This window comes from Panthera tigris, chromosome A2 (assembly GCF_018350195.1).
Source record: "Panthera tigris isolate Pti1 chromosome A2, P.tigris_Pti1_mat1.1, whole genome shotgun sequence".
In the NCBI taxonomy this organism is placed as follows: Eukaryota; Metazoa; Chordata; class Mammalia; order Carnivora; family Felidae; genus Panthera; species Panthera tigris.
In genome coordinates, this window is record NC_056661.1 from 115,750,495 (window position 1) to 116,024,132 (window position 273,638).

Consider the following 273,638-nt stretch of genomic DNA (forward strand, 5'->3'; position numbering starts at 1 on the left):
CCAGTCACTCATAAGGGCCGTTAAATTGGTGTAAGCAGTCAGCACTTTCCTTTTTCATGTTAGGGCCCGCAGAAAATCTTATTTCCATAGTGTGCTGGGGTAAACACAGGGCTCCCTCATCCTGAGGGCTGGGGGACCTACATTTGTAGTACATCCTGAAAATGTGCGGCAACTTTTTGGGTTCCCAGTTTATGTCTCAGGGTATTCTTATTTCAAATCTCTATCATTTTAGGTAACCTGGTGTGTTTCTTCCTCCAAAGAACCTAGTTTAGAGTCTTACTCTGTCCCTTTCAGCAGCCACTAATACCCATTAATCTGGAAAAACAAAGACAAAGTTGGCCTTTTTCCATGTTGTTTATTCCCAGTCAACTAGCTACATGAGGGGGGATAAACAAATTAGTAGGAGCTTTGTGGAGATAATGAGGTATAGGTGGAAGGGTGGGATTTAAACAGAAAATAATCTTATACACAGCTAGATAGAAGATTTACAGACATCCTTTTTTTTTTTTTTTTTTTTTTTTAAGTATCCTCTGAGGGTAACAGAGGAAGATAAAACCATCATGAGCAAAATAAATTAGCAACTTTTTATCATTGCATAACCCAAACAGAAGTCTCAGGAAGTGGTTTGCATTTTCTGTCATGATTTACAGATAATTATGTGATACATATTTCCAACACAGGGAAATAAAGACTAACACCGAATAACAGATTCATATATGCAGAGGGAAGTTGAGCACATGAAAATAGCTATCATCTGGTAGCAAAAATAGATTTATGCTGATGTTAATATCAAAATTAAAGATTCAAATAAATTATGCCAATACATTGGAATTATTCTTCCTAACATCACAAGAACAACTTTATTGCTCCTACTCATAACTTTAAAAAAAAGGTCTGAGAAAATTATATGATAGTTTGAGGGCATGATAGAACTTCTGGAATATGTTAGTAAGCCTACAACAAAATTCAACAGCGAAATAAAAACTTTATGGTTTTTCTTTTAGGGTTGACACTGTTAATGGTCGAACAAGACCACTCATCATAAATCTGGAAAATACGGATGAGGGACAATACTTGAAGTTCAAGTAAATGATTTACTGATGGTAATTATAAGCAGAATGTGAGAAAGGCAGCAGCTCAAATGAAATAAACAATCAAGTATTTTTGAGGTTTGTTTTTCTCTTCCAGAGAGCCCCACAGGAAGCAAACAAAGATTGTGGGCTATTGGGGTACTTTCCTTGATAGATAACTGGACTGTTGTCCTAAAGTGAACTCTGGTTAAATTAGTACCAGAACTGGCCTGACTTTTGGGAGGCAAATGGCATGGAGAGCCACCCTGTGATTCTGATTATTACATTTGACTCGGGAAATACCAGACTGTGCTTTGGGGTCAGCAGAGGGAAGCCATGTGCTGTCTGGATACACTGGAGAGTGCTGGTTTCTTCCTGAATGAATCACCTGCAACTTGGGGTAATCGATAGTGGCCATAGGAACTTCTGAAGTACAATGTGGTTGACGGTGCAAAGTCCCATTCCCAAGAGTATCTGTGTAATTCCCCATGGATTTGGGATAGAATCATCAGGAATAAAATGGAGGTTGGTTACAGCATATCTTAGATGGTGCAGTGACTGCAATTGTTTAATTGGGATTTTCAAAGTTCAGAAAGTCAGATTCTACTTCAATTCTTCCCAAAGAATGCCACGTTTGTTTTCTTTATCTTAAAAATATGAAATACCCTTGAGCTACAGATGACATGGGAAGGTGCTTTTGAGAATAGGGACTAAAGGAAAAAAGAAGCATTTCCCCCTCAAGGTACTTTTAAGATTATAACAGTATGACTCACTAAACTGTTTAAATTTTAGAAAAGCCCTTTACAGATGCTGGTACTAATAGCTTTTTAAATTTGCATATAGTTCTGTACTATATTCTAATTCACCTCTGTTTCCATCTCAAATAAGAGGACTACAAAGGTGATATTTGGTCCATTTATCTTTGTGACTCCAATATAAAGCATAAAATCAATTGAAATAACAGCACGGGGACAATGAAAAAATTTCCAAATACTATATAACAATGCTACACCCATTCAGGCTGCCCATCTTGGTTTTGTTGTTGTTGTTTCTTTTTTGAGCCAGCCTCTGGAGGAGGCCTATTTCATAGTTGATATGGCTAAAAGTCCACATTTTCCTTCACATTGTGAAAACTAGGTTTGTTTTCCCCTAGAGTATCCTTACATCTACAGCCTGCTTCTTCCTCTCTGCGAGCAGACTTTGGATATATGCTTGAAAAGAAAAGAACAAAGCACGTACCAAAGAATCTGATTGTGTCCTTTAACTGCTTAGAAATGGAAATGACATTCACATTGTGTTCATCTTGACTTCTTGATAAAATGGAATGAATGAATGTAATATTTAAGGAATCATTTGTTGTTTTAAAATGCTAATCATCTGCAAATTCCAAAAGGCCACGACTCACTTTCTGTAACTCTACATTTTGAAAGTGCAATACTGTCCAACTAGTTGATTATTTGGTGTAAACTGAAAAAAATCATGTGTTCTTTTTTTCCCGATACTTATTCTCCTTTTCATTTCTGGAATTCTACGTGCTCTGAAATTATTTAAATATCTGTAAGTGTTTTCTGGCGAAACTGTTTAACACACCATTATACTTGATATTCCATAGGACTGTTATGGACAATAGAGTCAAAGACTTAAAAATTACGCTTTGGTTTTAATGTAATCTGGGCAGAAGTTGGAACTACTTTGATAACACACTTCAACTACTGCACAGATTCTATTATCGTACTTTAAAATAACATATTTAAAAAGACAAAGTTTCCCCTTTCAGGAGTTATAATCTGTATTATTCAAGACTGCTGCAAGACTCACAAAAGAGGGAAATGAGTAAGAAGAAAGTGTAGGAAAGAGATAAGACAAAGCTTCATCAGAACACAACACAAAGGAAGAACATCAATTCTCTACATTTGTCTATAAGGCAGATGGTCAAACTTCTTATACAAGATCTAAAATATGGTGTTATTAAGAGGTAGAAAATACCAAAACAGTATTTAAGAAAAAACTGTTGAGTTCTTGAAAACAATCAGTTATTTTGCTAAACTTTTAGAAAGTCAAACTGCTGTGTGGAATGCACCATATGTTTTATGCTAAACTGGAACATTCCATACTCAACAGAAAAGTAGGGAGTGGGGAATCTAGGGGTGGGGCTGGAGGGAAGCAGAAAACAGTTTCTTGTCAAGAATTTGGTTCTCACTAAGGAGAGATTTCCTACTATGTCTCTGGGATGCCATTATAGTGTTTAACTAATGGGCATTTCTCAGATTGACAATTTCTCTGAGTAACAGGGTACAGTTTTGCACATAAGGCAATAAGAACTCTAGGGAGGGATGAGCTCAAATGCTTTTCCTCTTCAGGAAGGTGCCGTATCTATGTCATGTAAAAACGTACATCCTACTAATCTCCTACCAGCCTCCCAACCACCAAAATGGAAGTATTCTTCGGACTCCAGCACCAGCAGAATTGTTCTGGATGAGCAATTCAAGAGCTGTCGGAGGCAAAAAGATATCTGAGCTACCAAATTAAACTTGGGTAGCTTACGCATGAGTGAGTAACCCTGGGTATTCTTAGTTCTTAATGCACCTGGGAGAGATAAATTTTTTTTCTCCAACATAATTTTATAAGGCATGAATTTAATTTGAATTTTCCTAACCTTTGGAAAATTAGTGTTAAAGCTTCTTTTTTAACCCACACATTAACATTCAGTCTTTCATTTTTATTAAATAGCTTATATATAAAATGAAATATCAAGGTGTTCTACATTCATATAAACAATTGTGATAACATTTGAAATTATAAAGGAAACTATTGAAGAAAATACATACTTAAATACAATGCTAAGCTAAGCACAGGTAATCATTCTAGATAATTTCTTTTAAATATATAGACACAGGTTTGTGGCTTCAGAAAGCAAACACAAGAGAAGTACAGGTGTATCATTCTTCTTTCCTTTTTCACCACAAGACAGGATGGTCCAATTTGGAAAAACCAAGATCTTTTCTAAGTTCCAAATAGGTGCCGTTGCTCACCCAACAGTCATCATTGGATTTCCTGTGAAGGATAAAAGAATTTCTTGAAGGCTACTGAAAACACTGTCATATTCTCTCCTTCCCTTTCCCTCCTTTCTTCCTCCCAACCCTGGGCCAGGCTATCATTCTTACAGACATACAATGTCCCTGATAATCTCATATGGGAACTATGAGGGAACAGGAAGCCTGGAGGCCATTTTGTCACTTCTGACTTTGACTTCTCAAACTTAGAGGCTGTGAAAAAATGGTGCTTGAGAGAAGCATGGATAAGGGAACAGTTTGTCATATATAAAACATGGCTGGGATGACAGCCACACCTTGGGTGTGACTATGGAAAAGCTACAAATCAACTAGATTGTTCAATGAAGTGATAAGTTAACATTAAAAACAAAAGGAATTGGAAGACATAAGAGTCAGGAGAGAATAGCCTTGGTTCACTATCCTTTGAATAGATAATATATTAAATAGATGAAAATTCAAAAGGTACAAAAGGGTAGATAGCTAAAAGTTTTCTTCTTATTCCTATCTCCCAGATTTCCAGTCCTTTTCTTCAGAGGCAATGATGATCTTATAAGCTTCATTCTTTCAGAGAAATTTCATGCATGTGTGAGCACGCATGCATACACATACATACTCCACTCCTCTCCCATTTCTTCCACAATGACAGCACTCTATGGTGTCCTACCTTTTGAGTTTTTGACATAACAATACATATTGGAGATCATTTTCTGTTGTCACAGTAAGATCAGCAAACTACAGCCCATGGGCCAAATCCAGGCTTCTGCCTATCTTTGTAATGCTGTTTTTTTTTTTTTTTTTAAGTTGAAGTATAATTAACATAAATTGTTATATTTGTTTTAGGTGTACAATATATTGATTCAACAATTCTGTACACAGCACTACATCAGTGGTCACCATAATAAGCGTAGTCACTATCTGTTACCATACATTATTACAATATTATCAACTATATTCCCTATGCTGTGTTTCTCATCTCTGTGACGTATTTATTTTATAAGTAGATACCCTTTAATCTTAATCCCTTTTTATTGGAACACCACCATGCCCATTTGTTTAACGGTTGTCTATTGGTGCTTTTATGCCGCTCAGTGGGATGGAATAATTACAACTAAGACCTTATGGCCTGCAAAGCTAACAATATTTACCATTTGTATTTTATAGTCCCCAAAAGTTTGGGGACTCTGTGGCAATAGGGAATCCTGATTTTTTTTTTAAGTTTATTTGTTTATTTGTTTATTCTTGAGGAAGGGGAGGGGCAGAGAGCAAAGAAGAGAGAGAATCCCAAGCAGGCTCAGCACTGTCAGCACAGAGCCCGACCTGGGGCTTGAACTCACAAACTGTGAGATCATGCTCTGAGCCAAAATCAGGAGTCAGATGCTTAACTGACTGAGCCACCCAGGTGACCCTGATTTCTTTTTAAACAGTCGCATGATATTCCATTGTAGAAATGGACCACAATTTAACAGGTATCTTACTGGTGAGCCTTTAGGAGGTTGTTTTTAATCTCTAGCTATCACAGACATATGTTAATAATAATATGATAAACATATAACAATATGTAATTTTATATATATGTGAGTATAGTCACATTAAAAATTCCAGTAAGTAGAACTATGTCAAAGAGGGTGTACATTTATAATTTTGACTGATATTTCATATGCTTCAAAAGCATAAGTGGAGAGTGCCTGTTTCTCAACCTCCCAGGAACAGGGATTCTTACCACACTTGTTTCCCTATTCTAATAAAGGGATGTGTCTAAAATAAGCCAGTCTGCATACCCAGTACTTGACTATGAAACAGAGGAGCCCAGTTCTGTAGGAACTGTAGTTGCCACTTGGAATTTCTGTGGACACTTCCCTTGTTCCTACATTCCTCTGTCACCTCTTTGCCAGGACCACTACTGCTGAAGAATTCTTGCCTTTTCTCCAGCTCTTTATTTGCCACATCTAATAGCGTGATAATTTAACAGACAATCAAGAGGAAAAAGAGCCACCTGGCTGCATCCATGTTCTGTCCTTTTCCATTCCAGACATAATTCTAGATGGTTTCAACAACAGCCTAGATAATGGTTTATATTTTGCATTTAAATGTTAATTTATTTCCCATAGAGCTCCACAGACTTTGTGGACTTTCACATTAGGTAAAATTGATGAATCTCCCTACCTAGTTCTTGAGACAGTTTAGTTACCTACAGTTTTTAATGATCCTGAATATACTGCAATGAACATCTTTATAAATGTAATTTCCTTTGTTTAAAAATGACATGAGGTGCGCCTGGTTTGCTCAGTGAAGTGTCTGACTCTTGATCTCAGCTCAGGTCTTGATCTCAGGGTTGTGAATTCAAGCCCCATGTTGGGCTCCATGCTGGCCATGAAGCCTACTTAAAAAAAAAGAAAACAAAAAAAAAAAACAGACACAAGACCCTAGATGATTTATGAAAGAAAAAGAAAAAATTAGCCTACTTAAAGGTATATGTGTATATCTATCAATTGATCAGTAAATCAACTGATCAGTCTGTTAATCTATCCATTTATCTATCTCTTGCCTTTAAAAAATAGTTAAAGATGTCTTGTTTTTAAAATATTTAAACAAAGTTATGAATATTCTGGGATGAAACTCTGGTTGATCTTCATTTGCTTATCTCCTGAGTCTGGGGAAATGATCAGAAGGGATCTGGCAAAACCCACATTGACTCTAGGGGGAAAAAGCATTATATTTTGGGGATGAATAGTACTTTTTGCTATTTTGGAATACAGACTTTATTTCTGCTGCTGACAGATCAGTAGCTAATTCCTCCTAGAAGTGTTCATGTTATCCATTAAAACACAATGGCAACCAAAACAAAACAGAAACAGAAAACAAAAAAACGAAAAACCAACCAACCAACCAACAAACCCCAAACAAAAAAACCCTGGCTTCCCTGAAAGCAAGACTGGGGTGGAAGGGGTAGGGCAGAAGCCTGTGGCTTTTCTGTGTGTGCCTGTTTTAATGTTGATTTTTTTTTTTTTTATTAAACCAATAAAAAAGCCCCTAAAACCATACAAAGCCCTGGCCAGTAGCCAGGAGAGCCAGGTGCCAGTCCAGGACATTTCACTGGGGCCTCCTATGTTCCTTGGGCCTTTGCTTCTGCCCAGTTAATATAAAAGAGGGGGTAAAGGGCTGATGATCTCTGATGCCCCTTCTAGATCTTTAAGTCTATTTTTAACAGGACTTTAATGGCAAGTTATTTTAAAACTAACAGTAAATGTTCCAAATCCAAACTGAAGTGTTTTGTAACTTCTGCAATTCAAGAATTAGACCACTTGCAGGGCACCTGGGTGGCTCAGTCCGTTGAGTACCTGATTCTTGATTTCAGCTCAGGTCATGATCCCACGGTCATGAGATCGAGCCCCATATCGGTCTCTGTGCTAAGTGTGGAGCCTGCTTAAGATTCTCTCCTCTCTCTGCCCCTCTGCCCAACTTGTGCTCTCTCTCTCTCTCTCTCAAAAAAAAAAAAAAAAAAAAAAAAAAAATTAAAAAAAATTAAAAAAAAAGAAAGAATTAGACCACTCAGAATTTCCATTTTCCAGGGGAGAAGTTTCTGCACTCTGAAGCAAGAAAAACACCAAGAAGGCTCTCCTTTGGGAAGGGGACAGCCCATTTACTCTCTTCATACTGGAAGCATCAGGTGTCACCAGTACCTATCCACCAATGACCCACACAATATGTGCACACACCTGAAAAACCGCGGCTGGTGTTCCACATTATTTTCTTCTAAGACCCGTCGCCTTTCTCTCTGTAGCTGTTCAATCCTCTGCTTTTGTATTTCAGCTTCTTCCAAGTTCCCTTCTTCTAGGAACCTGAGGCATTAGGGAAAAAAAGCAACACAAATTCCGAGAAAATACTGTAATCATTACTTCTAGAATTCTGTATCTAAGACTGGATATTCAAAATGCTTCCCTATAGGTAAGAACCCCCCCTTCAACCTTTAAAACAGTATTTTGGGGTAGTTAGGGAAGACATCATCATCATCATCATATTATTATTATTATTATTTTAAATGTTTATTTATTTTTGAGAGAGGGACAGAGAGTGAGCAGGGGAGGGGCAGAGAGAAAGAAGGACAGTGGATCCAAAGTGGGTTCCGCACTGACAGCACAGAGCCCGATGTGTGGCTCAAACTCATGAACTGCGAGATCATGACCTGAGCCAAAGTCGGACGCTCAACTGACTGAGCTACCCAGGTGCCCCAAGATATTATTTTTTGAACTGGTGACATATACATGGCTCAAAAAATCAGATCTATAAAAAGGAATTTGTCCCTTTCATCCCCATCTCTTATCCCACCTGTTTCCTCACCATACCTTTTGCCTGTAGCCTCAGAGTACATCAAACTTTTGAATCTTGCTACCTGATACATTAAGAATTAGTATGTCTATATATTTTTTAAAAATATGCATTTCTTGGGGCACGTAGGTGGCTCAGTCGGTTAAGCATCCAACTCTTGATTTCAGTTCAGGTCATGATCTCACAGTTCGTGAGTTTGAGCCCCGCATCGGGCTCCATGCTGACAGTGCAGAGCTTGCTTGGGTTTTTTTTTTTTCTTTTTTTTTTTCTTCTCTATCTCTCTGCCCCTCCCCTGCTTGCTCTCTATTTCTCCCCCCCCCCAAAATAAACTTTTTAAAAAATTTTTGAAAATATGCATTTCTCTCAGTGGGACTAAGCATCTTTTCATATGTTTAAGGGATATCTGCATTTCCTACTTTGTGAACAGTTCATTTTCCTATGTCTTTTTTTTTTTTTTTAGTGAGTTAATCTTGATTTTTGAAACCAATTCATGAAATGAGTTGAAATATAGATTTCCCAGTTTGTCGTTTGTCTTTTTGACTCTGGGTATAAAAATTTACTTTGCCATGAAGAAGTTTGGTTTTTTTTAAATAAAGTCAAATATATAATTCTCCTTTTTCCTTTCTGGGTTTTGAGTCTTAATTAGGCCCCAGGGCAGAGATAATTATTTCTATTATACAGAATAGGAAACTGAGACTAAGAAAGATGACACAGCTTGTGGCCAGCAAACCTAGAATGAGAAGTTAGGTTTTTATGCACCAAAATAATTTAAATCTGAAGTGTAAAGGAATTGGGTGTTTTTCACTCTTTCAAATACACAGTTATAAGTTCTATATTATTATAGGCAGTAAAACTCTTAAAAATAAACACTTTGGGGGGATATTTCAATAGAATTAAGCCTTTACTGATGAATAAAGGCCAGGCCACACATAGAATTAAGCTGGGCTCCATACCTCCCATGACATGATTGTTTTCAGTCCTCCTAGACCTCTACTCCTAACGACATTGTCTCTCTCGGGCTCCTCTGATGGCCTGGGAGTTGTTAGTAAGACTCTTTATAAAGAGTTTTACATCTCTGGAGATAAAAATGTTTAAAAAGTCCTTACCTTTGGTCTGGTCTAAATCGAGTGTCAGTAGGTGGTAATAAAGACTTTGACAATGGATCCATTTCATTTAATTCTAGGGCAAACTGTGTGAAGCCATAATATTGCTCATAGCCTTTTGGCATGGGATCTAAAAGAAAAAGAAATCATTCATTTCCAACTTCCTTTCATTTACATTACATTTTAATTCCTTCACCTTTTTCATCTCAAACCAGCTATTATTTTTTCTCTCTCAGCTCTAAATTCTTCCATTTCTATTAAAATATTCTGGCTAACAAATAGGTGTTGAATGTTCCTCCATAAACCTTTTTCTCTGTAAGTTTTCTTCTACCTATAAGGATAAGACCTCTTTTGTGTGGTCAGATAGGGAATTTATGTAATGCTGTGAAGTTTTTATACTGTGCAAGTTATAAAAATAATTTGTTACAAAAATAAACATGTGAAAAAGAACTCTGGGTCCATGTTTTCCTGACTAACAACACTCTCACTCTGGAGAATCCATTTTTCATTTAAGAAATGTCAAATCCTCCTGGAACTCTGTCTAGTACCTAAAATAGTGTTGAACCCATAGCAAGTGGTCAATGTTATTCTTTTTTCCATTCCTGCCCTTCCTTTTACCAAGTCTTGTCCCTCCATATCTTACACATTTATATTTAAAACTAACTCAGTGGAAGCCGGGAATAGATGTGGGATTATACCGGCAGAAATACTGCCAGCTGGATGTCAAGGGGACCGAATGAAGTAAGGCTGTTGGACCACTGGCATTTTACAGGATGCTTCCATCAAGTTACCCAGCTGCAAACATGTGTTAACCCTCAAGCAAAGGGAAGAATGAGTGGGAAGGTGATTCAGAGATCATCAGGGTTACCACTGCCACCACAGGCCCAGACGACAAGGCCCAGTGGGGGAAGGATGCCTCCACCCTTCAAAGGATGGGGCCACTGCCACAGTTTCAAGCTGCCAGGCTGCCACCACCCAGAGCCTTGGGCCCCTGCAATGTATCACTGCTACATTGGGAGTGACAGAATGTGTCCTCAATGGTCTGTGCTCTTGACACAGGTAAGTTGCCTGTATAACAAACACGGGCCCATCCTACCCCTTCCTTGTTAAGTAATAGCACACATCCTAATGATTTAAGTCACTATTAGAATGATTTTGTTTTATTTTGTTTTGTTTTGATCAGCCCAAAGCATTCTCGTGGTGGTATCTCAAAATGATGGTTTTATAATATGACCAAGACTTAAAAGATGAACAAACGTCTTAAAAGGTTTTGGGGACATATTATGAAGGTTTGGCTTCCCTAGCCCTTTCTCCCCACAGCTGCTCAAGGGCTATTTTTCTAGAATTACAAGAGACATCAGAGTGGCTAATGGTATTGGGTGAATCCAGGAGACCCCTGACTTTTGTAGAAGCCCCAGGTCACTCTTCTTGTCTACTGACAGTTTCCTCTTTATTCATTCTTACTCTAGAATGACTTCCTGTGCTTCACTAACACTCCTTAGTGCCCAAGATAGGCACAGGAGTGATGTGTGTGGCCTGGAAGATTTCCTCAGAGAGAGTGACCACGGATTAAGTGACCAATGGCTTTGTTCCAGGATTAAGAACCCAGGACCTAGCAGGCCAACTGAGGTGTTGTTGAGAAGCATAAGGATGAGGCTGAGATAATGATTACTGAATGAAAGAAGGGCTGGCCGCTCGAATGGAGTTCAAAGCAGGTAGAGGCTAGAGGTACGAGACAGACACTGCTGCCAGCCCGCCTGCGGTTCCTCTGGCCATGTCCCCCACCCCTGGCCCAGAACTGATTAACCCAAATACTAACTTGCTCTCCAGACACAGGTGGACGAGGAGGAGCCCCCACAGTAGATGCTTTCGTGCCATTTCCCGAAGAGCCGATGCACGGCTTTTCCATTCTTGTCAAATACCGTACCTTCAATCTCACGGGCATTAGTGCTCCAGTATTTTGCCTAGGATTCAAATATAAGTTATCTGTTTTTAGTACTTTGGGGTCAACTTATTACAGATATTAAGAGGAAAAGCAAAGGAAAGAGAAAAAAACCACAAGAATGATTCTGCATTAAAAAAAAATAATAATAAAATAAAAAAAAAAGAATGATTCTGCATTGTATATAGTGTGCTGGTTCTGGGTTCTGGCTTTTTAAACAAATCATACTTTTAATTACTTCATAGAAATTAATAGCTAACTCTTTATTTACAGTGTGCAACTGAACAAGCAACATTTGTGAAAGATACGGGTTTTCTCCCTACTTCTGCTACATGCAACGTCAGAAGGAAAGTCTCAGGTCTCACACTTCGGCCAAATAATGTGGTTGGCCTCTAAGCCCCTCCTCTGGAATAGCCATTCCCTGGATGTCCCTGTGGCTCTGACTACTGCAATTTAAGAGAGAAATAACTTGTATTTTTTTATTTTTCTAGATGGTAACTAGATAGCTTTTTGTAAACCAAGAAGGAGGCTCGTTAACATTGGTCATAATAAAGCAACCAATTTTCAGTTTCTCCGATTATTTCTCCCCCAAACTAGATTTGTTCATCGAATCCATTGGAACGTTAGGCAACCCTTATTTACACTGTGGAATGGTCCTGGGCTGAGAGAGCAGCTCAGCTCAGCTCAGCCTTGTGGGTTTTATACAGTACCACAAGGTGGCCAGCAGAGGGTGGTCTAACTCCCTAGAGTTGTGTGGGTTTTTGTTTTTTTTTTTAATCTCCCCATTACCTGGCTGCCCCCTAAAAAAGAACGGAAGGCATTACTTCATAAATCAAAACTCCCAGTGCTATTTTCAGCCAAAACAGAATCCATATTTGGAAACCAATAAAGTTGAGTGGCATTTTGGGGCCATATTCTGGTGGTTTGGTTTCCCCCTTCTGTGTCTACGAGGAAGATGGAAGGAAGGACAGAGTACAGCAGCATCACACAGCTGAATCAGAAATGTAAACCTGAGGTCTCTACTCAGGTAATAATGGAGGAAAGTGGCAACAGATACCGTCCAGGCTCTTAAGTGTATTCTGAAGCAGAAGTCTGGTTTTCTATTATAGACATTTGCTGACAAATCCAATGCTGGCAATACAAGGGGATGCCACAGAGGAAGGGCTGTGCTCCATTGCGAAGGGCCACATCTGCTTTCAGATTCTCTTTCAACACCAGAGGTACGCCCAGTGTGCCAATTCCCTCATTTCTTGTAGCCACAGAAATCTATTCTCTGGCCCTAAGTGTGTGAGTACTAAGTAGATGGTAGAAATGGGATTCAAGCACATTTCCTTGGGGAGAGTGCTGAGAACCAGGTGGCCTTCACCTGGCTCAGGGTGCTGAGCTACATGAAGTTTTCAAGGCAGAGTCATTTTTATATTATCTCAAACATTACTAGTCTGATTTATAGGATATAATAAAGACCTCCATCTATCTCTCCATAATATCCCCTACAGGCTACAGGTGGTGTAGAGAGGTCCTGCATGAAATGCTACAATTAGAGCCTAATCTCTTGGCTTCTGATTTTGACCGTAATTAAATGCAAATGTTCCTTTAAGACCATGTTAAGTACATGATAATTTTAAGGGGAAGAGGAATCTAAGGGAATTGAGGCATTTGGAAAGGTAAGCAGACTATTCCACACTTTTGCCTTTGGCCAATCTGTTCATTTACCCTATGAATGTTCATGAGCCTTTCCAGACATCAGCCTACAGCAGTGAGCAAGATTAGACCAGGCTTTTGCTTCTCCAGAGTCACGGATGGTGAGGCGGGTATGGGGAACGGAAGATGAAAACACACAAGTAAACCAACAGTGAGCAAGCTAACTACAGATGGGAATAAAAACTTTGAAGAAAATGGGATATGACAGAGACTGACTAAGAAGACAGGGCTGATGATGAAGGATCTGTGGAGAAGGGCTCCAAGCAGGAGGAAATGGAGAGAGAGAAAGGCCAGTGGGGTCAGAAGGGGAGGAAGGGTTGGTGGAAGCTGAAATCGGAGAGGAATGAGTGTGTTTGTGTGTGTGTGTGTGTGTGTGTGTGTGTGCGCGCGCGCGCGCGCACATATCCATATAGAGGCAGGTATGTGTGCATGTGCGTGTTCATATATGTGCGGCCAGCTGTGTGTGTGCAGGTGTGTGTGCATGCACTTGTGTTCGCATGTGTGTGTATGTGCCAGTGTGCGTGTTTGTGTGCATGTGTGAACATGGTGGGGGTGGGCAGTGCATAGTGCACAGGGCCTTGTGGGCCATTGTCAGGAGGCAGGCTTTTAGTCTAGGAAAATACAGCATGACTTTTATTTTTTTCATTCTAGTAAAACATAAATAACAAAATGTACCATTGTGATCATTTGTAAGTGTACAATTCAGTGACGCTAAGCACATTCACTATGTTGTGTAACCATCATCATTTTATATTTCTAGAGCTTTTTCATCTTCCCAAACTGAAACCGTGTATCCATGAAACACTAACTGCCATTCCCCAACCCACCAGCCCCGGGCATCACCATTCTACTTTTTGTCTCTATGAATCTGACTGCTCTAGGTACCTCAAAAGTGGAGTCACACAATACCTGTCCTGTGTCTGGCTTATTACACTTAGCATAATGTCTTCAAGCTTCCTCCATAAGGTAGCATGATGAATTACATTGTATAAGAGTCCCTCTGGCTGCTGCAGTTGAGGACAGACCACAGGGGAGTAAGAGTGGAAGGAGGGAGGCTCGAAGGGGCCACAACCCTGGTCCAGGTGAGAGGGGTTGGGAGGGGGGAACACCAGGGATCCCCCGGCATTGCTTGCCTGACGGCACAAGGGTGAAGGTGAAAAGTTCCCTGGGATGTCCTGTGCCCGGAGGCCCTGCTCTGCCAAGGCCTTTCTGGCGGTTACCTTTATGAAATTCACTTTGCAGTGGCAGGAGTCATCATTCAGGTTCTTGATGACAATCTCCCCATAGTGCTCAATCCATCTCTGCCCACTTAAGATGTTATGGATGCAAGAGGTCACTTTGTTCCACTCAAAATGATCTCCAAAGCTAAAAAGGAGGAAATGGTGGCATTAACAATTCCCAGAAGAGCCAGCAGCAAATGCAAACAGATATTGCTATTTAAAAAAAAAAAAAAAAAAAAAAAAAAGTCACATAATGAATTACTCCTTCCTTCATTTCCAGAACCAACTGGGTGCCTAAGCCATGCTGGGCATTCTGACTTCCATTCCCCAAGGAGTCATCCGTGTCACAGAGGGGAGCAGCAGTCAGAGACGGCCACTCTGGAAGCTGACAGGGCCTTCACTGGAAGCTGGTGATGTCCTCGAACAACCCACTCTCTCCTTTGACAGAGGAGAAAACTGAGAGCCAGAGGTGACTTGCCGAAAGTCACCAAACTAGAAAACGGAAGAGGCAATGGAGAAGGTGGGGGCATCTTCTACAATCTGCTCTCTACACACATACGCACATGCATACACACATATGTGTATATATGTGCACACGCATACATATGTATATATGTATATGCAAAGACACATATCTATGTTATAGATAAATCTTTCTTTAAAAATTTTTAATGTTTATTTATTTTTGAGAGAGAGACAGAGCGCAAGCAGGGGAGGGGCAGAGAGAGAGGGAGACAGAATCTGAAGCAGGCTCCAGGCTCTGAGCTGTCAGCCCAGAGCCTGGTTGCAGGGTTTGAACTCACAAACCACAAGACCATGACATGAGCGAAAGTCAGATGCTTAACCAACTAAGCCACCCAGGCGCCCCTATTTTATATATACATCTTACACGTATCTTAAATCTTTTTACAATGAGAAAGTATTCAGACTTACAGAGTCATATAATAATTACGAGGATAATGATAATAAGACCAAACACTTACATGGCATATACTATTTGCCAAGTACTCTTTAAAGTGCTTTATGTACATTATTCCTTTAATCTTCATAAACCCTGCAAAGTAGGTGGTTTATTTCTCGTGTTTTATAGATGAGGGAACTAGTGATCAGAATGATTAAGTAACCTGCCCAAGGCTTTGCAATTAGTAAGTGGCAGGGTGAGTACATGAGTCCTATTAGCCCAGTCCCAGAGGCCACACTCACAGCCATTTGGCTTTATAAATGAGTACCAATAATCTCTGTAGGATCAAGTCCATATCTTTCTTTAAAGGAATTCTGACAGTTAGGTAGGACAACAATGTTAAGGCAAACCACCATTCTTAATTTTGTTAGAAAGTGGAAACGAGTTTTAAAAGAGCTTTTGTTCAATGAACTTTGGTTTCCAGGTGGCATTTCTGTTTGAAGAAAATGTGAGCTTGTCAAAATGAGGTACATTTGAACTTAACTGTCAAACCAATGAAAAGGGAAAAAACATATACTCAACACCATGGGGGACAATGGGAGTCCCATTCCTAAAGCTGTATCTTGGCCCTAAATTCTATAAAGTTCCTAAGCACAGAAGAACTTACGCTGGCAGAGTCACGTGGGTGGTGCCAATGGGGACAATTTCCATGGATTTGCCCCAGAATTTGTTTTTCCATCTCACATCTGAAATGAAATACCAATTAGTACATATTTAAAAGGAGAGCCATACAGATCAGAGAATTCTTAGGCTGCATGAATGATCAACCACTATATAGAACCTCTTCATAATAAAATTCATTATTATACAGGATAAGTTTTCATTCAATATATGTACCAATTGAGTATCTGGAAGAGAATCGGGGAACTGAAATTATAAGGTAAGTTCCTTCCCTTAGGAGAACTCACAGTATGAAAGGGAGACAAAAGTGAAAACAAGTAATGCCCACAAAGAGAGGCACAGGCTGTAACTGAGTATATTTAAGAAATGGAACCATAGAAGTAGGAATGACCAACATGCTTGGGGGAAAGCATCAGAAGAGGCCTGTCTGAAGGGGGCACTTAGACTGGGCTCCGAAGAATAAGCAGGAGTTCACTAGGCAGGAAAAAAAGCAAAAGAAGGCAGAAGACAGCTTGTTCAAAGGGAGAGAGGTATAAGAGAACATGGTGTGGTTCTGTCCCACAGGTCTTGGATTGTTCAGCAAGACGAGCTGAAAGACAGACTGAGTACAAAAACAATGGGCTCTAGAAGCCAGGCTAAGACATCTGGTGTGTATATGCTGGGGGAAAATAAGATGTTTGGTTAGACAGAAAACTCATGCGATTAGATACAGACTTTGCAGAGGCAATTGGGACCAATACAGAAAATGGACCAGGAGCACAAAAGATGAGAAGCAAGGTGACAGGTTACAAGGTTGCTGTAATTGCTCCAAGGATAAGTGAGGGTGAAGTGACCTAAGGCCATAGCAGACAGAGTAGAAGGGAATGATCCCAAAACCAGGAAAGAAGTAGGAATAGAACTAGCTGACAAATTAGATGCCGATTGTGACAGACAGGGAGAATTTGTAGATGGTCTCATAGTTTTCTCATTTGCATAAATGGTGGCACCAACTGGAAGACACAAATGGAAAAAGAACAGAGTAAAAACAGAATTTTTAAAAAAAGGAATAGAAAAACAATGGCAGAGAGGGTGATCCCTCTGACTGCTGCATGACAATACACAGGCCATAGGGGAGCAAGGTGAAAGGAGGGAGGCTGGTAGGGGGCCATGGTCATGATGCAGGGGAGTGATAGGGCTGGGAGCAGGCAGCCCTTGGCCACATGATTTCACGTCTATAAAATATTCCTAATAGGAAAATCCATAGAGATAGAAAGTAGGTAAGGGATTGCCTAAGGATGGAAGAGGTTGATGGAAATTAGAAGCTGGGGTGGGGTAGGTACTGGTAGGTAGGTGGGGGTGGTTTCTTTTGGAGTGATGAAACTGTTCTGTCAGTAGGAATGCAAACTGGTGCAGCTGCTCTGGAAAACAGTGTGGAGGTTCCTCAAAAAATTAAAAATAGAACTACCCTACGACCCAGCAATAGCACTACTAGGAATTTACCCAAGGTATACAGGAGTGCTGATGCATAGGGGCACATGAGCCCCAATGTTTATAGCAGCACTTTCAACAATAGCTCAATTATAGAAAGAGCCTAAATGTCCATCAACTATGGATGGATACATACAATGGAATACTACTTGGCAATGAGAAAGAATGAAATCCTGCCATTTGCAGCAACACGAATGGAACTGGAGGGATTATGCTAAGTGAAATAAGTCAGTCAGAGAAAGACAGATACCATATGCTTTCACTCATATGTGGATCCCGAGAAACTTAACAGAAGACCATGGGGGAAGGGAAAGGTGGATAAAGTTACAAATAGAGAGGGAGGGAGGCAAACCATACGAGACTCTTAAATACAGAGAACAAACTGAGGGTTGATGAGGGTGGGGGAGAGGGGAAAGCGGGTGATAGGTATTAAGGAGGGCACTTGTTAGGATGAGTACTGGGTGTTGTATGGAAGCCAATTGGACAATAAATATTAAAAAATGTTCTAAAATTGATTGTGATGGTAACTGGACAACTTTGTGAATATACTAAAACTCAGTGAATTATACTTTTTAATAGGGGAATTGTACGACATACAAATTTTATCTCAATAAAGTTGTTACCATAAAAAGATAATTGGCTGTTTAAAGCAAAAACAGTAATGTTGTATTGTGGGGTTTATAATGTACGTAAATAAAATGTTATGTTCACAGTAGCACAGAGGTCACAGGTTAGGAGAAGGGAAATGGAGGTATACTTTTGTAAGTTTATTACACTATATGTGAAGTAGCATATTACTTGAAGATAGACTATATTAAAGATACATAATATAAACCCTAAAGTAACAACTAAAACAATGAAACAGAGGTTTTAGCTAATAAGCCAACAAAGGAGGTATGATGGAATCATAGAAAGTACTAAGTCCCAAAGAAGGCAGAGAAAGAAAACAAGGTGAACGAAGAACAGATGCAACAAACAGAAAACAGATAATAAGAGGCCACATTTAAACCCAACTTCATCAATAATCATAATAAGTGTAACTGGTTTAAACAACCTGATTAAAAGGCAGAGAAATGTCAGATTGGGTTAAAAAGCAAGAGGGGCACGTGGGTGGCTCAGTTGGTTCAGCGTCTGACACTTGATCTGGGGTCAGGTCATGATCTCACAGGTTTGTGAGGTCAAGCCCCACATTGGGCTCTGTGTTGATAGCATGGAGGCTACTTAGGGGATTCTCTCTCTCTCTCTCTCTCTCTCTCTCTCTCTGCCCTTCCCCTGCTCTCTCTCTCTCTCTCTCTCAAAATAAATAAATAAACTAAAAAAAAAAAAAAAGCAAGATTTGGGAGTCATGAGCCTATGGGAATAGGTGGGATTGCCCAGGAAAAGGCTGATGAGAAAGGAGAATGGAGGCTGAAGAGAATACTGTTGTGTAAGGTAAGGGGCACATAGAAACTATTTGGGAGAAAATCCTTCCCATCACATAATACATCACATCATCATCATCATCATAATATGCTTCCGTGGTCAGTGACTCTTAGCAATTAGGAAGTTAGAGATCTTATAAGAATTCTTCCCAGAGGGTTTCAGTGAAAGTTAGAGAAGTTTCTAATCAAGCTTCAATTCTAAACTTTACTGGCAAAGATTCCGAAAGGGAACTACGGTACTTGCAACCTAAAGCGATATTGTCTCCAGAGAGAGGAACTGAGTGGCTGGGGGTTGGGGTGGAGGGAGGGGATTATTATTATTATTATTTTTTGCAAAATATTCTTTTATATCTTTTAACTTTTACAGAGTTTTTTTGAAAAGGCAATGTGGTAACTCAGGTGTTATCACTGTGAGCAGAGAAAAATGCTTTAAAAACTGATGTGTGCTCATTGTTTGAAAATCATTGTTTGAAAACCCAGGATGTTCAAATTCTCCTCCTAAAGTACACTCTGCCTTTTGAATACATATATAACTTAACAAAATTAATTAATCCATTTAGGAAATATTTTCAGTCTTATTTATTCTTCAGAACAACCCACCCTCCTCCCAAATCCAAAATATAAACTGAATATAGGGACAACAACTCCCCAACTAAAAAAAAGTCAGCAATATAAAATGTGATGAAGTTTAGGGGTGCCTGGGTGGCTCAGTCGGTTAAGCGTCCGACTTTAGCTCAGGTCATGATCTCACAGTCTGTGAGTTTGAGCCCCGTGTTAGGCTCTGTGGTGACAGTTCAGAGCCTGGAGCCTGCTTCTGATTCTGTGTCTCCCTCTCTCCCTGTCTCTCCCCTGCTCATGCTCTGTCTCTCTCTGTCTCAAAAATAAATAAAAACATTAAAAAAAAATTTTAATAATAAAATGTGATGTTTAGAAAAAAAATTAAATTTTTCAAAAGCAAAAAGAACCCTGTTGTCTAGACTCATAAATGCCTGTAAGTATTTAGTGTCTCTTGAAATACACAAGGCATTTCAAGTGGCTGTGGAATTAGAGAAAAAAGTTACAGGAATAAAATGGTGGTGGCCTAGACATAGATGGAAAAAAATTTTTTTAAGGGAACAACTTAAATTATCCTCCTGAATCCTTAATTATGAAGTAGACAAATATCAGTAACTGTTCAGAGATGAAGGCATGAACACCAAGTGGTGTAAATACATCTGACAAAGCCCAAGTCCAGGGCATACTTTTGATCTTAACAAGAACTTGCCATAGTTCCTGATTAAAACAAATCTATAACATTACAAAAAATGATGGAGGCCAAATATATTAGCACATTACCTTGCCAGAAAACAAAATTTCCAGACTCAGCGTGACATGCAGAGATAGGTGGATGGTGGCTGACCTAATGGAAGTAAAATCCAGAAAACAAAAAATTAATTGACTTTCGCGTCTCATAAAATCCATTCCTTCACCCTTGGTCTTGAGATGTAACAGTGTGCAGTGTCAAAGCGAATGAGAAGTTTAGTTTTCCTTCAATAAGTCTGTCCTCAAGAGGGCGCTCCTGATACACTCAGCCCTGATTTGCTCAAATTCCCCAGGCCTAAGAAGAAATCAGGTGATGGAAGCGTCTGGAAGCTCTGGGAAAAACAGCCAAAGAGGCAAATGTTGAGGATAAAGAGATGTTTTGGAAAGTGTGAAGCAAAAGCAAGGGCATGCAAGGGCGCCTGTTCATAAACCATATAATCTGACACTGGCTACCAATGTCAAAATCTCTATTAGCTGTTGTGAAAGTACCTGCAAATGTCTTAATTAAGATGTCAGATAATAGATATTTTAGAATGCTACTTCTGAGCCACACTAAAATGTCTGGCTCAGATTTTGCTCCTTTGAAAGCTCTGTATCACAAAGCCCAGCCTCTTTCCAAATCACCTAAAAGACTGATTGATCCAAGATAATTTTTTAAAAGAATAATGTTTCTATTAAAAAAAAAGAGCCAGGGCACCTGGGTGGCTCAGTCGGTTAGGCATCTGACTTTGGCCCAGGTCATGAACTCGCAGTTCGTGAGTTCGAGGCCTGCATCAGGCTCTGTGCTGACAACTCAGAGTCTGGGGCCTGCTTCAGATTCTGTGTCTCCTTCTCTCTCTGCCCCTCCCCTGCTCTGACTCTGTCTCTCAAAAAATAAAACAAAATGTTAAAAAAATTTTTTTTTTAAAGAGCCAAACAATCATTGAAGAAATGTTAGCCAACTGCTAAGATACACATTTTATTCATTTTCTGTCAAGATAAAAATATCTTCAGTAAATAATGTAATTTTGTTCTAGGAAAGAGAATCCCCTGGAATGGAGACTATGGCACATCCCCCTGTGTTCTGTCACTGGGGTCATTATTTCTGTTTTATTCACTAATGAAGAAGCTAAAGGAAACATGGCTCCTGAGTTAGATTTCCTTGTTATCTTAGTAACTCCAGGCATGTGAGTGGCGAATGTACCGTTACTAGGATTCAGTACCAGTGAAACCAGAGTTATGCCGACAACAATGTTTCAAAATTTCTGTGACTTAGCTGGTTCTCAGTGAAGTATCTTATACTTAGAGCATCTAGCCTAATACCTTCACGTCACCCATGAGGAGACCAAACCCAGAGAAACTAAGTAACATTTCCCAAACACATTGAGAGGGAAGAGAGAGAGGTGAAAGGCAGCAGTTTTGGTGCGTATCAGTGGTTTCCAGGGAGGAGGTGACTCCTCTTACTTTGCTCTGGACCCTCAGCTGTAACAAGGAACATGATACGAAAACCACTCATAGGTGCCATTCTGCTGGGTGAGGAACTCAGGGAGAGAGCCGTGCCACATACACATTTAACTGATGGCATTTCAACTGTGCCAGCTTGACCCGATTTCAACAGGGCAGGTATCTTTCAGGTCTCAGTGACCATAAATCCTAGTTCTGATACAAGGTGGGAGATGCAAATTTGCTGTCCCTTGGATGGTTTTAGTTACCACAGACCTCTTAAGAATGTAGCCCCTCTCCAAACAGACACAAGAAAAGACGCTCAACAACACTCATCATCAGGGAAATACAAATCAAAACCACAATGAGATACCATCTCATACTGGTCAGAGTAGCTAAAATCAATAACTCAGGAAACAACAGATGTTGGCGAGGATGTGGAGAAAGGGAAACCTTCTTGTACTGCTAGTGGGAATGCAAACTGGTACAGCTGCTCCGGAAAAGAGAGTGGAGGTTCCTCAAAAAATTAAAAACAGAGCTACCCTATGACCCAGCAATTGCACTACTAGGAATTTATCCAAAGGATACAAAAATGCTGGTTTGAAGGGGCACACGCACCCCAATGTTTATAGCAGTGCTCTCAATAATAGTCAAAGTATGGAAAGAGCCCAAATGTCCCTCAGTGGATGAATGGATAAAGATGTGGTTATATATATATATATATATATATATATATATATATATATATATAAAATGGAGTACAACTCGGTATGAAAATGAATGAAATCTTGCCATTTGCAACAATGATAGAACTGGAGGGTATTATGCTAAATGAAATAAGTCAGAGAAAGCTATCCCATGATTTTACTCATTTGTGGAATTTGAGAGACTTAACAGATGATCATAGGGGAAGGGAAGGAAAAATAAGATGAAAATGGAGATGGAGGCAAACCATAAGAGACTCTTAAATACAGAGAACAAACAAAGTTGATGGGGATGAGGATGTGGGGGGTGGGTTAAATGGGTAATGGGTACTAAGGAGGGCACTTGTTGGGATGACCACTGGGTTTTATATGTAAGTAATGAATAAAAAAAATGTAGCCCCACTCTGTGCCTATGGGATTTTTCAGGTCAATTTTTACTTCCAGCATGCTTTAGAAGCCTAACTCCTAAAATGCAACTCTCTGCTGGCCTTCATTGTCTTCCTTTTTATTTTTTAATATAATTATTTTTTTAATGTTTATTTATTTTTGAGAGAGAGAGAGAGAGAGAGAGAGAGAGAGAGCATGAGCAGGGGAGGGGCAGAGAGAGAGGGAGACACAGAATCCGAAGCAGGCTCCAGACTCTGAGCTATAAGTGTAGAGCCCGACTCTGGGCTTGAACCCACAAGCCTTGAGATTACGACCTGAGCCAAAGTTAGATGCTTAACTAACTGAGCCACCCAGGTGCCCCATTGTCTTCTTTTTTAATTGAACTCCTTTGGAGATACTTTTTCTCACAAAATGTTGCAAACCCATCCCTCTTTTCTCCCCACTGCCTCCGCACCCCTGCCGACCCCACACCCACTCCGGACTATCAATGAAAGCAGTGGAGTTAATTTTTAAACCTTGGGATCATATAAAACTAAATGAGGCAAGACAACACCCACACCCTACTTCTCCCCTCCCTTCCCCCTGTAGCAGGTGAGGAGCTATGGAATGTTCCCCCTCCCCCATAACGTAGGCATATGTTAAAGTAAATTATTAAAAGGCGATCGTATTTATTCCTGCAGAAACAATGTAGTAAAAAATGTAGGATTCACAGTTTTGATCAAGAATTTGGCATTTTGTAGGTGGGGCCAAATGTAAACATTAAAGCAAAATACAGTATATACAAACTATAAACCTCTTCTGTAATAATTTTAAATCCCAGAAAACAGGGATAAATATACTGTCCACATGAATTACAAAAGAAGCCCTATCAGTCCATAAAGCATATATATGTCCCATAAAATTATAGGCAACCTCGACCTTTTAAAACTATTATGTCAGATACATGAATCAGTGCTTCGCAGAATGACTTTACATGGGTTCAAAGGATGTTTCCTGAATGAGTAAATCTCAACATTCACAGTATCAATGATTTTGCTTATTTGTTTTTTTCTGGCTTAAAAAGGCCTTTGGGAGTGATTTATTTGGTGCACATTTCTTTTAAGAAGTTTACAAAGCTTCTCAGGAAAATGAAATTGGTGTCTTCGTCTTCTTCGATATATTTCCTCACAACAGGTATTTATTCATGAAACATTTCCGGAACATCTGCCATGTGCTACACTAAGTGTCAGGGAACAAGGGAGCACTTTTGGGGTTCCATAGATATAGGTCCTAACCAGGCAACATCATCTACTGGCCGAATGGCCTTGAGCAAGTTTTTAAACATCTTGGGCCTGACTTACCTCATCTGTAAAATAGGACTAATGCCAGTGACTTTGCAAACAAAAAGAAGACACAATTAACATGTCAGGATCATCCGCCGGTATGAAGTGGGCGGAGACTAAATTTTAGCCCTTTTTCATGAGTAGTATTTCCACTTAGTTATCATGGTAACCTTGTGTCTTCATTCGCCTTATTTTATAAATTAGGAAACAAAGGACCTGTCCAATGCTACACAGTTACTAAGTGACAAGGGGTGGTGCTTTACACCAAGGTCTTCTGATTCCAAATCCAATGCTCTTTGCTTTAGGTCCTAGCTGCTTCTCTATGGCTGTTCTCAAGGCTGAGCTCTGGTCACTTCCCAAAGCCTCCGCACACCATTAAGTTCCCATCTCGAGAATATTTAGACAAAGAATCTTTGGAGTCTGACCTTCTACTCTGAGTCTCATTTATTTCTTTGTAAAATGAGGTCTGAGGATCCCTCTGACTTCAAAATGCTCTAAATCTAACATCTATTCCCAATGTCTTCTTCAAATCCCAGCATCAGTGGATGTCAGCCAAATGGAAAAAGATTACACCAAGGCATAGACTAACTCAAAGGGCCCATTGAAAGGGGGTAACTCAAGGTTCGTAATTTAATCTTTGTTGATGGCAATCTTTCTAAAATCTACTGGAGTAGAGAATGATGGGCACAATCTAACCTTAGTATGGGATTTGATTGAGTTTCTATTCCTGTTATATCTTAACCCAGATGTAACCCAGAAAGGCATTGGATTTTGAGTTTGAGTCTGAACTGACCCAGTCCTGAAGCAGACACTGTCCTGTCTGTCAGGCTACTGGATAAATCCAATTTAAAGGGGTTCTTATCATCCCTCTCCACCATCCCAATCAAATAAGAGCACTTTCTAATTGGTAAAAATTCTCAAACATTCAGGAAATTAGTATATATGGTTTTTATTGTGCAGGTATTTATATGCATCTTTCTTTCCACAAGCCCAAAAACAGTGAGTTCCCCTAGTGGTTGAAAATTCTTATAATTTATCTGTATATCTCAAGACTTACCTAATCATTAATAATTTCTGATTAGAACCTAATCATTTTTGATTTATGCTTTGAATGTACTTTATAGAAGAGGCAAGTGGTATGGGGAGAGGCAGATGGGGAAAGAGTATATTTCAATATTTGTGTATTTTTGTAAGTATATCTTTTTTAAATTTAGAAAAATATCCCTTAGCTACATCACTTCTGCAGCTGTCCAGAGACCTAATTTTTCAGTCTTCCTAGCTCCTGACTCGCCTCCTATCTTGAAGGTCAGCTTATGGAAAAGAGGACAAGTGCTAGGTAAGAAATCATGCAGAGAGGGACCAAGTGGCCATTCCTCCCACAGCATTCATCATTTACTAATCAGTAAAAAGAAAGAAAAAAAAAAAAAAGAAAAAGCATATGATATGTCAGGCACTGTCCTAGTCACTGGGGATACAATGAGAAATAAAAGAAACAAAAACCTTCATGATTGCAAGATAGATAATAAAGAAATGGGTACATAATTTTTCAGTTGTGCCATGCGTTAAGAAGAAAGCAAGGCGTGAGGATGGGGGGATGGTAAGCGGGAGTGCTATTCCAGACATGGTGGTAGGGGCAGGACTCTACAGTGGAAGGGTCTGGGGCTAAGAGAAATAAGGAAGTTAAGCACGTGGGAAACTGGGATAAGTGCATCCCAGACAGCATGGGCACTACTCAGGGCTGGCAAACACTCCGTATGTTGGAAGAGGGGCAAAAAGTGCCTGGAGCTGAATGAGCAGAGGTGGGACAGGCATGCTCTCTGGAGCTAGCATCTTGGTGGGGCTTTGTGGGGCATGGCCAGGAGTTTGGATTTTATTCCAAGTGACAAGGGAAATCACTGGAGGTTTTAGAGCAGGTGTTACTTGCATTTTGAAGCAATCGCTCTGGCTGTTGGGTGAGGAATTGGCTATGGAAACAAGAGACCAGTGAACGAGTCTATCACAACAATCCCAGTCACTGATTGCCTTTGCTTGGGCTTGGAGGCTAGCCCCAGTGGGGGAGGCAGTGAAAATGGCTGGCTTTGGAAGGAAGGCTTCTGAAGGAAGACCCCAGGATTTGCTGATAAATAGGATATGGATTCTAAGAAAAAGCTATTAAGGATGACGCCAAGGCTGCTGGCCTGATCTTTGGGAGAACGCAACTGCCAATTATTTTCTATTCCCCCATGTTCAGAGTTAATCACCTGGTTTGACAAGCACGTGGCTTCTTGCCAAAACAGAAACAAAAACACGTGAAGCGAGGACTTGACCCAGACGTGAAAAGCACTGGTTTACTTGCCTTATATTCCATTTATTGCTAGTTTTATTTGAACAGCCTGAATTTCCTTTCTGATAACGTCTTTAAATAAGATGCCACTTTAATCAGTAGTAACTAACTCTGCCTACTAGTAGATCAAAGAACCACTGAGGGGTGACGGGCAGGGAGAGAAGTGATAGGAGTGGTATTTATAAGTCTGTCCAAGAATGTATGTTCAGGGTTCTCTTGATGAGTAACCGAAAAGCAAGAAGGGCTGAGGCTGGAGATCAAAGGAAAAAAGACTTCATTTGAATCTCTTACATTTTAGTAACCTTCAGTAACTCCATTCAGCTTTTCTGTCACGAACTCTCAACAGTACATGGCTGGAGGAGGAGGGTCCGGGGGGTGGGATAAATGGTAAAAATGACTCGAACAGTGATCAGACAGCTGAAGTTCCAGATAATCAGGGATAGCCACTTTTAGGTAATAGCTTAACTGCATATGCTTTAGATACCAAACCTCTCCCAAAGGTATAAAAAGAGAAGCAAAGTTAACTGAAACAAGTTTTCTGACCTGTCCAGTCCCTGATGAAGCCCTGAGCCAGCTTGCTAGCCCTTTGCCAGGCAGCAGAGGAACTGAGTAAGGAAGAACCTGCCAGCAGGATGCTTAGTCCCTGAGGAGAAAAAGGGGGAATTCAGAAAGGACTTCAGAAAAAGGAAGTCATTTTTGAATTCCCCTTTTTCTGAGCTTATTTAAACAACCGAGGCTGAATCACATTTCTTGGCACAAAGCAAACTCCTCCCCAGAGCAGGTAGAACTGCCAGGGGTTAGAACACAGGACAGGAATGTTTATGACTTACTCCTGAATGTTGCTCATTCACAAAGGCCACTCCCCAGACCACAGTGGGAGCTGGGAACAAAGTCCTATGTGGGTTTGGAGGATGAAAGGTGTAAGTGACAATGGCAGGCAAAGTCCCAGAGTCTGATCGGCACACATAATGCTCTATTCCCATTGGTAGCCAATGGCCTTGGCAGCTCTGAGTAATTACACTTACAAGAGACTCCAAGAAAGGTGAGGCAGGGAGGCCACCGGAATGGAAACATTCCAACATTTCTGGTGCAGGGCACTGGGAGATGCTAATGTTCCAGGCCTCCGTCTTCTTGCCTAGAATTGATCCTCACCTCATCTGCCACACAGAGGGTACTTTGAAGATCACATAAGATCCTGCACAAGTCCGAAAAGCATAAAGCACTCCGCAAACCTAACAGTTCATTTTTCTGAGGAAAATGTGAACAGCAAATGCTTTCTCTGGTTTCTGACCCCATGAGTCATTTTCATATTGCATTTGGGGGTTGCTTAGGTGAGAAACAATACAGAGGAGCAAGCTGTGATGCAGCCAAACTCTGCGAAGTAGCAATTACTTCAAATTTTTTGGCCACTGACTGGGTCGAACATCCACACCCCCAACCAAACCACAAAGCAACAACATTCAAAGGCTTCCGGAAAAGGAAGACACTGCTTTTCAAATCTAGAAAACTCAGTGGAAGAGCTGAATTACCCTAGTTTCCTTCCAGGTCCTTTCACTTGGATACATGGTTTCTATCAAGGTCCTTGTTAGAATAAACTTCCACCCTAAAATACCCATTTGGAGGTCCTACCCAGTTTATTAATCATTCGGTAAACTCTACTCACTGTGGAGAGGTGTAATAAAGCAAAGAAGGCCCCAAACTCTGAAAGCTGATGTATTATCACATGTATATAATGCACGACGGTAGAGTCACGCTGTCTCCATAAAGGGAGACTGTCTCCTAGGCCGGAAGCAGAAAGGGCCATCCTGGCAGGTGCCGGCATGAGACACAACAAACACCCTGGCACGCTCTTTAGATGTGTTAAATTAGGTCTTCTTGCACAACGGGTCAGCTGGTCATCATAAATAAGGGTGAGAGGGGGAGTGCAGGAGGCTGAACTGAAGAGTCTCCTGGTGGCCCGGAAAAGGAGCCCTGGACAAAACCCTTTCCACTCCTGGGGCAACGGGCAGCGGAGCACATCAAATTCCACAGCCACCTCCCCTTCTTATTGTACACATACCTGGTGATTAAATTCCGGGTTCCCAAGTGATCTGTTTATGGCGAAAGTATGCTGGGTCATGCGACCAAGGCCCTCTGATCCCCGTAAGAGGTCTATTTTTCTATAGTAAATGCACAGAACAGCACTCTTGTTTATATATCAGTTTCCTAAAGGATTAGCTAGAGTGAGTCTGTGCCTGAAAGACTCATCCATTCTTGGGTATCTGAGGCCATAGGCTAAATTCCAGACGGGTGAAGTGGCTCCATCGTGAGCAGGACTGCTGGTGCTACCATAGGGACGTCAGCTGTGAGGACTCCCGGCCGCCTCGTGGCTGACTTTCTGTCAGAGACTCGCCAGTGACAGGATGCCCTCTTCAAACCACTTGAATTAGTGGAATAGATACAGTATATCTTATTTACTATTCTTGACACTGCATATTAGAAAGCACTTTAAAAGTTGCCTCTAAATATGAGAGCAATAACCATGTGCTGAACGTTACTGTCTTCAGTGCAAGTATTTTATATCTCAGTGTATTATTTCACTAGAGCCTTACTGCGACCTATGAGTCGCAGCTAAGCACAATCATTCCTATTTTATAAAGACACTACTGAGGCTCAGTAAGTTTAAGTAGCTCGTACAAGGCCACACACAGAGCATGTGGTGGGGTTAGGGTTGGAAAGCAGGTCTACGTTACATCGAGCACACCTTCTGCTACTAACAATGACTAGATCTCTTTCTTGCTTATTTCTTTGGGATCCATTTCACGGAACCAAAGACGAAGTTATGTAATGCTCTTTCTGTCTTTGTGCCCATGTGCCCAGGAGCTCTGCTTTCTCTCTCCATGGCACCACTGGAGGTACACAAGCAGATCCAGAATTTGGCCCTGCCTTGTCAGGGGCTCATGGGATTGAAGCTCAGCTTTACACCAGCTCACGTTACTAACTCTTTCCTTATACCACTCATCCTGTCCTGATTGTCTGCTGTAGTCCGGGCTATTTTTGGCCTTTATTTTTTCGCATGAACGCATATAATGCCATGGTAACCAAATTATATTTTCATTTATTCTCATTCCATTTTAGCATTAGTATTTAAATAACCCAGTTGAATCTGAATCTAATTATCTTATCCTTTTAACTACTGATTTAACCCCCCACATCCCCAATATCAGTGTTTAATTTCCTGTTTTAGCTTCTAATTGGCAATCTACTAAAAATGTGCTTTGGGATTATTGTATATTCATTCTCCTTTGGGTTTCAGAGAACACTGCTTGTAATTTCTAGTTGAGACAAGCACCATACTCTTAAGTCTGTCAGCTATACCAGCTTTCCTTTCCTATCCCCCAAATGCAAATCCACTGATAAAGGGGGCAGCAAGACAACAGGAAGGAAAGCAATATTCTAGCAACCCACCCACTTTTCCTCAGTTTTCTAAGAATTGGGAGGAGAGAAACGTAGCGAAGCAACTGTGTTTCATGTTCCTGGGCTAACATTTAGGGACATACAGAGGGCGGACGTGTCCAGTCGCTGTCATAAGCAGGGGTGAGAGGATTATTTTTTATTTTCTGTATCAATGCATCCTATCTTAGCGAAATAATTCCATATTGACAGATCCTTGAGAGGTTCCCAATATTCCGCTATTACCAACTACACTGTCATAATAATGACAGCAGACACTCATCTAAGGCTTTATACTCCATGTATCAGACACCGTTCCGAGTGCATTGTAGAGAGCATCTCATTTAACTGTCACAAAGCAGTGTGAGGTCTGTACCACTGTTACTATTTCCACTTTAAGGAGGAAACTGAAGCTAAGTAATTTGCGCTGGGTTACAAACAAACCTGTTGAGAGCTAGAGCTGAGATTTGAACCTAGGCCAGCACCAGAGACCCTGGTCTTTGTTCCTAAATATTATTACCTGCTAATGCTTAGGTGGGCAAGTCTCATGGAACCTCAAGGAACTCAGGCTACATAAGTATAAAGTATGTTCATCTATTAGAGGAAGACCGACACTGACCCCAGCCCCCAGCCCACGGCAGTCTCCCCACACCTGGAACAAGGCTGGATATGTGTGACATGCTCGGGAAAGATTCAGTGATTATATAAATACATGAATGAATGGTTCCTCTTAAATGGAATCAAGAATAATGCCGTTATTTGATGCTATCCATTCTGATGGGGGCATTCATCCTCTAGAAGGACAATGTCAATGAGTAAGGGGGCATCTTACTTTAAACCTTAAATCACAGTTTGAAAAGTTGCCTCACTATGACTTTACACAAAGGGTGCTGTTGATGCATATGGTCAAAGGCTCGCTCAGCTCTGCTAGTACCGTCATGTGCCTGGGGGCAACTAGGTTTCAGGTGAAGGGAAATCGTTCCTTCTCTTTATGTGTAAAAGCACTGTAATTATCTAAGTTGCTTAAAGCCAGTGAAAAGTGGACAATAAATATTTCAAAAGCAGATGTAATAGAAGGCGTAAGCGACTCCTCTAGCACCAGTGGACGAAAAGGGTGTACATAACAAACAGAAAGGGTACATATCCACCTGCTCTGAGAAAAACCGGAAGCCTTTGTCCTCGCGGATACACTCATAGGTTTCTCCAAGAACAGGATTGAAGGGCTTGCTCCCAGCTCGGAAATAGCTAGATGCATAAGCTGATACAGCAAAGGCTGCCACGTACACCTGAGGAGAAGGAAGAAAGAACTTTATTATGTCTTGGTCTCCAAGAAATCGTTTTACAAACACACGAACAAAATAAAACCTTTATTTCTCTCTTTATGGTTTGTTTTGGAAAGCCAACAATTTGTCTCTGGTTTAGAGACCACCAAACTAACTTTGGCTTAAAGTTGCAGGTTTAAATAATGTCCATCTTAGCCTAGAGACCAGTGAACCAAACATTTTCAAACTGTCCATCTGTTCTGATGCCTAAAAAGAGGCTTTCAAGAGCATGATATTTATCAAGGGATCTACCCTGTTTTTGAGCTGTTAAGTTCAGTACCTCTAAACCTGATGAAATCTGAGAATCCTGATTTTCAGGAAGGAGAAAGAAGAAGAGCATAAAAAAAGCCAAACTTCCCCAAATCCAGGAACAAGCAACCCTTCCTAATTTGATACTGTAGAAACCTACAAACTCATTTTGACAAAAGAAAATCTGTGATAGTAATTCCCTGTCTGGGTAACAAGTCCCAGGACAGGGCACAGTGCCTTTAAAAGTGTCTTGCTTTCTGGGAGGAAAAATGAAAAATCAAAAGATAAAGGAAGGAAAAAACTATAGGTAAACATGAAATAAGCACTCACTGTGAGGCTGTCACCATCAAGTTCTCCTTTTGGGGCACCAAGGAGACGCGTTATTCTTTTTGCCTTTTTTGGCAAAGGGTGGGGTGCAGAACATTGAACCTAGTTAACAATCCCAATGTCTCCCCTTCCCAGCACATTTCATGAGGTTTCTTATATTGTGTGTGTGTGGGGGGGGGGGGGGTTGGGGGGGGAGGGAAGCTGAGTGTCTTTCACTAGTCATATAACTTTTCTTAAGCCTTCTGCAATAGGACCCACCTTAACCACTCACAGTATAGAATACTGCAGAGCATCTGGTTAGCTTATAAAAACTCAGTTCAGGAAGCTCAATTCTGTCTTTGTTCTCAAAGTCCAGATATCTGCTCTTCTCTTTGCTTTCCCATATGTGTTCTACTGGCTGAAGAAAGTTCACACTGTCTCTCTGGAATGTTGGATCGACCCTGAATCACCTTCACAATTTAAAATGTAACAACAGTGGGGCGCCTGGGTGGCTCAGTCGGTTGAGCGTCCGACTTCAGCTCAGGTCACAATCTCACGGTTCGTGAGTTCGAGCCCCGCGTCAGGCTCTGGGCTGATGGCTCAGAGCCTGGAGCCTGCTTCTGATTCTGTGTCTCCTTCTCTCTCTGCCCCTCCCCCATTCATGCTCTGTCTCTCTCTGTCTCAAAAATAAATAAACATTAAAAAAAATTAAAAAATAAAATAAAATAAAATGTAACAACATTTATGACAGAACCTGGTGTCATCCATAATGCTGGGTGGGGGGGAGAAGTTAGGAAGGGAACAGGCACAATGAAGCATCCTCCTTTGAGGCAACATGAGAGAGAATCTATTCAGGGGCATGAGCTGACCTGCAGGGCAGTAAACCACCCAGGGATGGGGTTGCTGCACAATGCCTTCCTGCACTTTCCCTTCCAGATGCATTGTACTTGAATGCAAAGCCTTCCCTCAAACTCCTTCTCAAGGTCAATTCCACCAATCAATCAGCTGACATCCTAAGGGGCTCTCAATCGCCACAAGAATGAAACACGTTGAAGAATATTTTCATCTTCAAAGCCAATCTTTTCTTTAAAGAAAAGAGCTGTCCACGAATGTTGACTTTTCACACTTGCTTTAGAAGCTACTTGCCTCCCTTTGTTCAATAGAAATTCTCTGGGAAAGGGTAACAAAGAAGATAAAACACACACACACACACACACACACACACACACACACACACACACAGCTTGTTTTTTTCTCTCCTCTTATTATCATTAGGATCAAGAAAGTCTCTTTGATGGAGAAGTCCCTGGAGACTGTGGACCTACAGCAGGATGTCTCTTTCATCCATAGTTAGATTTCCCCTTCATCTTCAAATCACTAAAATAATGAAGTTTTAATGAGGGTCAAAACTAGGGACTGCTTAGAATTTAGAAAAGAATGGTGTCCTCCATCAGTGCGAGGATGACTTAGGGTTAGGTCCATGAAGCCCAGGGGGTGTGCCGACTCCAATATGGCCCATCAGTAAACACCCAGGACAGAGACTCTGCATTTGGGGGAAGACACTGAAGTCCCAGCCTCCCATCCAAACATTGACCTTACTGTGGAACAGGTAACATACAAGGGAGCAAAAAGAGGAAAGAATACTCATTTTCAAAGAACAAATTCAGCTCGTCACAGAAAGGGCTGATTTGGCCATCATCTGATAACCATGGTCCCCTTATCTCCACCCCATAAGACAGGAGAAGGATGAGAAACACCACTGTTTCTAGGCTCTAAGTAGAGCTTTTGAAAAAAAAACAAAAACTTACTCTACAGAATACGAGTGGGGGTGGAACAATAATGTTTCTTACGTAAAAACCCCGAATGTTATTTTTCAAAAATCTAGTTGCTAGTGGGACAACTCCCAAAATAAAAACATTCTCAAGGGAAATTTATCCTGGAAAAGAAAAACAGCACAAGAAATTAAATTCTGTCCACCCGGGATAGTAAAAATAAACACGCAGACAGCCCTCAAGACAATGTTTTACAGCCAGGCATAACAGAACCATCACTTGGAAGGTTCTGGAGAAAAAGGAAGCATAAAACCACAGAGCAGAACTACCCACAGGCACCAACTGTCACAGAGAAGCTCCCCCACATGGCAAATCCTATTGAGGTGACTGAAAATAACCAGGCACAGGGGAACTAGATGTTGGTGAGAAATGAACCCATTTCAAGGATAATCCAAAAGAAAACCAGAGGAGCCAGGGAGCTCTGACCCTGCCCGTCTTAGCTTTGCCGGGCCCCCCGCGAGGGGCCGGGTGACTCCGGAGCAGGGGCCAGACAGCACAGCCGGAAGAGTGACTCCTCACCATCCTTTCCAAGGCGCTGGGGACTTGTGCGGCCTTGTCCAGAAGCTCGCTGTACTCCAGCTCCTCGCAGAGCCGCTGCAGGGTGTTCAGCGGCTCGTTCAGCTCCACCGGCATGGCCACCTTGGACAGGTCCTTCCCTATGTTGTTCCTCAGGATGTTCCACAGGCTGATGTTACTGGCGTTGGGACACGGAGCTGGCAAGCAACTTCTTCTTTTGGACTTTGCGTCCCCACCGCTTTCAAGCACAGGCCCTGAAAGGGACATCAGCCTCACTGTCTCTAGAAGACTTTTCATTTTATTATTTAGGTAAAATCAAACAAACTAACAAACAACAAAACAAAACCGTGAATAAAACCTGACCCGACAAGTACTCAAGTTTACTATTAATCTCAGTTATCTGGAATATGACCAAACGTCAGAAAATAAAAAGAATTCTGCACGGCTAAATGAAGTACCCAAAATTACACGCACTAAAACTCACGGAGTTTATTCGCAAGGGAAGTCTTCAAGTTCCTGCTCAGACGCTAGTGACTCACCGCTTATATACACTTATGATAAAACTGGAAACTAGATTTCTATGCTCACAGCAGTTTACTATTTATACCTTTAAACTCTTTAAATTTTTAAAAAGCACTTGAAACCCTGCTTAACAACGCTTTTAAGCTCTTTTTTAAAAAATCACGTCCAATTCTGATAAAAAACAATTGTGCTTACTACAGAAAAATGATAAGGGAACTAACAGTCGTCCATTATCCCACTACCTGCAAATAATGGCTGTTTATGTTTTGGAGTGTTTTCATGTAGCATTTTCTCCATCCATATAGCTCATATAGCACGTCTAGTTTTATGTTCTGCTTATTAACGTAACTATTTCTCCATGCTATTCAAAATTCTTCCAAAATACCATTTGTAATGACTGTAAAAAAAAAAATTCCATGCTATAGATATGCCATAATCGACTGAATCATTCATCTACTGTTGGACTTTTAGATTTGTTTCAGTGTTTTGCTATGATGCAAAAAAAAAAAAAAAAAAAAGTATTCAATATTTATATTCTTGATATTTGATTATATCTCTGAGTATTTGCTTAGGATATATAGACATGGAATTACTATGTCAAAGACTATAAACATTTTTAGACATCTGATTCAGATGATCAGATGGCTCCTCAAAAAAGGTACATTGATTTCCCATTTATCAACAGCATATGTGTATCTATCTCCTGAGGCCTTTCAGGCTTGTCATCATTCATGTTGAATTTTTGGCAAATTGTTGGGTGGACGGTGTTATTTCCTTGCTTTAACTTGTATTTAAAAATTCCTAGTAATTCTTTCATGAATATTTCTTCTTTTCTGCATCATCTGTTTTCCTATTTACATATTAAGGCATAAATTTTTTGTTTTTATATTTGTTTTACAATCAAATCCCCATTTGACACTGATCTTTAAACTTGGTCCATGTGGTTAGCTGACACATAAAACACTTACACTTTAGGTATTTACATCTATCAATCTTTTCCTCTGTAACAACTTCCATTGACTCAGGCTCTGAAATTCTTTTCCCATCCCAGCTGAGCCTATTTTCAAATAAAATCTTTTGCATTACACCAACACATGAGAAACAGGCATTTTATTTCTACATATTTATTTATTTAAAATGTTTAACATTTACTCATTATAAAGCCAATCACTCTGAATAAAGAGGCTGCTTTGAGGAACAGGAAAGTATGAAACTGGGGTCACACTTTATAGTCTCATGTTAATCTAAGCATCCAATTAATTGTTGAATTGGTGTAAGCAAAAGTCTGATTTACCCAAGTAAACAGCTGCAAATGATGGTAGTTTTTAAAAACAGTTTTCCATGTAATCTCAAAATAGTTTCTTTGATTCTGCTAATCCAGATTTTGAAACAACACTAGATGAGTGACTACTACCAATGAATGAATAATACCTATTTAGCAAGTCTTCAAGCATTTTACATATATTATCTATTTTTACATATACTTTACATACATTATCTCTTAAGTACACATAACCAGTGAGTGCAGAGCTGAGGTTAACCAAGGAAGTCCGGTCATGAATCTATATTCCTAACCCCTGAACCTCCCACAGCACCCATCATGGTGATAGATCCCAATATTTGCCTCCTGATTTGGGGAGGAAGAAATTAACAGGAATCACTCTAAATATCTAGCATTTACTATAGGTTCAGAGAAACTCTAACATCATAAATTATCAAGAACTTGATCCAATCCCTATTTCCTTTTGTAGGCAAAGCTGTGTCGTATGATGCTAAGGTTAGGTCTACATCCAATCTTTTCAGTAGAGTACTGACGTTTAGAAATCTAATCTTCCACAGAGACAGTTAAACTGAAGGACACCTATTTTGCCTCCAAATTCTGCTGACGAAGAAAGCTGGGTTTGGCCCAGTGTTTGTTGAAGCCAAGGCAATGCACTGATCACCATTCCAGCCAAATGGCTGTGGAATAAGATAGAATGAGCTTTGACTTCTATGCTTTTCCTGGCTGATGTCACCTCAGCACAGCTGGAGTCTTAGGGCAAGTCTTCTGTTTCTAACCTTGACCTCTGAACCCTCTATTCCTGTGCTCCCCTTGGCCCCTCCCTCAGGCCTCAAAGAGAAAAAGACTTCAGCATTTGTCCATCTTCCTCATCCATAGTGGGAGTGCCATTTTAGTGTGTGTGCTGTTTGTCAAAGGGGTGTGATGTTTCTTGATTTCTCTTTCAATTCACCTACTTGTTTTTCTAGAAAAACAAGGAGCTCCTACATTATTGGTCTTCTCCTTTGAACCATTGGACTTTTCCACCAAAGTTCATCTCTCTGGAAACATTTCAAGCAAGATAGAGCAAAATGAGCATCAGACTTCTAACAGATATGATGCTAAAAGGATGTACTTCCAGAAAATGGTAAAATGACCTGCCTTTTTTGTGGTCCCCAAAGTGTAGGCTCTTTGGCATTCATATAAAAATTCATCATCATATTTCACACATACTTTCTGAACTGGGAAGCACTAAAATACAAAAAGCCCCGACATGGTCCCTATCCTCTGGGTAGATATGAAAATAGGTGGTGCTCTGGGTACCCAGTATGTGGCACAGGCCAACCTGGAGACCCCGAGGCACACTGAGTACCAAGACTGGGAATGTCTGATGCTACAGGACCCATGCAGAAAACCGTCCAATGGGCCAATTCTTCTTAAGCACATTTTCTGAAACAGACTTCAGTATGCTTACTGAACTCCTAAATCAGAGCTGTTTGGGGATAGGCAGACACTCTAGGTACCCCACAATGCAAACTAACATTTCCTCGGCATCGTTTTGCTCTTGGGATCAAACAGTAATAAAGGGATGTCTTAGATACCCTGACGGCCCATCCCCCCCTTCTAGGAGGTAGCCATTTGTTACTTTTAAATGTGTTATCTTAAAGAATCTGAGGTTGAATTACCACTTAGATCAGGTGTTCTTATTACATAACCCTTACAGAATTCCTAAAGCATGAAAACCACTAGATATCTAAAGGCAAAAAGCTATATTGTAATGTGTTTGCTGAGAGAATGTTTGACCATATTAGGGGTATCTATTGCACTAATTTTTGGTATTTATATGATAACTGGTATACCCTTACTTTATAAAATCAAATTTTTCATGGGCAGACAAATTTATTTGAATGAATATATATTTCACATGTCAGTGCTGATTCCCCACCTAGATTATATAAACCTCAAGGATGGGGACCATGTCTTAATTTTCTTATATAAAACATGTTACAGTTCTATACCTGCAGAAGATACTCTATTAATGCTTATTAGTATTCACTGAAGATGCAATCTTTCAGAGATCAAATAATTTAAATCTTACCCAAGGTCTGTCTCTCATTATCTAAATCATTACTGAGATTGTCTAAGGAAAGATTATCACTTATGTCACTGACATAGGAGTCATCCTCAGAAATCTATGGGAAAAGAAAAATACATTTGAGTAAGAATAAACAAACCAGATTTTCATTAAACCTTTACTCCAAATCATCAAACATTTTGAATCCCATGTTAAAAACCTACAGAAATAATTTTGGATTACTTTCATAGAGGTCCAAACGCCAGTCTGCCTGAAAGCCGTTCATGGCAAACACCTGTTATTAAAATTTTTATACTTTCTTGAGCAGTTATCACAAAGAAAACACTCAAGATCTTAGTTATTACAAAAAATTCTTATTATTTCAGACTGCACTTTCAGAATTTGCTAGTGTTTGCACAGAATAATTATAATTTGTCTTTCAACTATTTGTGGGGGAAAAAAAGGATCTTCCATGGAAATTAAATAAGATTAGTACTTCTATATGAAAGGTGTAAAATTATCAATTCACATTTTCACAAAGCAATGCCAACTATGATACTTGCATATTTAGGAAAGTATGATTTTTATGCATCAATATAAAACCGTATTATTATATATTATAAATTAATTATTATAATAGCCATATTAAAATAATTATAGTAAAATAATTGCATGTTATAAATTAATATTGGTCAAATTCAGTGATTAAAAAAATAAGATACTAATTTCCAAACCTGTAGTAGAAATACTACATTATGAAATAGCTAATAGTCAAAATCATTAACCACTAATTGAAAAGAGGTATAACAAATCAAGAAACAGAAGTGAGGAAGTACCCAACACCTTCTACTTTTGCAACCTTTTCCCTGAGGTCTTGTTATCTTTTCATGTTCTCTGGGGGGGTGGGAGTTACAAGAAGATCCTCAGAATGCAACGGCAGAAAGAGCCCACTGAGTTTAGTGTTTCTAAACAAATGAGTAAAGCAACAAAAGAGATTTTGAGGCACCTAACTGAAAACAGTGCTCAAACCTCATTTTCTGAAGAGCTTGGAGATAACAGAACTTCCTGTGCATCAAAAAACTCTGAAAGGGAGTCAGTGATGGAGAGTCTACTTTCATTGGAAAGCTGATGGACCAGAGCTCGGTTGTCATCTCTGGAGTTTTCCTATTTGAAACACAAACACAAAAATGCATATAATTAGAAACAGTCTCAAGAGAAGCAAAAATAAACAAGTGATTTCGCTGCATGATACACAAGGTCACAGGTACATGCAAACAAGCAGCTCAAAGCAGAGGTCAGCCCCAAAGTCAAGGAGAAGCAAGCCTCACACAAAACAAAATGAAAAACAAAAGTGTCCCCCACACGGACACCTCACTTTATAGGCACTATCACTGCTTAGGCACCTGCAACAAATCTCAAAGCAAAAAGAAACTGTCCAAGGTCAGTCTCGGTTCCAGTTAAGAGGGGGAAAATTCTAACACTCTCTGAATCATATCCTCTTATTCTCTACCACTGCAGGATGTTTCTTTTCATCCTAAAATTTCCTCTGAATTGTACTCAATGTATGTCCTTGCGTGGCTGATTTGCAGCCACAATGCCTTTTTCTGCCTCCACGCTTTCCCAGAAGCCAATATGCTGTTCTCGAGGCGTCCCTTGACAAATACACAGCGTGTTTTGGTCCAGAAGTGCCCCTGGTGGCAGATCATTCATTATTCATGGATGAATGAGATAAATTCTCTTTGTCTCTCTCCAACCACAAATGACTCTGAGAGGGATGGAAACTCCCAATCCCCTTTATAAACCTCTCTACAAACAACATAATGGGGTATCATGATTTTTCCATCTTGCATGGCCCTCCCTTCCCTACTTCACTGGGTCTAAACTTCCCCGCGGGGAAGGTCCTAAATACTTTGTTTGGAAATGTGCATTCTATTCAATTTGCAAGTGAAAATTTAATACAACTCAACAAATTGAGCAACCGCTTTATGCTGGCTTTGGAGAGATATAAGGATGCACTGGCCTGAAAGAGTGGCGCAAAGAATGCACTCAACACATGAGACCAAGACTGTAGAAGAGAGGGAACTACAGAAGGGAAGAGGAAGGTGAGGCTGATTCTATTTCGGGCTTTGGTTTGGAGGGAGAGGTGACACCTTGAGGAATGTTCCCCAGTCTAAATTCCTTCAATTCAGAGAAGATTGTTGCCCTGAACTTCCCTACAGTTCACAATTCTCATGGGGCTGATAAAGGAACAGCTTCTGCATCATACGTATGTCATAAAGGAGTCTCAGAATATTTGGAGAGCAAAAGTTACAGCAGATTATGTCTTTTCCAGAAGTTTTATGAGTTCAGGATACGCTCTTCAGTCTCATAAACAAATTATATCCAAGATGGGGGTGCGATAACAGAGGGACCATAGCAGATTTTTATAATTAGTAAAGGACAAGTGGTCCCTTTATGAAATGTTTACTTCAGGAACACATTTAAATGGGTATCCCTTCCTCTTGGATTCTTCCTATGTAAGACACCTGGTCATTCAAAGGTCTTACCCATTTTAATACCCATAAAGCCTTGCGAAAAGCAGGCTTCTTTTCTGCCCTGACAAAGAGACCGCATTAGGCTCTATAAACAAGTGCCATAGCTGTCACCTTCAAGGGAAAGGAATGTCTCCTCAAAACAGGAGACACCATAGTGAATGACTGAGCTCCTTTAATGCTCACTGAAACAGCAGAATCTTCCTGTGTCTTTTGGTGTGTCGCTGCCACATAAGACTCTAATGATTTATTTACTTGTTCTGTTCATTAATTCATTACTAGTCGCTCCTGCTCTCTATCTTCCTTCTCCTAGTTGGATGGATCAGAAGGATTTCTTGGCTCATCAACAATGAAAACAATATACCTAACGCTAGCCCCTTCTGACGTTCTACCTCCAGAAACGTCCTATCAATACCCACTGAAAAAAAAAAACTCAGTGGGACTGCAGCAGCCCCAAGCCTCAGCATACTACCTTACACAAACAGGACCGCACTTGTTACATATCAACCTGCTCGGTTCACTTAAACAATTTCCCCACGAGGTTGGAAGGCCTCCATGGTTGTCTATCATTTTTTTTAAATCAAGAAAAGATAAACAGAAAAAAAGGGAAGGAAGGGAACACTCATAATCCTATCACACTAAAACTACTATAAGCATTTTTTAAGGAAATATAAACTTGTTATTTTTTAAATTTTTTAAATTTTAATTTTTAAATTTACATCCAAATTAGTTAGCATATAGTGCAACAATGATTTCAGGAGTAGATTCCTTAACGCCCCTTGCCCATTTAGCCCATCCCCCCTCCTACACCCCCTCCAGCGACCCTCAGTTTGTTCTCCATATTTATGAGTCTCTTAGGTTTTGCCTCCCTCCCTGTTTTTATATTATTTTTGCTTCCCTTCCCTATGTTCATCTGTTCTGTGTTTTAAAGTCCTCATATGAGTGAAGTCATATGATTATTTGTCTTTCTCTGACTGACCAGTTTCACTTAGCATAATACCCTCCAGTTCCATCCACATAGTTGCAAATGGCAAGATTTCATTCTTTTTGATTGCCGAGTAATACTCCATTGTATATATATACCACCTCTTCTTTATCCATTCATCCATCGATGGACATTTGGGCTCTTTCCATCCTTTGGCTATTATTGATAGTGCTGCTAGAAACATTGGGGTGCATGTGTCCCTTCGAAACAGCACACCTGTATCCCTTGGATAAATACCTAGTAGTGCAACTGCTGGGTCGTAGGGTAGTTCTATTTTTAGTGTTTTGAGGAACCTCCATACTGTTTTCCAGAGTGGCTACACCAGTTTGCGTCCCCACCAACAATGCAAAAGAGATCCTCTTTCTCTGCATCCTCGCCAACATCTGTTGTTGCCTGAGTTGTTAATGTTAGCCATTCTGACAGGTGTAAGATGGTATCTCATTGTGGCTAAAACCACTATAAGCATTTTGATACATTTCTCTCCCATCCTTTTTATACATATAGCTTTGCTTTAAAATAATTGTGTGTGTGTGTGTATAAACTTATATAAATATATAAAACTGGGGCAAATGGAACTGAGTAGTGAACATGTTCCCCAGTCCATTGATTTATATATAATATATATTTATAAACTTTCCCTAAACAACACTGTACCATAGTCATTTTTTCAAAATTAACATTTATCTTGAGGATAAGAGTAACATGTTTAAAATGGAAAATAAAGAAAAATGTAAATAAAATACCTATCACTTAAAGCCTCATTGCCCAGATGTGGCCCCTATTAACCTGTTGGTGTATTTTTTATTAAAACGTGTGTGTGTGTGTGTGTGTGTGTGTGTGTGTGTATGTGTGTGTGTGTGTGTGTGGTACATATATGTGTATGCGTGTATATATATTATATAAAGATACAGATTTAAGTTTGAAAAACTAGATCACACTGTAGTCTTTATATAGTCTGCTATATTCATTTAACATTATATTACGAACTTTTTCCCAGGATGTTAGCTTCTTGAGACATTAACTTTAGTTCATAGATAATACTTTGTTATATATGTGTCACAAAGTGACACTTTTATGTATTAGAAATTAAGGGCATTTCCAAATTTGTAAAGATCATGAGCATGTTTGCAAATGTCTCTTGTAAACAATGAGATAATACTTGTATCTCACTATTTCTTAGAATCAGTCCTCAGAAGCAGAATTATTAAAAATGTTAGAGGTAATACATATATGATTTAATCACATTAACACAAGAACCTCTGTTTTCTCTATATCTTTAAGGGCATAGAATACTATAATTTAGAAAAGCTGTATGTTAAACAAATTGTTGTAATTTGCATTTCTTTGTTAAGAATTAGGTCTAACATTTTTTTCTTAAAAAAATAAAAAACCTATAGAGATGTTGACATTAGGGGAGGGTACATCAGGGTGGATAGGACCTCCCTCTGCATTTCTTTGCACTTTGTTGTGAATTTATAAGTATCACAAAGTCAAAAGTTTCAAAAGAACTGTATGTATTTGGGGTTTTTGGTGAATTGGGTCCCTTTCTTCATTTGTTTATTGAGGTCTTAAGTTGCTTATTACTTATTAATTATTTACATATTAAAGACATTATCACCTAGTTAGCATTATCTAAGTCTGTCATTTTCACTGAAAATATTTTTCCTAGTTTATTATTTGTTTCTCATTTTTCCATATACACCATTTCTTTCCTAAAACAAAGGTCAGATCTAGTTAATGTGTCTTTTGCAATTTTTCTATTGCTCCCAAATTTAGAAAGTCCTCCCTACTCTAGCCATTTGATAAATATTTACGTCAATGGATTTCAGTTTGAGTTTTTATATTTAACTCCAATTCACTTACAATTCATTTTAGTGTGCAATGTGAAGATTTAAAGTGCTCAGTCAAAAGATCGCCTTTGAGCTGTGCCAAACGAATTTGTTGAATAATCCATCTCCTGCCCATTGCTTTTTTCGTTGCTTTTATCATGTGTTTGTTTCTTTTATGTGAAATGGTGTTTACGTCTGAGATAGTTTTTCAGTCCATTCTCACACCATCCCCAGCATATTTCCACTACTGGCCTGGCACATTTCCTCACTATATAGCAGGTGTGATGTTATTGAGAAAACACTGTGCTTTGGGCTCACCAGATGTGGACTGACATCCCAGCCAGGTCTCTTATTAGCAGTGTGCCCTGGGGGAAGTTATTTAACCTCTCTGGTTTCCTTGTCTCTAAAATGAAAACTACCATCACCTACCTCATAGAATTGTGGTTAGGTTTTCGTGAGTTAACGCATTCAAATGCACACGGAATAGAGCAAACAGATAGGCAATTGAAAGAATTAAATTCCCTGCTTCTCTTTCAGATGTATCTTCAAAGTTCTTGCCTACTTAAGTCTCTGAAATGGACTGTAGATTAAATAGAGTATTACCACCCAAAGTCACCTAGCCTTTCATTTGGAACCTAAAATAATATAAGAACTAATAAGCTGAAAGTATTAAATATTCACATTCAAAAAGATAAAGTATGAGAACTTACTAGAATGTGGGAGTCATTTCGATGGGAGATGGGTAATCTGAGCAACTCGAATGGAAGGGAAGGGAAGGGAAGTACAGAAAACAGAGGGTCCTAGGTTGACCTCACTGTGGGGACTGCCATTCCTTAACAGATTGCTTGGGGTGTCTGTGAGCTACCTAAGAAAAATAAACAGGAATAGAATTTTTAAGCTCTTGGGGCGGCCACTTCCAGTCACTCTCTGGTTTCCTGAAGACAAGAATGGCTTTTCCATTTCTGGGAAAGTGAGCCTGAGTCACTCAGTGAAAAGCAGGATAAAACATGGAGAATATAAAATTACCGAAAGAGGAAACAGCAAGGACGACATGCCATCAATTCAAGACTTCAGTCTAGTGTGGAAAGTGTGAATTTGGGGGACACTACTGCTCCTCCTCCAGGACAGTTTACAGCATTTAAGCCTTCAGGTACATTCCTTGTGAGATCAGTTTAAAAACATGCATTTAAAAAACATTTTTTTAACATTTATTTATTTTTGAGACCGAGAGAGACAGAGCATGAACGGGGGAGGGTCAGAGAGAGGGAGACACAGAATCTGAAACAGGCTCCAGGCTCTGAGCTGTCAGCACAGAGCCCGACGCGGGGCTTGAACTCACGGACCGCGAGATCATGACCTGAGCCGAAATCGGCTGCTTAACCGACTGAGCCACCCAGGCGCCCCAAAACATGCATTTTTAAAAGACTGATTCTGGTTTCCTTTCCAAAACACAAATAGCCCCAAGTACATAGCATAAGTACTGAGATCTAAGTACTATGTACTGAGCATAAGTACATAGAACCATAAATGAAGTGTCAACTTGCTTAAATAAATGTAGTTGGTGGAAATGCTATTTAAAAGGTAAGCACTGGGGCACCTGGGTGGCTCAGTCGGTTAAGCGTCCAACTTCAGCTCAGTCATGATCTCATGGTTCGTGGTTTCCAGCCCCACGTCGGGCTCTGTGTTGACAGCCCAGAGCCCGGAGCCTGCTTCAGATTCTATGTCTCCCTCTGTCTCTGCCCCTCCCCTGCTCAAGCTCCATCTCTCAAAAATAAGTAAATGTGTAAAAAACTTTTTTTAAATAAAAATAAAAGGTAGGCATTGCCTCCCAATAGACATAGAAACCCCACAGAATGCCAGTGTTTGGTGGCAAAGAACACCCATGATGGCCAGTCGTGGAGACTGAGCCCTGCTTCAGCTACTGTGCAGATTCAAAAGAAAGCCCAACTGGGGAGCACATTTCTTTGCCCAGGCCTAAAATGAATGTCACCACAGGTCATGTTCGGGCGTTCAACTTTAAAGACCATTCAGTTCAGGTATGGGTTTAAATGGCTGAGAAGATCTCTTGGTGGGGAGGGAGTATGTAGAGGAATGTCGTGGTCCACCACTGACACACATCTCAGAAGTAGCAGCAGGCCTGGGAGCCTCTGCAGAGAGAGGGTAGGTCCCTTGTCAGAGAAGAGGGTCCCCTTGGCATGCAGCCACATGACTGCGGATGCCCCGGCCTCGCCCTCGGTGCTGACCAATTTCAACCCCTAGTCTTCTCATTGCCTGCACACATGGCTTCCCACAGAGTAAAGAACTATGTGGGGGTTTTGTTTTCTTTGAGGACAGGAAAAGGAGGAAGAGGGATTAAGCTTCAACGTTGGAAACTCCTTTTATTAATTTACAGACAACACTCACGTACACACACACACACACACACGGACATACACCCCTTGTATATTACCTTCCTCCCCTTTTATTTCAAATGTGCTCAGTCCAATAGATTTGTTAATAAAAAATTTAGCAATTCTGAGACAGGCATATAAATATGATAGCTAAAAGCAGTTTTAAGCCTTATTATCCCTTTTTTACTTATTTTCTGAATAATCCATTTATATTTTTCTGCAGTTTCTCATTTTAAACCTTCAAAGAACATTTTAGATAAACATCCTGTCTTGAGAAAAGACATTTTTAACATACTATTAGTGGACCAAGACACTTCAACTGTAATACAGTATTTTCTCCCTCAGAAAATACAGCTGTGCTTTTTGAAAGACAAAAAAAAAATCACAGGAGAGGGAGAAGGGAAAGCCACAACGAAAGGGGAGGGGGTTCTCACAGAGGGAGCAAGGGATACTGGCAGGGAATTAAGATACCATAGGGCAGAGAAAATTAGGTCTCTTCAGAAGTAGCAGGAGAAAATGTTTGTCTTTCCCCATTCCAGCAAAAATCTAGTAAAAGGTGATACTTAGGAGGAAAATGGGGTAAAGAAATACAAAAGGAAGAAGACTTCTTGGGGTAGGGAGGGGAGGAAGCAGTTTAACAATGCAGGAGGCACATATTCCAGAAAGCCTTCAGGGGCTCCCAGACCCTGCAGCAGCTGCCGGAGGTGGGCAGAGATGTGAGCACCGCTCCCGAGAGGGAAACAGGGGCGACGTGACAGAGGATGTCAGGTGAGGGGGTGGCGGTCGTGGAAACATTCCCAGACGAGAAGCCTCACCCACCTCTGCCAGACTGTCACCCGACTTGGCAGCAGCAGGGGAATCGAGGAGCAGAGACTCAGCATGGATTCTGCATAAGCGTTCTTTAAGGTCTGTGTTTTGTGCTAGGGCCTGGAACACGTTAAAAATAGTGGGGCTCTGTTAATAAACGGATGTATCAGAAAAGCACAGCAGTGGGCCCAGTGGGATGGAGCCTTGAGTGGGGCACTTCCTGGATTTTCTCCTTGAATGCTATCCCACAGGATACTGGTTCGGAGATGCGAGGGGGATCAAAGATACTAAACTTTGGAAGTGGTGTCCCTTCTCTAGTCTCACTTCTGGGGATGGAAGAAAGGGTTGACGAAGCTTTCCTTTTGGTGGAGAAGGAAATCACCAACACCTTCAGCTCTTACTGAGGCCAGGGGTTTCGTGGGCCCTCATCCTCCCCAGATCTCTCCCTATGATCCCACGCTTCTGACGCTGCTCCCACCCCTTTTGATTGGATGTCTTTAAATGCTATCTAATTTTCACACCAGTTTTACTGGATCTTGGGAAGTGTGCTTAAAAGCAGTATTCTGAGGAAGATTAATTTTATTATTTTCCAATACAGGTGATGATGGTTTTCTTCATTCTTCACGACTAAGACATTTTATTGAAAACAACAACAATGTACTTTCACTTACCTGGATAAAGGCTAGGAACCAGGGTCCTGGGAATGGGGGGAGGGATGTGAGCACACACAAATCCACCCCTGGGCAGGTCTGATTCCCTGTCCTAACCTCCCAGTGGGAAGCAACTGGCTTGAAGGTAGAGGGAGATGTTTCCAAATGATCTGTCTTTGGAAAGGAACAAATGTGCCTGATTGTGACCCCCAGACACTCCCACAATCAGCTCCTTGGGTGCTTGCACAAAAATCGGTCCTGTCTGTCTGCCTTCCAAGGCTCTATTCCAAGAATCTCAGATCCTTTCCCATCCATTAGTGCCCACAGGGTCTACCTGCTGAGACCACAGAAGGATATGGCACTGTCTGGCCTACTGCCTGGATCTCAAACAGGAGGTTGGTTTTATTTTTTAATACCCAGGAATAGAATGGGCTATTTGGAAATACTGAGTAAATGTTCTTAATTCACCCAAGTACATGTAACAATCTCTATGGGTAGTCCCTTTTTTCTGACCAACATGTTGCTGGTATCTAAGTGTAAGTGGCTAGAATCTATACCAGTGGCTAGAATCTTAGTATGGCCTGAAAAAAAATGTGTTACTTTAGCAGCTTCTCTTTCCTTCATAAGCCACGGGCAGAAGGAGAATACTAAGACTGCATATACAGCCCAAACATATCCATTCTGATAGCCTTGAGATGGCACTAAAAATTTTATTTTTAAAAAACAAGTCTTGGGGCACCTGGGTGGCTTAGTTGGTTAAGCATCTCTTGGTCACCAAGCAACTCTTGGTGTTGGCACAGGTCATGATCTCATGGTTTGTAAGTTTGAGCCCTGTGTCAGGCTCCCTGATGACAATGCAGAGCCTGCTTGGAATTCTCTCTCTCTCAAAATAAATCAATAAACTTAAAAAAAAAAAAAAAGTCTGGAATCTAATCCAGGATCCAAGCCGAAAAGAGGAAAGAAAGGATCATTCTGTTATATCTTAAGTTTCCAAAATGCTGGACATGGGGGAGAATTCCTTATCAAAGGTAACAACTTTGGCCTAGGATAGCCTGCCCACTACCAGACAAGCAGACTAACAAGACGAGGCTAGACCTCCAAGGGAGGAGGGCAGGAGAGAGGAAGACCACAGTGAAAGGAATTCTGGGGAGCCCATTAGAGGAACCTTTTAAATGCACGAAAAGTCAACCTACCGGGAACAGCAAAAAAAGCTTTTTAGCACTAAAAAATAAACTCAAAAGAGAACTCACTTTACTTTTCCCAAACCAGAGTAGCACCCAGTATGGCTGTCCACTACAATCCAAAAGGGGGTGTTTCTATTTCTGACCTTAGAAAACCCAGAGTTCCTCAGGGTGGATGACATTGAGACTCTCTACATAGACTAAGCCCACATTATTTTTTTTTATTTCTTTCAAGGGTAATATACTTGGAACTTCCACCGGCTAAATATTCCTCAAGTATGTTTCAAGAATATGTACTACTGCTAATGTATTTCCTATTAACGTCACACCAAAATCATTACTTTACTTTTCTCAGTAACAAGATGAATGGATATTTTCTAGTTCTCTCAAAGCCTGAATTAGCCTCTGAAAACAGGATCCTAAAGTCCATCTGCCCAACCTGACCCTAAATAAAAAGTTCAGTATTGCTTCATCTAGTAATTTTCACTTCAAAAGTGCACATGCTTTCTCTTTACAATAGGAATTCTAAAGGACAGCAAAGATCAGGAGCAAATAAGTATGTAATTTTTAAATTTCTCCAGCTTTTCAATAGATACAGAGTGAGCAACCAGACAACATCCACTATTCAAAGTAAAATCCTAGGATACCGTGCTTGAATGGAACCCAACTGGAATCAAGGGGAAAAGTAGAGAGAGTGAATAACAGAAGGGCTTAGTGAAAAACATCTGAAGCTTGGCAGTGATTTTCGTTGTTATGAAAACACAATGGTTATCTGACATTCCATATGACTCATCTCTTTGTGCCTGTACAGGAAAAAGAAGCTAAATGTTTTATATTACCCAAATCAAATAAAATAACTTCCAAATAACTTTGAAAGGGTGGTAAACAGGATGAGTGCTGTGCAGCAGAAAACATAAAAGTGAATTCGAAATTGTCCTTCTGCTATCTGTCATTTGCAAAGCCAATCTAAGCATAAGAAATCTTAGGTACATTGGGCACCTGGGTGGCTCAGTCAGTTAAGCCTCTGACTTCAGCTCAGATCATGATCTCACTGTCTGTGGGTTCGAGCCCCGCTTTGGGCTCTGTGCTGACAGCTCAGAGCCTGGAGCCTGCTTCCGATTCTGTGTCTCCCTCTCTCTCTGTCCCTCCCCTGCTCACTCTCTCTCTCTCTCTCTCAAAAATAAATAAAGACTTAAAACAATTAAAAAAATAAAAAAGAAATCTTAGGTACAAAAATCTCCAAACTGTCGGATTTTATATCAACAGACAACTGTCTGTAAGAGTCTCGCAAACACACAACAAAAGCTTTACAGAAACAGAAAAAAAATTAAGATAAATAGAAGGAAACCAAACTTAAAGTATCTAATGCTCAATGAAATACTAGCTATTAAGATTTGAGTAGACTCAGTTTTGGTATTCAGAATTAGCAAATCTGATGAAAGGTTAAAATATCATTTGGATAATTTGTTCGGTTTTCTCATGAATTTTCAACACAACCGTGGAGTTGGAAAATACAAATAAATAAATAAAATCATAAGCCTGGCCACATGACATGCAACTTACAGATGACAGGGCGTGCTTCAGACCAATGACCTGGGCCGAGGGGGAGGAGGAGACGTCCTGTTCCATCAGCTGCTTGAGTTTTTCTCTCTCCGTTGATATGGTATTAAAAGCTGACCTTAAAGTGAAGTAAACTATAAAGATATAATCATTATAAAAAGGAATAAAGGAAGAGGCTTAATTAAAAACAAGATAAAGAGAGATGTATTTCTTTTTTTTTTAATTTTTTTTTTTACATTTATTTATTTTTGAGAGACAGAGAGAGACAGAGCACAAGTCGTGGAGGGGCAGAGATAGAAGGAGACACAGAATCCGAAGCAAGCTCCAGGCTCCAAGCTCTGAGCTGTCAGCACAGAGCCCGATGCGGGGCTCGAACTCACAAACAGTGAGATCATGACCTGAGCCAAAGTTGGACGCTTAACCGACTGAGTCACCCAGGCGCCCCAAGAGATGTATTTCTTACAAAAGAACTTAGAAAAGTAACAGCCCTGAATAATGAACTGAATTATGCAGCAAATGCACACTAATTGACTTTTAAGAAACACATCTGGAAGGCACAACACCAAGTGGGAACTCTAACTTAAACTATGGACTCTGGTGCTAATGATGTTTCACTGTAGGTTCACCTGTTGTAGCAAATGGACCATGCTGGTGGAATGTTGACAGTGGAGGAGGTTGTGTGTGGGGGGGTGGGGGTGGGGGGTATATGGGAACTTTGTACTTTCTGCTCAATTTTGCTATGAATCTAAAACTGCTCTCAAAAATAAAGTCTATTAAAAAATTTAAAATCATACACATCTGTCAATTCCAGCCCCCCTAATCCACTATAAAATCCCAAGAATTTATGACTTATCAAGCTATTTTGAGACTTGAAAGGACACTTCTGGATTCTCAATTATCAACATTTAGTTTTGTTTGTATCCCTCAAGACTGCAAATATTTGAAAATAAAGCTCATTGCTTGTTGGGGGAAATGGTGACAATCCAGCCAAGAAAGTAGACAGCACCTTAACCAGGTGACCAAAATTAATCCCCCGTGAGGCTCAGCTGGACTCCAGGTGTAATATCTTGAAAAAGATATACCTTCGTTTTTGTTGTACAGCAACCAGGGACAGACAACTCCAAAATGAGGAACACCTTATTTTTAAAAATTGACCTGATTCTCCAAAAGTATCAATTTCACCAAAAAAAAAAAAAGAAAAAGAAAAAAAGGTTGAGGAACTGTTCCCAGTTGCAAGACACTGAAGAGACATGACAATTAATGCAGTACATGATCATGGACCAGATCCTGTACTGAAGGGGAAAAGTACCATTAAAGGACATTATCGGGACCACGGACAGCATCTGGACATGGAAAATAGAATAGACGAAAGTATTGTTTCAACATAAAATTTCACAACTAAACTGTGGTTAAGTAACAGACTATCCCTATTCTTAGGAAATATACACTACGGTATAAAGGCATACAGAAAGATATCATGTAGGATTCCTACTCTCACACGGTTCAGAAAAATAAACACATGCACGCATGTGCACATATGGGTGTGTGTGTGTGTGTGTGTGTGTGTGTGTGTGTGTGTGTAAAGAGAGAGATAAAATATATGTGGCAAAATATTAACAAATGATAAATTTTGGTAAAGGATTCATGGGACTTCTTTGTATTCTTCTTGCAACTTGTCTGTAAATTTGAAATTATTTTAGGGTGTTACCTACCCTCTTTCTTATCAGTCTTCCAACTGCTTGACCCAGAATCCTCCAGCTCTAAGGCTGGCATCCAGCCACTCTGTTCACTTTAGTGAGAGCTTAGCACCTCTAGGAGCTCAGAGGCCTGAACTAAAGTTTTTAAAAACCACTAACAGGGGCGCCTGGGTGGCGCAGTCAGTTAAGCGTCCGACTTCAGCCAGGTCACGATCTCACGGTCCGTGAGTTCGAGCCCCGAGTCAGGCTCTGGGCTGATGGCTCGGAGCCTGGAGCCTGTTTCCGATTCTGTGTCTCCCTCTCTCTCTGCCCCTCCCCCGTTCATGCTCTGTCTCTCTCCGTCTCAAAAATAAATAAAAAAAAAAACAAAAAAAAACGTTGAAAAAAAAAATAAAAACCACTAACACATATGACAAAAAATTCGTCAAATTTTGACCACATTGAGTTATCTCCTAGGGATGGGGAACCACCATCTAAATTATTGATCATGGATACCCTATTTGGATATTATCTTTCCAGTCTCCTTTACTATATTTTGTTTTAGAAAGGTAGCAAGGAAGAGACAGAGACATACTTCTTCTCAGATGGCCTGGCATATTATTGAATTCCACAGGGTTGCATTTTCAGAGGCACTGTCATTCAAGAGTGGCCTATTTAGTATCACAGAAACTAAATACGTATTATTGACTTACTTCCCTCATTTCACAGCCACAAGGACAACTGCACCTCCCTATAGGTTGTTGCTGAACTTGTCTGAGGCTGTGGTGTTCAGGGATGGATTTAGACCATCTTCATAAAGTCACGGTACAAATAAGCAATTTGTTTAAACACACACACAGTTTCCTAGGTTATTAGTACAATTCATGCCTTCTCTTTTGTCAACAGAAGACAGGGTAAATAGGTACTAAAGGCCAATAGGCATCAAGTTTTCTAACAATGTCTACGAAACACACTCAACTCTGATTTAACCAATTTCGCTGAGCAAAATAATGGGCAGTACAAGCAAGTAAGCAACAGTGTGGGCTCTGAACCAGCCCTGGATTCTTCCCAGCTCTATCACTTATTCACTGCATGACTCTGGACAAATATATGCCATTCCTGAACCCCAGTTTCCTCATTTGTGAATAAGGGTCATAATAGTGTTTACTTTGTAAGATGATTACGGGGATTAAATAAGGTAATGCAGCAAAAGCAAATGACCCAATGGATAGCACAGAATAAATAATCAATGTTGCTGCAATAATAATAGTGATGGCGATAAAAGCAACATGGAGGCGAGCAGTGGTGACTGCATTCTCTTGAAATATGGCAGCAGTTTTAAGGGAGTCCTTGGGTCTCTTGCCGGGGCAACTCTGGTAAATAACTGCACACAGGGTGCAGGGTCTATGAATGAGGGAATGACCAGCGTCTGTTCAGCAGAAGAACATTCTCAGCTGGCGGGCAACAAACCCCACAAGTAACTCAGCATTTTATGTCCTAGTAGATAGACAAGCCCCCCAACACACACGCTCCAGAAGACACCCACGCCCGTCTGAGAGGGCCCCGGGGGAATACCTCTTCACTGTCATGGTTTCATTGTTGTGTTTTGGTCTTTTTTTAAGATTGATTGATTGATTGATTGATTGATAGAAAGCAGGGGCAGAGAAGGAGAGAAAGAGAATCTGAAGCAGGCTCCACGCAGCACAGTGCAGAGCCTGACACAGGGCTCGAAATCATGAACCACGAGATCATGACCTGAGCTGAAACCAAGAGTTGGATACTTAACCAAGGGAACCACCCAGGTGCCCCTGTTTTTTTGTCTTTGGCCTAAGTTTCCTTAATTTATTATGACAATTAAGTTGTTCTCTTTAAATTGGGGTATAACTAACATCAACATTATATTAGTTTTGGTGTATACCATGATTCGGTGTCTGTATCCACTGCAAAATGATCACCACAATAAGTCCAGTTAACATCTGTCACTTCACATAGTTACAGAGGAAACATTTTTTCCCCTACGTCACGTGTAGTGCTTTAAATGAAGTAAATGTGGCACTCAGCTGGCTGGCACTTTAGCAGATCAATTCCTCTGGCTTTCAGATGGCCTGCCGTAAAGCAAGGCTTTCAACCTGATGAGAACATTCCATTTAAAGTTGGCAGAATATACACCACTTGGCTCAAAATGGATAGCTGATAAGAGTGCAGTGGGCATAAAATAAGCAGAAAGAAACTCAGATAGTCACTATATTAGGTTTTAAGGTGTGAAGGGCTTTCTAAACCACCTGACAAAGGAGCTTGGAAGACCAGACCGCCATGCACTGAATTTCTTAAATGACTGTTTAGGCCCACTCAGAGGTCATTCACAGCATAAGGATCCAGCATAAACAGAGGGACTGCTAGGGGCTGATCACGGGAGACGATATGTATATTAATCATTAAAGACACATGATCCCAGAAGTGAGGAATATTCTCTGTGACAGAATGTTTTCTTACTAATTTCTAACATGATGCTAGAGAAAAATAAAAAAATTTACAAAGAGAGAAAATCCAAATACATATATCACATTTATGGATATCTGACAACGAGCAAAACCACACAGAAAGTCTTCAATGCTCAGAGCCACAGAGAACCCCAAAGATCACTAAGGCCACGTGCCATATAGGATGACCAACTCCTCTCCGTCTCCAAACTTTCTTGTCAGTGGTTTTGGGCCATGTTTGCCAGAGCATTTGCTGTCTCCTACAGCAGTCTGTTCTGCTCCCAGACTCTGATGTGGGGAACGAAGCCCTCCTGTTCCCAAGTCGAAATTTTCTCAGGGCCTCCTCATTGGCAAACCGAACTACCTCTTCATTCAAGTGGTGTTCAAATATCGAAAGGCAATTCTGACATCTCTATTTACACGTCTTTCCCAGACTGTCTTTAGCCATTCCTCAGACCTCCTCACTGTACTAAAAGAGTGGGACGCAGGTTGAGTTTTGACAGAATGGAACGCCATAAGCCTCAGACTATTGACACTTGGTGACCACTACCTTTCCCGTTTCTACAGGCTTCCATGGTATTCTTTTATTGAGTTACACGGTGAGAGTACGGTTAGCACGTTTGGATGGTGAAAGGTGGTACTTAAGGACAGCTGTCGTCTTAATTTACCTGAACTCTATTGTTTAATGTGTTCCTTCTCCAGGAGTTTCTCAGCATCACAAAAAAATAGGTCTTGGGGAAGACAGTTAGGAATACCATGGACACCACTTCTATGGAGGCAGTGTGGTCCAAAGGAAAGACATTTTGTAATAAGGCAAATGTGAACTGAAATCCTACCCCTACCTATTTGTTGCCATTTAGATTTTGGACAAATCCTTGGTTTTCACATCTGTACATGTTTCTAATGCCCACATCTCAAGAGTGCTTTAAGGAATCAGTGAGAAAATATGCTATCATATAGCACCCAACCCAATTTTTCATTCCCTTTTTAATGAAAAGCACACGTATGAATTTTCTTTAAAATGATAACACATCTAAAAGATCAGACTTGATCTTCTGAAATCTGCTTCCTCTAATTTTCAAACCTCATAGGATATCCATGGTTCAAACCACACAGGCTATCTAACTGATATTCTATCCAAATGGTCCTTTCATTTAGATACAGCAGGTAATTTGACTGAATGGTCCTACTTACTTTCTGATAATTTACATAAATACAATTGCTCAGCAGATTTTTATGCTGAATCCTAAATTATGTTTGATAAATGATCTGGCTTTTCTTTAAGTTCTGTATATCTTCTGACTTTTAATCTGTGACATGCTTGGTTTTTTATCCAATGCTTCCATAAACTCAAAACAGTTCAGAAGATGATCCTTCAACAGTTAAAAACTCAGCACAGCAAAAGAATCAGGAACAAAAGAATACTAAATAATAAAATACAGTTTAATTTTATTCTACTTTTAACCTTTTCATTTGTAAATGAGGATTTCCCTCACTGAAAATGCCCTCAGGAAGTATCATTAAACCTAACTGCAGGGGCGCCTGGGTGGCTCAGTCGGTTAAGCGTCCGACTTCGGCTCAGGTCATGATCTCATGGTCCGTGAGTTCGAGCCCTGCGTCAGGCTCTGTGCTGACAGCTCAGAGCCTGGAGCCTGCTTCAGATTCTGTGTCTCCCTCTCTCTCTGACCCTCCCCCGTTCATGCTCTGTCTCTCTCTGTCTCAAAAATAAATAAACATTAAAAAAAAAAAAATTTAAAAAAACCTAACTGCAGAAGTATCATTAAACCTAACCTTTTTCATCCACAGTAGAACAGAAATGGCCACTTCCAGGGGCGCCTGGGTGGCTTGGTCGGTTACGGTCCGTGGGTTCGAGCCCCGCATCGGGCTCTGTGCTGACAGCTCAGAGCCTGGAGCCTGTTTCAGATTCTGTGTTTCCGTCTCTCTCTGACCCTCCCCTGTTCATGCTCTGTCTCTCTCTGTCTCAAAGATAAATAAACGTTAAAAAAAAAAAAAATTAAAAAAAAGAAAAAAGAAAGAAATGGCCACTTCCATACCCTGGACCCTGTTCTTATCCTATCCCTTGCTTTCCCACCCTAAAACTGTTCACCATATTCAGTCATTCCTGTTTTGGCTACTAATAGAACCCTGTCTCATAAAACCTTCTTGTATCAATAAGCGACAACATGAATTCTTTCTATTCAGGACAAAATAACCAATCAGAGAAAAGAGTTACAGAATCTGAGACCCAAAAGTCAGTAGAACTGCTGTAGGACATTTAATGGATGAGGCAACCAAGGCCCAGAGATATTAACTGGTGAGATCAAAATTCCACAGCTGATCATAACAGACTGGCCTAGAATGAATGCCTGTCTTCTGACTCAGACAATACAGAGGATTAGCTCCAAAAAGGTTTATTATTTACCATGTTTCCTGCATTATGTTTCTCAAGAACTTTAGTTCCTGAGTGCCAACAGCTACTAGGAAGTGGGGGGAAAATCACTGACTTGAACAAAACTAACAGACCTCTTTGCTGCAGGACTTCTCAGCGCCTTTAATATTTACTATTCTTGTGTAAATTCACAGGGAACCATAGTCAGCAGTGTTTTCCCAACATTTTTAATCATGGAATTCTTTTGTTTTTAAAAGCATTTTATGGGCAAAGTGTTCCACGAAATATATTTGGAGAGATGTAAAAGTTAATATATGCAATGTAAATTCCTTAAGGACTTTTAAGTTTTAGTACTTTTTGTTCTCTATTTGCTTACATGTGTGTCAATTCTGCATGCAAAGCCAGACACATGAACCAATGAAAACTATTTCAACGATACGCCGTTAAAAGTCAAATTTAGTTTATAATATGTAAGAAGGACTTTTTCAATGATGATGGGTATACATTAGCTGTCTACCCTTTGATCTAATCTTCTACAAAACAGGCTTCAGATGCATTTAACAAATTAAAGGAAAAGTAGGTTACAGAGACTATGTTACAACATCCGTGGAATTCTTACGTTTAGTTTACTTGCTCCGAATCACAATCAATAGATTAGTCATACAGTCAAGAAACTGCAATAAAAACCATCAGTGACAAAATCAGGCTCACACAAGGCAGACAGGTCAAGATGCTGTGAGCTTGAATGCATGGAAGTGAGAAAGCACGCAAGGTCACAGGACTGAGGACAAACCTGAGAAGTATCTCTATTCCACGAGGCCTCTGAGTCCCAGCCTGTGTAAAAGGGACTCCCAGAGATCTTTTCAGTGTGTGCAAGTGTACTTTAGAACCACAGCAATGAAACACAGCTTGTTAGGCTCCCTGTGGAATTCAAGTCTGTAAGCCCATGGGGCAAAGGCTGTTGTTCAATAAACGCACCTGGTCTTTTCTCAGAGCACAAACCTTGACCTAGTCTAGGTATGGGGCAGCCCTGCAGCCAGCTGTTTTGAACAAAGCCTGAAAGACAAAACAGCTGGCTGGAGCCCAGTGTAGACTTTCCGCAAGGTCGAGCCCTCTGCAGGAGGAAAGGGTCAGCGGATTGACTCAATACGGCAACCTCTCTCTGTTCTGCTGAGGAAGCAGCTTCTTCAACGTATAAAATTCAGGATATCCCTTCTCTGAGGAGGCATTATCTTCTCAGTAAAAAGACAGTTTGGGTTGTTAAAAAGTAGTGCTCTTTTGCAGGAATTCCCTCTCACAAAGCCTAAAATGCAATGCCGTAATTGCACTCGACCCTTTAATACTAGAGAACACGCAAGAGCCTGTGTGAAGAGCTTTGAAGGGGTCGGGGGAAGCAATTCTTCCCATTTCACAGGTCGTACAACAGTATTGCGAACAGTGACAGAGTTCTAATGGCAACTAGAACAAGGGTTTGAGGTGGGAATTTTTAAAGGACATGAAGTGGTTTCCTCATAGCCACATGCTTCATGTTTGGGGGGTAAGGGAAAAAAAGCTGAAAGAATCAATAAGGTCATGGGAGAAAAACATGGGGCTGGGAGAAGAAGGCAGCAGATCTAGTACCTTCTTTTCTCTCACTTCAAACACTGTCCCCCCGCCCCCATTTAAAACTTTTAAACCCATTTTCTCCTTTAAAAAATAACACCCCGGGGCACCTGGCTGGCTCAGTTTGTTAAGCAGTCTGACTGCTGATTCCGGCTCAGATCATGATCTCACGGTTCTTGAGACTGAGCCATGTGTCGGGCTCTGTGCTGACAGGATGGAGTCTGCTTGGGATTTTCTCCCTCTGATCCTCTCCAGCTCTCGCACACACGCTCTCTCTCTCAAAATAAATAAATAAACTTAAAAAAAAAAAAGCAGTAAGAACATAATAAGTACTTATAACTCTAGCCTCCATCACTAAAATGCTGGTGTAGATCCTTCCAGACTTTTTAGTATGCCTATATATGCCAGATTTATAAAGTTGGGGTTTTTTTCTAAAAAAATAGAATCATACCTATATCGTTTTGAGACCTGTATTTTTACACAGTGGTATGTTGTGAACTTCTTCCTGTGTCTATAAAAGTAGCCCCGGTCACCCTATCCCTCAGGGTGGTGAGACACAGGTAAGGAGCATAGACTGTGGGCCAGGGAGGATAGGATACAAGTCTCAGGTTGTCCACTTTCTACCACTGTCTTACACAGGAAGCTCTTCAGCTTCTTGAAGGTTCAGCTTTCTTATCTGTGCAACAAAAATTACAATAACATCTGCTCCATAGGTTGCTTCTAGAATTAAATGAAACAGTGCATGGAAAGTGCTTAACAAATACCTGACATAATAGCTATGTGCTCAATATGAGGTTGCTATTTTTATTATTGTGGCTGTTGAGTCTTCTACCGTGTAATTATACTACATTAAAAAATGCAATTTCCCTATTGTTTGGCACTTAGGTTATTTCTAATTTAAAAAAAAAAAAACTTTCTATTTTGAAATCATCATAGATTTACAGGAAGTGGCAAAAGTAGTATAGGGAAGTCTGGGGTACCCTGTATCCAGTTCCCACGAGGGTAACATCTTACATAACTATGCTACAATATCCAGCCCAGGAGAACTGACATCTTATTCAGCCATCACCAGTTTTACATGCTCTTATGTGTGTAAAATATAGGTCAAGGCAATTTTATCACATGCATGGGTTCATGGAACCATCACCACAATTAGGATCAGAACTTTGCATTACCACCAAGATCCCTCCTGATACCCCTTCATAATCACACCCATACTTTTCCCCTTTCCCTCCTCCCTCTCCCTAAGCCCTGGCAACCACTAATCTCTTCTCCAGCAACACCATTTTATCCCTTCAAAAGTATTAATAGGTGGAAGCATACACTATGTCACCATTTGAACCTGGCTACTTTCACTCATCATAATGTCCTTGAGATCCATCCAAGGAACTATGCATATCAGTATCTGTTCGTTTGTATTGTTGAGCTGTATCCCACTGTGTGGACATCCCATAGTTTGTTTAATCATGTGCCTGTTGAAGGACATTTGGGTCGTTCCAATCTTTGGCTAATAGCTAATACAAATAAACCCGCTCGGAACATTTGTGTGTAGGGTTTTGTGTAGACTTAAGTTTACATTTCTCTGGGATAAATGCCCAGGAATGTGAATGTTGAGTTATATGGTAAGTGCATGTTTAGTTTTATATAAAGCTGCCAAACCATTGTCCAGAGTGGCTGCCCCATCTCTCATTGCCACCAGCAATATATGAGAGATCTAGTTTCTCCGTGTTCTCACCAGCATTAGGTACTGTCTTGTTTTGGAGCTATAATCGGGGTGTGGTAATCTCATCCTGGCTGTAATTTGCATTTCCCTAATGGCTAATGATGTTGAACATCTATTTCTAATTTTTGATATAAGCAGTGCTACAATGGGTATCTCTATTTGGGTGAATTTTAAATTAATTCCTACGAGTGAATTCTTCAAAGTGGAATTGCTGGATAGATTTTTTTTTTTTTTTTTAACTTGAAACATAATGTCATACTGCTCTCTGGAAGAGTACCAATTGATAGCCCCCATCAGCAGCATGTGAACCACTCAGCTTTTAAAGAATACCTAACACTCTCACTATTTCCCCTAAGGGCTTAAAAAGAAACTTCTTGTCAATACATTCCCTAGTACCCAAGAAATAAAGTAAAAATTAGATTGCCCCAAATCCTAACAGAGTAGAAAATGAACCAATCAAGATTCCCTCTCCAAGGACAACCCACATCCAGACATGCATCTAACATTTTCATCAAACACATTAGGAAGAAAGAAAACTCATTTACCTTTATGAGCAATATGACACAGTTCTTCTTGCATTTTAGAAAACTCTGAGGAGGTTTCAGAGCCATCAGAATAATTTTTCTCTTCTCCAAAATCTAATGTTGACAAATTAGGGTTGGAGGAATGTAGTCTTACTGGGCCAGGAAAAGGTTTAGGGACCTAAAGTGACACCAAAGGGAGACATTTCTTTTCAGATGCAAATGGCTTAGAATATTTACTGTTTCTAAGATTAGAAAGTAGTGCAAGAAGAACATTTTCTAGGTACATCTTTCTGTTGAGATAACTTAAAAATAAATGAAAACCCAGGAAAGCACTTTCTCCAGCAACTTGCTCTGGCTTCTTGCAAAAGAAAAATGGGTGAGAAATCACATGTTCTTTTGGAGATGATAGAAGCATTAAAGCTCTAGGTTGAAATGACAGCTAAAGCTGCCAGGCTCTTTCCCGTTGATACTCAATTCCTTCCTCCTGGCAATAATCACCCAGTATCTATGTTGTTAACAGTGCATAGGTTTAAAAATGTTTCTTTAATTTGCATCTGGTGCTTCTACAAAAGCAACTTCTCACATGCTTGTACACAAATCACTCTTTGCTTCAAAAGTTCTTAATCTCCACCCCTAAGGTGCTTTGAACAAAGAGTGTATAAGAGTATAGCAGATGACTTATCCATTACGCTCCTGATTTATTTGACCCTAACAATGTCCCAATTTAATATGCAATGGCTAAGCTGCAAATCTTGGCCTCTGGCTCGGCTGTGCACTGGGAAAGTAGGTGGCCAGTGTAACACAGTGAAACTCTGATGGGGGTTTGGGAGGTTGGAGACAAGAGACAAGAGAGAGTCTGCACAATGTCCCATTTCCAGAGAACACAGTCAGTGGGCTCAAAGGGATGAGTTATCCATGGACCGGCAGGAGAACAGGTGGGTCAGAGCACACACACACAAGGAGGGAAGAGGGCAGGCAGGCCAAGCATATATAAAGGGGAAACCAAAGTCCTAGAAATGGCTGCAGCCCCTCCAACCTCATACCATTTTCCCCTTACCCAATTCTACTACATGCTTATCCTAGTATCCAGAAAATCTAAGTGATTAAATTTCCCTCTGCCCAGGGTATTTATGAGAACAACTATAGAAAATCCACTTGTCTATTCTATTTGAATCCAAGCAGCCCCCAGCATGCGGCATGGAGAGCAGGGAAGCGATGGTTACCTGCAGTGTTCCTTTAGCATCTTTGCCAATAGCTCTGGACCGCCACCTCCTGTGTGATCTTTTTTCCTTTTTAGGACTTTCAAAAGCTCCACCCTTTGTTTCAAAACAGGAAAGAGAGCACAGAAAGTAAGGGAAAACTGCAAGCAAAGTGCCCACCTCCATCCCCTTAAATTTGGCTGAAGCAACCGGCCAGATAATGTCCTACTGTTAGTACGAGGCTGGGGAGGAGAGAGGAAAGCAGGAAAACACCAGAATGCACACCGAAGAGGGATCTGGCTGACCTGGATGGCGTTGATAGCTGGCGCCGAATAGGTCCGATGCAGGACGTCCATACTTTGTAGGAGCTGGCTCATTTCTACCAGGTAGGCATGACAGTGTGCCAGGTCTGGGGGACAGGAGCAAAAGGAAGCTTCATAGCTCTTATCTTGGCATCCAGGTTTCGCTATGCTAGTGCCAACTACTTTCTGTACTTGTCTATACTATTTGATTTTCATCTGTACGGGGAAGAAATTTTATTTCCTTTTTTACAGAAGAGGCAGTACACTGTCACGGTTAAGCGCACAGATTTGGAGCAGCAGGCTGCCTCAGTTTGAACACTTCATGAACTGTGAATCTTGGGTGAATTCCGTAACCTTTCTGTGCCTCAGTTCCCTCATCTGGGAAAGGGAGATAATTATATACCTGCTTTCATATGTTGAATGGTTGACATATGCAGCATGCTTGTAGAGTGCTGGCATACTGTGAACACTAAATAAATCAGCTATCATCATTATTACCACTATTTCAAGTATTACATCATCTGCTTATAAGGACTCCAGACAGGCTAAATGAATAAAACAAAATGAAGGTTATATTGGTCTCTAAGGAAAACTGTGGATCAGGGACCCATATGAGACTTTGATGATCCTTTGCAGGTTGACCTCAGAGGAACTAACCTAAATTCTCATACCAATTCCTCCGTCACTAACTCCAAAGATAGTCCTTAATTTGCCGCTCACTGGATGATGCCTTAAGAGAGTGGCTTTCAAACTTTGGCATCACCAGAATCAACTGGAGAACTTGTTAAACCACAGATCATTAAGAACCGCCCCCGCCCCGCCCCCCCCCACTCCGGTTTCTGATTTGGTCTATCTGGGTTGAGCCTGAGAATCTGCATTTCAAATAAGTCTGCAGGCCAGGCCAATGCTGCCAGCCTAGAGGGCACTTTAAGGACTACCTGTGCCAAAATGTCAGTCCGTGAAGCTCTTGACTGTGAGGGCCAAACCTATATGGCTCCAGGTGTGACCGTATCTGCATTCAATAGGAAAAAATGCAATTTTCAAGGCCACCACCTGGTAGAGTGGCTCTCAATCATGGCTCTGCTTTAAAATCAATGGGGGAAATTTTTTAAATTATCTATGTGCAAGTTCCATCTCAGATAATTAATTCAGAGTGTCCCCAATCCCACTGGTGACTTGTTTTGGTTTTTTTTTAGTTCCCTGGGTGGTTCTGAGCTAATTAGGGATGAGACCACTGAGCTTCCTTATGGAAGAGTTCTTAATCCTGACTCTTTATCAGAGTCATTTGGGAAACTTTAAAAAATCAGTCATACCAAGACCCCAGTCCAGGCCAATTTAAAGACACTCTTGTGAACAGGGGGTACTCTTGCATTTTAAAAGCTCTCTTGGGGCACCTGGGTGGCTCAGTTAAGCGTCTGACTCTTAGTTTTGGCTCAGGTCATGATCTCATGGATCATGAGTTCAAGCCCCGCGTCAGGCTCTGTGCTGACCATGTGGAGCCTGCTTGGGATTCTCCCTCTCTCCCTCTCTCTCTCTGCCCTCCCCCCTGCCACCTCCCCCAGTCTCTCTCAAAATAAATAAATGAACTTAAAAAAAAGCTCTCTTAGTGATTCTAGAGTACAACCAGGGTAGAGAACTCCTATTTTGTGGGGATCTCCATTTGGTTCACCCACTCACCTTTAGAAGTGACTCCCAATCTTAGATGTGCACCCCTGTCATTTTTGGCACTTAAAAGAAATAGCACCCTTGAAGACTGTGATCTAGTAGGTCCAAATGGAAATCAGACCTGAGTGCTTAAAGAATATGAAAAGCAACCTGTGTGCGCACACACCCAGGCACAGATGTCAAGTTCAAATGTAGACCACTGATAGGGAGACTCATCCAAGGTGTAAATACTAACCGAGTCCAATCTACAAGCCACGACTGAAAGAAGCAGAGTTTTCAAGTCACTTTACCTTTCGAGCACTTTTCCATGTCCTCTGAAGACTGTAACCATAATGGAACACGGGTCTCACCACCACAAGAAAATGATAAATTGCTTCCAGTTTGAATTGAATTCTGCTTTGATATACTGCTACGCTGTTGCACAGATGACAAAAGCACATTATAAATGAAAACAGAGCCCAGTGAGAACACTTTAGGGTAAAGGACAACAAAGTAAGCTAGTTGCTAATGGAAGCCATCTGCCTGTAATGGGGAATAAGCTTCCACAAAGCGCTCCACTAGAGACTTTAAGCTCTGGCTGTCACCTCAGCCTGGCCAAACCATGCTATTGTGCCTTGGACTGTGGTCCTTAATTTCTTCTTCTGTCAAATGATAATCATGACAAAATAATAGCATAAATGTTGGGAAATTTTGTAATCCTGTACGGCTACAAACATACTTACTGCATTTTACAAGCAGATAAGAAAACCAAAGTCAAAATGGTCAAGGGAAATCTGGAAGAATCAGGACTATTAAATCCCTCCTTATGTGCTATTCTTCAGTTACTGTCCCAGAGATAACGGATACTCCTCGGACCCTGAGTCTGACCAACTGGACAAACAGATTTCTCCCCACAAGCTGTTCTTCCTTTAGTCAGAGCCCCCCATTTGGGACACCCCCACACAAAGCCACTCCCTTCCTTTAAATTACCTTCCTACTTGAAATGGAGTCTAAGACACCAGACGCAGAGTCTGTGACCGTGGATCCTTGGAAATAGTGATTAACGTCATGTGGAAACATGGCGATTTCATTCTGACGATACATTCTGTGGTGGCGGAGTTTAGATACCCACTCATCAAAGATTTCTTCTGACTTTACCTAAATGATATTAAATTGAAAGAGGGAAACAAGAGCGTCACTCACTCAAAGAAGCAATTATTCATCAAATTGAGACACCCTCTGTTTTCATGTTGGCACATGTAGAAATGTAGAAATATCAGTTTGTTGATTTAGTTTATATTTACGTGATTTATAGGAGCAAGTTTGAGGAGGAAATGGAGAATAAAAATGATCAAAACCTTCACTTAGGCTTTCAGTGAAGGGGCCCAATTGTTATGCTATTATTACAAAAGCAAAACATTACTACTTATATTAAACAAATCAACTAGAATTCATATTTATCTGTCTCTTAAAGCATTTCCAAGTTCACATGTCCCCACTCCTCGTATTCTTACTGAAGACACTAGCACTTTTATAATTCAGACTTTTCAAATCAATCTTCTCTGAACTGGAGCAAATTTGTAGATTCCTCCTAAAATATTTAACTTGTTAACCTTCTCTGACAAAGAATACATTGCTCAGGAATGCGAAGGTTATTTTGAAACACATTTCTTCTGTCCTTGGAAATAGAAAAAAAAAATCTGGAAAAGTATTATTGGTGATTTCCGAGATTTTTCAAACACACCTACACAAACATTTAGCCATTTCTCCATAAATGAGTATCTATCAAAGTTTACTTCCCACGAAGAATAATGTTTATAACTAGCAACTTTTATTATAAAGTATTTCATAAAAGCACTGAACAGAATGTAACAAGCACCTATACAGTAGATATTTCTTAGTAGTTAATGCTTTGTGTGTATAAGGGTATATTAATATTTTCAAAATGAAAAATGATAAATATCTATATATTAGAACAGAGACTCATGAAGTGGCAACTTAAAAATCACCCAAAAGGATGCATGGTAGGTTAACTTCCAAAAAGAAAAATCCAGGTCAATCTGTTAAAATCGTCACTAATGCTACTGCTGAGAGCAAGGATGTGGAAATAAATGTCAGCAGCCATCACTCATTTAGGAAATGTTACGTCGGCTCTTAGGTTTATTGTGTTGATTAGAAGTACATACAAGACTTAAAACCCCTCCAGGTGCTTATTGAATAGATCATTTATAAGAAAAAGCAAAACAGACTTAGATCTTTTTGTCTCCCCCTAAATTATGTTCTCAAAATGTATTTCATTTCCCAGATGTGGTTACAGCAGGAATTTTACAGGAATCTTCTGTCATCCTTTGCACTGATCTGTTCTTAGAGGCCCTTAAAAAATCGGCACCCAAAGTATTCATCTTGACTCATTTTTTATTGGTTAAATGAGGCAGAATAAAAGTACTTTATTAAATAACTGTTCAGGGGTCTGTTCCAAACTCACAAGTAGTTATAGGACTGTAGGGAGACACCCACTTAACCTCTCAGCCGCCCAGACTCTTCATCTATAAAAATAACAGAATGGGACTGGATGGCCACCATTTAAAAACTGCCAGACTCGGGGCAGCTGGGTGGCTCGGTCAGTTGAACGTCTGACTCCGGCTCAGGTCACGATCTCGCGGTCCGTGGGTTCGAGTCCCGCGTCGGGCTCTGTGCTGACTGCTCAGAGCCTGGAGCCTGTTTCCGATTCTGTGTCTCCCTCTCTCTCTGCCCCTCCCCTGTTCATGCTCTGTCTCTCTCTGTCTCAAAAATAAATAAACGTTAAAAAAAAAACAACAAACTGCCAGACTCTGAGGCTATTAAGGAGGACCCTCAGATGACCACACATATCCACACTAACACAGCTGATGGTCAAACAAATGAACAAGAAATACAGAACTTAAAGTGAATCAACACAGAGAAATATTAAACTGTATTTATCATGATATCAGTATTCAATGTTATTTTAAGGCACTCTGGTTCTTTAAAAATTAGGAATTAATCATTACTTTTATTCTGTTAACTAGAATAAGTGGATGAACAAGAACCTCTTAATTCCTGACCATGTCATAACAGTAGTAAGAGTCACTGGAAGTATGTGGAGAAACTGAAACTATTCTAGAGGAGAATGATCTTTGGAACAGGGGGTGGGTGGGATATTCTTTCTTAATTTTTTTTTTTTCAGTCATTTTCAACCAAGGAGCATTTGGCAATGGGAGACTTTTTCTGGCTGTTATAACTGAATGGGGCTTGTTACCAATATCTAGTGGGTAGAGGCCAAGGATGCCGCTCAACATCCTATAATACACAGGACAGGCCCCACAGCAAAACCTTCTCCAGCCCATGATGTCAGTAGTGTCAAGGGTGAGAAACCCTCCTTTACACAAGTAACTAGGGGCTAAGGCTAGGAAACAGTATAGGTTTGACCATCCTGTGCAGTCAATCAAGCACCTGTCTTATGCATATGTCGGCATAAGCACCACATATATGCTATGGGGAGAGTATGGGGCATCTTAAGACGTGGAACTCATCATCTCATGCTTTCATTTTTCCATCCTAATTCCCAATATTCCAAGTAATTTGCACAGGTAAGAAAAGAGTCTTAATATCTTCTCAATTAATTCCTAACATTCGGGTACCACCTAATAATTATACACAAAAACTAAACCTATTGAGCTTACTGAAGGCTGGGCATTATGCCAAGTTTCCTACATGCAGCCTTTTCTACATGGGCACTATAATAATTCCCATTCTGGGGAAGGGTGGTGAGGAAATGGAGACTTTCAGGGATTATAAAATGTGCCAAAGGCCAACAGCTAGTAAGTAGCCAGGTCCAGATCTGGTTCAGAAGCTCTTATATCATGCTTAGAACCACCTACACCAGCTGTAGGGGACAGGGCAGAAGATGGTAGTTAAGCAGCTCTCAGAGGTCCTACTTAGAAGCCCATACTTAAGGAGAAAAGTTCCTGACATCTGCTGTAGAATGAGAATTTTAATTAGCTGAAGTGGTAAGACTAAATATTCAATATGGTATTTCAGGAAACGTACGTTAACCTTTGGTAAATGGTTCTTCACTAAAGTAGGTACAATCTGGGGGAAGGAGGGGTTATTTGGAAACATGAGGATTTTTTTTATTATTGATTGTTGTCACAATCATGGTATGTATGTGGGGGGGATACGTAGGGGATAGGGGACAAAGATGCTAAACCTTTGGCAGTGTGAGAGACAGTCCTGCACAATGAAGAACCGTCCCATTTAAGATCAATAGCATCTGTTAAAAATACTCTCACAGTGAAGATCTTCTACACGTTGGTTGGATCATTTGAAATATTCAAAAGCCATCACTGACAGTACTATAACTGACATCTCTTTGCAACACAAAGAAACTGTGCAGTAGGAGGTAGCATCTGGGAAGCAATCTCACCTTCAGATGGTAGATGTGCTCTTCGGTATCCAGATCTATGCATTTTGATGACTTCTTCACAGACATCACTGAGAGCCCAACGTCAATGCAGCCATGAAGCTTCTCTCTCTCTATCTGCCGAGACGCGGAGAGGGCCACTTGAGGTTCGTGGTGTTAAAAACAGTAGTAACATCCCTGATGTTCCTTTCCTCTAGCCTCACTTTCAACATCCACTAATATAAGCATAATAACTATGACTTATCAAGCATCTGGTGTGAACCAGTACTGAATTAAGTGCTGCACATGCATGATCCGTTTTAGTCTCTGAGGGGTTCGGTAACAAGTGGCTTGCACAGCCAGTGAGTGAGAAAGCGAGAAAGTAAGTGACTGACTCCCACAGCAACGGATTCACCGGTTAGCTGTACTGCCTTCCACAGAATTAGTTTCTAGTATCTAAATTCATTTGGAAGTGATTTAAAAAGAGGAGTAAAGGCAGAAAGCTAAGACAGGCCACTGTGGGTGAGGCATTTTCTACAAATTTTCTACAAGCAACCCTACAAGACAAGAACTCGAGGAGTTAAGGGAAGTGAGAAAGAAGAGAGAAGTGCTGGGTGAGAGAAGGACCCGCACAAGGGGCAGGACCCACAGTCATTCCAGCCCTCGGGGGCTATCTGCCTAGTGTTCACACAACAGGGAAATTCACATCACCTTCATCAAGGGCCTTCTCCACCAAACCCCCTTGGCCACTGTAAGAGTGGGAGTGATACTTGTTGTATGTTTTGCTCTGGTTATCTCAGGAGGAAAACATGTTTTCCCACCCAGACAACCCCTCAGCCCAAACCTAAGACCAGAAAAGACCCCTGGATGTGCAGTTGGGTGTGGAGAGGAGACCTTCACCCTTCACTTGGTGGGCAAACTGAGCCCACCCAAAACCCAGGGCCGGGACACCGTGGAGCACACACCTCTGGTCCATGTGAAAGAACTATTCCTCCCTATGGTTTCCAGTTCAGAAAAAGGCCATCCCCAAATGTGTATGATTTCATCCATGGGGTGACAACAATTAGCCCTGCAGAGTACTTTTATAACATATTTGATTAATAAGAAGACTTACATCGGTTTGGCTCTTGGCATATTTCAAGATTCCTTTGTCCAGATAGAAAAATCTCTGTGGGGAAGAAAGTAAAATTCACTAAGATGTTCCATTTAAAGATCCATCCTTCCCTGGGTCCCAATTTTCAACTTCAAATTAAAGGCAAGTGCCTGATAATCGACTAAGTACAGCACCTAAGTACTGATGAGGGCAATGTGGGAGCAAATAAAGGTAATGTCAAGGCCAATGTCTTACCTTGTGCCAGCCTTTCAAGGGCCATTTCCTCTTTTTCAGCAAGAATCCTTTCTGCATGGGCGGCTCCTGGGTGTAACTCATCTCTCCTCTCAGCCCTTCCACCACCTCCCAGCTGTCCTGTTCCAATAAAACGGCTCGTGTTTAAATGGCTACCTTTAAAAATAATAACCATGTTCAGAAGCACTGTGTCCTAGTGGGAAATCCATGCAAGATGGTGAGCTTGGCTGGGTTTGTTGGGGAGAATAAGTTAAAATTTAATTTTCATACAGGTCCTAGACTTCATGGATTTAACACTGTAATTTAATGGCATCAAATTTGATTTTTTTTTCAAAAAAAAAAAACATTGCCTAGAAGGGAATGTTTCTCTCTTTTGGTGCTTGAACACAGCTAATGGTAAAGCTTTTCCTCTAAATTCTATTTTGGTTACCTTTGACATCATCACACATTTACTGTTTACTTGCCACGAGACTTCAGTCTGAATTTTAACCAAAAGCTACATAAGTCAGGTGGGAATATGAGGAAACTGGCTTAAGAACTGGCTGAAAAGTATGAGATGGAATGCAAGTTGGTAAACACAACAATTTGGTCGAAATGACAATTCAGTTGCAAGCTAATCTCTTCAAATTCCAGATATTTAAATATTGGAAATTGTAAAGCACCAAAAAGGTGTTTTTGAAACAAGTATTTTTACCCTTTGTTCCCAGAAATGTCCTCCACACCCTTCTTTCGTTTCAAAAACTTTTGGGGGGAGGGCAATTTTTGCTCTACTGAGCTGTTTGTAATTTTGAAGAGGGACAAACAGTTATTACAACCAATCTTTTGTTGTTGGCTATCTAGATTGTGTCAACTAATTGACTGAAAAAGGATTTAAAAGGGAAACACTAAAGAAAAACACTAAAGATTCTGAAAATTTATTTTTAAATGCTTAAAAATGCACAAACTATTGCAAAGCTACCAAGATAGACCAAAATTGACAATACTTTAGAGGCTGAGATAATGGATTTTTATTTTACTAATGGATTGGCATACATGAAATGTACAGATATTAAGAATACAGCCTGGGGGCGCCTGGGTGGCGCAGTCGGTTAAGCGTCCGACTTCAGCCAGGTCACGATCTCACGGTCCGTGAGTTCGAGCCCCGCGTCAGGCTCTGGGCTGATGGCTCAGAGCCTGGAGCCTGTTTCCGATTCTGTGTCTCCCTCTCTCTCTGTCCCTCCCCCGTTCATGCTCTGTCTCTCTCTGTCCCAAAAATAAATAAACGTTGAAAAAAAAAAATTAAAAAAAAAAAAAAAAAAAAAAAAAAAAAAAGAATACAGCCTGATGACCTTCAACACCTCTACCATCAGTAACTACCATCCAGATCAGACAGAAACATTTCCAACACAGGATAAATAAGTTTGGATGAACATGTCCTTCCCCAAACCCTCCAGCTTTTCTCAGATATTACTGGCCTATAACACACGTAAGTTGAAAGTATACGATGTGATGAATTGATACACCTCCATCCTCCCCATCACTACCACATTTGGGGGGGGAGCGGTGATAACATTCCAGATCTACTTTCTTAACTTTCAAGTATATAATATGGCATTGTTCATTACAGCCACCATACTGTACATTAGATCCCCCAGGATTTATTCATCTTAGGGCCAGGAGTCTGCACCATTTGACTAGCATTTTCCCAGTCCCACCCTTTCCCACCCCCGTGAGAGACCATTCTACTCTCTCTTTCCAAGAGTTCAGCTTTCTTAGATTCTGTATATAAGTGGCAACACACAGTATTTGTCTTTCTCTGACTTATTTCACTTAGCATTATGCCCTCAATGTCCACACATATTTTTGCAAAGGGCAGGATTTCCTTTGTTTTAACGGCTGAATGATATTCCCCTCTTGTTTGTGTAACTCATTTTTTTTTAATCCATTCATCCACTGATGGACACTTAGGTTGTTTCCTTGTTTTGGCTACTGTGAATAAAGCTGTAATGAACGTGGGGTGCAAATATCTCTCTTCAAAAAACAAACCTGTTCTTTTGGCCAAGATTTCATGTTGACTAACTTGCTCTTCATCAAATCTCCAGACTGTAGGCAAGGATTACAGGTAGAGGCCAGAGGAATCAGGGGATGCGACAGTAAGTCTGGACCGGAACCAGGCAGCAGAAGTATTATGATTCAAGTCTCAGGGAACGGTCTAATGGGAGGGCACAGGAACCACAGGGGGTCCTGGGTGCTCTGGCTCATTTTCTGTATTGTCAAGTTCAACACGTGGGAAACACCTGATAACAGGAACACTCCTCTATTTTAGCCAGTGAACTCTTTATATAACAATCCTGGCGGATCTGCCTTATATCTGATTGCACTTTACAGTTAAAAGGTACAGTTAAAGGTACATTCCAGACTTTTGAAATGTGGTAGTGGCATCCCAAGATCTGGAGTTGTAAAAGGGAATTCTTCAATGGAAAAAAGCAAAGCTTATCTTTAGTTCTTAAATTAGACGACTTTTTCAGAAAGGTAGTGATGTCAAATGAGATTTCTTTATAGCATTACCAATTATTCAAGGTCAGTTATATCCAGACAACAAATGGAGAATTCATATTATTAAGTTTTGAGAAGCCACATGCACACACGTGCAGGTGCACACACACACACAACTTCTGTTCACATGTATTTCAGCTTAAAAAGCCATTCCTCAAAATTTAAAAATGTTAATGAATTTTTAAGGTTAAGTTAAAAATTCTACCTCCTTTAGGAAGCCTTCTTCAAAGGAAAGTAGTATTTCATCCCAGAAACTCCATCAGCATTCCATCTTACTTTTCAAATGGTTCAGTGCTTACTTATGATAGTATATGTGAAATTTTATCATCCCTACTAGACAACAGACTCCTAAAGGGTGTCAAATGTCTGGTTCACTTCTGATTTCTTCACAATACCTGACCTGCTGTCCTGTGAATAATATGCTTCTGATCGGCAAATAAGTAAACTTAGTCTTGGAGTAACACTGCACACAGATTTATGTTCTTGGAATATCAAATATTGGTATGCATTTGAAATGTGCCCAGTATCTTTGGGCCAAATGACTATTTACAAATTAAATACAGCACATTCATATTTGTGAAAGAGGGTGTACGTGTGCGTTATCATTGTGAAATGAAAATCTATGGCTCAAAACCTTTTGGAAAGTACTCTAAGGGGTACTAGGTCCTTTCGATTTGTTTTAAGATACCCAAGCAGAAGGCAACATGCAGTGATAATACTAGACAATCACACGCATCTGCTCAACACATTCAGTTGTGCAGAATGCAAATGCTGAGAGGGATTAGACGTTTATTGCATACTTTACAAAACTGAAAAAAAAACGGAATGAGATCATATCTGTAGTTGAAAGAAAAACAAGAATTAAATTTCAAAAATGTTTCAAGGATTCATGTTAGAACTAGATCTCTCCTAAATTCTTCAGACATAATACATTCCTGCCAATGAGCCAACGTGGAGGGCAGGGAATTATACTACATTTGTTGGCATTTAAAGTAAATAAGCCAGAAAGGGTTTGCATTTATTCTAAACCAAGTATCATCTTTTTTCCTCACTTTATTTCTACCTGGGCTCAGAACTTAAAACTCTTACCAGGTTGGAAAAGCCAGATTTAAAGTATTTAAGAAAGTGAAGACTCTTCTTGACTGAGGAAGAAAGCTCTGTAGCCAACTCCTTTTCTGCGCTTGCCATCCAACTCCTCCCCTCCCAACTTCCCTGTCTGTCACTGTCCTTGAGTCATGCTGAAACCTGAGAGCCAACATGCAGCCAGCCTTCTCAGCGGGAGGGGGTGGGGGGGGGACAATACTCTCCCCTCTGCGGCTGCTGGAATCATGGGGGCACTTTTAGTTATCATGGTATCTCTGGTCTAATGGCCGAGATCCAGGAATGGTAAATGTCCCACAATGCCTCAGTCTTTTAGACAATGAAAAAGCTGTCCCACTCAAGACTTTCCAAAGTGCCAGTGGACATTTTTGTTGGTGAAACCAGTTTATAATTACTTGAGCACAGAACTTGACTCTGTCTCACATCCATACCAAAGTATTTCTGCAGAGTTTTTATACACTTAGAATTCTTGGTGATGCAACTACCAGATAACTGAGGGAAAACTATATCTCCTTCTGTCTGAGACTTTAACAAGCATCACACGCCATTTTGGAGAATTGTGTCACTGAAGGCGATGTCACTTGTGGTATTTAAGCTATTAGCACAACACACCTGTATGGGTCTGCATCAGTAGCTGCCACATTTTATATACATGTATATCTGACCACATCATTATATCTTCTGGTATAATCACATGGGGGTTTCCATACCTTAAAATAAATATTTTAGTATGAACCACTTTGAGCTTTCCTTTATATTATAATAAAGCATTATATTAATATTTTCAAAATTATGTGTGCAGATGTTAATAAATTAATAACATAATTTAATAATAAATTTCATTTGAGGGGAGTAAAGGGGTTATTAAAATAATGGTCATAATAAGGGGACATTGTTTTGGTGGAATTAAGAACCACTGCTAAACCTGACACAAATTCTATGAGAAGAAACGCCAGGCCAGGACATGGCATAGTGAAATTGCTTTGCAAATGGGAGGGCTTAGTTAATTTCTCATAAATAAGTACAATTGGTTTTATCCTCAAAATGTTTATCTTCTGTGTCTCTTCTGTGTCCCTTCTGTTCCCTAGGCACCACCCTGACCCAGGCCCTCATCCAACGTGGTTTCCCAAGGCTCTCCACTTCTATAATCATTTATGGCGCTCCATTATGCCCTACCTTCCATCCAATATACAAATGAATATAATGTAATGCTTGTCTTCGTTTCCACTTCTGTGGTACATTTATATTGTTCCAGCCTCCCAGAATCTTCTCTTGATCTTTTCCACCTATGCAAACGCTTCAAAATTTTAGTTCAGTTTCTGAAATTTTCCTACATTATCCAAAACCCATCAATCGTATACTCCTGTAAATACAGTAGCAATATTACTGTCTGCTACCAGATAACTCAGGGTTTAATTAATTCATCATTTTTTTTTCACTTTTATCCCCAAGGATAAAAGTTTCTGAAATGGTTTCTCCCTGACCATCTTTTCAACTTGCTCTTTAAAACCCCAGCAATGAACTAAATATGCATAAATAAAAGAATTCTCCTGGGCTTATTAATTGTTGGGGTTTCAAACCAGGAAATGGATTAAGTTCTCAAGCCAAGTAAACAGTACTAGGTAGTTGGTTAACAAGGAAGAATTAAGTTGTATCCACACTTTAATATAGCCTGCCATTAAAATTTTTTTTATTGTTTATTTTTGACACAGAGAGAGACAGAGCATGAGTCGGGGAGGGGCAGAGAGAGAGGGAGACACAGAATCTGAAGCAGGCTCCAGGCTCTGAGCCGTCAGCACAGAGCCTGATGCGGGGCTCGAACTCACAGACGGGGAGATCATGACCTGAGCTGAAGTCAGATGCTCAGCCGACTGAGCCACCCAGGCGCCCCTATAGCCTGCCATTTAAAACACAAAAGGATAGTGCCCCAGGAAATACTATCAAATGGGTCTACTAACACAACACATAAATACAACAATATAAACAATAATAACATAAAATAACTGGAGAACACTTTCTAGCTCCATGAAAGCAAGAACCTTTTCTATCTTGTTCACTACTAATAGGGCACAGTAGATATGAATCAATATGTTCAACAAATAAATGAAACACGGTAACTAAATATATTAAGCATGTACTATCTGCCAGGTAATATACTTACATTATTGCACTTAATCCTTGAACGAGCCTGTGAGGTTGGATTAGTATCCTTATTTTTGGAACGTGGAAACTTTCGGAAATTTTTGGAATGAGGAAGAGAGCATCAGATAACTTCCCCAATGCTATAAAGCTACCAAGTAGTAAAGCCACCTGATTTCAGAACCTACATTTTTAACCATTCTGCTACGTTTTATAATATATTGCATATTCTGCTATAATTTAAATATATAAATTCTGATGATGTACCAGAGTAAATGCCAAGCAGTGGCCAAGATCCTGAAGCAACTTGAAGAGGTTAGGAAGCTTTGCCCTATGGATAGAAGACAAGCAAGTTCTGGGGTACTGCTCAGAGCGACCACGTTTCCTATCCTATAGTCCCACCAAACTGGGGCAGGAAATCAGCCTGTACATTTTAACTCAGCCAATTCTTTGCATATTTTATATTTCGAACGTCTTCGCCATCTACCTCTTAGCCTGCGAATTCTCACTTGCCCCAAACCTTCTCCTTAGGGCACAAATTCTCTCCCTCCTCAGCACTTACGCAAATCTCAAATGAGTCTCTCTTTGAGCCAGAAGAATGTGGGTTCTGTGAGGACAGGGACAGGGTCCTCTTTGTAGAGATCTCACTACCGGGGACATAGGGGTCCTGAATAAATGAGTCATTGATTGAATGAGTCTGAAGAACAAGGCGGGTATGAAAAGGGGCCAACAGAGCCCTCAGGGCGAGGGATTTTAATCATGTGTGCTGGAATGGGGTGAGCGGGTACTCAGGGCAGAAAAAAAGCCAGCTTCTCTGGACTAAAGGGACCAGGTGTCCTGAAGTGGCTGTTTGTGTTCCGCACACCTGGTGACCAGGAGTAGGATATGTACCTTGAGCTGAATGCAGCACAGGGTGGACTTGGACCCCAGAAGATCAAGGTCCTGCTGACTTAGCCCAACACAGCTGAGCCGATCTCCCGCCCTGGGGATGTCAGGCTAAAAGCTCACCAAGAATACAAGGTAGAGAAATGTGACAGGATCTGGGGGCGGGTGGGGAGGGGGGGGGGCAGCGGCTTCTTAAGGTTTTTGCTTCAGTTTAACTGAAGACAGTCTGGCACTGTCGTCCGGCATTAAATTCAGTCTCTTTTACTGAATGTCAAAAAAGTGCCAAATATAGAAAGCTGCTTTGTGGCTGGAAAGGCAGCTAAGCATTCATCCATGCTCACGCGCTGGCACAGTTCATTTCCATATTGCTGACTGCGTGAGTTGAAAGCGCTCCCCCTCCCCCGACACCCCTCCCCACAGCACAGCTGTCTCCACAGTGTACGTCTCCTCTGAAACTTTCAAGGGCTAGATTCTCTGCGATGTCCTTGTAGTGATGTCAGAAATAGAAAATGCCTTAAAAGTTCCATTCTTCCTGCAGCTGAAGACTGCTGCGGAAGGAAGTTTGGTGGCTGCCTCTCTCTATCTGGCATGACTGGGAAGTAGGCTGTTCTGATTATTTATTTAATCTGCTTATCCGGTTTTTAAAATTCACAAAGCAGTACCCAGCATTAAATCATATGGAGCATAATTTCACATGTCTTTAAGGACTCTAAGGGCATTTCTGATTTTGTGAAGACTTGGGATCATCAATATCATCTTTTAGGATTGTACTGTGAACGTATGGAAATACCTGTCAATAGATTTCCAGTTAATATAATGACAGCTTTAACTGATGCCAGATCAATTCTGTACTTACATTTCAATCGCTGTGAGTTGGGGTTGTTACTTCTTGTCCAACTGTTTCTTCCTCAACTAAAAATTTTTGAGCAACTTCAGATTCTGTGTGTCCTCTCTCTGCCCCTCCCCCGCTCACGCTTTGTCTCACTGTTTCTCAAAAATAAATAAATGTAAAAAAAAAAAAATTTTTTTTTTTTTTAATTTTTTTTTGAGCACCAGCAAGCCTGATAACAATAGCAATTAAAAGAACAAATTAGGGGTGCCTGGGTTAAGGGTCCAACTCATTCGGTTAAGTGTCCGACTTCAGCTCAGGTCATGATCTTGTGGTTTGTGAGTTCGAGCCCCGCACGGGCTCTGTGCTAACAGCTTGGAGCCTGGAGCCTGCTTCGGATTCTGTGTCTCCCTCTCTCTGCCCTTCCCCTGCTCATGCTCTCGCTTGCTCGCTCTCTCTCTCTCGCTCGCTCTCAAAAATAAATAAACATTTAAAAAAAATTTTTTTTGGGGCGCCTGGGTGGCACAGTCGGTTAAGCATCCGACTTCAGCCAGGTCACGATCTCGCGGTCCGTGAGTTCGAGCCCCGCGTCAGGCTCTGGGCTGATGGCTCGGAGCCTGGAGCCTGTTTCCGATTCTGTGTCTCCCTCTCTCTCTGCCCCTCCCCCGTTCATGCTCTGTCTCTCTCTGTCCCAAAAATAAATAAAAAACGTTGAAAAAAAAAAAAAATTTTAAAAAAAAAAAATTTTTTTTAAAAATTAGTGGGGGTGGGATGATCTAATGCAGTGCTTCTCAAAGTGTAACGTGCATACCAATCACTGAAGATCTTGTCAAAATGCAGATGTCACGTCAGTAGGTCTGGGGCGAGTTCTGAGCTTCTACACCAGCACAGGTGAGGCCCCTGCGGCTGGACCACAGGCCACTTAGAGTAGCCTCGCTCTAGGAGCCCAGGCTGTCTTGAAGAATTGGGGTTTCACTTGATAGGCTATGAGGGCCAAACCAGAACTAATGGGGTGAGAACTATAAGGCCCCAGATCCCACCTCTGCATCAAGGACAGATCATCCAATATCTAATAATTAGCACTATGAACAATAACAAAAGTGACACGGGCGGCTCTATGAAAGATCCAGTTCCCTAATCACTGGAGACCTCCATCAGAGGCTGGCAGAGGGACTACAGAAGGATTCCTAGACCAGGAAGGAGGTCAGAATAAATGAGCCATAAAATCCCTTCTAAATCTTGTATTGCAAACTCATGTCATATAAAATGGGTACGAAGCCTCAGTTATTCAGAATGAAAGTTCTAAAAATCGGCTGTACAACACTATGCCAACAGTTAACAATATTGTCTTGTGCATGTAAAAACTTATTAAGATAGTAGATCTCTTGTTAAGTGTTCTTACCATAATAAATATATAATAGAAATGAAATAAAATAAAAATATTGACTGATAAAGCCTACTAAAAGCAAATAAAAAACCAGTAGCATTCGCTTCTAACTAGTAACCTCAGGTATAATCCCTGATCTTAGGATCTAAGTGAGAAGGCTGAAGAAAAAGGGAAGGCTGAGCAGGGAAGAGCCCACTCAGACTCAGAAGGCTACGCGGGGAATAGAGTCATGACCTGCCAATGGCCATGTCTTTCCTCTCCTTTCACCCCCAGACACACAGCTCACCAACCCACACCTGGGCAGGTGAGGAACACCCAGATGACTTCAGTCTCCCAAATGTGTTAAGTCTTAATTACTTGGGTAGTCACAGACCAAAACACTGATGCCTTGATTTCTTAGATAATGGAGCGTATGCACTCAGTCTTGGGGGTGAACTTTTGAGATAGCACAGGAGGTAAGGGAAAGAAAAGGAAGGTCATTGGCAGCAGATGACATGGACAAGGTGGAGAAAAAAAACATGTGAGCTGTCAGCTCTGTTGCTGACTCCACCTGAGGTCCAAATAAGAGAAAAAATCCACCTGTGCTAACCACAGATGGATTTATAATTAAAATAGTATTAATAAAAACCTTTAATGTATATATAAATATTATTTCTACCCTGTTGAGCACTCAGCAGTTACGGCTGCAATTACACTGGTAGTTTTTTAGGATCTTCAAGTAGATTTGTGGGTTATTAATATCTGTTAAATATCCCCCTAATTGTATGTAAGCCATTCAAGACTCTGGCCAGCATCTTCTATGCACTCTTTTCTCTGTAATGCTCTGCTCTGTCAATGAGGGCCTCTTGAGAGCTACAGTGACCATTAAAGATGGAGACACCCAACCCATAAATGTCACTGTGCTCTGGCCATGCAGCCCACCAAAAGAGTGAGGCGATTTATCGTCACTGTAGTAGTGATGATAGTAATACAAATAACAACTACTACTTGTTGAGAATCTTCTATGTGCCCCCAATGACTTTATAATGGAGGTATTATGACTCTTATTTTACAAATAAGGAAAATGAAGGGGCACCTGGGTGGTTCAGTCAGTTAAGCACCTGACTTCGGCTCAGGTCATGATCTTGTGGTTCGTGAGTTCAAGTCCCACATCGGGCTCTGTGCGGACAGCTCAAAGCCTGGAGTCTTCTTTGGATTCTGGGTCTCCCTCTCTCTCTGCCCTCCCCCATTCACACTCTTTCTATCTCAAAAATAAATAAATATTTTTAAAAAAATTTTTTTTAAGAAAATGAAGCTCCAAAGCAGTCTACCCAACATTACAAACTATTAAGTGATAGACCCCATTTGTGGGCTGCAGACCACACGCAGAACCTCTCTGTTCAACGTCCACCCTGGATAAGATCACCTACAGTACATTAGAGTCCATCCAAGGCCACCTACTGCCCTGCCAGTCCGGCCCCTCACCCCCAGCGCTGCTACCTCTGGCAGAATCGGTCTATCTCTGGCAGGACATTCCTGCACTGAATAGGCACGCATGTTAGCCAGTGAGGACAGAAAGACTCTGTCTACTCAAGGGACTCAAGAGTCTCTTTTGCTTTTTTTTTTTCAGGGTGCAGAAGTAACGATTTGTGTTCCCTCATAGAGTCATGGAACAGTTCTTCTAAACCTCCAAGTTGGAAAGAGAATGTGGAAGTCACCCACCCAGCTCTTTCATTTTAGAGACGAGGAATCTAAGATAAATGGTTTGCATAGGGCCACAAAAATGAGTGAAGGACTTCTGAGGACCAGGACCAGTCTTCCAACTCCAACCTAGTGCTCTGCCCACCGCCCCTTTCTAAGAATTGCCTCCCTGCCTCAGTGGCAGACAGCCTCATGGAGGAGCCCCAGGGCTCACTCATCACACAGGAGCAGGTGCACGTGACGACCAGGAGAATCTCCCATACAGATTGCTAGGTGAATGGAACTTGGCCAGAGGCACAAAGGAGGGGAGTTGAATGCCTTCCAGCATCATTTTAATACTTTATATTTTATACCTTTTCATTAAAAAAAATCATAGTGTCTTTGGCATATCGTAGAGTGTCTGAGCCTGAAGAGAATCACAGACTGTATTCAGACATAACATTTTGCACCTCAATCACAGGGCACACAACTCCTGAAGAAAACCCACCTCGTTGCTGGGTGGCGCTAGCTGATAACAGTGTTTTCTCTGACAAGTGTGCTCAAAACTGTTTTTTCAGAGCTAATTGAAATTTGCAATCAAAGTAGAGACACATTTTGGCTAACTAATGCACATATAATTTAGAATCATAGGAGTAGGCGCCAGAATAAACTCTTCCTGTTCTGATCCAAATCATCAGTGATTTTTTTTTCCCTCAGTCTGTAGAAGAATAACTGTTCTCATAACGAGAACCTAGAGACAGGATAAGATCCTGGAGAGCCTTATGACTCAAGGAAGGAAAGATTTTGCTGTTAAGTGAGTTATATTCTGGTTTATCGCTGACCTTCTATTTAATAGGGCAGTCTTCTACTCAAAGGTCTGAAGCTTAGCACCAGGTACTGGAGATTAAAAGATGTAAAACCAGTGTTGGCCCTTAAGAAGTTAGCATATATTAAAAATAAAAAGATACCACGAAGCCGAAAACCTGAAAATGCTGAATGGGAGATTCCAAGAAATACGCCGTAGGAGTTCTTGAGCACAATCACACGAGCCAGACCCACCTTAGGCGGAGAGCTTGAGCTGGCAATCAAAGGAAAATGGACACAGAGTGAGGAGCAGGGTTTCTGAGGCTGCCTTAACAACCGGGTGGCTTAGCACAAAAGCAATTTAGTCTCTCACAGTTCCAGAGCCAGAAGTCCAAAATTGAGGTATCAGCAGAGATTCTAGAGCCCCAGGGGAGATTGCATTTGTATTAGCTAAGGTTGGTATGATAAAATACCACAGACTCAGTAGAGGCTGGGTAGTCCAAGATCAAGGTGCTGGTAGATTTGATTCCTGGTGAGAATCTTTTCTCTGGCTTGTAGACAACTGCCCTCTGGCTGTGTGCTTGCGTGGTCGTGTGTGAGAGTGAGCTCTGGTGTCTTTCCTCTCCTTTAAGGGCACTAATCCCTTCAGGAAGGCACTACCGTCATGACCTCGTCTACACCTAACTACCTCCTGAAGGCCCACCCCTCAATAGCATCATGTTGAGGGTCAAGGCTTCAACATATGCATGGGCCAGCGGGGAGACACAAACATGCACCCCATAATAGCATGACCTGCCTCTTCCAGTTTCTCATGGCTTTTGGCATTCCCTGGCCTGTAGCCACATCACTCCAATCTCTGACTCTGTGTTCACATCGCCATTTCCTCCGTGTCTGTATTTTCCTCTGTGTACTTCATATAAGGACACTGGTCATTGAATTTAGGGCCAACCTGGATAATCCAGGATGATCTCCTCATCTCAAGATCCTTAAATTAATTACACCTGCCAAGACTCTCTTGCCAAATAAGGCAACATTCACAAGTTCCAAGAAACAGGCTGGACGTACCATTCAGGAGATGGGGACAACATTCAGCCCACTACCCGGCAGTAGGAACTGCTAAGCCAGAGTTGTGCCAGGGATGTGCTTCCTCTGGCGTGGAACAGAGGGAAGGAGGTTTTAGTTGCGCTGTGGGATTGTGTACAGATGCAAAGGGAAGACACAACTGCATTTGATCGTGGAGTCAGCATATGGAGGACTTCAGGAGGACGTCAGATTATCTAGAGAAGTCTTCTGTTTTGCCTCTGTCCTACTTCTTATACTGTCATTTCTGGGCCTTTAGCATATTAATATCATCATATCACTGAGGTAGATTTAGACTCTCTCCTTCCTAGGAAAGGGCTGTTGAGTCCGTTCAGTTCATATCTGCATGTATAGCTCCTAGAAGCTATAGCAGTAAGCTGCGTTCTCAACTCAGCTTCCATGTATCCTGCACTATGGCTGATGCCAACCATAAATAAATAAATGGACTTTCTTAAGGCACCCCATGTAGTTTCTACTAAAGTAGTGGTTCTCAAACCCGCCACCAGATATTTGCTGAGCTTGTCATCCTGGGATTGCATAACAGCACAAACAGGTCAGCAACTTCCAGAAGGGTTTCAAGAGTTCAATTTCTCCTGCTCTTCAGTGTGGCATGTAGCTGACGATCTACTGTTTGCAGACATGGAGAGTAACAAAGAGGTCCCAACAACTCAAATATGTCATTTTAGCTGACGTCTTCCCCTCTCTCTTCTTCAATCAAATGTTTGTTTGCTTTTTCCTTCCAAGACTTCGAGTGGAAATGTAATGAGAATTGAGCCTTGTATCTTTGCCCTCCCTACTTTCAGTGTATCACATCCAGTGTGACTTGTTTAGGTATGACCGAAAGGTAGGCAGTAAGACATAAAAGGCCCAGAAAACAAAAACCTGGAAAACTAAGACAGAAACATATAGCTAATTATTTTTCTCTGTTGGGCCCACCAGAAACACAAAAAACAAAGAAACAGCTCTAGACAGACACCTCAGGGATCCTAAGGCCCCTTCCCTCATGGATGTTATTCTTATCCCTGCATTCACAGAGATGTTAGCTCATGGAGGTTTGTTTCAACAGCAATCATTTGTACATAAGGCACCTGGAACTTGAATGAACTTATAAAGAAGCTTTCTAGTACCTAAAGAAATCCAGTTTTCTCCAAATACATGGTTACCTGCTCCCCTACCACTTAGGAGAGGTGTGATGAACAAGTCGGTTAATGTCTCTGAGCCATATTTTTTTTTCCCAAAGTGTAGAAAATAATATGGATCTCTCTGGGTTGTTTTGAGACTCCAAGGGATAGTGTGAAAGGATAGTACAAACTGTAAAAATGCTAACAGATAACTGGTCATTTCTAACGTCCCTTGCTAATACTCTTCCTCTCAGAGCAGCCCAGACAGAAGCAGCCAAGCCATTTGACTGCACCTTATAGCTGAAAGGAGGAAGCAGGGAAGCAGTCACCATGTGGTTTTGCTGGAGGGCTCAAGGGCCTCCTGCTTATGGAAGGAAGGTGAATGGTTAATGTATCCGACACTCACACCACCTACTGAATGCAGGCTTTTCTTCTAACGAAGCAGTCTGCACAGTCTTATAAGACACCAAGGCACAGAGGGATTAAGTAACTTGTCCAAGGTCAAACTGTTTATAGACGGCCCAAGATTTAAACTCAGGCCATCCAGCTCCCAAGCAAGTTCATGCTTGTTGCCTGTCACCTTTTGTGACCATCCCAGAACAACTGACACAATCATGACATCGTCACATGCCTCCTCCTTGACTGGCCCTCCTGGTGGTGTTCATACAGCTGAGACTTACAAAAGGCGGCTGTCAAATTGCAGCGTCTCTAAAGACATGATTATTTAAAAGGAAGAAGTAGGACTAAGCATTTTCAATGCCCAGACAGCTGAAAATATAAACACCTGAGCATTGTAGCTTCAACTCACTTTTCACCCCTTGGCATATCCTCTCCCATTCGGCCCCCTGTCTTATGGGTTCTGGCACCAAACACAGACAGCCTGGGCTCCCTGAAGTACAGCATAATCTAATAGCCTGCCTAAATAAACTCTCACCGGGTGACCCTGGGAGAACTACACCACCACCCCAGATTGGCCCAGGGGCAGGACTGTGGCAAGAGCAAACTGCATAATTGTATGGAGACTTACCTAGTAATGGCTCTCTCCATTTCAAATCCCCTTGAATCATGAGTGAAGCCCTTGCCAAGTATTTTAAAAGGATTCACTTTCTGATTTCCAGCTTATTATACAGCAAATACTAACAACACATAAAGAAGAAAGGAAGCATGCTCTCTTTACAAAGCAGTCTTCCCAACAGAGGCAATTTCTTTTTTTTCTTTTTAATTTTTTTTTTTACATTTTTAATTTATTTTTGATGGAGGGAGAGACAGAGCACAAGCTGGGGAGGAGCAGAGAGAGAGGGAGACACAGAATCCGAAGCAGGCTCCAGGCTCCGAGCTGTCAGCACAGAGCCCGGTGCGGGGCTCGAACTCACAAACTGCAAGATCATGACCTGAGCTGAAGTCGGACGCTTAACCGACTGAGCCACCCAGGAGCCCCGCAATTTCTTAATTATAGTGGTCTATTCAGCTGTCCTGTCCTTTGTAGCTTCACAAATCCCTGCCCAGGGTCTTTTAATAATAGCTTCTCAATACATATTGGCCGAAGAAATAAAACTTGGGCATGTAGGACCTCTTTCGATAAAGACAAAACTTACTCATTCATCTTTATCTAGCTCAGTCTGGCTCCTGAAATGTGTTATTTTGAAAGTTCTAGGAAGGAAATGTAAGGGGGCAGTGGGAAAAAGACGAGAGGAAATTACTCATATTTTACAAGTTTGGAAATAGCAATTCTCTCTCCCACTTAGGTATCCCTTAACCTACTTAATATATCCACAGAGCTTTGCAAACAGTCATCTTTCAACCTAGCAACTGCATGCTTATTCAATTCATTAATCCACACTTACCTAATGTCTACCATGTGCCAGCCTAGGTATTTCATATTTATTATTTCATGTAGTTCTCCAAAGTAAGCACAGTGATCCTAATTTCACAGCTGAAGAACGGAGACTCAGAGGTTTTATATAACATGGCAAGGTCACCCAGCTAGCAAAAAGCAGAGCCAGTGAGTGGGAATACAGGTCAGTTTCGACAAAGACAATCTTTGCTTCTGTTCCATACCTTCCAATAGAGTGCTTGTGCAGAGACCACGGGTATACAAAGCATTTAAGGATTTCATCGTTTGACAGAAGAAACTCAATGCCGAAGCCTTTGTTCACTTTTGAAGATCCTCACAATATGTCACTGGAGGAGGGGAGCTCAGGAATTTGTGGGCCTTTGCTCCCATTCCCCATGTATACCTGGCCATATATTCTAAGCTACCCTGTTGGATATTTGCTGCTGGCATTCAGTAATTTGCATCTGCCATGTGCAAAGCCTTGTGCTGGGTGCTGTGAGAACTAAAAAGATGTGTAAATAGAAACCCAGGACTCTGAAAACTATACACTCTTTCAACCAATGAATTAATCAAAAGAGGGTTATCCACGTGGGGAGAGAAAAGGGCAGTGGGTAGGTAGCCTGGCATTCGTCAGGCTCAAGGTTCCCACACAGAACATGTGTGAAGGCCTCTCTCAAATCCTGTCTGGAGGCCCGGTAAAGTTGGGGTGCCCTCTTTCTCTGTTCCTCTTCTGTCATGAATGAGCTCTAATCTGCCTCTCACACCTACCTCACCCACTAGACAATGCCACCAATGACCTCCACAACCAACAGTCATTCTCAGGCTTCAGTTTATGTGATCTATCAGCAGCCATTTAAAAGTAAATGAATTAGGGGCGCCTGGGTGGCTCACTCAGTTAAGCGTCCAACTTGGGCACAGGTCATGACCTACCCCATAGTCTACGAGTTTGAGCCCCGCGTCAGGCTCTGTGCTGACAGCTCAAAGCCTGGAGCCTGCTTCAGATTCTTTGTCTCCCTCTCTCTCTGCCCCCTCCCCTGCTTGCACTCTGTCTTTCTCTCTCTCGAAAATCACTAAACATTAAAAAAAAATTTTTTAATAAATAAAAGTAAATGAATTAAAGTACTGCACTTTAACATAGATTGCATGTGCCTCAGCAGTGATCTAGAGTGAGCATATATTATTTTTATAAAAGTTATTTTTTTTTTTTTTTTTTTTTTAATTTTTTTTTTCAACGTTTATTTTATTTTTGGGACAGAGAGAGACAGAGCATGAACGGGGGAGGGACAGAGAGAGAGGGAGACACAGAATCGGAAACAGGCTCCAGGCTCTGAGCAGTCAGCACAGAGCCCGACGCGGGGCTCGAACTCACGGAGCGCGAGATCGTGACCTGGCTGAAGTCGGACGCTTAACCGACTGCGCCACCCAGGCGCCCCTATAAAAGTTATTTTTAAAGTGTTACAGCAATAAATGAAGATTCTTTTCCAGAAAAAAATCACAAAATTCAAAAGGACAGAACAGTTTCCCATGGATCAGTCTAGCTAAAGGGGTAGCTGAACCAAAGCCCGAGACAGGGAAGGAATGCCAAAGCAAAGACTGACGTAGAACACTGTATAAATAGGGTATGAGTGCGACAGTCAGCCGGGGACTTCCTCAAGGAGAACAGGTTCCTAGCATATAGGTAAAGAAAGGCACTATATCTGAAGGATGCTCTGCTCTTCTTCAAAGACATCCACTTCTTCCACAGACTATCAGGGTTCTGGAAACAAGACCATTTCCATTCTGGCTCTGGAACTGGCCTGGGTTCAAAGGGAGATGATCTGTGATTGTAAGAGTTGCTTAAATTTATAGAGGATCTTTCTCCCAAGAGTTTCAACAGTTTTTTGGTCAGTAAAAACACTCCATTTTCTCTCACAACAACCCTGCATAGGAAGCAGGAGGAGAGCTCTGTCTCCATTTTATGCAACAAGAATGGAGGCAAACTGCACTTGCCTAAATTTCCTGCAAGTAGCAGAATCCAGAGTCTATAGCAGAGACGGCTTGATTTCAACGCTCCAATGTCACTAGGGGGTGACCAATGTGGCACCTGTGCTGCCGTTCACCCTGCCTATGGGAGCCAGAGCTAAAAAAGCAAGGCACTCTCTCCCACTGAACTCAGACTCAACTGTAGAATCCTTCTCAACACAATGCTCTAAGCAGCTATGACCAATGGACAGTTGCTGGCATGGGAAGAGACAAAAAGCATTTACACCCAGAAAGGACAAGCCTCAGTAGAATGGAATAATAGCGTTAAGAATTCACCAACTCTTTTCACTTGTTTTAGGTATGGATTATGCCAGGTATTGACGATATCAAATGCAGCCCCTGTGTTAAATATTCTATTACATTCTTCTCTAGAAGCATTTTGTTAATGTGTATAAAGGAAGGCACTTTTTATTTTAAGCATATATATTCATATGTACATCGTATACTTCTGTGGGCTTTTGTATACTCAAGAGGTATGGGTAGGCACACGTATGACACCTGTACAAGTTTCTGGGGCAAAAAGCAGATCTATTTGCTATGAGCACTTATCTTTTTATAAATAAGAACGAAGTTCAAGTTAATGTTAACTATAATAACAAAAATAAGCGTTAATATTAACTCAGCACCTAGTTTGAGTCTGACCCTGGATTAAATGCCTTAGTTTTTTTTAGTTTTTTATTTTTTAATGTTTATTTATTTTTGAGAGACAGAGGGCAAGCAGGGGAGAGAGAGGCAGAGAGAGAGAGGGAGACACAGAATCCAAAGTAGACTCTAGTTTCTGAGCTATGAGCACAGAGCCTGACGCAGGGCTTGAACCCACGAATCACGAGATCATGACCTGAGCCAAAGTCAGACGCTCAACTGACTGAGCCACCTGGGTGCCCCTAAACGCTTTAGTTTCAATCTTCACAATAATCCTATGCAAAAAGAACTCCTATTATTCCAATTTTACTGAAGAGAAAACGGAGGCTTAAGTTTCAGTGTTTAAGGTCAGAGAACCAATGAATGGGTGGAACCCAGACTTGGGAGTTCAGGTTCTAATCACCGCACATACCTTCCTCCCCAAATTATCTGGGTAAGATTGTATTTGCAGGTTGTTTCCATACTGACAAAATGAGGCATACCGCATTTAAAATATCAAAAGCCCTAGTATTTAAGTTAAAAGATGATAGAACCCTTCTCCTTGGGTTTTCATGGTTCCAAGCTGTAAACTCTGTCTTAGGTCACATGTAAAAGCAAAGACACCAATCACAATTAACGCCCAGGTCTCGATCATTCTGTCCTTCAAGGAAGCAAGCTCTTCTAACAGACATTTAGATAAAAGACACATAAAGGACTAGCTCCTTGAGATCTTACATGAGAAGGCTCTGGGACAGGAAGGACAAGTTCAAATTCACTTCAAGAAACAAGGACAAGGGTAAAGCCAATGCAAGGAACCGAAAGAAAGCCAGTGTGGCTGGAGTATAGAGACTCTCCATGTCACCTGGTGATGACGAAGGAGAATTTAAGACAACCAAGTTTTTCAGCCAGGTCTGTATTGTAAGTTTGCAGTTAGTGGCCCTCTCCAATTACCACCCTAGCTCCAAACAGCAAAAATATACAAAGTTACAAGCATGTAGGGTGTGTGTGTGTGTGTGTGTGTGTGTGTGTGTGTGTGTGTGTGATTTAAAAAAACAACAACACAAGATTAAACATCTCTGTCGCTCAAACACAAACTAGAAAGGCAAAGGATACTGTAGACAGACGTGTCCAGGAGCCCTCTTTCTGTGGGTGAATGAGGCTAAAAATGTCCACAGGAAAAGGCTGGGATCTGAGCTAGCCTCACTGCTGGAAATAAGCAAATAAGGAGGCAGAGCTCCACACCACAATGAAAGGGGGCTTGAAAACTCCTTATCCTGGGAGGTGGCAGGAGGCAGACCACCACCAGACTTGGCCCATGTGTGCTGGCTGCTGGTGGATCTTGGATATTCGATCATCAACGTGGAAGAGAAACCCCAAACTGCAAATACAACACTTGGCTCTGAACCGGGGTCCCCAGAGGTAAGAAGCAGGAAATAGCAGATCCCTAGATACGGCAGGGTGAGTAGCAGAGAAGGAACATGGAGAGACAAACTCAAGATGACACTCTAAACCATAATTCCAAAGCACATGACAAAAACCAGCCTTTTAGAGGGTCAAGTACAGTCAACATCAGACTTCTGCACCACTCCCCCATGAAGTGAAAAGAACAGAACTAGCTAATATTGACTTTAAACTGGGGCTTTAAAAACAAGTAGGTTGGGGGCACCTAGATGGCTCAGTCAGTTAAGCATCTGATCTCTGCTCAGGTCATGATCTCATGGTTCATGAGTTCAAGCCCCATGTTGAGCTCTGTGCTGACAGCTTCAGATCCTGGAGCCTGCTTCAGATTCTGTGTCTCCCTCTCTCTCTGCCCCTCCTCCGCTAATGCTCTGTGTCTCTGTTTCTCTCTCTCAAAAATAAACATTTAAAAAATTAAAAAATGGAAAAATAAAAAAAATAAAAACAAGTAGGTTGTTGCACAGATTATCAGATTTCAACATTGCTCACATTAAATTTCTTTTTTGTTGTTTATTTTGAAAGAGAGAGAGAGAGAGAGAGAGAGCCCCTCCTCTTAGTCTTTATGGCATAAGCTCAAAAGAGTCCTTTGAAAACCAAAATTAATCAATTCAAATAACACAGTAAAAGAAGTTTCTGTGGTATTCAATCATAGGATGTCACTGCACTGTTCCAATTCCTCTGGTGTTATAAGCACTGGTCATTGAAATGAATCATGTTCTTGGAGCACCTGGGTGGCTCAGTCGGTTAAGCATCAGACTCTTGATTTTGGCTCAGGTCATGATCTCACATTCATGGGATTGAGCCCTGCGTCGGGCTCTGCACTGACAGCATGGAGCCTGCTTGGGATTCTCTCTCTCCTCTCTCCCTCTCTGCCCCTCCCTGCTCCTTCTCTCTCTCTCTCTCAATAAATAAATGAGCTTTAAAAATAAATAAATAAATGAATCATGTTCTTTCTCCTTTTATCCAAGAGGGAGATATCAACGGATGCTACTAGGTGCAAAGGGTGAGGGAAAGATCACATATTCAACCTCTAATCCCAATCAGAATTTTGGCCAGGGAGAGAACCACCCCCCTACCCCTCCACCCCCATGGAAAGCTGGCAAGGAGGGCGAGCATACAGCCACCCTTACGAAAGTAGAACTCCAAAAGGAGTCATGATGCATTAGCCAGGGACTAATTTTAGTCTTTTTTTTTTTTTTTAATCAGAGACAGAAGTGATTACTGTGCTGAAAAAATTTTTCTTCCTAAACCCCTCACAGGAGATCTTGGAGGGCTCCGTGAATGTCCAGCCTTAGGCAAAATCTAATGTGTCTACAATCACAGATTCTGATGACATGAAGCAGCACCATGAGGTGGCAAGCTCCATGGCCCAGGCAGTGTTCCGACGGAGAGACCCGTGATGATGTGTCATAAATGTGCGGACGTGCCTGCCGTGGGAGGTCGCCTGATCGGTGCTTCCAAATCTGGAACCAAGAACTCGCTGGGACAATTCCTAGGCCAGCACTTCCCATGAGGGAAAGATAATGCCAACACAGCCAGCAGATGCTGAAACGGCTCAGAGACCATTTTGATTGTGAAGCCACAATCTTGACACAACTTCTCTCTCTACTGAACTTATGGTGGTAGAATTATAATGATTCATCTGCATTTACCGCCACTGACCTAAAACCCGCGAGTTCTGCCAACAGATTTATTAGAAAGAAAACCAAGAAACGACATAGAATTACAGCTGACAGTTATTTAGGAGTTAATGATTCAGTTCTTTGCTTCACTTCTTGCTTCTTCCTACTTAATACCTTTTGACCACTGCTCTGTGGATTCGATTCCCTCATCCATGGAGAAATAAAGCAGGTGAGACTCAAAGTCACCAGCAGGGCAATCTGCACTTGGAAGCGGTCGTAAATGACTTATAAAGGGAAGGAAGAAGAGGGCAAGAGGATATTAAGCTTACTGGAAAAGTGATTGTGGGGTTTTTTTGTTTGGGTTAGTAGGGTACAAAGGAAAGTGTGGACTCTGGAGTCAGACTGAGCTGTGGTTTCTTATTCTGCTATTTACTAGCTGTGTATCCTTGGGCAAATAACTCAGTTGGTCTGACTCAGCTTCCTCATGGAAAAAAAAGAGATATTAATATCTGTGTCAGAGGGCAGTTCCAAGGATCGGATGAAATAATGCAAAAAGCCAAATACAGTTCCTTCCCATCTGGTGAGCACTCGAGCTGCATTATTAAAATTACCTGAAGTTTGGGGCGCCTGGGTGGCTCAGTCGATTAAGCATCCGACTCTTGATTTCGGCTCAGGTCACGATTCCATGGTTCATGAGATTGAGCCCTGCATCAGGCTCTGAGCCTACAGTATGGAACCTGCTTGGGATTATCTCTCTCCCACCACCCCCCCTCAGCTCCTCCCCTGCTTATGCATGCAAGCGCTCTCTCTCTCTCTCTCTCTCAAATATTTTTAAAAATTACCTAAAATTTACTCTTCTCATATAATTAAGGTATGACTGAAAGCAAATGCTATTACACTGAATAGTAGAGGTTCCCAAGTAAATGTACACATCTTAATCTGCAAATTTCTTGGTATATATTTGCATCTTAAAATTTGCATTGGTTAAACTTTACCTGTCGACTTCCCTGCTTGGAGGAGCAGCTACTGGTGCTCCTTGAAGGTGAGACCAGTTTTTGAGACACCCCAAGGTTCTTCTCATCACTCATCCTGAACAGCAGGTCACTTGGCCTCGACGCAAATCAAAATGCCATCCGAAGACAATACAGGAGAGTATGGAAGTCCCACACAGGCAGGTGGCTCAGTTCTTATCCAATATGTTTTAACAGCATTTTGGATGACCCGGAGGAAATCTCTAAAAGCAAAAGAAAAGGATTACAGAAAGGTCAGAGGAATCAGACACCATCTATGATTAGCCACTGATTCTCTACAAGTGGTTTGTCTACACTACAGATTACAGAGCCATGCTTAGCCATGTCAGGAGCTGTGAAGGAAAAGATGTTTTACACCCATCTTTTATTGGAAATTATGTATAGGTGGTTCATCATGTAGCTTTGCGGTATGACAGAATTACGAACACTAGTAAGAAAAACATGGGTCCAGACCCACACAAAATCAGTATATACAAACCATCCCAAACCACTGTGAGATACCTAAGCATCATTTTTTAACTGGAAAATAACAAGTGCTGGAGGAAACTGGAACCCTCGGGCATTGTTGGTAGGAATATAAAGAGGCACAACAGCACAGCTGGAAGCAGTTTGGCAGGTTTTTTTTAAGTTAAACACAATCATCTGATCCATCAGTTCTACTCCTAGGCACATACCCCAAAGAACTGAAAACAAGTATTCAAACAAAAACTTGTACAAAAATGTCCATAGCAATGCTATTGGCAATAGCCAAAGGCAGAAACAACACAACGTCCATCAAGTGACGAATGGATAAACTACCTATGGTATACACTATGGTCTGAATTTTGTGTCCCCCCACCCCCACCCCAACACCAAATTCCTATGTTAAAAATCCTAAGCCCAATGTGATGCCATTAGGAGGTGGTTGGTGGGCAGCTAGGGCGTGAGGACACCGCTCTTATGGGTGGAATCAACGCCCTTATCAAAGAGACCACACAGAGCTCCCGAGCAGATACAATAAGTCTGCAACCTGAAGAGGTTTTGGGCTCCCAGCTTCCAGAACTGTGGGGAATAAATTTCTGTTGCTGTCTGTAGTATTTTGTTACAGCAGCCCGAATGGACTAAGGCTATATATCCATACAACAGAATATTACTCAGGAATTAAAAGGAATGAGGTAGTGATAACGTGATATAACGTGGATGAACCTTGAAAACATTATGCTAAGTGAAAGAAGCCAGACACAAAAGGCCATATACATATGTTTCTGCTTATACGAAATACCCACCATGGGCAAATCCTTAGAGGCAGAAGGCCAAGTAGTGGTTGCTGAGGGCTGGGGGAATCGGGAAACAGCGTATGACTATGGGGTTTCCTTTAAGGGTGATTAACTAGAACTAGATAATGGTGATAGTTGCACAACACTGCGAATTACTAAATGTCACTAAATTGTACACTTAAAAATGGTTAAAAATTGATTTTATGTGCATTTTACTACAATTAAAAAAAAATCTCTTGTTTTTTGAGGGGATGGGGTGGAGGATTTGTTCTGCCAAAGGTTTCGGAGACATCTTCTCAAAACACTATTTCATTGTGTGACACAACTGTAACGGCAAACAGAATTTCCCGTATCATCTATTAGTATACTAGTAATTGAAACGATAATCATCTGTGGTGTCCACACTACTTAACGGCCACATCCTAGAGTAAGAGTTTCCCATAAACATGATCTCATTTAATCAACCGTTTGATGGGAGGGGATTATCTCACTTTTCACAGTAAAGTGAACAAATCTTAAGCACACAGACATCTATCAGAAAAGAAACTGAGTCTCTGAGAAGTTACATAACTTGCGCAGTCATGCAGCTGCCAAGAGACTGAATTCAGGCTAGACCCCAGGGCTTTAACCTTGCTGTCAGAAGTGAGCGTGCTTTAATAGTCAGGTCTGGCGATACGCGCTACTGCCCAACTCTGCGACCTACAGAACTGAGGTGCTGACCGGAAAGACTCTGGAGGAAGCATGTCATAAGCCAGCTTTGCAGAGGTACTGCCCCATCCCTTCCCCCAGCACAGTACCAATCTCTAAGATGGCAGCGTGTCTTCGGTGGAGAAGGGGACAGACCAGGGCAGACACAGGGACACCCTTACAAGTAGCTAGCTGGGTTGCACCTGCCACCTGCCGCTCTTCAGGGGTGAACCTTCATCCACAGCCCTGAGTTAAGGGTGACGGACATGTTTGGTTTTGCCTTCAGCAGGCCAGCCTTTTATGTGATGCACTAAGTTCAAATAAACTGTACAATTTTCCCAGGCATGTTAACAACAATAAAAAAAAAAAATTACATCCAATCCAAAAACAAATTTTTTAACATTTATTTATTTTTGAGAAACAGAGAGCAGAGCATGAGCAGGGGAGGGGGAGAGACAGTATCCGAAGCAGGCTCCAGGCTCTGAGCTGTGTGCTCGCACAGAGCCCGACGCGGGGCTCCAATTTATGAACTGCGAGACTATGACCTGAGCTGAAGTCGGACGCTCAACTGACTGAGCCACCCAGGCACCCCCACGTAGTCTAATTTTAGAAGAAGGATGTTACATAATTGTCTATCAGCTAGATATTATATCAAACCTTTGGTTAATTATTAAGTACATAATCTCCTGTGCCTTTCATTAACACCAAGTTCTTTAAAACTGAGTATACTAATAAGCACCTGGTGTTGTACAGAAGTGATGAATCACTAAATTCTACACCTGAAACCAATATTACACTGTCTGTTAACTAACTGGAATTTAAATAAAAGCTTAAAAAAGTGAATATGTTCAGGTGCCTGGGTGGCTCAGTCGGTTAAGCATCTGAATTCGGCTCAGGTTGTGATCTCACAGTTCGCGGGTCTGAGCCCCACATCATCGGGCTCTGGGCTGACAGCCCAGAGCCTGGAGCCTGCTTCGGATTCTGTGTCTCCCTCTCTCTCTGCCCCTCCCCGGCTCACACTCTGTCGCTCTCTCAAAAATAAATAAACATTAAAAAAATTTTTTTAAATGATTATGCTAAAACCATCAACTACAACCAACACAATGAGAAATATCAACATCTCAGAAAATAAAGGTACTTGTAGCTGTAGAACTCAATTCCCATGTTGCTTTCGTAGAAACCCCCCCAAATCTCTGTATTCATTATTTGTTAGATCCAACAGTAACTAAAACTAAAACCAAACCAACCCCAGCTTCTTCATAAAGTTAGCTTTACTTGTGGGGCACGACTAATTGAAGTCAGAAGCCAGTGCAGTCGAGTTCAAAACTGCCAAGAAAGGCTGTACAGATATATTAATAGTTTGTTTAATAGCATGTTGGCTGTTGCTGTTTAAGAAAGAGAAGAGGAAAAGAACCATGACGGGAACCCCAAACGATGAACTCTGTGTGTTGGGGGTAGGGGGTGGGGGTGCAGCCATTGCCATGACAACTGATTCCACAGTGGATTGGGAATACCAACCAAGGGTTTCTGTTTGTGTGTGACAGTATTCTTTTTGTGTTTTAAAAAGCTGAGGTTCTGACAGGGAGAGTGCAGGATGAGGGTTCTTGTATAACAGGTGCAGCAAGAACAGAAAGGAATCCTCAGGGAAAAAAAGAGTCACAGGAATCCTGAAACTGCCAAATTAGAAACACAATAACCCTGTCCCAGAGTCAACTGATATATAGGGTCATCTTTATCTCTCAGCTCTGCTGCATTTCCCCTTGGAGGAGAGAGAGCTACCAAGGCCAGGGCTGTGAGCAGGCCAACCACCATACTCATTTAAGTCGGTACTTAGAAGTAAGGCTTCTCCTCAAGTACAGAAACCCTTCGTGGTGCCTCCTTTTCTCCTTCAGAGAAATAAGAGGGTGGGACTCCAGCCCCTCCCACATCCATCCGGAGTGAGCCTGGGATTATCACCTGGGGAAATATGTCTTGTTTCATCAGCCAGAACCTTCCTGCCTCGAGTCATCAGAAATTCAGTTAAAATCACTAGTTAAAATTCAGTTCACTTATGGGCTCAAAGGACAAAAGAGGTCAAATTCTGGGGAAAGGACATACTTAAAACACAGCAGGTCAAAATGTGAGGGCAACAGAGGCCTGAGACTAAGGTGCCCTAGGAGCAAAGTGGTCATGGGGAATGAGGTCGTTATTGTGTCCCCCTAGGGGACCCCAAGGGCTGGCCCGGGTCATCGGAGGGAAAACCTTGATGGGAGTCCCAATACAGAGGACCTTAACAAAGAGGGGTCACACTGAAGGTTGGTGTCTTCTACTCCAACTAGCTGCCTTCACGCTGCTGACCTAGTAAAATGGGGAGGACAAAGCCTTTAGGGGCGACAGATATAGGCCAGGGGCTGCTGATTCAGGGGTGTATGGATGATGAGGCGGGTACAAAAGAGCTCTGGTGCTTCCATCTCTCCATGACCCTTCCGTGGAAAACCTCTACCTGAAGGGGTCTGTATAAAATATAATAGTTTCCCTGCTCACACGCTGTGAACATGCTGTGAAGGATAATAATTTATTTCCTCCCTTATTTTTTTTTACTGAGGCATAACTTACACATAGGAAAGTGAACAAATCTTAACCACGCAGACAGCTCTATGAAATTTTACATTTGCAAATACTGAAATAATCACCACCCAGATCAAGAAATAGGACGTGTGCAGAGGCGCCTGGGTGGCTCAGTCCAACTTCAGCTGAGGTCACAATCTCCAGGTTCATGAGTTCCAGTCCCCGCATCGGGTTCCACACTGACAGTGCAGAGCCCGCTTGGGATTCTCTTTCTCTCTCTCTCTCTCTCTCTCTCTCTCTCTCTCTCTCTCTCTCCCACTTGCACTCATTCTCTTTCAAAATAAATAAACTTAAAAAAAAAAAGAATGTCTGCAGCCTCCTCAGAAGTTTCCTCCATCGCTTGGGCATTGATCTGACAAGTTGGGGGAGGGGGGGCTATCCTCCTGCTGAATGCTTTGTACCTGCCCTCTCTGGCAAGTACCTGTCTGTGCCCCAGGGATGGGCAGCTGGGGCTTCTATCTAATCCCCAGGGAGAGACTGCTGGGACTTCCTGAACTTACAGTAACAGCTTATATGACTGCTCATACAACTGTGATGCATTACAGATTTTAGTTTGGGACCTGCTTTCATTTCAACAAACCACCTGTTGCCAAATCCAACAGGTGTGAAAAGCTCAATGTGCTTAGGTCAATTTTAAAAATGTCCTTCCATCCGACTGCAGCTCAGGTCACAATCTCGCGGTCCGCAAGTTCGAGCCCCGCGTCGGGCTCTGGGCTGATGGCTCAGAGCCTGGAGCCTGCTTCCGATTCTGTGTCTCCCTCTCTCTCTGCCCCTCCCCCGTTCATGCTGTGTCTCTGTCTCAAAAATAAATAAACGTTAAAAAAAATTTTTTTTTAAAAATTAAAATGTCCTTCGTGTGCTTCTGAGATGAGCTAGGTCCTCTCTCACCATTGCTCCTCACCTTAGGAGCAGAGGGGTCAGGCCCAGGTGAAAATGGGTTCCAACTAAAAGTCCAATGGGCATGAGACACACAAGCATGGGGCTTCCATTAGGGAAAACAGAATTCTGATTTCCACCAAGAATGGGGAAGAATAAATGATCATGGCACTGCCATGCCTTTTGGAAACAAGGCTGATTTTAAGATTTATTTTGGCCATTTTCCCGTAAAAAAGAATACATGGTTTAGGAAAAAATGCAAAGGAGATGTACACAGCAAGATGTAGGTGCCTTGGAAGCAGCCAGACCTAGGTTTGAATCGGTGCTCCCTTATTATAAACTGTGCACCCTGACAGATGTAGTAACCTCTCTGATCTTTAGGGTTTTTATGGAGGAAATGGGGCATCGTGAGGATTAAATGAAAAATGAGGACGAGGTGTCTGGTGTGGACAGAATAGATACTCCACCGATTTTAGCTCCGTTTCCTCCTCTCCTGGCTCCCTGAAAGTGGCATATACAATACCAAATTAGATCCTATACTTTCCTTGCAACCAAATAAATAAGTACAAACAAATAAGGACTCTATGAAATTTTAAAACATATTAACATTTCCCCAAATCAGTAACACAAGTGTGAACAGATTTTGCAATCAAAAAAGCAGCATGCTTACTTTGAACAAGACATAAATGCAAAAAGATAAAAGCCACATTATTAAAAAAAAAAAAAAGAAAGAAAGAAAGAAAGCCACATTATTCATCATTGGCTTTCCAAGAAACCAACTTAATATTAACTAGTGGGTTTGAAACAGTGGCGTATAACACAGCTATTTTTTATGCTATTAGGCCTGGGGTCTGCACTCACACACTTGGTCATGTTTGGCTGAGAACCAGGTTTTGCTTCCATCCTTGAAAACAACTCGCATGAAGACCAGAGGGCATATAGTTCTAGTTAACTTAAAATTTCCCGGTAAAATATATCGAAAAATTATCTCCGGATAATACATACTGGAATATCCATTTCTGATCTTCTGGTCTTCTTTGGTAAAAGAAAATTATTCAAATCCTAGGTGTTCAAATCCAAATTATTCAAATCCTTAGAAATGATGCCCACTGAAACACCTTGATTTTCAAGATGTTACATGATCAACAGTAGGGCTTTGGTTATTTGGCTCTAAAATCCAAAAATTGATCAGAGGTTTCTGGAAGTGGGTTCTAACCACAATGCCCTCAAATAGCTGATCCCGGACCTCTGTGTTTAATGCCGGCCAATCTGACTACCTGGACGGCTGGCCTGATGCTGGGATGCTGCTGACTATCCCTGGGGGAGGGATGAGTACTGAGGCTCATGAGACAACCTCATCTCCAAAGAAGTCTGTCCTAGAGGGTTTTTCATGTAGAGTTGAAATCTGTCTCAGTAGGACACATTGTTCCTAGACCTGCCCTCTGCCATGACAGAGGACGAGATGAATAATTTCTTTTTCATCAACACCTGCATTGGAACCAGCACCATCCCTATCCTATCCAGCAAACCTTTTCCTCTCCAGAGCACACAGTCACATTTTCATCCGCCATTTTGTATGTCAGATCATTATGATCAGACATCCAATTCTGATTAGACTTCAGTTTGTCTGTGCTTCCCCAAAAATGGTGCTCAGATCTCACAACAAGCTCCAGGTGTGGTCTGGCTCAGAGTAGGAGAGAGGGGAACACTCGCCTCCCTTGCCATGTGCACACAGCAACTGTGAACCAATGCCTAAGTTTGTCTTAGCTTTGGGGATACCTATACCTCTTCCTGGCACTTGCTGTCTGGACAGTGCTCTCCAGGACTCTGAAGTGATAGGGACTGTGGAGAAGCTGGGCTTTTCTTTCTGAACAAGACTCCTTCCTTTAGCTGAAATTCAGGACTTGACTATTCTTTTTTATTATCGTCTATCCTTATATTAGTTTTGACCCATGATTCCAGTCTGTCAAGACATTTCTGGGACCAGTCGCCATTCAGTGTATTTGGCCGGCTTTTCCTCTGTGGAAGCATTCACAGACTGCGTAGGCATGTGAATTCTGTCTTCCATCTAATAAATTATACCGGAAGACTTACTAAGAAGAGCATGAAGGGCATTGAAATCCTCTCCATAGCTTGATGTTAATTTATCCCTTAATTCACACTTCTGGGTTCAAATGTGCCAACCCACTCTAACCCTCTAATGGTATGGTCACATCCAATTTCTCAAAGTGTCCAGATCCATCTTCTTCTAAGTCTCCTGGATTTTCGTTTAAAATGCAGACTTTGGAAGCTCTACTTTGGATGGATCAAATCAGAATATCTGGGGATGGGCCTGCTAACCTATACAAGTAACACATTCCTCGTGGGATTCTGTGCATGACACAGCCAGTAGTCTTTAACCCTTCTTATTTTACTGAGCCAATCTTTCTTTTTTTTTTTTTAATTTTTTTTTCAACGTTTTTTATTTATTTTTGGGACAGAGAGAGACAGAGCATGAACAGGGGAGGGGCAGAGAGAGAGGGAGACACAGAATCGGAAACAGGCTCCAGGCTCCGAGCCATCAGCCCAGAGCCTGACGCGGGGCTCGAACTCACAGACCGCGAGATCGTGACCTGGCTGAAGTCGGACGCTTAACCGACTGCGCCACCCAGGCGCCCCACTGAGCCAATCTTTCTATTTGTGTGTCTGTGATAAGCACAGTGGATAGGAAGCCCAAAATCCCTTTTATTATTTTAGACCTGTGGTTTTCAAAAAGTGGTCCTCAGATCAGCACCATCACATGGGCTTCTCAGAAATGCAAATTATCACACCCTATCAAAGACCTGCAGGGTCAGGAGCTAAGGGTGGGACCAAGTAACCCATTCGTACTAAGTTTTCTATGTGATTTTGATACACAAGTTTAAGAACCACTGCCCTAGGTTAATATGCTACCCATGGCATAGATCCTTGAGGCCTCTGGTATCTATTTGTCAGGAGACTGGAATGGACCCTGAGCTCTCCTCTGAGGAAGATTCTGTCCTGTTGCTTAACTATTCCTTTAAACCAGAGATGGCAAATGCCAGATACATGTGCTTCCAGTCCCCATTCCCATGCTTACTCACCATGGCAAATTTTCTTAAACAACCCTTCAAAAAACTTAAAGGAGAGAATAGGCCAGATAGATCCTATCCTGCTGAGGCCCACATGGGCATGATGGGGTACGTGGAGGTCCCTGCATTCTTTTCTCCCGATTAGGAGCCTTCATTTCATGAGACACTAACTGCCGTCTGATCACAAAAGTCACCATATACTCATCTGTCCTTGATCCTCAACACAAAATATCTACGCTCGAGGCTCTTGCCAGATATCATAACCTCGAATGCTGTATTGTCCAGACTCTATAGAGCCGTGGATCTCAACTCTGACTACACATTAGAATTATACGGGGAGCTTTTAAAAATGCTAATGACCAGGCCCTATCCATGATCTAGTATGGTGGGGCTAGACTTTAAAAGTCCTAAAACCTCCACAGGTGTCTCTGATGCAGATCCAGAGTTGAGAGGCATGAGTTCTGATCCAAAAAGCTAACACAGTGTGTGCACATAGCTCATGCCAGATCATCACATAGAGGAGTTGGTCAAACGGCACTGCCTCATCTCGGAAGAACTTCTTTGCCAGCAGTGCCCTCTGGGCTATGCCCTTGGCCTACAATGAGAGAGGTCAAATATACAAAAACGAACAACCCACCCTCTGATCTTGGGAAGCTTTATGGAATAGTGTGATAATTAACGCCACAAGCTCTGGATTCAAACTGCCTGGGTCCCCAACCATCCGTATTAAGTGGCTTTCAGCAAATTTTGAGCCTCTCTATGTCATCAGTGTTCCATGTGACAAATGGAAATAATGAAAGGGTCGCCCCAAAGGGGCTGTTGAGGTGATTAGAGGAGCTAAGTGCACAGAAACACATGAAAGGTGACGGCCAGTGTATGAACGAAGTTGTTGTTACTCTTGTGCACAACATCACAGCGGCTGCTTTTCTCTTAGCATCAGAAAAATAAAAAGGATATTTATAAATATCCATATTCTGTGGGGCACCTGGGTGGCTCAGTCGGTTGAACATTCAACATCAGTTCAGGTCATGATCTCCCAGTTCGTGGGTTCTAGCCCCGCGTCCGGCTCCGTGCTGACAGCTCAGAGCCTGGAACCTGCTTCGGATTCTGTGTCTCCCTCTCTCTCTGCCCCTCCCCCACTCACATTCTGTCTCTGTCTCTCAAAAAATAAAGCATTTTTTAAAAATTTATAAATATCCACATTCCTATCCCCCCAACGTTAATAGGTCTCCATCCTTATTTATACAGTATTTTATTTTTATATCTACCATTTTCCTGGCTTTTAAAAAACTTATCTAATAATATCATAGCATACATTTCTTTCTCCAGCTGGCTTATTTTCACTTACAGTCATTACATCTGCACACACTCTAGTTCATTCCTGTAACACGGTTTCATGGTATGAGTCTCCTTGTTGAACTTACTCTTCCTTCGGGTTGTCTCTTTGCTCTTAGAAACAGTGCTGCGGGGTCCACCCCTTGTGAGGCCGTGGTGTGATTTTCTAAAAGAGAGAGGACCTTCACAAGAAAATTTCCAGGTCTTGGTGCCACTTCTAAAATGACAGGCGTGTTCTCCGCTTTTGGACCCTGGGAACTTATGTACGAGAACATACCCCTCTTTTTCGGGGGTAGCAGGACGGACAGAGTCAGGCTAATGGCATGCTGCTGCTGAACGACGGTGGCCAAGAAGGGCATTTCTGTGCCTGGCTTACCTTATTGCCACTGTGTTCTAATTCTCTCAACCTCCCACTATTTGCCTGGGTAGTGTGTGTATTCTTGGGAACCACTTCAAGTACTTTATGAAATAAGACAATATTTATATTTAATTTTTATTTTAAGCTAGAAAGTTACACAAGCTGCTGTTGGCAAGATGTCCTGATAGTGGGCAGTTTTCTACTCAGCTCTCTAGGATGCCTCCGTGTTGTCTTTCGGGGGACCTGCAGGCCTCAGCCTGACAGTCCAATTGCCTCGAGATGCTTGGAACAAGTGAGTGGGGAGGGAGGGAAAGACACACAATAACCCCCAGCTCACAGGATTGGAAAGGAGCGTATCAAAGGTACCCGGTGGTGAAGAAAGGGAAGAGGACAATTGGGGGAGATCCTGGTGGCCATGGCTGCTCACGCTAGCCTTTCCAAAGTGTACAGATGGACGACTCAAAGCTGGCAGGGCTTCTAGGACGGAGCACTTGCACACAGATATGGGGAAGGACGTAAAGGTACCTGCCAAATGATTATTATGAAAAGTCCATGTCCTACAACCTAGTTGAATCCCATCCCTACACCTAGATGAATCCCCTCCCAAAAGAGGAGCTTTGGACTCAGACCTTAGTTTTCTGCCTGATTCACAGGGATCAGGATAGTGGCTTTTACTGCTGGCATGATTTCATGAGGCTGTGTCCTCCTCCCCAGCTACCACATTCTCACTATTTTGCCTCCCAGGTGGTCCCGAGGTGGTGGATCACATGTATTAGTCTGTCCCAACCCTCCCAGAACAAGTTCCTGAGCTCAGAATGACCCTCCCCCAATCCTCACATATCAACTGGCAGAAAGAAGATCTATCATATCTGTGAGGTTTTTAATTTTTGATTCATTTTTATGATCCAGTAACCAAACCACAAGGGGAAACTAGAATAATTCAGGATGACTTGTCTTAAGTAAACCCACACTGACTCCTTTTCTAAACGTAAAACGTTCACCTGATTAGGAATACTACATTAAAGAATTCTGCCGTGGATGGACAGAACTCATCTGTATGCAGTTGGGATTCTGACCCCTGGGTGCTTGTGGGAAGATCCTACAGGGTGGTATCATGTCCTTAGCATGCTTTAATCATAAATGTAGGGGTAGGACATGGGCAGAGCAGTGGTTTGGTAAGAGTTCCCCAGGAGATTCCAATGTGCAGCCAGGATTGAGGACCACTGCTCTGGAGTTTCCAGAAATTTCCTCTCTTTCTAATGATCTTGACAACATCTACCCATTTTTAGGCTTCTGATACCTATCGCAATCCTTTTCATCCGACACTACTTACTCTCAGAGGTTCGAGAAGACCGAAGTAATTCAGTTTTGGTTTTAGTCTGAACTGGCATCCAGAACCTGTTTCACAGGGCTAGGTACCTATTTCCTATTCCTTCACCTGTCTTGGTTTTCAATTTCCTCTTCTCTATGTGTATTCAGTTCTTTTCATAGTACTTCTCCTTTTGAAAATAGAGGTAGGGGGAAAAAAGTAGAATTGGAACAATTGCTTTCACTCATGATGTTCTGCAAAGAGCGAGTTTCCACACTCAGAAGCTCACTTTTATTTGTTCATCTGGCTCTGGATATATGTTTTATAGCTTTTAGCCACTTTTTGAAAGCCTCAGCTATTTCCTGACGTTAGTTCTGCAGACCTTATTCTAGCATGCTCGTGTAACACTCTTAGTTCGTTCCTCTTAGCTTTCAAGTGTGGCTCCCTAGCTCCTGTTTTTCTCTCCAGGCACATAGGCATTGACTCAAGTTTGGTCCTTCCTCCTCTTCCTTCTGTGAGCTTTAGTTCTTCATCATCTCACCCATGCCCCTGACTTTAGCAAGGCAGCTGTCTACCCACCCTGCTATCTTCACCCTCCTCCAGACCACAGCCTGGTGGATGGCCCCTGGATTTGTCACTGGAACACGAAGCCTACTGCTTACTTCGAGAGCAAACTCATCCATCCTTCATGCCGATACCTGGGCTGAGTTCCCAGAAATCCAAATACCTCAACCCTTGCATTATTTTCTCAGTCTTAAAAATTAAACAATCATCAAAACGAGTCAAAAGTTTATCAGAAATTAGCGGAATGAAACTTCCAGTGCTTTTATCAGCACATGTGGCAGCCCCTCTAGACTTACAGTCTCTGGGGAGAAAGCATCATCGGTCTAGTAATCCATAATATCGGTCCTACTACAACAACATTTCTGTGGCTTTTTTCTCTCTAACCCAGAAATTCACCTTTAAGGTCTGGATTTTCATTCGTCTACTTCTTTAAAGCAAAATATTCCCTTCTAGAATCATAGGTTAGCCATGAGAACCACCCTCACCTTCTTGATGACATGAATCAGACCATCTTATCTATGTCCAAATTTTAATGTTTCCCGTTTATTTTGCTTAGTCCTCATAGGCTGCACAGAGGCCGATAATACACAACCACCCTGCTTCCCAGGTGTGTTTATGAACTGCTAAAGTTCTCCTGTTACCGCACTCCCCCTTTGCTATGCCTATTGTTCTCCGTCCAATCAAGTTTTAATGTTTTTTCCATGCCATTAAATTTCAGCTGAACTCTATTGATCAGGATGGCAAATCTCTTGCCAAACACGCTCATTCTCAAAGATGCCATGAGTTTTCCCCTTAAACCAAATCTGTCTGTCAACACCACCTGTGCTATAGTTATTTGTCCACTTTCTATATCCTCTTCCAACTCACGGGCTACCTTCCTCTGAAAGGTAGAAACACCACATGGCCCCCTCGAGACCTTCAGTTTCCTACCATGACATTACAGCACTAGACATTCATTTGGATTTTTGACAGTTTAGTGTATGTTTAACCAAACCAGTGAACAGGGGTGATAGTTGGTACATCTACTATTTGGGCAGGTTATTATGCATCACTTGTGTTACTGCTCACCGGTATCCACTCTCTCTTTGTTTACTAAGAGAACTCTCAAGTTGTACTTGGCCACAAGGTCATCTGAATAGAAGCTACACTTCCGGCCGTCCTTGCAGCTTGGTGAGGGCTTATGACTAAGTCCTTCCAATGAGGTACCGTGGAAGCTGTGCTAACAAGAGATGTGCACACGCTCTCTGCCCTTTCTCCATTTCTGAGGGCTGAGACACGGTGACAACTAGACACAGAAAATGAAAGTCATTGGTGGAGGATGGTAGTGTCACTGTGCCAGCTCAGGAATAACCATATCTGGATGGTTACATGAGAGAAATAAACTTCCATCTTGTCAAAAACCACTGAATTTGGGGATCTCTCGGTTACGGTGGTTTAGTGCCAATAACGTATGCCATCATTATGTCAATGATGTAGCATACCTAAAAATTAGGAATCTTGGTCACCTCTGTACCCATCAACAGAAAGGTACCAACCAGCCATTCCCTGGTCAGCGTCCTGGGCCAGAAACAGGGGCCCCTGAAACACCGGCAGTGAGAATCCTCACAGTTTGACAAAGTAAAGAAAGCTACTGTTTTCCAGTTCTAGGGGTATCTTCTCCTGGAACAACCCCATATTCTTGGGCTTTCGGGCAGAGATCCACTCCCCCAAGCGTTTTTTCTTTCTCCAGCCGGACACCCCGCTTCACGTTGTATGTGCCACTCACCCACGAGGTCCCGAGAGCCGCTCTAGAACAAGATGTTCTGTGTGGAGAAGGTGGAGTCCACAGGTCAACCCCTCCATGCCTGAATGGCGCAATCAGAAATGGGCTGTGCTCCCTCCTCCTACAGTGTGGCCACTCTTACTTGGCATGCCACATCTCAAAGAGAAGAAACACTTATGGATGCATGTGGGCTAATAAAGTTACAGTGAAAATGCAAGAAGCCAAAGGAGAATGGCTACACTGATGAAAATCCAACTCAGTACATGTCTATAAAGTACATACTGAACATCCACAGCTGTGCTAACCCCGAAATGATGGAAACTGAGTGACTGAAGCTGAATGCAAGGAGGAAACCACTCTGATCAAAGAGATAAGATGTGCGTAGATGAAACAAATGAGAACCCAGTTCAGGGCGGGATATCAAGTCGGTGTTGTGGGCAGTCACTGGTGAACAGCTCAGCGGGGTTGGAGTTGTGAGCAAAAGCTTGAAAGAGATGGACTGCAGGGAGCAAAATGGGAATAGGACCCGACCAGGTAGAGGGGAAGGTGGAGGCGGAGAGGACACCTCATGCAATAGTGCTCAAGCCCGGCTGCATGATGGAATCACCCTGGGGAGTTTCTACAAAATACCAGTGTCACCCCACTCAAACCAATTCATGCAGGCTCTCTGGGATGAGGTCTCGGCCCAGACGAAGGTGTCTAAAAAGCTCCCGAGGTGATTCTGATGCACGGTGAGGGTGGAGAACCACTGCCCTAAATCTTGCATCCAGAAATGATAGAAAGATTTACTCCACAGAACTGCCTTCCTTTATTTTGGCACTAAATTTCATTTTAGTATCTAACGCCAGACCTACGTCTACTGCATCTAATTTATAGCAAATTAAAATGCAAAACAGGATGTGACTTAGCAGTTTGAAGGGTAAGAAGAGAGAGCGCCACCCAAGAACTTAAAATAACATCTTGGTGGTTTGAATTTTATCAGTGGGTGTTGTTATCCATCCTTAACTGACAACTGCCGGGGGAAGCGGGGTAGAGTTTTAACAATTGGCAACCACAGGCTGCGTTTCAGTATTTATCTAAAAAGACGATCAACTGAGTCACTGTGAAATGTGAATACACATTTTAAAAACTTCTCTATCTCCTTTAAAAATCTACTAATTGTCTTTTCAGAAATGTAAACATGAAGCTAAACGTAAACACGACTAATGCTCCAGAAGCACTAGCCGAACCGACTCAAATGACAAGAAACTAAATACCTAGTGGCTGGTGTATCAGATGTGCACATTTGATGTCCCTTTGTCGGCCTGACTAAAAATAACCCTAGGATGGAGAATCTAAGCTTTAAAAAAAATTCTGTGAAACGAATTTCTCGATATACAGTTTGGGGGTGTCCTTCCAGAACTGCAATAAAATAAACAATGCCTTGTAAGAGGCTCGAAAGAAAGCAAGAAATCACTAAATTAGTGAATGCAGGCAGGGAGAAAAAGGGACATAGGAAATTTTTACACACTCCTAGGGGAAGGACTGTTGCAAGAAAATGAATGTGCAACACATTTAAATTGTGCAAGCTGAACAAAATTACAAGGAGAACTGGATGGAAAAGGCAGAGAGAACAGATTTTTAAAAACTGGGGTGGATATCAGGAGACTAGAGCTAAAAAGGGAAGAAAAACGTAAAAGCACCTCTGTAACTAATGCTGACAAGGCCGCGGTTGTTTTTTCTCTCCAGTAGTGCACAGACCAGAAGCTATTTGAAGGCAGTGTCTTATTCTTTTTTGGTTTTATCTTCTAAATTGCCTACAACTGGACAGAACCTGGCACGTGACAGGTTATTTATCAAATTGATGGCCTGTGTGTCCCCTCCCCCATTACATTAGCCACTAGGAGGTTTTTACTGAAATTTATTTTAATCTCAATACTGGAAAAAGATACAAGTATCCCCATTTATCAAATGTAAGAATGTGGGGTGCCTGGGTGGCTCAGTTGGTTAAGCGTCTGACTTCAGTTAAGATCATGATCTCACGGTTCATGGGTTTCAGCCCTGTGTTGGGCTCTGTGCCGATAGCTGAGAGTCTGCAGCCTGCTTTGGATTCTGTGTCTCCCTCTCTGTCTGTCTCTCTCTTTCTCTCTCAAAAACAAATTAAAAAAAAATTTTTTAAAAACCTTTTTTAATAAAAATTTAAAAAATAACGTACACATGTAAGGCTGAATGGATCCTGTTTAGAAGCTTGTATCTTATGAAGACACTATGAAAGAGTAGTACGTAATAGAAATTAGAAGAAAACCTAAGTAAGAATGTGAGGTGTAAATAATGTATCGAAACTCTAGCTGGATTCCATTAAATTAATGTTAGAAATGATTGTCAGCAGCCAGGATTCCGCTCTTCATCCTGAATTCCCTTGTGTTGTGCAGGGAGGTTAGCACACTGAAGGTATTTCAATACCCTACTTTGTATTCGGATAGCATCTCTCATCAAAGAAGTCCCACTGCTATGCAAATAGCAATCCCCCACCAAAGGCAGGGCAGCTCCAGCACCCAGCAATGACAATCATCTCCTGAAAAGGAGAAGTGCCCCAGTTTCTAGACACAGGTCAGATCTCAAGCCTTATTTATGGCTTAGAGAGAGCTCATGCCAATTCTGATTCATCATTACCGGGTGTGGAAGACATATTTTTCAAAGATGACAATACAAACATACATTTCATCTCCAAAGATTCCTTACAAAGTAACACTGACACCATTCCATTGATTTCTGGGGTCTATGTTCCCTTCCCTTGAACCTCAGTGGGCTTGTCATTATGGCTGAAGTGACACTATGTGACTTCCAAGGTTACATTAGAAATAGTAACACATGGGGTGCCTGGGTGGCTCAGTTGGTTCAACATCTGACACTTGATTTCAGTCCAGGTCATGATCCCAGGGTTGTGGGATCAAGCGCCATGTCAGGCTCTGTGAGGAGCATAGAGCCTGCTTAAGATTCTCTCCCTCTTGGGCACCTGGAAGGCTCAGTCAGTTAAGTGCCCAACTTTAGCTCAGGTCATGATTTCACAGTTCATGGGTTTGAGCCCCTCATTGGGCTCTGTGTTGACAGCTCAGAGCCTGGATCTCACTTCGGATTCTGTGCCTTCCCTCTCTCTCTTCCCCTCCCCTACTCATGCTCTGTCTCTGTCTCTCAAAAATGAATAAATGTTAAAAAAAAAAAAAAAGATTCTCTCCCTCTCTCTCTGTCTCTCTCTCCCTGTGCCCCTCTCTGCCTGCTCGCACATGCTCACTTGCTTGCTCTCTCTCAAAGAAAGAAAGAAAGAAAGAAAGAAAGAAAGGTAGGTTAACACAGCTTCCATTTGATGTTGTGTCTCTCTTGGGATGCTCACTCTACAACTTAGCCATCATGACATAAGGAAGCCCAGACTAACGCTTGGAGAGGTCCATTTTGAAAAGAAGTGAGGCCACACTCCCACAGCAGCTAACAGCCACCACTAACTCTGAGGCATGTGAGTGAGTCTTCAGAGGTTCCTATCCCCTGCCTTCTCACCATCCCAACCGACAATGAGTGGAGTGGGATCCAACCTCCCCCCCTCCCGCCCTCGCAAATCCTGTTCATATTGCAGGTTTGAGGGCTAAATGTCAATGTTTTAACCCACCAAGTCTTGGGGTCGTTTGTCACATGGCATCAGATGACTGTAACACTAGGTGGGAACCCCTGGCAGACTCCCCTCCAGGTGGGAAGCATGAGAACATGGGGTCAAAAGACAGTTCACTCAGTGGTTATGTCTCCTTCTGACCCTCAGACCAGCAGGCTCCTCCTACCAGAGCATCCTGCTCCTGTCGTGTAGGTCAGACTTAAAAGAGGGCTCCTTGGTCAACAAACCCAGACGTCCCCTAGAAAGTCACTTATACAAAGTACATAGTATAGCGTATGGGTCAATTAGCTGATCAAGGTGGGTATGTGCCTGATAGTGAGAGACAATAAATGGGACACTGGGATCTAAAGCTAGGCGCAAAGATGAGAAGACAAACCAACCCTTAAAAACCCCCTAAATATACCTTTTAGCACAAACCTTAAAATTTCTCACATACCATTGGGCATTTATCAACTGCTTAAGCAGTGAGTGGCTGGGAGTAAACTCTCAGCTTGCAAATGAGCCACACAGAAATATTTACTGAGGTCATAGGGTCAGCATGGGCATATTAGGACAGAACCCAGGGCTGTACTCTCCATCAGGAGCAAACATCCAGAGACTAAGAGGAAAGTGAAGTAAAAGTCCTAAGCAGATACGTTTAAATATTTCTAAAGAGCGGTTTTATTGTTAGAGAGTCAAAATCCCAAGAACCATTGAATCCTTTGGTAAGAACACTGACTACAACTAAGAACTCTTGGGCCTTGGCCAGAGAGTTGTCCAGCTGACCCTTTGGAGCAACGATCTAATCTGGGCCACACACAGGGTTCCCAGAGGGCACCAGCGAGGCAGTAAGAACACCGCCTCGCCATCTGAGCTGGAGCATATGAATGACTGAAAGCAGAGGGAGGGAGGAAAAAAAACCAGAAGACCAACTCATAAGGGCTATAATGAGCCCCAGATGATCATGAAATCATGATCAGCATATAAACCGAAGCTATCCAATAGAACTTTAGGTGCTGTCTGATACCACAGTCTCTTCCCCTCATGTGGCGGTTGAGCACTTAAATGTGGCCAGTGCAACTAAGACACTGAGTTTTAAATTTTATTTAACTTTAAATAATTTAAACTCACATAGTCCCATGTGGCTGGTAGCTGCCATGTCAGAAACACAGCTTTACCACACCATTCTGAGCAGCTGATTTTTCTCTGCGCTTTGCTTTGGCACAGGACGAGAGAACACCTCGGGACGTCTGGCTCCTGAAATCCTCCAGATGTGTGCTCACCCATACCAACTAGAAAAAGTCAATGGCTGGTATACAGCTGAGTCACCATAAAGGATGATGGCCCAAATTTAAATGTTGTAACTCATCTGGGAAATTTTCCTTCCATCCTCTCCATCGTTTGGAGAGAATGAATTAAAAGGTGAGATGGGCTATTAGTTTTCTACATAAGATCAGAGGGGAATTTTAGTAAGAAGCCCAACAGGTACTTCAAACTCTGCCAGTACAGAGATGAGCTTCTTTAAAAAGATCAGATCCTCAGGGCGCCTGGGTGGCTCAGTGGGTTAAGCATCTGACTTTGGCTCAGGTCATGATCTCGCGGTTCATGAGTTCGAGCCCCGCGTCGGGCTCTGTGCTGACATCTCAGAGCCTGGACATCTCTCTGCCCCTCACCCACTCATACTCTGTCTCTCTCTCTCTCTTTCAAAAATAAACAAACATTAAAAACATCAGATCTTCCAACTCATAAAGCTTCAGTTGAAAACCATTAGGAATGTTACAAAAAGTTGTAAAAAGTTCACATGTCATTTAAGGAATGGCTTATAACGGCTGCTTAGTTTTAAGGCAATAGTCGGTGATAGGAAAAAATCATATTTCGGAACAACAACAACAAAAAAGTTAGTTCACACAACTATCAGACACCAATTTTTTTGGTAGATAAAAATATTTACCACTTGCCACTATCTTCAGAAGGCATCAAAATCCACTCTCCACCAGCCAGGTGCCTTTTCACAGAGTGGGGAGTGAATGTGAGAAGCCTTTTAAGAGTGGTCCTGCACAAGTGACGAGGTCCTAGAAACAGTTCCACAAAGCTGTCCAGTAGTTACCATCTGGCCCGCAGGAAAGCTGTAAATGTGGCAACCAAATAGGAAATTCACCAAGAAAACAGCCAGTCTCCCAACAGTCAAGGGCTTTTATAATCTGATGTCTAATTTACCAACTTAAACTTCTCAGCCACTGCCCAGTATAATAATCACGACCATTTCAGGCAAGCAGACATTCCTAAAAGTTCCCAATTCATGACAGGCATATTCTCACAAACTGCAAGGAGACTGTAAATCAGCACTACCTCTTCAGAAGACAATGTGGCCACAGCAAGGTTGTCCTTCAAAAATAAAGGCAATAGGCAACAGTTTCCAAAAACAACTCAGAAAATATGGCATCCACAGGCCCTTCCCCCGCCCCCCAAAAAGAAAAACCTTAATGACAATGAAGCCCACCAAACGTTAAATTACCAAGAACGACAAAGTCACGGAGAAAAGACCAATGGTTAACAGTGCACTGATTAGGATTAAAGAAGCAGGGGAACAACGAGGGGAATTAAAGCTAGTGAGTGTTAAAAGTATAAATCCTGGGGCACCTGGGTAGCTCAGGCAGTTAAGTGTCCGACTTCGGCTCAGGTCATGATCTCACGGTTTGTGAGTTAGAGTCCCACATCGGGCTCTGTGCTGATGGCTCAGAGCCTGGAGCCTGCTTCGGATTCTGTGTCTCCCTCTCTCTCTGCCCCTCCCCCACTCGTGCTCGCTCTCTCTCTCTCTCTCTCAAAAATAAATAAACATTAAAGAAAATATTTTAAAAAGTATAAATCCTAACAAGATTAAAAATAAAACAAGTGACAGACACCTGAAATCAGGGAGGGACACCAGGCAAAAGTGTCAGATTGTTTATTATATTGCCATAGTGTGTGCAACTCATTGGACTCCCAAGCTGTTGGAGGTGTTCGTCTTTCTTCTGAACTAACAGAACTAACCTCTTCGGATAAAGGATAACTTTTCAAAAGATTGGCAATTTATTTTCCTTTTGTTAAATGTAAGCAAGATCAACTAGAATAGTTTTCCTGTATAACTGTTTAGTTGGACCTCAGGCTTATACAATTATTTCTGCCCACTGTTGATCTATCCATCCCCCTCTGTCCATCTCTCTCACTCTATGCATAGAGGCAAGCCTGAAATCAACGTCAACACTGGTTATTTTCTGGTTGAGATTTTTTGGGTAATGTTTTAATTTCTCCTTCGAATTTTTTTTGTTTTGTTTTGCTTGATTTTTAAAAATAACAAACACGTTCTCCTTCGAATTTTTTTTGTTTTGTTTTGCTTGATTTTTAAAAATAACGAACACGTATCAGGGATATAAAAATGAAACAACAATTACTTTTCTTATTTGCACGGTCCATTTTCCCCAAACGGTCACCGGATCCATGCTTCTCTTATTTCCCCAATACTCACCAACCTCAGATTTGGACTCGAATACCCTCAGCAGTCCTTCATCTCTGATCCTTCTTTCTTTCTGGTTATGTCCCTGTTTGTTTGAAAAACATTCTGCTCCTGGACAGGGAACTTGCCTGTGTCATACCCTGCCTCCACCGTCATCAAGGAGGGCAATGCAGAAACGCCCAAGAATGTAGATGAGAAAAAACAGTGGTGCTTGGGTCTTTTAACTAGAGGTCTGACTGGAAACCGTTGACACTGGAAATCTCATCTGGGCTGCTGTGCCACCACAAGGGTGACATACCAACCCACGGGATTTACCAGAAGTGAAGGTAGCTATACCACTAAGTCCTCTTCTAACCTCTATCTCTTTCTCTTTCTCCCTCTCTCGTTCCGCTCTTCCCCACCCCTTCACCCCCTCTCTTTTAAAAACAGTTAAATAAATAAGCCCCCATCAGACTTGGAAGCAAGAAGGAAGGGTGGGTGTTTGGGTACAGGGAGGGAAGGTAGAAGGGGAGGATCCGAGTCTCCTGCATCCACATTGGTGACTGGATACAGTCTGCTCTACCCCAGAACTCCGGGAAGGCATCCAGTCATAACAAGCTGGGTCTGACAACCCAGAACAAGGTGGCTGTCCATGCTTTGTTTATGCCATAGAAGTCAGTGGCCTTGTTCTCTAAGGGTCCTCTTTCCCCTGCATCTTCCTGTCCTTTACCTTAAGGGGTATGTATCAGAGCAAAAAAGCTGCAGAAATTAAATTTGACAAATTCATCAGATCAGGGATTAATAGGCATTAACTAAACCAAGCTATGCATGTAACAGATTAAAAATAAATAAATATTTAGATCCTGGAAGATAAGGTATTTTATAAATTTTATGTACATATATATGGGTTTCAGGAGTTTGATTAGAGCTCCTAGTTTAAAGGCTGACTTTTTTGGACAGGCCTCTTAGTAACACAACAGACACAATCAGCTTCTACGTATACCAAAGTCATGACTCCCTAGAAACAGCAACTCAAAAAGAGTATAAAATCAGAGTTCATGTTTAAAAAATTAAGGTGTTACCCTGGATCATAATTATTCAAAATGTGCTCTGCTAAATACCAGACCCACAGAATTCTCTGTGAAGAGAAAAATAAGTCCCCCCACACCAGTCACCTTGGGAACTGCTGCTCCTACCTTCCCTCTTGAAGACACAGTGTAATATATGTGGGCACATTAAAGGCTCTGAGAAGTCCTGCAGTTAAAACAAATACCAAATCTGTTAAACAATTTTGTTGAACCTATTCCAAACCTATTTGACCATGGAATGTCTTCTTTGAGGTGACACTTAAGATATTCCCTCAGCCTGGCAATCCTGTCTAGCTTTAAAACTCAGTTATCCTCTGAGTGCATGAAATGATTTGAACCTTTACCTTTAAAGGTTGGTCTATCCATCATGCAGATAATAGCTTAACATGCACAGACACCATTTCTTGGTTACAATTCAGGCTCACAACAGCCAGTAAATAACATTTAGATATTCTTTGCTTATAATTTCATGTCTAGACTTGGTCTAGAGAAACCACAAGAAACCATGACAATCATATAAAAAACAAAAGCAAGTCTCAGAACTGAGAACACAGTTCCCTATTTGACCCAATTTTCCCCTAAAAGCCCTTCCCTTGTCTCTCATTATCACATACCTTCCCCCAAACCCAACTTCCCAACTCCCGTTCCCCTATTGCTTTCTCAAATTTATACTCGGGACTCAGTCCTTTCAACTTCAGTCTGAAACTGCCCCGAAGAGGGGACATCTGAATGGGAAGTATGGCATCATTTGGAGAAAAGAAGTAGCATTCCAGAGAAAGGTACTGTAAATTGACTGGACAAATTGCTAAAAGAAATCTTGTGGAAATTATCTCAGAAAGTAAGCACTTATGCCACTGTTATGCAGGCTCACTTAAAAACACATCTCCAGTAATCTGCACTGTATTTACCCAAATAAAGAAGAAAATGGGATCAACACTTAGTATTTACTTAACAAATGTTTACTGAGCACTTACTATTGGTCAGGGACAATCCTAGATGGCGGGGATCAAACAGTAAACAAAGCCTGAAACAGTGTACTACAAACAATCCTACAGACCAGACTAGGAAACTTAACCATATGATAACCTTGGGGAAAACAGTTTCTAAACTGAAGAAGGCTGATTTTAAGGAAGACCTTAAAACCATCTCATAAGGCACAAAGAAAATTTTCTGGCATCCATGAAAAGGGGACAGGAAAGGCAATACATACTTATTTTGGAACTTTTATTTCCCAGACACCATGCTAGATGCTTTTACATATGTTAGGATATTTAATTCTCAGAATGCTGCCTTGACTTAGGCTTTAAGCTTCATCCTTACAGTTAAGAAACCGAGACAAAGCTAGTGGTCAAACTTTTGCAACATGCCCGATTCCGAATCCATACATTTCACACGTGGATAGTGAGACTCAACCAGAAACAGAATTCAAGGCTGCTTCAAAGCAACATTTCTCCTAGCACTTTAAGATGGCAGAGAAAAGATGTATCAAAACGTGTGATGTAAAAGAGTGGACATCAACATCGTATGAAGAAATAATCTTCACAAATCTGTAGGAATCACAGTTTCCAATTTTAAAACTTACTACAAAGCTACAGGAATCAAGCCAGTATTCAGTGACTTAAAGGGAGGCATACAGATGCAGGGAACAGGATTGAGAATGCAGAAATTAAACCCACAACGTGGTCAATTCATTTGGAACAAAGGTGACAAGACAACTTAATGGGCAAAGAACAGTCTTATCTACAAATGGTGCTGGAAAAAAAGTGGATATTCTCATGTAAAAGTGGATATTCACAATGTCATACCATATAAAAAAATGTACTCAAAATAAACTAAAGACCTAAATGTAAAAGCTCAAACTCTAAAATCTTTTAAAGAAAACACAGGGATAAACTTTCCTGACCTTAAATTAGGTCATGCTCTATTAGCTATGACACCTAAAGCAAAAGCAATAAAAGAAAAAAGTAGTAAGTTGGACTTTATAAAAATTAAAAACCTTTATGCTTCAAAGGATAACATCAACAGAATGAAGAAACAATCCAAGAATGGGAAAAATATTTGCAAATCATATACCTGAGACAGGTCTAGTATCCAGAAAACATAGAGTTGTTACAACTCAACAGTGAAAAAGCAACCCAGTTTTTTTTTAAACAGGCAAAGGACCTGAAGAGATACTTCTCCAAAGAAAACAACACAAATGGTCAATAAGCACATGAAAAAAACACTCAACCTCATTAATCATGAGAGAAATGCAAATAAAAGCTACAAAAAAATACCACTTCACACCCTTTAGGATGGCTACGATAATAAACAAAGAAACCAACAAGCCCACAGGCATGTCAGCAAGGATGTAGAGAAATTGGTGGGGATGTATACATTGGGAAACCGTCTGAGGGTTCCTCAAAAAGTTAAACACAGTTACCATATGAGGCAGCAATTCCACGCCCAGGTATATACCCAAGGGACTTGAAAACACATGTCCACAGAAAAACTTATACAAGAATGTTCACAGCAGCCTAATTCATAAACATTAAAAAGTAGAAAATCCACGGGGTGCCTGGGTGGCTCAGTCGGTTAAACGTCTGACTTCAGCTCAGGTCATGATCTCACAGTTCGTCAGTTCAGGCCCCACGATGGGCTCTGTGCTGACAGCTCAGAGACTGGAGGATGCTTCAGATTCTGTCTTCCTTTCTCTCTGTCCCTTCCCCGTTTGTGCTGTTTCTCTCTCTTTCAAAAATAAATAAACATTAAAAAAATGTTTAAAAAAAAAACTTTAAAAAAAGCGGAAAATCCCATGTCTTATCAACTACTGAATGGATAAACAAAAAGTGGAATATCTATATGTTATGTGTTGAAAGTGTTGTCATCCCAAAATTCATAAATTGAAGCCTAATCCCCAATGTGATGGTTATTTGGAGGTGAGGCCATTGTAAGCTAATTAGACCATTAGGGTGGAGCCTTCATGAATGAGATTAGTGCCCTTATAAAAAAAAAAAAAAAGAAAGAAAGAAACCTTGCTTCTCTCTGCTGTCAGCCACGTAAAACTATAGGAAGACCATAACCATCTACAAGCCAGGAAGGGGGCTCTCATCAGACACTGGATCTGCCAGTACCTTGACCTTGGATTTCCCAGACTCCAAAACTGTAAGAAAGCAATGCCTACTTGCTATTGAAGCCAACCAGTCTACAGTCATTTGTTAGAGGAGCCCAAACTGACTAAGATACCATATAATGGAATATTATTCAGCTATAAAAAGGAATAAAACATTGAGGCATGTACAACATGGATGACCTTTGAAAACATGCTAAGTGAAGGAAGAGAGATTAAAAAAAAAAAAAGGCCACATATCATAGGATTCCATTTACATGAAATGTCAGAATAAGCAAATCTACAGAGACAGAAAGTAGATCAGTGGTCTGAAGGTGGGCAAATGGGAAAGGACAGAATTTCTTTTGGGTGACAAAAATGTACCAGAATTAGATGATGGTGATGGTCACACAATTTTGTGAATTTACTAAAAAAAAACCAAACAAACAAACAAAAAAAACACTGACTTATACACTTTAGAGGGGTAAATTTTTTGGTATATGAATTGTATATCGATAAAATAATCCCCCCTCCTAAAAATAACCTTTGAATAAAACAGAACCAGACACTCAGTTATCCATCTCTCCACAACAACCACTGGAACGAGGTAAATCCACTTTTGCTGAGTCAGATATGTGACACTGGGATCTAGTCCTAAGACCCAAAAAAGAACTATTCTGTATTCTGAAAGAGACGACGCTTCGGTGGGAAGTTTTACGAACCCCCTGCCGTGACTGCTGTAACGCAGGATATTCAATTACAAACACATGAGCAATGTTAATATCAACATGGGAGCCTATCACTTCAGATCAGTCTACATGAGGCCTCTGAATCTAGATGCTCTAGTGAATGCACTAGAAAGGAGAGAATGAAAGAGCTAAGTCAAAGGTCAAAGTCAACTCCAACACATGGAGACACCATTACAAATGACAAGAGTGGCCCACCCTGCATGCCTCATTAGTCATCCTACAAATCATGAACAGATCACGGACACGCCTCCTCAAGTGAGAGGCTGTTGACAAGCATACCCAGAAGTGAAACACAGGGTCTTCCCTCCAAGATCTCGAAGCCGTTCTTCTCTGGAAGGCAGTACCAGCCTCTCCCACCAAGGGCCTATTTACAAGCAATCAGGGGTCTAACGAAAACCCTCACCGAATGATTAAAAGCCAAATCTGGATATGGTATTACAATGACTTTCAAGCTCTGAAACGGTTGATCTTTGATCTGTACACCTGCTTTACATTTAGCAATGATTCAGACCCACGTCACAAAAAAAAAAAAAAAGAAAGAAAAAAGTTTACTATGACTTTAATTCTCAGAAATACCGCCATGTAGGTTAAAATAGATAACGTGTACACACATAGTCACATGAGCCAACCCATCACCAGTCAAAAGAACGCCGAGCTAATGAAAAGCCTGAATCCCATTGTCTACAGTAAAAGAGCAGGATAAAATTGAGCAAGCACAAGTAATTCCAACTTTTGAGAGGTTATGTTCTGAAAGGCAGTTATAACTCAGCTGTTTGAAACTCAAAACATTTTTCCCTAGAAAGCTGTTAGCTTGTGATCATATACTCAGGCTAGCCCAGAGAGACCTATGCAATGCACTTATAGTAGAGAGACGATGGCACTTCTTACAGGGAGGGAAATGCCTTCCAAGTTCAACTCCAGAATGCAGCTCAGCAGCAGCACCCCAACCGCAGCATCCAGAAATAGGATGGGAATGCTCTGGTCCCATCACTCCCCAGATGTTCCAAACTGGTGGACAAATACAAGACACAGTCCACAGTGGGAACCCCTTCTTACTCCCATGCAGACACAAGAGTCCTTCACAAGGACCTCTAAGGCTGGGTGAGTATGTGGTTCTTTGCTCCTCTCCCAAAGTTCTAATTTCAGTAAATGTCTGCTTATCCGGAAACGAAAGCAAACCAAAGAATTCACAGTGCAAGGTTTTTTTCAACCTTTGTTGAACTTCAACATTCATATAGCAAGTCATATTGCTGAATTTTTAAAAATACACGTTTTAGGGGCACCTGGGTGGTTGGTTGTCGGTTGAGCGTCCGACTTCGGCTCAGGTCATGATCTCACGGCCCATGAGTTCGAGCCCCGCGTCGGGCTCTGTGCTGACAGCTCAGAGCCTGGAGCCTGTTCCGGATTCTGTGTCTCCCTCTCTCTGACCCTCCCCCGTTCATGCTCTGTCTCTCTCTGTCTCAAAAATAAACGTTAAAAAATTTTTTAAGAATAAATAAAAATAATAAAAATAAAAATACATGTTTTAGAGAAGATACATGAAAAGTGATGGATTTCAGCAACTTCTCCAATGTTTCCACGGTCACTGTAGATTCCACTTTTCATCACTCCTGTATCCTGTACCTAGTAGAGAGGCTGCATATAGCAAACACCGCAAGGACACCCGTGGAATCTGTACTATTAACATCATCAGTATTGTACATGTCATTTACTTTTAAAATACCCTAGTGTTTGTACACTGTGACAGGGACTAACAGGATTGGCCTGGCCTCAGAAGAGATATCACTTCGGTGAAAAATAGAAAATAATGATTAAAAAATAATAACTGGCCACAAATGCTATAGTGTCTGGGCTGTGTCACAAAGAATTCCAGGGGTGCCTAGGTGGCTCAGTCAGTTAAGTGTCCGACTCTTGATTTTGGCTCGGTCATGATCTTGCAGTTGTGAGACTGAGCTCCATGTCGAGCTCTGCATGGACAGCATGGAGTCTGCTAGGGATTCTCTCTCTCCCTCTCTCTCTCTGCCCCTCCCCCTGCTCACTCATGCATATTTTCTCTCTCTCTCAAAATTAAAAAAAAAAAAAAAAGAATTCCAACAGGAAGCAGTGAGATACACTGGGGGAAGCACAAACTTGGGTGGTAGAAAAGCAGGCTTGACCTCACCCACGGCATAACTTTGAAAGAGCTCCCTCTTTGTGCCCCAAGTTCCTCAACCACAGAACTAGTCTCACTCAGGGAATTGTGTGGCTGAGTGGCCAAGGTGGGAGGGAAATTAAATTTTCAGTGGATACCCTTGGTGACTTCAGAATGTGGTTTCACAAATTTGAACCACTCATTGAACAACTGAAGAAACAGGATGCATCAGGAGACTGACCGTTACAACAACCCCACATGAGAACTGGGAAGTGTGGAACAGCTGAGGCCACCTGTCCGAAGCCCTTCTCTCACCACCTCCTGGCTCTCCTCTGATGTACCCTGAGCTGCCGGCTCAGCCCCCAGTTTAGTCTGACCTCATTCTAGTCTGACCACCTGGTTCTGACTCACAGCCTTGCCGTTCACCCTCCTGGCTAATCCCCCAGCCCCGCTTCAGGTTTTCAGGTCAAGGATCTTTGTCTCCGCCACACTAACCACAACCTGCCATGCGTGCACTAACCTGGAGCTTCTTGGGTAAAAGTGACAAATTGCCCTCCTTATAGAAAGCCACAGGGTCGATTCTGAATACAAAGTGAGCTTATTACCTTAGGGTCAATACAGAAAGAGGAAAAAAAAAAAGGAAAGAAAAAAAGAAATGGCAGGGATGAGTTAACACTTCTAGGAGCAGAAAAAAAAGAAAAAGAGAAAAGCAAACCTGTTTAAGTAGGACCATCAGAGATACTCTGCAGTATACCCCATCTGCCCATCCTGCACACATGGGGTCAAAGATGGGCCAGCCGAGCAAATTCTTCTCCACTTCAGGGACAGCAAATCTCATCCTAAGAGATAGTTTCCATCAACTGTCATAGATTACCTTTCAAGAGAGGGTGTGCAGTAATCTTTCTTGGATAGGCCCACAAAGAACACAAGACACGTTTTTGAGTTGTCTTTGCAGAGAGGAGCTCATCACAACGGGGGTAATGGGGGAAGGTGGTGTCAGGACTATACAGAGTCTGGGGTGACTGTGGCTCAGTCGGTTAAGTGTCTGACCGGCTCAGGTTACGATCTTTCGGTTTGTGAATTCAAGCCCCGTGTCGGGCTCTGTGCTGACAGCTCAGAGCCTGAAGCCTACTTAGGATTCTGTGTCTCCCTTTCTCTGTGTCCCTCCCCTGCTTGTGCTCGCTCTCTCTCTCTCTCTCTTTTTCGCTCTCTCAAAAATAAACATTAAAAAGAGAGAGAGAGAGAGAGAGATGACTATACACAGTCTTACGATAGGCACCAAGCAAACATGAGAGAATCGCAGGGCAGGGTAGGCAGACTGAGAGGGACTGAAAGACGAAGAGAGACAGGCCGACCAGAAACACAGAGGAATGCAGAACGAGGCTCACAGAAAGACAGACAGACAACACACACAGGCAACAAGACGCAGCCAGGGGCAAAGTAAGAGAACAGAAGAGACAAATTAGATGGAGAGGCAGAGCGGGGTGGGAGACCTGGCGGGAGAATGCAGACTTTGGTGGATTGCTGCCAAGTTCCAGCTGTGCTTCCTATGGCCTGCCCTGGGCATGACCCGCCACCCCCCCCAGTCATGCAACAAAACCCTCCTTACCTGACCCAGTTGTATGTTCTATTTCCACATGGAAAATTAGAAAAGTAATTTAAAATGTCAATACCCAATGATGGGAAGGACTGGAAAATTTTGACACCTATTACTGATAGCAGTATAAATAAGTAAAAATATTTGGGAAACCTATTGAGCAATTGTTTATCAAAATGTTATAAAATATTCTCACTCAATATTTATAATAGGGAAAAAAGTAGATACAATCTTAAGGCCCAACAGTAGGGGGAAAGTTAAGCAGATTAACACTAGAATATATTATTTCATGTCAGGAGTAATACTGCCTCTAAAATCATCTGTGAGGAATGTAATCTGTAAATCGTTCATGTTAAAAGAAACATGCTAAATATAAAAGTGCAGAAAACTAAAAATATAAGTTATAAAGATCATACACTTAACATTCAAAGAGATAATGGGAGACTACATTTGGATGGCAAACTGAAGGGGTTTTTCCCTTTCTCATTATTAATGTACTTTCAACATTTTAATAAGAATATATTCAGGGGGTGCCTGGGTGGCTTAGTCGGTTGGGCGACCGACTTCGACTCAGGTCATGATCTCACGGTCCGTGAGTTCGAGCCCCGCGTCGGGCTCTGTGCTGACTGCTCAGAGCCTGGAGCCTGTTTCAGATTCTGTGTCTCCCTCTCTCTCTGACCCTCCCCCGTTCATGCTCTGTCTCTCTCTGTCTCAAAAATAAATAAACGTTAAAAAAAAAATTAAAAAAAAAAAAAGAATATATTCAGGATGATATATCTAATCACTTAAAATGATGCGGAGGAAATAGTGAGCATCTATTCCCTTCCACTTTTGCACTTGATTTTCTCAGGCTGTGACTCACCCCTATTGCTATGGTCTCGGTATGGATTCGTGCAAAGAACCGCTACTCCAAGAACCGGGGTCACCCAGTTAACCTTCTTGCCAATACTGTTACGTGGACATTTATTTACTACACATGCCTGCCCACCTTGTATGAAACTGAGTTTAACTGGTGCAGATACACTGATGGGGCAACTTCTTACTTTCCGAGGCAGCCATTCCACTTTTAAATGTTTTGATGATGTCAATGATGTCCAGCTTAATCTGCATTCCCGAGGCTTATGAGAGAGGCCTGTCAACCTCCCGGAAGTCAGGAGACTATCCCGTGTCCCACAAGGTCCCCTCTCCCCCCAGATATTGAGACTTATAGTTGTGCTGCTCAAAGTTCTGCCCAGGGAATCAGACTTGTCCTGGCTCAGGCTGGTCGTTGATTTTCCCTTCTTTAGGGATAATTCAAAGTAGCTACATACAGTTGTCACTCGTGTCCCCTTTTTCATTTCTTTTTTACGTACATACGTGCATACATGCAAAGGGGACAAGGGAGGAGGCATATAGTAATTTACTGTTTTTACATATGCCTTCGGGTCTTTACAACGTAAGAGCACAGGAGACCTATACATATAATAGACATTCAAAAGTGTTATTAACGATTACTAAATGGCAAAAAACAAGTAAGTAAATAAAGATTACTAAGTGCCACAGAATTCAAGATTTTAAATCCCACATAGGTGAGCATGGGGTCTGAGTAAAAGGAGCCAACAGATGAAACATATCACCCTGGTAGGTCACCCCTTTTAACATGCAGCCCAGAAGCATGGGTAGATGGAAGGTAGTAAGGTCGGTGTATTTACCTTTCTTATTTGTCATCTAGGCCTTGGAACCCTAGAAAGGATGCCTACCTATTGTCATAACGTGGCCGGATGCCTTTTCAAGACTGGAAGTAATATCCTAATTCCGGCCCAAATACTCCAAGGCCCAAGGCATTTCCTACACCTCTCCTTGCTGGGCCTCTCAATTAATAACAAAAACCTTCTTCCTTCCAAGCGGCCAGGAGGCAGGCTTGCTTGAAGCGAGTAGTACCGAAAGGTTATCAGATGATTTCTACAAGGACGGCTTTTCTTTCAGATTCAATTCCTGAGGATGGAAAACTTCACCGCAGGAGCAATCGCTAACTTCTCGGGGCTACAAATGCGTTCGGCAGTTCCTACTCCCATGGGAATGTTCCACTGCCCTTCTCTGTCAACTGTGGCAAACAGTATTGCTGGTTTGCACAGAAGAGGAGAAAACAGGAAGAGAGCAGGTTCTACTAACAGTGTGTTGAAGTCAGGTTTTCTCCTTTACGCTTCAGTGTGGCTAGAGGCCAGAGAGCTGGCTGGTTTGACATGGACAAGCCCGCAGCCATGATCTTCCCCGTATCTGTGACACGAAAAAGGTTGAGTGGAACAGCTGTTTCGGCTTCCGTGGATCACTTTTAAGACAGAGTGACACTTTTAAGACAGAGTTTTAAGATATAAAACTTACTCTGGTACATTAAAATGATCCTTAAATAGCTCTAGAGTAAAACCTTGTCAGCCTTCAGGGTTGCACCCGTGTGGTGAAGAGGCAGACAAGATTGCTAGGTGGACCCCTCTCATTTGGGACGAGTGGCTACTGGAAACTGTTACATCTTTACGACTAGAACAATGACCCTCTGAGGGTTCTGAGTTGAGGGAAATGATAGTAACTATTCGCAGCTATGGAAACAGTGTTTACGAGATGGACACCCTTCATATAAAGCTCTGCGGTACTTGGTTTGAACATGTCAGGACGTGTCATGCCCCTGTTCAAACGTCTTCAGTGGATACTCATGACCTACAAATAACTGACAATCTGGCTGTAAATCAGAATCATCTGTGCACATTTAAGAAAACCAAACATGCTCAAGTCCTCTTCCTGAAGATGCTAATTCAACAGGCTTGGGATCTAGGTATGAACATTTTATTTATTTATTTTTTTTTTTTTTTTTTAATTTTTTAACGTTTATTTATTTTTGAGAGAGAGACAGGGCATGAACGGGGGAGGGTCAGAGAGAGGGAGACACAGAATCCGAAACAGGCTCCAGGCTCTGAGCTGTCAGCACAGAGCCCGACGCAGGGCTCGAACTCACGGACCGTGAGATCATGACCTGAGCCGAAGTCGGCTGCTCAACCGACTGAGCCACCCAGGCGCCCCTATGAACATTTTAAAAACAAGTCTTCCAGATGATTAAAACACACTGGATCGAGGGCTACCGGTTTACAGAAAGAGGTCTCAAGCCTTATGTGCTACACACAAGCCTCAATTCCCATAATTAGCCACCTCCAACTTCACCTTCCAAGGACACCAAACCACGTGCAGTTCTGCACAAACTGTCCCTGAGCCTTTGCAGGAGCCACCCCTGCCCCCATTGTGAGTATGAAAGATTAGCCGCCATCCAGGTTGCAGCTCAAATGAGGCTTTCTGACCATCCCTCCCTAACATTTTCAGATACACAAAAGATACAAAGGAATGTAAACATACCACTACAGAAATCATCAGATCACAAAGGAAGAGAACAAGAAAAGAATAGAGGAACAAGGGAATTACAAAAGAGCCAGAAAATCATTAACAAAAATGGCAATAAGTACATACCTATCAAAAATCACCTTAGATGTAAATGAACTAAATTCTCCAATCAAAGATGGAGTGTCTGAATGGGTAAAAAAAAAAAAAACAACAGAAGTAAAGACACATGGACTGAAAGTGAAGGAATTAGAAAAAGATATTCCATGCAAATAGAAATCAAAACTTGGATAGCTATACTTCTACCAGACAAAATAGACTTTCAGGCAAAGACTATAATTAGAGACAAGGAAGGTCATTATATAATGATAAAGAGGTCAATCCAACAAAAGGTGTAATGTGTGTAAATATTTATTATGCACCCAGCATAGGAGCACCTAGATGTATAGAGCAAAGGTTAACAGATCTAAAAGAAGAAATAGGTAGCAATACGACAATGGCAGGGGGTTTTAATGCCCCACTTCTGTCAATGAATAGATCATGCAGACAGAAAATCAGTAAGAAAACATTGGCCTTAAATGACAAGTTAGACTAGATGGACTTAACATCCCCAGGCTGGCATACACCAACCAGACAGCCCGCCCGTGCACATAACTTATGCTAGCAATCACATTTGTCACGATGCAGTATTTATTTGCATGCCTCCTTACTGAACTGTGAGCTCCTGGAGAACCCACATTACTCTTTTTCTTCTTTATATCCTGCTGTCAGGAAAAATACCTGTCATATGATAGGTACTCAATCAATTTTTGGTGAATGAACTAATAAACGCACCCCTGTGAAAGTAACATAACCAAAAGTGTAACAAAGGATCCTGTTGGCATTCTTTTGTTTCAGTTGAGGAAAAGAAAACTTCAATAAATAAAAATCACATTTTTATTCAATTAGATTCTCCATAAGGTGCCTTGGGTTCTAAAAGTTACTTAAATATCCTCAAGCACACTAAAGGGAAAGCTCTTGGGAATCTCAGGCTCTGCTAGAAGCAATGCGGCTTTCATCTTATGTCTAGAACTCATTTCAAGGGGACTCCTATGACTTCATTTCTAGTCTCAGATACTGCTGAAAGAAGTCTCTGAAAGAAGCTTGCAGGAGAATTGGCAAGACAAAGATATATTGTATATGCAGTAGAGACTTTTCTGAATAGCATTTTGCTAAGCTACAGGCTTACAGAATTTAAAATAGGACTCAGAACATCGACTGTGATGCCAACATTTCTATTTTTAGACTTTTTAGCAGAGAATATGGCTATAAATTCAATCTACTCAGTCTACAAATCCTCTAAACTTCCTCCTAGAGAACAGAAAAGCACTTGGCATTTCTCCGGGTATTATTTTATTTGCATATGTAGTTATGCTGGTAAAATTTTGGTAACTAAAGAAGAATTAATAACTGAAGCTCTAAATGATTCCCATGATTACTGCTTAAGTTGGCAAAATATCCTCAAGCACAGAAGAAACTTGCTCATGGAAATGTACATGGGTGGATTGTTCAGTTTTTTTCACCATGGTAGGCTTGCTTGTAGTTACATCTGTGTTCTCAGACGAGTGCCACAGGGACCATCACACAAGGACCACAGATATTTTGAGAGAGAAAATGGGACCACAGAAAATTCAATGGCATAGTCAAAATATTTTATGCTTTATACCAAGTGTGCTTTGCTGTTTGACACCCTGGCTTCTCATGATCCTATTTCTTATTTTGTAAAAAATTCAACTACATTGAGGTATGATTTATATACAACAAAATCCACCCCTGTTAAGTGTATAATTTGATGATTTGGACACAGGTATACACCTATGCCAACTACAGAACACCTCCCTCACCAAAAAGTGCCCTTATGCAATCAACTCCCACACTCACTCACCCCTCGGATTTCTGTCACTTTCAGTTAGTTTTGTCTGTTCTAGAGCTTCATATAAATGGAATCATGCAGAATTTGCTTCTTGTGTCTGCTTTTTTCCACATGGTTTTGGGTTCCAGCTACGGTATATCAGCAATCCCTTCCCCTTCTTTGCCGAACTAGTATTCCATTGTATAAATATATACCGCAAGTTATCTGTTCACCAGCTGATGAACATATGAACTGTTTCCAGCTTTTAGTTGTTATAATAAAGCTGCATTGAATATTCGTATATGGGCCTTTCTCTTGGGTAAATGCATAGGAGCAGAGCTGTTAGGCCACAGGGAAAGTGTGTTTAACATTAGAAACTGCCAAACTGCCTTCCAAAGTAGCTGTGTCTTTCTCTACTCCTACCAGCCATGCCTCCTGACCTCTCCAGTTGCTCTATATCCTAGTCAACACTTGATATTGTCAGTCTTTTACATTTTAGCCATGCTGGTGGATATAGGTGTACCTCATTGTGGTTTGATTTACAAGGTATGAATCCTGTTTCCTTCAGCATTCAGTCCTGGAACTGAATGTTACCTTACATGGCAATGTGGTATAATAAAAGATCACTGGGTCAGTTTCTGGAGTCTTGAATTTTATCACCAACTTTGTCCCTAAACAGTTGCATAATGCTGTAAAACCCATCCATCCTGACCTCATTTTTCCCCCTCTCCATAAAACGGTTAAGTCAGCCCAAATGAGTCTTAAATTCTTGCTCTAAATAAAAATGAACATAAGTGAGTTTTATCAAAAGCAACAAATTCCTTTCAAAATAGTTATGCATTATTTTTACATAATGTCCCATAGTTATCAAAGAGAATTTGTATCAGGGCGCCTGGGTGGCTCAGTCGGTTGAGCGTCAGACTGCAGCTCAGGTCATGATCTCGCAGTCTGTGAGTTCAAGCCCGGCATCGGGCTCTGTGCCGACAGCTCAGAGCCTGGAGCCTGCTTCGGATTCTGTGTCTCCCTCTCTCTCTGCCCCTCCCCTGCTCGCTCGTGTGTGTGTGTGTGTGAGTGTGTGTGTGTGTGTGTGTGTGCGCGTGTGTGTGCATGCAGTGTACTTCCAAAGGCTTTTATCTATCAAGGGGAAAAGGAAAATAATCCACCTGCCATCAATTCAGTTGATCATTAGCCTTTCCTGGGTCACTAACATCTTTAAAAGTCTAATGAAAATTAGACATTCCAGAAAAACAATCCTATGGCTTTGCATAGCCCCAAGAGGTTCAGCACCATGAAGGCCTTCTGTGGAGCCTTAAAGGCTCAAGGACCCCGGGCTTAGAAGAAGGGCACGATTAAATAAATTCGTCAGTGTGATTTCTGCTGACAATAATTCAAACATAGCCTATATATCCAAAAAGAAGGCAACAAACCTCTCCTAACCCAAATCCCCAATATATACATGGTATAAGCTGAAGATTTTTTTGTTAATTCCAAAAAGTATTGAATATTCTCTCAAGAAGTATATGTTCAGAGGTAGAAAGTGAGTATTGGGGATGCTCCTGGACATCCATTCCCCAATCATGGCCCCTCCAACATCAGAGTAAGCCAACAAGTATGCATAGTCATTTGAGTGGGTGATGTCAGTGCCTTCTGTTTCTAGAATAGGTTTATTCTAAAAGGAGGAATTCATTATGGGGCACAGAGGAAGGAGAGTAAATGGCTAGAAAAATGTATGTGAACAAACTGATATGATTTAATGTTGAGACATTCAGAAATCTGGGTGAAAAAAAAGATAATTTGAGAATTCTGGCTCATAAGGCAAGTGTCTGTGGTAAGTGGAATAACAACCCCCAAATATATCCACAGTCTAATCTCTGGTACCAGTGAATGTTACTTTATATGGCAAAATGGACTTTAGAGATGTGATTAAAGTAAGGCCCTGGAGACGGGGAGATTATTCAAGATTATCCATGCAGGGCCCATGCAAGCACAGGGTCCTTACAAGAGAAAGGCAAGAGATCAGTTAGTAGACAGCAATGTATTGAGATGCGAGGATGGAAAATGAGATGTGATTGATGTGGGGCCACGAGCCAAAGAACGCAGGTAGTCTATAAAAGTTGGAGAAAGCAAAGAAGTACATTTTCCACAAAAGCCTCCAGAAGAACACAGCCCTACTGACAAACTGATTTTAGACTTCTGACCTCCAGAACTGTAAGGGAACAAATGTGTATTGTTGGAAGCCACGAAACTAAACAATTTAGTTCTGTTATAGCAGCAATAGGAAACTAATACATTTTCCATCTTTTTTTTTAGATGGTAAGGAAGCAAAGGGAAGTATGAAACTGCATATGAAAAAAGTATTTTCTGATGAACAACAAATACCTCCATTGACAAGGCTAAGAATAGTTCAGATGTGGCTCTGAGCTAGCAACACATGAGAAAGTTATGTGAAAGACACTGAACTAGGAGTTAGAAAATATGGATTCTCATCCTCGCTCTAAGTACAGCTATGTGTCATCAGGCAAGCACAAACTCTGGGTCTCAGTGATTGACTTTTTTTTTTTTTTTAATTTTTTTTTTTTTTTAACGTTTGTTTATTTTTGAGACAGAGAAAGACACAGCATGAACGGGGGAGGGGCAGAGAGAGAGGGAGACACAGAATCAGAAGCAGGCTCCAGGCTCTGAGCCATCAGCCCAGAGCCCGACGCGGGGCTCGAACTCGCGGACCGCGAGATCGTGACCTGAGCTGAAGTCGGACACTTAACCGACTGAGCCACCCAGGCGCCCCAGTGACTGACTTTTAAAATGAAACACAGACTACACGAATTCTAATGTCTCCTTAACAAAGGCCAGAGGACTTTCTCTACTGATTAGTTCTAACCAGCGGCTAAGTTTTCGCATTACCTACTTCTTACATGTCTTTTCTGAATCCTTTTACCACCCTGTGAGGCTGGCCACACATTTCCTGTTCTCACCTGAAAGAAGTGATGTCATTTGCTCATCATCTTTGGGATTTGGATATAGGTCTATCTGACTGGAGGCCACCTTCTTATTCATTGTTTTGTGCTGTCTTTGATGGCCACCAACACAAACCAGGAGCATGGTTATGCTGGAGAACATTGTAGGGCAGTGGGAAGACTAAACTGCCTCATATCCAAGCATTTTATTTATTTTTATTTATTTATTTTTTTAACGTTTATTTTATTTTTGAGACAGAGACAGACAGAGCATGAATGGGGGAGGGGCAGAGAGAGAGAGAGACACAGAATCGGAAGCAGGCTCCAGGCTCTGAGCCATCAGCCCAGAGCCCGACGCGGGGCTCGAACTCACGGACCGCAAGATCGTGACCTGAGCTGAACTCAGATGCTTAACCGACTGAGCCACCCAGGCGCCCCTATCCAAGCATTTTAAATGCCAGACATTCAAGAATGAACTTTCTGGGATGACTTTTTAAAACAAAAGAAACCTTTCAAGACACAAGGTGGCCTCAGAGGGCAGACACCCAACTGTTCTATAGAGTAAAATGCTATGTCACAAGCCAGTGAAACGTCTTTCCTTCACATTCAAATTCCACACTGGGCCTACACTGCTGCAGCCACTCCAGTCTTCACGGTTCACAGGAGGAGAATGGAAAGGCTGCTGCCCAAAATAGTTTAATAAGGCCAGCAATGATTCATGGAGTAATAACAGGCCAAGCAGGCAGATGCCTGCAGAACTGGGGCCCAGCTGACAGGGGGGTTCATGGCTCAAGGTTACAACAGAGAACAAAGAGGACATTCATTACACATGTTCAAGGAGGGAAAGATCATTAGTACCACCTGCAAAATCCCAAAAAGGAAATCAAATATGAGGTAATTCACCTTGACAATTTATTAATGCCGTCCTAGAGTTTAATGGCTTTGTTTGTTTGTTTTGAGAGAGAGAGAGAGAGACAGAGAGAGAGAGAGAGAGAGAGAGAGAGAGAGAGCATGAGAAGGGCAGAGAGAGAGGGAGACACAGAATCCGAAGCAGGCTCCAGGCTCCACGCTTTCAGCACAGAGTCCAACGCGGGGCTTGAACTCACAAACCATGAGATCATCACCTGAGCTGAAGTCAGATGCTTAACCAACTGAGCCACCCAGGTGCCCCAATGCTGTCCTAGATTCTAAAAGCAATAGACTCATAAAGGTCAAAAGCAACCATGCAAACAAAAGCCTTTAGCATGTCTTCTCTCTCAAAGGCTCTCTGATTTAGTCTCAAAATTTATCTTCTGTTTATGAATAGTTGAAAAGAAACAGAAGATGTAAAGGAGAACAAAACTACTCAGAATATCATAGATACCAACAATAATAGGCCAGTCTAAAAACCAAACTTGAATAATGTCCCAATACAGAACACTTAGGTTATTAATGATATTTCTGATTATACTTCTGTTCCCAAAGAAAACTAACAGTTGAGCAAAAGTTTAAGCATGCTATGCAAAAAAAAAAAAAAAAAAAAAAAAAAGAAAGAAAAGAAAAGAAAAAAAAGAAAGAAAGAAAAAAAAGAAAGAAAGAAAATTGGCTTTTCGGTAATTAATCTATCTTAAATTCCAGTTGAGGCAAGTATTTGCACATGCTTCCAGTTCTGATCTGAAGTCAATGTTTACATAATTAGCTATTAGACAAGTACACAGATGGGTAATTCACAAAATTAATCACTATCTGCTTTTGCTATCCGAATTTGGTACTTCAGCCAAAGAGAGTCAAACATACCTATGCAAAGATAACATATAAGAGTTACATACAGCACAAATGGACAGGGTAAAAGAATAAACACTAAAATTCATTGGCATTACAGTGGTTTAATCTAGAAATAGCAGCATGGATAAGACGAGAAAAGCAAAGTTTAAAAGAAGGAAGAGACAGAATGTGATGAAGCGGATGAGAAAAAGCAGGCCATATGTGTAATTGCTCTAAAATGGGACTCTGAGAGAAAGTCAATTTTCTCAGCTGGAGTCAAAAGTAAAGAGTCTGGAAGTGATGGAGGAAAAAGGTCATGTGAGAGCAGTTTTTTACATGTGAAAAGGTAAATCTCACCACTTCAATGAGTTTTTCTGCCTGCCTCCGGTATAAAACACCAACATCCATGACCTCAACACATTTTTATTCAAATGCTAACAGATAACCACAGCATGCTCAACACTGATCTCATGGACAAGTAGAAGTCTTCTTTGTTGGACATGTGAGAAGCAATAATCTTTTCATTATATTCCTCTCCTGTGTCTGAGTTAGAAGCTTTAATGACAAATGACTGAGTTCCTGAGATCAAAGACAAAATTGCCCAGTAATAGAAGTAAAATGAAAACAACTGTCAAAAGACAACAACAAGAAAAAAATACCTACAGCAAATATTAGAGTATAAGGTACCTGCTGAGCCAAAATGGAAAACAACCCTCATTTAACAGGTACTTTGCCAAAAAATATATCTTTGTTCCCCCTAAGCACTGAGGAGTAAGAAGTACATTATGTTTTCCAGAAACCTGTGTCCAGGCTGGTCTTCTTAAAATCAGATTAAAAATCAGGATGAACAGAGGTGCCTGGTTGGCTCAGTTGGTACAGTATGCCACTCTTGATCTTGGGGTCATGAGTTCAAGCCTCACGATGGGGTAGGTAGAGCTTACTTTTAAAAAAATCAGGATGGGGGCGCCTGGGTGGCTCAGTCGGTTAAGCGTCCGACTTCGGCTCAGGTCATGATCTCACGGTTCGTGGGTTCGAGCCCCGCATCGGACTCTGTGCTGACAGCTCAGAGCCTGGAGCCTGTTTCAGATTCTGTGTCTCCCTCTCTCTCTGCCCCTCCCCCACTTGCGCTCTGTCTCTCTCTGTCTCAAAAATAAATAAACATTAAAAAAAAATTTTATTTAATAAAAAATAAAAAATAAAATAAATAAATCAGGATGAACACCACCAGAAAAACTTAGTATAACTACTCAGATGGTTTTATCCTTTAAAGACTATAAAACTGAGTTTGCCATGCAACTCACCTTTGAATGAATCTTCTAGAAAAATTTCACCCTGGAGAAGCAATGTAATGACCTATGTTTTAGACAGGATGTACTTTCATTTATATCTTCTATTCCTTGGTGCAGAGTTCAATATCCCTGGGCTTTGGGCAGATGGAAAAAACAGAAGTTACAATTTTGCTGAAATGCCTTCTTCCTGAGAGAGTTAAGCATCCCCACCACACAGGGCTGACTCACTTTATGTAATGCATGATCTTGAAAAGTGTATGTAGTCATTGAAAAGTGATTTTTAAGAACATAGTAGTAGCTTTTTCTTTTTTGAGATAAGATCCCTTTCGAAAAATACGTACAAGTTCGCTCATCACAAAGTTATTTGTACAAATAAAACCTCCAGAAAATGAATGGAGAATTGGTTATATAAACTATTGTATATCCATACAGTAACCTGTAAGACACCCATTAAAATAGTAAAACAAGAATGAGGAAGATTTCTTTAACTTAAAAAAAAATTATTATAGGATCACAAGAAGTTGCCAAAACAATGCAGAGTGTTCAGTGTACCCTTCACCCAGCTCCCACCAATGGGACTAGTTATGTATAACTAGTCAAAATCAGGAAATTAACATTGGTACAACACAATTAGCTAGACTAGAGCCTACTCTGATTTCACCAGTTTTTACATGCATTTATTTTGTACGCATGTACACGGTTTTCTATAAAATTTTATCACGTGTATATTCATGTACCCATCACAACTAACCTACAGAATTGTTCCATCACCACAAAGGAACTAAAACAGAGAGCCTTTGGAAGTACCACTAAGTGTTAACATGTCTTGATCTGGGTGATGGTTAACACCATCTGGTGATATGGGTGATGTTTAACATTTATGTGTTTTAGAATGTAAGTTATGCCTGAATTTAAAAAGAATGATGATGGGTGCCTGGGTGGCTCAGTTGGTTAAGCGCCTGACTTCGGCTCAGGTCACGATCTCAACAGTTTGTGGGTTCAAGTCCTGCATCGGGCTCTGTGCTGACAGCTCAGAGCCTAGAGCCTGCTTCAGATTCTGTCTCCCTCTCTCTCTACCCCTTCCCCTGCTCATGCTTTCTCTGTCACTCTCAAAAATAAACACTAAAAAAAATTTTTTTAAGAATGATGATAAAGCTTTATTGATTGACATGGACAAATATTTCAGATTAGGTTAAAACAAGTTATAAAACAGTCTTTATGAGAGGATCCCGTTTTCGTATAATTATATGTCTCTATGTACCCAGAAAAAGAAATCCCAAAATGCTAAAATTTAATTATCTTCAAAAATTATGTTTTATGTTTCTGAATATTTATTTTGTAATGTATAAGAATTACTTTAATAAAACAGAGGGAAAGACCCCCCCCAAATGCATATATTTTCAAGGAGGGAATCTTTTTTTTTTTTTTTTATCACCACCTAATTCATTCTTAGGTTTCTCCTGGTTGAAAAGTTAACTTTTATACCTCCAATACAATCCTTTTTATCACTCCTCAGGCTATCAGTTCTAGTAAAAGATGAACTTGAAAAGGCCTTCCTCCTGAAGCTCAGTGTGTTAGATTATGTCGTGATTTTTTCAAAGGAACCTGACACACTAAATACAGACTGTATTTAGGGCTAACTTTTCCTCTCACAATTTACAAATACAAAACAAAACCACTACATTCTTTAGATACAAACTTCAATGACCACAGACCATGGGCTAACTTACACAAAAGGGTTCCACGGACCTCAAAATGCAGAAGACAAATATCCTGCTCTTAACAAGGTCAAAATTGCAATTCAATAAGCCAAGTTCTATACCACCAGCAAGAATAAAGTCATGGGATGGGCGCCTGGGTGGCTCAGTCGATTAAGCCTCCGACTTTGGCTCAGATCATGATCTCGCAGTTCGTGAGTCTCATTCCCCTTCCGTCGACTGGCTCAGGCAAGGGCACGTGATACAATCCTGGTCAATGGGAGCCCAGGGCCAGTTTGAAGAGGAAATACATCTACCATGCTATGAATGGCAAGGAGGAAAGACTAAAGAAATGGGATCCTAATGATGCTGTCAAACCATTACAATAAGCTAATCTGAAACTGCCCTACTTCTAGATTTCTTTTATGTAGCCTCTAATTTATGCCTCTTGTGTTTGGGTTTCCTGTAATTTAGGCCAAAATCACTCCAAATGATGGAATAGTCAACAGTATCAAACTTACAGACGGGCAAGATGTCATTGGGAGGCCCTGGGACATGGGATTTAGAATGGAATAACACAGTTCTGTCACTGAGGGGGGAAAGTATCAATAACTCTGGGGGCTGCATATAAAGTTGGGAAAATTGCTCCTTAGTGACCTATTTCTAGATAAAATGAGGGTAAGTTCAAATGCTGAGAACGAGGTGGAAGAAAGTTGCATCTTTTTTTTTTTTTTTAAGTCTATTTATTTTGAGAGAGAGAGAGAGAGAGAGAGAATGCATGCAAGTGGGAGAGGGACAGAGAGAGAAAGAGAGAGAGACAGAATCCCAAGCAGGCTCTGTGAGTGCAGAGCCCTACGTGGGGCCTGAGGCAGGGCTCAAACCCAGGAACAGTGACATCATGACCTGAGCTGAAGTGGGCCCCTTAACTGACTGAGCCACCCAGGCGCCCCAAAAGTTGCATCCTTAAAGAAAATAATAAAGGTTTAGAACAGCTGCTACAGAAAATGGGAAGGGGTGCAACTTTGGGCCAGCTAAAAGATTTCCAAGTAATCTCTTAACTTCTGTTAACCTTAAAATCATACACTGGGGTAAGGAAGCCAGCGGCCAGTTATAGAGAGTTCAGAGTTAGAAGAGTCTGTGGTTTCAATTCAGAGATGGAAAGAGAAGTGAGTACTTCTGTAGAAGGCCAATTGTGAAGAAACTGCTATTGACAGTGACAGTCATCTGCCAGTGACAGATAATCAAAACTATTGACTATGCCGTCCAGGTACACCAGGGAAAAAGTGAAGGAGTGGGGAAAGTAAAGGCCAAACACAGAAAACAGGGTGGGGATCAAGGGAATAAATACACAGACAGTCTGAAGAACAGGTTTAGTGAGAGAACGCAGACAGGAAAGGTAGAGGCTCTGATGGAGGGAAAGGTATCTCAGAAGCGAGAGTCCTAGGCCACTGAGTGGGTTGTCAAGGTGGTGTGGAGAGGAAGGGCACTGACACCAAGGAGATGGGGCACAGTGAATGAGGATATCAGATTAGTCCCCAAAACAGTGCAGCCCAGGCCAGGAGCCCAAAGCAAATCAGGAGACAGTTACAAACTGAGAGCTGATACCCGCCCCAAACAATTCTTCTCATGTTTCTTCTCATTTCTGGACACTTACGAAATCCAAAGATTCTTTTAAGAAGGAGAACTCTTCTAGCCTAGGCAACGGTTTCAGGCAGGTAGCTTTTTACAGATGTATACAAAATGTGACCATGAACCCTAGGTAAATCCTAGAAAACCCAGTGTATTACCAGATAAGTCCTCCTAATTGGGTCTTCCTTCCTACCAATTTAAAATGCCCTTGAGGAATGAAGTGGGAAAACTGCATTTAAGATGTTTCTTAAAGTTTCTGCTTCCAGCATTTCCCTTTTTTCTTTTCCCACTGCCACCTGACAGGCTCAGGTACAAATTACTGCTCCTTGCCTAGATGACTATAATAAGCTCCTGCCTAGCTTGCCAACCGCTGGGCGCTCCTCGCTCAAACCAAACCCATCCTCTTAGAGTAGTTCTGTGATCACATCTCTCCTCCCTGCAAATATCGGCAGTGACTCATCATGGCCCAGGGCACTGGCTTTCAAGGTTGAGCTCTTACAGCCACTACATTCCCTGAGAGGGTTCCGCGTGCTCCCACCATGGAAATCAAATGAGGCAATCTTTTCTCAAACTGAAAGAAGAAAAAAATAATAGATGTAACAGATACTTTTCTTCCATTTTAAGGTTCTCTCTTTTTCACCAACTCCCTCTTGTCCGCATTACCATCTAATAGAAGAGATACCTAACGTAACGTAATGGATTTAGTTACTTGAAGCATGAGTACATCATTTCATAGAATTCTTCTGTGTGCAAATCTTGCAAACAAACGATACACAAAATAAAGTCTATCTATGTACAGGTGGTATTTGAGGCCCTCCCCAGTTCTGACCCAACCAACCTCCCTTTCCAATCTTATCTCTCACACTTTAGTCCACTTACCCTAAAATGCGAAGCAAGCTGGACCGGCTTCCTAGTTATTTATGTCCACGCTGATCTCCCTAAGGACACAAGCTGCATATTGCTCACACTTATCTATGTCACATGTAACACAACAGGAAGGAAAAAGCTTTGCTCTGCAGGCCCGCTGCTTATCTGCTTCACATACTTTGGCCACAACCATAAATGAATGTTGAGTCCACCTGACTCAAGTAACCTTACCTTAAAAATCTCAGGAATTTATTTTATGAAACTTTAGAAAGAAAATAATGGATTACCTGAAAATAACAGAACTTGCAGAGTATGGAATACTCTATGCCAAATTTATTAAATAGTCCTGGTAAGTATAGACGTTCCCATATACCACGATAATAATGAGTGCAGAGATCAAAATAAAGAGAAGAGCCGCCCCTCCTGACACAGGATTAAGTTCACTAGAAGCCGTGGGTGACTAAACTCATGACCGTCCAGCTCCTATCCAGACACTTTGCTGCTTTGTTCCCTGGATTTAGATCCTTCACAGGCCTCTACTCTGCCACATGACAATCCACATATGCCATGCTGCTGGTCATCGGAATAGGAACGTCCTGGTAGCAGGTCTCATTTACTAAGCGAGAGAAAATTCAAAGTCCCGAAATGGGAAATTAGGACAAATGCGAAATACAAATGTTTCTGTGCTTCTAGGATCGTGGCCATTCTTCTTCCTGTTGGGTGCAAGTCTTCAGTCCCTTTGCTGAAATCTTTGAGGCCAGAAATATATAGAATTAGTTTTGTTTTTAATTTTAGAAAGGTAATATGGCATGTATGTCATATAAGAACAGCTCCAGCAGGACCTGGAATGGCATCTCATGGTCCAACACATTAATATTTTTATAGCAAAATGTGTGAACGCTCCCTATTAACTCGAACAAAGACCATACATAAATAGCTTCAGGCCAGACTTGGCCATCAAATGAGCTATAAAACAAAACAAAACAAAACAAAACAAAACAAAACAAAACAAAACAAAACAAAATAAAACAAAATCAAAACCTGTTGCTATTCAGATTCACAATTGTGGGAAGAGACCGAGCTATAACTAACTGTGCAATGCTGAGCTTAAGGAGGTGACCATTGCTATTGTCCCTTCTGCAAAGTCAGCAGGCTGTTATGGCAATGCCTGCCTGGAAAGGCCATCCTCTGTGGCTCAGAAGAGAACTCGGATTCAGGGACCACAAGAAATTTCCAGGTCAGATGGATGCTCAGAGGGCTCCCCCATAACTTACAAATTTCCTCAATTTATTAGTTATTTTAAGCGCTATATATCACTAATATGTATCCTGACTGTGGCAGTGCAGGGTGTTAGGATTTAACCGATTTATGCCACTTTCATAACTGCACTAGGCACAGTGCTGTATGGCAATATTCACACCCAAGAATCTGACTCATTCCACAGTGCTCTGGTTCAGATCATAGCAAGTCATGACACAGTGAGCCACGCAAGAATGCTTATGTCACAGAGGCAGCTTTACATATCTGCTTGTTACTCCTACAAGTTCAAGGAACAGAGAGGAAATAAGTCAGTCTGTTCATTCATTCAGTCATTTCATTCCAAAACAAAAATCACAAAAAAGGACTCCAGCTTCTCAACTGGCCCCTCTCCACCAAAGATTATTGAGCATGAGGACACGCCCATTTACAACTTTCTAGGACCCAGCTTCCTGGTATTTAGTAATCAGCAAGTTCATCAGCATAAAGTTTAAACAGGAAATAAACAAAAATGAGCCAGAAAAAAATGGGCACATGCATACCCAGGGATGTAAATAAAAGTGTTTATGTCAATTTGTCTCATTATTTATGTGTGATGTCAGTTTGCATTTCCACAGATTAGGTTTTGGCATAAAGGCACACCTGTATTTGACATAGATTGGAGGAAACATAGCCCAATATTAAAACCAAAACCAAAACCTATATTTCTCTATATTCTCTATATTTCTCTAAAGTCTTCAAAGCTTACAACTGAGAAAGGAGAATCCTTTTTCTCATATCAATAAATAGGAAATGCTCACTCTCTTTCAACAGTCCAATGAATTGCATAAGTTGCTGGGATGGGGCTTGGGATTTGCCAGATACATGGATCCACATTATCTGCTCCTTTTGGAAGACCTATCTGTAGTGACACCTAAAAATGCCATTATTTCCCCCCATCCATATCTCCACCTTCAAAATCACCCCTACAACAAAATACCAAACTCACAATGAGAAATGTAGCACCTCAAATCTCATCTTCATAGCTTCTATATTTGCTTTTCTAGACATTTTAATGACCTAAATAAGAACATACTTTTCTAAGAGGGCCATTAAAGAAGATCAGGGTTAACACCATAAATCTATATCTATGCATATCTCCAAGGAAACCCATCTAATATTAGAGCCATGCTAAGAAACAGATTCAATTTTGAAAGAAACCAGGCAAGTAGAATTTAATAAAATGGAAATGTGACTCTAAGAAGAGCTTTCATGTTCCCTGATGCTGACTGTATCCTCACTATGACACAACTAAATTGGGATGAACTACTGAAAATGTCACTAACCAGAGTCAGTATTATAAACAGATATGACTTCGGCTGGTCCATTCTGAATCTTCCTTGACACTCATCATTGTACTCTGGGGTAATCTGTGTCTGATGTTTACCTTGTGTTTCAGGTTAAGCACAAACTAGAAGAGGCAATAACAGTCAAATTAAGAATCCTTTACTCAACCAGTCTTCCCCACACGAATACGAAACTATAAGTAGTCAATAATTTCCTTTAAAATGCAAAAAAAAAAAAAAAAAAAGGAAGAAATTAAAGTTTGTCAATCTGAAGTCAAGAATAATTCAAGAAAATAATTTTGGGGCGCCTAGGTGGCTCAGTCGGTTGGGCGTCCGACTTCGGCTCAGGTCATGATCTTGCGGTCCGTGAGTTCAAGCCCCGCGTCGGGCTCTGTGCTGACAGCCCAGAGCCTGGAGCCTGTTTCGGATTCTGTGTCTCCCTCTCTCTCTGACCTTCCCCCATTCATGCTCTGTCTCTCTCTGTCTCAAAAATGAATAAACGTTATAAATAAATAAATAAATAAATAAATAAATAAATAAATAAAAATAATTTTATTGGGGAGAAACCAAAGATTAAAAAGCTATTTGACTTGGAGGGATAATGGGGTGATCACATTCTTTATATTCTAAAATACCACTTTCTGGTTACAAATGTGGCTGTAACATCTTACTTACACTTATGACGAAACTTTGAGCAAGAGCTTTTATTTTCTTATTTGCATTAAACTTACCTGACTCAGTTACTTAGATTACAACGGTGATGCTAAGAAAAAGAAATTTCAGGTGTTAACAATGTCTTTAAGAATCAAAAATCTCAAGGCACCTGGTTGGCTCAGTCGGTTGAGCATCTGAGTCTTGATTTTGGCTCAGGTCATGATCTCAGGGTTCATGAGATTGGGATTCTCTCTCTCCTTCTCTCTCTGCCCCTCTCCCACTTGCACACAGGCATTCTTTCGCATGCTCTCTCTCTCAAAATAAATAAACATCTTTTTAATATAAAAAAAAAAGAATTAAAAGTGTCAATAAACCTGACCCCTCTCTCCCTCCCAAAAGACAAGGAATGCCAAGGACTCTTCTGTAGGCTCTATTTTATCCAAAGGTTTGTACCACAAAATGGTATTTGTATTTTTCTCATCTGGGCAAGGTATGTAACTCCTCTGTGAGGCCATTCTTATTTTCTTATAATTAATGAGCAACCTACATCTACACTGTCATCAAAAATACTTTAGAAACCACAAATAACCAGCAATAACTCTGGCCCAGTGAGTCAACATCTAATTTTTTTCCCCGAAGTATTCCATGGTTAGCTTATTTCTTATATTTGAGCAAGCAACATCCATAAGCCAAAACAGCCACCGCCAAGTTACTTGATAAATTCCACTGAAGGCACTGTTTGATAATAAAGAGACAAAAGAAAATCTACTTTATTTCAAATCAAGCACCATTTCTCTTCCACATGACAAGCTTTCCTCCCTTCAAGCAAGTCTTCTTTTTCCAGGCTGAGCATCTCCATTTCATTCACTCATTTCCCACAACAGTTTCCTGTCTCTTCTCCATCCCTGCCACTCCCCTAAGGACAGAGTCTGTTGTGAGTACATGTTCTGACCACCTGACATAGTGTCCTGTATCTACTCACTCAACAAATGCTTAGTGAGCATCAAGTGTTACTCTAGGAATGGGGGATACACCCCTGGCAAAGTCACTGCCCTCTCCAAGCTTAGCATCTCATGGAGCACCTAGAACAATGCTTGACACAAAGTAAGCACTCACTAATTATTTTTAAAAATATCTCTCATGAGGGGCGCCTGGGTGGCTCAGTCGGTTAAGCGTCCGACTTTGGCTCAGGTCATGATCTCGCGGTCCATGAGTTCAAGCCCCGCGTCGGGCTCTGTGCTGACAGCTCAGAGCCTAGAGCCTGTTTCAGATTCTGTCTCCCTCTCTCTGTCCCTCCCCCATTCATGCTCTGTCTCTCTCTGTCTCAAAAATAAACGTTAAAAAAAATTTTTTTTTAAATATCTCTCATGAAATGTAGTACCTGCATTTGAACACGATGATTCCAAATATAAAGTTTGTGTTAAAAGTGGCATACTTTTATATGTGTTATAGTGACATGATTACTGACAGCTAGGGAAAAGAAAAAACTAGTAGTAGGTACAAGACTTTGAAAAGCTTACCTGTCTAGACTTTCTTTGCAACTCACTGTATAGCTCAAGGACATAACTACGTTAGTCACAGTGTAAGATATAAGATGTTCATGGTTCATAAGAGGTTTAAATTATGTCTGCACTCTGTTCAAAAGTGCAGATAATACATTTTAGAGAGTTGCAAGACACAGATGATTTGAAAAATTTTATTTCTTTGTACTTGTTCCAATTACTATTGCTATTTACATTAGCAACTTTGAACAACTATTTTATATGGCTCATAATTCAGAAGGATCAAGAACTTAGGAAAGGCTTGGCTGGACAGTTCTAGTTCAGGGTCTCAGATGCTAGATGGGGCAGATGTCATCTGAAGGCCCAATTGGGTGGATGTCAAGATGGCTCCCGCACAAGGCTGGGAACTAATGGTGGCTGTTGGCTGGGAGCTCCTTCACATCGCTTTTCCAGCATGGAAACCTCAGAGTAGTCCTATTTCTATACCACACTTAGCTTCCCCAGAACTAATATCCCAATAGAAGCAGGCAGAAGTTTGATGGCCTTTTATGACCTAGTATTATAAGTCAAATAGTGTCATTTCTGCCATATTCTATTGGTTGAAGCAGCCACAAGCCAACTCATATTTAAGAAGAAGGGTACACAGGCCCCACCTATCAATGTCAGGAGAATCCTGGCCACTTTTTAAAAACTGCCACGGTTCTTAAGGGATAAGTTTCAATTATTTTTAAAATGTGGCTAGGGGGGCGCCTGGGTGGCTCAGTCGGTTAAGCATCCGACTTCGGCTCAGGTCACGATCTTGCGGTCCGCGAGTTCGAGCTCCGCGTTGGGCTCTGGGCTGATGGCTCAGAGCCTGGAGCCTGCTTCCGATTCTGTGTTTCCCTCTCTCTCTGCCCCTCCCCCGTTCATGCTGTGTCTCTCTCTGTCTCAAAAATAAATAAACGTTAAAAAAAAAATTTTTTAAATAATAATAAAATAAAATAAAATAAAATAAAATAAAATAAAATAAAATAAAATAAAATAAAATAAAATAAAATGTGGCTAGGTAAAATACTGCATTCTAGATATGAGTCATTATGAGGGAAATATTATCTGTTACTTTGCTCAGTCCAAATGTCTTCTTTTGTTAAATGAGTTAAGCTTACCCAATTGATTTGCTAACAAGAGAGTCACAGAACAGCTTTCAAACTTTGGTACTCCTAAGCAACAAAAGGCCACAAGAGCACGGAAGTCCTGCTCCTAAGGACTTCTTAAGGACAGGCTCCAGGCCCACCTTACCAGCTCCAAGTAGCAATGATTTCTCCCTCCTCTTCTCTGCTCCCTTCACTTCTCATCATGTACTTGGAATTGATGAGCTACAGAAGCAGGTGGGAGCAGAGGCAGTGAGAGAGAGACAGAGAAGAGACCCCATCTTTGTGATTAGTTTTGTAAGGATAAGAACTATCTTGAATTCTTTCTATCCCACAGCATCTAGCAGCCACCCAAAAAAGGTCTGCTTTTTCACCTGTGTTCAAAGTCTTAGTGTTCATTATTCTTGCCCCATTCATACCTTTAAATAACTGAAACAAAGAAGACAATCTGGATGACAGAGGCTGGACTACTGAGTTCTAGAGAGGCTTAGAGCTGTCTAAAGCAAAGATGGGGAGTTGCCCATTGCTGACAATGGTCAAGTCAAGGTGTGTAAAGAGGAGTAAAACACCACAGGGAGATTGGACTCAAAGACTCTCAAGGGCCTTTCTGAGCAAGAGCTCCATAACTCCATAATATAGGATTTATAAAATAAAAGCAAAATTGAATTCCGATAAATGTGTTACAAATTAACTTCACTATCCTTCCAAAAATGTATTAAAAATAGAGAAAAAGATGGCTAGGAAACTCTGAATAAAGCATCTTAGTTGGGAGGGCATGGGGGGAACTCTCTGGAAAACAGCTTTTCTAAGATGTGTATGGAGAGTATACGGTTGCATATGATTCAGCAAAGGAAACCAGTTGTTCTTAGTGGCGGTATCGCCACTTAGTCAACAGAGCAGTAATTAACTGAACAATATTCAGGAGAAAGTTTTAGACGTGACTGTCATGATCTGCCATTGAGTTACCGAAAGACACCACAGTCATGATTTCTCTGGGGCTCCATTTCTTCCTTGTCAATTTCTTGGCACCATATACATTCTCACTGTGAAATATCATTAGGCAATCTCACACCGGGAAGAATTAATGTTAACAGCTCGGTGGGAATCCACCTAGAATTTACGGATCTATTTATTTACATTAATGGAATCATGTTTTACATATTGTTGTATGTAATGTATACTGCAGATTTCATTTAACAACACATTCTGGGTATCCTTCCATGATACATACAGACCAAAGCATAGCTTCATAGTATTCATTATATACTGTGTTTCACCAATTTTAGGAAATGCTTTTTCCTACATTTTAACATCTCTGATATTAGGTGTGCCTCACATTTAATGGCCACCATAGTTTACTTGGCAGCATATTTTTCTTCTTTAGTGGTACATTTTCTTTCTTAGTGACACATAAATTAATGGTGGATCTTACTATTAACAGCCTTTGATTCAATGATATAGTCAGCTGTACTTCACACGTACTTTACATAACCAATCTACTTTTGGTGTTGGTGTTGACAACAGATACTCTTGATGCCCCTTATCACATTCCCCCAGCCTAGTTCTGATTTTGGCCATAGCCACGGTAGGGAATTCCAAGTGGGGAAGATACAGGCTGACGACTCCCACCACAGGCAATACAAGGACCTCCTTTGTTTTCCAGGGCCATCTCTGAAGCTAAACACCAACTAAGTCTGACGACAGAAGTATGAAGGCATTCATAGCCTAGATTACAACCTCAACCAGGAGGCTGCAGGGAAGCTGTGTAAATGCACTAGCCTCCTTCCTTTCCAAAGGAGGAATCGGGGGGTAGGATCAAGCCCCAATTGCCTATAGTATCAGCATCATTACACATTCTAATTTTGGCTTTTCCTGCCACCCTACCCCTTCCCCTGTTCCCTCAATACTGCTTCTTGAGATTGTCTCCCAAATAAACTACCACGCACACAACTTCTTCCTTAGGCAGTGTTTTGGGGGAAATCAAAACTAAGGCAGCTAAGTCATTTCGGTTATCTCTAAGTCATTTCGGTTATCTCTAGGTCTGTTTCTTTATCTATAAAATGAGAAAATGGAACTAAAATCCCTTCCAACTCTCACATTCTTAGACTCTAAGGGATCTCCTTCTTTATATCATAATGAGGGTGACCTCTTCAACCTAGAGGAGCAAACTGCTTCTTACTTTCTTCTGAAGCTTGGTAACCCGTCATCACACCAATAAGCTCTGATATTCCGAAACTTAATCATGAAACTTTTTGGTAAATATAGGACCAGGCCTTTGAAGTAGGACAAAGAGGAAGCATGAACCACTCTTAGATGCCATAGTTGATGAGTGATCTGCTTCAAAATGGTGATAATCCCATTAACGAACTCACTCGACAAATCATTAACACAGAGAAATATAAGCCTAACAGGAAAGCCGACCTTACTGACTACTTAAACAGCCTCCAATTTTCCAACGTTTTATGTTTCAAAAGTATGTTTGTAAATCAACTGCTCAGCATTTGCAATTTACTTTTCCCTCAGAAATGCTATAAATGATTAGGCTCCCAAGCCAAGCCATTGAAAGTATTTATTCTGCAAAAGCACCAGCAAAAAAGTTCCTAAGGAAACACATAGTTTTACCACGCTTCATTTCTTAACCACAGAAAGTATTTAGTTATGCAACCAAGACTCCCAGAACAAATATTCACCCCACCCCAACACAAAGACTACAAACACACATTCTGGTGAAAGATGATTTCTCAAGAATCAAAATGCCTATACCACGTTCATTTAAGTCCTTATAATTGGTGTTGAAGTGAAGGTAAATCAAGAAAAAAACCTTACTCTCACCAGAGCTCTCAAAGGTGAAAACAGAGACAATTAAGTTCAATAAAACATGTAAAACTTCTTGGCCAAAGATAAGAGTAAAAGGAAAGAAAAAGGGCCATTCAGAACAAGTGTGCTCAGAATTAAAGTGGTTATATAATATGGAACTCAGATCACCACAAAGGACTGTTTAAAGTCAATGCCCAACAGCTGAAAACCAAGTTACAAAAATCACAAGAGACCAAATCTGAGTTTAAAAAAAAAAAAAACAGTTTCATATTTATATAAGGTTAAGCCTTAAATCTTAATTAATAGATCAAAATTGCATCTATATGAAATTCTATAAAAACCATACAAATAATATTTGTTCACTTAACATTTAAATCAACCACCAACCACCACCACCCACCCTCATAAAAAGACTCTCCTGATACTTGCAAATCACATATCTCACAAGGAGTCAATATCCAAAATATAGTAAGAACTCATGCAACTCAACAGCAAAAACACCAATCTGATTAAAAATGGGCAGAGGATCTGAATAGACATTTTTCCAAAGAAAACATACAGATGGCCAACAGGTACATGAAAAGATACTCAATGTCACTATTCACCAGGGAAATGCAAATCAAAACCACTATGAGATAGCACCTCATCCCTGTAAGAATGGCTATCATCAAAACAACAAGAAACAAATACTAGCACGGATATGGAAAAAAGGGAACCTTGTGCACTGGTGGTGGGAATGTCAATTGGTGCCACTGTGGATAGTAGTGTGGAGGCTCCTCAAAAAATTACAAATAGAACTACCACATGATCCAGCAATTCCACTTCTGGGATTTATCTGAAAATGAAAACACAACCTCAAAACGCTATTTTTACCTGCATGGTGATTGCTGCATTATTTACAATAGCCAAGATATGGAAACAACCCAAGTGTCCATTGTTGGATGAATGGATAAAAAAAGTTGTGGTATTTGTATACAATGGAATATCATTCAGCCATAAAAGAAGGAAATCTTGCCATTTGTGATGACAACATAGATGGACCTGAGTGAAGTAAGTCAGACAAAGAAAGACAAACACTATATGATCTCACTTACAGGTGAAATCTAAAAAGAAGGAAGGAAGGAAGGAAGGAAGGAAGGAAGGAAGGAAGGAAGGAAGGAAGGAAGGAAGGAAGGAAGGAAAGGAGGGAGGGAGGGAGGGAGGGAGGGAGGAAGGAAGGAAGGAAGGAAGGAAGGAAGGAAGGAAGGAAGGAAGGAAGAAAGAAAGAAAGAAAAACAATGAACTCATAGGTACAGAGAACAGATAGGTGGTTGTCAGAGGTGGGGATTGGAGGGTGGGCAAAATGAGTAAAGGTGATCAAAAGATAAAATCCTCCAGTTATAAAATAAATAAGTCCTGGGGATGTAACATACAGCATGGTGACTACAGTTCATAATACTGTATTGCATATTTAAGAGTTGCTGAGAGTAAACCTTGAAAGTTCTAGGAAGGAAGAGGAGGAGGGAGGGAGACTGACTTTCCTAACACCAATTAACTGATAACTGGGGCATCAGGGAATAGAAAGTGGATAGGAGAAAAATGAAGAAATCTGGGATTATGGAAATTGTCAAATAAATTACTCATAATCTTATGTAAAAATCTTTTTTAATGCCCTAACATAAGTGGATCCTTAGGTGATCTTTTTTCAAGTTTCTTAAAAATAAAAATGCTTTTAAAGGAAAACAACTCCTTGATCAAGTAAAAAGTAAACCATAATTATTTTTTCAATTGTGCACAGAGGATTTATATTTAATTTCATATCCCTTCCAGTCAAAAGAAGAGAAAAATGAAAGGTAAATGCAAACCAAAACCATCACAAAGAGATATTAACTATATATATATATACAGCCCATGGCTAAAAATGTGGATACCAAAACAAAAAACACTCCCAGAGGCAGGAAAAAAAATTTGATTACTACAGCCAGAAGATTATTAGTGCTTATGACCTAAATCTTATTATTGTACATGTTCTGTTTTTGTTTTTTTTTTTCTTTTCCCCCAAGTTCCCTAGTTTACTGGTAAAGACATAAGAGTTGAGCTTAAAGAAACAATATTCTTTCACTTTTTTCTCCCATGTAAGGGCTGACAAAAAACACCACAGGGGAGAAACCTGTATTAATCATCCTCATGGTTTGCAAGAAAAGCTCTTTATTAATTTCTGTCTAAACAAATACGAGTAAACAGAGACAAAACACTCTAGACACTACCTGCTGCAAAAGCTCTCAGAAATCAGACATAACAGCCACAGTACATCTTTCAGCTTGAATGAATAAACACTTCTAGCAAGACCTCAAATGTTTTCATTTTCTTAAAACATAAAAGGGAGTCATGTTAGTTAAGCATGAATGGGACTGTAGAGAGCTTTTATATTGTTGATAGCAGCAATTCTTGGAGATACTATTAACTGGATTATATCTCCGAATAACTAAAAGGAAGAACATTAGTGAATGTGGAGGGGCCTCCTCCCAGCCATTCTTTGAATGCTTTGAAAACAGAGCTCAGGCATGGATAGCTTTAGAATGCAACAATCAAGAGGCACTTGAACTACCCAGGTACCAAAATGACACACAAAATTCTATGAATAAGGCTAGTATTTGATTGGGTTAGGATCAATAATCTAAACAAAATTAAGGAAAAGAATTTAAGAAGCTAATTAAAACATAAGTAGGTCCGCCTTTTATCTTAGGGGCAGGGAAACTGAGGCCCATAGATGTGACAGCAACCATATAGCTGTTTATCTAGGTCTATCTTGTGACTGCTTTGACAGTCAGTATGATGCACTATAGCAGATAGAAACCTCAGAAGATAAGCTCTAATGTTCCCTGTCTGAAAAATTATTTTTAACATCCTTTCACTTTGTGTGTGGTTTTTGTTTTTTGGTTTTTGTTGCTGTTTTTGTTTGTTTGTTTGTTTGTTTTAAGCAAGTTCTAGGCCCAAAGTGGGACTTGAACTCACAACCTTGAGAACAAGAGTCGCATGTTCTACCAACTGAGCCAGACAGGTGCCCCTATTTTTAACATCCTTAAACAGTACATACAATTGGGTGACATTTTTGGTGTCATTCTACTAATTAAGGAAAGCCTCCCTGAGCTATCTCAAGCGACTAGGTGTTAAAATTTTTCACCTAGTTCAACGTAATTCATGCCAGGCAGACATATATTTATAGACAAAATTTTACAACATTCTTACTTCTATGTTCTTAATTCTATTCTTAATTCAACCCTAAAGAGATTATGCTTAGGTAATTTCCAGGATTTCCCCACCCTAACAATCTGCAAACCACCATCTACATCTATAAATAAGAGTACCATTAAGAATACCGTCAGAGTTCCCAGATCTAAACATCCCCCCAACAAATTCCCTTTCCCCTCCTCCATCTCACCCAAAATAACTCTGCGCTTTTTCAAACGCAATACCACCCTAAAAGGTGAAAACCTTAACTCACTTGAGTAGTGTGGCTTCATCAATCTAACTGTTCTGGTGACCCATTGACAGCTCGATTCCCAATACCCAACCATTTGTCAGCTTTGCCAGGGAATCAGTCCGTATCTCTCCAAAGCAGGCAACTCTTCCCCGGGTTTTTTTTGTTTGTTTGTTTTTGTTTTTTTCAGGGAGAATTACACCAGCAAGTTCTAATTTCCCATCCCCGAAGGAAAGGTTGCTCAGAGCTTGAGTTTTAATGCCCCTTATTGAAGTATAGCCTGCCTGCTGATTTACGACCAAATTTTCAATCATCACCTTAAATAGGAGTTTATTAACTGAGCACCTGTTATTATTCTCAGTATGACAGCCAAATAGATTAACAGAAAAAGGATTTAGTGAATTAAAAAACAGTCAGATGGTATCACTGATTAAGTACTTTGTGGCCATGGCCAGAAGCTTGCTTTACACAGAAGCTGCAGATTTATATCCACTTCCCATTTCAGGACCTGGCACAACAGATCCTCAGTAAATGCTGCATGAATGAATGAAGATAAAACCCCACATCACTTCACACCAAGTCACAGCCGAGGCTCCATTTTATAGACGGTCAACGCCACCTGGCACTGCATTACATGCTCAATGGCATGAACTAGAAGGATGCTGCATGTAGCCCAGGATACCTCTTGCTAAACTGTTAGATACAACAGTTCACAAAGAAAATAATCTTCATGCTAATCAACGTGGCAACAGTGATAGTCGGAAACACATCCTCCATCGTTGGGACAGGCTTTAGAAACACACTCAGAGAAAGGGTCTGGGTAACACCAGGGAGAGCAGCCCCAACTAAATCACATGATGCTTTTTTCCACTCAAGACCATTCTTCCTCTTTCATTGTATTCCGCTCTACTACCTTCCCCAAAAATTACAGTTTTCATGTAGGCAAGCAAAGGAGCTATGAGATCCAAATATACAGTCACTCAACCCAAAACACTGTCCTGAATCCCAGGAATAAACTAGCTGCTTTATTAAGTTACAAAAAGTCTTTCGAGTCAAACATTTTGGATTATTCTATTTTTATGAATTTATTATTTATTGTCTGTACCAAGACAGACTGTTATTTTTTAATCCTTTCTCCATATGGATGTCAAAATCTTTCAGCCTCAAGGTAAGGCCTCAAACCAAAATGGCTTTAAAAGTCCCATATAATTAAAAAAAAAAAGTCCCATACAATTATAAATGTTGTTACAGCTACTCTTATGCCAAGAATCATGTTACACCACTTGAATTCATATAAACACATTCCCTGGAGACCCATTTAACCTGAGCATTTCCACTCCAAAGACAGTATTTAGACAAACAGCACTCTCACCATTCCAACCATATCATTCAGTGCTGCCTGGATAATTTTCTCATACAGATCAGGAAAAGGAGAGGAGGGGATTTGCAAAAAGGGAAGTCCTACAATCCTTCTCACCCCACCTCCTGTAGATAAACTTAGGTTCTGTCCAAATAGCATAGTAAAAAGAATTTAAAACTTCACCCCTAAACAAAAACAAAAATAAAACAAAACAAAAAATCATTCTGCATTGACACATTCTCTTTGCATTCAAACCTAGAAAAATTTTTGGCAGGACTATGGTGGCAGACCATGTTACCTAGAAATAGTAAGGGTAGAAGACACATCAAAAGGATTTTTTTTTTAAGCATAAGAAATATCATACTGAGTTTGGTAAGTGGTCACTCTGGCCAAGGGTTCTTGCCAATGGTACTAAAGGGGATGGAGTCAAGGATAAAGCAATTGGGCAAATAAGGAAAATGTTATTATGTCCTCCATAATCAGGACTTCAAAGACCCATGATATCCTCTGATCACCAGAAGTTTCATGAGAATAGGGATTTTATTTTGTTTACTGCTATACATAACGCCAGCACTTGAACAGTGTCGGGCCCATAAGAGGCTCCCCAAAAAAACTACTTCTGAATTAATACATTGTTACAGTGCAGGTACTCATGAATTTGCTTAAAGACGATAGCACATGAATTTACCAATTAGCTCCCCAATAATAAGGCAAAAAACACTTAAACCTTTCCCATAAGACTGGGTGCCGCCATGTCATTCAGGGATTCATTTATCCCTGCAACAGAGATACACTGAGCACTTGCAATGTGCTGGGAGCTTTTCTCTACTCTGGCTTTATTGCCCACCTGCCTATTCCACATACTTGTTATGAAGAACTGAAGAGCAAAGACTAGAATACCTGTTGCCTTCTTCCTGTCTTCCTTCTCTTAACTACCAAATCAGCATCTTCTCTGGTCTTTGTCTTGTGCACAGGATAAGTGTCTTTCTCACAGAAGGTGTTTTTGTTTATAAAGCTGGTCTTATTGTTCTACTTAAAACTTCTGGATTTTGTGTATTCTTCCTTGTGAATTTGGCCCTTTTTCTAAATTTTTTGGTTTTCCCAACTGTTTTTAGGCTACCTGCGTAATTTCATTTTAATAATCAAATTTTATTTTTCAGTGAGTACATACTGTTTTGTTCCTCTACTTTTTAAAAACTCTTTTACTCTCAGCTATTACTCTCTTCTCATGGAGTTCCTCTGAAACTTCTTTTTGAAATTTCTTTTTACGATAGATTCCCTCTGCTCTACTGAATTTCTAGTTCCTGGGTTCATGGCTGGCTCCACCAATTGAAGTAGTGAGATCTTGGGCATGTCCTTTCACATTTTTTTTTCCTCCTCATCAATGCCTCCCCCAATCCAAAGCTCCAATGTTAAATACTCAACAGAATGTTCTAACTGCATATCAGTGTAACTGGAATAAATCATGTCCTATCTGTCTCACCTGGCACCTGGTACTTGGTCAAATAAGACCAACTGGATAGGAATGGTTTCTCAAACCATTCTAGAAAGTTTGTCTTTATACTTGAATAGGCCCTTTGCTTCTGACAAAAGAGTAATTTAATACTCTGAAAGGAAGGGGTCCAATCCTACTGAAGCAACATAATTCACTCATGTGGTCTTTGTTGAGATCATGGCAGAACACACACACACACACACACACACACAAAATTCACCCTCATCAACTAAGATTTGTGAGAAACAAATGCTTCCCATCGATACAACAATACTATACTTCCAGACCCCCAAAACAAACAAATCCACAGGTTGCATTAAGCAAAGTGTTATCAAGCCTTCAACCACCTCCTTCTTAATGAATTTCAACTTTTTCACCCAGAGATAGTTTGAAACCCAGCTCTAATCCAAATTGAACAGCTGAGATCTGATCACAGCACTAACAGTGGATGCAGATAAAAATTGCTAAAAAAACTTCTCAAATCACAGCTTCAACTACTATTATTCAGAACATATTCTTTCTGCCTAAAACTACCTTCACATTTCACCTCTTGCCCTTTTATTAAAATTCTGGTAAAAGAAGTCATTTCTTAAATAATATACTTGATGGCCTCAAATCTAATATCAGCCACTGAAAGATTTTGTGCAAATCGCTTAAAGGTCTAAGTCTCAGGTTGCTCATTTGTAAAACAAAAATAAATTCTGCTTCTTCACTTGGCTATTGTAAAGATTAAAAGAGGGAACACATGAGAAAGAAGTTTATAAACCCTAACAGAATACACATAAGCATAGTTTTGAGACTACACTTCAAAGTACTCTATGATCTCATTTCCTATTGGGGGGGCAGGGGATAATTTTTCTTATTTTGAATGAGTAATACATTCGCTCAGTTCAAAATGTAAAAGTTGCCAAAGGGTGTATAGCAAAAAGTCTCCCACCTAATTCTCTTGTCAGGGAGCAACTAATGTAATCAACTTCTTATTTATTTTTTCAGATACATGGGCATTTTCCCTCAATTTTTAAATAAAGGCTATTGTACTATTCACCATTTCACACCTTTCTTCCAACTTAACAATACATCTTGGGAATTGTTTCATTTCCAAATATCCATTGAGAGAGAGAGACAGCCATTCTTTTCACTGGCTGCACAACAAGCCATTGAGTGGAGGAACCATGACTTATTTCCCCGTCTCCCACATTTAGGTTATTTCCAATCTTTTACTGTTATCGCCTTTTGCTCATATATAAACATATTTGTAAGATATATTTCCAAAAGGGAATTGCTGGGTCAAAATGTATGCACATTTTCAACTTTGAAAAAGACTGCCAGACTGCCTTCCATAAGAGCTCATAGCAATTTATTCTCCTTCCAGCCATAAATGGAAACAATTTCTCCACATACTTGTCAATACAATCTCTTGTCAAATACTGTTAAGTCTCAGCCAATAGGAGAGTAAACAATGGTATCTCTGTGTGTTTTAATTTGCTTTTTCTAATGAGTTGTTTTGGTCCTTTATTGATTGATAGTCGCTCTATGAATATTAAGAAAATTTATTTAACTTTCCTCCTCTATATCCCTCTGCACATTCTAAGACTCAGGCACTCTGTGCTGCTTGCTAGCCCTAAATGGGCCACATTTTGGGAAATGCCCATTCCTTCCAGTTCCACTCACAAAATGTTTTGACAGTCAAGTTTAAAGGCATTTCGTTGGTTATTCCTCCCACAGGACTTAATTCCTCCTTCCTTAAGGAGCCCAGGGCGCAGTGTTAGAACTTTATATAGCATCATTTCACTCTGCTATGTACATATAGGAGCTTCTTAAAGTTTAACACCAAATTCTCCACCTTAGCATCCCCTATGATGTCCAACACATTTGCTCAACTAATGTGAGATGAAAGATTGAATTAGAAATAGAAACTGTGGGAGTGCCTGACTGGCTTGGGCCGAGGGGCATGAGACTCTTGATCTCAGGGTCATGAGTTCAAGCTCCATGTTGGGTACAGAGATCACTTAAATAAACAAACTTAAAGAAAAAAAAAAGAAAGAAATAGAAACCATGAATTTCTAATTGTATGTGTATCCTTAACCTTCCAAAACAACATTGTAAATCTAATGATGGGGATAATAAAATAAAGATCTAGAGACTTGTTCTTTGGCCTAGAACATCACATCACAACTTAATAAATGCTAGTAAAGCCTTCTTCTAAGTTTTTTGTTTAATGTTTGTTTGTTTGAACACCAAAATCCTGGCTGTGACTTAAATGACTAAAGAACATAAGTAAGATCAAAGTATTTTTGTAAAGCAATATATTAATTCCCAATAAGCCCAAGGAAAGGGAATTGACTTCTTTATTAATCAAGGAAATGCAAACTAAAAATCACAAGATACCATTAAACAACGAACAGAATGGCCGGAATGAAAAAGACAAAAAATGTCGAGTGTGAATATAGATCAACTAGAACTCTCATATACCACTAGAGGAAATGTAAATGAGTACAGCCATTTTAGAAAACTGTTGAGGGAAATCAATTTAAGCTACATATATGCCAGCCCTGTAACCCAGAAATTCTACTCTAGGTATATACTCCACAAAAGCACACATGCTGCTCACCAAAAGCTGTACAGCAGCATTCATCGTAACAGTCTAAAATGGGAAAAACCCAAAGTCTATCAACAGAATTGAGAAATTTCGGTACGTTCATACAATGGAATTCTAACAGCAATGGAAATGAACAAACCACAATTTCACACCAGAATATCAGTGAACCTCACACACTCAAAGAGTCTACACGATCCTATTTATATAAATTACAGAAATAGGCAAAGCTAATCTGATGGTGCTACAAATCAAGAAAGCCCTTTGGAGTAGGCATAGGGACTGGGAGATATATGAGGGAGCTTTTGAGGAGCAAATAATATTCTGGTTTTCCAGATCTGGATGCTGGTTACACAGATGTGTTTACCTTATGAAAACTCATTAAACTATACATTGGTGCTTTGTATACTTTTCTGCACATGTATTCTACCTCGGTAAAAAGGTTACCTAAAATACAAGCAATAGGCTAACCCTCCAAAAGAGAATATATTTCTCCCAAAATATCTTTCATGAATAAATGGGTCCTTTTTAATGTCATGGTGATTACCAGCCACTTGGAAACCCACATGATGTGCATTGGTTTGACCCAAGAGCCTACTGCTAAGAAGAGAACCCAGAAAAAGCAATTTTCTATTTCTGAAACAAGGCAGGAGCTGCAAATGGTATTCAGAATTGTTTGATTAAGGAAAAAAAAAAAAAATGAGATGACCAAAGGAGATCAGCTATAGGGAATGAGCAAAGATTGCAGAAAAGATGAAAAGAAACAGAAGCTCCTTAAAATGCACAAAAATAGCAATTACTCCTAAATGAGACTTCTGTTGAGCTACTAAGAAAAAACCAACTATTTATTCCAATGCAGATATGTGCCTCAGAACCCTGCTTCTGTCCCAGTATTATTTTAAAACACTGCACAACAGACAAAGAAAGAGAGAGTGCCATGGGAGTAGTAATTAATGGCAAATGCAGGTGTCTGAGTAGAGGAAAACCAAGGGAAATGAAACACAAACCCTTCCACTTCATTAGTGTTCTAAAAATATTCTCGTAATACAAAGGCATGCCCTGTATATGTAGTATATATACATGAATGAGAAACCTAATCAAAATGGTTTTTGTGAATCTCGACCATAGCCCAGATACAAATACTTTAGAGATTCAAAATGGAAATTAAAAAATTAATGGCACTGAGCCAGTCAAGCAGTGCTTCAAGTAAACACAGAAATAGACAAAATAAATGTAAACTCAATTGTCTGTGCTAATGAAGGCAGATTTTTAAAAATCTTTTTTATTTGGAGGTGCCTGGGTGGCTCAGTCGATTAAGCATCTGACTCTTGGTTTCAACTCAGGTCATGATCTCACAGTTCATGAGTTCGAGTCCTGCACTGGGCTCTGTGCTGGCAGCGTGGAGCCTACTGGGGAGTCTTTCTTTCCCCCTCTCTCTCTGCCCCTCCCCAACTTGCGCTGTTTCTGTCTCTCTCAAAAATAAATAAAATTTAAAAGAAAAATCTTTTCTATTTGGCTGTGAAATATAAAAATAACACACACTCCAAGACTGATGAACAGACACAAACCCTTATCCTCTTCTGAATTTGACATTACTTCATGTTTAACTTGACCTCAACAGGACTCAAGAAAGCAAAGAGAAAGAGTTGAAGTCCAGGCAACTAGTAGAGGGAGGTGACTTTGCAGTCAACATTCAAACTCCTGTTGTAAAACTAGACATGAGAAAGATGATTAAGTAGAATTCACATAATCCATCACAGTTCATGTTGGCCAACGTACAAACTGGTTTTGCACAGAAACTTCGCCAAGGAGGTAGCCCTCCAGGAAAAAAGAAAAGAAAAAAGATGGGATGCTGTCAAAGTTTTAATTACATAGATTCCTTGATCTTATCTTATCTACCTTCAGGCAAAGGTGCTAATAAGCAGTGAAATTTGCAGAAGGCAGGTAGCAACAAGGAAAACAAGCAAGAGATTTGCATAATCAAACTTTCAGGTAAGTTTTTTCTTAAACCTGGAACTAATAATTCTTGGCTCATGGAGGGGCGTCTGGGTGGCTCAGTCAGTTAAGCGTCCGACTTCAGCTCAGGTCATGATCTAGCAGTTCGTGGGGCTCTGTGCTGACAGCTCGGAGCCTGGAGCCTGCTTAGGATTCTGTGTCTCCCTCTCTCTCTGCCCTCCCCCACTCGTGCTCGGTCTGTCTGTCTCTCTCTCTCTCTCAAAAGTAAATAAACATTTTTAAAAAATTTTTTATTATAATTCTTGGCTCATGTAATGATAAAAAATAAAAACTGGTCTCCCTTTATAGAAAGAAGGACTAGAAGTAACTACATTGATCTGAGCGAGAAATAGCAGTAAGGAAAAAAAGATCAGAAGTTACCTCGCTTCCCCCAATAGCAAAGCAGATTTATTACAGGCATCTATGCTGACTATTCTGCCAAAACCAATCATAAATTGTTTAGCTTTAACATAGGTTCAAAGAGAGGATCACCATCATCTAGCCAAGACCAACTGAAACTGGCCTTGAAATGAGCAAAAACAGCAAGAAGAGTATTTGCTGAAGGCCTAACGAGGACTGGCAGTCAAGTTAGTACATTAATCAAGGAATGACTAGGCAGTCTCCCTAAAAGAACTCACAAGTCCACAAAATAAATGAGTAGCTTGAGAAGGGACTAAATCAACAAATGTATAGAGAGCATGAGAGCTGAGCATTTACTCACCCACGAAGCATTTACTCTAGGGTTAAAAACACTATGAAGAATGGACATCCATTATTTTTGCTTGTCCAGCCAATTCATCTGTCTGGTACCAGCACCTAAACTTCCCCTTCCCTGTTCCACAGGAAACACCAGACACGCACCTGGCCAATGACAGCCCTGATAACTCTGGTTCCAGTCACTGGCTCAGAACTAGGAGCATGACGAAAGGCAGGGGCAATCGGGGGCGATAAACATCTGCAGAATACAGGTGCTTGGCATGTAGGAAATAAGCCAGTAGCTGTTAAGAGTTACTCAGGTGCAAAAATTCTGCCTGAGAATGAGGCCAGATAAGAACAGGGTGGAAGCTGGCAAGAAACAGGGCCATGATGACATGGTTTGAGCCCCTAGATCCAGCCATGCCTGAAGGTAGACCTACTCTTGGACTTTTTGCAACATAAGCCAGCACATTTTCTTTTAAATTGTCTTTAAGCTCAATGGGTTTCATTACTTACAAACAAAATGCCCTAATGTATCACTACTACCCTAGTCCTTTAAACCCCTTTGTAGGAATGTTTCACCCAGAGAACTCACCCTCAATTACTAAATTTTTTTTAATTTTTTTTAACATTTATTTATTTTTGAGACAGAGAGAGACAGAGCATGAACGAGGGAGGGTCAGAGAGAGGGAGACACAGAATCCGAAACAGGCTCCAGGCTCCGAGCTGTCAGCACAGAGCCCGACGTGGGGCTTGAACTCACAGATCACGAGATCATGACCTGAGCCGAATCGGACACTTAACTGACTGAGCCACCCAGGCACCCCTCAATTATTAAATTTTTTAAAAACACCTTTTGAAATGAAACATTCTGAGAAATGGATATGAAATAAGTTTGTCCCTTATTATTCCCTACATTTTAGGAACCTTTGGTGACTGGATTATTTCCTCCCACAGAGGAAAATAAGCTTCTCAGGGTAATTGATTATTCACACCAGCTCCTAATAACAGTTGTTTGGGCCTTTAGAACACTGAAAACCTTTTTGTTCAGCTCTGTCTTTGTGCATCCCAGGAGTTCACAGGATGAAGTAAAATTTGAAGGTTTTTGCTGCTTGAATTCAATTCTTTCTGCCCCCTCCATTGAAAGGGGAGAACTCCACTGAAGAGTGCATGAATTCTACGAACCTCCCTTCTGTCTCCACTTCCCCAGAGAACAGAAGCCAGTCGTGTGATTGAACCTCAGTTGCTAAGTGCTAATGTCAGCAGTAACATACTATTGGTTTGTAAGTTGTCCACCATTACAAAATCCCATTCTAATTGGAAAACACACACTTGCCATGGCAGATTCCACAAAGAATCTGGTCAGTACTCTCTTATATCTATTGTGAGTAGACAGCAGGACATCCGGTTGAGTTCACATCTGACTATCTACACACAATGTGGGTGAGGTGGGACTGTGCTGAACTAGGTTCTGAGTGGAAAATCTGCCAACATAAAATGATAGAAAAGACCCAGGACTGGAAGTCTAGAGGACCTGGACCTGGTCCTGGCACCAGCTTTGCTTCCAACTATGCATGACCCTGGATAAGCCATTTCACTGTTTAAGATGCTGATTTCCTTACTTTTCACACGTGATGGGTAGAAATGGATCAGTGTTTTCACTGCGGATGGTGACTCAGGTAGCAGATGATGAAATCAATTTAGTGGATCAAGACCAACATTAAAAACACTATTCTAGGGCTGAGGCAGGAATCACACAAGATGAGTCTAGAGCATCTTGTAGTTCCAAAAAGTAAGAACATGTTAAAAAAAAAAAAAAATCGACAACGATGGGTTTATGTCAAAGAACACAGGAAGGGTGGCTGGGTAGCTCAGTCGGTTGAGCATCTAACTCTTGATTTCGACCCAGGTCATGATCCCAGTGTCTGGGGATTGAGACTTGTGTCAAGTTCCATGCTTAGGGGGCGCCTGGGTGGCGCAGTCGGTTAAGCGTCCGACTTCAGCCAGGTCACGATCTCACGGTCTGTGAGTTCAAGCCCCGCGTCAGGCTCTGGACTGATGGCTCGGAGCCTGGAGCCTGTTTCCGATTCTGTGTCTCCCTCTCTCTCTGCCCCTCCCCCGTTGATGCTCTGTCTCTCTCTGTCCCAAAAATAAATAAAAAACGTTGAAAAAAAAATTAAAAAAAAAAAAAAAAAGTTCCATGCTTAGCCTGGAGCTTGCTCAAAATTCATTCTCTCTCTTTTTCTCTCTCTCTCTCTTGCTCTGCCCCCTCCTCCACTCTCTCACTTTCTAAAAATTAAAAAAATAATAATGTTAAAAAAAAACAACACAAGAGCCAACTGAAAGTGCACCTACTAGTCAAAGCTGGTACAATTATAGTGACAAAATAAATAAAGCACTATTGGATTATAGCCCAAAGTGTAAAATAAATATCCATGAATCCACACGGATATAAATACTGCTTAACTGAATAAATCAATAAATGGAAGACAGACAAACCTCACATGCAGAAAATACCTAACAATGTATGTAGATATTCCACCTTCAAGGAGGTGAACATAACCCCCCACTCCTTCCATGTGGACTGCACATAGTGGGTTGGGGAAAGAGTGACAGGACAGTAGAGAAACCTGGCAAACACTACCTCAACCAGGTGATCAAGGTCAACACGAACAGCGATAAATCATGTTGACAGTATGTACCCTCAATATGATGCGGGAAGAATGGCACCTCACCTCTGTAATCTTTCTCCCAGAAACCCATTAACACTAATCTAATCATGAGAAAACCAAGAGACAAATCCCAAGTGAGGGACCTTCTATAAAATGCCTGGCCAGCATGCCTCAAAACTGTCAAGAGCATAAAAAACAAGGAATCCTGGAACAGAAATAGGATAGCAGGTAAAAACCAAGGAAATCTGGACAAAGTAGAGACTTGGGTTAAGAATAATGTATTAGTGGGGCACCTGGGTGGCTCAGTCGGTTAAGCGTCCGACTTCAGCTCAGGTCACGATCTTGCGGTCCGTGAGTTCGAGCCCCGCATCGGGCTCTGGGCTGATGGCTCAGAGCCTTGAGCCTGCTTCCGATTCTGTGTCTCCCTCTCTCTCTGCCCCTCCCCCGTTCATGCTCTGTCTCTCTCTGTCTCAAAAATAAATAAACGTTAAAAAAAATTAAAAAAAAAAAAAGAATAATGTATTAGTGTTAGTTCATTCACTGTGACAAATGGACCTTCAAAATGTCCAACAGAATTGACAGAGGAAATTGAGTGTGAGGCATAAGGGAACTCACAACTTTTCTGGAGATCTGAAACTGTTCTAAAATAAAAAGCTATTTTGGAGTTGGAGGGTGACTAAAACAAACTCTGAGCATTATCAGAGCAGCTAATCTCTAAGCTTTTCAGTGGCTTTAAAGGCTAGTGAAACTAGAAGGAACTCTAAAGCTACAGTGAGAAAATCTAGACGCAGTCTCAGCTCTGCAATTCGCACTCAACTTACCAAGGTGCTCAGTCTGATTTTCCCCAACTATGCAACAGGGTTTCATACCTGTCCAGCCTACCTCACAGGGTTGTTTTGTTATGAGAAGCAAAGTATATATGTGAGTTACAAATGTGGAAATACCATATAAGATATGGGGGTTATGATAACCTAACCATGATGTTAACCAGAATTCTCTGGTCCCTTCCCAAATCAGAGCAGACTCAGGGTTACTGAAACTCAGTCTTCTGCCTACTGAACCAGTATTTGGGTTTTCAAAGGGGTCTCCAGACCAACAGCAGTAGTATCACCTGAGAACTTGGAAACACAGTATCTCGGGCTCTACCACAGATCCACTGAATCAGAAACTCTGGGGGTGGTGGCCAGTAACCTGTGTTTTGACAGGCCCTGAAGGTCATTTTGGAGCTGCTGAAGCTTGGACCCACCTCCCCAGAGAAAATGACAGATAATCGTGATAACTGTGAGGCCCATTCACATGGGCCACATTCCTCTAGCTGGCTTCCTGCCCAACTAGCAACCATGCGACTCTCCAGAAACTCCCTCACATCTACTAACACTTGGCTAATTCTCATAACTCCTGAGAGAGTGGAGGAGAAACAGTATTATCCACAGGGATGTAGGGAAGTCCATGATATGCTAACGTGTGAGTTAACTAGCTAGAGCAAGACACAAGTACATAGTTATTTTTCCCAAGTAATCTGTGAAATTCTTAGCGATAAAGGAAAATCAGGGCACCTCTCGGGACCATACACCAGTTTACAAACACCCAAATTCCAACATTCTGTCCTTCTGGTCCCAGGCAAATTTGTCAAACAAGGTGTCTTAATCTGTGGATCAGAAAAGGTAGATAAACATCCATCCGCCCTATCTATACGCACCTATGAAAACAAAACCTTTAAATGCCAGAAAACAAAAGAGACTTCCAGGCCCTTAAGCAAGGCACAAAAAATGCAGAATGAAAAGTAATAAACAAACTAGAATACTACTAGAAAAACAGGAATTACCAGTCAAGAGAGCCCCATGTTAGCAGGTTTGCATGAAGTCCATACAATCCTTTCCGGAACCACGTTTAGGCCACAGCTATTACCCTTTTCCTTGTTAACTCATTATTGATATTATTCCCAAGGATACACATACAATAAACGTAAGACAATACTGGGCTAGAAAAAGATGGAGTTAAACACCTAATTAGGGTGAGTTTCACGCTGCTTGTGCACAGGTATATTTACAAGATAGGAGAGCTGCTGGCACGAACAGTGTCTCTCAGAAGAACAGACACAGGACTTGCTTGTGTCTGGAGACAGAAATATCATGTCTCAGCACAACTGACAAAGAAAACATATGCTTAAACATATATGTCATCCAATAATCATTCCTTCATTCACCTCCACTTTCCTTATTCCTCATTGACAGTCTTCTGGAAAATATAGACCGTATCCCATAATTTACTGACAGATGAAAAGAAACAAGATAAATGACATGCCTATCACATAGGTAAATTCACCCCGACTGAACCATCACAGCTCCTGCCTGCAGATACTCGGAATACCTGTATTCATAGGCCATCTACATGAGGTAGCTTCTCCTGTTTCCCACCATCCCTCCTCCCCACCAATGAACACACAGTAACACAGCATTTGAATACCAGCCAGACTAGTGAAAGCATATTCCCTAGCTCAGAAACACTCTGTGGCTCTCCGAATGCAGAAAACGGGTAGCCTTGCACTGCCCTCAAGCTTCCCTGCATCTCTATCCTCCAGCTACATCAGACAGCATCTCCTTCGGCCATTGCTCAATACTCCCTCTGCCTGAAATGTCTTGACCTTTAAAATCTTACCGCCTGCTCTATTAACATCCCCCCCAGGAGCTCTCTCCAAGTTTACTCTTTTGAATTACTCTCCTGCCTTCACTGGCAATCATGGAAGTAACACTCCCCTCCCCCCCGCCATTGATTGGTTCCAGGAATTAAATCAGGTAACATTTTTTCAAAAAGTACTGAGAATAGTGTCTCACTTTTTGTAGATAATCCATTAAAGAAAGCTACTGTTATTATCATTATATACCTCCTACCTTATGACTAGTTACCCTTCCCCAACCTACCTACCTCTTAGCTGGCTTTCCCCAAGGGACCACATGCATCCATCCCCCATTCTCTCCAGACACCTGCCCAAAAGGTTGTACAGCTGGGGCCTCCCTTGGAAACCTCAACTGCCGTAATTTCAACTAAAACCGCAGGCTCACAGAGGTGATCGCCAGCTTTACCCTCTCTTCGGAGTTACCTGCTGGATATCTCCACTGATGTCACCCATATACTTCAAGCTTAGTCTGTTCAAAACCAAAAGCATTCTTTTTCCCTAAAATCTATTCATCTTTCTATTTTCCCTTATAGTGTTCATAGCACCTTAAATAAAATAGTCATATAGGCCTGAAATTCTAGAGTTACTTTTTTTGTTTGCTTTAATATTTACTGCAGAATAATACATTTATGTGGAACCAAATTTGAGAGATACAATTTCAGTCTCACACTTGTCCTTTACCACCTATTCTCCCTTTCTTGGGGAATCTGATGTTACCAACCTCTTGCTGATCCTTCAAAAGATATTTATACTTCTGATACACCGTGGGTATGTGTATCAGAATACCTGCTTACCAACCAGTTCTCTGGAAAAACAAAAACAAAAGCCCTGATTTATTGCCTTTGCTGATTTCCATGGTCTAAAGACTCCCACCATGGCCAATGTCAAAACAACCAATGCAAAGTCATTGACCAAGGAATTAAAAAGAGATGCACACAATTGGTTCTCACAAGCTGGTAAAAGCTGACTTCAGCCCACCAGTTTAGGACTGTGTGTACAAAAGCATAAATATGTACATGTCTATGTATAGATAGATACAAAATATATTCTCAGAGATTGTTCCTAATCAGCAACTGTAGAGCTGCCTCTTTTTTAACTGCTCCATCATTTATTAACCAGTCCCTACTGATGGACAATTAGATTATTTGCAATTTTTTATTTATTTGAACAATGCTGCAATAAATAACTTTCCACATAGGTCATTGTGCACATACACATATCTGTAGGATAAAATTCATAGAATTGTTATGGCGGGTTCAAAGGGTGCATGCATTTGCAATTTTGATAGATCCTGCCAACAGCGCTACACAGGGCCATTTTCACTTCCATCCACCCTAAATAGTGAGTCCTCAAATAGGTTACTGCCAACAGTGTTAACACATCTCATTATATTTGTCAATCTGATAGGTGGGAAACAGCATCTTATGAAAGTTTTAATGGGCATTTCTCTTTTTATTTATGAGGTTAAGGTTCTCATATGTTTAAGAGTAATTGTGTGCTCTTTTGTCAACTGTTCATATTCTTTGTCTCTATAGTAACTCTTCTTTCTCTTACTGATTTGTTGTAATTCTCTATATACTTAAAAAAAAAAATTTTTTTTTTATTTACTTACTTTGAGAGAGAAAGCGTGCATGCGTGCACACCAGTGAAGGGCAAAGAGAGGGAGAGACAGGATCCCAAGCAGGCTCCTTGCCATCAGCACAGAGTCCGACACAACTCTCAAACCCACAAACTTTGAGATCATGACCCGAGCCAAGATCAAGCAGGACACGTAAACTGAGCCACCCAGATGCCCCTGTAGTTCTCTATATACTGATGAAATTACATCTTTGTGACATGTATTGAAATTATATTTCTAAGTTTATTGATTGCCTTTGACATAGTTTTCTTTTTTTCATTTCAAGATTTTGTTTAAATTCAGGTTAGTTAACATATATGGTAAAACTGGCTTCAGGTGTAGAAGTTAGTGATTCATCACCTACATATAACACCCAGTGCTAATCACAAGTGCCCTCCTGAACACACATCACCCATTTAGCCCATCCCCTGCCCACCTCTCTCCATCAATTCTCAGTTTGTTCTTTATAGTTGAGTCTCTTATGCTTTGCTTCCCTCTTTTTTTCCCCTTCCCCTATGTTCATCTCTTTTGTTTCTTAAATTCCACATACAAGTGAAATCATATGGTATTTGTCTTTCTCTGATTTATTTCACTTGGCATAATACACTCTAGCTCCACCCATGTCATTGCAAATGGCAAGATTTCATTCTTTGTGATGGTGAAGTAATATTCCATTGTATATAAATATCACATCTTCTTTATCCATTCATCAGTCAATGGACATTTGGGCTCTTTCCATAGTTTAGCTATTGTTGAAAATGCTGTTATAAACATCGGGTGCAGGTACTGCTCTGAATGTGTATTTTTGTATCTTTTGGGTAAATACCTAGTAGTGCAATTGCTGGATGGTATGGTAGCTCTATTTTTAGTTTTTTGAGGAACCTCCATACTCTTCTCCAGAGTGGCTGCACCAGTCCGTATTCTCACCAGCAGCACAAGAGGATTCCCCTTTCTTCACATCCTCACCAACACCTGTTGTTTCTTGTGTTGTTAATTTTAGCCATTCTGACTGGTGTGAGATGATATCTCATTGTGGTTTTGATTTGTGTTTCCTTGATGAAGAGTGATTTTGAGCATCTTTTCATGTGTCTGTTAGCCATCTGGATGTCTTCTTTAGAAAAGTGTCCATTCATGCCTTCTATCCATTCTTAACCAGCTTGTTTGTTTTTTGGGTGTTGAGTTTGAGAAGTTCTTTATGGGTTTTGGATAGTAACCCTTTATCAGATATGTCATTTGCAAATATCTTCTCCCATTCCGTTGGCTGCCTTTTAGTTTTGTTGATTGTTTCCTTCTATGTGCAGAAGCTTTTTATCTTGATGAAGTCCCAATAATTAATTTTTGCTTTTGTTTTCTTTACTGCCAGAGACCAGTAAGAAGTTGCCACAGCCGAGGTCAAAGAGGTTGCTGCCTGTGTTTGCCTCTAGGATTTTGATTCTTTCTTGTTTCACATTTAGGTCTTTCACTTTGAATTTATTTTTGTGTATGATGTAAGAAAGTGGTCCAGTTTCATTCTTCTGCATGTAGCTGTCCAGTTTTCCCAGCATCATTTGTTGAAGTGATGGTCTTTTTTCCATTGGATATTCTTTCCTGCTTTGTCAAAGATTAATTGACCATATAGTTGTGGATCCATTTCTGGATTTTCTATTCTGTTCCATTGATCAAAGTGTCTGTTTTCATGCCTTGTCAAAGATTAATTGACCATATAGTTGTGGATCCATTTTTGGATTTTCTATTCTGTTCCATTGATCTAAGTGTCTGTTTTCGTGCCAGTACCATACTATCTTGATTACTACAACTTTGCAATACAGCTTGAAGTCAAAAATTGTGATGCCTCCAGCTTTGCTTTACTTTCTCAAGACTGCTTTGCCTATTCAGAGTCTTTTGTGGTTTCATACAAATTTTAGGATTGTTTGTTCTAGCTCTGTGAAAAATGCTGGTGGTATTTTGATAGGGATTGCATTAAATGTGTAGATTGCTTAGGGTAGTATAGACCTTTTAACAATATTTCTTCTTCCAATCCATGAGCATGGAATGTTTTTCCTTTCCTTTGGGTCTTCTTCGGTTTCTTTCTTAAGTGTTCTATAGTTTTCAGAGTATATATCTTTTACCTCTTTGGTTGGGTTTATTCCTAGGTATCTTATGGTTTTGGTGCAATTGTAAATGGGACTGATTTCTTGATTTCTCTTTCTACTGCTTCATTATTGGTGTGTAGAAATGTAATAGATTTCTTGGGGTGCCTGGGTGGTTCAGTCAGTTAAGCGACCAACTCTTGATTTCAGCTCCAGTGATCATCTCAGGGACGTCAGATTGAGCCCCCAACTGGCTCCACGCTGCGCATGGAGCCTACTTAAGATTCTCTCTCCCTCTCTCTCTCTCTCTCTCTCTCTCCCTCTTCCTCTCCCTCTGCCACTGCATCACTGTGTGTGTCTCTCTCTCCAAATAAATTAATTAATTAAACAGAAATGCAATCAATATCGGTACATTGATTTTATAACCTCCAACTTGGCTGAATTTGTGTATCAATTCTAGTAATTTTTTTGGTGGAGTCTTTCAGGTTTTCTACATAGCGTATCATGTATGCCTTTGGACGTAGTTGTTTGTTCTGTTTTTTTTTTTTTAAGTTTACTTTATTTATTTTGAGGGGTGGGGAGGGGCAAAGAGAGAGGAAGAGAGAATCCCAAGCAGGTTCCGTGCTGTCCAGTGTGGAGCTGGACACAGGGCTCAATCTCATGAACCATGAGATCATGACTTGAGCCAAAATCAAAAGTCAGACACTAAGCCGACTGAGCCACCCAGGCACCTCTTGACATAGTTTAAAAAAAAAAAAAAAAAATCTGGCCCTGCAAACATTATATGTAGTCAAATGATTCAATCTTTTGTTTTATAAGGTCTAGATTTTGTGTCATATCTTGAAAGAATTTTTTAACGCCATTATTATTAAGATGACATTTTGGTTTTTTTCCGAGTTATTTCAATGCTAAGGTTTGCATCCATGTGGAATTTATTTTAGTGGAAGTTACGAGGTAAGGCTCTAACATTTTTACCTGATTGTACCAACTCTGCTTATGATCTCCCATTGGATCCTATTTGCCTTCTCCCTCAACCCCGTTCCTCAGATCCCTGGAGTTCCAAGGGGCCGTCATCCTAACCTTCCAGCGTTTCTGAGTGATCTTTCGTTTCTTCTCCATTATTACCACCCCAGTTCGGGCTCACCGTGCCAGCACTCCTAGCCTCTGACGTTCTCCACCAGCTATAGAATACTTCCTCAAAGATAGCTCCCACCATGTCACCTCCTTGTTCACTGTCTACAAAATGAGACCAGGATCCACTCCAGTTGGGCCCCAACCTACCTCTCCATTCTCATATCCTGTCACTTTTCCCATAAAAAACAGTCTACTTTTCCTTAAAACAGTCCTTATCATCATACTAGAGGGTTCCTCACTCCTTAAAAATGCTACACCCTGACTCATCCAGCATTCTCGGCAGGCTGTGCTTTCTACATAGTCCTCTGTTCCCTTCCTTTGTCCCAATACTATGTGTCCTTTGAAGCCTGGCTCAAATGCCCACTTCTCTGCAAAAGCACCTCACATTGCTCTTTCTGCGCTTCTCCAGCATGGCAATACCTTGTTCACAGCAAGGACCACCCCTCCTTGTCTCTCACAATGTTCCTTAAGAGCAGTGGCTGTGACCAATTAATTTTTTCATGCTCCCTGCTTCTACGTAGCACCTCATGCACAAGAAATTGTTTTTAATGAAATGAAAATGCCTTTAGTGTATATCAGAATCACCCGAGGGGCTTGTAAAAACACAGATTGCTGGGCCCACCTGCAGAACTTCTGATTCAGTAGGTGTTGGGGGGGAGGCCCAAGAATCCACATTTCTAACAAGCTCCTGGGTGATGCTGATACAGCAACTGCTAGAACCCACTTTGAAAACCACTGCCTCAAACCACATCACAAACCTCAAATTGAAAGCCTTTAGAAACTAGGACACAGTATGTCCAAAAATCTCATGGAGAAGGAAATCTTCTCAGGCTGGGTGTCATTTAGATATGGGTAGATTTTTTCTTGTCCATCCAGTTCATCCTAAAAAGGTAGTGAATGGCCCATGACCACCAAGGTAGAGACACTGCTATAATTAGATCCATTCTCTGGCTCCCAGTCCAGTGCTCTCCCCGCATTGAGGGGCCCTCTGGTCAAGGGCCTGGCATTAGAAGCAGAATGACCAGACTGTTCCCTTAGGGAATGTGAGTAAACTACTTAAGCCACTCTAGGCCTGTGATGGTCAGGGGTTGAGTGGAAGCAAAAGAAACCAGCCTGGCAAATGAAACCGAACACAGTATCTTGGAAAACTACCAGTGTCGCGAGCACGCTATGCAGGCGCACATACAAGTTGTGTCTTTCCACCATGTCGGTTTTATTCAATCCTAAAGCAAAGTTAATCATAATTATAAAGCAGGTTCAGGATTCCAAACTCAGTGACATTTCACCATGTGATTAAACCTGCCTTCTTACGCAGCACACAGAGCAGAACCTAAGACAAACCACACAACAGACAACAGAAGGGTGTAGGAAGTTAACGAACCAAATGTGAAGTCAATCTGCGAGCATGTAGTTGAGATAAGGCCTTGGGCAGGCCCAGGTCAGCTCTGGGCACTAACTGCTTATTATGTTCAAGCAGGAAGGATCTCGGTTCTTTTCAGCAGCAGTTGTCTTTTTTTAAGGGGTTAGGACTGAAGGATCTGACAGTTTGCTGCAAAAATCCTCCCCTTTTTAAAGGGACTGAATCGGTCATGGGCCCCTGCAGACCTCCTCCGTTTCTGTTTGTTATCAGTTCTGGGGTGTCAGCTGATGCTGGTCCCGGAGATACCTCATAGCTGCAGTACCTTTAACTCTTTGCGTCATTGCTTGACTAAGGCCCCTGCTTGACATGTGAGACTCCATTTTGCTCTCTACAACCACTTAAAGGAATTTAAGAGGAGGCTGGAGAGGCAAGCACTGGCATAGCTTCCTGGGAATGGAAGCCAGGCCACAACAATGTGGTACAGACAGGAATGGACCCGTCAGGACACACCCTCAGCAGCAGAATCTCCATGGCCCTTGGCACTCACCCAGAGTCCAGCAAGAGGCATGTGACTGGCCTGGCTCACAGGGCCACCCATGGCCAAGGAGAATGGAGCCCTGGTTCTGGACTCAGCAAACTATAGGCAAAGAAGTGATTCCTCAAATGGAAATCAGGAAGGGTAAGTGGATGTTGGACAACTAAAGAGCAAGTAATCGCTCCTGAGCCTCTGTTCAGTCATTGGTAAACTAAGATGATGATAGCCACCTTACAAGTTATTGAAAATCTAACAAGATAGTATAAGCAAAGCACTTGGGCTGGCATGCGGTTAAGTGCTTCACAGTTACTAGGTGCCATTGCTATTTTCATTATTCTTTGTAATTATATGCCTTTAAAGGCAGCATGGCTCCAAATTCCCCAATGACTCCAAAGGACACCTCAGTTAATTCTATAGACAGCAGAAATCTGCTTGAAGCAGTCCTGAACCTGTGAGGAAAAAACCCACATGGGTCTTCCCCATATTCTTTGAGGCTTTCAAATACCCCACACTCACTGCATCTCAGATGCTAGACAATGGAGCAACTCTAGAATTTGAGCCAGCAAATGACTTTAAGCTACTTTCATGGCTATGCTAGAGAACAGATTGTTATATCTCATTCAGTTTCAGTTACAAAGGTGGTAAAAACTCAACTTTGGATTCAATTCCCAGCAGCAAATAAACAAACCTTGTGTAGCAACAAAGAAAGCAATTCAAAAGCTCAGGACAGGCATTAAACCCCTCCTTCTAGTCAGTTCCACCTGGCCTCCGGCAAGCAGTACAAAGACACAAAAAGGGTAAGATTTTGCTTGGACCATCATCCTCGGAGGATCCCGAACCCCATTCTCTCCCCTCCTCCTTCTTCAGACAATCAGCAGCCTGAATCATGACCTACAGAAAAATAGAACTTTCCTCCCCAGGGCCCCAATTAAAATCCAGACTCATTCCCTTTGAGCCACATATCCGCACTGTAACAAACAAATTCTCTGTGATTGTTTAATATCTCTGTCCCCTTTGAAACTGTAAGCTCCTCGAGGGGAGGTTCCACGTTTGGACAGTTCATCACCATATCCTATGTACACAATGTGGTACCCGACACAGTGTGTGTCCTCAATAAATAGTTCTTACGTGTCTGAGCAGAAATCATATTCCATGTTTTCATTCCAGGGAGGCATTTACTTCAAGTTTAACAATGTCTGTGAGACTAAAAACATAATATTATTTAGTGAGATTTAAAAAATAACTCTTGCTTCGAAACATGTAAGATCACTGCCCGCTCACAAATGATTTGGGGAAAGAAATTTGTTTTATTAGACTTACACTGTAACTTTACATTTCCTGTATTATAACATTTGATACCAAGAAAGAAAATAAGTGTGGGAATCTTTAATGGCACTATATTTTAATACATATGTGGAGAAATGTTATATTGAGAAAAGTGACCCACACATTTTTGAAAAATCAGGTTTTAATATGTTAACTGTAGAGAGTAAACAAAATAATAAACTTGATTTTATACTGACAGTCACAAATCCCTTGATGATCTCTTGGGCTGTTCATGGTGATTTAATTCTGTTCTGCTTACAGTAAAGCTATTTTTCAATTCAGGTCCACTCTCTAGGAGTAAACACAGACATTCAGAGAGCAACATGATAATCATCTAAAAAATTTTATATGAAGGCAATGTGTTTCTCAGCTGTAAATACATGTATTGCTATTTAAGAATCATATTCCACTCATATTTCAGGGGTCTTGGGGAGCCTAGAAACAATCACATTCTGACTCACAAACAAACAAATTTAGGCAAAGTGATTATAAATCAAGTCCAGAAAAATTCAACTTCAGGCTATAAACACTATGACTAAGAACAATGAAGTTACCATTGCATTTTCTGTATTTCTCCAAGATGAAGGAAATATTTAATCAACTTTAAAACAAAAGAATCAGATAAATAACTAAAGGAACAACTCCCTCATGCTGCTATTCCATCTATTATAAAAGAATTTTTAAATTTTCACATACAAGCAGCCCAGGAAGGGCTGTACAAGGCTACAGTCTGCCTGTTTTAAGCTTCTACAAAGAATGATCTTTGAATAAATCCATATTTATCAATCTTTTCACATAAGAGGAATCATTTCCAAAAAATATTTTACTTCAGACTTTTTTTTTAATTTTTTTTTTTAATGTTTATTTAGTTTTGAGAGACAGAGAAACAGAACCTGAGTGGGGGAGGAGCAGAGAGAGAGGGAGACACAGAATCTGAAGCAGGCTCCAGGCTCTGGGCTGTCAGCACAGAGCCCGACGTGGGGCTCGAACCCATGAACCGTGAGATCATGACCTGAGCCAAAGTCAGATGCTTAACCAACTGAGCCACCCAGGCGCCCCTACTACAGACTTTTAAAAAAATTCAAATGTCTGATTTTAACTTACGAAAAATCTCCAACATATGCAAAAGTATACAGCAACACTGTCTCAAAAGAAATGTAATATGACCCATATATGAATTCTAATTTTTAAGAAACCAGTTAAAAAAAGTAAAAGAAAATAAGTAAAATTTGTTTTAATTATATATTATCATAATATATCCAAAATATTATCATTTGAACATATAAACAAAAAATATTGAGATAATCTTATTCTTTTTTGCACTCTTTGTATATTACCCATACTGTATATCTCAATAAGGATTAGCCACATTTCAAGCGCTCAACAGCCATTTGTGGCCCATGGCTGCCCTAGTAAACAGCTAATATAGACAATAGTACTAAAAATCTTCATGAATTCTCCAGACAGCTAACAGACACATGAAAAAATTCTCGACATCACTCATCATCAGGGAAATACAAATTAAAACCACAATGAGATACCACCTCACACCAGTCAGAATGGCTAACATTACCGACTCAGGCAACAAGAGATGTTGGCGAGGATATGGAGAAAGAGGATCTCTTTTGCATTGTTGGTGGGAATGCAAGCTGGTGCAGCCACTCTGGAAAACAGTATGGAGGTTCCTCAAAAAAATTAAAAATACAACTATCCTACGACCCAGCAATTGCACTACTAGGTATTTATCCAAGGGATACAGGTGTGCTGTTTGAAAGGGGCACATGCAACCCCATGTTTATAGCAGCACTATTGACAATAGCCAAAGTATGGAAAGAGCCCAAACGTCCATCGATGGATGAATGGATAAAGAAGATGTGGTATACATATACAATGGAGTATTACTCGGCAATCAAAAAAGAATGAAATCTTGCCATTTGCAACTACATGGATGGAACTAGAGGGTATTATGCTAAGAAAAATTAGTCAGAGAAAGACAATCATATGACTTCACTCATACGAGGAATTTAAGATACAAAATAGATGAACATAAGGGAAGGGAAGCAAAAATAATATAAAAACAAGGAGGGGGACAAAACATAAGAGACTCTTAAATATAGAGAACAAACAGAGGGTTACTGGAGGAGTTTGGGAAGGGGGGTGGGCTAAACGGGTAAGGGGCATTAGGAAGACACTTGTTGGGATGAGCACTGGGTGTTATACATAGAGGATAAATCACTGGAATCTACTCCTGAAATCACTGTTGCACTATATGATAACTAACTAGGATGTAAATTAATAAATTAATTAATATTTTTTTAAAAATCCCATGAATTCATCACCCAACTTCCATAATCATTAACTCATAGACAGCCTTGTTTCCTCTAAACTCTCTCCCCAACCTCAGATTATTTTGAAGCAAATGCTAAAAATCATAGCATTTCATCCATGTTCAAATTTCCTTCATCTTTTTTTTTTAACAGTTGTACATTTGTTCAAATTGGAATCTAAACAATCAACTATGAGGATCTCTTTTTAATGACATTTTTGATGACACCAACATAACAGGAGTTGTACTTTTAGTAAAATGCTTCCTTCATTCAGATGTTTATTCCACATCTATCTTGCGTCAAACACTGGTCTAGTCCCAAGACACAACCACGAACAAGACTCAAAGGAACTTGTGGCTTAGTTCCTGCCTGCACAATAGGACCACTCAAGGAAGCTTTAATAAACAATAACAGTTCCATCAATGGGCAAATGGATAAATAAAACATGGTATTACATACAATGGGGGCATTATTAGGCAATAAAACCGAATCAAGTACTGATTCATGCTGTAACAGAGATGAACTTTGAATACAATATGTTTGCTGATAGAAGCTACACACAAGACCACAGAGTATGATTCCAATTACATGAAATGTCCTGGATAGGTGAATCCATACAGACATAAAGTAGGTTAGTGGTTTCAGGGTGAAAGAAGAGACTGCAGATAGGGGCGGATTTCTTTGGGGGGGTGACAAAATGTTTTGAAATTAATTATGGTGATAGTTACACACCTGTGAATATACTAAAAAATCATTGATTTGTATACTTTAAGTGGGTGAATTGTATAAAATATGAAAATCTCCATAAAGCTGTTATTTAAAAATAAGTAACTAGATAAAGTATGTTACACACAATGGAATACTATCCAGCTATAATACAGAATGAGAAAAGTCCTTTAAAACAAAATAATTCCAGTGACCAACCCTCCTTACCCCCAGCCACCTGATCCAGAAGCTTAGGGAGTGGGGCCTGGGTAGGGAAAATTTTTTAAAAGATCCCTAAGGGATTCTAATGTAAGTCAAACAAGAGTCAGCGGTTTCAAGGAAGATTCAGTCAAGTGATCAACAGTTACAAAACGGTATGATAATGGCTCTCTATAAAATGGGTAGGCAGAGTGGCAAGAGTGTTCTCCAACTTTAACTTGGAGGTGGGAGAGGAAGACTTCTTGCAAGTGACATCCACGCTGAAATGTGATGGACGAGTGGGAATTAACCAGGTGAATATGGGTGAGAAAGAAGAGATTACAAAGAAGACGTAAGTTTGTGCAAAACGGGGAGGCCAGAGCACATTATGCATAGCCCTGGGGATACAGGCAGGGTGCTGCATTTAGTTCAATGTGACTGGAAACCACAGAGCAAAGTGATGAATGATGAACTGTGAGCCAGAGGTGATTCACAAAGGTTCTGGTAAATCAGGTTACAAATGTGAAATGCTCATTTATCAATAAAAAATTGACCAAAATATAGTTCAAATTCCATAAGTTTTAATTCATTTTTAATAACACCACCATATATATGAAAAAATAGTGCATATAAAAGGCATTTATTCTACAATGTTTATTTGTGAATGGGTCTGAGATCTCCTTACAATATCTCCAAGGTGAAAACAATCAGAATAGGTACTTCCCCAGGGATTTAAATAACTAGGATTTCTTTTCATCATAAGTTGATGAAGGCATTACAATATTGTGGATCAAAAAGTAGGAAACAAATGCCACATTCCAATTACATTTTTCACAGAATATTCTAACAGAATATAACCAAATACAATCCTTTCATATTCTCTTTTTAATTGAGCACCTGCTGTGGACAGGATACCACACTTAGTGATCTGAGGAACAGAAATATGAGGAAAGTGTACTAGCTGTGCTTTTAAGGCATTTACAATCTAGTAAGGGAAGCAATACATTTGAATAAATAACTAGGCCAGGAGGCAGAGGGGTGGGGGGATTGCTTGGGTGGGCGGAGGTAGGAAAGGAACAAAGTACTAAAGGAAAGAAAGAAGCCAACATATTCAGTGGTCAGAAACTAAACTGAGGGCTCATTTTTTTTTTTAAATGCTGTGAGAGATTAAGTTCAAAGACTATTGTGGCAGAAGTGGCTTATGAGTTCAGCCTTTAAAGAGTTGGTTTTTCACAGCTAGAGACAATGAAAGAGCTTTCTAGGCAACGAGAGTGTATGGGCCAAGGCAAAATGTTCAGTTGCTGAATAAAGTGCTCAGTTGCTGCCGGTGCACAGAGTTGGGGAATGAAGGGGGAAGGCGGCCCTGAGCCCAGGTTGCAGAATCCTGACTATAGGCTGGGGACTCTACACTTAAATGGGAAGGGAAAGGACTTGGCGTTTCAGGCTCAGATCCACCTGTATTAGCTGTGAAGCAGCCTCATCTGGAGCACAACTTTTCCAACCCTGACCCGGAATTATAATAACAGTGCCTGCTCTGGTGTTGCTCTGAGGATTAAAGGTAGTAACTCATATACAGCACACATGACAATAGGGCACAAGACGTTTGGCAACTACTGCTGCTGTTATTAATGTTATTACTATTAACTATAGAAGCCACTCAGGAAGTTTTAGCCACATAAGGACAGCACTTAAAGCATTGACCTGAATGTGATATGAAGGAGACACTGTAGGAGGAAAATCTGCCTGTAAGTAATGGTAGGACAGTGCAGCAGTCCCTAAGACCCCGAACTGAGATGGTGCAGGGGGAATGGGAATGGATCCGTGTGAAAGATGCTGAGGAAGAGAGGGACGAGAGTTGGGGTGAGCTTAAACATGGCCTGAACAGTAGTGACTGGAAAGTCAAGAGGGAATTTTCCAGAAGAAAGGGGTTAAAAAGCGGATGAGTAAGATGTAGACAGAAAAGAAATTCACAGAGAACTAGACAGCTCTCAATTATGCCTGGAAGGCTCTATCTTCCTTCCTATGCACCCACCCATCACTTCTGTGGACATTCTGGGTTGGAGGGTTCCCCAACCCTCGCTGGAGTGCTCCTAAAATGGAATTAACCATTAAGAAAATATAGTACTGCCAAGAGGCACATTATAAAACTGGATTATCCAGACTCTCATGCAGGGAAAAATGTTATATTACCCTCTAAAATGGGAATGGAAGAAGAAAAACAAATGATCGCAAATTCCTTTCCACCCTATTTTGCCATTAGCCCTTTAGGCATGGTAACCTTAAAACTCTTATCTAACTTCTTGCCCTCAGTTTTATTACAAGAGTACAGAGCTGAAATGCAGTTATTTTACTAAAAGGTTGCTGCAGAAGCTTTTAGAATTAGTAGTGATTTCTGACTCTCCTCTGTTCTACATATGGGAACAGAGGAACTAGCTGTCTTTCCAGCACTTTCCTTAAGAAGCATAAAGCATTACTGCGTTCAAAGTTCATTTACCACAGTGAATAAAACCCATCAGATTTCTCTTCAGATTTAAGTGAAAGTTTCAATTTAGATTTAGGTGGAAGAAGAATTTCCTTCCCTTTTATATTATTAAAAGTCCCCCATCTACCAAGCCCACAAAACCATAAACTCAACCACAAAAATCAATGGCAGTAAGAGTCTCAACAATTCAGAAAATAGTACAACTAGACACTTGACATTGTCAGTGATAACTTTATAGCCCAACCTCACATGGTTTTAATATATTGTATCATTGGACCCTATCATAAGTTAACAACTAATTAAACAGTGGGAACAGGAGAGATTTCTATGTAGTAGAACGATCTAAAGATTTAGAGTCAGAAAAACCATTGACAAAACCGAGCTCAGCAATTTACTATTGACCCTGGGCATGTTCCTGAACCTAGGCTGTGGTTTTTTGATCTGAAAAAACGGAGACAACCTCACAACATTGCCTATAAGATGGTAAAAATTAAATGAGATAATACAACCTACTGCAGCCTGGTAGTATCTGTCCTACAACATAACTATTAGCTATTATTGAAACTGTTACCTCAATGATAAAGCAACAAATATTCTTTTGGCTAAGCAATAGTTTTGTCACAAATAAAGTTAAACAGAGGCACCTGGGTGGCTCAGTCCGTTGAGCGTCTGACTCCAGATCAGGTCATGATCTCACGGTTTGTGGGTTCAACCCCGGCATCGGGTTCTGTGCTGACAGCTCAGACCCTGGAGCCTGCTTCAGATTCTGTGTCTCCCTCTCTCTCTGCCCCTCCCCCACTCTCACTTTGTCTCACTCTGTCTCTCAAAAATAAATAAACGTAAAAAAAAAAATTTAATAAAAAAAATTTAAAAAAACAAATAAAGCTAAACATCTATTGGTTTTAATGGTGAAAAATACATTTTAATTTCTTGGAAGTGGTCCAGCACAACAGAAAACGGAATGGAATTCTCGTTCTGCCAGGATAATCCTGGGGAAATTGGTTAACCTGCTAGAGCCTAACGTCCCATCTGCTTAGAAATACCTAATAATAACATTACAGTAATGTTTAATGAGGTAATCAATATAAGTTCCCAGCACATATCCAGTTCTTAGTAGGTACTCAAACAATAGTAGTTACTGGTATTTGTTAATTTTCTGAATAGAAAAAAAAAAAAAAGGATAAAAAAGCATGAAAATCAAAACCAGCTATGTAATCACCATTCTTCATATTTTACAGAGAAGTTTTTATTCGTTTCTTGCAGGCACTGTTGTTGACTTTGGGGATGCAGCGATGAACATGACAAAGTCTTTGCTTTCCTGGAACTTCCATTCTGGTAGGGGAAGCCAGACAGTAAACAGCCCAAGGCGATCGTTTCAGAGCTATGAGGAACACCAAACTGGGAAGGGGGGTGGATGCTAGCAAGCTGCGGGGGGGGGGGGGGGGGGGGGGGGGCGGTTGGCGAAGGGGAATCGTCATTGAGCTAGGTGCATTTCTGCCCAGGCCTGCGTGAGTGGTCTCCTTTGGCCAGAAGGGGGAACTTCAGTATGATGCTTAGGGGTAGAGTGTGGATATCAGAAGTCAGACCTACATTTTTTGCTGTCTGTGTGAGGATCTCTTTTGCAGCTGCAGCTTAAAATATTTCTAAACGACTCAACCCAGTTCTCAAAATCTGAGGCTCAGTGCAACATCAGCGGGGGAGGGGGAGGCGGTGGAGGCTTCGGATGCACTTCAGCACAGACCCCTTCAGATGCACAAACTTTACAGACCCCTCGGCTAAGGGGTTCCGACTGAGCCTGGTAGTTTGTGAAACGGGGTTGGAAGAGTACAAGTGTGCAGAAGGTGGCTGGCAAGTTCATTAACCCGGTTAAGAAGTATCTGAACGATCTACCATTATGCCCTCCGATGACTCTAGAGGCTGCAAACGCTTCCCAGGACGCTGGAAGGCCCGAAGGGGCGGATGCCCTCAGCCGGGAAAACCGGGAGTGGGGCGGGCCGAGCCAGGGGACCCAGGCGAGCCGGGCGCTGCAAGGCCAGCGTCGCCCGCGTCCCCCCAGCACGCCCCATCCCGCGGATGTGGTAAGGCCGCGCGCTCGGCACACTTAAACAGGTTTCCTGTGCCTCTCGCCCCGGCGCCACGCCTCTCGGCTGCCCAGGACAGCCTCTCCGTGCCGAACCCCCCGGCGCCCGGACCCAGGCCCCGGCGCTCCGAGCCTTCTCGCCGTCGATCCTGGCCAAACCGTCCCTCCCAGGACGGAGCTCCAGGGTGGGCAGCACCCCGGCCCTACCTCCCCGGAAGCTGGCGCCGGCCCCGACAGCAATCTCTCCTGCTCGGGGCTGCCCCACCAGCCAGGAGCGACAGGAGGCAGACTCTGGTCCCACCGAGACTGTTGGCGCCCGTCAAACCGGAGTCCTTGCGAGCCAGCACCGCCTCTGGCCCTCACCACCCCAGAACCCTTCTGGCGAGCTTCCCGGCGCTTACCTGCACGCTCCGCCGTCGGGGACTCCGCCTAGTTCTCCGGTGCCCGTCTCCCGGCTTCGCCCGCAGACCCGGGAGGAGGCAAAGCCGGCTTCTCCGGTCCCCCTGCAACGCGCAGCTGACAGTTCCCGTGCCAGCAGCAATAGGCGGCGGCCGGGACGGCCACTAGCGGATGGACAGCGGGGCCGGAGTTCGCGCCGCGTACTGGCCGCCGTGCGCTGGGGTCCCCGGCGATGCCACGATTGCTGGCGCTGCGGACGCGCAGCGGGTTCCCAGTACTTTGCCCAGAACTTCTCCGCGCCGCCAGTAGATTAGCGCGAGGAGCACCACCAGGGGCGGGAGCGAGGAGGAGGAGCCTTCGGGGGCGGAGCCACACAGAGGAGGGCCGCGGGAGGCGTGGCAAAGTGACCACACTCCCACCAATCGGGAGTCGACCCGAGGAAGGAGGTGGGGCGATGGTCTCGTAAAAAGCGAGCGGTTTCCATGACGCAGTCGGGGCAGTTGGGACCCCTGGTTTTCCGCAGGTGGGAAGGGCGGAAGGAGGGGAGAGCTGCAGCAGCGTCAAAGAGGGGCTACTGGCAGCTCAGCGCGCAACCTGCGTGCTGTAGGAGCTCAATAAATGTTGGTCGAGTGGCATTTCCAGGACAGGGAAGGAGGGAGAAGAGAGGGCGGTGTGGGAGGGGCTTAAGGAGAATGTTCCTGGGGATACACGTGCGAACAGGCAAAGAGGACTCCATCTCTTGAGGAAGTCAGAGGCAAAGGGATTGAGAACGGAGAAAAAACGTGGTGAAGGGAGGCTTGCAGGCATTGGACGACGAAGAGCAGAATCGGTGTGGGACCCCGCCCAAGACAGTGACCCTAACATCCAGAGGCAGTGGCGCAGATTGGTGCCGGGGCCCCAAGAGAAGACCTGAGGGGAGTGTAGTTGTTTTGTTTTATGCTGTTCCTGTGCAAAGGGGAAGGAAGAGAGAGCATCATCGTTACAATTAAAATGCCAGAGCCCCTTGGTAGACAAGGAAGTCCACCCGACTTAACTGCCCAGTCGCTCCTCGGCCTCCTTTGATCCTAGCGTGAATGCAGCAACTGCTCACCTGGGGTCAGTTTGGAGCCTGCAAGATGTGCGAGTGCCGCAGGTGGCGGGGTGGAAAAGGAATGACCAGTTACGGGGTGCCTGACTATGTGCGCCTGAAGCAGATGTGGCCTTGCTTCAGGGATAGCGGCACACCAGGTTCCTGCTCTCAAGGAGCTTACGTCTTGGTGGGGAGACATACCATAAACCAAGAACATACACAAATATAAACAAACGGGAAAGTACTGATGAACTATGAACACTGACGCAATTGCTAAGCAGAGTTTTCCTAAAGTGTTGATGTATGAGACAGGGAGCTGTGAAATGCCCTGAGGGCCTCTTGGAGGAGGTGGCTTTTTTTTTTTTTTTTCCGGGTAAGAGGTGCCACACCCCAGTCTCCGGGAAGAGCGTTCCAGGCAAAGGAAAAGGAAAACGTAAGCTGTTTAACTTCCCTGAAGACCCATGTAACTAACCTGCCTGACCGAGCTGAACAAGGAGTGTGGCTCGCTAGGCTCCGTGCTTGGCACAGACTACAGGCTCCAAAATGTTAAATTCCAGCGCCACACATGACCTGTGGCCCTCGACGTATTTCCAGTCTCCCAACTACCCCAAACTGAAATTTTTAAGTCTCTTGCCGGAGCCACACTATTCACATGTCATTCGTAGCTCTCGGTTTTTCCGCTCTCTGGAACCGTCCCCGTCGCGGAATGTCTGGGACTGTCAGTTTTCGATGTGGCAGGCGGCGAGCGAGGTTGGGAGGCCGGACACGCGGCAGAACGAACTGACTGTGCTGCTGCCCTCGTCGGACACACTGAGAACCTTAGCGGAGATCTCAAATCTTAGTGACTCGGGAATTCTTAAGTCACCCCCCTCCCCCACCGGCACCCGAGGAACGCCAGGTGGATGAACTTGTCTGGCGGGTACCCGGACCATTCATTCCGAATTCAAGGAAGCACCAGGCCCACGCCCCTCCCGGAATGTCTGAGAAGCCCAGACTTTGTTTTCCCAGTCCTTCCTCCATTTTTCGGTGATTCCTCTCCGACAGAGAAGCTCGCTCTTTCCTCCTCCTCCAAGCTCTTTTTCTTTTTTCTTTTTTTTTTTTTTTTTTTCTTTTTTCATTTCCTCTCTCCACCTCCCACTCTTCGCCCTGTTTCATTAGCATTGTTTTTTTCCCTGCGGGAGAGAAGCCTTAAATCCTAAAGGAAGTGATTTGCATAGGGCGTCATTGTTGAAACTAGCTTACTGTTCTTGGCTTTTTCTTCAATTTCTTCCAAATTCACCAAGTGTGTCTATTTGTTTTTTTCTATCCGTACTTGAGGCAGTTAATTGGACAGGATGAGAGAATTATTCATATTCATATTGTCCCCTGCCTCCAAGAAAAAAAAGGAATAGTACTGTGCCTTTTCATGGTTTCATTTCCTCTTCTCCTAAACAAGCTTCCAGGCTTACCAGCTCCTAAAACACAAAAAGAAAAAAAAAAAAAAAATTGAAGTTGAATACCACGCGGAGCTAATTATTCTTGAAAAAGCTCATTAATGTCCTAAATTAGCTTTCTCCTCAGAGTTTTATTTTAAAGCAAGGATCTGAATGTCTACTCTGGTAGAGATCAATGGTGCCATAGTAAGAGCTTCTAAAGACCTTCTCCTTTGAACTGTTGAACAAATACTTGTTATCTTTGGAGACATACCCACCACGGTGGGAATTTTGCAGAGCTGGCTGAATGTTCTAAGCTTCTGAAATTCATAATAGGTAAGCAGACATGTCTTGAGCATACATATTTTGATGGTAAAGGAAGCTGGTGATAATAGAGGCTCATGGTGGGGAACTCCAGAGACCGAATCAAGACGACCTGGGTTCCTGTCCTGCATGGCCACTTCCTGACCCTGAGAGCACCTTTCTTCATTTTCTCATTTTCCTCCTGTGAAATAAAGGCATTGGACTAGATCAGGGGTGACATATTTTGGCTTGTTTGCTGCCACTCCTGTCCATGCCTCAAGCCAGACATCACTATGGAGTCAAGGCTGTCTTTCCCACTGAGTCCAAAAAGGGCCTCAGAATCCTTCTCAACACTGTGCTTTAAGAAGCTACGACTGATAGATCAGTGTCAGCATGTAGGTGATGCAGATTTATCATGCTGGGGTCGTATGATCTTTAAGTTTTTTAAGATTAAGATCTTAAATCATCATAAGATGAGAGCTTCAATCTTCTAGAATGGTGACTCTACGAGACCAATGTGATGAGAAGGAATGATAGGCCATCACCTCATCAATCCCTTTTATGAGGGAGAGGAAGAGTTTCAGCATCTTGACTAAAATCATACAGCCCGTGAGTGGTTAGAGGTTGGGTCCCTACCCTCTTAAAGTGTCTGTCCTCTTTTTACTACTGTCCCCGTCAATGGAAGGTGGAAGAAACACTAGTCCGAAGCAGTATGGCAACCCTCCCCATCCTGTACCCATTTTTTCTTCTCCTTCACTTTAATCTGGAGTATGAATCAAAGTATTTAGTGGAATAGTTACAACACATTCTAAGCATTCTTTCAAAGGTGTTAGTCCTCATGACTAAGGCACAAGAATTCACCAATTCCTCCATTAACTATAGATTGACAGCTTCCTTTGTAAAAGGATCCATTCTTAGCAGGCACTTTAAGAGATCCAAAGATGAATCAGTAGGTGACCTGCCCTCCATGTTTTTATAGTTTTGTCTATTGGACAGATCAGAAATGGATATATATAGCTCTGATACAGGCTGAAAAATGTACCAAAAATATGTTTAGAGAAGGAAGAAATTATTTTGGGAATTGGGAGCAAAGAGTCACTTCCTGCATGTCTTTGTTGACATTTTTAACTTTTTGACCAAAAATTCTTATGTATCACAGCCGAGTTATCCCCCGTAGAGGAAGTTGCGATGTTGTTAGGCTTCCTGGTTTAGACACAGTTTCTGCTTAGTTTAAGTGGATACTATCAGTGCAGCTGAAAGGCACAGTTCCTTCTGACTCTCATAGCATTTGTCATCAGATGTTTAAAATTTCTGGGATGTTCTAGAGGAAGTCTGCTCATCTTTAATGACAACAGTCTAGCTTTCTCCCAAGCATCTGACAGAACCAGTTTTTCACCTGATACCTTGGGAGCATAGGCTAGTTGTAAAAAGGAACATAAAAGGAGTGAAGGGACATCAACGTCATATACATTAAGCCAGTATTTCCTTCAGGACTGAACTACCTCAGAAGTCAGGCTGAGCGTTCCATTATCCATTAAGTACTATCTTCATAGCACACAGACATCCAACAGTAAGTATTCTTTTTTGGTAAATACTAAGTATAATAACAGCCCACACGTATTAAGCATTTATGTAGCAGCCATTGCCGCAGTTAAGCTGCTAAGATGACTGTCACTCCTGCCACCGCCAGGAGGCTGCCTGTCAAACCAGAAAGGCTCGGCAGAACTGTTGGAACCACACCCCTCCTGCTACAAGCCACACCAGCAAACCCCATGCCTCGAATCCTGCTTCTCCTTTGTTACCTCATTTCCCAGTTCATGCCTTGCTTAAAGGTAGCTGGTTGGTACACTCCAAATCCCACTCACAAAAGTAGCTGCGAGGAAGGCTGGGAAATGGGATTTTTGGCTTTCCAGCCTCTGCAATAAGGCACATCAGGAGGAAGTTGGGTAAGACTTGGAGTGAACCAAACCACAGCATCCACCGTGTCTTTTCCTTCAAAACTCCAAGAGTGTTGGCAGAAAAAAGATTTACATGTTATACCTTCTTTGATGTGTTTCAGTTGTTACAGAGTAACCCAGAAGGCCTACTCCTTTACCCATCCCCCTAAATATCCATCTCTGTCTCCACCAACAACACCACTGTTGTCCAAACCACCATCATTTCTTGCCTATATTTCATTGGGTGCATCTTATATTCCCCTCTGGGTTATAAACCTTTTTTTTTTTTTATTCTTCCAGGATGTATTCCCTTCTCATAGCACAGTGTTCCTCCCACAAAAGATGTGTTACAATTGTTTATTGAACAATTGTATAGACCTATTTTCCTCAAAACTATAATCTAAATTCACTGAGCAAGGTAGTAAAATTATATTCCTTTTGTCTGCTAGAACACTTTGGCTTCAATAGAAAGTTCTCTTTTTTCAAGAGAAAACCAATTCAAAATCACTTAAACAAGAAGGAGATGTTTTACCTCCCATAACAGGAAGTCTGTACACATAGTGACTTCAGTGTCGGTTTATTCAGTAGCTCAAACATGTCAGCAATAGACCCAGGTTCTTTCTGTCTTTCTGCTCTGCCAGGTTCGCCCTGAGGGCTTCTTCCTCAGGCTGGATGTGAAGCAGATGCAGCAGTTACCAACATCATGTTCAGAGGCAGAAAGAAGATCCCTTCCTTGAGTCACATGCTATAAGAAGCCTCTGCTACAAGTCCCCCAGCCAGGTGATCTTCATGTTTCATTGGCCAGAATTGGGGCACACGCCCATTGACACTTACAGCAGTCACTGGCCAAGTGTCAGCCATGATTGATTTAGACCACAGGCTCATACCAGAACAATGAAACAAAACAAAAAACTGGAGTTCAATCAGCAAATGTTGTAGAATGTGTTACATTTCACCAATATCCTCTTTCACTAAAACAGAATTATGATCCCCTTCCTCCCACCCACAACCCCATCCCTACCACCCACTGAAGAAGGCTCAGTCTTGGCCACATGACCTACTTCGGCCAATAAAATGACAGTAGAAGCTTTAAGAGCCAGTCCTTGCTTTGCTATGCAAACGTCCCCTTACCATAGGCACCAGCACTATTCCAGTGAGGGCCTCCATCTGCCTGGCAAGATAAAGCGGCAGGAGTCGGACCCAAGTGAGCTGAAATGCTCTCTCAGCACAAATGAGAAATAAACTTTTGTTGTTACGTCGTTGAAATTTTGGAATTGTTACTGTAGCATATCTTAACCCCTTCCTACCGTGATAGCAGGAAAAAGTGGGAGCTAGACACTGAAATGCAACCCAGAGGTTGCTGTGTTTCCTTTCATTCCTAATAGAAAGTATCACCTGTATGAACATAGAAGTGACATGACACAAAGCAGTCCCTTGCGCACAGCAGCTGCCTTAGTTGTGCTTTCCCAACTCTCCAGTCACCAGTCACGGCATCACCGCCCTTCCCTTCACCGGAGTTCACGGCACTTGTTCTGAATTTTCCCTTCTCTTGCCAGTCTCCTCCCATTTGCTGTCAATTTGTCATAAAGGTGACTCACAGGCACATTGCTGCTTCTAAGCCCAGCCACCTGTCAAGGATAACTCCGTAATTCCTGCACAAGTATCCATGCTGGTCTCCCTGCTTACACTCAAATCCACTGGGCTCAGAAATGTTGGCACGCTCTTCTTCATTTACAGTTTTCTCCCCACACACAATTCTACTTCTCAAGAAATAGCCCTCAAAGGCACTTGGGTGGCTCAACCAGTTGAGCATCCGACTCTTGATTTCAGCTCAGGTCATGGTCCCAGGGTCGTGGGATCAAGCTCCATGCCGGGCTCTGTGCTGAACATGGAGCCTGCTTAAGATTCTGTCTCTCTGCCTCCCCGCCTCTGCGCCCCCCCCCCCCCGGTCCTGCCCCCCCACCTCGTGCTTGCTGGCTCGCTCTCTCTCTCTCTCTCTCTCTCTCTCTCACACACACACACACACACACACACAAAAGATTCTCTCTCCTTCTGCCCCTCTCCCCCACTCACACACTCACTCTCTGTCTTTAAAATAATGATAATAATAAAGACATTCTGTTGCAGGTCTCTGTAAAGCCATGTTTGTTTCCCATACCTAACACTAAGTTTTGATGGAAATGCATCAATGTGGTATCATAATCATCCCTGCCTTTTTACCCAGAAAATACTGACCATAGTTTCACTGTTAAACTTTCACTTATGATTCAGAGTCTCTATTTCTTACATTGATTGTTGAAGTGATACAATGATGGCCTCGAGAATTACTGGGATATATAAGGTTATCCACCCTGATGCACACTGATTCCTGGTGCTTTTTGAGTTCTTATATATTAAAAAATAATAATAAAACAATAATAAGAATTTGTTGAACTCTGACCATGTTCCAGGCACTATTCTAAATGGTTAATTCTCATTTAATCGTAAGAGTCCCAAAAGATAGGTACTATTCTCACCACCATTGTAGAGAGTGGCAAAAGTCAGGGAACACATGAATGTTTCTAGCAGCATTATTCATAATAGTCAAAAAGTAAAGACGACCCAAACATCTTTACACTGATGAATAGACAAGCAAAATTTGGAGTATCTATCCAATGGAATATTATTTAACCATGAAATCGAGTGGAGTACTGATAAGATGTCTAGTGTGGTTCAAATTTGAGGAAAACTTATGCTGAGGGAATGGAGCCTTTTACAAAAGACCACCAAAAGAATTGTAAGATTCCATTAATATGGAATACCCAGAATACAGAAATCCATAGAAATCCATGGAATGCAGATTTGTGGTTGTCAGGGACTAGGGGGAGGGGAGAATGGGGAGTAACTGTTTAATGAGTATGAGGTATGACTTCGGACTGATAGGAATGTTTTACTAGTAGATAGAGGTAGTAGTTGCACAACACTGAATATTCTAAATGCCACTGAACTGCTCACCTTAAAATGGCTAGTTTTATGTTATGTGAATTTCACCTCAATAAAGTAATTTTTAAAAAGTCAGGGGACAGGGAAAGAGTCAACATTTTAAAAATGCTGCCTAGAGAAACAAATCATAAAATAAGGAGTGTTACTTTCCCAAGGAAGGCTTTGATGTCTATTGAGAGCAGTTTTAGAGGTTAAAGACATATATATATATATATATATATATATATATATATATATATATATATTATATTTTAATATATACTGACCATAGTTTCACTGTTAAACTTTCACTTATGATTTCACTTATGATTCATATAAAAAATAAATGTACTCTAGGCCATGAGGGAAGCATACAGGGACTGTACAGGGACCTTTGTTTTTAATTTTTAAGTTTTTTCTGGGTTTCAGAAAGCTGGGATTACTAGATAATCAATCCTTCAAAACACTCTTCTCTCTTCTGGCTACATTTATTCTACATACATTTCAATTGTACACAGTTTGAAGGCCAAGAATGGTTTCTCTACCTCTACTGCTCCCTGCTTCCTCAGACCATGCTATGTATACCAAAGGCTATCAGCAATGCATGTCTGTTTATTGTAGCTGGATCTGCCCTCCTGGCTAACACAGCTGCAGTCACCTCTCTGCCCATTCCTTAGTCAAAACAAATGAGTCACACAAAAGCCAGAAGCATTCTGGAGTTGTCGTTCCCAAAGTTGGACAGCAGAAAATTGCCCTCGATGCCTGGGGCTGCCAGGTTCTGGGCCATGTGGGCTCCACCATAGATGAGGGGAAATGGGTGAATCATGGACTGTTCATTAGCATATCTTTTGGTTCCTGAATCTGTCCTGAACACCCTGAGAATGATCCAACTGGTAAAAAAGTGCACTGAGAAATTCCAGGGTGTGGCACAGAGTTCCAGCTTCTGAAACACCTAGTCTGGATGAGAGACTCACTTCAAAGAAATCTCTGAGAAGCACATGATGGAAGTCCAAGCTTCAGCCAATAACTCCCTGAGGACAGTCAACCTCAGCTTCCTGTATACTCCTTGTTCATTATTCATTTTTGTTTCCCTTTCTTAAAGAGCTTTAGGTCATTCTCTAAAATGTCACGCCTCTGAAGTTTTGTTCTCTTCAAGCTTTGGGTAGCGTTTGTATATATTTCTACAGCACCTATCACTTTAGTAAAAACAAAGCTTGGCCTAAATCTACGAAAAAAATTGAATTTTCCAAATGAGTTATGACCTGAGATCGGGTGCCACTTAACGGTTAAGGAGAAAACAAAACTGGCTTAATTAACGTCAGCTGGCCAGTCCCTGTTTTCCAGCACCCTCGTGGTTTTCTTAGTGTGTTTTCCACGAAAGGTAAAAATAGTCTCCCATTTGTTTGATTGACTTTTCCTGCTTGTAACCCAGAAAATTATTTTTTGTATAGTAGACTATATTCTATAGTTACCTCAATGGGAGTACTATCAGTTGAATGATGTAAAAGTTCCAATGAGGTCAAGCAATCAGTTTTGTAAGCATTTGGCTTAAAGAGTCTTTTATTTCTGCTAACAACTGCTTCTCTGTGTCAAGGAGCCCCGAGACCACCTCCACGTTGGAGGATTCGTTATGAGGATGCACAGGACCCAGCACCCAGCCATACTCATGGCTATGATTTATTCCAGCAAAAGGATGCGAAGCAAAGCCAGCAAAAAGAAAAGGCACATGGGGTGAAGTCTGGAGGAAACCAGCCACAAGGCACAACTAAGAATCCTCGCCCCATAGAGTCACACAGGACAGGACATGCTTAATTTCTCCAGCAATGAGTGTTGTGACAAGCCAGTGAAGGGCCACCAACAAGGAAAGCTAAGTGTCAGGGTTTTTACTGGGGGCTGGTCCCGTAGGTACCCCCTGCCTAGCATATGCCGCAACTCCAAATGCCCAAAAGGAGAGCAGGTATTGAGCATAAGCCGCATGGTTTGTACCAATACTTCAGGCACAGCAAGCCACTCTGCAGTTAGGGAATTGTGGGAACTTCCCCACATCTAAGTTCCTGATGCCAGCCAACAGTCAACCTCGCAAGCGAGCCTTTCACAGGATAGTAGTGTGAGGCCTGTCATTAACTCTTTTCTGCACATCTTCTCTACACTTGAAGCGTGTCTTACCTACCCACAAACTTCCTTAAGATCATGAACTTTCTTTGCTTCTCAAGAGTGGGTGGAGCAGGTGCATTTTCAAGGACCTCTTTTCTGTCTTGGCTGTGTGTTCACGGCAGGACCCACACAACTGCTTTCAGCGAAATGAAGCAACGTTTTCCTGGGAAATGTGTAAAGTTAGACTGCGGGAGCTAGTGTGGAAGCCCTTCTAGGGCTGTTCACAGAACAGCCAAGACATGTCAGTGAGGCCTTGGCCACATGAGAAAATAATGAGTACACGTATTCACTCTCATTTTTTTAAAGGGCCTTACTCTTCAGTGGCATATATAATCTTCACGTCCATCTTGTCCGTTCTCTTGTCTGCCATCAGTGTCATTGGTCATCATGAGATACAAACCAAGTAGTCATCTGTTTCTAAGCACTTGCCCTTATTTTAATAATGAGCAAGAAAATAAGTCCATCGTTGGCTTCGCTAATGGAAGGGAAGTCACATTTTCAAATGATGTTCATAATAGAGAAACGAAGGCCTCATAATGTCAGCCAACATGTCAGGGACATCCCACAGTGTCATGGTAGGGACATAGTAGCCAAGTCTGTGCAGCAGGTGTTGCCCCTGGTTTAGGAAGAGGATGATCACTAGCAATCCTATGGAGCCTTTTCCTTCAAAGTAGTTGCAGGTTTGATTTATTTTCCCAAGTATGATGATGGATTTGTGTTGCTCAAGCTGTTGGTTGGGAGTGGCAAGAATAGAATGTTCATTCTGCAGTGAAAAATCGGTATCTTGGCTTTTCGCAGTGCCTTTAATTTGCAACTGAGTGGACCATTGCTATGGATTGAATCATGTCCCCGAAAACTCATGTGTTTAAGTCCTAACCCCCAGTACCTCAGACTGTGGCCTTGTTTGGAGATAGGATCTTTACCAAGGTAAATTGAGGTAATTATGATTGGTCCTGGTTCAGCATTACCAGTGTTCTCGTAAAAAGGGGAAATCCAAACACAGATACACACACAGAGAGAACACAATGTGGAAAGCGAGGCAGAGATTCGGATGGCATGTCTACAAGCCAAGGAATGGCAGAGATTGCCAGCAAACTACCAAAAGGTGGAGAAAGACGTGAAGCAGGTTCTTCTTCACCAGTCCCAGCAGGACCAATCCTACTGACAAATTGCTCTCAGACTTCCGGTCTGCAGAACCACGAGAGGATGCGTTTCTGTTGTTCAAGCCACTGTGTTTGTGGTCCTTTGTTACACCAGCTCTAGGAAACTAAGAGGATGAGTCATTCAATTCAACAAAAGTCAACAGAGCCCAGAAAGGGCAGAGAAGACAATTAGGTGCCATGGGGGTGAAAACACGCTGTGGCATGCTGCAGGGGGAGGGGGAGAGACAGACAGACACCCAGGCGGACACACTGTGGGCTGCCGGGCACCCCTGCAAACTCCCAGCTTTGTTTTGTCTGTTTTTCAGGAGGATCCCTTTCTCCCCAAAAAGTATCTATAAGTAGTTTATACTGTTAGGTTTAACTAAATAATTAAAAACAAAAAACAAAAAACAAAAAAACTTAGTACTAATCAAGATTGCTTGGGGCGCCTGGGTGGCTCAGTCGGTTAAGCGTCCGACTTCAGCTCAGGTCACGATCTCGCGGTCCGTGAGTTCGAGCCCCGCGTCGGGCTCTGTGCTGACGGCTCAGAGCCTGGAGCCTGCTTCTGATTCTGTGTCTCCCTCTCTCTCTGCCCCTCCCCTGTTCATGCTCTGTCTCTCTCTGTCTCAAAAATAAATAAACCTTAAAAAAAAAATTTAAAAAAAAAGATTGCTTAAGGTTCTAAACCATTAATAATATTGATGACCACAAAGCCTTCTTGAGGCTTTACACCTATGTAACATCTCATTTAATCTCACACAAACTCTGCAAGATGGCTCTCAATTTATCCTCATTTCTCAGACTAGGAAACTGGGGTTCAGAAGCTTCACCTCTTATCCCAGGTTACACATTTCTCATGTGACAGAACCCAGTATGGCTCCAACACACTCAACTCCGGACAGTGTTTCAACGCATTTGGTCAGTGGCCCGCCACATCAGGATCATTCTAGTCACTTGAGAGGATAAAGAGTTTGGGACCCAATCCCAGAATTACTGAATTACTTCATCCCTGCTCCTGAGAAATCTTTTTTTGTTTGTTTGTCAACACAAAGTCTCCTGGTGCCTCTGATTGACAGGCACTAGTTTTTTTTTTTTTTTTTTAAGATTAAGAAAAATAATAGTCACAACACCCAACATGGAGCTCAAACCCACAACCCCAAGATCAAGAGTCCCATGCTCCACTGACTGAGCCAGCCAGGAGCCCCTTGACCGGCACTAGTAATGCAGGAAATGAACTCTGCTACCTTTGGAGAACTTTCCTGCACTTATCCCTTTAGAATCAACTGAGTAGCTTTTAAAACTCCCAACCTCTCCTGTCCACCTGAAGCAGAGCCCCCATCAGTGGTCTAGGGAATGAGCTCTAAACATGCCCCAGGTGATTTGAATGAACAACCTCTACTGAGAACTGCTAGTGGGGCATCCATGCTTTTAATTCAAAATGTTGGACTCCACATTAAAAACCAAAAGGCAAATCTAAACAACAACCAAACAAACTTTGTGTTTTTTAAATTTTTTTTAATATATTTTTTTTAACGTTTATTTATTTTTGAGACAGAGAGAGACAGAGTATGAACAGGGGAGGGGCAGAGAGAGACGGAGACACAGAATCTGAAACAGGCTCCAGGCTCTGAGCTGTCAGCACAGAGCCTGACGCGGGGCTTGAACTCACGGACCGTGAGATCATGACCTGAGCCGAAGTTGGACGCTTAACTGACCAAGCCACCCAGGAGCCCCAAAATTTTTTTTAATGTTTATTTATTTTTGAGAGACAGAGTGTGAGCGGGGGAGGGGCATAGAGAGAGAGGGAGACACAGAATCCGAAGCAAGCTCCAGGCTCTGAGCTGTCAGCACAGAGCCCCACGTGGGGCTCGAACACTCAAACTTGTGAGTCACAAGATCATGACCTGAGCCGAAGTCAGATGCTTTACCAACTGAGCCACCCAGGCGCCCCCCAAACAAACTTTTAATAGCTAAAGGTTTAAGCCATCTGAAGGTAGAAAGACGATTCTGATGGAGAAAAGAAGACCATGAAATCAGTGGGCACCTGAGGAGGGAGTAGACTGAAGTCAAAGGCGGAACACTAATAGATAAAAGGCCAAAGAGCAAAAGGGGGGAATTTAGGACAAGATGTTCTGACTTCACAATTAGCCTTAAATTGACTTCTGGAAATGCTGTTTCAATATCCAAAATGCATAGGACAACTTCTACAGCAGAGAATTATCTGGTCCAAAATTATTTGGTCAGTAGTACTGAGGTTGAGAAACCCTGGTTTAAACACTATCATGGCCTTGAGCTTAACCCCGCTGAACCTCACTCCATCTTCCCCTATGAAAAATCGGGCAAATAAAACCTATGGCACAGGAGTAATACCTAAAACTCTTAAGAAGAGCTTACTATGGGCCAGGCACGGGAAACCAAGTCATAGAAGCTGACGTTCAGAGAGGTTGGTGACCAGCTCCAGTTGCACGGCTGGCCTCCTCCCTGAGCTCTAATCACAATGTTGTACGTCCATTGGCAACAATTTGTTCATCTGGAAAAGCTGAGGTGTCAAAACAAAACAAAACAAAAAGTTGTAGCCAGAAGCCAAGAATGGAACAGAACTGACGTCCGAGTATCTCCAGAGGGTGGTGATGCATTGCAATCAGTGAATAATAGTCTTGCTGAATGTAAATGGACAAACAATCTAACGTCACTTTTTTAGGAACAAAAACCCCTGACTCTAGCTTTTCAGAATCTTAGGGTATTTAAAATTTCCAACACTATGCCCTTTACTGCTGCCAAACCAACAGCTAAAGTGCTTTAGCTAGAAGCTTCTTACTCAAATGGGTTTCTTTAACAGACAATGATGGCTCCATAAACATAAGTAATAAAGGTCTTGTCTTTTCCTCTTGTGGATATATATTTCCATTGCTTTTCTGTCTTCAAACCTGCAACATTTATTTTTTATCCTGAGAAAGATTTTGTGAACATAGCTTACAAAATTCTAATGTAGATATCAGATATGGCTCTAACTCTGGACATATTACCCAATTTTCCTGGGTTTAGAAGTCCAGATTTAAAGAAAATACATTCTCAGTTGTAAGTAATAATAACAGCCAATTATTGCATGTATATCATATCCCACGTGCTTGACATGTACTATTATTCCCATTTTACAGTTGAGGAAACTGAGACTGTTTCCTGACAATGGCTTGCCCCATGTCACAGGAAATGACAAACTCAGCATTTAAAACTGGGGCTCTCTGAATCTGAAACCTGACATCATGCTGGACACCCCAGCAATGACAAGTATGATGCAAGCACAGTGACCTACCATGACAGCCTCGAAGAAGAAATGGAAATTCCAAAAGTAGGATTAGTCATATGTCTTTAGAATGGGATTTTGTCTACTTTGCAAAAGGCAAAGGTGGTTAGTAGGAGAAGTAGGGAATTTGGAGTCGAACTAGACTTAAATCCCACTTAATGATGTGACATAATCTCATAGTGATATAGTTTTCCTTTGTAACTTTACCAAAATTATAATTTTATATTTATTTGTGTAATTATATGGAATTTCTCCCCTACATGCTCCAAGAAATTTGAAGGCCTGGTTTTTTTGGATTTGTTTTAAAAGTTTATTTATTTATCCTGAGAGAGAGAGAGTATGCAGGAGGGGCAGAAAGAGAAACAGAGAGAGAATCCCAAGCAGGCTCTGCACCACCAGTGGGAAGCCTGATTCAAGACTCGAACCCACAAACCGTGAGATCATGACTCGAGCCAAAATCAAGAGTCAGACGCTAAACTAACTGAGCCACCCAGGTGCCCCTGAAGGCCAGGGTTTTTTAAACTTTTTTATTCCCTGAACCTAGTATAGAGCTTGGCACATAGTAAGTGCTCAATAAACATTTGCTAGGTAGGAATGAAGAGAGGGAGAGAGGGAGGGGAAAAGGTCACTGTTTGATTCTGAGTAAGTCCCTTAATTCTTCTCCCCTCAGTAACCTTTTTACAAATGCCCAAATTACCTCCTTGGGTTGATGCGGGACAATGTGATGAGTCTGTTTTCCACATAGTCCAGTCTCTGAATAGTGTTGATTTCAAAGAAATGTAGTTCATCCACAAAATATTAATTAAGAAGCATTTCCAATCCTTGTACCCACCTCATGAAAAGCCTTCAAGTTGCCCTAAAGCACTTCAGGGCACATACTATAATTCACAGCACCTCCTATACTTTTCAAGCTCCTCTGGGATCTCTGGTACACTACATCACAAAACTTTCTTGAGCCTCAGACTCATGCGTATGCTTGCAGACCTCAGTCCTTTGCCACACAGGCCTCTCTACAAGGTTGCCTCAGGACATGGCAGCTGGCTTTCCCCACGGTGAGTAAGTGATCTAAGAGAGTGAGAGACAGTGTGTTCAAGACAGAAACCAAATCCTGTTTATAACCTAATCTTGGAAGTGACATCTCATCACGTCTGTCCTATTCTGTTCATTAGGAGAGAATCAATAAGTCCAGCCACACTCAGGAAGAAGGGATGACACAGGGACATGAATGCTAGTAGGCAGGGATTTTGGGGGGCCACCAGAGACTGCCTGCCTTATTCCTTTAAGTTATAACACAGTATTCCAAAGTTTGGACAGACTAATTTCTTAACTATTAGCCATGATTTCTTGTTTATTTTCTTGAATTTTCTTTTCACATCCTGCTTTTTGTTTGATTGGTTCTACTTTTTTCTCCAGTGTTTTGGAACTTATACATGGTATTCGTGTTGACTAATTGATATTTTTGTCAGGATCTGTATCTTACTACCTACCTAATAAGACAAGGCTCTTAGGATGCTTTTACTCCCCATCTACTTCTTTATTTTCTTAAAGTCATTTACACTCTTAGGTCTAGATGTGTGCTGTCCCATATGGTCACCCTAGACACATGGGGCTATTGAGCATTAAAATGTGGCTGGTCTGAATTGAGATGCACTTTGAGTATAAAATACACACTGGATTTCCAAGACTTAGTATGGAAAAAAAAAGTAAAATACGCCGTGAATAATTTTTATACTGATTATATTTTGATTATATTTCTGACTCTGGTGTGCAGTCAGGGTTGAGAATCACTACTGGCTTTAAAATACACAACAGTGGAAGAGGAAGAGGAAATGAGAACCTCTTATCAATAGCAAACATACCTACATTATCTGAAAATCAGAACAAACTAGTGAATGCACACATATACACACACCCTTTTAAAGCAGACATTAAAAAAACACAACACAATAGATTCACAGATATGTGGGTTGGTTGGCCAGAGTTTTGTGCTTAGAAATAGAAGATATGAGGAGTCTGAAATGGCTTTTTAAAATGATTTAATATTAAATTCTAAACCATAGCAAAGATTAGCTAGCCTAAGCCTGGCCCCTACTGACTCTAACAATCACAAGACTTTGTGACTTTGACCACAAGATTTCAAACCCTGTAGAAAAAAAAAAAAATGTTCTTGATGGTGTCTCCTCCTCTCTGTCCATTCAATGGATGCTGCTGGAAGACTGAGGACATTGGGGATGAAGGGATTTGTAGTCTGAAGACCAAATGTTCATAAACCCTAACTCTGACCCAATTTTCCAAACATGCTGAGCCAAACAGAAAAAAAAAATTTAGACTCTAATGTCCAAATGCTTGCAACTATTTTGGAAGGAGGGAACAGTGGAGAGGAGTTCTGTAGTAACTCTAACCATTGAAGGGGATTTCATAAACAGTCACTTGTTTATGTGCTAAAACTTGCCCAAACTAACACCCTTGAGAGATGACAGAAGGGTCTTACATATTTTGCTAGGAACCAGCACTCAGTTCTACAATGAGCTAGAAACTCAACCACCTGCAGGACTGAGACAAATGATCAAACACAGATGACACACTGGTAATGAAAGGCAGTGGCAGCTAATTAAATCTTGAATATTGATCACTGTGGTTCTCATGGTGGCCTTCCTACTTGACGATTTGTCCTTGAATTCCAACAGGCACTTTCCAATTTACTGCAAATACGTGGGATCTGGTTTTGTAGTTTATTATCAAAAGCAAGCACTGCAGCTATGTTAAAGCCTAGAGGGAGTGCGTGTGAACAAATTTCTTTTCTAATCTTTCGAAGCAGAGAAGTGGATATTTAAGCATCCAGAACCCTCAGGGTCTATATATCATACCTCCCACCTACCGTATATCATCCTTTAGAACATGTATCGTCAAACACCTTTCAAAGTGCTTTCAAAGAACAATCTCTTGGGACAGGCAGGAAGTATTACTGACCCCAATTTAGGAGGCACCTGTCAGGAGAACTTCAGCAGCAAGTAATGGAAAACCCACTTTACATAATAAGAAACACTTATTATCTCACATAACAATTGCAAATAAAGACAAACTAGTTTTTCCACAGAGGAGAGGAAGTCAGTTACAATCACTACCTGACAAGATGGAATTTACATAATACTGGTTACCTACAATTTACAAAGAGTTGCAAAATAGCAACTGGAACTCACCAACTGCAGTCCTGAGTCAAAGTCGGATGCTTAACTAACTGAGCTACCCAGGCGCCCCTCCCATTTCTATTTTAAACAAGGTTTCCTCTACTCATTTTCAGACAACCAAAGAGAGTTAGCATCAAACTCAGACACTAACGAGAGTGTTGGCACATTGGGCCCAGAGTGATACTTGCAGAGAAGAACATGTCCCAGGGTCAGAATTTGAGCAAACTTGAGGCAGGCACAGGAGGGGTCTGAGCTTGAAAGTTGCAGAAACTAGATGGTGAGGCTAACTTCAGAGTCAGGTTGCTGGTGAACCTCTATTTCAGTTCTTGGAGATCTGAGCAAAGCAGTTGGTAGAAGACAAAAGGGTCAGGAGAAGTCTAAGAGCATTCTGGACCCAGTTTTGGGGCGCAAAGTCAGGGGAAGGGGATATTTATGGATCACCTACAGCATGACAAGCACTCTAAACACACATCCTCCTTAATCCACTAACGACACTAGCAAAATTATGCCTGGCGTATTCTGCCTATGCCTTCAGAGCCACTCCTTACCGTTCTCCACCTTTGCACCCGGACATCATCAATGGTTCTCCAAGTGTGATTCCCTGATGAGCTGGATCAGCATCACCTGGGAACATGTTAGAACTGTAAAATCCATCCCCCATCCGCCCCCATTGAATCAAAGTTTGTTTTTCAACAAGACCTGCAGGTGATTCTGATGCTGGCTCAAGTGCCCGAACCACTAGACTTCATCAGAAGGTCCTCTTGCCCTCTGGATTCAGGTTAGGTTCATCAACCAGGAAGCACGTGTGGCAGGTGAGAGGGAGGAGGTGTCTGAGCATAGGTTACTTGTTTCCCCAGCTGCTCACCCGTACGGTCCCATCAGTCTCCACAAAAGGTGTAGCTCCTGTCGGGTTGGCCTCTACAAGATGTGCTTCCTCTGTGTTCTGGTAACTGATCCTCTCTTCTTACATGTAGGGGTGGAAATGACCACTGTTTCCAGCCATGAGGTATGCACTATCTCTGTGCACCTTAACTTTGCCTGCAGACCCTTTATTACATTTTGTAGATGCAGTCTCTTCAGGGTGCCTGGGTGGCTCAGTTAGTTAAGCGACTAACTTTGGCTCAGGTCATGATCTCACAGTTCCTGAGTTTGAGCCCCGCATCAGGCTCTGTGCTATCAGCTGGGAGTCTGGAGCCTGCTTTGGATTCTGTGTCTCCCTCTCTCTCTCTACCCTCCTCTGCTCATGCGTTCTCTCTCTCTCTCTCTCTCTCTCAAATAAATAAACATTAAAATTTTTTTAAATAATAATTTTACCAACTTCTCAAATTATGTATTTAGAAGACTAAATGTTGAAGGTATGCTTCAAAAAAGGTATGTTTCAAAAAAGAAACAGCTCTTCACAAGTTAACTTATAATTTTAAAGTATTAGAATCTAGAATCTCAAAAGACTGTTTTGGAACTCAAAAGAGAAAGAAGATTCCAAAGTTTATTCATAAGGGTAAACAGACTAGTATAGTCAAAATCGTGTGTGAAAAAGATGAAAATGATTGGAAAACATACCTAGCCCTGCCCACAAAAAGCCCACACATTTTTTTAAATTTAAATATATATTATTTATATACATAATTTTAATTTTAATTTTAATTTATATCTATATATACTAGAACTGGCATACAAACCAGTGGATCAGGATAGATAGCTAAAAAGCAAACCAAAGTATACAAAATGACTCAATTTATTATAAAGGAAGCCTTATAAATCAATTAGAAAAAGAAGAATCATGCCATTAATAAAAGGGAAATTGACTTAGGTATTAGTGGGAAATAAATCTATTTAGATTCTCACCTCACAATATCATCCAAATAAATCCTACATGAGTCTAAGAGCTAAATAAAAAAAAATAAAATAAGATTAAAAAATCACCACAAAATTAGAGGAAAAATATTTGTCCTAAGACTTTTTATTTATTTATTTTTTTTAATTTTTGTTTTTAATCCTTATTTATTTTTGAGAGAGAGAGAGACAGAGTGAGAACAGGGGAGAAACAGAGAGAGGGAGACACAGAATCAGAAGCACGCTCCAGGCTCCGAGCTGTCAGCACAGAGCCCGATGCGGGGCTTGAACTCACTGACCGTGAGATCATGACCTGAGCCGAAGGCGGATGCCTAACCAACTGAGCCACCCAGGTGCCCCTCCTAAGACTTTTTAAACCTAAAGTAAATGGAAAATAGTCACAAAAGAAGAAATGATATGATTATATTAAAATCTTTTAAAAATAATTACAAGGCAGGGGCGCCTGGGTGGCTCAGTCGGTTGAGCCTCCGACTTCGGCTCAGGTCATGATCTCATGGTCCGTGCGTTGGAGGCCCGCATCGGGCCCTGTGCTGACAGCTCAGAGCGTGGAGCCTGTTTCAGATTCTGTGTCTCCCTCTCTCTCTGCCCCTCCCCACTCATGCTCTGTCTCTCTGTCAAAAATAAACAAACATTCTTTAAAAATTAAAAAAAAAAAGTTCAGTCTCATTGAGCATCAGAGGATGCAAATTTAATAAGAGGAGAATATGCTCAGGACCTTGAGGTGTACAAATTTTCTTTAAAAAGACACAAGTATTAACTTTAAAGGGAAAACATGGATAAATGAGTCTATTGAAATGGGCATCTTTTGCTAATGCAAAGTATAGTGAATATAGATAACAATACTGTATTGTAATCATCAAACATGTTAAGAAACTAGACCGTACTTATTCCAACCATTAAGGATAGATATGGATAGAAAGGATAATTATGTGACACTATAGGGGTGCTAATTATCACTACAATTGCAATCATAGTACCATATATAAATGTTTCAAATCAATATATTGCACACCTTAAATTCACACAATTTCATATGTCAAATATATTTCAATTAAAAAAAGAAAAAATTGACAGAGGAAAAAAAAAAAAAAGTAACCAAAACCAGACTCTTAACTGTAGAGAACAGAGGGGAGGTGGGTGAGGGACAGGGTAAAATAAATCGAGGGGATTAAGAGTACACTTACCATGATGGGCACTAAGTAATGATGTATAGAACTGTTTGTGCACCAGAATTATGTTATATGTTACCTATATGGGAATTAAAAAACAACACTGAATACATGCTGCTGCCCAATCGCAGAAAAGGAAAAAAAATTTTAATTAAAAAAAAGAAAAAAAAGTGTATCTTTTGTTCATCAAAATACCACTTAAAGAAGAAGGCAGCAACCCAAAAGGTAGAAGGTACTTGATACCTTACAAAGGATTTTAATCTAAAATATTAAAATTGTGGGGTGGCTCAGTCAGTTAAGTGTTCAACTTCTGCTCAGGTCATGATCTCACAGTTCATGAGTTCGAGCTCCACATCAGGCTCTCCTCTCTCAGTGCAGAGCCTGCTTCAGATCCTGTCTCCCCCTCTCTCTTCCCCTCCCCAGGTCATGCTCTCTCTCTCTCTCTCTGAAAAATAAATGAACATTTAAAATAAATAAAATATTAAAATTGCTTATCCTGTCTCCCCCTCTCTCTTCCCCTCCCCAGGTCATGCTCTCTCTCTCTCTCTCTGAAAAATAAATGAACATTTAAAATAAATAAAATATTAAAATTGCTTATACAAGTCGATGAGACAATTTAATTTAAAAATGGGCAAAATAAGGGCTCCTGGGTGGCGCCTGGGTCGCTCAGCCAGTTGAGCATCTGGCCCTAGATCTCACTCAGGTGTTGATCTCAGTGTTCTGAGTTGAGCCATTGAGCTCCACACTGGGCATGAAGGCTACTTAAAAAAAAACATGTTTTTTAAAAGGACAAAATACTCAAATAGACTATTTACAAAAGAGGGTATTTCCAAATGGTCACTAAACATGAAAAATAGTTCAACTTTACAAATCACCAAGAAATTCAAATTAAAGCCACAATGATAAATCCCTACATAGCCCAGCCAAGAAGCTAAAGTGAAAAAAGACTGATACTACTTTTAAAATGTTTGTTTATTTTGAGAGAGAGAGAATGTGTGCAAGCAGGGGAGGGGTAGAGAGAGAGAGAGAGAGAGAGAGAATCCCAAGCAGGCTCCAGTGTCAGCGCAGAGCCCGATATGGGGCTCAAACCCAGGAACCATAAGATCATGAGCCAAGATCAAGAGTCAGATGCTCTATCAGTCAGATACAGCAGTCAGAAACTGATACTGTTTCTTTTATTTAAATTTATTTACTTATTTTGATGGAGGGGGGGGGGATCCCAAGCAGGCTCCACTCCCACCCTGTATGGGGCTCAATCTCATGACTGTGAGATCATGACCTGAGCCAAAATCCAGAGTCGGTCGTTTAACCCACTGAGCCACCCAGGTGCCCCAAGATTAATAGTATTAAGTGTTAACCAAAATTTGGAGAAGCTAGAGCTCTTATATACTCCTGGTAGAAATATAAATTGACACAACCATTCTGGAAATTGCTTTCTGGTGGTATGTATTGAAACAGAATATAGGCATAATCTATGGCCCAGGAATTCTACTCCCCGGGTCATGCCTATCAAAAATGCATACATATAGTCACCAAAGGAAATGTACAGAATTGTTCTTAATCCCAAACTGAAAACTCCCAGATGTCCATTAACAGCAGAACAGTTATGTACATTGTGATACATTGTAGTTATAAAATGGAATGCTGCACCTGAATGAGAAACCAAATGGGACTAATCTGTTGTTAGAAATCGGAATGGCGGTTATCCCTTTGTCAGTAATAACAGGATTGGGGGATGAGGGAGCTTCTGAAGATGGTGAGTGTTGTGGATGCTGATTACTTAGATGTGTTTGCCTTGTGATAATCAGACACTTTTCTATATATATCTTTATGCTTCAATAAAAGGGTTAAAAATAATAACCAAATAGCATTTTTTGTTATTTCTAAATTGATAATTCTCAAGGTTGGCAAGGGAACAGAAAATGGGTACTTTCATATACTGTTGGCAGAACTACAAATTGATTCTACCTTCCTGGAAAACACATTAAAAATATGCATAAATTTTTCTAAAGTCTATGCTCTTTGACCGATTAATTCCATCTACATGAATCTATCTTAAGGTGATTATCCACTCAAAAAACTGACAAGGAAAAAGATTGATGACAGGATGTAAAGCTATGCCTAAAACAACGTACACACAATACAATCCCAACTATTTTAAATACATTTAGAACAAAAAGAAAACACTGGAAGGAACCATGCCCAAATATGATTGTTATGTGTTGAATGTTTGTGTCCCCCACCTGCACACACACATTCATGTGTCAAATCCTAATCCCCAATGTCATAGTATTTGGAGGTGGGGCCTTTGGGAGGTATTTAGGTTAAGATGAGATCATGAGGGTGAGGCTCTCATGATGAAAGTAGTACCCCCCCCCCTTTTTAAAGTTTATTTGTTTTGAGAGAGAATGAACAAAGGAGGGGCAGAGAAAGAGGGGGACAGAGGACCCAAAGCAAGGCCTGAACTCACAAACCATAAGATCATGACCTGAGCTGAAGTCAGATGCTTAACTGACTGAGCCACCCAAGTGCCCCAAGAGTACCCTTTTAAGAAGAGACGTGTGACCTTGTTCACTCGCTCATTTGCTCTCACTCGCTCACTCACTCTCGCTCTCTCTCTCTCTCTCTCTCTCTCTCCATCATGTGAGGATACAGTAAGAAAACAGCCATCGACAAGCCAAGAAGAGAGATCTCACCAGAACCAGACCATGTGGGCACCCTGATCTTGGACCTCCTGGCTTCTAGAACGGTGAGAAATAAATATTTGTTCTTGGAGCCACCCCAGTCTATGGTATTTTGTTATAACAGCCAAATTAACAGAGCAAATTAGGGCAGTGATCAATAGTCAGATTTGGGTTTATGAGATTATGAATATTTTTTTTATCTATTCTTTTCATTTTTTTCAAAATGTCTGCAATCTTTATGAATTACTTTTTAATTTCTTTTTAAGATATATTTCTTTATTTAAGTAATCTATACATTTAAGTGGGGGTCAAACTCAGAACCCTGAGATCAAGAGTCACATGCTCCACTGACTGAGCCAGCCAGATGCCCCTAAGTTTTTATTTCTATAAAGCATAATTATTCATTCACACATGAGTGACTAAACCCCATTGCACAAGTCAAACAAGAGAAAGATAAAGTAAAACATAATAAGTCCCCTTTAACATATTCTCACCAATCCCCCTTCCCCAAGTTTGGTTTCTTAAAGATAAGGACCAAGAAAAATTTATATGTATCTTTCCAGGTATTTTATTTTGTATTTGTAAACATGCGTACATATATAAGTAAATATGCATATCAGAGTTTTTTATTTTATTTATTTACTTTTATTTAAATTTTAGTTAGCATACAGGAGTAGAATTCAGTGATTCATCACTCACATACAACACCCAGTGCTCATCACAAGTGCCCTCCTTAATACCCATCAGCCATCTAGCCAACTCTCACCCACCTCCCTCCCTCCATCAACTTTCAGTTTGTTCTCTGTCAAGAGTCTCTGTGGTTTGTTGCCCTCTCTTCTTGTTTTCCCTCTACTTAGCATATATTCATCGATTTTGTTCTCTTAAATTCCACATATGAGTGAAATCATATGGTAATTGTCTTTCCCTGATTTATTTCGCTTAGCATAATACATTCTAGCTCCATCCGTGTCATTGCAAATAGCAAGATTTCATTCTTTTTGATGGCTAAGTAATATTCCAAAGTGTGTGTGTGTGTGTGTGTGTGTGTGTGTGTGTGTGTGTGTGTGTATACATACCACATCTTTATCCATTCATCAGTCAATGGACACTTGGGCTATCTCCATAGTTTGGCTATTGTTGATAATGCTGCTATAAACAGCGGGGTGTATGTACCCCTTCGAATCTGCATTTTTGTATCCTTTGGATAAATACCCAGTCATGCAATTGCTGGATCACAGGGTAATTATATTTTTAGTTTTTTGAGGAACCTCCATATTGTTTTCCAGAGTGGCTGTACCAGTCTGCATTCCCACCAGCAGTGCAAGAGGGTTCCCCTTTCCCTGCATCCTCACCAACATGTGTTGTTTCCCAAATTGTTAATTTTAGCCATTCTGACAGGTGTGAGGTAGTATCTCATCATGGTTTTGATTTGTATTTCCCTGCTGATGAGTGATGTTGTGCATCTTTTCATGTGTCTTTTAGCCATCTGGATGTCTTCTTTAGAAAGGTGTCTATTCCTGCCTTCTGCCCATTTCTTAACCAGGTTGTTTGTTTTTTGGGTGTTGAGTTTGAGAAGTCCTTTATAGATTTTGGATACTAACCCTTTATCAGATATGTCATTTGCAAATATCTTCTCCCAGTCTGTAGGCTGCCTTTTAGTCTTGTTGATTATTTACTTCCCTGTGCAGAAGCTTTTTATCTTAATGAGGTCCCATTAATTCATTTTTGCTTTTGTTTCCCTTGCCTTCAGCAACGTGGTTAGTAAGAACTTGAGGCAGCCAAGGTCAAAGAGGTTTCTGCCTGTGTTCTCCTCTAGGATTTTGGTGGTTTCCTGTCTCACGTTTAGGTCTTTCATTCATATTGAATTCCTTTTTGTGTAGTGTAAGAAAGTGGTCCAGCTTCATTCTTCTGCATGTTGCTGTCCAGTGTTCCCAATGCCATTTGTTGAAGACTGTCTTTTTCTCGTTGGCTATTCTCTCCTGCTTCGTTGAAGATTGGTTGACCATATAGTTGTGGGTCCATTTCTGGATTTTCTATTCTGTTCCATCGATCTCTGTGTCTGTTTTTGCACAGTACCATGCTGTCTTGATCATTACAGCTTTGTAATATAGCTTGAAATCCAGAATGGTGATGCCTCCAGTTTGGTTTTTCTTTTTCAGGATTGCTTTGGCTCTTTGGGGTCTTTTGTGGTTCCACACAAATTTCAGGATTGTTTGTTCTAGCTCTGTGAAAAATTCTGGTGCTATTTTGATAGGGATTGCATAAAATGTGTAAATTGCTTTGGACAGTATGGACGTTTTAACAAAATGTGTTCTTCCAATCCAGGAGCATGGAATGCTTTTCAATTTCTTTTGTAAGTGCTCTACAGTTTTCAGAGTATAGATCTTTTACCTCTTTAGTTAGTGTTTTTTAAATTATTACTTACAAACAGCCTTCAGGAAACTGGCTACTCCCAGTATAGTGTTTTGTTTGACAGACATAATGATTTAAAAGGTTGCATAGCTACACAAATAGTACTCTTCTACAACATAAACAGCTTGGCACCTGTTGTCATGTACCTGGCCCTTCACAGTTTTAATACGTGCCTGACCTACCTAGGTTTTTGTCTTTGTCACCCTCATCTCTTTAACATATTGCTTTGTAAAATTAAAAAAAAAAAACAACACAAAAAAACCCCACAAAACACCAAATAATAAATATGTTTGCATATCAGTATATCTGCCTCATTCTTTTCCACTTAGCATTCCATAGTACCCATTATTTTTATAATCAAGATTTTGGAAAGCACATATTTTATTTTAAAGGAGTTTAGATGCAAATTTTCAATTTGATTCAAGTTTCCAGAATGTGTTCTTGTCTCACATAGCTCATTAGGTATGAAGCAGGAAGTCTTTTTAGTGCCTGTTTAATTTTTCATCAAAGATGGTTAGTGAAAGGGTGCATCAGTGATCTGGAAGGCGTTCTTATACTGAATGCTACATCAAGAAAGACTCCTGTTTGCACAGTGGAAAAGCCAAATTATTATTTAGAAACTCCCTTGAGGAAACTTGCTTTTTGCACAGAATGGATTATTTGTCTAAATGTCAAAGGACTCTATAATTTTTGTAAATATTTCTCATGCCCAGAAAACAGTTGGTTGAATATTTTGTGATTCACAATTGCCTCTGTCATTCTAGATGTAGCTTAAATCTTTGATTATACTCAGTTCCATACATTTCTGCATACTGTCTTATATTATATATTCCAATCATTTCATTTAAATATTTAAGCCCTGAATCCCCCAAATATGGTAATTTCTTGGAGAAAAGGATTCTTGAATCTCTATGTAGACAAAATAAAACCCAGGCACCCACCTGGCTCTGTCTCAACAGGGAGTTGCAGACTGATTCCAGCAGTCAAGAGTAATTAGGAGTAATTCCAATCTTACTGGCATCTCTCAAATATCATTAAAGTGGATCCAAATCATAGCCTATGGTGACAGTTCTCCAAATGCTCTTTCCCTAGTCATCTGCATTACCTATCTTTCTCAAAAGTCTGGCTAAATGCCTTTCTTCCTGTAGCTCTCTCTAGTGTCTCCCTTTCCAAAGCCAATCCCCATCCTCACTTCTCTGTTCTTCCCAATGAATTGTCCCCGATGCATTCTTTGGAACCCTGGAGTAGGGGGCAGACAAGGAAGGGCACAATCCCATCAGACAACACCAAAATAAACCTAGCAGGAGGGGAGAAGGCATGAGGGATGGGACAAAATCTAGATAGTTCTGCTTAATATATTTTTTGTGCATGTTAACTAAACCTACCATGACTATATTTTTCAGATGAACAATTTATATGCACAGTCGACAACAGGGCAACATATTGAAGCTCAGATTATTTTGGAAAATCAAGGGAGAGGTTTTTTGTGGTCTGTTTGTTTCTTAAGAAGAGAAAGAAAGTGACATGTATTGAGTGTAAGATACTGTGGAATGACCCATTCACATGTGATTTTGTTCAACTGGCACAACAACCCTGAGAAGAACATTTTATATGTGAGAAATGTAACAGACACCTTTGGTGTATCTGTCCATCCATCTCCTAAGGAGCCCTGCGTTCTCCAGGGATTGTCCTGTCAAATTCCTGGTCCACAAAGGGACTGGCTTCTCTGGCCAGCTCTGACTGGTGTAAGCATGTGACACAAAGTGGGCCAATCAGATATTCTCTTGCAGAAATTTGGAATTGCGATTCAGAGAGGGAACCAGAACTTGTAAGACAATTAACCCTCTCCGAGAGTGGGTCCTCATGTCTGGAGAATCATTGTTGGAGGATTGCCATAGTGGGTCGGGTCATGTGTTGAGAATTCAGTCAACTCTAGAATCTGGGAGAAGTTCATGCCCCTGCTTACAAAGGGTGAGAGATGGGTAAGTCTGGTGGAGGTGAAGTGGGTGGGGAAGGGGAAACTCCGGGGCAAACTTGATGATGTGTAGGGACAAAAGAGAGGAGCCCTTGATTGGCGCGTTGCTGGGAAACTTTGGGAACACTGGAGAGATTTGGAAAATACCCTGGGCAGTGTGCAGGGTGACCCCTTCTCTGTCCTTCCCTTGAACTCCACAGTACAAGTGGCTGAGTTGCTCATGAGAGACTCCAGAGAGCAGGTTGTTTCCAGAGTGGTGCTGAGTCAGGTGTCAGGGGTGGGACAAGAACAGGGAGTGAACATGGGGACAACCTGCATTATTTGGGCTGAGTGGGTAAACTCAGGGGCTGTGGAAGGTCCATGTGAAGAAGGAATGGGTAAAGCTGGATAACAGACAGCGAGGAAATCTGACATGAAAAGAGAAAAAAAGGTGAGTAACAGAGTAAAAGTCTTGTTTTGTGGGTGGTGTTTTGTTATTCCCAGGTCTTGGTTCAAGTTCTTTCCTGCCCCTGCTTTCTGGATGACATACTGTGTACCTACTATAAATTCTCTTTTTTAGTTCAGCCTAGCTCAAAGTTGGGTACGGTTGTGGCTGAAAATCTTCATAATTACAAGGAATCTATGGTTGCTAGAGATTAAATTGGTTGAGAAAAGTTCTGTGGCTACTTAGTGGTAGGAGATGGGGTTCAGACCCTGGTGCACTCTCCCCCTCGCACTCTGCTGAGTGACACTGGCCAGACTGTTTATCCCACAAACACAAGCTAATGCCCAGCCTAGTGGGGTCCCTTCCCTCTGCCCAGAACAGGCTTAAAGGCCATTCCTTCATCGCATTTAGGTCTCAATTCAATTGTCATTCAGAGATACCTACCCTAACAACCTCACCTAAAATAGTCACTCTCCAGCCTCTTTCTGTTTTATTATGATTTTTTTCCCCAACGCTTATCACTACCTGAATTTATGTTACATAGTTATTTCTCTATCTGCTCCCACCAGAATATAAGCTCCTTGGGGGCTGGGATCATCTCTTGTTCATCGTCATATTTTCAGTATGCTGGCTGGAATAGTATTTGACTTACAGAAGGCACCCAACAGATATTTGTTTAACCACTTCATTAAAGTCCAATCTGTTTGGGGCACCTGGGTATCAGTTAAGTGTCCAACTCTTGATTTCAGCTAAGGTCATGACCTCACGGTTCATGGGATCAAGCCCCATGTTGGGCTCTGCGCTGACAGTGTGGAGCCTGCTTGGGATTCTCTGTCTCTCTGTCTCTCTGTCTCTCTCTGCCCCTCCCCCACCCCACTCTCTCTCTCAAAAATAAATAAATAAACATTGAAAAAAACAACAACAACTCTGATCTGCTTCTGACTTCCATGCTATTTTCATGGTCTCACAGTGCATGATACAATTCTAGAACCACTGGATTAAGGATGAAATTCATGTCTGAAGGGCATGGGGAAAGTTGGCTCATCTTCACAAAGGGAAGTGCTGGCTATTCGCAGGGACTGAAGGCATGAGGGAAGTTGAGGCAGCATGCTGTGGCCCAGCATTTATATGAACCGAACTGAAAGTTGGTAAATTCATCTCTAGCTGTTGTCTCCTAGTTAGTTCCCTGGCCTGGGCAAACAGAGCTCCAATGACAGTAAAAGTACTCTTGTTCCCATGGTGCCACACGTTAAATTGCAAACGACGTCTACTTTGCTCTTGGGTTAATATTATTTTCTGGGTCCGTTCCATAAGGATGCTTACGTTTGTCATTCTCACTGTCCCTGAGCTCATGTGTCAGCCTGAGGCAGGTTCTGGCTTGCTGAGGGTACCCCGTCCCTCCAGGAGGAAACCTCCTGGAGACTCACTTGGAAGCTGAGGGAGGAGGCAGACAAAATAGCCCATGCTCTCATCGGAGCCTCTCCAGGCTCTTTCACTGTGTAATTCTGAAACCGCACTATCAAACAGGGAGTCACTTTGGTTATGGCTTGTAGATCCTGTCCCCCACCCCTAACGCATATACCAATGTTAATGATGGCTCCTAACTTGTTACCCTAACACATGTGTTGTTTCATCTATTGATTAGTTCGTGCCTGCACATTACTCTTAATGATCCTAATGTCTTCACTTTCACAGCACCTAGTAAGTAAGAAACCCACCATGATGAAATACATGGCTGGATTGGGTTCTTCAGCTAGTTAGTGTGGCAAGGCCAGAATTCAAACTCAGACCTCTAGGCTCCAAGATCAGGGCTCTTCCCACTGCACCTGACTCTCTATCTTTACATTCAAAGGATGGTTTTGCTATAATAATTATTTTTCATAACTATGTTGTGTTGCTAAATACGCAGTCTTTGAGGGCCACAACTTCAGGGAAAGCTAAAGATAAATCAGCAGCCTGTAAAAGACACTTGGTAGCTTTTATTTGGTAAATTACAACACTAAATCAGACATTTCCCCAAGTTTGGGTGATAGACTCATTTCTCCTGAGAGCCGAGACTGATGCAATGAAAAGATTTACAGCACCCATCACCACTGCCCCGGACGCAGTGCCTGGAGACTTCCTAACTAGCAGCGTGGAGTCAAAGTCCCCAACTGGTTCAGTTCCACAGATAGCAAAGGACACTTCGCTCCTTAACTGACTCCTACCAAAATTAAAAACCTGGCGTTGGAATGGCCGAGCAGATGTCTTTCTTTTACCAGACTCCTCATAGAAAATAAAGTGGTGAATTCAGTAACTCTCTACCTAATTCCAGCAACTTTAAAGATGTTAATAATTAATTCCAATTTTCCCTCCCTTCCACCACTCACTCATGCCAGACAAAGGGGAGTCAATGTTTGTTTGAACTATCCAGATAATTGCTTATTCTTTCCACTTGCCTGAGCATGTTCTAAAAGCATAGATATCAATTACCACCAGGAAGTGGTTTTCCCCCTTACGTCTTTGTTTTATCATTTTTTTAAAAGTGTAATGTGATCAGACGGATAGTTCCAGTGCCCAGAGGCTGAGACATGTAAACAGATTGGGATGGCAGAAGGAGAAGGGCCCTGACTGTATATGGAGATCTATAGGTGGGAGACAGGACTTACACGAAAGAAAGACAGCAGGAATAAATGTCCTTACACTTTGCCTTTATTTTTTTCAATTTTTTTCAATTTTTTTTTTTTCTAGTTTAGAGAGAAAGAGAAAGGAGAGAGGATCTTAAGCAGGCTTCGTGCTCAGAGCAGAGCCCAATATGGGGCTCGATCCCACAATCCTGGGATCATGACCTGAACAGAGATCAAGAGTTAGATGATCAACCGACCGAACCACCCAGGCCCCCTAAACTTCACTCTGAAAATCCTAGTCTTGTACCCAGCAATTCCACTTCTGAGAATTTATCCTTCCATCAGTGGGGGTCTAACCTGAAAAAGAGCAATCTCTCTGAGGGGTTACAGCAGGGCTGTCCAGAGCGGAGCACCATCAAGAAGCCTCTCCAGCTCCCTAGCCAGAGAGGAAGTAGGTGAGAGGACCAGGGTCTAGAGTCACCTGATGGAAGCGAGGACCTCAATGCACCTGCCGGGCAGTGGTGGGACCACTGAGGAGAGAAAGACTCAGTGCAGGAGCCCAAGGCCCCTCCACCCTCTCCCATTCTTACCTCCCACTGGACAAGTCCCCCTGGAAATGGATGGACACAGGAATCTGAGGAGGCCAGCCTGCAGGGTCTTCCCACTGCCAGGGACACAGAGTCTTCAGGGAGGGCAAGAAGTGGCTCTGAGGGCTCACAGGCCCAGGAAAGCAACCTAGAGTGAAACAATATGTATTTTGATAAGTAAATTGCTTGCAAATAGGTAGGTGAGGTCATAGATGCCTGTCCCTTCTTACAAAGAGTTTAGATTTAAGAGAAACGAGATCATCAGAAGCACTCCAGGATAAGACGTCCCGGAAATGTAACAAATATATGTGGAATAAAAGCTAGAGTTCAGATAGATGAAAGTAGAATACATATTTGTAAGTAATAAGAGACAGAGAGGGGAATAACCCTGGCCGAAACAGAGAAAACAAGCCAAGGCAAACTACACACTACGGTTTACTTTCTCACAAATGAGCTGGGCCTTACTCATAACAGTAGAGTGTCAAAGTAATTCCCTGCATTATGACGTGAGTGGGGCCAGTGACAAAGAATCATAGAAGGTATGATTCTCTATCTTGAAGTCTTAACTGCATGTCCAGGCACATGTTCAGTATCCGGAGACTCTGTACTTTATATCCTGATAAATGATCAGAAATAAAGGATGAAATGGACAAAGCGACAGTAACACAAGGGGTCATGATGAAGTTGGGGTATAGACCTCTAGGGATGTGATCAGAATGATTAAAAATCGGCAGGCAACTCAAAGGGAGGACTAACAGTGATCACCTAATTGTTATTTGGCCAAGAAAAGCCTAAACAAACAAACAAACAACCTATGAAAACTACAAATACTGTATATCACTAAAAAATAGTAAGATAAGAAAAATCTTAGAATAAGGCCAGGCCTTTAGATTGAATACATTTAGATAAAATAACACTATGTTGTCTGGTTTTTCTCCTTTTGCTACAAAGCTGTTTGGTAACTACCGGATTTTATGACCCCTGAACCTCTTCCTATTCCCAAGATTCTATGATCCTGCCCTATTTTGTTAACACAGCTTGTTTTCTGTAGAAGGCACAAGCTGAACAGATTCCTAGAGTTAAGAGCAGATTTATATTTAATTGATATCTTGCCAGGTGATTCACTCGCCATCCATCACCACTATTGGCAGCAGGAAAATTGCTCTCCTCAAAGGAAAGAGGAAACGTAGCGGCCACACCCTCATCCCCTGCAGACCCCTTCACCATGTTTGTGCCAGATGAACATAACTTCCTTTAGCTGCAGTTCTTTGGACCACATGCATCACTTGACCCCTGTGTAATCAGTGTGCAAGTTGGTCAGAAGTTCAGGGTCGGCCCTGGTGCAAGAAACATTGTCTAAACAACGGATGGCGATGGCTCCGCGGCCTCTCGTTCTTTTTGAGAATTTGACTATGAGGTATATGTGGAGAGAATTTAGTTTCTGATTGTTCTAGTGGTGGTACTGTTGTGAAGGTGGAGATTTCCTGATGCCAAGAGAGGTAGCAATTCTCTCAGTGGCTTACTATCTGCAGTGTGGCTTTGTGAGTGGTTCCTGAAAGCCTAGTCTTGAGCGTACTTTTCCCCTCCCAATGACTTGATAAGCCACGTAATATATCCGCAGTAAATCCTTTCCTGCTTGAACTGGTTGGAGTGGATTCTGTTCTCTGAAATTGAGCCCTGACTGATAGAAATGTAATTTCTGCATTAAAGGCATTGCAGCCTTTTGGGAAGAGAGGCATGTGAACACGTCCCTGAGGATGTTGCTGTAATTCAGGTGCATACAGAGTACCCTGGACGCAAAGAAGAGCAAATATCTAAACTTGAGGGTGCAAAGGAATGATTCACTGAAGGCAGCACTGAAATCTGAAACACTGAGGAGGTTAGCAGAAGCGCAAGAAAAGGAGGGCATTGCGCACCAAGGAAATGGCAAAGATACAGATGAGAGGGTCGAGTTACAGAGTTGAGTTGAGGGGCAAGGACAACGAGAGAAGAGGCTGGTCAGGTTGCAGGTGTGTGTGCGTTAGAGCTACAAGAAAGTTTGGATCTGTTCTCGCACAATCCATTTATCTTACATATCCAAAAACTGAAGCCAGAGAGGTGACATTGACCAGGTCAAGACCAAAAAACTAGCTTCCATGTCCATGCTAGAGCACAGATCTTCTGACTCCCAGGTCAGTGTCCTTCTAGGTATTATGTGTTGATTCCTAAATGTATCGTGCAGTGGTGAATGTTATAAACAACAGAATAGAGAAAGTGGGTGAGTGACAAAATGTTCAAAGAGCTGAGAAGGGCGAGGCTGTTTAGGAGCCCCTGTGAGTACCCTGAGCCAGAGTGGCAAGAACTCTCTGACTTCGCTCTTCCGTGTAGCAGGAGACTCCTGTGGCACATTCCTGCCCATCAGCCCTTTGCCTAATGTATGCTTCCAGTGGTCCATGTAGGTCAGTCGTCACAGCTGTTCTGTAAACCAGACGCCTTGGTATCCTGATCACTGGACATAAAGGAAGAAGACGAGAGAGACTCTCGGTCGGTAGAATCACTCAGATCTGTGCTCAAAGCTGCTTTTGGAAAAAATTGTGGGGATTATACTCTCCCCTTCATCCTCCACATCCAAAAATCATTTATCAGTCTCTTCAACATCCATCCATCCACCCATCCATCTGTCCAACTGTCCATCCTTCCACCCCTTCATTTATCCACCCACCTATCCTTCTCACCATTTATCTGCTAATATTTCTATGTATCTATTTATTCATGTATCTACAGCTATAAAATGTCAAATCCTCACCTAGTGCTTCCCCTATGTCAGGCAGTGCACTTTATGTGAATGAACTCAGTTCCTGTAATCTTCACATCCCTGTGATGTATTGTTTTTTTATAAATTTACTTATTTTGAGAGACAATGTGTTGGGGAAGGGCAGAGAGAGAGAGAGAGAGAGAGACATTTCTAAGCAGGCTTTGCGCTGTCAGCGCAGAGCCTGATGCGGGGCTTGAACTCACAAACCATGAGATCATGACCTGAGCCGACATCAGGAGTCGGTTGCTTAGCCAACTGAGCCACCCAGGCGACCCTGTGATGCATTGTTTTTATCTCCATTTTACAGATGAGGAAATTAGACACAGAGAGATTAAGTCACTTGCCCAAGGTCACACAATTCCTATCTATCTGTCTACCTTCCTTTGTGTTTACATCCCTTCTCGCTCCTTGAAGGGTGATTCATCCCACTGATGACAGAGTTTGTTGCTTCTATTTTTCAGTTACCTCTCCACCTGCCTTCTTTCAAGTCAGTTCAGGCTTCCTCCCCAGCCACCTGGCCAGCTCCTGATTTGGGGTGATTGCAATAGTGTTCCTACCAGTCGCTCTGACTTCCTCCACTTCCTCTCCCTCCACACTTGACATGTTTCCCCGGCACAGGTAGAGTGATTTTTGTAAACAGTGTTTCTCCAGGGAGCTGTCCTGAGCATCGAGGATGTCTGGCAAGCCTGGCCTTGCACCATTGTTAGCAGAGGCACCCCTCAGTCACTGTGAGAAAGGAAATGCCCCCAGACATGTTCGGACATCAGCGTTGAGAACCTCTGTTAAAAATCCTACATAAGATCATCTCTCTTAAACCTACTTAAAATCCTTAGGTGGGTTTTAACAAACAAGTATTAAACAAATATTTGTTAATCCCTTCCCAAACCAGGCACTGGGCTAAGTGGTGGGGAGATAGCAGTGAACAGCCAGTCACGGCCCCATCCTCATGAAGCATACTATTTAGAGGGGATGCCGGATATTGAACAAATCCTCACGGATGAGTTCAATGTGGCACAGAAGTGCAGTCAGGGGGCACTGAAAGCCTGAAGAGCCAGGAAAGATACCCTGAAGGATCAAAGATTTAAGCTATAACCCAAAGAGCAAGCAGGAGGCAACGGGGCACAGTGGGCAGCAGGGACAGGGTGAGCGTTCTGGGTAGAAGACCCGCATGGGCATAGTTCTCAAGGAAGAGAAAGGCATGTTGGGTCCTGCAACCAAAAGCCTGGTGAAGCCAGGGCAGAGCAGTTTGGTGAGATTGTTTGCCAACGTGGAGATAAACCACAGATTCAGTGTTTGACCCAACAACTTAGAGGCACCAAATGCTACCTATGAGATGGGAAGGAGATAGGGGAGTGGCTATAGATGGGTAAAGGATCAAGGAAGGAATTTTTATATTTGTACATTTATTTGCTACCTTTATTTATTTACTCGAGTGGAGCAAGATACAGTAAAACCATGGATTGTAAGTAACTTGTTCTGCGAGTGTCCCACAAGATGAACAAGCATTTCTAATAAATTCTAACTTGATAAACGAGCAATGTCTTGCAATACACATAGTTTGTGATGCCAAACGTCATGTGATCACAACTGAGCCAATGGTTCTTCTCTGTCTCTCTCCTTTCTCTTTCCCTGTGGGATTGTGGGTGATCATCTCCCATACTCGGATGCTCGGTCTCAGGCCACGGTGTTTAGCAGAAATCAGTGATGTTTCAGAACGTTGGAAGGTGCCCACAGCTGGCACTAGTGTATTTTTTGTCACTTCAAAGCACCTATGAACGGTCCTTTGTTTTTCCATACAAAAGTAAGCTTAGGAATGCTTTGCTTCCTTCTAGGTCAGGCTGCCTACAGATATAGACCATTTTTCTCTGCTGCCTTATTGCCAGTTACATTACATACAGTAAATGACAAAAGTTTACGAATACTGTATTGTAGTCAACATCTGTGTGAGCATATTCAATGGCCCCCATCCAGAAAAAGATTCCATTGAGCTAAAAGATTGCAGTGATTCCGTTAGTGATAGTGAAATCATCCCACACAATAATTCTCCTCTCTCTTGTCTCCCTCACACCAGCCACGAAGGTTTTCAAAGGTAAGTGCAGGTTAATTTATTTTTCTTTGCATTTTGTATTTTCTTTATTTCATATTATATTACAGTATTATCATCATTTTTATATGAATATTTTTGGGTTGTGGAACGAATCATCTGGGTTTCCATTATCTCTTACAGGGAAATTGGCTTTGATATGCAAGTGCTTTGGATTACAAGCATGTTTCCAGAATGAATTATGCTCGCTAACCAAGGTTTTCCTGTATTTCCTTTCTGCTCCCAGCCACCTGACTTTTGTCCAAGGAGAGTGCAAACTCAGATGGGTGCCTGGAAGCAGGGAGATAGAGACAGCATGTTTCCAGCAGGAGGAGAGGAACCAGAAAAGAGGAGGATGCTGCAGACACAGGAGCGAGGGGAGTCACGGGGGCGTCTGCTGGATGGGACACTGAGAGCAGTAATCCTCAGTGATGCCTCAGGTCCTTACAGGCTCCTAGGGACAGAATTGGTGGGAAAGTCTTCTCACAGAAATGAATTGTGCCAATTATTCAATTACCTGCACTTATAAAAATTGGCATGATAGTTGGTGCCTGCAAGAGGCAGCTCAGGGGAAGCTGTAATTCAAAACTGAGATAGATTAGCTGAGCTCCTTGATGAGAATCTCTTTGACCTCTCCCTTCATTTAGTGGAGCTCTGGCCATCTCTTGTCTCCTTTTAGGAAAATTGATTTCGGTTGCAGTTGATGGCTTTCAATAGCATAGGCACAGCCCATAGGTACAGAGCTGGGAGGTGGGGAACGCTCTCCCCGCTGCAGAAGACAGTCTTTCTACCTCCTCTACCCTCTGATCCCAAGGACGGCCTACGGTGATGTTCTCTTTCTTCAAACAGTGGGAAGAGAACCAGATCCCCAACACTTCTGTTCCCAGGAAAGAAAAGCTCTGCCAACGTTAGTACATTACATTGCAGACGATTCTATGTTCTTCACACATAATTATGCAGATGCTATCAACATGTTAGACCCTGAAAATTTTTTTTAAAGATTTTATTTTTGAAGTAATCTCTATGCCCAGCATGGGGCTCAGACTCACGACCTCGGGATTAAGAGTCACATGCTCTTCCAACTGAGGCAGCCAGGTGCCTCAACTCTGAATTCTTTTTAAAAAGGGAAAGACAGTAGCTTCTCTATATCTCATGGCCTGTTGCTTACCTACCCTTTATAAAGCTTAACACATGATACCTAGTTCTCTTCTTTTCATGTTTATCATCCCCACTATTCTGTACATTTTCCAAGAGCATCCTTATGTTCCCAGTGCCTAGCACAGGGCCACTTATAGTGACAAAATACCACTGTTTAGTCAAATTATTTAAAGAATGTGTGAAATGTATTTAAGAGGAGAAAAAAAACCACACCAGTATGTAAACATTGGCTATAACTATATATTGAGAAACATGTCTTTAGCAAAATATCAGAAGAGCATTTGTAGTTAATTCATAAAATAATGAAATGTATTGTGGAGGTTTCCCTCATAAAGTTATGTCCATTAGGAATTTTAAAAACTTTTTTTCTTTTGAGGAGGACCTGGGTGGCTCAGTCAGTTAAAGGCCCTGACTCTTGGTTTTGGCTTAGGCTGTGATCTCACGGTTTGTGAGTTGGAGTTCTATGTCAGGCTCTGTGCTGACAGCGTGGAGTCTGCTTGGAATTCTGTTTCCCTATCTCTCTCTCCCTCTTCCCTGCTCACTCTCTTTCAAAATAAGTAAACTTAAAAAAAAAGAAAAAAGAAAAAACACTTTTTCTTGAATAACTTTAAACACACAAAGTTGCTCAACAAGGGGGCACCTGGGTGGCTCAGTCGGTTAAGGGTCTGACTTTGGCTCAGGTCATGATCCCACGGTTTGTGGGTTTGAGCCCCATGTTGGACTCTGTGCTGACAGCTCAGGGCCTGGAGCCTGTTTCAGATTCTGTGTCTCCCTCTCTCTCTGCCCCTTCCCCGCTCATGCTCTCTCACTCTCTCAGAAATAAACATTAAGAAAAAAAAATACAAAGATGCTCCCAAAAGTACAGAGTTTACGTATAGCATTCAAACTGCTTCCCCCAACGTTACCATCTTACATAACCTTAGTACTTGTATAAAAATCAGGAAATTATCATTAGTATAGTACTGTTAATTAAATTAGCACAGTGTTTGAATTCCACCCATTTCCTCCCTAATGTCTTCTTTCTGTCCCAGGACCCAATCCATGATCCACGTCATATTTAGTTGTCATGTTTCCTGACTTTCCTCTGATCTGTGATCATTCCAGAGACTTTCATGACCTTTACACTTTTGAAGAGTACTGGTCAGTGATTTTGTGGAATGGTCCTCATTTGGGGTTTGTCTGATGTTTAATAGATTGAGATCCTACACTTGGGGGAGGAATCCCCCAGAAATGATGTTGGGACTTTCTGAGTGCATAGTATTGGGGGCACATGATGTCCAGATGTCTCGCGACTAGTGATATTAAACCTTTGATTGCTTGGTTAAGGGGATGTCTGCTGGATTTTTTTTTTTTTTTTTTTTTTACTGTAAAGTTACCCAATATCCTAGAGGAGAGGCTTTGAGACTATGCTTACGTACTGTTTTTTTCAAGCTTTCACCCACTGATATTAACATCCAGGTTGATCTTTCCTGCAATGGTGATTTGCTATTTTCTTCCTTTGTTCAACATTTTTAAATGAGAATTTTTCTATAAGAAAGACTCATCCCTGCTTTTCCTTTTAAAAGTTAATTAATTAAAATCACGGATTCATTTTATTTTATGGATTATAATCAATGTGGCATCATTTACTTTGTTGGTTAAATTGTTCCATCTTTGCCCTCTGGGAGCCCACTTTCAGTTGGTTTTATAGTTTTTTTGAGAAGCCCCCAAACTTTTTCAGGCACTTCTTTATTTTTTGGTACCATAAAATGTTCCAAGCTCATTTTGAATTTTTCCTACCCAAACTCTGGAATCAACCACTTCTCCAAGAAGCCTTGATTCCTTGTACTGGAAAATCATTATCCAGAAACTGACATCTGAGTGCTAAGGTGTTTTTGTTTTTAATTTTTTACTGAAGTATAGTTGACATATAATGGCTATGTTAGTTTCGGGTATGCGACACAGTAATTCAGCAATTCTTTTATTGTTTTTAATGTTTACTTATTTTTGAGAGAGAGAGACAGAGTGTGAGGGGGGGAGGGGCAGAGAGAGAGAGAGGGAGACAAGGATCTGAAGCAGGCTCCAGGCTCTGAGCTGTCAGCACAGAACCCGATGCGGGGAACACGACGGGTACCCGAACCCAGGAACCATGAGATCCTGACCTGAGCCAAAGTCAGACACTTAACTGACTGAGCCACCCAGGTGCTCCTAATGCAATATCTTTTAAAAATAAAAATCAGTGCAAAATGATGAGCAAATGCCAAAGTTTTAAATAAAGAAGTGCCTTGCGGAGCCATATTAGAGCCTGAGGCAAAAGGAAAACTCAGTAACTCTGATCCTATCTTTATTTTAAAAATTTTGTGTTAAAATATTATCTTGATGACTGAGGCTTTGGCACCCCCTTAAATTCTGCCTTGCCCTCACCTGCCTTACCCTAGCCCTGGCCCTGGCTGGGATACTCCTGGATTGTTTAAGATACTATCGCCAACTTGCTTTTAGGTTTAGCTGAGGACAGCAAGCTGTCTTTTGTCTATGACACCAACCTTGCCACTCTTCAGTCTCCTCTTTTACAGAATGCTTTCGTCCTACTAAACCCTCGGAAGGTCCCAAATACTCTTCGCCTTTTCATACCTCTGTCTGGTGTATATGTTAAGCCTGCTGCTTGGAAGGCTCTTCTCCCACTTGATAAATTCCTAGTCATTCATCTGCCCCAGCTGAACCATCACCTCTCTGAGCCTTCTTTTACATCTCCAATTAGGATTTACTATTTGCTTCCTCCTGTCAAACACACTCCATTGCTACTATTTATTTATCGGTGTATTAAGAACAAATGTTCGCTTTAAATTGGTTTCAGAATACCATTGGGGACAGAATTGTCTTTGTGTCCTCTTTGAGGGCACAAGCCATTTTTACTTAGATATTAAAAGCAAGGTGACTCCATAACATTGGAAGCTTTGGGGATAGACGCATTTTCATTTCCCAGGGGACTGTTAGTTTCCCGAAGACAGGGATCGCGTCTTTCTTATCCGCTAGTAGGCACGTGGTGAGCTTTCGGTAACATTTTACTAGAACTTGGACTCAGCGTGCTAACACTGCTTCCATCACCCCGGTCCTACTGGTTGGTGGTGGTATATGTCCATCAGTGGAACAACAGAAACAAAACATTACTATTAAGAGCTCTTCAGGGGCGCCTGGGTGGCTCAGTCAGTGAAGTGTCTGACTCTTGATTGCAGCTCAAGTCTTGATCTCAGGGTCATGAGTCCAAGCCGTGCTGTTGGCTCTGCATGAGATGAAGCCTTACTCAAAAACAAAACAAAACAAAACAAAAAAACGCAAAACCAAAAAACAACAAAAAACTAATAACTATGTGGAAAAATAACCAAATGTGAACTTAGTGGTAGAAATATAGTTAGTGATGAGACATAGAAACCCTGCAGCAGCAAAGGTCTGGAAGCCACAGAGGACAAGAGGCTGGTTAAGAAGACGGGGGCAGAGTTAATTTGGGGTGAAAGGCTTTAGGGGCATAGGAAAATAATCACTGCACTGCTTTCAACGGAATTCTTAGGATCAGAGATCTATTCTTTGGGGAAAGGAAAGGATTAGCAGCTGGCTATTCCCTTTTTCCTTGAGAAGCCACGGGAAAGAAACGAAGGAAAGAAGGAAAATAAAGGCAGTTGACTCTATCAAATCTCCTTGTGAAATTCTAACGATATGCCTCCTGGAAAGGAAACTAATAGGTACTTATTAATGAGAGAGCCCTTATCTATGAAAACTTTTTAGCAGGATGTACCTGGTCAATCTAGGGTGGCTTATGATAAACACGCCTGGAATCTAAGGATTTATGGGGCAGAGCTCTCTGGAAAATGGCATGGAAACTATGTAACTATGTGAGTATAACACTGAGGTATTTCATGACCCATGTCGTTCTTTTTGCTTTAGTAATGACAACATGTATCACTTGAAGATCTCCTATGTTAAATCTGGGCCAGAGCAAATTCTAACATAGCAAGAAAGGGCCCATAGGGCAGTTTTCACAGACCCAGGGTTTCCAGAATTCACCTGTACCCCATAATTACCTTTACTCTTGAAATTATTAGTAACTCTTATTACTGGGCAAGATCGTATCTCCTGTGAGTCTGATTTGACAATCTGACCCTTTGTGCTATCTTATCTTGAATATCCAAGTCTTATACATAGTTTATATTTCTTTATTTCCCTTATTTTTTTAGAAATATCGCTTTAGGTGAGATATTTGTAAAACCCTTGTGCCTGATACATAGTACAGCATTCAATACTAGTTTATCCTCTTTCTTGTTCTTCAGATGCGTAGGCTTGTCTCAGTTATGCTGATGGAAAACAGGAGAGGGCACCATGTGGCAGTGGCATGTGGGATAGAGTTGAAAGATTTCACAAATACAAACACTCGACATGAAGACCTGTTGAATATCTATACAGCCTTCCTTTCCTTTTTGGAGGTTTTTCTCTATCAGGAGCTCTTCTCTTGTTCCTAGAGGAGTTCCAAAAAGAAGCCCAGGGAACACTCATGGTAAGGCCATAAAGGTCATGAGTGGAAGGTCAGGGCTCATTCAGGCAGTGTGCCTTTCCTGTTAACGCCTCTCTCACTGTGGAACACCGTTCTCAGGTCCACAAGCTCAGATACCTGATCTGTTAGTGCCTCAAAAGAGAATCCATCTTTTAGGAACAGGCTCACATTAACTAAACTCACAGAAGCTAAAGTACACAAACACAAGCATGCCTGTATTTATTCATATGAAAAATGCAGGGAACAGGAGATATCCGTGTCCTCTGGCTGGCACATTCTCTATAAGCAGTCTATTTGGAAAACAATACTGGAGTCAGAAGGTCACTTGGTGAGCAAGCATTCATTCTGAAAAATTTCCTTAGTGCCTATTAGGGGTACCAGAAACCTTTGGGAACAGAGGTTACAACCGGCAACAATATTTACAAATCCCTGCCCATGGAGGGGGCACATTCCTAAGGATGAGGAGCCAAGAAACAAGTAAACAACAATTAAAACTATCTCCAGATAGAGATAAGTCCTATAAAGAAAATAAAACAAGACGAGGAGATAAGGTGTACTGGGTGACGAGGGGAAGGCGTGTTAGTTGGGAAAGTATGACAAGAAAAAGCCAGCCACATGAGCTGGGGCCAGGGAAGTAAGTGCGAAGGTCCTGACGCAGACAGAGTTGGCAAATTTGAGGAACAGAGGGAAGGCCAGTGTGGCTATAGGAAAGTGAGCAAGGAGCAGAGTGGTGGGTGACCAAGGAGAGAAGGAAAGTGGAGGTCAGTCCTCACAGGGCTTCAAGGGCTACGATGAGGAGTTAGAGCACTGTTCTTTGTGCCGTTGGAAGCAACTAGATGACTTCAGGCAGAGGACTAACTTTATAAACGACTGTAGGGCAGCTGGGTGGACAACAGATGAGAGGGCAGAGAAGAAGCAGGGAGACCAGTTAGGAGGCCACTGTAGCGGTCCCAGTGGGAGATGATGGGTTTGGGAAAGAGCCACAGTGAAGACCGGAAGATTCGAAACACATTTTGGGGGTGCTGCTGATGGGGCTCCTTGACTGGATGTGTAGGAAAGGAAAGAATCAAATAAGCCTCCTGGGTTTGGATAGTCAGACAAAGGGTTTTAATGGTGCATGTTTTGATATCTGGCCGTATTATCCTTCTGAATTCTTCTTTTTGCCTGCCTCCAAGACCAGAGAGATGAGCCAAGACTGTCATTCTCCAGGCACAGGAGAGGTGATGGGGCACTGCCTAGTGCTGCCTTCTGATCCTCTTTCACTGTGCATCCATTCAACCCATTCAACCGGTATTTATTAAGCACTTCCTGCATGGCTAACACTGTTTTAGGTCTTGGGACTACAGCAGGAGGGAAATAACACCATCAAATATCAACAGTTTGTTGGGAGAGTTTGTGCTCTGTGGGAGACTTATTCGCCATCCCTCCCTTCTCTTCCCTCTTCCTTACAACCTCCCCACTGTGCCATAAAGCTTTCTTTGGGTCATCCCTCCACCAATCCACCCTCCCATCCAACCTTTCTGCCTCCCTCCTCACTCCACCCTGGGCAGAGCCTCAGCGGGCTTATGCAGTCAGTTTCCCCAAGACGCTCTATTTTCCTTCCTCTACCTCCAGCTATGGTCACTCGGCTCTCGTGAGTCTTCCCAATCTAGCCTGGCAAACCAAAGACTGGTCATCTTGCAGATGACGTGAGGCTGGGTTTTCTTCAGACACAATCTGAGGGATGAACTGAGAGACTGCAGGAAGCAGCTGAAATCACCATGAGTTCATGAAACCAAGGGAATCCTAAACTACCTAAAATACCTTTATCTCTGTGTCCTTAAAAAGTCCGCCTCTCTCTGGGTGCCTGGGTAGCTCAGTCGGCTGAGGAGCCAACTTTGGCTCAGGTCATGATCTTACTGTTCGTCAGTTTGAGCCCTGCATCAGGCTCACCGTTGTCAGTGCAGAGCCTGCTTTGGACCCTCTGTCTCCCTCTCTCTCTGCCCCTCACCCCCTTCTCAGCAATGAATAAACATTAGGAAAATTTAAAAAGCTCACCTCTCTCATTATCTCCTGCATCACATCAGAGCAGTGATTGGTACTGACCAGACCTCAGCTTGTTAATAGAGTGGTCTCTCCTGGACACTTTTTAGGTTAGTGTCCTCTCATTCTCTATAAGAAAAAATCACTTTATAATTGTACAACATTTTGCAAGTTAAAACGTGCTTTACCTATCTGACAAAGCGTCACTTCATCTTTAAACAACCCTGGGGAAGCAGACAGTGCAGATATTGACATGTCCTCTGAACATGAAAATGGCTCGTCTGAGGCCACAGAGCCTTTCAGTCCAGTGTTATCATTACTGTGGTCACATTACCCTTTTGCTTAAAGCTTTAAAAAAAAAACGTGTTCTTTAGTAATCCCCATATCTCTATTAATATACACGTATGTGCTATATCTAAATATGGAAAATGTCCATAATCTGAATGTATGTTGTCCATGGTTGCTTTGCTCAAAGATATATTCCTGGAAACTATCTGATAAAGCCAATCCAAGTTTCCCGTAGAAAAATGTAATCTCTGAGAATTACGTTGCCAATGACCCAGTATCAACTGAATCACAGATTAGAATCAGAGTGTGTTGGAAAAGCAGTGTTTTATATCAAGTAGAAACTTCTAAAGCTATCTGATTTACCGCTTAAAGTGGCAAATAATAGAATTTTAGAGTTAGAAGGAACTGTGAGGTCATCTAACGCAGTTCATTTATTTTGCAGATAAGGACCCTGAGACCCAGAGAGGCAAAATGAACCCCACAAGGTCATGTATATATCTAAGTCAGGGAAGGGACTGAGACCAGAAGGAAGCTTCTGGTTCTTACCTGGTGCTCTTTCTACCACTCCACTTAGCGGTCTCCCTTTTAAGAGCCCTAATTTTGCCGCACTGATAATTCGAAAAATCCCTGTGTGAGGGGTGGGGGTGGGGTTCTTGTTTCAATTCCTGGTTCTTTTTTCGAATCTTGAGATATAAATTATACACAGAGGTTTTAAGCAAATAGATTGATGAATCTTGACAAATAAAATCACCTTAAAAGTTGTATCTTGGAGTCAAATAATGGGTAATAGGGTAGATACATAACTTTGAGAGCTCCAGCTTCTCCACATCCTCACCAACACTTGTATGCTCGGTATTCTAAATTTTAACCAATCTAGCGACTGTATAGTGCTCTCTTATTACAGTTTTAATTTATATTTAGCTGATGATTAATAAAATCCATCTTATTATGACCAATGTACTATTAAGCATATACAGAATAATTTATAAATCCAACCAAATGAACAAACAAGCTAAAGAGTGATAATTTTGTTAGTATCCTTAGACTTAAGGGCTTCCGCAGGAAAATGTGGATACTCTGGTTTTCTTCGCATGAACTCTCCAGGCAAGATTCAACTGACGGTCTCTTTGCTGTTGAACAAATTATTTGTAGCAAGCAGATATATTCAGGGGTATGCCATTAGTGATTCTTTCTAAAGTGGTTGTTCTAGCAATTAAATATTTGATGATTTCAGTAAGGAAATTAGTTACAAAAATTTAAGAAGGCATCAGAAGAGTATAGGGAACGTGTGGCCTTTGAAGTCATAGAGAACTAGATTTTGATCCTGACCCAGGTTTTGTTTTTCTCACCTGTAAAATGGAGACAAGAATACCTACCATATTAGTTTTTTACTGATGCTCTAACAACTTACACAAATGTGGTGGCTTAAACAAATGTACGTATCTGGAGGGCGGAAGTCGTGAGTGGGTCTCACTGAGTTAAAATCAAGATGGCAGCACGGCTGCCATCCCCCTGTGTCTCCTTGCCTTTTCCAGCTTCTAGAGGCTGCCTACACTCCTTGGCTGGTGGCCTCTTCCATTTTCACTCATGGCTTAACACGTGTTTTCCCAGGTCAGGGTCCTGGGAGCAAAACTGGCTACCATAATAGCAACCAAAGGGCGTTTTTCTGGGGAAGCCCTGGCCTGCAGAATTATAGGACCTCCAAACTATGCTCCCATCCCCACAAGAGCCTTTCAGTCCCAATGGAGATGTGGGGCAATGCACAAGCTATCCCTCTTGCAGATTACATTTCTAACCACTACTCCCTAGCAGTGGACCCTGCCTGTGCTCCCTTGTACGCAGCACCTCCCTCCATCCTCTGCTAATGTTCCGGCAGCCTCAGCGAAACTGGTGAGATTAGGGCCATGTCCTGAGCCAAGTCACAGCCGGACCCATGAACACCTACCTTCTCCAGGTCTCCACCTGTTACCTGGTGGGGGCCCTATGACAGGGTTTACACTGTTGCTGTTACCACCCACATGCCAGTTCTGCAGGACTGTGTGCCCACCCAGGCCTGTCCAATGAGGTCCCCGAAGCCAGGCCTCATTACCGTCCCCTCACCCACTCCTCTGACCACACAGCGTAAATCTCTACAGCACCATTCACACCCCAGAGGCTGTACATATGCATGTCAATTATAAAAACACTCCAACAGATGGCAGTCTGGAGCCTTCAGGAAGGGATGCTTTTTGTTTTTGAGTATAGTTGCAGGGGTACAACATACTGACTCAACTTAAAAAAATTTTTTTTTAATGTTTATTTATTTTTGAGACAGAGAGAGACAGAGCACGAACAGGCGAGGGTCAGAGAGTGAGGAAGACACAGAATCCGAAGCAGGCTCCAGGCTCTGAGCTGTCAGCACAGAGCCCGACGTGGGGCTTGAACTCACGGACCGTGAGATCATGACCTGAGTCGAAGTCGGACGCTTAACCGACTGAACCACCCAGGCGCCCCGGTACTGACTCAACTTTATACATCACACTATGCTTACGAGTGTAGCTACCATCTATCACCATACAGCTCTATTACAATACCGTCAACTAGGGACATCCTTTCTATTTCACAAAAAGGTACCAGAAGGACTAGCTGCAGTGTCCCTGACACAGAGGGGCCTCGAGAGCTTACTATCCCCCTCCTGAAACATGTGAGGCAGATTCAGCCCTGTGGATCCTGTGCTTTCAATTGCTGATATCAGCCCAAAGGATCGGGAGAGCAAGTGCTAGCATCACTAAGCACGAAGGTGCCCAGCATGCCCTCCCACTCAGGTTAAAGGAGAGGAGTGCCCCTGCTGTGCTGCCCCCCAAGGACCTTCAACCCCTTTCTGTCCCTGGAGAAGAAGGCCTCTGTCTGAAATGCAGGCAGGATGAAGCCTAGTACTCTCCCTTTCTGCCCTGCCCCCAGCTGCTGCAGGTGCTACCTCTCACCCCAGCTGCTGCAGGTGCTACCTCTCAGATGCAATGGCGGGGGGGGGGGGGGGGGCGGGGGGATTGGTTTCCTTTGCCTGGGTAGCAAAAGTTTCTCCTTTCCTGCTCCGTGACTCCATAAGGCATTGCAAATGAGGGGGTGCCTGTACACGTCTTAAAGAGTGACATTCAAGGGTCCCTTAGGTGGTCTTGAATGTGCTCAGAGTGAAACCAGAGGCGTGAGAAAGCTCAGGCTGTCTGTTTGGATAGAATGAGTCACACTGAGCAGAGGGTGTGAAATATTAAACAGTTCAGCCCAGAGCACTCTGATAGTTTAAATGCCTGTCACTGCCCCAGGAAGCAGGGCTGCGCTGCATGGGGTGGCAGGAAGTCGCAGACACTGAAGCTTAGGTGACCAGGGCCAAGCAGACTGTCACCACAGAGAAAACAAGTTGTCAGTTGCCCATTATGTCAATTAGTGGTTGCGTGGGTTGGTGGAACAGGTGACACCAGAGGAAGATGATTTCTGCGAAGGACCCAGTCTGTGTGGGGAATGAGCTGGTTAGAGACTGATAAAGAAATTAGTGATGAAGTTAAGGGTGAAATTAATGATGAACTGGCCATGAGTGGCAAGTCAGCAAACATCAGCAAAGAGATTTCTACAATGGAAAAACTTTCCAGACCCTCTTTGTCCTTTCTTCCCAAGACTAGGAGTGGAAAGATTAGGAGCGGATGAAGGGGCACATGTGCACACAATGCACATGCATGAGCATGCTCAGTGAAGGTGAGGGTTGGTGGGGAGGGGATTCTTCAGTCTCCTTATGTCATCTACACTGTGGTCAGAGAGCAGTTTTAGGAAGATAGCTGTGTTCTCCATTTCCGAGCTGCTTCTCTGAAATGGAGCAAGTCTCAGCTAGCCGCCGCTTTCCAACCACTGCTTTCTGGAAAGATGAATAGTTCTAACAGTGATATAATGAAGTATAATAGTAGTAATAACAATATAATAATATCATCTGACTCTACTTTAAAATCTTTCCTATGCATTACCCCATCTGAAGCTATCAGTATTAGAGTGCTGTGAAGAAAAGTAAATAAAAGTGTTGCAAAGTACTTTGTAAATAATTAAATATCTGTCCTTCATCCTGGTAGTATTCTTTTTTAACAATACTTTTTACATTTAAAAAAATACCATGAAATGCTTAGGTGTAAATCTCACAAATTACGTGCGAGACTTACACTCCGAAAATTATAATATTGTTAAGATAAACTGATAAAAGCTAAATAAACGAAGATGTCATATCTGTGCCCTGGAATACTCATCAACCCGAACATACCATTTATCTACGCATCAATCAAGAGTTTCAATTGAATCCCAAGCAAAATCTACAAATTGATTCCAAAAGTTATATGAAACTGCACAGGATCTAGAAAAGCAAAGAAACAACTTTGAAAAAAAAAAAAAAAAAGGTTGAAGAACTCAGATGTTCTGATTTGAAGCCATAATGTCAGGCTACAGTTCTGGAGATTGTGCTTTTCGGGGCGAGTGCATTTCATCCCGAAGGGCAAAAGAGCCTGAGGCCATGTTAGGAGCTTTCACCATAAATAAGCCACCATAAAATCTGTTAACAGGAGTCCCCCCTTTAAATTGTCCTTCTGTCTTTTAAAAATGTTGCTGTGCTAAACCAAAAGGAGGAGAGCAAAGGTTTCAAAGCAAGTGGATAGAATGGCTTCAAACAGGCTCCTTAGCCAGGAACAGAGTGCAAGATTAACATTTAATTGCACCAACCCCTTCACAAAGTCATTTTATGACTTTTTTTTTCTTGACCTTTTAGCCAATACACAGAGTCATGCTTCTCCTGGGGGGACCCACCCCCACCCCACCTCAGACCATCTCACCCCCTGGTAGGAAACGTTACCCAGGAGATATTTTTTTCCATTACCCTTTTAACAACGGTGTAATTAGCATATAATCTAAAAGGTTAAGAACCACCTACATTTTGATTTACTTGTTTTCCAAAAGAACAAGCCAGGTATAATAGTTAATTTTTGTTGCTTGCTTTCTGGCTCTGAGGTAATACTACCTTACTTCAAAGTTACACATTTGCAGGTTAATGGTGACCCCCTGTCTTTAAACAAGTAAAGGTAGTTTGTACTTTTTGTCATTCTGCTTTTTTTGGCTTATTTGAGATTTGCCTAAAAACCATGATGATTACATAATAATGGGCAAATTCCCTTACCCCCCCAGGAATGTTACATATATGAAATGGTCTGAGGCTTGAGGATGAAAAGAGAGAAAGGATTCCCCCGACTGTGGACCCCAAGATGCACAGGTCAGGGTAGAGGGGATTCTCCAGGACATTCTTGGGCTGCAGTCGGTAACCTTCTGTGGACCCAGCCACCTTGGTGCTGATGGGATGTCTCTGGGGAAAAATGTGTGTGTTTGCACCTAAAGAGATATGTCATTAAAGGGCTATAGTGTTGGCCTGAAGTGCCCATAGTGACCCAGGACTCAGAGGCATGATGGTAGGCCAGCAATCATGAGCTCATCAGTGGTTCTAACTCATCAAAGCCTTCACTTGGGTGAACAGAGATCATATCAGACTATACTATCAACAGGTATCGGTGGTGAAATCTGCCTAAATCACCACAGATGATCATACGGTGACTGGAAAGAGGGTATCAGGTGACTGGCTGGCCCTGTTTATTTTTTTTGCTTTTTTAAATCTTTATTTATTTTTGAGAAGAGAGAGAGACAGAGCATGAGTGGGAGAGCGGCAGAGAGAGGGAGACACAGAATCTGAAGCAGGCTCCAGGCTCTGAGTTGTCAGCACAGAGCCTGATGGCCGATGTGGGGCTTGGACTCATGAACTGTGAGATCATGACCTGAGCCAAAGTTGACGCTTACCCAGCTGAGCCACCCAGGCATCCCCGGCTGGCTCATTTATAGGGATCATTTTTACCCTGGACAGGACGCTTTGAAAATGTTTGCAGTGACAGTTTAGGGATATTATTAGTGAGTTTGTAAATCATACCAAAAACGGTTGTGAATTTATAAGAAAATCAATTACAATTGTTTTCTATTGACTATTAACAATAACTAAATATTTAAATGCAATAAATTTCATTGATTTTGTGAGGATGTTTGGTAAGATGATGTCAGAACTGTGGATGGCTGATTGGCTGTTCGAAGTGTCAGCGTGTGAGAGGATTTAAATGTTGGAAGCATTAGGGGTGCCTGGCGGGCTCAGTCAGTAGAGCATGTGACTCTTGATTTAGGGATTGTGAGTTTGAGCTCCGTGTTGGGTATAGAGATTACTTAAAAAAAAACAAACATTAAAAACAAACAAACAAATAAATAGTTGGAAGCATTTATGTGTGGCACTGACAGTATGTGGGGAATACATAATTTGACTGGCTGGCTCCTGAGGCCCAGGCACAATACAGGTCAGCACCAGGTAATGTTCTGGTTAACGCCCCAGATCAATATATCCTGGCAGAGCCAATTCCAGCAGACTGCCCCCACTTATAGCCGGCTTCCTTTCCATCCATTGTTGTAGTAAATATCTACTGATTGGCCTTTCTATCTCAGCTATTAGTCTGGGTGCTGGAAGGAGAGCACTCAGCAAAGTCCTGACCTCATGTACCTTCCATTTGTAGCAGAAGAAAACAAACAATAAACAAATATGTTAACATATAGCCTAATGTCAGGAGGTGATGGGTGCTCTGACGAGAAATAAAGCAGGGCAGTGGGGAGGGGTATGTCATCTTAGATAGTATGATCAGGGGAGGCCTCCCTCATGAGGCCACCTGGGAGCCAGGTCCTGAAGGGGGAAGAGGACTCTGAACATACGTGGCCAGTGAAAGGCCCCGTAGTGGCTCCTGAGGCTGTCAGAAAACTCCCGTGACATGAGGGAGGTGAGTACATGAAAGAGCCCTAGGAGCTACAGTGGAAGAGAGAACCAAGAGTGAGGTCAAGTAGACTTAGGCAGGCCCTGGTAAGACATTTGGATGTCGTCTTCAGTGGAATGGAAGCCACTGGAACATTTTGATCAGGGGAGCGACCTGATCGAATCTACCTTGTTAAATCAGTTTTTGGGAAGAAGTTCCCTGTTTGCCATGCAAAAATTGGCTTGCAGGTGGTAGGTAAGGTCAGGACAGCTGGGCCAGTCCTAGTTGTAAGACAGTGGTGACGTGCCTTGTGGAGGTGTGATAGCGGAGATGGTGAGAAGTGATCTGTTTTGAAGCTGAAGCCAGTAGGAGTTCCTGTTGGGTTGGATTGGATTGGATGATGGAATCTGAGAGAAAAGAGCATAGGATGACTCCGCCGTTTGACCTGAGCACCTGGGTAAATAGAGATGCTCTTCACTGAAATGGGTAAGACTTGAGGAAGAACAGGCTTTGAAGGGAAAGGTAAGAGTTAGTTATTGATAGGCTAAGCTTGCAACACCTGTTCAGTGACAAAGTGGAGATGTCAAACAGGCAGCTAGATATGGAGGCTGGGGCAGAGGGAGAGGTCAGGAATAACATATTAATTTGGGAATTATAGAGTATAGATGATATCCAAAGTCGCTGGGCTGGATGAGATCACCTAGGGAGAGGCACAGCTAGAGAAGATGTCCATGGCCCAGCACTCCTCAGTGAGGGATCATGAAGGTGAGGGGGAGTTAGCCAAGACTAAGAAGGAGAAGCCAGGGAAGTCATAGGCAAGTCAGGAGAGTGCAACCTGGAGATGAGAGGGTTTCAGTAGGAACTGGAGTGTGATCAACCCTGACAATTACAATCACGATCGATGAGGACTATGAGTCAAGTGACCATTGGATTGGGCAACAGAGAGAAAAGAGGGGTTTTCAAGGTACATAGTGGGCATAAAACCTGATGGGGGAAGAAAATGGGAGAAGAGGAAGTAGACACCCTGAGTGTAATAAACTCTTGAATTTTCCTCTGAATTGGAGCAGAGAAATCAGACAGAAACTGGAGGTGGTGTGGGGCCAAGGGAGGACTTTTTTTAAAATGGGAGATATTGTAGCATGTTTGTTTGCTGATTGGAATGATTCAGTAGAACAGAAAAAATGTGATGACACAAGAGTCCAAATGAATCCCAAAACAAATAACCCAGTTACTCAAAGCTTTTGGATCCCAGGATGTATGCTCCCTTCCTTCCCCACCTGCTTCACTAACATCAAGAGTATAAATTGGTAAGGGTCCCAGATCTAGAGCAGGTAGATGGTAATCATAGGTAACACATGTACTCAAATGTTCAAATTTCTCTTGTAAATTATAATCTTATTATATCTTGACATTTAATAACAGGATTATACATTTATGTTTACATTCTTCAATCTGTTCCTTTAAAAAAAAAAATCTCTTAAAACAAGAAAAAGAGTTAATTGGACCCTTGTAGGGCGGATAACTCAGGTTTCAATAGCGACACCTAGTGGCAGTAAGTAGCTCTAGCTGAAAAGAATTGAATTCCTGACTGAGCCAATTTTCCATTTTTTTTCTTCCTCAGGTAATAGTAACTGAGACCGACCCTTTGTACTGAATAAACATCCATAAAGTTTCTTGAAGTCGTCTGAGGAGGGAAGTCCCCAGAGAAGGGAAAAAGCCACTTACTTGGTGGATAGGACCGGGGCGGGGGTGCGGGGGGGGGGGGGGGGGGAGGGGGTGCGGTTGAGAGTCATAATTTAATTTGAGTAATAGGAAAAAATTCTTCTGAGCTTAAATGCTCTTTGAGTAATTTTGGGGGTTAGGTTCTCCCCTGACCTGAATTTTCTGAGAAATAATTTGGGCTGTTACCTACAATTTGTATGCTAAATAAACTGAGCGGAGGGTTGGAATAGACTGGTCTACAGAAAGTCTCAATTTACGACTTCGAACTATGGAGTAGGGGCATAGCAGGTGTTCGTTTCCGATGAATTTTGGTTGGCTCTTCATTTACAGCTTCTCTCAAGAACAAGAGGAGCACCACAGTCAATTTTAAAGGCAGGGTTAAATTTCATCTTTTTTGCCATTTGCTTGACGCTGCAGAATGTCCTCAACAGTCTACGATTCCCCAGATGCGAGAGCTCCTGCAATTTTATTAGTGTCACAGGCACATCATATTCTGAGTCTTTATTTTAAATAATGAAACGAATAAATTGTGCAAATAAATGAAAACATCCAAAATGATAAAGGAAGAAACTCACACAGCTGAAAAAATGTTTCTACCCTGAAGTATTTACCATAATAATACCATAAAAGATCATGACACACATGGGAGTATTACAGGGATTAGGAGATGAATAAAATTCACGGGATGAGCTTGGAAATCAACTTCTCATTTGGATTCTGAGGCAAAAGAAAAACACAAGGCAAAGTGCTGGTAACTCTCTAGATTTGCAGTAGTTTGGTTTTCAAGTACTTTGTGAAAACAGGTTGCTTGCCATTCTATTCCAGCCTGGTGTGTATTTTTATATTAGCTTCATTCTTGGCACTTTTAATATGTAGGGAAAAATTTGTGTTTCGTTGGAAATTGTATGCTGTTTATACTCTAGAGGATACCCCTCTGGCTGTTACAGGATTCTGATGACATGGAAGCCATTTTGTAACTTTGCAAACTGTAGATTATTGATAGTAATAATGCAGGAGGGATGCAGAGTAATTCTTGTGAATAGACATGCAAATCCTGTCCTGTCTAGGAGAGGCTCAATGGACTTCCTACTCCTACAGTGAAAGGGGTCAGTTTTGCCTCTATTTGTACATTCAATATTCCTGCTCTTTAAATATTTCATTAAAAAAATCTTTTTAATGTTTATTTATTTTTCAGAGAGAGACAGAGATAGAGCATGAGCAGGGGAGGGGCAGAGAGAGAGGGAGACACAGAATCTGAAGCAGAGCCTGACATGGGTCTCGAACTCACAAACTGTGAGATCATGACCCAAGCCAAAGTCCAACACTTAACTGACTGAGCCATCAAGACATTCCTAAATATTTAATTTTTTTAACTTCTTCCTTAAACTCATTGTAAGACCTTTACCAGTTTCATGAAAAAAATCTTTTAACACATTTTCACTGTATATCTATATTTTATGTCATGGTTCTGCCTTATTTTGAAAATTATATTTTGAAATGATCACTTTTGAAGTTATGAAATTATTTTGAAAACAATATTTTTGAAAATTGTCATTGTTTCTATCTTTTTCTAAAAAAATCTTATGTTACTTTGATTTTCTATTGCCTTGCTATATTTTATATAGTTTTTAAGTTGCCTTAAATCCTTTCTGAAATAAGTTGGGGTATAAATGAATAAAGAGTAAGCACTTGACAATCAAAATGTTTAGGTGATCTCTAAAGTTCCTTCTTTGATAGTCCATTCATCTGGGAACAGGAAGTTCAGAGTAAACCTTTTTTTTCTGATACAACTTTTCTTTTGTTGTGGTAAAATATATGTATAACATACAATTTACCATTTTAATCATCTTTTAAGCCATATGCTTTTGAGAGAGAGAGCCAGCGAGCGCTGGGGAGGGGCAGAGGGAGAGGAGAGAGAATCTTAAGCAGACTCCAAGCATAGTGCAGAGCCTGGGGCAGGGTTTGATCTCAAGATCATGAGATCATGACCTGCTTGGAAACTAAGAGTCAGCTGCTTAACCAACCGATCCACTCAGGCACCCCTTAAGTCATATGCTTTAAAAAAAAAAGGAGGGTATGAGAGTTCCCCGAGAATATACAATTAATCCAGGAAACAGCGATGTCTTAGCCATGTCCCAAGTTCAAAATTTGACACCCCCCCCAATCTGCCATTGGGGTGCTCCACCAGTCCATTTTCATGATTTAGAACAAAGGGCATTAATAACATGTTGTGGTTGGGTAGACAGAGTGTGGGTTACCCCACTTCCTACTGTCACTGTTGGAAACCACAAATGCTTGATTTAAATAAGTTTTTGAAGACAAAGTTCAGCTATGAAGTTTCTTGTAATGACCACGCTACCTGTGACAATAGTTAGGCAGGGAAAAAGCAATCAGAGTACTCAACTTCATTCAGGACACTTGTGATATATGCTGACTGTTGGTTTTGCTTCAGGAAGTTGGAAAAAATGAGGGAAGGACTAGTTTGCAATTGGCCAGGGTTTTTAATCATCTGTATAGCTCAAGACAGAAAAAAATGTCTTAGTGGTTTTAGAAAAGACTCCATTTTATGATCTGTCAAAACTGAAGGTGCTTTCATTGCCTGGGACAGAACTTTCATCATTGTTGTCATCATTAGCATTATTATTGATGAAGAAACTGAAGACACAGGATGGACAAAAGGATGCTACTATCCCTCTTGTCCTTGATGAAATACGAGACCAGACGTTATTACCCTGAGCTCACCTGCACTGTTATTGCACCTCTGCCTGAAGGAGCATGTCTTAATTATCCAAATAGTCCAGAGCACCAGGACCCCGGAAAATGGGGTGGGTCATGCAGGGCTGTGGCTGTCCCCACCCCAGGCCATTGAATCTCTGCCAAGGTGAGCAGGAGACTGTTCCAAAAAGAGGTGTCCTGAAGGCTTTCATTTCTTTCTTTGGGACATAAAATGTGAACTAGAAGAGACACTCAGTCATAACTCTCAGAGACAATGATGGATGAAAAATTTTTTCCTTAATGGAAATATTTTTTAAATAACCAGCATAATATTTTTATAGAGATGTTCTTCATAGGAAAATTGCAAACATCACAAATACCCTTCTGAAGAACAAAGTCATACTCTGTGTTTTGGGAAGGTACACACAGATGTTGACTATACTTCCCTTGAGAAAAATAGGTAATACTGAAGAAACTTCTCATTTGACCTATTATAAAATAATATGTACATAATGTATTTGTATACTTTCATTTTTCGTACATAAATCACTTCTATAAAGCATTATTTGTGATTTTGGGTTTCCTTTCTTGAAATAGGGGCCGAGCTGAGCAGGCTCTGTAACATGGCCAATATGATATTTTTTAGTGGCTCAGTTTTATCACTGTAGGATAAGAATTCTATCCCAAAGAAATAATTTTAAAAAATGAGAAAGTGTATGCACTAAGGTGATCTCTCTGTCACCATCTGTATTAATGAAAGAAGAATTAATGTAGCCTAAATAAAAAGTAGCATTTGCCTATCCAAGAAAATACTAAAATCTTATTAGAAAATTTTACAATTATATATAATGTCATAGAAATGCTTATGATAAAACAAGTGAAAAGGATATACAATTATAAATGGAGTATGATTAAAATTATTTTTAAAACATACCGTATATTGAAAAATAATATAACATATCCTCTCCTCTCTTCTTCCAAAGTACTAGCATGTGGCTTTCCATTATCCAGCTTTATTGCTTTCTACTAAGGATGATTCCCCATATCACTAAGGTGGACTCAGTGCCCAGGATGGTTCTGACACTGGGAAAATACAGACTGAGAAGAGTGTGACTAGCATTTCCTGCTGACCTCTTTGGGGCGGGGCTTGAGGACCTGAACTAGTGACTCCAAGAACTGCTACAGCCTTTCTCATGCTACCAGGCCCTTTAGAGAATCTACTCATTATCTCTTTACTATCCATGACCTTCTCCACTGAGGGCCTCACTTCTAGAGCATATCAAGACTTAAAAAAAAGAATTTTTAATATGTTTTAATTATTAAAAAATTACTAAGTAGTAATAAATAATAAAGAATCATTGCTAATTACTAATTTGTAATTGAATACAAAATAGCAAAGTGTAATTTAGTTATAAAAACTAATATTTGCTCATTAAAAGTGCACAAGCCGAGAGGGAGCCAAGATGGCGGAACAGCATGGAAGTTTTTTGTGTGTCTTGCGTCCGTGAAATACAGCCAGACCAACACTAAACCATCCTGCACACCTAGAAAACTAATCCGAGGATTAACACAACAATCTGCACAACCTGAACCACAGAATTCAGCAGGTACACGGCGCGGAGAGATGAACTTGGGGAGAGAGAAGACGCGGAGGGCAGGGAGTCACTTTTACATGCAGAGAGAGGATGGAGACAGGGTGGGGGGGTAGGTTTCAGGAAAAGCACCCCTCCCCCCCAAAATCAGCTGGAGAGAAAGTGGAAAATTGGAAACAGCCACAGGGACTAAACTAAAAAAGGGAGAAAGGAGAAAGGAGACAGTTTAAATTCCATTAAGACTGTAAATAGGGGGAGTGCAGAGTCTGCAACTCCACAGCTTGATACCTGGTGGTGCTCTGGTGGGAAGGGCAAATTTCCAGGAGCAGAGTGGAGTCCGGGGTTCTTCAGGTCACACAGGGAGAGGCGGGTCCACTGCTGGAAAGACATTTGTAAGAGGCTGTGAGGCAACCTGGGCCCAGCAGATCCAAGAGAATGTCGACATTCACTGGTGCTGGAACAAGGTCATTAAGGGTGAAGCCTGGTGCCACATGTGTTGTGATTTTCCATAATCCCTGAAACGCTGCTGCTACACTGTCTCGTGAACGTTATCTGGGGTGGGCTGGCACCTGGCCACAGTCTCAGGGCACCGGCAACAGCACAGTCCCATGAGCTTTCCTGGGTGCAGCACCCAGCCATTGCTCGATGAGAGCCTCTGCAGAGGGGCGGATCAGGTCAAAGCCTCAGTCCCTCAGAAGTAAGGGGTCGGGGAAAACAGCCATATCAGAGACAAAACTAGGGAGAGAGGTACTGCCTGGGGCCTGGTCGCGGACAATGAACAAGCAGGGAATGGATGAAAGCTGAAGACAGAGGACAAATGTGCAATTGCTGATCGGGGAGAACAGAGTTCCGATACCAGAGACTGGGTAGCTGGGTGACGCCATTTTCACTGCTCCCGCGCATGCACATACCCACCTACGAGGGCAACACTCCACCCCAGTAGGTTAGCAGCACCATCTAGTGGAGAACAGTGCTGTTACACTGAGCCCCACCCAACTGGGCCAACCTTGCTCTTCAAGAACAGAAGTCTCACCACCTGGTTAGTTTATGGACTATAAAGTGCTTCATATTCTGACTTCTAGGGGAAAACGAAGTAATTTCAGTCATATTACAGGCTGTTAGCAGGTCCATCTATTCAATTTTATTTTTTTCTCTTTTTCATTTCTTTTCTTTTTCTTGAATACAGAAAGAAAAAAAGTCATTTTTATTTTCAATTTTTATTAAAAATATTTTTATTTAATTTTTTTTACCGTATTTTTTACTTTTGTAAAAGTAAATTTTTTCAGGAGTGCCTGGGTGGCTCAGTCGGTTGAGCGACCGACATCAGCTCAGGTCATGATCTCATGGTTTGTGAGTTCAAGCCCCGCATCAGGCTCTGTGCTGACAGCTCAGATCCTGGAGCCCACTTCTGATTCTGTGTATCCCTCTCTCTCTGCCCCTCCCCCACTCATGCTCTGTCTCTCTGTATGGCATAAATAAACATTAAAAAAAAGTAAATTTTTTCAAATTCTATTTTACTTCCATCATCTTATTTTAGTCTACTTCAGTGTATTCACTTTTTCAAATTTTCAAACGATTTCCTTTTTGTCCTTCTTTCTCTTGTTCATTTGTTTTTTCTTGAATATAGAAAGAAAAAATTAATTTTTATTTTCCATTTTTATTAAAAATATTTTTCTTTAAATTTTTTTACTATATTCTTTACTTTTGTGTACACTTTAACAAATTCTATTTTACTTCCATCATTTCATTATAGTCTCCTTAAGTGTATTCATTTTTTCAAATTTTCAAACTATTCTCTTCCCCCCGCCCTTTTTTCTCTATTCTATCAAGCCACTTTCACAACCCAGACCAAACACACCTAGGATCTAGCATCACTTATTCGATTTGTGTGTGTGTGTGTGTTTAATTTTTTAATTTTAATAATTTTTTAATTTTAATATTTTTTAATTTTAATTTTTTCTACCTCATTAATTCCTTTTCTCCCTTCAAAACGACGAAATGGAGGAATTCATCCCAAAAGAAAGAGCAGGAAGATATGACAGCCAGGGATTTAACCAACACAGATACAAGCAAGATGTCTGAACCAGAATTTAGAATCACGATAATAAGAATACTAGCTGGAGTCGAAAATAGATTAGAATCCCCTTCTGTGGATATAAAAGAAGTAAAAACTAGTCAAGATGAAATAAAAAAATGCTATAACTGAGCTGCAATCACGAATGGATGCCGCAGTGGCAAGAATAGATGAAGAGAACAGAGAATCAGTGACATAGAGGACAAACTTATGGAGAATAATGAGGCAGAAAAAAAGAGGGAGATTAAAGCAAAAGAGCATGATTTAAGAATTAGAGAAATCAGTGACTCATTAAAAAAGAAGAACATCAGAATCATAGGGGTCCCAGAAGAGGAAGAGAGAGAAATAAGGGTAGAAGGGTTTTGTGAGCAAATCATAGCGGACAATCTTCCTAACCTAGGGAAAGACACAGACATCAAAATCCAGGAAGCACAGAGGACCCCATTAGATTCCACAAAAACTGACCTTCAACAAGGTATATCATGGTCAAATTCACAAAATACTCAGGAGAGAATCATGAAAGCAGCAAGGGGAAAAAAGTCCTTAACCTACAAGGGAAGACAGATGAGGTTTGCAGCAGACCTATCCACAGAACCTTGGCAGGCCAGAAAGGAGTGGCAGGATATAGCCAATGTGCTGAATCAGAAAAATATGCAGCCAAGAATTCTTTATCCCACAAGTCTGTCATTCAAAATAGAAGGAGAGAGGGGCGCCTGAGTGGCACAGTTGGTTAAGCGTCTGACTTTGGCTCAGGTCGTGATCTCACAGCTCGTGGGTTCGAGCCCCGCATCAGGCTCTGTGCTGACATCTCGGAGCCTGGAGCCTACTTTGGATTCTGTGTCTCCCTCTCTCTCTGCCCCTCCCCCACTCACACTCGGTCTCTCTCTCCTTCAAAAATAAATAAACATTTAAAAAAAAATCCTCTTTAAAAAAAAAAAACAAAATAGAAGGAGAGATAAAAAGTTTCCCAGACAAACAAAAATTAAAGGAGTTTGTGACCACTAAACCAGCCCTGCAAGAAATTTTAAGGGGGACTCTCTGAGGGGAGGAAAGATGAAAATATAAATAAATAAACAAATAAATAAGGACAAAAAGCAACAAAGATTAGAAGGGACCAAAGAACACCACAAGAAACTCCAACTCTACAAGCAACATAATGGCAATAAATTCATATCTTTCAGTACTCACTCTAAACGTCAATGGACTCAGTGCTCCAGTCAAAAGACATAGGGTAACAGAATGGATAAGAAACCAAAATCCATCTATATGCTATTTACAAGAGACCCACTTTAGACCTAAAGACACCTTCAGATTGAAAGTAAGGGGATGGAAAACCATCTATCATGCTAATGGCCAACGAAAGAAAGCCAGAGTAGCCATACTTATATCAGACAATCTAGACTTTAAAATAAAGACTGTATCAAGAGATGCAGAAGGGCATTATATCCTAATCAAGGGGTCTATCCACCAAGAAGACCTAACAATTGTAAACATTTATGTGCCAAATGTGGAAGCACCCAAATATATAAATCAATTAATCACAAACATGAAGAAACTCATCGATAGTAATACCATAATATTAGGAGACTTCAACACCCCACTCACAGCAATGGACAGATCATCTAATCAAAAAATCAACAAGGAAACAGTGGCTTTAAATGACACGCTGGACCGGATGGACTTAACAGATACATTCAGAACATTTCATTCTAAAGCAACAGAACGTACATTCTTCTCTAGTACACAGGGAACGTTCTCCAGAATAGACCACACACTGGGACACAAATCAACCCCTAGCAAGTACAAAAAGATCGAGATCATACCGTGCATATTTTCAGACCACAATGCTATGAAACTTGAAATCAACCACAAGAAGAAATTTGGAAAGGTAACAAATACTTAGAGACTGAAGAACATCCTACTAAAGAATGAATGGGCTAACCAAGAAGTTAAAGAGGAAATGAAAAAGTATATGGGAGCCAATGAAAATGATAACACCACAACCCAAAACCTTTGGGATGCAGCAAAGGCGGTCATAAGAGGAAAATATATAGCAATCCAGGCCTTCCTAAAGAAGGAAGAAAGATCTCAGATACACAACCTAACCTTACGCCTTAAGGAGCTGGAAAAAGAACAGCAAATAAAACCCAAAACCAGCAGAAGACAGGAAATAATAAAGATTAGAGCAGAAATTAATGCTATCAAAACCAAAACAAAAAACAAACAAAGAAACAAACAAAAAAACCAGTAGAACAGATCAATGAAACCAGAAGCTGGTTCTTTGAAAGAATTAACAAAATTGATAAACCACTAGCCAGTTTGATCAAAAAGAAAAAGGAAAGGACCCAAATAAATAAAATCAAGAATGAAAGAGGAGAGATGACAACCAACACAGCAGAAATAAAAATAATAATAAGAGAATATTATGAGCAATTATATGCCAATAAAATGGGTGGTCTGGAAGAAATGGACAAATTCCTAGAAACATATACACTACCAAAACTGAAACAGGAAGAAATAGAAAATTTGAACACACCCATAACCAGTAAGGAAATCGAATTTGTAATCAAAAATCTCCCAAAAAAACAAGATTCCAAGGCTGGATGGCTTTCCAGGGGAATTCTACCAAACATTCAAGGAAGAGTTAACACCTATTCTCTTGAAGCTGAACCAAAAAATAGAAATGGAAGGAAAACTTCCAAACTCACTCTATGAACCCAGCATTACCTTGATTCCAAAACCAGACAGAGACCCCACTAAAAAGGAGAACTATGGACCAATTTCCCTGCTGAACATGGATGCGAAAATTCTCAACAAGATATTAGCCAACTGGCTCCAACAATACATAAAAAAAATTATTCACCACGACCAAGTGAGATTTATACCTGGGATGCAGGGCTGGTTCAATATATGCAAAACAATTAACATGATTCATCATATCAATAAAAGGATAAGAACCATATGATCCTCTCAATAGATGCAGAGAAAGCATTTGACAAAAGACAGCATCCTTTCTTGATAAAAACCCTCAAGAAAGTAGGGATAGAAGGATCATACCTCAAGATCATAAAAGCCATATATGAATGACCCAATGTTAATATAATCCTCAATGGGGAAAAACTGAGACCTTCCCCCCTAAGGTCAGGAACAAGACAGGATGTCTACTCTTGCCACTGTTATGCAACATGGTATTGGAAGTCTTAGCCTTTGCAATCAGACAACACAAAGAAATAAAAGGCATTCAAATCGGCCAGAAGGAGGTCAAACTTTCACTCTTCACAGATGACATAATACTCTATATGGAAAACCCTAAAGATTCCACCAAAAAACTGCTAGAACTGATTCATGAATTCAGCAAAGTGGCAGGATATAAAATCAATGCACAGAAATCAGTTGCGTTCCTACACACCAACAATGAAGCGACAGAAAGAAAAATCAAGGAATCAACCCCATTTACAATTGCACCAAAAACCATAAAATACCTAGGAATAAATCTAACCAAAAAGGTGAAAAATCTATCCACTGAAAACTATAGAAAGCTAATGACATAAATTGAAGAAGACACACACACACACAAAAATAGAAAAAGATTCCATGCTTCTGGATAGGAAGAACAAATGTTGTGAAAATGTTGATACTACCCAAAGCAATCTACATATTCAGTGCAATCCCTATCAACATAACACCGGCATTCTTCACAGAGCTAGAACAAATAATCCTAAAATTTTTATGGAACCAGAAAAGACCCCGAATAGCCAAAGCAATCTTGAAAAAGAAAATCAAAGCAGGAGGCATCACAGTCCTGGTCTTCAAGCTATACTACAAAGCTGTAATCATCAGGACAGTATGGTACTGGCACAAGAACAGACACTCAGATCAATGCAACAGAATAGAGAACCCAGAAATGGACGCACAAACGTATGGGCAACTCATCTTTGACAAAGATTTATTCCAATTGAATAAAGATAGTCTCTTCAGCAAGTGGTGCTGGGAAAACTGGACAGCGACATGCAGAAGAATGACCCTTACCCACTTTCTTACACCATACACAAAAATAAAGTCAAAATGGATGAAAGACCTAAATGTAAGACAGGAAGCCATCAAAATCCTCAATGAGAAAGCAGGCAAAAACCTCTTTGATCTTGGCCATAGCAACTCCTTACTCAACATGTCTCTGGAAGCAAGGGAAACAAAAGTAAAAGTGAACTACTGGGACCTTCATCAGAATAAAAAGCTTCTGCACAGAGAAGTAAATAATCAATGAGACTAAAAGGCAACTTACAGAATGGGAGAAGACATTTGCAAATGACATATCAGGTAAAGGGTAAGTATCCAAAATCTATAAAGAACTTACCAAACTCAACATCCAAAAAACAAATAATCCAGTGAAGAAGTGGGCAAAAGACATGAATAGACACTTCTCCAAAGAAGACATCCAGATGACCAACTGACACATGAAAAAATGCTCAACCTCACTCCTCATCAGGGAAATCAAAACCACAATGAGATACCACCTGACACCTGTCAGAATCGCTAACATTAAGAACTCAGGCAACAAGAGATGTTGGTGAGGATATGAAGAAAGAGGATCTCTTTGGCATTGTTGGTGGGAATGCAAACTGGTGTAGCCACTCTGGAAAACAATATGGAGGTTCCTCAAAAAACTAAAAATACAACTACCCTATGACCCAGCAATTGCACTACTAGGTATTTATCCAAGGGATACAGTGTGCTGTTTTGAAGGCATACATGCACCCCCATGTTTGTAGCAGCATTATCAACAATAGCCAAAGAATGGAAAGAGCCCAAATGTCCATCGATGGATGAATGGATAAAGAAGAGGTGGTATATATATATATCTATATCTATCTATATCTATCTATCTATATCTATCTATCTATATCTATCTATATATAGATAGATAGATATAGATAGATAGATATAATGGAATATTACTTGGCAATCAAAAAGAATGAAATCTTGCCATTTGCAACTACGTAGATGGAACTGGAGGGTATTATGCTAAGTGAAATGAGTCAGAGAAAGACAAAAATCATATGACTTCAACTCATATGAGGAATTTAAGAGACAAAACAGATGAACATAAAGGAAGGGAAACAAATAATATAAAAAAGGGAGGGGGACAAAACAGAAGAGACTCATAAATATGGAGAACAAACTGAGGGTTACAGGAGGGGTTGTGGGAAGGGGGAATGGGCTAAATGGGTAAGGGGCACTAAGGAATCTACTCCTGAAATCATTGTTGCACTATATGCTAACTAATTTGGATGTAAATTAAAAAAAAATTAAATTAAAAAATTTTAAAAAATAAAATTTAAAAAATAGCTTTAAAAAAAAGTGCACAAGCCAAATGTATAAAAACACATATAAATCCTCTCCAACTTTTCTCCATTCTTCATATCTGAGGTAACTGAAGTTAATAGCTTATGTATAGCCTTATAAATACCCACAAACAAGTATAGGTGACTTCATGGTTTGATATTTACAAATATTGGATTATAATGTACATGTTGTTCAGCAATTTGTTTTTTTACTTAATAATAATATTTCATATATATCTCTCCAGGTCAACGGTTATATTTGCATATAAGTTTACTTATTATATCAAACGAATCACAAAGTACAGAAACTTAAATGAGACAAAGGTTTATATATCTGTGATGGTTAATTTTATGTATCAATCTGACTGGGCTAACACAGCTATTATAACTATGCTCCATAAGCATAAACATGAGGTAAAGGTAAACACATTTGAAATGAATGGAATGGTAAAAGTCCTCAGCAAAGATATATAAGCTATATAAACTTTAGAACTAAAAAAATATAGTATCTGAAATGAAAAATTTACTGGATATGTTTAATGTCAGGATGGAGAAAAGAACCAGTGAACTTGAAAGTACATCAATAGAAATTATCTACTCTAAAGAGCAAAGAAAAAAAAGATGGGGAAAAAAAAACAGGTTCAGAAACCTGTCAAAAGGTTGAACAATATATTTCATTGAAGTCCCAGAAGAAGAGGTAAAAAATTTGGATTAGACAAAAATTTTAAGTAAAAACATGGCTGAAAACTTCTCAGAATTGGTGAAAGACATAAATTTAGAAGTTCAACAAGTTCAGCCATCCCCAAACAGGACCATTCCTAGATACTTCATAGTCAAATTGCCACAAAAAAAGAAAAAAAAAAATCTTAAGAGCAGCTAGAGAAAAAGTATACATTATTTATGGGGATGGGGGGGTGGTGTGGTTTGGGGATCACTATGGAATTCTCATCGGAAACCACAAAGTTTTTCTCATCAGAAACCACAGACAATAATAGAGGAACATATTTAAAGTGATAACAGAAAAGAATTGTCAACCTAGAATTGCATAGCCTGACAAAATTACCTTCCAGAATGAAGATGAAATAAAAGACATTCTTGAAAGAGGAGAAGGAATGGAATTTGTCTCTAGCAGCCCTACTCTGAAAAAACTGTGGGGGCACCTGGGTGGCTCAGTAGGTTAAGCTTCCAACTCTTGATTTCAGCTCAGGTCGTGATCTCACAGTTTGTGAGATCAAGCCCAGTGTTGGCATCTGCACTGATGTATGGAGCCTGCTTAGGATTCTCTCTTTCCCTCTCTCTGTCCCTCCCTGCCCTCTCAAAATAAATAAATAAATAAACTTTTAAAACAGCTGAAATCATACAAAGTGTGGTCTCTGAGCAAAATGGAATTAAACTAGAAATCAATAACAGAAAGATGTCTGGGAGTCCAAATATCTATAAATTAAAATTTAATAAATATCGGCTGAATGTTTTCCCAAGGTTTTAGCAAAGCAAATCCCCATGTATGAGAGTGTTTGTTCCCTGGAGAGAACTTCTTTCTTCAAAGGTGGTTTAGAGGACAAATAAGATTCAGGACTAATCTCTGGTACAAACACGTTAGAAGAGGGAGTATATTAATAGAAATAGCATGGCGTCTGGGGCTAATTGTGTGACATCAGGAAAAACACTCTACCTCTGTCTCGCTTCCCTATAGCAGAGTCACTATGGAACTCGAGTGTGAATATTGGGCTTCCAGTCCTGAGGCCATCACTTACTCATGTGTGATCTTGGGCAAATTAATTAACTTCCCTGTGCTTCATTTTCACCATCTGTGCAATAATAATAACAATAATAATAATAATTCAGGTCAGTGCATGTCCTGGTTTGTCTGGGACAGTTCCCTTATGTTTGTTATTTGGCTATAATTAGTAACAATGTCCTGGTGTTGGGAGTAAATTATATGCTCACTATAATAATAGTACCTATATATCACCGAGTTGTTGAGAGGATTGAGTTTGTAATGATGCATAGCGTTTTAGAATGGTGCAGGCAGTCAGGATCATATCCATCCATCCTTTTGGTATATCTGAGTGCCTGCTGTGGTCCAGGCACTTTCCTAGATGCTAGGCTATGGTGCAGATGCCACACTCAGGGTCTGGGGCCTGGCGTAGGGATTAAGTGCACAGACTGTGATGCCAGACTACCTGACTATGAATCCTTGCTCTACTCTTTATTAGCTGCATGACTTTGAGCGAGTAATTTTAGTGTATGCCTGTCCTGAGTTGTTACAGTTTGAAATGGGTTAATATTTGCAAAGCACGTAGATCAATACCTGGTACATAGTAAGTACCATATAAATATTTGTTGAATAGAACTTACATTCCAAATGTTAGGAAGATTAAATGCATTGGTATATGTAATGTTTATATGCATTTATACCGGATACTTACCTTTTATTACTCAAGTTGTCCATTCTGGTGTTTTTCTCCAAACAAAGGGAATCTCCTCCAAAGGTGAATTGACGGCTCTTCTCCTTCTAGACAGTAGACTTCCAGGAACTTTTAGAAGACATTTTTTTTCTAGCTTAAAAAAATACAGTCGTGTTGTATTCTCACAATAACCACAGTATTATGAATACGGTTCTTATACAGGCCGGAAGACTTGCCAAGTTCACAGAGCATTGCGTCTTTTTGATCAAGTCTTTGGCAAAGCTATTAAGGTGAATGTTGCATTTCGGTGTGCTTCTAGAGGACAGCAAGCAAGCTTCTGAATGAGTCCAGAACAAGTTCAAGTAGCACACTATCAAGACCAACACGAAGAGGGGCGCCTGGGTGGCTCAGTCGGTTAAGCGGCCGACTTCGGCTCAGGTCATGATCTCGCAGTCCATGAGTTCGAGCCCCGCGTCGGGCTCTGTGCTGACAGCTCAGGGCCTGGAGCCTGTTTTGGATTCTGTGTCTCCCTCTCTCTGACCTTCCCCCATTCATGCTCTGTCTCTCTCTGTCTCAAAAATAAATAAACATTAAAAAAATTAAAAAAAAAAAAAAAAACCAACACGAAGAAGCGAGATTGTTCCATTATCAGAGATAGAAAAGCTGTAATAATGAAATCTCCGTTCAAACACAGGCAGTCTAGCTCCAGACACCATGTACAGAAAATTGCAGCAATAGGAAGGGAAGAGATCCTAGAGTTGACTATAAATACAATAGTCAGCCCTTACCTTTCATGGGGTGAGATAACACAACCTCCCAAGTGGGCCCTGTAGCCTAACTGTACCTGCCACAGTGTTCAAGGACCCTTTGCACCCACCAACTCCCTAGCTTTGATGGATTTCACCCATCACCATTTCCAACATCCATATGCACAGGCAGCACTTTATTTTCTGTGAAGAGACTCCAGACATTTCCAATGGCTAATGCTTGTGGGTCTAATTCAGGATTTGCTGGCTGAAACCCGACTACAGTGACATTTATATGCTATAATATACGCAACCGATGCACTCAGCAATGCTCCCTCCTCACCCCCAGCCTCTTGGAATGTGCAAAATGTGCCTGTTAAGTATCATAATCCTTTTTACTTGGAGTGCCTTTTCCCCTGGAGCCTTGCAAGTGCTCTCTGCTAATGGCCTATTTTTAAGGATCTCCTGGAGACCAGAGATGGCACCCGGGCCTTAAATCTAATAGAATCAGAGCCTGTCCCCATTTTCAACATTTCTAATGTGCTCAGAAAGAGGCCCTGAGACATGGACTATCTTTACCCTCGGTTTCTTACGGGCCCTAGGGAAGTCCTGATTTGGAAGATGCGCCTCTCACTTAAGCTTAAGCTGCTCCTGCTGATGACATATCTGACCGTGAGCTGCTATTTTGTATCCCCAAAGCGGGCCATCAGCCTTTGACCCGTGTCCCAGGCTTCTCTGGATAAATGTGTGGTTTTTCGTGGATCTAAATGGAAAAGAATAAAAAGCGTAGACTAAAAATTTCAGAATTGTAAAGAAGGGGAAGAATCAGACATTTTTCTCTTCCAACATGAATCATTTTAAACGTGTAATTTTAAGGATGCATTTAACCTGCTTGACAGTTCTTGCAAGGAAGACTTCCTTTCCTTTCTTCATTCTGTTCCTGGACCCCCTTCCAGCTATTAGCTAAAGCCAGAGGTGAGACCCTGTTGAGCAAAACTGCTAGGAATCCTATGATTCACTCAGTGGGTGGTTCTGAATGGTTAGTCTGGTGGTGGGTGTTACTTTTACTACTGGTTATCAGTCTCCAACTCTTGAGATGTCAGGCAAAAACATTTGAGAGAGAAGACAAAGGATAAAAGGATGAAGAATCTGAGAAGATGTGCTTTCTCCCTGGAAGCCCTTTCTGTCTTCACTCCATGCGGAAGAGCAGAATCATGAAAAGCCCATTTATGTGGTAGTGAAAACAGGAGCTTTGGGGAATATCAGTCCTGAACAAAGGCAAGAGTGGCAAACCTTTTTTTCTTTTTTAAAAAATAGGCTTCACACCCAGCGTGGAGCCCAATGTGGGGCTTCAACTCACGACCATGAGATCAAGACCTGAGCTGAGATCAAGAGTCAACCTGACCGGAGATCGAGTCAGACGCTTGACCAACTGAGCCATGTAGGCACCCTACCTGTGACAAATCTTGATAAATTTTGCAAAAGACACAGGAATTTAGAGAGTTGAAATACAGAATGTCATACGTTAGTTGCTAAACTCATAGGGTTCTACTTAAGGTAATTTTTAAAAATAAATGTTATAATGTTGTAAGAGAAAATTCCCCTTAAAATACATATATATATTGGTAGGCATGAACTTTTATTCTGGAAATTGCCAGAGCCACATGTCACTGGTCCACATCATGCTGATTAATGCCTGATCAATGAGAAAAATTCAAGGGTGAGGTATTCAGTGTTGTCAGTGAACTGGCCACATTGGTCTCCAGGGTTTTCCCCAGGGGATTAAATGCTTACTATCACCAAGTGTAGCCACCAGAGAAACTTGTACTACCTCTGTGCTTCACAGGGGCAGAGAAGACCCAATAAGAGTAGTTTTCCCCAGTTATCTGAAATTGGAGTGTTCTTACGAAAACTTCCGAAAGCGGGAATGGCATAAATTGAAGCAATTACCACTAATCTATATGGAAACTTTATTGAGCATCCCCAGACCAAAACCAGAACCTCTCTTAGGTTTCTCTAATACCTTAGGATGCATCTTGCTACAGATGCACAGCATAAATCATGATAAAGCACAGATACTCACTGGACACAGTTCAAAGCCAGGCGGCTTGCTGATGAAATGTAGCTCCCAGGGAAGGAGTTTGGTGGGGTCACTCTCACTGCCTCTACAAGCCTCACTGCAAAACCAATGCCAAATACTATTTTCACTTTCACCCTTTTTTCCTAAAAGCAAAAATCCTCTTGAGATTACTTTCGGTTAGCGAAAACCTGTACTTCTGTACCTAACACAGCGGGAGATACCTGTGTTAGGGCCGTGGCAGGAGCTATGCGTGAAAGGGCTTGTCTGCATGGAGCCAGCATGTGAACTCACACAGAAGCCTCCTCTGAGTTACTTATTAGGCTTGTCTTCCTCCTCAGCTCCCGGACATCCAGGGATGCATCTTGGTTTTCTCCCTTTTTCCAGTGAGAGCCATCCAACTGGCCACGGGGTAGCTATTCATTCTGCATTACTGCTCAAATGCAAGCAAATCAGCCCATTTACCTGCTCCAAAAATACTGTGATGTAAGGTTATGCTAATAGAACATGTGAGTCTCTAGGACTTCCTGGCATTCAGAAGCAGAGGAGCAAGTCATACGTACTTCATCATCAGGTTGTTATTATGTAGCTCTGCACTATTTACAACGTTGTTGTTCTTTGTGTGTGTGCTTGCTTTGGCCGTACATATGTTAAATAATTTTTACCAGCATCCTATTAATTTGCAGGCAGCTTGGTGGGGAAGACATGTTTTCGAGTAAAGCACAGCTGTATTTTAACTCTGGGGCTCCTACTCAGCAACTCTGGGACCTCCAGAGGGGAACACTTTACCCCTCTAACCTCTGTTCCTCATTAGAAAATATGGGAGATGCTACCCAGCTACGGAGGAGTGAAAGTGATACCATATTCAAGTTCTTGGTGGAGTGGCTGGTCCGCGGAACACACTTTGAGAACCAGAGCCTAGTGCGTACTATCATCTTACTGTATTGTGTTTCCTTAAACAGGACATAAACTTATTCACAAAGATGGCTCTTGCTTTTATTTTTCTATCACTACCAAAATTTTAAAAGTACTTCCTTGACAAAATCTCCTGTCTTCAGTTATTAAGGTTTTTTCCCCTCTGTTATGAGTGGAATTTTTAAAAATTTTATAATTTGCATTTCTTCATGTAGCAATGCAATTGACTTGCGTGGTTTTCTCTTATATTCTGCAACTCTCACTAATTTTCATTTCCTTCATTTTGTCATTGTGTTTGTTGACTTGCTTAAGTATACAAATAGTTGTGTAACAGGTACATTAGCTGAAAACAAGCACAATCAGAAAACGACTTTATTCTTTCTCCCACTACCTGTTAAATCACTCTTTCTTTCTGCCTCTGGACAAAATCTGTAGTAGGTCTCATGATTTCTCAGCTCAGTCTTCAGTTTTCAAAAACCCTTCAATACGAAAAGTCCTTAACAGTTGTTTGGGTTTGGCTCCAAATCTATCAAAACTCAGGCTGGTCCAAGTGCCAGAGCAGGCTTCTGGAGGCCCCTCTGTTGGGCCAGGTGAGACTTCTTTAATTTCTGCATCTTGCAGCTGATGGAAAGTCCCAGAAGGGTCATGTTTTCTGTGTGTGTATGTGTGTGTGTGTGTGTGCGCACACACATCAGGGAGAATAGGCTGGAACATTTACCTTCTGGTATAGGACTACTTACGTATTTTGATGATTGGTTCAGCCCTACTGGTGTAGATTGGCTCGGATTCAGCCTTATTCTTAAGTAATAAAAAATCAACTAGTCATGTCCAATGCCAAGTCCCTGATTAAAATTTTATTAGGGGTCCCTGGCTGGCTCAGTTGGTAGAGCATGTGACTCTTGATCTACGGGTCATAAGCCCAAGGCCCATGTTGGGCATGGGGCCTACTTAATTAAAACAAAGACCAAACAAACAACCAAAAATTTTATCTCATATATTAGCCATAATGCTAAATTTCATTTTAATATTAAAGACTTTCCTCCACCCTAGGTGAAGAAAGAAAGGAAAAATCAGCTTCTCTCTTTCCTTGCCCATACTTTCTGCTTCCCTCTTTTCCAGGCGCCAGGATGACTCTGGCAACTCCATGGGTGACAGGGCTGGGAGGCCGGGGAGACAACTGAGGAGAGAGCCAGGAAAGGTGCAAATTCACAGGCACAGATGTAATCTGGCGCTGGAGTCTTTGATGTTGGCAGTATAGAATGCTGTCTGTAAAAAGTAGATAACTACCGCCTACATTTCTAAGATTGTAACAAATCGGAGCGTATGTTAATCCGGGCTATGGTTATGAGGATACAGGTGGCAGGAAGGATCAAGTGTTGATACTGCCACCAGCTGGGCAAAGAATGTAATGCAGCACTTTCTCAGACCAAACTGGACAATAGTCTATGCTTTTAAGAAAGACCATTCAAGAAAGAGGTTGAGGCAACATGTATACACGTTTTAAAAATAGTTTAGTAAAAAGATGGAGAGAGAATAAAAAGTAGCTGAAGTGTACATATGTATATTTACCACAATCTTCAATGATCAAACCACATTACCAAGAAATGCAAAATATATAGAAAAAAGAGAAGAAAACAGAATCCCTCCATGCTAAAACAAATATGGTTAAAATGTTGGTGTATTTTCTTTTAATATTTTTCCTGTAACAAAAATTACTAGGTAGGGGCGCCTGGCTGGCTCAGTCTGTAGAACATATGATTCTTGATCTCAGGGTTTGAGAGTTCAAGCCCCACGTTGAGTGTGGAGGTTACTTAAAAATAAAATCTTAAAAACAATTACTAGAGAGCCTGGGTGGCTCAGTCGGTTAAGTGTCTGACTCTTGATTTTGGCTCAGGCAGGTCATGATCTCACAGTTCATGGGTTCGAGCCATGGGGTTGTGTGGACCGTACCTGAAATTCTCTCTCTCTGCCCCTCCCTGCTCATGTGCTTGCTCTCTCTCTCTTTCCTGTTATTGGCTTATGGCCAATCTTGTTTGCTCTGTTCCCCCTCCCACTCCCAGTCCTAATTTTATTTGATGTTATTTTGATGTTATTTATTTATTTTTTAATTTCAAATTTTATTTAATTTGAATTCTTTTTTTAAATGTTTATTTATTTTTCAGAGAGAGCAGGGGAGGGGCAGAGAGGGAAGGGGACACAGGATCTGAAGCTGGCTCCAGCTTTCCAGTGTCATTTTCCTGACAGTGAGCTTTGTCTGCATATTACTTTGAGCTTATGTACTTAAACATATTTGATGTTTTTCAATCTGTTGTAGTTACTGTGGTAGGCCATGTCCCATGTCCACGTCCCTATGCCAGGAACCTGTGAACATGTTCCATTACATGGCAAAGATAAGTTAAAGTAGCAAATAGAATCAAGGACGCTAACCAGTTGACCTCAAAATAGGGAGATATCCTGGATGACTTGGGTGGGCCCAATGTACTCACAAGGGTACTTAAAAGCAGAAGAGGGAGGCAGAAAGAGGAGGTTAAGGGTCATGGGATGTGAGGACTGTTGCTAGTTTTGCAGATGGAGGAAGGTGGTCATGAGTCAAGGACTGCCTGCAGTCAGTCCCCTTGCATTCCTTGGGAAGTCATGCTGGAAAAGGCAAGAAATAGATTTTCCCCCAAAGCTTCCAGAGAGGAGTGCAGACCTGCTGACACCTTGATTTTAGCTCAGTGAGACCATGTTGGCCTTCTAACCTACAGAACCGCAACTTTATGTTGTTTTAAGCCACTAAGTTGTGGTAAATTGTTATAGGGACAATAGAGAACTAGTACAGTTACCATCCTTACTGATGTTCATATTGATTCATCTTTGGCCAGTGTGATCCTTTTCAAACTGGCTTCTAAATCCTTGAGTTTTCTTGCTTTCTGGTATGACAAGATGTCATTGGCCCACCTACTGGTAAGCTCTTGGAATTTGACTTCTATTTAAATTTATCGTGTTCCCTTGACTGTAATCAGGGGTTTTCAATAGGAAAATCCAGTCCTTACGATTCGTGTCTTCTCTGCAGAACTTGACACTATTCATTTCTTTCCAAAAGACATCTATCCTCCCCTATGGTATCACCACAGAATCTTGTTCCAAGCTCTTTTTGGGTCTTACTTCCTAACTCCCTAAGGCTGTCCTCAGGCCTCATTTCTTCTTTCTCCACACTGGTGCTTAGTAATCTCATCCATACAGTAATCTCTGCCTACACCCCCCTCCCTCCCCCAAGCCGGTGGGTCCTAAAACTGTATTTCTCTACCTCATCTCTCCTGGTACCAATACAGGACCTCATTTCCAACTGCTTGTTGTTGATAGCAGTCCCCTATACAAACAGCTGGCACCTCAAATTCATGGCAAAACCTTTACTATCATTGCCTGCCATCTCTTTTCTATTTCTGCTAATGGTTCTCTCTGGCACTCAGATTCAACCTCAGGGTGCTATTTTAAAATCTTCCTTGTCCTACGACCCTCCTAAAATTAGAAATAGAACTACCGCCAACTAATTATAATATTTTCACTTTTGTTTTGTTATGCCATAAGAAATAAGAATTTTTAAAGTTTATTTTGTCCTTGAGTGTCTGTTTACGGACAAAGACCCTCCTCCCTCCCCCCATGAGAATCCAAATAACCATCAGAGATTGCTTTGTGAGCAGGGAACTAGAGCACAGGGATTGGATGGTTTGAAGAGTTAATGGTGTCCAGCTACAATGGTGTGAGTAATGTGGGTCTTATCACGGAATCACAACATTTGAAGTCTTTGCTAAGCATCCCTCTTCACTGAAAAAGCTTAGGGGATCTCTGCCGATGCTTCTGCATCCTTTCTATACCCCATGCCTGACCAACCTTCTTTTGATTTCCTTAGAAATACTGGTGTCTTCAGTTTGGTGGCAGACAAATCTTTCAGGCATATAAAAATCACAAAATTAACTGAGATGGGTACCTACTAAACTAGAAGTCGCCATAGCTGTAAGTCTCTGTTTAACATTTGGTATAACCTCTAAGAAATATCACTTGAAAATTACTAGTTGTACGTATGCCATGATATGGACCTTAGTGGCCTGTGCATCATTGTGGAGTTCAGCGCCCTCTTGTGTTCACTACGAAGCCAAGCACAGCGGCTCTCCAGGATTTGCCAATCATATTTTGAACCGCATCTCTTAAGTTCATGGGGAATGTGTGAATTTGGCTATCAGTTTTTTTGTTTGTTGGTTTTTAAATTTTTTTTTTTTAATGCGGGGCTTGAACTCACAACCCTGAGATCACTACTTGACTGAGATCAAGAGTCAGACGCTGAACGGACGCTGGATAGTCACCCAGACATCCCTATCGGTTGTGAAAAGGATCTGTCGCCCTGTGAAGCATATGTGCACAGAGCCAGCTGTAGGAAAAACTGCGGACGTAAAATTCTTTAGCTCCTTTATTTTCTCGTTCATCCTATTCTCTCTCCAACACTTTCCTTTCCCCCATTTTATAGCCTCCAGAGCTCCCAGATCATATCTGATCCTGTAACTTATTAAGTCATCTAAATTTATATATTTTTTTCATGCTTCCAAGAAATATTTTCTTATATTGGGCATCAAACTATGTTGTATAGATGGATAGATGGAACCAAAGAGATAAGTGATTATTTAAAAATTAAGTGCCATAGCTCTAGACTCCAATGGGAAAAGCACTTAACCTCAGAAATGAGCTGGCTTTTTAGTCAAAGGCATGGAACTAACTGTGAAGAATGGGAAAGATTCACAACTCTTCCAGAATCTCAAAATGGCAATGACAGCTACAAATCAATGGACATTCATACCGTAGCTCAATGTTAAGGCCCCCCAAAATATCCAGGATACACTAAACAGGATTAAATTATACACAGTCATGGAATTCTTCTGGTTCTCCCTTCAGATAACTTAAAAAAGCATTTATTTTGAACCCTGTGTAAGGCCCTTAACGGACAAGCCAGTCACAGGGCCTGACAGGCCCATTAGCCCCGTCCACCTCGAGAATCTCAAGCTAACTAAAGGGGGTCCTTGCTAGGCTGTTTTTGGATTAAGAAAAGACCACCAATTAGGATAGAAGTGGGCACCTGGAAACCTATTAAGTGGCTTGGTTTAAAAAGCTCTTCTTATCAGGGATAATTAATAAAGTAATTGGATTTTCTCCCTCAGGTAGTTGAATGGGAGTCAGCTGGTTGATAACAGGTGTAGACAAGACATAAAAGAGAAGCAGTCGAAACAGGAGTCATATTAACGGCAGCATGCTGGGTTAAAAATACAACAACTCCTGCTGGAGGAGCAAACATGTTAATCTGGCCCCCAGAGCTGCCTTAGACTGTGAACGGTGCTGTTCTTAGAAGCCTGTATGATCGCGGCCTCCCTTGTCACAGTGAGTTTGTTTCCAATAACCCCCCATTACCTGAAATAGCGTGAGACCTCTGGTTCATGCAATCAAATAAGAGTAATTAACAGCAGCATGGGGATGAAAATTAGAGGAGACGGTTTCTGCCGTCACAGAACTTAAATTGTAGTTGGGAAGATCATGCGTATTAATTCATGGAACATTCGTTTCCTACTGTCAAGTGGTGTGTATACATATATTTTTTGTTGTTGTTTATTCAGTGTGAGAGAGAGAGAGTGAGAGAGTGAGGGAGGGGCAGAGGAGAGGGAGACACAGAATACGAAGCGGGGTCTGGGCTCTGAACTGTCAGCACAGAGCCAGATAGAGCCAGACCCGGGGCGCCAACCCACAAACAGTGAGATCATGACCTGAGCCGAAGTCAGACACTTAACTGACTGAGCCACCAAGGTGCCCCTGTCGAGTAGTATATTAAGTGCTAGGGAAAAAAAGATAAGTAGAACAGAGACCCTCTGCTCCAGAGGCTGAGACTCTGGCAGGAAAGGGACGGTGTGCAGGGGATACCCAGCACACAAACGGCATGGGGAGGGGCAAGTCACCAATGGTTGTGCCAAGAATCTGGATTTTTTTTTCAGATATAACAAGGTATTTAAAAGCTTTCTATCTTCTTTGTGTGTTCTCAGCCACTGACTAGTACTTAGGCGTAATATTCTTCAATTTTGTTATCAGTATCTAAAAGTGTTCTGTGTGTCATTGCATTTTAACTGTTCAGTCAAGGTGATGGACTGTTCTGAGTCACCCACAGTCTCACTGGGGGGGTGATCATGATTACTAGACTGGGTTGAGGTTACAAATTGCATGTGGCATCAGACAGTGAGAATTAGGGGGCAGGAGCAGAATGTATTGGAAAGAGTAAGGGCTTTGGACTCAGAGAGACTTGACTTTGAATCTTAGTTCTACCATTTACTGATGAGCAATGTAACATCTCTCAGCTTCATTTCCTGATAAAGAGTACTCACTAATCCCCCACCCTGCATAGGATTGTTGTGCTAAATGAGACCAGGCATAGAAAACACCCACACCCATGCAACCTGAGAACAAAATATCAGAACTATAAAATAGCTAGTTATTATTTTTAATAAATATCTCTGACCTTGCTTACCAAAATAGTCACATATTGACTCATTTATAACTTAATAGAAGAGACTACAACCTACAAGAGGGCTATTATTATATTTCAGGAATAATTTGAAGAACAGAAGGCAACATATCTATGAATGTCAAAGTGAGCCTTCTTTCATGCCTGATTTGGAGCTGGCAATGCACTTACTCCAGAATTATCAACAAGGAGAGAGGAGGATTTAGAAAGCAGGCAATCCTGCTTTTCAGAAAAAAACAACGAAAGCCCTAGTGTTATTCACTCTGGCTGGGATGCAGCTTGAAGCACCTGGGGCTTGGTGTAGGGAACTAAACCAGGGAGAGATACCGTTAGATTGTTGGGAAAGAAAAAGAATGTCAGCCTCTGTCATTAAAGCAGGGCTTGGATGCCAGGCAAGTTCTTTACAGGGGCAGGTCACAGAATAGAGCCTGGGGAAGCAGCTGAGGAAGCCTGGGAGTCACCTCTCTCTCACAGGTAGAGCTGCAATTAAGTAGATTGCAGTTACTGTTTAAAGATAATGCAGAAGCAATCAGGTGTTGGAAAGATAAAATCTGGGAGAAAGGAAAATTTGAGACAGAGGTAAAACCACAGGATGTAGCTGTATTTTCCTTCTGGGCACTTACTCATTTTGGGTCAAAAGCCAAAGAATCCAGGGGAAGGGCTTGGGCAGAGGGTCTCTACTAAAAGGAAAAGAAACTCTGCAGGGATGAAGAAATAAAAAGTAGAGAACAGAAGGGTGAATATCTCAGCAAGAAGGGGCAAAATGTGTACCCAACATCCTGCCCTTAAGACATCTTCCAAGTTTTCAAGCTGACCAAATCTAAGAAGCCAAGCAGACAACAAAGCGCATGATGGAGTTTGTGTCAGTTCAAGACTCACCTTGGGATGAGCCCAGTCAACTCCCCAGGCTCTGCTGGAACCAACTCTACTCTCAGTCTTAGCCAAAAGGCTGAGATGTGATCTCCTGGAACCCTAAAAGGCTACACTTTAACAGCAGGGTTGAACCAGATGTAGATAAAGCCTTTCCAGAGTTTCAACCTAGCCTCAAATCAGCTCAGTTTCTAAATGGCTTGAGATAATCAGCCTCCTTGCAAAGAAAAGGTGAACTTCTTCTGGGGGAAGATATTATCCAGAGCCACTATAATTTTTAATACTCCATGTTAGTATTCAATTAAAAATTACTTGGCATGCCAAGAGAAAGGTCAAAAGGATTGAAAACTGAGAGGAGAAAAAGGACAATAGATCTATAAGTGACCCAGATATTGACACTATTGGTCAAGGACTCTGTAAGTCTCACAATTAACAACAACAAAAAGGCATAACTTGAAAATATAAAGTGAACATCCCAATAAAGTGCAATTTACAATAAAGCAAGTCAAATGAGTGTTTTGGTTTCCCAGTACATATAAAGTTATGTTTACATTATACTGTAGTCTATCAAGTGTGAAATAGCAGTAGGTCTAAAAAATATGTGCACTTTTTTTAATTAAAAATACTTTATTGCTGGGGTGCCTGGATGGCTCAGTTGGTTAAGTGTCTGACTTCAGCTCAGGTCATGATCTCGCAGTCCGTGTGTTCGAGCCCTGCATTGTGCACTGTGCTGACAGCTCAGAGCCTGGAGCCTGCTTTGGATTCTGTCTCCCTTTCTCTATGCCCCTTCCCTGCTTGCACTGTCTCTCTCTCTCAAAAATAAACATTACAAAATTTAAAAAAATCTTAAAAAATACTTTATTGCTAAAAAACGCTTAACCATCATCTGAGCTCTCAGTGAGTCATAATCCTTTTGCTGCTGATGGCTGCTGTCTGATGGGGTAGTGGTTGCTGAAGGTCAGATGGCTGTGGCAATTTCTTTTTCTTTTTTAAAAAAAATTTATTTGAGAGAGAGAGAGAGAAAGAGAGAGAGAGAGAGCATGAGCAGGGGAGGGGCAGAGAGAGAGAGAGAGAGAATCCAAAGCAGGTGCTGCGCTGTCAGCACAGGGCCTGATGTGGGGCTTGAATCCGGGAACAGTGAGACCATGACCTGAGCCAAAATCAAAAGTCGGATGCTTAACCAACTGAGCGACCCGGGTGCCCCACTATGTCAATTTCTTAAAATAAGACAACAGTGAGGTTTGCTGCACAGACTCTTCCTTTCAGGAATGATTTCTCTGTAGCATTCGATGCTGCTTGATGGCATTTTACCCACTGTAAAATTGTAGAACTTTCAAAATTGGAGTCAATCCTCTCAAAACCTCCCACTGCTTATCAACTTAAGTTCATGTAACATTCTAAACCCTTTGTTGTCATTTCAACAATCTTCACAGCATCTTCACCAGGAGTAGATTCCATCTCAAGTAACTACTTTCTTTGCTAATCCTTAAGAAGCAACTCCTTGTCTTTTCCTTTGCATTCACAACTTGGCTATTTGGTGTAAGAGACCTAGCTTCCGGCCTAGCTCAGTTCTTGAGACTTGCCTTCCTCACTAAGCTCAGTCATTTCTAGCTTCTGATTTAAAGTGAGAGACATAAGCTGCTTCCTTTCACTTGAAAACTTAAGAGTCCATTGTAGGGTTATTAATTGGCCTAATTTCAATATTGTTGTATCAAGGAATAAGGGGCCGAAGAGGGAGAGAGGCAGGGGAACAACGTGTGGAGCAGTCAGAATACACACATGGATAAGTTCTCTCTTATATGGGTGTGGTTTCTGGGACCCCAAAACAATTACACATCAAAGATCACTGATCACAAATCACTGTAACAAATGTAATAATATAGTAAGAATTTGCAATATTGCGTGATATACCAAAATGTGATACAGAGACACAAAGTGAGCAAATGCTGTTGCAAAGATTGTGCCAATAGGCTTGCTTGATGCAGGGTTGCCACAAACCTTCAATTCTTTTTTTTAATGTTTATTTTTGAGAGAGAGAGAGGGAGGGAGGGAGAGAGAGCACAAGTGGGGGAGGGGCAGAGAGAGAGGGAGACACAGAATCCCAAGCAGGCTCCAGGCTCTCAGCTGTCAGCACAGAGCTCGACATGGGGCTCAAACTCATGGACCCTGAGATGATGACCTGAGCTGAAGTCTATGGCTCAACTGACTGAGCCACCCAGGCGCTCCACAAACCTTCAATTTGTAAAAAAAAATGTAGTATTTCCAAAGTGCAATAAGATACACCTGTACATTTCCCTAGGGAATTGGAAATTATAATGACCATGACTGGAGTGGTTTAATATGTGAAGCAGGGAGACTAGTTTTAAGACTACAGCAGGCTTTTTCAATCTTGGCTTTACGTTTTAGGCCAGGAAATTTTGTTGTGGGGCTGTTCTGTGTATTGTAGGTGTTCAGTAGCATCGTTGGCCTGCACCCACTAGATGCCAGCCAACAGCACCCCTACACAGTGGTAACAACCAAAGATGTCTCCATTTTTGGAGACAAAAATGTCTTCCTCCCCTGCCCAAGGTGGCAAATTCACCCCCAGCTGAGAACCATTGTACTACTCTAACAGTACAGATGGAAGATAATGCAGACAAATTAGGAATTGATTTGAGTGACAATTAATGTATAGAAACGAAAATACAAACTGATAAGTGAAGGATGGTAGAGTGTGACAAATCAAGAATATATGACTGATTTCATATATTTCATATTTTGGATTGTATAACAATCATGATAGGAAATAGAAAAGGATCAGGTTTGGGGGGAAAGTTAATGAATTTATTTTGGGATATGTCAGGTTTGAGGTGCCTGATTCCGTTTCCTATTGCCATTGTAATAAATTATCTCAAACTTTATTATCTTACAGTCCTGGAGGTCAAAATTCCAAAATGAGTCTCAGCAGGCTAAAACCAAAGTGCTGAAAGGGCTGTTTCCTTCTGGAGATTCCAAAAGGGAATCTATTCTGTTTCTTCCAGCTTCTAGAGGCTGCCAGCATTCCCTGGTTTGTGGCCACATCACTCCAATCTCTGTTTCCATTGTCATATTGCCTTCTTCTCTAACTCATCAAGCCTACCCAAATAATTCAGGATAAATTCTTCATCTCAAGATTCTTAACTTGGTTACATTTGTAAAGTCCCCTTTGCCATATAAGGTAGCATTCATAGGTTCCACGGATTAGGGCATGGACATATTTAGGTGGCCTTTATTCATACTACCACTGTGCCCAGGGGGTAAGGCAAATAAAGATGTCTTAAAGGCAGTTGAGTGTATGGCTTTTGAGCTCAAGAGGGATTTAGACTGTAGATAAAGATAAGTCACTGGGATGTGTGTGGATATGTGCGGGGGGGGGGGGGGGGGGGCAGGGGGGGCGGGGTAGAAGGGGAATGTAAAGAAAGATATTATGAAAGGAATAACTGTGGGAACACCAATATCACATAAGGGGTGGGCATCAGTTAGGATGAGAATCAGCTGCATATAACAGAAACTGAAAATAACAATGGCTTAAATAAGAAGGAAGTTTATCAAACTATTAAAGAAGTCTGGGCTGGTATGGCAGCTTGACCACATCATCACTGTGCTAGTTCCTTCTATCTTTCTGCTCCACCATCCTAAGGTGTATGGCTTCCATCTTCGATGGTGCAATGTAGTCCAAAATGGCCGCCGGAGTTTTACCATCCCATCTAGTTTCTACGCAGGAAGAGAAGGGGTAAAAGGGCAGTCCTCCTAGCTGAGTCAGATCTTTCTAAAAAAAGATTTCCTGTTAAGACCCACCCAACTGACTTCCATTTGACCCACTGACCGCACCTAGGGAAGTTGGAGTGTAATCTTTTATAAGTACATTACCACCCTAAAAACAAAAAAAATCAAGGTTCTGGTCCTAAAAATGTAGGAGAGAATGGGTATCAAATACATAAAGAGTAGTCTGAGAATGAACAAAAACAAAAACAAAAAGCAAAAACCCCAAAAGACTCTATAAATGAAACTGAGAATAAATGATCAGTAGAAGACCACAGGAACCAAGGGTGGGGAGTTTGGAGCTGTGTCTTGAAGGACAGATCCCTGTCAAAAAATTGTTGGATTCAGAAATTGTACCTGCATGAAGGCCAAGGGTATAGGTTGGCTGTCCACTTTCAAAATAGATTCTGCTGGAAAACCAGCATGGGTAAAGGGGACTTCTCCAGCTGAGGTCTATTAGAAAATCTTACACCTTGCCTGAATTCTGTCGGATCTTCTAATAGAGGCCTTGGTTGTGAACAGCTTGATCAACTTCAGGGTGGAGAATAGAAAGAGAGCTACCAGAATTTTCAGACAGGTTATCTACGTATCTGGCATATGCAAGCTTCATTTTGTTTTATTATGCTATAAAAGAGTACTGGAGTCTTTACCTGACCTTGATTTACAATAAAAAAGGCCCTCCTTCCTCCTTCCTTACTTTATCTTGAGATACCACGTTGGGAAGGGGCAAAACAGGCAAGCCCTTCCTGTTTTTTCCACCAAGCATTCATTCTTTAAAATCCCTTTCCCCCTTATGTACATACCAAGAAACTAAATATCTTAACCTACTCTGATTCAGGAGACTCACAAATTAGAAACTGTCCCCACAGATCTTTTCCCATACTATCTCTAGGCACATAAGTGTTTGTTTGTTAGAATAGTGTTGTTACATCACACATGCCCCATCCAAGAATTATACAAGGCGCTGGTTTCCATTATCAACATTCTTTAAAAATACAACTATGGAATATCGCTCAAGACAAGTTAGCAACCACTGTGCCAAGACAGGAAACAGAAGCACTAGTTCTTTGGACAGGGGCCTTGCAGGTGGTACCCTACTATGACCTGGATTAGGCCTCCAGACAAATCCTGGGAGGTGCAACCATGGAAGGCAGGAGTCAGTCTACTAAACATTACCCTCTAAACTGCCTTTAATGCACAGGGTCCCATCTTAATGTCTCCTTCCTTGTTGAGATTACTTTTAAAGCTTCGGAAGTTGACTAGAGCCAGCATAATCCCAGTAAATAGAGTATTAACAACTATGTCTTTGTCAGGTTACTAGAAAAACTAGACACACAAGATGAGTGTATGAAAATTAGGTGCCCATTTAACCTTTTGACCACATGTCTCTGACCTCTCTGGAAAAGCTAACTGGAGTTGGATATTGCACTTCATGCATTCTTGGTCCTGGTCGCTAAAAGGGAATGAGGTATCACCTGGTCAGTTATTAGTATGGCTACAAGTAAGGAAAGCTGTAATTTCCAGAACTTAGTGATATTTGTTATGTTGAATTGTGGCTCGCTGCACTGTGAAGTTCCTGCACTGAACTGAAAGCAAGCAGTTAGCTCTTCAAACTTCTATGGGAGAGAGAAGCAGAAGACAAGAGGGTTGGGAATGGGTGTTACACGGACCATGCTGGAGGAAGTGTAACATCTGGAGCTCCTCTTGATGTAACTGAACATTCTGAAACATATCTGAATTAAGAACATGGCTGGAGGTGGGGGGTGGGGAACAAAACCCTTCCTTGTAGCCAGGGGTAAAGAATTCATATCTGAAATGGGAGGCAAGGCCATCTACTGTGAGAACAGAAGAGAGGTGAGAGAACCTTGAGGAGCATGATTTTGTAAATTAACCATGAGGAAGACTGGGAAAGAATGGTTACATAAAAAAACAGTTGCACAGAGTTTCTGCTAGTTCAGTTGAATCAGAGGTATGTTTACAGTGGTGCCAGTTGGCAGATGTATGTGATTTTCTTCAATAATGCTCAGATCAGATGTGGAAGTGGAGAAAGCAGATGGCTGGGCTGCTTCCAGGCTGGGTGTGTGCAGAGGAGATGCTACAGAAAGCAACCGGTGACAATGGTATTGGATGTAGGCAATGCACCGACTGAAAAGATATGCTGAAAAGTTGGCTATGGAAGGAAACCACAAGGGAACGAGTAGGGACTGGGATTTTGATGAGTAAAAGGAAACAATAGAGAGACACGAAGAAGAGAGACATGTAGTATGAGGTTGTATAATGGGATTTCAAAATTGAGAAGTGGAGAAGTTCTGGAGCAACGACAAGTCTAAGTTGCAGCTATGGGAGAGCAGCAGAGAAGAGTTAAAATCAAGTAAAAAGTTTTGAGGTTATAGTGACATTAAAGACAGATCATTCATTCACTTTTTTTTCATTCATTCACGTTTATGTAGCTCCTACCAGTATAATTTTATTTCTTCAAAAGAGTGAGAATGGAGCATGTAAATTCTTAGCAAATGTAGTGAAGGTCCTGAAGTACAGAAAACAGGAAAGGGTCCACAAAGATGTCCTCAATCTCACACAGGTAGTTCTGTCTGTGAGACTAAGAGGAGTCTGGAAGGTGCCAAGACCACAATGATCTCTGCTGTGGACAGTGTGAAAGAACAAGCAGGCTCCACCTGTGAGGGCTGCAGAGGTTTAGAGGCCTGGAGAATGTGGTCTTTAGTAAGAAAAGGAAGTGTGAGTGCTGTAAAGAGGCTACTAGATGATACCCCTTACGAGGTACTGAAGCTAAACTGAAAAGTGAATGGACTTTATAAAGCAATCTGAATCATAGGGCTAGAATTTGGGTAAAATGTCATGCAAAACAACGTATATGAGTTACCAACGTATTAAAGCTACATGTGCATAAAGATTCTATGATGCCTGTATTTTATTCCGTGTTGAGTGTGAAACCTAAACCAAGGGAGAGTAAAAGAGAAGTCAAGTGTGTCAAAAGTCCTAGAGATCATAACTATTGAGAACAGAAAAGAACTAGACATGACAATTAGGTCACTGCTAACCTTGGAAGAGGTTAACTTTTCACTGTGACTTTCAAGGAATTTGACGTGAATGTAAAGTATTCTGGTGCTCACCAGTCCAGAGCTTTCACAGATGTCAATGCTCAACAACAGTCATATAAGGTAGCCATTTATAGCTATATAAATCTAGCCATTTTTCAAGGGCTTAATTGCCACATGTAATTACTGGCACTATATTGGATAGCACAAGTACAATCCATCATCACAGAAAATTCTATAGGACAGTGCTGTTCTAGACGAAATCCATGGTGTAGATGGAACTGGGAAGAAAAACTTAAAAGCATCTGGCTCTCAGGGTACCTGGTGGCTCAGTTGGTTGAGCATGACTTGATATTGGCTTTATCATGATTTCATGGTTCCTGGGATGGAGCCTTGTGTTGGCTTCTGTGCTGATAGCATGGAGCCTACTTGAGATTCTCTCTCCCTCTGTCTCTCAAAATAAAGTGTTTTTATCCTATTGATTTCTAAAAGAGCATGTATACCTCATAACTGGGAATTTCTTTTGAATTAGTTTTAGGATCATTTACATTATGTATGAATCACCAGATGCACTTACTGAGTATAACTGTCCTAGAAGACAGCAGGTACTCAAGTATCTCTGTCAACATAGGCTTCTGTTGATGTAGGAGGCACAGAAGTAAATCAGCCCCCTGGACTCCATGTCTTCCCATATTGATCTAGAATTCTTATAAGCTAAATGGCTAGACTGTTTCTGAATACCACTAACTTCTGCAGTTATCAAGTTGTTACAAAGGTGTTACCTCTGATTACAGTAGGCCTTCTTTTGCTTTCCCAAATTGTTTGACTTCTTTGCTTACTTACATTTTTCCAATGATTGAAAACAAAGTTAAATGACAAATTGCTTTGCCAGGCCTTAACAAGCTATCTAATCATCCCCATCATCTTTGAAATCATTGACAGACAAGGCCTCTTCCCAGTTTCCTTATTGTCTCAGAGATAGCTTGTCAGTTTCTTTCACTGAGAATTTCACCACCTCCATAAAATGGCCAGGGTCTCTCTAATTGTTAGGGCATGGACCATGTATGAAATAACTTGTACAAAAATTATAGTCACACACCACAAAACTGTGACCAGAAGCATGTTGTTTTATCCAAGTATGAAAGTCTGAGGGCTCATTCTGGCCAAAGAAACTCTAAGGATGAATCACTGAAGTGTTGTTCTAGTTCAGACTGTCCTAGAGGATAAGCACACAATCTAATACTATTAGTAACACTGCTCCATCAGCACCTAGGGCTGTTGTACTTAAATTCTGGCATCAGTCATTAAATCAAGCACATTAGAAAAATCATGATCTGTGACTTTGTTTTTAATTATCTTAAGCCTTATCACATAATTTACAAATTTGTGCTGATGATATATCTCCTCTACTTTAACCCTTCTAACGAGTTAGCAAAAGCACCATTACCAATCATACATATATGGTAATTCCACAGTTGTATTTTTGAATAGCTATTTAGAAGACAATCCTGAATTATAACTTAGTAGAGAATTCACAGGCCAAATCTGCTGCTATAACTTATCACACTGAATTTTAAAAGCATCTGACCTTACAGATCATCTATAAAATGTGAGAAGTGTTACTATTGTTTATTTAATATTATACATAAACCACACTAAAATGCCTTTCATTAAGTAAAAGGCAACATTTTAAATGCAGGGAATTTTAATTAAATTGGCATAGTTAAGACTAAAAAGATAAAGTGGACATTGCCAGCTTATCTTCAGCCCTTGCCTTTAACAGGCTAACACAACTTTTGAAACACAGCTGAGTCTTGCTGTTCTGATACAGTGAAGGGATTTCCTCAGTATTTAAATATATTAATATAACCAGTTATATAAATCTAAATATAAAACCAATCTCCTGTAAGTTCAGAGATGGCATTTACCATCTCTGTGAAAAGCTCAACAATCTAATCAATTCCAATCATATTCAAAGGGGAAAACAGTGACAGCACTTGCTGAACCAGAATTACTATCAAAGGTCAAAAAGTGAATCATATTCATTTAACCACAAGCCAATCTTATTTAAATCAGGACTGTCCAAAAGAAATATTCTATCAGCCATTCATGATCTGAATTCTGGTGTATGTGATCAATTTAAATATGGTACACATAAAAAAAGTCATGAGACATTTTTGTTTTGTAATAAATAAGGCAACAGCCAACTATTACTCCTTAGTAGCTTTTTTGAGATAAGCTATCAAGTCTGCTCTTTCCCCTGCCTTCTTAATGCCAGCGAAGATCATTTTTGTTCCAGGGATGTACTTCTTGGGATTCTCCAAATACTCCATCAGTGTCTCCTCTCCCCAGGTGATGCCTAAACAAGGAGGAATGTATGTTAAGTATTTTACACTCCTGATGAAGGTCTTACCGTTGGTTATATTCATGCAATTTGTGCTTCTGTAATTTTACAACTGTCCCGCCTTACCTTTGTTCTTGTTGGCATCCGTGTAAGAAAACCCAGGGGCTTGGCCTGTCTTTCGCCCAAATAAACCGTGGAGATTTGGCCCAGTCTTGTGCTTGCCTCCCTTTTCCACAGTATGGCACTGGGCACACTTCTGAACAAAAATCTTCTTGCCCTTCTCAACATCACCCATTTTTAAATCTAAAAACGAAAGACTCAATTACTTACTTCCTTCAAGTAAAAGTCCCATGGAAATCAGTGATCACTCTGGACACTTACTCATCCACTGCGAATCTGAACCTATGATAGGATATTGAGCACCAGGGTAAATCCCATTTTACTTACTGGTACACTTGCAACAGACTATCTTTAGTACCAAAAACAGGGAAGGAGATCTTCCTTAAAAACACATCTATGTGTGTCTAAGTGACAGAATTAAAACCCAAGTAAGCAAAGAGGGAACCTAGTTCAAAACCATTTCAAAAGTTGAGATCAAGGTCACAAAAAGTCACAAATCTGAATACGTTGAAAACCATGATTACATTAAACCCAAACTACCGAAATTTCAACTTTTAAGAAAGCCTAGTTATTTATTCATACTACAGTTTGAAGCCACGTCTCAGGAGAGATCAAAATATATTTAAAAAAAAATAGAAATCATGGTTGATTCGGCCTGCTCAGGTCACTATAAACTGTCTTGCTGTTGTGAGTGGGAGGGCAGCAGGGGGCTGAGGTCTCGCAAGGAACCCCGCTCTGGGATCTCTGGAAGCGACCACGAGGTCACCCAATCAGGCAGGTTTCAAGGAGACTGATGAAACTTAACTTCCCGAGATGCTTAGGCAGGTTAAGGGGAGAAGCGACAGGTAACCAAGAAGAAAAATGACCCCTTTTTGGAGGAGCAGTTTTTTCCTCTCCATGAAGAACGTGAGGCGTTGCGCACCGTCCCGCCCTCATCCCGGGAAGTCCCGTCGGTCGCGTCTACAACCCTCAGCCCCGACTACGAGAGCTGGGGTCCGCAACCAAGTCGCCTTGGGCTTTCAGAGTCCTGACTGACCCATTCCCTCACTTAGTTGCGATTCCACCTCATTTCAAGCCGTAGCCCACCGGGGTCTGGCTGGCCAAAGTCCGGGGTCTTCACTTCTGGGCCTACTGACCCCGCGTGGGCCCCACTCGCAGAACCCGGGCACTGACCTCGGCCCTGCCCGCATACCTACCAACGCAATTGCGTGCTCCTACGGCTGCGCTTCCCGCCCGCTTCGGCCTCCCCGCTTTGCGCTCACCGCTCTTTGGTTGCGCGCGAAAAGAAGGTGCCCGCTCTCAAGCCGGACGTCCAGCTCTCTCAGTCCAAGGACACGCCGGTCCGCGCCTAAGTACCGGTGTTGGTGCAACCGAACTCGCTCTGCCCCCTCGCGGCCCGAGTGCGGCTGCGCCGCCTGATACGCAGTGATGTCACCGCGCCTCATTGGCTTCGGTCTCCGGGGCCTGCGCCAACGACCTGCGCGTATGCCGGCTAGCAGGGTAAGGTGTACCGCGAGCGTGCCCTTCTGCTCGAGGCCTCTCTTGCCGGCAATTACGACAGGCCACTGGAAGTACGACATCGAGGCGGTGCCAGGAAGGGCTGACGTCACCGTTCGGCCTGTGTGTGCCTGCGGGTGCCCCGGGGAGGGTGGAGCGGAGTCGCGTGGTGGACTGAGGGCGTTATCCTGCTAAGGTAACTGCTCTTGTGCTCGTTGACGTAATGCGCCTTGAGGGGGCGTTTTGCCTGCCCAGAGGGGAACGCCCCAAATCTGTTGTACGTAGAGGTCTCCTGGCTACCATCTTTTCAGCTGGCGACCTTTACCCAGCGTCTGTCGTGGTTCCACGGCTGGCGCCAGCCGCACCCACAAAGAATACCCTGGAACCGGAGTTACGAGAGTTGGACCCGAGCTCCTGACGTGTTCTTGTTTCGCCTCCATTCCGATACTTTGAGTCATCTTTCAGATATCCCCTTGATGGATGCCCCAAGACTGAGGAATGGGGCAGGTGCAGCAGCAGCTGCGGCAAAAACTAGATTGTAGCTTTGGCCCCTCACCTGCCTGTTTGCTCTCTGCCAACACCCGTCTCTCCCTCGCGTCCATGTGCAGAATAAGGAGGATGTTCAGGCAACATTAGGAAGTAACAGTTTTTACATGGTTAGAGAATTCTTGGAAATCTACGGCGGATTTGCATCTCATTTAACCTAGGGTTGAATGTCATGTTCAAATAAGATACGGGGCTGGAGTCACATTAGAAATGCAGGTTTGATAACCCAGTTTCCAGTTACCATACTTTTCCTTTCGAACTAGCTCCCCTTCCTGTCATGCTCAATTATATCACTGGGAAATTTCTGGACTCCCGTGGCCCTCTAATTTAGCCCCCGAGTTCTGAATGATTTTTTCCAACTTTCATATTCTAGCACTGCCATATTCATTCAGTCATGTGTTTGTTGAGTGCATATTCTGTACCTGGAGTAAATCGTTGAGGACTCTCTGGTGGAGCTTACATTCCAGCAATCTTCTTCCTGCTCCCAATTTAAGCAATAGATACTAGATTACCTTACACTCCTTCCAAACCACTGATACTGTGATTTCTGCTCCAGAGCACGCATCTCCCTGTAGAACTGGATTTTTTTTTATTTTCTGTGTCCTGACTGCCAGTTCCCCCTCTCTCTAATTGCACACACTACTGCTCCAGAAGTGTGCTGTGAACCAGCAGAAATCACACTTACTCAAGATCATTTGTGGCTTTTGGATGGGACCAAGATAGTGATTATTTAGGTTTACTCCTGAAGTAGGGTCATTTGGCTAACCAAGTATTTATTTACTTATTTTAAATAATCTTTTTTTTTAAAGATTTTATTATTAAGTAATGTCTACACCCAATATGGGGCTTGAACTCACAACCTTGAAATCAAGAGCTGCATGCTCTACCAGTTGAGCCAGCCAGGCACCCCATGGCTAACCAAGTTTTTAAAAGACCAAACTTAACAACACCTTGCAAATTTCGAACACCTGTTCTTTTGAAGCCAAGTACTGATAGCGTCACCCATATTCCTCCAAGGAATGTGTGGTCCTTAAATAGGTATAGTCCTATCAAAATCTGTTTTGTTCATGGCATCAGAAGTTATTAGTCTTTGTTTGTAGAAGAGTTGACTCATGGAGAATATTGTGCTATTATCGCAGATCATATAGATGTAGCATTAAATCAGTTGGCTAAATGAATTGATGTCATTTAAAATTTATTCCTATGAAGGGGAGAATGGAAAGCAAAGTTCTTAGTACTTTTAATTAAGGACATTGTAGATAAAGAGCCTTGTTTTTGAATGTAATGGGAAGATGAAAAAGAAAGAACAAAAGTAAACACTTGGCACATTGCTGTAGTAAAGCAGATACCGTAAATTATGTGTTATAATATTTATGTATTTAGGTTTGGAAGAGACTCATAGTATTTACAGTTAACTCAGGATAACTGAGAGAATTAGTTGGGAACGACAATATTTTGCACTTGTTCTCTGTTATATTCATATGTTATATCTGTTCAGTCTATCTTCCTCTTATCCCGTAGGATAGTGGCTGGTAAGGAGCATAACTATTACAAAGCAAATGCCGTAGCTTTTTCCTTCCAGCAATAGAATGGATGGCATACTTTAAAAATCCCTCCTGATGAAAAAGATCTAATAAGATACCACCCTCCTCCAAATCAAAACATATACGAGGTCGCAAGAAAGAAAGGGAAATCTCCTGGTTGGAGGCAGGGCTGAGGTGGGGAACAAGCACTGAAAAGGAATGTGATAAGCTTAAGCTCACTTTAGGACCACCTGAGGGACTTTTGCTGAAGTAAAAGAGCTTTAGGCTTTAGGAGCAGCTCAGCAGAATGAGAGTAAAGCTCATAAAAGGTGACAGTAGGGGGGATGGAGAGGTAAGGTTGGCTGAGACCCCTGCATAATGCTGAAACACTTGAACCTAAAGGATAAAATACAATCTCCCTGGAAAAGGGAAGAACCAGGTTAGTCTTGTCCGGCTTGGCCTTAAGTACTGAGTGAGAAGAAGAGGTATCCTCTGTGCATTCATAACCATGGGTCAGCCCTCATGCAGGTTTGATTTTACCCTACCTGCATGGTCTGAGAAACTCTCGCTGAAAAATTAATACAGTAGTCGTGGATGAGCAGTATGTTCTGGTGTCTCACAGAAGAAAACATAAATCTGCAGAGGAATATTTTAACCCAGGCCCTCAGGATTCCGTACTCTTAAGAAGTGCCAAGCATGAGATCATTATGAAAAAACAACAAAGAGCAAAGTTACACCACAGATGACCATAGGTGTTGGAACTATTAGATGTCACTGGGGAAGTAAAAATCTTACTGAGAAAGATATCTCCTCACATCACCGTATGAGGAAAGAAAACTCGTTCACTGTTGAGTAAGCACAATAAAGTGGTTGTACGTATGTAGTCCACAAGAAACTACCAAATCAGAATAAAATCTCACACAATTAAGCTAAATTAATTATAATCCTTTTATACCATGCTGTTTTTAGCTAGCATAGAACATGAGGCTTTAGGATCAATAGTAGCCTATTTCCCTTTGGGCGCACAATTATTGCTTATTATTTGTATTAATGGTGACCCTTTTTCCATAGGAGATCTTATCACAGTTTATGATTAGATCCTTCTTGGTTGAGGGTTTTTTTTCACATTCTTTTACCTTAAGTTCACTCAGGAATTGGGGTAGCCGTTTGTTTAATTAGTTGTCCTCATCCAAAAGAATAATAAAACTTATTTTCCTGAGAAACAAAGTTACACTTACATTAAGCTTTAAGGTGACACTCTACCTCCCTTCATGTTTACCTACCAAAAAGCATAAAACCCAGACCTCTGAGAGACTCTTTTATACTCTTAAAGGCTAGAATGAGGACTCTGGCCCTTTAGATTTTCATAGGAAACACTCCTAGAAGGGGGAAAGAAGAGAAATGGTCTTATTTTCTTTTAAAAACAGAAAATAATTTTTATTTACCTTTACAATGTGTAATATGAAATGACATTTAAAATATTTAGACAAAAGCAGGGAACAAAAGCATTTGCAATGAATAAGAGACTATCCAAAACAACCAGGCCGATTTTAAAAAGAGCCAAAGCTGATTTGTATAAGTAAAAATAATAGTCATTGAAATAAACTACATACAATATGATAAGCAAAACATTTATTATCTTACAGCTTCTCTGGAAGCAGCTTATTTGGGTTTTGGCTATGGCTCAGAATTTGAATTTGTAGTCACACTGTTGAACAGAGATACAGTTATCTGAGGGCTCAAATAGGGCTGGAGAATTCAATTCCAATTCATTTCATATGGTTGTCAGACCTCAGATCCTTGTTGGCTCTTGGTTAGAGGCCTATGGATGGGACCGCTTACCCCATGGAAACTTGCTTCCCAGAAACTGAGATAGAGAAGCTAAGGTAGATGCCAGTCCTTTATAACCTTTTGTAAATCTTAGAAGTGACATACTTGTTTTATTGGTCATTGATTGTGGTACAATGTAAAAGGAGCCTTCAAAAGGGTGTAAATACTAGGCTGCAGGGATCATTGGACATACTATTAGTCGTTAGATATATCGCTATCTGTATCTGTATATAGAAAATGTATGTGTCTTGGGGCATCTGGGTGGCTCCATTGGTTAAGTGTCCAACTCTTGGTTTTGGCTTAGGTCATGATCTCACAGTTGTGAGATGGAGCCCTGTGTAGGGCTATGTACTGGGCATAGAGCCTGCTTAAGGTTCTCTATTTCCCTTTCCCTCTGCCCCTCCCCTGCTCCTGCGTGCACTCTCTCTCTCTCTCAAAAAAAAAAAAAAATTGATATCTACAGTATCAATTCAGGGCTTGCAGAGTTGTCGAGCCTGGTCCCTTGTAAACAACCCTAGCTGTAGGTCAGCATTTGAAAGGCCTGCAGCCTGGAAATGAAGGTGAACTGGAAGAAACACTGATCCTACAAGGTCTGCAGCCTGACTTTAGTGGTTGGCCAAGGATACCTCAAATTTTGAACTTGGAATAAGGAATTCTGTTGCCTTCAGGCACCTGGCAGAACCAAATGAAAATTCAGGAAGATTATAATGTCACCCTAAATCTCAAATTATTTATTTTTAATGTATGTTTATTTTTGAGAGAGAGGGAGGGGAGGGAGAGAGAGAGGAGAGGGCAGAGAGAGAATCCCAAGCAGGCTCTCCAGAGGCTGATGTGGGGCTTGAATGTACGAACTGTGAGATCATGACCTGAGCTGAAACCAAGAGTCAGAAGCTTAACTGGCTGAGCCACCCAGGCACCCTTACAAATAAAGTTTTTAAAGTGTTCAGCAAAGAAAGAAAGATAATTTTTAACTCCATGATATGAGTGAGAACTAGCAGAAGCAAGAACAAGGTCGTAGGGATTCCAGATTTTAAAATTATCAGACTGTAAAATATTTGTGTTCTAAATATAAAAGCCAGGCTTGAATATTTTAGAAGGGAACTGGAAAGTATATATATAAAATAAAATGGCAGATTTGAACAAACTGTCAAATAGAAACTTTAGAACTGAAAAATAATCAAAATGAAGAAGATACCAAGATAACGTATAATGTACTGTTTAAAAAGAATTTTAATATTTATTTATTTTGATAGTGAGATAGAACAGGAGCAGGGAAGTGGCAGACAGAGAGGGAGACACAGAATCTGAAGCAGGCTCCAGGCTTTGAGCTGTCAGCACAGAGCCAAACACGGGGCTTGAACCCATGAACCATGACCTGAGCTGAAGTCAAGACGCTTAACTGACTGAGCCACCCAGGTGCCCCTGTATAATGTACTTTTAAGTGGAGTCCCAGAAGGAGAGAAGAGAAAATGGGGTAGAAACTATATTTGAGTGAAAGATATCAATCCATAGTTCAAGAATTCCAGTGATTCCTAATACAGTAAAAAGAAAAAAAATACAATAACAGTGTAAAAGCAAAATGAGAAAAACACTGACATTCTAAGAACTCTTAGACTGACCACTGAGTTCTCTACAGCTACAGTGGAAGTCAGGGAACTGTATATGGATATCTTCAATATACTGGAAGAAAGTAGCTGTCAAATCAAATTCTTCATCTGGCAAAATAAAAATATCTCTTAGGAAAGAAAGACATTTCAAACAAAAACTGAGTTTGTCACCAGCATATCCACAATGAAGGAAATTCTAAAGGGTGTTCTTTATACAAAAGGAGAATGATTACAGATTAAGAGATCAAAGATGAAGAGAAAAAATAAAGAGCAACAAAATAGATAAATATGTGGTTGAATATAAAGGAACATTGTTCAGGGGTACCTGGGTGGCTCAGTCAGTTGGGCGTCTGACTCTTGATTTCAGCTCAGGTCATGATCTCACAGTCATGGGATTGAGCCCAGAGTTGGGCTCCATGCTCAGTGCTGAGTGTGGAGCCTGCTTGGGATTCTTTCTCTCCCTCTCCCTCTTTCCCTCCCCTGCTTGTGCACACTTGCATGCATGCACGCTCTCTCTTTCTCTCAAATAAACAAAACAAAAAAAAAAGAGTCAGACATTTAACCAAATGACCCACCCAGGCACCCCTAGTCCAGAATAGTTTGAAAGGAGGTGTAATTAAATGACATGATCATGAAATATAAAAATTAAAAGACATCTCAACGAAACACTCATAGAAATTCGTTATGAACTTTCATGATAAACAATGTCTAAAATGTGCCTGTTGGCACATTAGAGTTGGCTTGCATTTGATGGTTAGCTAGCCTCTTGGTAGACACCTTCCAAAAATGATATTTGGCTTTAGAATAATTGATATCAAGCCATCTGCTATGGTGTCCATGTTTATGTCCCCCCAAATTTCATGTGTTGAAAGCCTAAGGTTTATTAGAAGATGGGACCTTTAGGAGGCGATTAGTTCATGAAGACAGCCCTCATGAATGGGATTAGTGCCCTCATAAAGGAGGCCCCGGAGAGATCCCCTGCCCCTTACACCATGTGAGGTTATAGTGAGAAGATGGCTGCAGGGAAGAAACAGACCCTTCCCATTCACCAAATCTACCAGTGCCATATAACCTCAGACTTCTAGCCTCTAGCACTGTGAGTAATAAGTGTTGTTTGTAAGCCACCTAGTTTATGGTGTTTTGTTTTAGCAGCCCAAGTAGACTAAGATGCCTTCCTTTCGTGCCACAATTAACTCACCAGTTACTAATTAAAGCCACTGCTAGACCTTCACAATAAAATCATTTTTTTCCTGCGTGAAAAAATTGGTTATGTTTCTCTATCAGAAGGTTAATGGAAAAGAAACATCCAACTTTGAATGTGTGCATGCAAGGCATTTTGGGTTTTGTTTTTTCT

The 273,638-nt window shown here is 41.4% G+C and overlaps 2 protein-coding genes across 5 annotated transcripts; both read right to left on the bottom strand.

Annotated features, from left to right (window-relative positions):
* Positions 1-642: 642 nt before the first annotated feature.
* Positions 643-178,396, bottom strand: OSBPL3 (oxysterol binding protein like 3). 3 transcript variants are annotated; one of them, XM_042968442.1, is made up of 24 exons: positions 123,170-123,285; positions 122,548-123,064; positions 91,186-91,424; positions 69,097-69,213; positions 68,863-68,916; positions 67,773-67,886; positions 64,319-64,486; positions 63,640-63,763; positions 61,688-61,791; positions 61,407-61,499; positions 60,205-60,361; positions 49,793-49,923; positions 46,411-46,518; positions 38,886-39,020; positions 37,881-37,974; positions 34,006-34,256; positions 30,926-31,063; positions 20,221-20,284; positions 15,984-16,062; positions 14,416-14,560; positions 11,372-11,516; positions 9,556-9,682; positions 7,840-7,962; positions 643-4,124 (listed from the first exon to the last, which is right to left on the bottom strand). In XM_042968442.1, exons 3-24 carry the CDS (start codon positions 91,276-91,278, stop codon positions 4,028-4,030), a joined length of 2,661 nt encoding a protein of 886 aa, XP_042824376.1. In that variant the 5' UTR covers positions 91,279-91,424; positions 122,548-123,064; positions 123,170-123,285; the 3' UTR covers positions 643-4,027. The 3 variants fall into 3 exon arrangements, with proteins under 3 accessions (XP_042824376.1, XP_042824368.1, XP_042824384.1); XM_042968434.1 differs by lacking the exons at positions 122,548-123,064; positions 123,170-123,285 and adding an exon at positions 178,110-178,396; XM_042968450.1 differs by lacking the exon at positions 46,411-46,518 and having other exon boundaries at positions 122,548-123,281.
* Positions 178,397-264,147: 85,751 nt separating this feature from the next.
* On the bottom strand, positions 264,148-266,634 carry LOC102960081 (cytochrome c). 2 transcript variants are annotated; one of them, XM_007089039.3, is made up of 3 exons: positions 266,478-266,634; positions 265,288-265,464; positions 264,148-265,176 (listed from the first exon to the last, which is right to left on the bottom strand). In XM_007089039.3, exons 2-3 carry the CDS (start codon positions 265,454-265,456, stop codon positions 265,028-265,030), a joined length of 318 nt encoding a protein of 105 aa, XP_007089101.2. In that variant the 5' UTR covers positions 265,457-265,464; positions 266,478-266,634; the 3' UTR covers positions 264,148-265,027. The 2 variants fall into 2 exon arrangements, with proteins under 2 accessions (XP_007089101.2, XP_015396143.2); XM_015540657.2 differs by having other exon boundaries at positions 266,544-266,631.
* Positions 266,635-273,638: the final 7,004 nt, after the last annotated feature.

What these genes read in the sequence shown, in the direction of transcription:
- OSBPL3 (XM_042968434.1), bottom strand. Translation starts at nt 91,278, where the DNA reads ATGAGTGATGAGAAGAACCTTGGGGTGTCTCAAAAACTGGTCTCACCT. An exon ending in CCAAGCAGGGAAGTCGACAG is followed by an intron (nt 69,214 to 91,185) that starts GTAAAGTTTAAC and finishes TTATTGGAACAG; the next exon opens with GACAGCTGGGAGGTGGTGGA. An exon ending in CGGGTGACAGTCTGGCAGAG is followed by an intron (nt 39,021 to 46,410) that starts GTGGGTGAGGCT and finishes TGTTTCAAATAG; the next exon opens with GAAAACTCCAGAGATGACAA.
- LOC102960081 (XM_007089039.3), bottom strand. Translation starts at nt 265,456, where the DNA reads ATGGGTGATGTTGAGAAGGGCAAGAAGATTTTTGTTCAGAAGTGTGCC. An exon ending in GGATGCCAACAAGAACAAAG is followed by an intron (nt 265,177 to 265,287) that starts GTAAGGCGGGAC and finishes CTCCTTGTTTAG; the next exon opens with GCATCACCTGGGGAGAGGAG.